The sequence below is a fragment of the Mobula birostris genome, chromosome 5 (genome assembly GCF_030028105.1).
Source record: "Mobula birostris isolate sMobBir1 chromosome 5, sMobBir1.hap1, whole genome shotgun sequence".
NCBI lineage: Eukaryota > Metazoa > Chordata > Chondrichthyes > Myliobatiformes > Myliobatidae > Mobula > Mobula birostris.
The window spans coordinates 10,952,056-11,168,572 of NC_092374.1; the positions used below are offsets into that span (position 1 = coordinate 10,952,056).

The 216,517-nt window shown below is 43.7% G+C and overlaps 1 protein-coding gene across 1 annotated transcript; it reads left to right on the forward strand.

Moving 5' to 3' along the window:
• Nucleotides 1-483: 483 nt before the first annotated feature.
• Nucleotides 484-186,082, forward strand: LOC140197544 (G protein-coupled receptor kinase 6-like). Its single transcript, XM_072257614.1, has 16 exons — nucleotides 484-676; nucleotides 46,343-46,438; nucleotides 122,184-122,296; nucleotides 140,897-140,974; nucleotides 143,086-143,186; nucleotides 154,493-154,585; nucleotides 154,795-154,858; nucleotides 157,026-157,166; nucleotides 162,746-162,936; nucleotides 166,007-166,044; nucleotides 166,997-167,086; nucleotides 170,814-171,022; nucleotides 173,214-173,351; nucleotides 180,557-180,694; nucleotides 183,588-183,719; nucleotides 184,496-186,082. The coding sequence occupies exons 1-16, from the start codon at nucleotides 625-627 to the stop codon at nucleotides 184,550-184,552; spliced, it is 1,731 nt and encodes a 576-aa protein (XP_072113715.1). The 5' UTR covers nucleotides 484-624; the 3' UTR covers nucleotides 184,553-186,082.
• Nucleotides 186,083-216,517: the final 30,435 nt, after the last annotated feature.

Sequence of the window (216,517 nt, forward strand, 5' to 3'; positions counted from 1 at the left end):
AGTGGGCCGGGCCGGGGCTGGGGGCGGGCCTTCAGCCGATGACGGAGTGGGCCGGGCCGGGCCGGGCCGGGCCGGGGCTGGGGGCGGGCCTTCAGCCGATGACGGAGTGGGCCGGGCCGGGGCTGGGGGCGGGCCTTCAGCCGATGACGGAGTGGGCCGGGCCGGGGCTGGGGGCGGGCCTTCAGCCGATGACGGAGTGGGCCGGGCGGGGCCGGGCCGGGGCTGGGGGCGGGCCTTCAGCCGATGACGGAGTGGGCCGGGCCGGGGCTGGGGGCGGGCCTTCAGCCGATGAGGAGGTGGGCCGGGCCGGGGCTGGGGGCGGGCCTTCAGCCGATGACGGAGTGGGCCGGGCCGGGCCGGGGCTGGGGGCGGGCCTTCAGCCGATGACGGAGTGGGCCGGGCCGGGGCTGGGGGCGGGCCTTCAGCCGATGAGGAGGTGGGCCGGGCCGGGGCTGGGGGCGGGCCTTCAGCCGATGACGGAGTGGGCCGGGCCGGGCCGGGGCTGGGGGCGAGCCTTCAGCCGATGACGGGGTGGGCCGGGCCGTAGCTGGAGCCGGAGCCGCAGCCGGAGCGGTTGTGAGGCAGAGCCTTCAGCGGAGACACCGGGAGCGGCACTGGGCGCGGATGGAGCTGGAAAATATTGTGGCCAACACAGTGCTGCTGAAGGCCAGAGAAGGTACGGAGCTGGCTCGCATCCGCCGCCCGGGGTTTGCGTGGCGGCAGCCGGCGGATGGAGACCGAGCCCTGAGGGGGGTAGGGAAGGAACCGCAATCCACTCCCCGACCCCCGGCATCCCTCCTCGGGACCCTGGTCTGGACAGAAGCGGCAAGGCCGCAAGAAGATTCCCCCCTTCCTTTCACCGAGTCCTCCGCCCGATCGGCCTCTCCCCTGTTCCCGCGGCCGGGGGAAGCGGTGCTGATATTGGCTCCCTTCTCCCCCTTTCCCTCCCCTCTCCTCCGGCCCCCGCACTCTCCCTTCCCCTCCCCACCCAACCTCAGCTCCCCTCTATTCTCCCGCACTCTGAGCACCCCCTCCCCAATCGCACCTCGCTCCCTCCATCTCCCCCCCACACACCTTTGCAACCCCGTCCCTTCTCCAGCTCCATCTCTATTGTGTGTTATTTCCCCCTCTCACCACCCTCACGTTTAATCGGTACCTTTCTCTTGAATACACCTTCACCCTGACCCATCTGGTCCTTATAGTTCATCCGTTTTCCCCGTTCGTTCCTGAGTTGGACCTGCTAACTGACTGCTTTATAATTCTTCAAATCTGTTGCTGTTAGGTGGAGACCTGTGTAGTTCGCAGTTTTTCATTTTGAGTTTTCAAATACTTAGCCCATCTTCATTCCCTCCTTTTTTCTGTCCGCCTTATTTAAAATTAAAATTGTTTGAGTGGTTGCTAATAGAGCCAAGAGACTAGAGAATGTAAGATGACATATAATCAGCCCTATTCGATATATTCAGCAGAGTCTTTTGGTGAACTCTTGGGTAATTAAGAGATGTAGCTTATTTCTTTCTTGGCTAACAGATGTTGGTAACACTGTTGCTGGTGACTCCAGCTACAGATCTGAGTATATTTTCCAAGTTGATGTTACTTAAGTAGTATTGAGAGAGACAGTTTGTGGTGGTACCTCTTGAACTGAAGATGCAATTGTGAGAAATGAAGTCCTAGAGCTCCACAGTGCAGAAACAGAGCCTTTGGCCCGTCTCGTCCATGCTGAGCTGTTACTCTACCTAGTCCCATTGACACGACCTGGACCACAGCCTTCCATGCTCATCCCAGCCTTGGTACTCAACCAGACTTCTTTTAGATGTTGAAATTAAATCCACATCCACCACTTCTCCTGGCAGCTTGTTCCACACACTCACCACCTTCTGAGCGAAGAGGATCTCCTTTAGATTCCCTTTAAATAGTTCACCTTTCACCCTTAACCAGTGACCTTTAGTTCTAGTCTCACCCAGTCTCAGTGGGGGCAAAGGTCTGCCTTTGATTACCCTATCTATAACTCTCATAATTTTGTATACTTCTATCAAATCCCTCCTCGTTTTCCTATGCTCCAGGGAACAAAGTCCTAATTTATTCAACCTTTCCATATAACTCAGGTCAAGTCCTGGCAACGTCCTTGTAGATTTTCTCTGTATTCATAAAATCTTATTGATATCTTTCCTGTAGGTAGGTGACTAGAACTGCACATAGTACCCCAAATATAGCTTCACCAATGTCTTATAAAATTTCAACATAACATCCTGTTTCTCAAAAGAAACACATCCTGGTTTGGTCACTCATTGCTTGCAACGTTTGTTTTATAGTGTAAAGGCTTGGAGACAAAGGTAGTTGTACCTTCAAGTTCGTGTTGGTTTTGCTGAGCTTTTGGTCAGAATGCTGACCATGATTTGTATCCTGGTGTAGGGTTGGCATTTTTATACCCAGCACTGTCTTGTGACATTGTGTGGCCTTACTTTGCTGTGATCGGTTTGCTTATCTTTGTGATTATGTTCCTGTACATAAGATGGGTCATAGGGCAATCGTGCTGTAATTTCAGCTTTCAGAGATAAATACGGCAGTCGGTGACTGCTAAATGGGCAGTCTAATGTTTGGTGTGCAGGAGAGGATCAAAGCCAAAAAGGGGCACCCAAAGTGTAGTGAATCTGTGGAATTTGTTGCCACAGATTTCACCTGTCGTCTGTCAAATATGGAAGTGTCAAAACTAAAATGGAGAATCCAGCAGAGGGTTCTGCACTCCGAGATTGTAACTGTTACAGTACAGGAACAGGCCCCTTGGCCCACAACGTTGTGCTGAACCAATTATCAATCAAATGGCCAACTAGCCTTAACCTTTCTGCCTACACAATGCCCATATCCTTGCATTTTCCTCACATTCAGATGCCTATCTAAACATCTCTTACAAGTATCTAATGTATCTGCCTCTACCATCACACCACCACCTTGTAAAAAAAAATGCCCTTCTCAGCTCCTTGAAAATTAACCCCGTTCACCTTAAATGCACATCCTCTGGTATTAGGCATTTCAACCCGTGGAAGAAGATACTGTCTATCTACTCTATCTATGCCTCTCATAATCTTCTGAACCTTTATCAGATCTTCCCTTAGCTTTTGCTGCTTCAGAGAAAGCAACCCAAGTTTGATTAGCATCTTGTATAGCACATGCCCTCTTATCCAGGTAGCATCCTCTCAAAAGTCTCAAAATCCTTCCTACAGAGAGGTGATCAGAACTGCGTGCAGTCTCTACTTCTGAATACATTTGTATTCTGTTTTCATCACCAGGTCACTGGGCAGTGTTCCTCTAGTTCCCCAAGCCCAAGGCTCTGCAAGTTCCTCTTTAGACTCTTCCTTCTCTCTGCTGCTCCAGAGAAAACAACCCAAGTTTGTCCAACCTCTTGATCCAGGCAGCGTCCTCTTGTTTGCTGCAGCTGAGGTGACTAACGTAGTTATTTATTGGCTGTGGGTGAACTGAATTTGGCCTCTTGACCCATTAAGTGTGTTCCACTACTCATGGCTAATTTTATTTTTAAAACCCTCTTCTCCCAGCCTCTCCTCATCACTTTTAACTCCCTTGCCAATCGAGAACCTGTCAACCACTGCTTTAAATATACCCAATGACTTGCCCTCCACAGCCATTTGTGGCAACAAATTTCTACAGATTTGCTACCTTCTGGCTAAGGAAATTCCCTCTCACCTCATTTTTAAAGGAGCGTCCCTTTATTCTGAGACTGTGCCCTTAGATCCTAGACTCTTCTAGTGGAAAAATCTCTTAAGTCCACTTTCTGTTTCCGGTAGGCATCAGTATTTCTACCCAATCCCGCCCCCCTGCCCCCCCAAGTCATTCTGAACTCCATTGAGCACAGTTCTGAATCAGAATCATGTTTAATATAAAAGGCAGAGGTCGTGAAATTTGTTGTTTTGAGGTAGCAGTACAGTACAATATATGACATCTATATTACCATTAGAAATAAAAATGTGTTGGTATGTATCCGTGCAGTGTTTATGTAAATATGAATTAAATAAGTAGGGAAAAAACAGGGAGGGAGTGTACAAGCGTTCATTAAAGGCATCCATTAGTCTTGCGAGACCATGGATCTACGCCTGGAAAGTCTTCACTCTCCAGGGCGCAGGCCTGGGCAAGGTTGTATGGAAGACCAGCAGTTGCCCATGCTGCAAGTCCCCCCTCTCCACGACACCAATGTTGTCCAAGGGAAGGGCATTAGGACCCATACGGCTTTGCACCAGTGTCGTCGCAGAGCAATGTGTGATTAAGTGCCTTGCTCAAGGACACAACACATGTTGCCTCGGCTGGGGCTCAAACTCATGACCTTCAGGTCACTAGTCCAATGCTTTAACCACTTGGCCACGTGCGCACAGCGTTCATTATCCATTCAGAAATCTGAAGGTAGAGGGGAAGAAGGTGTCCCTAGAACATTGAGTGTGGGTCTTCAGACACTGCTCCCTCCCCCCTAATGGTAGCAATGAGAAGAGGACATGCCCTGATATTGAGGATTTCTAATGATGGATGCCACCATCTCGATGCATTGTCTTTTGAAGATGTCCCTTGAGGCTTGTGCCCGCGATGGAGCTGTCTGAGTCTACAACCCTCTGCAGCTTTTTCTGATCCTGTGCGGTGACCCTTAATACCAGACGGTGATGCAGCCAGTCAGAATGCTCTCCATGGTACATCTGTAGAAATTTGCTAGAGGCTTTGGTGACACACCAAGTCCCCTCAAACTCCTCATGAAATTTTGCAGCTGTTCTGCCTCCTTTGCTATTTCATCAATATGTTGAGCCCAGGTTAGATCTTCTGAGCTCCACTGAGTACAGTTCCAGAGGCATTAAACACTCCTCGTACGTTAAGCCTTTAATCCCTGGGACCATTCATGTGAATGTTCTCGTGTCACTGGTGGTGTGTTGCTGCTTTGCACTGCTGCGTGCTAAAGATGTTTCCACTTTGCTCTCTGGAATTCCAGCATTTAGACCGGGGGTTCCCATCATTTTCATGCCATGGACCTCTGCCATTAATCCATGGTTCCATGGACTCCAGGTTGGAAAGTCCTGATTTAGACCCAGTGACACTGAAGAAACAGTGACGCATTTCCAAGTCAGAACTGTACACGGTCAGTGCTTACAAAGGCGTGTGTATAAAATCCGATCTCTAGGTCATTTTAGATTCCTGCACTGAAGTGGAGGGGGCCGCATGGTAGTGTAGCGCTTTTACAGTGCTGGAGACACGGTTTCAATTTCTGCCGCTGTACCCTATCCTTGTGACTGGGTGGGTTTCTTCTGGGTGCTCTGGTTGACTCCGACATTCCAAAGGTCTATGGGTTGGTAAGTTCCAGGCATGCTATGTTGGCGCCGGAAACACGGTAACACTTGAGGGTTGTGTTGCTTGTTGAAACTGTAATGTTTGGATATACATGTGACAAAGCTAATCTAATTTAAAGAAGTGTATAAAATCATAGCCACACTGGACAGAAGGGGCTCTTTGGCCCATCAGGTCTGCACCAGATGTTGAGTGTCCTCAATGGGAGGCAAAAGATGCTAGTGGATGGTTGTGGTTTTTTCAGACTAGTGGCCTTTAAGCAATGGTGTGCCACAAGGATGGGTTCTCGGTGCCCTGTTGCTTGTCGTGTGTATTAATGATTTGAATGAAAGTGTAGGTGGTATGATTAGAAAGTTTGCATATTACTCCAAAATTGTTCCGTAGTGTTCAGTGTAGGAAAGTTACTTAAAATTTAACAAGATAGAGATCGATTGGGAAAGTGGGCAAAGGATACAACAGGTAGAATTTGACTCAGTTGCATGTGAGATAATGCATTTTGTGAAGTTAAACCACACCTAGATGTGTACAGTGGGGAACAGGTCACTGTGCTTTCCAGAATAGAAAGACCAAGCAGAATGCAGACCAGTACAGGCCCTTTGGCCAATGATGTTGTGCTGACCTTATAACCTGCTCAGAAGTTCACGGTACATTGATTTTCAAAGTACGTACAGTATGACGTGCAACGAGCTCAAATTGTTGGTATGGGCGAGTTGGCTTTTGGACCAAACAGCTGAAATCAGACTTGGAGCTCATGGTCTAATGAGCAGCAGTGAATCCGGTTCTCCACACTGTTCCCTGCGTGGAGTTGGTCCATTCTCAGGGATGGGCTTGCTTCCGATTGGACTGGTTTGTTGCCCACTTCCACTGCAGAGGAGGTAGTAGTTGCTGTAGTCTTGATCGAAACGGTGCTGAGAGTTCTAAAACAATGGTCAGTCAGGAATGATTTGAATCCTGTGCCTCAGTTGAAATGCTGCCTAGATTTTCCTGTTGATGGGATGTTGCCTGTCCTATTGCCATTGCTCTGTGCAGATCTGCTTTTTAGCTGGAAGAGGCAAGGGACTGGAGAAGAAAGAATCTGATAGCAGAAGGCAGTAGATCACGAAATAAAGGGAAGGAGGGTTGAGGGCAGGAGAGAGAGGAAAGATAAAAGAGTAGAGGGGCTGGACAAGAAAGCAGGGAAGATACCATTTGTGCTGAAAATCTTTTCCTCAGAAGTCCAGCATACATATTGTGCTGCCTTAAACCTATTTGTTGCAGGACCGAGTAAGACCAGCCAGTTTATTCCCCAGAAGAACCTGAAAGGACCAGTTGACAGTCTAGTGCTCCTTTTTTTGGGTCAATGGTCAAAATTTCAGGTTTATTCCAGGTCGGAGTTTAACATCCCATTGTTCATATTACAGTGATGTTGTCAATACACAGTTATCATAACAGTTCTGTACTTAATTAGTTGATTTAACTGGAAGCTGCATCACTATACAATATTGCCTTAACCTAATCAAATACAGAATTATTATGGAACTGGATGCTCTTTGTCCTAGCAAAGCATTGTGAAGGTGTGCAGTTGAGAATGAAAATGCCAGCAGACCTTTAACTGCAACCTGATAACATCCAACTGTCCATAAGTTTATATGATATAGGAGCAGACTCGAGGTATTCAGCCCAATGAGGATGCTCCACCATTCCAACATGACTAATTTATTATCCCTCTCAACTCCAGTCTCCTTCTTTCTCCCCGTAACTTTTGATGTCCTTACTAATCAAGAACCTTTCAACCTTTGCTTCAAATATACCCAATGATTTAGCCTCCACAACCACCTGTGGCAATGAGTTCCACAGATTCACCACCCTCTGGCTCAAGAAATTCCTCTTCATCTCTGCTTTAAAGGGACGTCCTTGTATTCTGATGTTGTGTCCTCTGGTCCTAGACTCACCCTCTGTCGGAAGCATCCTCACCATGTCCTTTCAACATTCAATTAGATTCCTCCCCTCATTCTGGCCAGAGCCATCAAATGGTCCTCATATGTTACCCATTTCACTCTTGGGGTTATTTTCATAAACCTTCTCTGGACCCTCTCCAATCTCAGCACGTCCTTTGTTAGATAACGGGCCCAATACTGCTCGCAATATTCCAAGTATGGTCTGACCAATGCCTTATTAAGCTTCAGCACTACATTCTTGCTTAGTCACTGTCAGCTGTGGGTATGCTGGCAAGTTTGTTGGATCTAGTGCCATCCCATAGACCTAAGCATCATTGCCCAGTGCAGCATTCAGGACCTACCCCACAGTTGGTGCCATATCTTGGATGACCTTATTGTAAACTACCAAAAGTTGAAAGCTTCGATGGATGGATGGGCAGAGGATATTCCCAGTAGTGAGGGAGTCTAGGACCAGAGGGTACAATCTCAGAACAGAAGGACATGATGAACAGTGATGATGAGGAATTTCTTTAGCTGGAACGTGGTGAATCTGTGAAATTCATTGTCACTGATGGATGTGGAGGCCAAGTTGTTGGGTACAGTATATACAGAGTGGAGTTTAATAGGTTCTTGATTAGTCAGGGTGTCAAAGGTTATGAGGAGAAGACAAGAAATTGACACCGAGAGGAAAAATAAATCTACCTGGATCAAGTGGCTGAGCAGACGCAAGGAACCAAATGGTCTAATTCTGCTCCTATGCCTTAGGGACTTGCTTAGTCTTCATCTTCAGCTCTCTCAGATGAGTATGAAAGAGCTCATGCAATACTTCTAGGGAGTTTTTCAGTGTGTACCGGCCATTATTCTTTTCCCTTTAACAATTGCTAAAACTGATTATCTGGTGATTATCATTTTACTGTTCATGGGAACTTAGTGTGAGCAAATTGGCTGCTTTACAACATGAACTTCAATTCAGAGTTATGTCTTTGTTTGCAAGCTATTGTGAGGCAGTATTAGGCATCCGTTAGTCTCGTGAAACCATGGATTTGCGCCTTGGAAAGTTTCCAGGGTGCAGGCCTGGGCAAGGTTGTATGGAAGACCGGCAGTTGCCCATGCTGCAAGTCTCCTCTCTCCACGCCACCGATGTTGTCCAAGGGAAGGGCACTAGGGCCGATATAGCTTGGCACCAGTGTCGTCGCAGAGCAATGTGTGGTTAAGTGCCTTGCTCAAGGACACAGCACGCTGCCTCAGGTGAGGCTCGAACTAGCAATCACTAGACCGACACTTTAACCACTTGGCCACGTGCCAACTGTGAGGCAGTATTTGGAGTAAGATACGATACAAATAAAACTCTTTCATGCTTGTAGAAAACACTTTCATTCAGTAGCTACTGACAACGTGTATAAAGTTGGGCTGTGGAACAGGAAGTGTACAATCGATGAATCAAGGACTTAGAGAAGGCAGGTTTATTTTTTGGGTGTGAAACAATTGGGTAAACAGATAAGATAAAATCCTGTCAGGAAAGCCTAAAGGAATGGGAGAACTTTTAAATGCCACCCACTCAAATGTTTGAGAAAATGTCGAGTTGAATACTCGGGTTTACTTCAGACTGGTTGTAGTGCTGGATGGAAGATTGCATAGGAATGATAGGCCAAATGGCGAACTTCATTCTATTTTAAGCCATATGACAATCTGTGCTTGCCCCTTTTTAAAATAATGACCCATGTTCTAAAGTTCTTTCAGCTGATAGTTGCAATGTTATAGATAAAGACTGTCATGTATGTATTGTCTCTTGTGTGTAACTCTTTATGGAAGGACAGCTGCCTCGCATGCAGACAAAAAACGTTTCCAATATTCTGAGATTTATGTGATTAGTGGACTATACTTTATACTGGTTTCCTTCATTTTCTTGGTGTTTTCTTTCTTGTGGCTGATTGGCAGGTGGGTGATCTGATTTTTTTTATGTGTAAGAGTGTGGTTGGGGTTTGGTGCTACTGTTGCTGTTGTTTTCTGTGAGTGAGGGGGTCGGGAACTGTTATTGACACTTGTTTTTTGCGTATGAGGAGGTTGGGGATTGTTACTGTTGTTTTTTTGCTATTGGGAGAGGGAATCTTTGGGGTCTGAGTTTTGTTTCTTTTATCGTGTCGGGGAGAGCTTTTGTCTGTCTTTCATCAACACCCATGGTCCTTCTGTATTTAGTGGCTATCTGGTGAAGACAAATGTCAGAGTTGTATTGTACATACATGCTTTGACAATAAATTGAACTTTTGAAACCTGAGGTATCCCGATCAATATACACTGTACATAGCTGCGGCAGCATTATATGAACAGAACTTATGGCCATGATCAGATTTTGTGGAAATTTTATTTTACAATAGTGACTGCATTCCAGAAGGATTATGCTGATTGGTCATCCTAAAGCTGTAGAAATGCAAAATATTCTTTGCAAGGTTTTACGTCCGATGAAATAGTTCAGATTCAAATGTCACATATATATTGAAGCATATAGTGAAGCATGTTGCTTGCGTTAACGACCAACACACCCCAGGGTTTGCTGACGGCAGCCCACAAGCGTCACCACACATTCTGCTGCCCACAACCCTTACTAACCGAGACGCTGGCCTGTCCTTAGACTGTGACCCGACTCCCTAACTCCCCTCTCTGTCCCCAAAACCATCTCTACAAACCTAAATTAAGTCTGAACGGAGACCTCAACGAGACTTAGATTTTTTTTAGATTCTGAAATGTCTTCAGGATTGCAGTTCCAGTTAACCACTGCCCCCATCCCCCTCTGGCAAACTGGATGCTGTTGGAGATTCCCTGTTGGGGGCTAGAAATTTGAAACCTCAAGGGTAGTCTGCTCCTGATTATCTAGTAATAAAAGTTTACAGAGTAGCACTGATTCTGATTTGGCAGGAAATCCAACCCCAAGCTGAGGCCTTGAGTTACCTCTCGGACATTCAGTTTATTATCAGGCCCTCTATCCACCCTTTGGTTCCTGGAATCTGAGTTCCAGCTGTTGTAAATGCTGTGGTGTTTACAGTGACCATTAAATCTAATGGTTCAGTTCACTGGAGGCTTGGGTCAGGAGGCAGAGAACAGCCTGCGTGTGGAACGGGGGTTGCTTTGTTACTGTTGTCCTGTTCTTGCTGTTATTTAAGTTGGTCTGCTGAACATTGTGGCACTCTATTTTAGCGCTGGAATGTGTGGCGACACTTGCTGCCTGCCTCTTGGGTTGGGTTGGTTGTTAACACAAATTACACGTTTCATTGTATGTTTTGGTGTACTGGAAATCCAAAGCAACACACACAAAATGCTGGAGGAACTCAGCAGGCCAGGCAGCATCTATGGAGAAGAATAAACAGTTGCCGTGTCAGGCCGAGACCCTTCTTCAGGACCAGAAAGGAAGAGGAGAAGTCAGTATAAGAACGTGGGGGGAGGGGATGAAGAAGTACAAGGTGGCAGGTGATAGGTGAAACTGGGAAGTAGAACTGGGAGGTTGATTTGGGAAAGAGATAAAGGGTCGAAGAAGGGGGAATCTGATAGGAGAGGATAGAAGACCGTGGAAGAAATGGAAGGGGAGGAGCATCAGAGGGAAGTGATGGGCAGATAAGGTGAGAGAGTTACATACATCAAAGTTGCTGGTGAACGCAGCAGGCCAGGCAGCATCTCTCGGAAGAGGTACAGTCGACGTTTCGGGCCGAGACCCTTCGTCAGGACCAACTGAAGGAAGAGCTAGTAAGAGCTAGTGAGAGAGTTATTTTTTGTCTTTTGCTTCTGAACGTTGTTGCAGGGCTTGATACGTGTTGCTAATGAGGTATATGGTGTGTTCACCTTTGTTATTTGAGGGATTGAGTTTGAGCTGCTAGGCTGCCTAAGACTTTTGCACAGTACGTGTATTTGTCAACGTCGAGTGGAGCGTGAGTTTGTAAATCTGGCGGGAGCAAAGGATGTTGGCAATGGCGAGGGTAGAGTGCTGCGGGAGGGGTGTGAGACAGGTGGCAGAGGAGGAGGGGCAGTGGGTGGCACGAGTGCAGGCACCTAGTCCTGAGACACCAGGGAAGGCCATTTGATTCCAAACAATTGATCAATACAGAATGTCTCTCTGGTGCTGCCAGCTCCCTCCCCGATTCCCGACCACGATTCCCCTCTCCCTGCCCACTTCCCACTCTCAGTCAACAATAGACACCCATATCAGAATCAGGTTTATCATCACTCACATGTATCAGTTTTATTGTGGCATCAGTATAGTCCAATACGTAATACAGTCCTAGTTATATATGTGTGCTTAAGACCTTTGCACAGTACTGTACAATAGATGAGAGGCTTGGATCAAGTGGACAGCCAGAGACTTTTTTCCCCTATGGCAGAAATGGCTAATATGAAGATGCATGATTTTAAGGTGATTGGAAAAAATTATAGGGGGACGTTGGAGGTAAGATTTTATTTACATAGACTGGTGGCCAGGTGGAACGTGCTTCCAAGGGTGGTAGTGGAGGGACGTTTAGGAGACTCTTAGGAATTTGTGTGAAAGAAAAATGGAGGGCTACATGGGAAGGGAAGGGTTTGATTGATCTTGTACTAGGTTAAAAGGTCAGCTCAACATTGTGGGCCAAAGGGTCTGTACTGTGCTGTAGTGTTCTGTGTTCTATAAGCAGTTATTTCCAGCCCTTGCCAGAACTGATTGCGATTTCAAGTTCTAACAAAGGTTCACAGATCTGAAATGCTACCATTTTGCTTTGCGCAAATTCTGACTGATAAGTTTTCCCAGTTTCCTCCTCTTATTTCATATTTTTAGCGGACACAGTTTTGCTTAGTTTTCATTGTTCTTCCCACCTAGTTTTCCAGCCCTCTGTGATACAGGATTCACCTCTTGATTGTATTTTGAGCCGAGTGTTCCCCTGGCAGTGCGTCCTCTACCATTGAGTCCACCCAGCCCACTTTATTTATTTCCCTCCTCCCAACGGCTGTGTCAGGACAGTGTTCCTCTAATTGTTCCCACTTCGCAGAGTCCAGAGATCAAGTCTTGTTTGTTTTATTGGAACAAACAAATTACATAGCTTGTTCATTGACAATGCCAAATCCCTCTGTAGCGTTGACTCTCCCTATCTCTGCAGCCCTCTGACATCTTACTGGTTCTTCAGTTTTGGCCTTGTGCACCTTTTGCCCACATCAGTTGACGTGGCCTTGTGTTGCTCAGTGCCTAAGTGCTGGGATTGCCTCCCTATATCTCGGCGTTGTTCTGTGTGTTACTAATACAGATAAGCAGCACATATCATTTTGTTGAAATGACGTAAGCCTCTTGCTACTAGTATGAGTTCTGTTTTACTCTCACAAAATAGAAGGTTTTCTTCACTGGGGATCTTTCTAAATTGGATTTTCTTTTTTAAACACAGATGTGATCTGCTTATTTGGGGCACCACTGACTTCATAAGTTCCAGGGTTTGACTTCCCAGCTCTTGGCTTTTTTTCAGCTTGATTCACATCAGTGATCCTGGCCTCTGAAATACTCAACCAACATCAACTACTGTTTTAATGCTACCTCTGTCGTGGTTCCAGAGGAGAATTCCACAACTGTAGACTAGTCCTGTTTCTTCTATTCACATTGGAAAATACAGTGAAATGCCTTGTTTGTGTCAAGGATGTGTTGGGGAGGGTAGTCTGCTAGTGTCACCATTGGCAATGTAGCATGCCCGCAGCTTACTAACCCTAACCTGTGCACCTTTGGAAACGGGACCCTCCCATAGAAAACGCACATGGCCATGGGTGGAATGTACAGGAATTGTTTCCAGTGGTCCTGTAAAGCATTACGCTAACCATTACACTACCGTGCTGCCTATTTGTTTCTCAGTATGCCTTCAGAACCCTGCCTACTGTGTAGGTATCCCTAATAGACCTCCCAAAGTCACCGTTCCACACTTATCAGCATTAAATTCCATCTGCCTTTGCTCTGCCCTTCACTCTCATTACTTTTTCTAGATATTTATTTATTTAGGGATACAGCGGTCTTCTGGCCCACTGAGCTACGTCACCGACTGATTTAACCCTAGCCTACTCACAGGAAATTTACAATGACCAATTAACCTACTAACAGTACATCTTTGGACTGTGGTAGGAAACCAGAGCACCCGGGAGAAACCCACGCACACACTGGAAGTATATACAAACTTTCTTACTGAGGTCACCAGAATTGAACTCCAGCCACCAGCCTGAGTGGTAAGAGCATTGTGCTAACCTGTACACTCCTGTGGCACCCTGGTTTCCCGTAACTTCTCCAGGTTTCAGTTCTACTTGGGGTGATGGTGGCAGGTTGCGGTGGCCAACCTTTTCATCTGCCACCTTGTTCTATTCAAAGATGCTGCTAATTCCAATTGGCAATTTTGACATTATAATATAAAGTGGTGATAATCTTAAGAGTAGGTTAAAGGGTCAGCACCTCCCCTTATGAGATCTTGCTGTGCCCCATGTGCGTGTCTGCACTCTGCTAGCTGGGAAGCATTTTGGGAACCTGTGCTGCCCCAGTGTGCGATAATGAACGGATCTGATTTGGTGATGTTGATTTGCAGGGACTAATATTGGCCAGAGGGTGTAACCATTTCCGTCTGTTTGTGAATTTAATACCCATAGGTTGACTCCAGAGCACTTTGGTGGCTCCAGGAAAATAATTCTGACCATAGTCAGCATCCTGCTCGCATGTAATCTCCTCTCACGTCTCCCATGTGTACTGATGTTTTAGGCGATAGTATTTCGGAATCTTTGTTAAGTGTAGCAGTTACCATAATGCTATTACAGTGCCAGTGCAAACACGAGGAACTCTGCAGATGCTGGAAATTCAGGCAACACGCATCAAAGTTGCTGGTGAACGCTGACTACAGCAACTTTGATACAGTGCCATTGACCTGCTGCCTGTAAGGAGTTTGTACACTCTTCCTGCGACCACATGGATTCTGGTTTCCTCCCACATTCCGAAGACAAATGGGTTAGTAGGTGAGTTGGTCATGTGGTTGTAATAGGCCGTGGACTTATTGGGCCGGAAGGGGCTGTTACTATTGAGTATCTTTAAATAAAAATTAGCTCTGTTTCTGGTGGAAGAGGTGGTGCATGAGAAGGAGGGGGTTGTAGAAGGAGGGTAATCGATGTGAGGATTCAAGGTCACAAGACCTTTTGCATATCTTTTTACTTGCTGTGCAACATCTGTGGCTTCATACTAACGAAAATGAAATGTTCCCAGGAGTAATGCCTTGTTTACTGGAAAATAAATGTTCTGGAGCCCACTAGGGAGTTTCATACAGATTGGTATTCCGTGTAGCATTTCTTGACTCTGCACCTTTTGCCAAAGTGGCAGCTTAAACTTGTGGGCCAAATCTGTTTTAAATAATTGTAATTGAATCAGATTTCAAAGTACATTTATTATCAAAGTATGTATAAATTGTGCAACCTTTTGAGATTCGTCTGCTTACAGGGAGCCGCTAAACAAGAATCAGAATCAGGTTTATTATCAACAGCCATGTGACATGAAATTTGTTAACTTAGCAGCAGCAGTTCAATGCAATACATAATCTAGCAGAGAAAAATAAATAAAATAAAAATAATAAATAAACAGGTAAATCAATTATGTAAATTGATAGATTAAAAACGTGCAAAAACAGAAATACTGTGTATTAAAAAAAGTGAAGTAGTGTTCACAGGTTCAATGTCCATTTAGTAATCGGATGGCAGAGGGAAGAAGCTGTTCCTGAATCGCTGAGTGTGCGCCTTCAGGCTTCTGTATCTCCTGCCTGATGGTAACTGTGAGAAAAGGACATGCCCTGGGTGCTAGAGGTCCTTAATAATGGACGCTGCCTTTCTGAGACACTGCTCCCTATAGATGTCCTGGGTACTTTGTAGGCTAGTACCCAAGATGGAGCTGATTAGATTTACAACCTTCTGCAGCTTCTTTTGGTCCTGTGCAGTAGCCCCTCCATACCAGACAGTGATGCAGCCAAAAGCCCAAAGAACCCAATTTTTAAAAAAAAAGCACCCAATGAGCAGCGAGGGGGATAAAAACCATAAATGGTGCAAACAATAAAAGCAAACAACAGAATTCAGAACAAAAGTGAGTCCATAGACTTGGAGCATGCCCACAGCCTCAGGCTCAGTTTATCAGACAGTGGGGCCAATTGTGTGAAGCTTGCAAACATGAAGCCCGGGGCAGGACATAGCTTCAGCACCAGTCTGAGCGGCAAGCAGAACGATCAGGCTTTGTGTCCATGGGTATTGGCTCATTATTTTCAGGTGTATGAACATACAGTGAAAAGTTTGTCTTGTGCACTGGTCATACAGATCAAATTATTACACAGTGCATTGAGCTAGAATAAGGTAAAACTAACAATGCAGAAGAAAGTGTAAAAGCTACTGAGAAGTCAATGCAGATTAACGATAAAGTGCGAGACCACAAGGAGGTAGATTGTGAGGGCAGGAGTTCATTTTATCATGTGAGGTCTGTTCAAGAGTCTGATAAGTGGCATGGATGCTGTCCTTGAGCGTTTGTATCTTCTGCCCAGTGAGAGAGGGGAGAAGAGAGAATGTCAGGGTGGTTGGGCTCTTTGGCTGCTTTACTGAGGCAGTCAGAAACATAAGCAGTCTATAGAGGGAGGCTTCTTCCTGTGGCGTGCTGAGCTGTCTCCACAGCTCTGCAGTTTCTTGAGGTCACCTGCAGACAGTTGCTATTCCAAGCTGTTACGCATCTAGACCGAATGCTTTCTATGGTGCATCAATAAAAATTGTTAAGACTCAACAGGGTCATGCTGAATTTCTTTAGCCTCCTGGGGAAGTAGAGGAGTTGGTGAGCTTTCTTGACCACGATGTCAAGATTGTTGGGCTAGGACAGCTACTGGTGATATTCACACCTAGAAACTTGAAGCACTCAAATTCAACGCCATTGACATAGATGGGTGCATGCGTACTTCACCCTCCCTAATAATACTGCAAAGCTTAATTTGTGCTAAAGATGGTGTAGAACTTGGATGGGGCTACACTTAACACTTGTACAGTTGTGGTTGTCATTCTGTTAAAGATGTGAAGTGACTGGAGAGGGTGTAGAAACGATTTGCGCGATGCCACAACTGTGAAGTCACTTGTCAGCAAAGAATGAACATTTTGTTCTGCTTCTCTCAAAAAGGGCAAGCTATGGATGACCTAATTCAGATCTATCAAGGATTTTTTTTTGTTTTTGATAGGAAAAAAGCGTTGTTATCACTTGAGAGAATAGAGGATGTTATCATAGGTGTTACAAGAAAGGAAACTCAGTTGCAAGAATGTGGAACTCGTTATGACGTTGAGGAGACTGTACCAATAAACTTAAAGATAGCTAAGTGTACAAGAAGGAAAGGAGAGCTATCCTTTTGGATTTAGAGACTAGTAGTATGAATTGGTTTGGTTGAATAAGCTGTTTGGATCAATTTTTGCTTTATGCTAGAATGATTGGACTAGTTTGCTCATCCTCCTGCACATTTCTTTTTATGTATTTATACAATTTTTAAAAAATACAATGATCCATTTAGGATGCAGAAGCTTTAGAGAGGATATGGAGCAGATTTACCAGGATCCTAGCTGGATTCGAGACTATGTCTTATGAGTGAGCTAGGGCTTCAAAGTTCAGAGTAAATTTATATCAAACTACATAAATGTCACTATATACAACCCTGAGATTCATTTGCTTGCAGTCTTTTCTTTTTGGAGAGAAGGATGAGAGGTGACTTCATAGAGGTGTACAAGATGACAGGCACAGATAGAATGAACAGCCAGGGACTTTTTCCCCGGGGCGGAAATTATGCAAGGGGGCATAATTTGAAGGTGATTGGAGGAAAGGACAGAGAATGGTAGTGTGTGGAACGCGCTGGCGCGGTGGTGATGGGGGCAAATATATTAGGAACATTTAAGAAGAATGATATTAAAATGGAGGGCTATATAGGAGGGAATGGTTAAATTGATCTCTGAGTAGTTTAAAAGGTTGGCACAACATTGTGGGCTGAAGGGCCTGTACTGTGTTGTAGTGTTCTGTGAATTTACATCCATTGCTTCTTCTGGAGAATCTCTGCTACTAACCACTCCTAGAATATCACTATAGTTCTGCCCTTTGCCTTCATTCTGTATCCTTAAATTATTGATCCTTTGGCTAGCAGCAGTTGTTTCATGACATACCCTCTTCTCTTGTACAGGATGTACCGGAGTCCAAAGTGACAGATACACAGGCGATTCAGGAACAGCTTCAGCGTCAGATGTCTGAATGGGCATTGAACCCACGAGCACTACCTTGCTACTATTTTCCCTTTTTTTGCACTAATTTAATTTACCCACTATAATTATCGTGTAATTTTATTATCATGCTTTACAATGTACTGCTGCCACAAATTCCATGACATCTGCCAGTGATATTTAACTTGATTCTGATTCTCTGTCCATTCTCTCAAGACAATGAGTAATTTTAAATTTGTCTCAGATCCACTCTCAACAAAATTGAAGTCTGTGGCTTGAAGTGACTGAGAGTACGAGACTCCCCCCGGATAGGACGCCAGTCTATCGTGAGGTTAACCCCCAGCATTTTGCCGGTACCCATTTTCAGCTGGGTGGACTGGAGCAGTGTGTGGTTAAGTGCCTTCCTCAAGGACACAACACGCTGCCTCGGCTGGGGCTCGAACTCACGACCTTCTGATCACCTGTCCAACGCCTGAACCACCTGGCCACGCGCCACACACATACTCTCAACAAAACTCTATCTAAAAAACATCCAAAGCTTCTCCACTTTACCTGCTCAACTTAAATCCTTCATTATGAGGATGTTGTCAGGACTAGAGGGCCTGAGGTACGGGGAGAAATTGGCCGGGTTAGGACTTTATTCCGCGATGTAGGGGACTGAAGGTGGTGATGTTATGTAAGTGTACCAAAATCATGAAAGGCATAGATAAGGTGGGTGGTAAATCTTTCCCCGCCCCCAGGAAGGGAGGTCCAAAACTAAGGGGAACAGATTTAAGGTGAGGGGGAATTTAGGAGTTCCCCAGCTTTTTTATGCCTTGGACCAATACCATTCAGCAAGATGTCCTTGGACCCCAGGTTGGGAACCCCTGACACAGAAGGGGCAGACTAGGCTGCCGGAAGAAGTGGTTGAAACAGATACAATAGTGTCAAAAGAAGCACTTGGAGGGGTGGGCTTGGATGGACCAAACACAGCAAATTGGGTCTAGCTTAGTGTGCACTGTGGTGGCACAGACTGGTTGGCCTGAAGGTCCTGTAACTGCTGTATTGGTCTATGACCCGGATTCGAACTCCAGTAACTGTTGGCGGGTTTCTGTACTGTGTTGCGTACAACATTCTGAGCCATCGAGGATTCAGCTGAGGTTGTGATTGTTGGTATTGTATATATTGTGCCATTGAAGAAAATGCTTGCTTTCCTTGATGTGGTTCCAAGGCTGTTGGATGTCCTTTGCAAAACCTCGTCTGGTGTGAGAATTGGGAACCGTGATAGGGTTTCATTTTATCAGCTAGGCTGGGTGTGTGCATCTCTGTGCAGCAGAACAGAAGGTTTTTATTTTGCTTTGGCAATCTTCCACGCTTCCTCATCGTGGAGAACAGTAGCCCCTCAAACTTGAGTTTGTTTAGGTTTTGTGTAGGGTAGACTGGCGAGCTGCCATCAGATTCTCCAGTGTTGTTCATGCTTGTCTTGGAGACTGAGTCCACAGTCCATGGTATACTGTGAGGTGGTTTCTTCATTCAACGGTCCTGGTGTTTTTTTTTAAACCCTGTTGTTAATTAGTACAAATGTGTTGGAGATAAACTGTTTGAGAAAGGCTAGATTAGCCAGTCGGGATTTTAATCTTTCTATCCTATCTGCCTCCTGATGCCACTCTGAAAACTACTTTTGCAGATTATTTCCCTTTTTGCCAGTTGTATTGAGTGATGTCGGGGGAGCTTGAGAAATGTGCCCTTACAATAGAAAGGTTCCCTGATTCTGGCCTCTTGTATATTTGTGATTTTGCCTGTTTTGGTAGAGCCAGGAATTCCCTCCAGCAGGCTCAATGAGCTGAATGGCCTATATCTTACAGTCTTAAGGTCTCTCATTAACCCTTCCCTTGGAAACAAATTCCGTTGCCAGCTTCCTGGTTGCCTGTCCTATGATTCATTGTCACTTACTTTGCGGTCCTGTGAACTGTCTGGTTATTGATGCTGCCTCACAGCTCGAGCATGGTTAGTGCATCGCTTTACAGTGCCAGCGACCGCTGGCCAGGGTTCAGTTCCTTGTACGTTCTCCCCGTGACCGTGTGGCCTTCCTCCTGGTGCTCCGGTTTCCTCCCACAGTCCAAAGGACTAGTGAGTCATGGGCAAGCATGGTGACACTTGCAGGATGCCCAGCACAGTCCTTGCTGATTTGATTTAATGTAGGCGACGCATTTCACTATGTTTTGATGTACATGTGACAAATAAAACTAATCTTTATCGTTGCACAACCCTGGTTCAATTTCCAGCGTCTGGTCCGTCACTAGGTGGAGATTGTACGTTATCCTGTTGATTTTCCCCGTGTGCTTCCACGTCGCAACTATTGTTGGTTTTTGTGAAGGTGGGTCACAGGAAAGCCATTGTGGAGTCGATGGGGCCTCAAAGGTTATGAGGAAGAGGCAGGAGAATGACGTTGAGAGGAAAAATAAATTGGCCTTGATCAAATGGCGGGACAGGCTCAATGGAGCAAATGGCCCAATTCTGTCCTATATCTTATCATCTTATGGCATGTGAGGAATAGCCAACATGGAAATAAGTTGAGGGAATGGGATTGATGGGAATGCTTTGACAGACAGCATTGTGTTGGACTGAATGGCCTGTTAGATCATTTAGAGATGCCAGAGTCTAAGTTTAGCATCAATGACTCAGCTGAGGTGAAACTTGTTGTTCTGCGGCAGCAGCACTGTGCAGCGACGTAGGATTGATGTGAATACTTGAAGAGCAGTGACGTAGTGTTGGTAGATTCATGCACTGTTCAGAAGCCTGATGGTGGAAGGGGAGAAATGGGTTCTGAATTGCTGAGCATGGACCTTCAGGCTGCTTTACCTCCTTCCTGATCGTAGTAAAGAGACGAGAGCACGTCCCAGAATGAAGCATAAAATCAAGCTATTGATCTGTTTTCCCATTTGAACATCAATGAAGGAATATTAAATATTAAGTGCTAGGGAACAGATAAAATGAAGGGATAGAGCACCAACTGTGGGGGCACAGAGGTATAGAGGGTGGTGCTGCTGCCTGGCACATCGCATGACCCAGATTAAACCTGACCTTGGGTGCTGTCTGTACGGAATTTGCATGTTCTGTTAAGGCAATGTTGGCTTCAAGGTGCTCCTGATTCCTTGCACATCCTAACTGGCTGCTTTAAATTACCCTTCAGTGTAGCTGCAGTACTGTCCAAAAGTCATGGGCACAATTATACAGTAAGAATGGCTTAAGACTTTTGCGCAGTACTGTATTTGTCAATGCGGAGCGGAGAGCGAGTTTGTACATCTGGCGGGAGCAAAGGAAGTTGGGAATGGCGAGGATGGAGTGCCATGGGGGAGGGATGTGGGTTAGGTGGCAGAGAGGGAGTGCCAGGGGTGGCGGGTGGGGGAGTGTTGGGGGCAGACACACCCAGCCCTGAGGCACCAGGCAAGCTCACTTGATTCCAAACAATTGGTTCATCGATCATTACAGAATGTCTCTCTGGTGCTTCCATTCCCTCCCCTCTCCCTTCCCCTTCTCCCAACCATGATTCCCCTCTCCCTCCCCCTTCCCATTCCCAGTCCACAACAGAGACCCGTATCAGAATCAGGTTTATCATCACTCACATGTATCATGAAATGTTTTTATTGTGGCAGCAGTACAGTGCAATACATAAAATTACTATAGTACTGTGCAGAAGTCTTAGGCACCCTAGCTGTGTATAAGACTTCTGCACAGTACTGAAAGTACCAATGTGAATCAAAGGAGAGAGAGAATTAACGTGTAGGGCTACAGAAAAGTAAAGGGGGAGAATGAGATTGCTCTACAGGCCAGCTGACATGGACTCAATGGGCTGAATGGCTGCTGTGCTGTAACAGATTGGTATTTGGTATTGAGTACTGATCAATTATTTAGAATAACTAGAGTCATAGAAAAGTATAGCACAGAAACAGGCCCTTTGGCCCATCTAGTCTGTGCCAAACAATTTAAACTGTCTCCTCCCATCGTCATGCAAAGAGACCAGAGTCCTCCATACCCCTACCATGCATGTACCTATCCAAATTTCTCTTAGACGTTGAAATCGAGCTCGCATGCACCACTTGTGCTGGCAGCTCATTCCACTCTCTCATGACCCAGTGGGTGAAGAAGTTTCCCCTCCTGTTCTCCTTAAACTTTTCACCTTTCACACTTAACCCATGACCTCTGGTTGTAGTCCTACCTAACCTTTGTATATTTACCCTATTTATACCCCTCATAATTTTAGAAACGTAGAAAACTACAGCACAATACAGGCCCTTCGGCCCACAAAGCTGTGTCGAACATGTCCTTACCTGAGAAATTACCTAGGGTTACCCATAGCCGTCTATTTTTCTGAGCTCCATATACCTGTTCAGGAGTCTCTTAAAAGACCCTATTGTATCTGCTTCCACCACCATCGCCGGCAGCCCATTCCATGCACTCACCACTCTCTGCGTTTAAAAAAAACTTAACCCCTGACATCTCCTCTGTACCTACTTCCAAGCACCTTAAAACTGTGCCCTCTCGTGTTAGCCATTTCAGCCCTGGGAAAAAGCCTCAGACTATCCACACAATCAATACCTCTCATCATCTTATACACAATTTTGTATCTCTATGAACTCCTCTCTCAATTTTCTTTGTTCCAAGAAATAAAGTCCTAACCTATTTAATTTTTCTTTATAACTGAGGTCTACCAATTCTGTCGACATTCTAATAATTTTTCTCTGTACTCCTTCAAACTTATTTGCATCTTTCCTGTAGGTAGGTGTCCAAATTTGCAAATAATACACCAATGTCTTGTACATCCTCAACATAATATCCCATCTCCGGTACTCCATACTTTGATTTATGAAGGCCAATGTGCCAACAGCTTTCTTTATGACTGATAAATATTTAGAAGGATCTGCTGAAATCAGTATATAGATTAGCATTGTCACTTGTACATCAAAACGTATAGTGAAATGTATTGTTTTGCGTCAACAACCATCTCAGTCTATGCTTCCATCGTCAGCATAGCTCGGCACTACTCATTAATCCTAACCTGTACATTTTTGGGATGTGGGAGCAGCCACCTAGTCACAGGAAGAATTTTCAAACTCCGTACAGACAGTCGCAGGAATTGAACCCCAATTGGCCCTGTAAAGTGAAATGGCTGCCCTCCCCCTGCCTCCTGCTTATGCATTGCCTGTAATTATTACCGTGATTAGTTTAGTCTGGTGCCTTTGTGACTGCATTTCATCCATGAGCTGAGAGAGGTCAAAGGAAGATGAAGTGTCCCTGTACTGCAGGAAAGGAGGAGGGAGTTGGTACTATCTCAACAATTTGATAATTCTGCCATAGCTCTTCCCTTGGTCTATTCATGGGTCATTCTTACTGGTTAAGCTCTCCTCTATTTGAAACAATGTTATGTTAGTATTTACTGACTGAGCTAGTTTGTGTGATCACTGAGCAATGTGCTGTACATACACTGCAAGTCATTCTAGACAATACGCTTCTCGATGCCATTTAGTACAATATGTATGCTGCTATACCAAGACCTTACTCCTTGAATCCAGTTGGTACTCCAGAATTTAATCACTTCAAACCACTTTTTATAATGCTGTTTGCATTGTAAATACAGTGGATTCTGGTTAATTGGGCCGTCATTTAATCGTGGCCGCCACTTACTTGGGGCAAGTCTAAAAGAACAAGAACAAATTGAGCAAGCAGCTGGGATTCCCTTCACATTTTGAGACCCTACGCCACGTATTTGAGACAGGAGACTTCTAACTCTTGTCAATTGCTTGCATGTCGTGTGGCCATTAGAACAAACCGTTTTTAAATAGCGTCACTTGCACGTTTGTGTTCGTAAAGCAGTGATTGTCGTCACTGATAGTTGGCAAGTAACAAGTAGTAAGACAATCCAGAACTCACTGTTTTGCTGTCTGTGGTTTCAAGCATTCAGGCTTGGAGATGCCAGGAGCGGAAAATAAAATGATTTCACTACTTCAACAAGTTAGGAACTATAAACAATTTGAAGGTATTGACAATCATCTTGAATGTTACAATGAAAGTGAAGATTTGGAGGATGCAGTCATTGAAAGATTTATTTGAAGGCAGTCCATTACCTGCTGATTTTGTTCATTTACAAGTCAATCAATAAAATGCGGCAGCGTGAACTGGATTAATTCCTCTTTTGATAATTACTAGGAACTAGTGCATAGTTTTATAGTACAGTAGGTAGTGTTGATAGTATTCTAGTTCGTTTTATATTTCATTTACATTCATAAATAGTTACTCAGTTAAACAGTAGTTTCTTTGTTATACCTTTTTAACTATTTTCATGAAATTTCATTTAATTGGACCAAAATGTACTGGTTCCGATATGTCCCAATTAACCAGAACCTACTATACATGCTGATATTTATATATTTATGCACATTTTAATCTATATCTGTGCTTTAACTTCTGACTTATTCTTAGATAGATAGACATACTTTATTGATCCTGAGGGAAATTGGGTTTCGTTACAGTTGCACCAACCAAGGATAGAATATAAATATAGCAATATAAAACCATAATAATTAAATAATAATATGTAAATTATGCCAGATGGAAATAAGTCCAGGACCAGCCTATTGGCTCAGGGTGTCTGACCCTCCAAGGGAGGAGTTGTAAAGTTTGATAGCCACAGGCAGGAATGACTTCCTATGACGCTCTGGAATGAGTCTCTGGCTGAACGTGCCCAACCAGCACATTATGCAAATATGTTCTTCGTAATTTTTTTTTTGCATGTTGCAGCAATTTCCTAATAGATGTAAGTATATATGGCAGGTAAAATTGATCCTTGATTTCTCTGACACTAACTGCAATATCTGGTCTTGTGCAGCCTGTTCTATTTTCACCTGACCTCTACAGTTGCAATGGTCATCTCTATAAATGTGCGGCAGCAAGATTCCTGCTTGATTTTTGAGGGTGGCATGCTAACATAGTGGTTAGAGCAATGCTTTATAGCACCAGCAATCACTGACCGGGGTTCAGTTCCCACTTCTTTTGGTACGTTCTCCCTGTGACCACGTAGGTTTCCTCCCAGTGCCCCGGTTTCCTCCCACATTCCGTAGATGTACGGTTAGGGTTAGTGAGATGTGGGTATGCTGTGTTGGTGACATTTGTGGATTGTTGTCCTTGGTCTGTGTTTGTTCATGCAACTTGATGCCTTTCACCGTACATTTCGATGTGGATGTGACAAATAAAGCTAATGGTAAACTCAAATAAAGCTTATCTATAACCCCCTTGCTCATCTTTCCTCTACCGTGTAGTGTGCAAAGGTTTGTTGGAATGTTGTTGAGTTGCTGGGCCAGTGGCCAGCTGTGTATGATTAAGAATTGAACTTTGAACCTTTTCAGCTGTATGGTGTAATGCCTTACTCTAGAGCGTTGGATTATTTCATAATCTGGTAGCCTCAAGCAGATACTTGAAGTAATAGACCAGAAGAGCACAAGAGCTGAACCTCCGGCTCGTAATGTTTGTGCTAACTACACTGCCAATCTAAACTAATCCCATGTGCTGCCTGCATCTCTCTCTTTCCCTGCCTGTTCATGCTCCTTAAAACCAGCTGGTGGTGTAATGGCATCAGCACCGGACTTTGAGGCGTACGGTCCCTGGTTTGAATCTGGCCGGCTCCGTGCACACTTTTATCCATGCTGGGTTGAGCATGGAGCTAGCCAACTGAAAGAAGAGAAATGCTGAAGTGGCAAGGCTGCTGCCTGATGTGCCACATGGCGTGGAGAGGGAAAACAGCAGGCCTCTTGAAATTTGCTCTTAGATCTGGTTTTACCATATCCCCTGGGCATGCATGTGTCCCAGCACCTTCTACTCAAGTTCACAGTTCAAAGTAAATTTATTATCATTATGTCACACCATATACAATCCTGAGATTCGTTTTCTTGTGGGCATTCATAGTAAATACAAAGAAACGTGATAGAATCAATGAACACAAGACGGACAAACAGCCAATGTGCAAAAGACAATAAGCTGTGCAAATACAAAAAGAAAAATAACCAAAATAATGATAATAAACTAGTAAGTATCAAGAACATGAGGTGAAGAGTCCTTGAAAGTGGGTACCTAGATTGTGAGAGCAGTTCATTGTTGAACTTGAAGTGAAGTGAGTGAAGTTGAGTGAAGTTTATTCTCTCTGGTTCTTTCTGTACAAGAAGAAAGTTTTGTAAATCTCATTTTATTTCCTTCCATTTTTATTACCCTGCAACCAGCAGGCTCCTGAACCACTGTGGTTAACTTCACTTGCCTGAGTACCAAACTGACTGCATGACTTACTGTCTTTCAACCCATGTTCTCAGTATTATTTATTTATTTTTTATTTGCATGGTATATCTTCAAGTAGCATGTTGGTTGTTTGTCAGTCTTTATATAATTTTTCATAAAATCTGTTTTGTATTTCTTTATTTTCCTGTAAATACCCGCACGAAAAGGAATCTGAAGGTAATATATAGTGACAGATATACTTTGAACTTCACTCTCTCCGGATTTTGACATCCTGGGGAAAAGTGACCATCTACCCTGTCCGTTCTCTCTCACAATTTTATATACTTTGACTGGGTTGCTCCCCTTTCACCCAACCCTCCAGTGTAAATCACCCAAATTTGTCCAATCTCTTCTTTTAGCCAGTACCCTCTAATCCTGGTGAACTACTTTTGCACTCTCTACAAAGCCTCCACATCCCTCCTAACCTGATCCCAAGTTAGTCGAACTAAAGTTTTATACAGTTGCAACATGACTTACCAACTTTTATTCCCAATGCCCTGACCAGTCAAGGCAAACACGCAGGACACTTCCTTTATCACATTGTGTTGCCACTTCCGTGGATCAACGGAATGAAATCTGAAGGTTTCTGTGGTCATCAGCATTCTGTCATTTACTGTATACTGTTGAATATGACCTCCCAAAATGCATCATGTTAAACTCCACCAGCCATTTCTCCATTAAAATTTTCATTTGATCCATATCTTACTGTATCCTTTGACAATCTGCCATGCTATTCATGACTCCATCAAAGTTCACGTTATCTACAGGCTTACTAATTGCACTGCCTACGTACATATTCATCTACATCAGGAGCTCCTAGCCTTTTTTGTGCATGAACCAATACCATGAAGCCAGGGGTTCGTGGACCCCTGATCTAGGTCATTGAGTTATACTGTAAACAGAGATCTCTGCAGAGCATCATTAGTCACCTCCTATTAGAAACATCTATCTACCATTTCCCTCTTCTATGACCAAGCCAATTTGGGATCCAGTTTACTGATGCGTTGTGGATATCATGACTTTATCTTGTGGATCAGCGTACCAGAGGGTCTTTGGAAAATTATAGATAACATCCATTGCCCTACTCTCAAAATTCTTCCTTACTTGCTCAAAAAATAAATTCAGTCTAATTTGTTCCTAAACACAGCTTTGGTTAGATGTGCAGTTGCACAAGACTTTATCTCCTCGAACTCCCATAATACAAATAAAACCTTTATCTTTGCATATATTTGCATGTTTTGCTCTGTAAGTGATTTTCCCAGTTCCTTTCATTCTGTGGACTGCATATTTGCTGGTTTAGATATCTTACAGATGCTGGCTTGTCTCTGTGGTGTCTTGCTCTGGTGCCCACGGCGTGAAAGAGTGCCTTGAAGTGAGCATTGATATTGAGACTTAATCCAAACGGGCTTAGTGGGCATTATCCAGCTATCTATTAATTAATTAATTATTATTATGTTTGTTTGTTTTTGAATTTTATTTATTTATTTGTTTAGAGAGACAGTTTGGGACAGGCCCTTCTGGCCCAACAAGCCACACCCAGAAACCCACCCATTTAACCCTAGCCTAATCCCAGGGAAATTTACAATGACCAATTAACCTGTATGTTTTTGGAATGTGGGAGGAAACCAGAGCACCGGGAGGAAACTCACATGATCGTGGGGAGAATGTACAAACTCCTTACAGATGGCACTGGAATTGAACTCTGAACTCTACTCCATGCTGTAATAGCATCGCGCTGACTGCTACGCTACCATGGCATCCCATTCTCGCCTCAGAAAGGTGGTGGGTTCAACTAGGCCTACATAACACTTTCAGTTCTTGTGCATTCACTATAATCATGTGAATTAACTTGAATTATCAAAACAGAAGGGTGTGGATCTAATGGGGGTAAATGGGATTAGTCTGTAGATTGGTGCAAAAGACATCACAGATATGGTGGGCCAAGAGGCCTGTTTATGCTGTATGACTGACTCTTTTGTGTTGCATTGTGAGAATTGCTGTCTTTTAGATGCTAAAACGCAGGTATCCAGGTTACAGCAGGTCAAAGTTCAAAGTAAATTTATCGTCAAAGTACATATGTCACCGTATACAACCCTGAGATTCATTTTCTTGCAGACATACTCAATGAATCTGTAGAATAATAGCCATAACAGAATCAATGAAAGACCACTCAACTTGGGTGTTCAATCAGTGTGCAGAAGAAACACACTGTGCAAATCCAAAAAGAAAGAAATAATAATACATAAATAAGCAGTAAATATCGAGAGCATGAGATGAAGAGTCCTTGAAAGGGAGACCATGTGGTGTGGGAACATTTCAATGATGGGGCAAGTGAAGTTAAGAGAAGTTATTCTCTTTAGTTCAAGAGCTTGATGGTTGAGGGGTAATAATTGATTCTGAACCTAGTGGTGAGAGCCCTGAGGCTCCTGTAAGGCCTTTCTGATCGCAGCAGTGAAAAGGCATCATGTCCTGGGTGGTGGAGGTCCCTGGTGATGGATGCTGCTTTGCTGTGACAGTGTTTCATGTAGATGTGCTCAATGATGGGGAGGGCTTTACCCAAGATGGACTAGGCCATATCCACTGCTTTTGTAGGATTTTCTGTTTAAGGGCATTGGTGTTTCCAAGCAGATGCAGCCAGACAGTATACTCTCCACTGCACATCTATAGAAGCTTGTCAAAGTTTCAGATGTTACGCCAAATCTGCACAAACTCCTAAGGAAGTAGAGGTGCTGCTGTGCTTTCTTCGTAATTGCACTTGTGTGCTGGGCCCAAGCTCCATTCTTGAGAACTGTTCGTGACCCGAACTGTTTGTAAGTTGGAACTGAACAGAAGAACAGGGGATCTTAGAAACAACTGTGACAGGGATGTGGTCACCAACCTGCCTCACTGACCCAGCCCTCCCAGCTCTGTTTGGTGTGGGATGGGGAAGAAAAGCCCTATTCGCAGAAGATGCCTAGAACTCTAAAGCAGGCGGTAAATTCATACCCATCTATCCCACCGATCTCCCAAATGCTCAGAATGTTCCTGACCTCATGGGAAGGACCTGTGTGCCCACTGAGATGGAAATGTAATATGCATAAGAGCAGCTGTGACTTCTCCCTTGTGTAGTAGTTAATAGATATTCCTCAGCTAACATCATTTGAAAGGATTTACAGGTCATAATCATGTTGCTGTCAGTAAATTAGCTGTTCATGCAAAAACAAATTGTGAACTGGATATGTCGGATACTGTTTTTTTGGACCTGTTCACCATGTTATGGTGAGACACAGCCCCATCTTCAAATTACAAGTTGTGTTGCAGCTTGTGGCCTCTGGCATGGGTTTGAGTTTCCCTACACACCATCGTTTTCAGGTAACCTCATTTGCACTTGGAGGTAAAATGAGCATAAGTGTTTTTCCAGCTCCATTACCGGCACAACCCCCCACACCATCTTGAGGCAGTGCCTGAAGAAGGTGGCATCCATCACTAAAGACCCTCACTATCTGGGATGTGCCCTCTCCTTGCTACCATCAGAAAGGACATACAGGAGCCTGAGGATGCACACTCACTGATCCTGAGCAGTTTCTTTCCCTCTGCTGTCTGTCCATGACTACCTTGTTATTCCTCTTTTTTAAACATTGTTTATTTAAAAAATTTTGATATCATAAAATAGCAAATTTCATCATATACTGTAAGTTAGTGATATTAAATCTAATTCTGATATTCCCAGCTGAATGTTTCAAAAGAAAACATTCTGGAGTCACAGAGCATGCAGACATCCCACCTCTCCCAGAAGTTCTGGGAGTCTCTCACATATTAATAGTGGCTCCCTGATGCCCGCAAATTATATACAATATCACGGAAATCAATTTTTTTGAGAGCGAGAGAGAGAGCGAGAGCGACCACGAGAGAGTGAAAGAGAGCGAGCGCGAGACAGAGAGAGAGAGAGAGAGCGAGCGCATGCCATGGCAGAGTGTTCCAAAAAAAGAAAATATAAAACTTACTTCATCCCAGACTACACTAAAGTGTACCCCTGCCTAATAGGGGTCAAAATAATGACAGTGTTGCTCGCTGCACTGTTTGCAACAGTGACTTTTCTATTGCCCGTGGTGGGTTAAGACTAAAAGACATGTTGAGGTGAGTTTAACAGGTGTCATTCGTTCATTAGCATAGCTAACGTTATTTAAACTAGCTGGCTAGCTGCTAAGGAGCTACTCTATTGCAGACATCTCACCTCTCCCGGAAGTTCTGGGAGTCTCCTGCAAATTGATGGTGCTACCTCCCTGAAATGAGTTTTTGCAGGATGGGATGTTTGAGCATGGATACTTCTGCCCAACCAGTGCATGCTGACCGCCGGTCCCTTCCTCAGCTGATCCCAATTCCCTGTGTTCGACCAATATCCCTCTAAGCACCATCCCTCTACATACCTATTGAAATGCTTAAATTATACAGTTGTACCTGCCTCAACCACTTCCCCGGCAGCTCGTTCTGTACACTCACCATTCTCTGTGTGAAAAATTTACCCCTCACGTCCCTTCTAAACCTTTCTCCTCTCTCCTTAAATCTATGCCTCCTAGTTTTGGACTCTCCTGGGGAAAAGTCTGCTACCATCCACCTTATCGATGTGTCTCATAAACATTTCTGTAAGGTTGCCCCTTACTCTCTTGCACTCTCAAGGAATAAGGTCCTAGTTTGCCCAACCTCTCCCTCTAACTCAGAACTTCTCATTCTGGCAATATCCTTGCAAATCATATCTGTACTCTTACCAGTGTAACCACGTCTTTTTTATAACAGGATAACCAGAGCTGTACACAATACTCAGTGTGCAGCCTTGCCAATGCAACATAGTGTTTGAACACCTGTATTCAATACCCCACGTGAAGGCCAGCATGCTAAATGCTTTTTATCACCACCCTTGCTACCTGCAACACTGTTTTCAATGAACTATGCACCTGTACTCCGAGGTCCCTCTGTTCCATTGCACTCCCTAGTGCCCTACCACCCATAACACAAGTCCTACCCTGCTTTAAGTATTGGAAGTTATTGCATTTCTGTTTGTGGGCACAAGGAGGCTGTACTTCTGTCACTCCAAAACCACTTCATTTGACATAAAATCCCTAAGACATTCTGAGGTTGTGTGGATTCAGCAGTGGCTAGATGGGAGACGCCAGAGAGTAGTGGTGGATAACTGTGTGTCAGATTGGAGGACGGTGTGTAGCGGTTTGCCTCAGGGATCTGTACTGGGTCCAATGTGTTTGTAACACATATTAATGATCTAGATGATGGGTTGGTAAATGGGATTAGTAAGTATGCAGATGATACTAAGATAGGTGGTGTTGTGGATGATGAAGTAGGTTGTCAAAGCTTGCAGAGAGATTTAGGACAGTTAGAAGAGTGGGCTGAAAGATGGCAGATGGAGTTTAATGCTGAAAAATGTGAGGTGCTACATTTTGGTAGAACTAATCAAAATAGGACATACATGGTAAATGGTAGGGCATTAAAGAATGCTTTAGAACAGAGGGATCTAGAAATAATGGTGTAAAGTTCCCTGAAGATGGAATCTCATGTGGATAGGGTGATGAAGAAAGCTTTTGGTTTGCTGACCTTTATTAATCAGAGCATTGAGTATAGGAGTTGGGATGTAATGTTGAATTTATATAAGGCATTGGTAAGGCCAAGTCTGGAGTATTGTGTACAGTTCTGGTCACCGAATTATAGGAAAGATGTCAATAAAATTGAGAGAGTACAGAGGAGGTTTACTAAAATGTTGCCTGGGTTTCATCTCCTAAGTTACAGAGAAAGGTTGAACAAGTTTGGTCTTTATTCTTTGGAGCATAGAAGGTTGAGAGGAGACTTAATAGAGGTGTTTAAAATTATGAGGGGGATTGGTAGAGTTGATGTGATTAGACTTTTTCCATTGAGAGTGGGGAAGATTCAAACAAGGGGGCATGGGTTGAGAATTAGAGGACAAAAGTTTAGGGGTAACATGAGGGAGAACTTCTTTACTCAGAGAGTGGTAGCTGTGTGGAATGAGCTTCCAGCACAAGTGGTTGAGGCAGGTTCTTTGTTGTCGTTTAAAGTTAAATTGGATAGATATATGGACAGAAAAGGAATGGAGGTTTATGGGCTGAGTGCAGGTCGGTGGGAATAGGATAGGGTAAGAGTTCGGCATGGACTAGAAGGGCCGAGATGGCCTGTTTCCGTGCTGTGATTGTTATATGGTTATATGGATGTCTCATTTACACATTGTGAACTATTGACATTAGTTGCAATGCCATTTCTTGGTGGAGATAACCAATGCTATCAAGCTAGCATTCTCATCTAGGGATCTTTCTCTTTCTTGCAGTGAATCAGATGCCAATTTGCAAGCCGTAGAAACTACATTTGCATGTGTTTTGCATATAAGGCCTTTTTTTAATCATGCTAATTATGATCTTGTGTTGTCCCATGGTTCTCTATCCCCATCGCAAGAGATTCTGCAGACGCTAGGAATGTTGACAACACAAATAAGATGCTGGAGGAGCTCAGGCAGCATCTGTGGAGTGGAGTAAACAGTCAATGTTTCTTGCCGAGGTCCTTTGTCAGAACTGGAATGAAAGGGAGCAAAAGCCAGAATCAGAAAGTGGGGTGGGGTGGGGGGAGAGGAAGGAGAACATGATGGCAGCTGAGGAGGAAGTTGGGTGGGGGGAGGGACGATGAAGTAAGAAGTTGGGAGGTGATAGGTGGAAGAGGTGACGTGCTGAAGACAAAGGAATCTGATAGGAGAGGACAGAGGACCAGGGAAGGAAGGGGTACCAGAGGGAGGTGATGGGCAGATGAAGAGAAGAGATGGGGTGAGAGGGAAATCGGAATGGAGAAAGAGAAGTTTGGGTGGGGGGAGAGAGAAATTAATGGAAGTTAGAGAAATCAGTGTTCATGCCATCAGGTTGGAGGCTACCTAGTGGGAAGTTGCTCCCAACCTGAGAGTGGCCTCATTCTGGCAGTAGAGGAGGCCACGGACTGACATGTCAGAAAGCGAATGTGAAGTTGAATTGAAATAATTAGTCATCGGGAAACCCATCCTTCGTGGTGGACAGAACGAAAATACTCCTTTATCCCAATTACAGAGACAGGCGCTATGCACTTTTTTTTTCTTGACCCAAATATTATAGATCAATTTTCCAAGATTACCTTCCATTTAATTTCCTGCCTCTGTACCAAATGATTTTTACAGCAGGTACTCGGGCTCCCTTGTAGTATTTTATTTCTAGCTTCGGCGATAGATTTTGTTTAGGAATGACGGTGGAATGTGAGAGCGAGGTTGAGCTGGTTAGGGAAGTAAATGAAACCTAATATTTGAATACATGACAGAACAATCAAAATGGGTTGTAGCTCACTAATCTCTCATGGAATTCAGGAAAAAATATCTTCAACCAATCTGGGTTAGAATATTGTTATTATTATCACAAAGGTTGAAACAAAGAGAATTGATGCATTGCTGTTTGGTAATTGAGGTTGATTTGAAAGTAGAACATGGATCAGTACAGGCCCTTCGGCCCATGATGTATTGACCCTTTGACATACTCTTAAGATCAATCTAAAGCTTCCTTTCCGCTTGGACCTCCATTTTTCTATCATCCACGTGCCTATCTTAGAATTTCTTAAGTGTCCCTAATGTATCTGCCTCTACCACCACCCCTGGCAGCATATTCCATATACCCACTGTTCTGTGACATCACCCTATACTTGCTCAAATCATCTTAAAGTTGCACTCACTTGTATTTGCCATTTGTTGTTGTTCCTTTCCACGCAGGGTGGCAACCTTGCCATTTCTTAGCATTTTTGTCTGCCTTTTCTCATGAGGCCGAGTTGCTAGATTGACGCTCAACTCAGCATGCAAGGAGCTGGCGGGATTCGAACCCAGGGCCACTCGCCTCAAAGTCTGGTGCGGATGCCTCTACACCACCGGCTGGCATATTTGCCTTTTCAGCCCTGTGGAAAATGTCTCTGACTGTACACTCTACCTTGTACACCTATCAAGTCATTCCCTCATCCTCCTTCACTCCAAAGAGAAATGCCATTGTTCACTCAACCTATTAAGACATGCTCGCCAATCCAAGCAGCGTTCTGGTAAATCTCCTTTGGATCCTCTCTAAATCTTCCACATCCTTCCTGTAATGATGCGATCAGAATTGAACATAATGCTCCAAACAGTAATACTGTGCTGAGTTTGGAAGTTTATTTTTGTGGGATTAGTAGCAAAGTGGGAGGAGGCTTGTGTTTGAGCTTTGACTGTTTGGGCCTGATGACTAGTTTCTGTACTTGAAATGCATTGTAGGTATTTCAGTGAAATTCACAGTTAGTCATGCTGAGGGTTGCTGGGGAGTAGCAGAGATGCATTAATGATTTGGATGTGAATGTAGGAGGTATGATTAGTAAGTTCACAGATGACAAGAAAAAACGATTGTGGTGGTGATAGTGAGGAGGATAGTTGTAGGCTACATAATGATGCTGATCGATTGGACAGAGTAATAGCAGATGCAATTTAATCATTTAGAGCATGTTGATTCACTTTGGATGGGGGTGTGGAAGTTATTAAAGGTACAAGCTAATCTGAGGGGACATAATTTTAAGGTGATTGCAGGAGAGTATGGGGGGATGTCAGAAGTAGGTTTTTTTTGTAGTGGTGGGTCTGTGAAATGTACTGCTGAGGTTGGTGGTAGAGGCATTTAGGGTTCAAGGTTCATTTTGTTTTCTAAGTGCATGTGTAATACAACTCAGATATTTGTCTTCTCCAGATAGCCATGAAATACCCATGAAAAAATAGAAGAAACAAGACTTGTAGACCCCAGAATCACCAACCTCCTCCCCTTCAGAAAAAGTGACAATACAATCCCTGACCATTTCCCTGCAGAGAAAACAGTGACGAAAGCAATCCCTTCCCCCTCCCCGCAGAAAAACAGCGACATAGCATCAAATCTCCACCCCATCTCCCGCATTTAAAAACAGCAACAATACAATCCCTCCCCTGCAGAAAAGACAGCAACAATACAATTCCCACCCCATAGAAAAGACAGCGACAATAATACCCTCCCCCTGTAGAAAAAACAGCGCCAATAGCATCAGAACTCCCTTCCCTCCGCAAGAAAAAACAGCAACAATAACAATCCCTGACCCTTCCCCCACAGAAAAACCAGCAACAATAACAAACCCCAACCTACTTACCTGCAGAAAAAAAAAACAGCGACAATAACATAGACACGTGGATGAAAGAAAAATAGAAGGCCATGTAGGAGGGAACAGTTAGATTGATCTTAGTGGTTAAAAGCTCAGCACAACATCCTAGGATGAATGGTCTGCACTGTGCTGTAATGTTTTATGTTTTAAGATAATCCCGCCGCTGCCCGCAAGAAGTTTGTACGTTCTCCCCATGACCGTATGGGTTTCTTCCCACAGTCCAAAGACGTACCAGTTGGTAGGTTAATTGGTCGTTGTGAATTGTCCCATAATTAGGCCAGGGTTAAATGGGGGATTGCTGGGTGGTGCGGCTTGAAGGGCCAAAAGGGCCTATTCTACGCTGTGTATCAACAAATAAATAAATAAAACATAGTGAGAGGTAGGTCACTAGGGAATGTGGAGAGATAGAGAGATTTCATTGTACAAGCCCAAAGAAGCCTGAAGGTGGAAACAAGGCGGTAGAGCAGGCAAATGGGATACTTCCTGAGCTGGGGCATACACACGTTAAGTCAACTTGATGAAAGAGGTTGGTATTTCAGTTCAGCACACTTTATGAAGCAAGTGGTTGCTCTGGAGAGGGTGCAGAGGAGGTTAACTTATTTCTCAGCACATAAGAGGTTGCCAACTGAGTCCATGCTATTTACCAGGACACTGCCTGTGATGGAAGCTGTCAGTCATGAGGAACGATTGGATAGGTTGGCTTTGTTTTGCCCTTGAAATGGAGAGAGCTGAGGAAGGGGGTCTGATTCAGCTGTACAAAATTGAGGAAGAAAGGATAGTTAGCAGGAAGCTTTTCCTCTGCAGCAAAGGTTTAAGATGGGGGAAAGAACTTCTAGGAAATTTTTCTTCCAGGACTGGTTAGAACATAGAAAATGGAACACAAAATCACAACACAGACCCTTCATCCCACGATGACTAATCTAACCCTCCCCTCCTACTTAGCCCTCCATTTTTCTATCATCCATGTGCCTATCTAAAAGTTTCTTTTGCTCCTAATGTGTCTACTTCTATCACCACCACACGCCGCTCCCTGTAGAGCAAAACAGCTTAACTCTGACATCCCCTCTATACTATCCTCCAGTTATCCAATTATGCCTTCGTATATTAGCCATTTCTGGTTTGGGATTAAGTGTCTGTCTGTCTACTTTACCTATGTCTCCTATCTTGTATACCTCTATCAAGTCTCCTCTCATCCTCCTTTGTTCCAAAGAGAAAAGCCCTAGCTCACTCGGAATACATTGGGATATGAAGTACATTATTTGAATGGGTGGTAGTGGCAGAGGTTGTCACAATGTTTAAGTATTTGGATATAAGTCAAGTTTATTGTCATATACACAAGTATGTGCTTGCCGAGGTGCAATGCAGCATCGCAGGCACGTTGGCATGGGCAAAATCGACTGAAGAGCCTGTACCTGTGCTGTGTGACTCTGGATCATTTTGTGAGGTCACTGAACATATTTCCTGAATTGTTCTGGTACTTGTTGCAGGAGCAACTGGTTTTGAATGTTTCCTTTCTGAGCACATTCTTGAAAGTACCCGTAAGTCAGATGAAATAAGCAAACCAGTAAAACCAGTCATGTTGAAACAGTCCTGATCACATTTCTCATGTGCACACTGGAGCTGTGTGCAGACAAGTAAAGCTCGAAAATGTGCTGCACAGACAAAGGAGTGAAAGTGGATTGGTCAGAGGGGCCAGGGCTGCTTCTGTGATTGCAAAGGCATAAATGGCTGTCATTATCCACAATAAGACCATAAGAGAAAGGAGCAGAATTAGGTCATTCGGTTCAGTGAGTTTGCTGCACCATTTGATGTCCTCTCTCAACCCCATTCTCCTGTCTTCTCTCTGTGACTTTTGACGGTCCTACTAAATAAGAAGGGTGGCGGGTTGGAGAAGTGTCTCTACCAAAGGATGTATAAGGCACCCCTTCTCTGTGCTAGCCTGCAGGTCGCTCTTGGGCAAGGTGTATCACCCGCTTAGCCCCCCCTTCACCTGAACAGGGTCATGTGAAACCATGGGAACAGTTGATGGACGGTTGTGTGAGCAGCTGGTGCATATCTCAAGTCCTGGCTATGTGACAACTGACACCAGGCAGACAATCTCTGAAGTGTATTGATCATGACTGGGGTCACCCATCTTGTAAAGACACTGTCCAGAGGAAGACAATGGCAAACCACTTCTCTAGAAAAATTGGCCAAGAACAATTGTGGTCAACAGATGAAGACCATGACTGCCCATGTCATATGACACAGTACATAGTGATGATAATAATGCCTAATCAAGAACTGATCAACCTCCACTTTAAATAGACTTAATGACTTGGCCTCCACAGCCGTCTGTGGCAATGGATTCCAGAGATTCACCACCCTCTGGCTAAAGGAATTTCTCCTTATCTTTAAAGGAGCGTCTTTCTATTCTGAGGTTGTGCCCTGTGATCCTAGACTGTTAAGAGAGTGAAGGGGTGAAGTGAGGTAGATGGGAACATTGTGCCTAACAATAACCAAGCAATTAAATTTGGCAAAGATTATGTAAAGGAATGATGATGGCATCTGTCTATTTTGAGGGACAATAGAGTGTGTGGTGTGGGTGGCACAAGCCTAAGTGGAAGGTATGGAGATCCTGGTATGCCCAGTCATCAAGATCCCTCTCTCATCCTCACTGGTGTCGTCCAAGGGAAAACGAAGCAATACGTTTGTCATTGGCAGGAACTGCCAGAAGGGTGTTCACTGACGTCCAGCCACTTTAGGGGCTCCACTCCGGATCTTCTGTCTGGATTTACTCCTGTAGCCTCCATCTCTCCCGAGGCTGCCCACAAGGCAGTGGGGCTATTTAGATAAATAAAGATCAAATAAAGGAACGTACAATTATTACAGCTCTCTTCATGATCTCAATTTCCAAGCTCTCTGCAATCTGTACGACAAAGTTGCTGTTGTAATAGATGAAATGCACCAACAGCATCGAGAACCCACAAGTGGCATTAAGGTGGCAACCAAATAATCTCCTTTTTAAAAAAGAACTGGCTTGCTTCTCTTTCGTATCTTTTTCATGAGAGTCTTTTTTTTGGGAATGAAAGAAATATAAGATTAGCTTTATTTGTCAGAATCTGAATGAGAATCAGGTTTATTATCACTGGCATGTATTGTGAAATTTCTTAACTTAGCAGTATATGTATGTTGATCAGATTAAAAATCGTGTAAAAGCAGAAATGACATTAAAAATTGAGGTTGTGTTCATGGGTGCAATGTCCATTTGGGAATCGTATGGCAGAGGGAAGAAGCTTTTCTCAAATCGCCTTCAGGCTTCTGTACCTCCTGCCTGATGGTAACAATGAGAAAAGGACATGCCCTGGGTGCTGGGGGTCCTTAATAATGGACGCTGCCTTTCTGAGACCCCGCTCCTTGAAGATGTCTTGGGTTCTGTGTAGGCTAGTATCCCAGGTGGAGCCGACTAAATTTATGACCCTCTGCAGCTTCTTTCGGTCCTGTGCAGTAGCCCTCTTCTCCCCACCCCCCCCATATCAGCCAGCAATGCAGCCCATCATAATGTCCTCCACGGTACATCTATAGAGGTTTTTGAGTGTTTTTGTTGACATACCAAATGTCTTCAAACTAATGAAGTACAGTCGCTGTCTTGCCTTCTTTATAACTGCATCGATATGTTGGGACCAAGTTAGATCCTCAGAGACCTTGACACCCAGGAACTTGAAACCACTCGCTCTCTCCACCCCTGATCCCTCTATGAGGATTAGTATGTGTTCCTTCATCTTACCCTTCTTGAAGTCCACAATCAGCTCTTTTGTCTTGCTAGTGCTGAGTGCAAGGTTGTTGCTGTAGCACCACTCTACTAGTTGGCATATCTCGCTCCTGTACACCCTTTCATCTCCATCTGAGATTCTACCAACAATGATCGTGTCATCAGATTTGTAGATGATATTTGGTAAAAGGCATCCGTTAGTCTTGCGAGACCATGGATCTGTGCCTGGGAAGTCTTCACTCTCCAGGGCGCAGGCCTGGGCAAGGTTGTATGGAAGACCAGCAGTTGCCCATGCTGCAAGTCTCCCCTCTCCACGACACCAATGTTGTCCAAGGGAAGGGCATTAGGACCCATACAGCTTGGCACCAGTGTCATCGCAGAGCAATGTGTGATTAAGTGCCTTGCTCAAGGACACAACACGTTCCCTCAGCTGGGGCTCGAACTCACGACCTTCAGGTCACTAGTCCAATACCTTAACCACTTGGCCACGTGCCCACAATGATATTTGGTATAGATGCTAGAATTGCATGTGCATTGAAATATACAGCGAAATGCGCTATTTGCGTCAAGGACCAGCAGAGCTGGGGTCAATCTGGATGTATCGCTATGCTTCTTTGGCTAACATAGCATCCCCTCAATTTACTAATCTTTACGTGAGAGGAAACCGGGAGAATGTCCAAACTCCTTACATCAGCAGTGGAAGTTGAAACCTGGTTGTTGCCATGTTATGCGCCTATGCCACCCCAATAGAAAGAACGCTTCACAAATTTGCATGTTATCTCCAAATTTTATTAACCACTGGTGTTGCCTTTCCCTGCTGCGTCCCTAAGCTCTGGAACTCTGTGTATGTATCTTTCTCTGTGTAATCTTCTGTATTAAATTAATCTTCAAAGAAAATTGCTATCCAAATTTTAGATTATCTGTCAAATCATCTCCTGCTCCAGCTGTATGTCTGGATTTGGGATGACTTCCAGTCTGCTTTTGTGGGTTGTTAATTAGGATTAGTTCTTCATCCAATGGGTGTACAAGGTTTTGAAGACACTTCTGGAAGTGCATTGTTTTTAGCATAATTAATGTAAAATTAAAAACTGATAATATGGTAAAGAGAAAATCTGTAGATGCTGGTAATCAAAGCAACACACAGAATGCTGGAGGAACTCAGCAGGCCAGGCAGCACCTATGGAAATGAATAAACAGTTGACATTTAAAGCCAAGGCCTTTCATCAAGACTAGGAAGGAAGAAACCAACAGTTTGTAATCTTCTGGCTCTTCAAATTTATATTCTAGAAAAAGCAGTAATAATCAATTTTTACTAAGTTTTGGGTTAATTGCTGTTTTCTGTTCTCTGAAGAATGCTTTGAACTTTATGCTGTTTGGGTCATCATGTGTTGGGAGGGAGAGAGTAGGAAGTACCTAATTGATGTTGGGCGTATGAGGTTTCCGTGTTCATTCTTACTGAAGGACTATCAGTGAGAGAGTAATAGCTTTTTGTACAGATGTTATTTAGATAGAGGAAAAAAAAGCATTTTAGTGACACCTCAGGATGTTCCAAAATGCTTCAGAGCTAATTAACTGCTTTGGAAATATGATCACTTCTCTAATGTTATAATTTCACATGGAGACGTTTCTGAAAAGCTATTAGATTTGTCCTCCCTTCCTGTACAGTAATGTACTTAAATCAAGCAAGAGGAAACCAGGTTGGAGGGTGTTTCTCTTTGATGTTCATTGCATGCTCTTTCCCTGTAGAGATGCCACTTGCTACTGTGACTTTCTTTCAGGATATGATCATTGCCAACATCTGTCGCCTACTCCTGATTGCTCTGACCTTGTTGCAGCAGTGTTCCCGCCCTCTCTTGCGCCCTCTCACATTGCAGGGACTCAGCAGGTCGGGCAGCATCTATGGAAAGGAGTAAACAGTTGATATTTTGGGTCAGGACCTGAAAGGAGGGAGGATGAAGCCAAATTAAGGTGAGGGAGGAAGAGAAGATGGTGTGGGACCTGTTGAGTTCTTCCAGCACTCTGTGTGTGTGTGTGTGTGTGTGTGTGTGTGTGTGTGTGTGTGTATACCATTAAATCTTTTGGTACTGTATCTTATCTACCAGGAACATCTCGTAGCCTCCCTTTCCACCTTCTAATTTTTAACTTTATCTTATTTAGAGTTATGGACTCTATAGGGTTATAGAGTCACAGTAATGGACTCTTCTGGCACAATGAGCCCATGCTGCCCAATCACATCGATGTCACCAATTAACCTCCCAACCTGCATGTCTTTGGAATGTTGGAGGAAATTGGATCGTCCAGAGGAAACCCATGCAGTCACGTGGAGAAAGTCACACTAGCAAGTGGCATCTCTACGGGGAAAGAGCGCTGTGATAGGGTTATGCTACCGTGATGTCCGACATCTCTCTTACTCTTCAAGGGACCTGGTTCCAGCTGTCTACATTTGATATATGTCTCCATTTTTCCTTACTAGACCTCCCTCGTCAATCGGTGTCTCCTAATCCTGCCAGCCTTGCCCTTTATTCCAACAGGAACATGCTGACCCTCAATTCTTATCTCCCCTGTAAAAGTCTCCAACCTGTCAAGTGTCGATTTACCTGCCAACAGTCTCTCCAAATCAACTTTTTAAAATTGCAGTACTTGGTGTCAGCCACCTGAGTGTAGGGTGACGTCAATGTGGGATATGAGAAAAGTGACAACGACCTTTGTGTCTTCCCAAAATAAACTTTCTATCCTGACGAGTGTAACAAGGCCACTGCACACAGTCGGGCAGGCACAAACTACTGATCTCTTCACATGCCCCAGCCCAGCTTACGCAAGGAATGAAATTCCATCACTCTGGTGTTTTCTAATTTGTTTTTGTCAGAGTCATGGAAGAGCTGCATCTCTTCACTTTTTCATCCCTATTTTTACAGATAATGGTAGAAGTATTTGTCATGCTTACATCAAAATATACAGTGAAATGTGACATTTATATCAATGGCCTACATTGTTTGAGGATAAGTCCACAAAACATAGGAGCAGAACTGGGTCATTTGGCTCATCGAGTCTGCTCTGCCATTCCACCTTGGCTGATTTATTATCCCTCTCAACCCCATTCTCCTGCCTTCTTCCTGTAACCTTTGATGCCCTTACCAATCAAGAACCTGTCAAACTCCGCTTTAAATATACCCAGTGATTGGCCTCTGTGGAAACGAATTCCACAGATTCACCACCCTCTGGCTAAAGAAATTCCTCCTCTTCTCTGTTATCCTTTTATTCTGAGAGAGTGACTTCCAGTCTGAGGCTACCCCATTATAGAAAGCAGTTTCTCCACGATCAGTCTATCTGGACCTTTCAGATTTTGATAGGATTTGCTGGGGGCTGCTCACCAGTGTTACCATCCTTCTGGCACCAACATGGCATGGCCACAGTTCAAAAACACTAACCCGTGTATCGTTGGAATGTGGGAGGAAACGGGACTACCCAGAGGAAACCCACCGGTCACAGGGAAAACGTACAAACTCATTACTGACAGCGGTAGGAATCGAACCTGGTTTGCTGATTGCTGGCTGGCATTGTAAAGCAATGTTCTCACCACTATGCTACAGTGCTAAAATGAAGCCAGTGAAAGATTTTGGAAATTGTGCCCTTTTCATTCGACATGATTTAAGAGTAATGTGACAGGAATTGAGGTGCCAACCATAATGCAAGAGCATTAATAGGTCAGGAATGAGCCAACACAGCTCCTCAAGGCGGCTCTACCAAAGTCAGGTTTATTCAAAGATTCACTTTATTATTGAAGTATGTACGCTGAATACAACTCAGACATTTGTCTTCTGCAGATACCCATAAAATACAGAAGACCATAGAAGTAGTTGAAAGAAAGACGTCAATCCACCTCCCTCACATCAGAATGGCGTAGAAATGTGATCAAAGTGACTTTGACTGTGGAATGATTGTTGGTGCCAGACGGGGTTATGTAAATTTCTCAGAAACTGCTAATCTGCTGGGATTTTCATGCACAACAGTCTCTAGAGTTTGCAGAGAATGATGTGAGAAACAAAAAGAACCATCCAGTGAGCAGCAGTTCTGTGGGTGAAAACACCTTGTTAATGGGAGAGGTCAGAGCACAATGGCCAGACTAGTTCAAACTCGCAGGCAAGTGATAGTAACTCAAATACTCAGATGCAGAAGAGCATCTCTGAACACACATTTCGAACTCTGAAGTGGATGGGCTACAGCAGCAAAAGACCACAAATATACTCAGTGACCATACAGGGGGAAACTAACATGAAAAACATTTATGAAACGGTATAACAAAGACTAACAACAATATGTGAAGCAGACAAATTGTGCAAAATTAAATAATACTGAGAACATGAGTTGTAGAGTCCTTGAAAGTGAGATTGTAGATTGTGGAGTCAGTTACAGACCTGCTTTCAAGTTCTTAACTGAGTGAGGTCTCACTCTGAAATCCTATGCCCTGGTTTCCAATTGCCTGATGAAAGGCAACATTTTGGCACTGATCCTATTCAAACCTTTTTTTTTGAATTATGAAGGTTCCTCCATAATTTTTCTCCAGTTTAATTTTTTTCCCTGCTAAGACCATTCCTTCATCCTAGCAATCGGCTTCTCTGAACCCGCCTGTAAATGAAGTGCTGGACTGATGAGTTTGAATAGCTGTATGTGGTCTCCTTTGAGAGTCCTCATGATCCCCAGTTTCTACTTCAGCTCTTGCTGCCGCTGTTCATTGTTTGTCAGTAACAGGCTGTAAAGCTGAGATGTCAGCTTTCATCTTAGTTTTGCAAGTAGTGTTCATTTTCTAATTATTGTACATTAGACATTGGAGTAGAATTAGTCCATTCAGCCTGTCGAGTTTGCCCTGCGATTCTGTCATGGCTGATTTATCATCTCCCTCAACCCCATTCTCCAGCCTCCTCCCTGTTACCTTTGATACTCTGACTCAGCAAGAATTTATCAACCTCCACTTTAAATATACCAAATGACTTGACCTCCACAGCAATGAATTCCATAGATTCAGCACCCTCTGGCTAAAGAAATTGCTCCTCATCTCTGTTCGAAAGGGATGTCCTTGTATTCTGAGGCTGTGCCCTCTGGTCCTGAACTCTTCCACTGTTGGAAGCACCCTCTCAAGAGGTCACATCTGATTATGTTGAGTGGTGTGGAAGTATTCCTGCAGAATAAGACCAGGTCACTCTGTAGAAGAGGGCATGTCCTGGGTGATGGGGAGGGGGTTCTTAATGATGGATGCTGCTATATAGAGGAGTCACCTTTTGGAAGTGTCTTCAATGCTGGGATGGAGCTGGCTGAATTTACAACTTTCTGCAGCTTTTTCAAATTCTGTGCAGTGGCCCCTCCATAGCAGATGGCGATGTAACCAATTCAAGTGCTCTCCATGTTATCTCTGTAGAAATTTGCAAAAGTCTTTGATGACAAACTAAGTCTCCTCAACTCCGAGTGAAAGAGAGCTGCTGTTGTGTCTTCTTTGCAATTGCATCAATGAGATAGGTCTTCAGAGATGTTGACACCCAGGAACTTGAAACTGTTCACTCTTTGCTCTACGATCCCTTGATGAGATGGTGTGCTTCCTCGACTTCCTCTTCCTGAATTCCACAATCGATTCAATTCCGGAAGGGGGTTTTCAGTTTGTTCCCACTTTCTGAACTTTTTGACCGTTCTCATTGCAAATCCATTTTGTTGTGAAACTGATTATTTTGACAATAGAAATGTGGAGGCAGCTTGTTAGAGGGAGCAGGAGATGCTGGGAATCTTGAGCGATACAGACATACAAATATTGGAAGAAAGCATGTCAGGCAGCATCAGTGGAGGGGAACAATTGAGGTTTTGGACTGAGTCTCTCCATCATGACTGGAAGGAAGGGGTAAGAAGCCAGAATAAGGTGGTGTGTATGTGGGGTGGGAGAGGAGCTGGCAGGTGATGTGCAGGAGTACAAAATGTAAATGGAAACTGTGCCTGAGATCAACTGAAGGCAAAAATTGGAGACACACCTGAAGATCTGCTCCAATTCTTTAATAAAAATCTCTTTTTTACCAGTCGACTTGTAGGCTATTTTATGAACTCTCAGAAGAAAGTAAATGTTTGTAGTCTTGTTTCATTAGTAAAATTACTTGTAATAAAGACAAAAGGATTGGGTTGTAGAGAAATCAGAAGGGCTGTAATATTCAGGCTACCGTTTGAAATGGAGATCATCACGCTGGAGCTGGAGCTACAGTGGGAGCAGTTTTTTATGGAACAAGCATGTGTGTTATCAGAATGGCTAGCCTTAGCTTGTTACTTGGTCTTCTGCAAACTGAACAAGAAAAGTCTAACTTTGAATTTAAGCCGTTACTTTTATCTCACATCCAGCTACCAGATAATTTTTTTAAAGATTAAAAACAGATATTTTAAAAGCATTTTTAAAATTATATGCTATATTAATTCAGTGAAAATGCTGCTGACCCATTGTACTGTCCATCATAAACACCCGACTGCCTTACTACATCAGAGGGCAGCTGAGAATCAGCCTCACTGGTTGGGTCTGGATCTGGACTTGCATGTAGGCCAGACCTGGTTAGCAGAAGGATCTTGGCCCAAAACGTCGACTTCAATTCCTTGGATGCTGCCTGACCTGCTGTGTTCCTCCAGCATTTTGTGTTTATAGCAGAGTAGATTTTCTTTCTTGAAGAACATTACGTAAAGCAGACAGCTTTGCAGCAACATTCCTGAAAAGAGTAAATTCCCAATACTAATGGTGCATTTGTATTCCAGCACACCCCCTCTGTTTGGATTCCTTCTACACTTTTCAATGCCTTGGTAATGCAGGTCCATAAACAAACACCCCACTCCCTTTGCAAATTTTTCTCCCCTCTCCCATCAGGCAGAAGATACTAAAAGCACATACCACCAGGCTCAAGGACAGCTTCTATCCTATGGCAGGGTAGTGTAGCGGTTAGTGTAATGCTTTATAGCGTAATGCTGCAAGATCAGGGATCAATTCCCCAGCACTGTCTTCCTGTGACCTCATAGGTTTCTTCTGGATGCTCTGAACTCCTCCCCTATTCCAAAGGCATATGGATTAGGTTTAGTAAGTTGTGGGCACACTGTGTTGGCACTGGAAGCATGGTGAATGTGTTGGTCATTGATGCAATCAATGCATTTAACTATATATTTCGACGTGCATATAACAAATAAAGCTAGTCTTTATCCCTTTGCTGTTTTGAGACAATTAAATGGTTCCCTCGTAGATAAGATAAGATGGACTCTTTACCTTACTGTCTACCTCAAGTCATCGTCTTGCACCTTACTGTCTGCCCATAGTACACTTACTCTGTAATAGTAACACTTTACCCTGCACTAAGCCATACTACCTCAATGTACTGATGTGATGAAATTATCTGTATTGATGACATGCAAAATTAAAGTTTTCCACTGCATGTCGGTACAGGTACATAACCTCTTGACCAATTTTCTGGTGTTTCAGTGAAATTTGAACTTATAATCCATGAAGCAATCTGCTGCTACAGGTGCAGAAGTTTAACTCTAAAGGCACTGTACTGTTTGGTTGCTTTGAAGCAATATAAAAATTGCTCTAAACTACTTTGGTTCCTTGCAGGCGGTGGAGGGAAGAGGAAGGGCCGGAGTAAAAAATGGCGGGAGATGCTACGGTTGCCCCACATCAGTGTGTGTGAGGAACTGCGACGCACTATTGGTAAGTAGTCACTGTATTTAGACTGTGTGGTGTCCTACTACACTGACACATGTTTTTTGTAGATTTATATAGAACATACAACAGTACAGCACTGTACAGGCCCTTCACTCACGATATTGTGCAGACCTTTTAAGCTAAGATCAATCTATCCTTTCCCTCCTACATAGCCTCCATTTTTCTTTTATCCATATGCCTTTCAGGCATCTCTTAAATGTCCCTAATGTATCAGCCTCCACCTTGGTCGTGTATTCCACACCCACTGCTCTGTGAGGTGGGGGAGAAAACTACCTCCGACATCCCCTCCTATACTTTCATTTAATTGTTGTAAAATTATGCTCTCTTGTATTAGCCATTTCTGCCTTGGAATAAAATCTCAGGCTGTCCACTGGATCTATAGCTCTTATCAACTTATACACCTCTATCAAGTCAAGTCTCATCCTTCTTCTCCCCAGAGAGAAAAGCCCTAGCTCACTCACCTTTCCTCACAAGACATGCTGTCTGATCCGGGCAGTATCCTGATAAATCTCCTTTGCACCCTCACTAATGCTTCCACATCCTTCCTATAATGAGGTTACCGTAACTGAATATGATACTTTAGCTGTGGTCTAACCAGTGTTCTGTAGAGCTGCAACATTACCTCACAGCTCTTGGGCTCAGTGCCCTGTCTAATAAAGGCCAGCACACCATTCGTCTTCTTAACCACCCTTTCAACTTGCGTGGCAGCTGTGAAAGATCTAAGCAAGTTTGATTTATGCATGTTAGATATCTTGATCAACGTTCTTCATTCTGCTCTCAATAAATTTGTTCATCAAATTCCAACCATCTCTCCCCTGCTCATACGTTCCCCCCTGGTCCAGAAGTGCCATGATTTTGAAACTGGCACATAGTCAAGTGGTTAAGGCATTGGACTAGCAACCTGAAGGTCGTGAGTTCGAGCCCCAGTCAAGGGAATGTGTTGTGTCCTTGAGCAAGGCACTTAATCACCCATTGCTCTGTGACGACACTGGTGCCAAGCTGTATGGGTCCTAATGCCCTTCCCTCGGACAACGTCGGTGCCGTGGGGAGGGGAGACTTGCAGCATGGGCAGCTGCTGGTCTTCCATACAACCTTGCCCAGGCCTGTGCCCTGGAGAGTGAAGACTTTCCAGGCACAGATCCATGGTCTCGCAAGACTAACGGATGCCTTTATTTTTAAATCTCTCCAATTGTCTTGTTCCCCTTCCTGTGTCTCTGTAGTCCTTGCAAGCTCAAGTGGTTGAACTTTGCTCGCCTCCAGCTCTAGCTTTGCTGACTTCACCTCTTTGCTTGTGATGGAACTGAGGTGTCTGGAACCCGAGCTTTGGAAGACCCTCTATAATCTGTAGCCCATTTAAGACTCTCCTTGAAGGTCACTTTTCCCATTACCTGCTTTATTACCAATATGGGGCAGCATGGTCATGCAACACTCACAGCACCAGAGACCTGGGATCAGTTCCCGTTGCTGTCCGTAAGGAATTTGTCCATTCTCTCATGACCATAAGTTTCCTCTGGATGCTCCGGTATCCTCTCACATTTCAAAGACGTCTGGGTCAGTAGGTAAATTGGTAACGTGGTTGCATTTGGGTGGCCTGGGCTCGTTGGGCCAGTAGTGTGCTGTATCTCTTAAAAAAACAATTCGTTCATTCCGATTTTCTGATAATGTGCAGTGCCTTATGATATAAAACATGTTGTTGTACACCCAACTTTAATCATGTGTGTGTGTGTGTGTGTGTGTGTTCTCTCAACAGAAGAAAGCAGAGTAGCAGAGTGCTTGTTTTTGGTAAAGAGTTACTCAAATGACACTGCTGTGGGCTCTCCTGTGCAGCACAGTGGCACAGAGGTTAGCATAATGCTTAGTGTAGTGCATACTTGTAAGATCAGGGTGCAATTCGCGTCTCTTGACACTAAGGACTTTCTACATTCTCCCCTTCATCTGGATCCTCCGTTTCCTCCCACCTTACAAAGGCACAAGGGTTAGTAAAGGTTAATACGTTGTGGGCATGCTATGTTGGTTCCAGAAACATGGTAACATTTCCAGGCTGCCTCCTCAGACTGTGTTGGTTATTGATGCATGGTGAAGCATTTCACTGTATGTTTTGATGTCTCGATGTACAAAAGACAAATAATGCTAATATTTAATCTTCTTGTAGATAAGTAATAGTTCTTCATTTGTCCACTATTTTTTTCATGTGCAGTAGATTTCCACAACAAATCCCCAAAATCTGGGAGCCTAAACTCAAAGATTCCTGCTATGCTTAGTGTGTGCTTGGAGGTCCAAAGCTCTACAGTACAAAAATGAAAATTGAAAAATGCTGGCAGATCAGGGCAACAACAGTAAACAGAGAAGTAGTTAGTATTTCTGAGCAATGACCTTTCATAGAATTGGTGAACTTGCTGGGTGGAAATTGACCTCCACTTTTCCGAGTGAGCCCACTCAATTAGATTAACAGCATCTTGGGACCTGGTGAAAGGCAGCAAGTCGGTGAACGCCTCCCTTTTGTTTGCTAAGAGGAATTTTATTGCAATTTTCTGTATAGCTGAATTCTGCAAATTAAGTTTGAAAAGTGCGGAAATGAAATTTAATTGGTTTGAGATTGTCAGGAAGTATTACTGGTTTTTGGAAGTCATTTGACTATATTTAATTTCTTCTCTTCCTTTTACTTTTAGAAATTAAAGAACTTTATAAATGTACCTAGTTTCCTCATAACTCTTATTATGCTTTGATAAAATAATGTGTAAAGTGTCTCCCAAAACTTGCCAAGTAGAATTTAAAGCAACACCGATAAAAATGGTGGAGTTACTCAGCAGGTCAGGCAACATCTGTGGAGAGGAATAAAGTGTGGCGATTCATAAGAATGTAAGAATTAGGAGCAGGAGTCAGCCACCTGGCCTGTCGAGCCTGCTCTTCCATTCAATAAGGTTGTGGCTGATCTGGCCATGGACTTATCTCCACCTGCCTGCCTTTTCCCCATAACCCTTAATTCCAACCTAGTCTTAAATACATTTACTGAGGTAGCCTCCACTGCTTCAATGGGCAGAGAATTCCACAGATTCACCACTCTCTGGGAAAAGCAGTTCCTCCTCATCTCCATGCTAAATCTACTCCACTGAATCTTGAGGCTATGTTTCCTAGTTCTAGTCTCACCTACCAGTGAAACAACTTTCCTGCCTCTATCTTATCTATCCCTTTCATAATTTCTGTGTTTCTATAAGATCTCCTCTCATTCTTCTGAATTTCAGCGAGTCTAGACCCAGGCGACTCATTCTCTCCTCATAGTCTAACCCCCGCATCTCTGGAATCAACCTGGTGAACCTCCTCTGTACTGCCTCCAAAGCCAGTATATCCTTCCTCAAGTATGGAGACCAGAACTGCATGCAGTACTCCAGGTGCCGCCTCACCAGTACCCTGTACAGCTGCTGCGTAACCTCCCTGCTCTTCAATTCAATCCCTTTCGCAATGAAGGCTAACATTCCATTTGACTTCTTGATAGCCTGCTGCACCTGCAAACCGACTTTTTGTGATTCATGCACAAGAACTCCCAAGTCCCTCTGCACAGCAGCATGCTGCAATTTTTTTACCATTTAAATAATAATATGCTATTTCACTTTTTTTTACCAAATTGGATGACCTCGCATTCACCAACATTATACTCCATCTGCCAGACCATTGCTCACTCACTTATCCTATCTATATCTCTCTGCTGGCTCTCTGTATCTTCTGCACAATTTGCTTTTCCACTCAATTTAGTATCATCAGCAAACTTAGACACACTACACTCAGTCCCCTCTTCCAGATCGTTAATGTTTATCGTGAACAGTTGCGGGCCCAGCACTGACCACTGATTGCCAACCAGAGTAGCATCCATGTATCCCAACTCTCTGCTTAGTTAACCAATCCTTTATTCATGCTAATACATCACCCCTAACTTTTTGCATCCTTATCTTATGAATAAGTCATTAAAGCAGCACCTTATTGAATGCCTTCTGGAAATCCAAGTAAATAATGTCCCATCTGTTCCCCCCTATCCACTGCGCTCATTATATCTTCAAAGAACTCCAGTAAGTTTGTCAAACAGGACCTGCCTTTGCTGAAACCATGCTGCATCTGCCTGATGGATCCATTTTGTTCTAGATGCTGTGCTATTTCTTCTTTAATGATAGCTTCAAGCATTTTCCCAACTACAGATGTTAAACTAACTGGCCTATAGTTACCTGCCTTTTGCTTATGTCCTTTTTTGAACAGTGGTGTGACATTCACCATCTTCTAATCCGCCAGTACCTGCCCAGAGTCCAGAGAATTTTGGTAAATCATCACCAAAGCCTCTACTATAACTTCTGCCATTTCTTTCAGTACCCTGGGATGCATTCCATCAGGACCAGGGGACTTATCTATCTTCAGGCCCACAAGTTTGCTCAGCACTACCTCTTTATTGATAGCTATTGTATCGAGGTCCTCACCTCCCATTGCATCCATTACATCTCTCTTTGGCATGTTAGACATGTCCTCATCATGAAGACTGACACAAAATAGTCATTCAAAGCCTTGGCCATTTCCTCATTACCCAATATCAATTTTCTCTTCTTGTCCAACCACCTTTTTCCTCTTTATATAATTATATAAACTTTTACTATCTATTTTTATATTTTGTACTAGTTTATTTGCATAATCTAGCTTCCCTTTCTTTATTGCTTGCTTAGTGGTACTTTGTTGCTTTTTAAAGTTTTCCCAATCTTCCAGTTTCCCACTTCTCTTAGCAATTTTGTATGCATGAGCTTTTAGTTTGCCCAAGACCCTTCATCCTCTCTCTAGACGCTGCCTGACCTGTTGAGTTCCTCCATCATTTAGTGTGTATTACTCTGGATTTCCAGCAACTGCAGAATCTCTTGTGTTTATCAATTAGAATTTTTTTCTTTTCAGGTTACAAGACTAGTACAAGGTGAACTTCCTGCCTTACAGGAAATTTCAACAAAGATCTACCTTCTATGGTAGTTAACAATCAACTATCAGATTGTTTTTCACCATGTGTTTGTGTGTGTGGGGTGGTGGGGGGGAAGAGGTATCTATCTTTAGGTGTCAAACAACATACACAAAATACTGGAGGTATTCAGCAGGTCAGGCAGCATCAGTGGAAATGAATAAACAGTTGACTTTTTGGGCCGAGGCCCTTCTTCAGGACTGGAAAGGAAGGGGGAAGAAGCAGCAATAAACCTTTTAGCAAAGTCTTGTTGCAGAAAGTTGACTTGAAATGTGATCTTTCCACCTCCCAGTTATAGAATTATACCAAGGGGAAGGAGTGGCAGTCTTTTAATGGAAAGATTTAAATGTAAGGATGCATTAAACGATTAAATTTCGCTTCCTTTAAGGGTAAAGTCCACTGCTCAAGACTGGGGTGAAAAATATTGCTGACATAAGATGCTAATTCCAGGTCATTTACAACCTCCCCACAAAAACAAGAAATACAAGAAATTGTACTTGTCTTCTATTTTTCATGAGCTCTGGCCATCCTGAAGTGGATTATGCAAATAACTAATTCACTGAAATAAAACAGAGATACCAAGTGGGCCATGTGCCATCTTAGTAGAGAGGGGGAAGGAAAGGATTATTCTCTGAGTTCAGGCACCGTTCAACCAAAGGAAGGACAATGAGCTGAAGTATTAATCCTTCCCCTTCTCCACATGCAGCCTCACCATGACTGTCTGCAGTGCAGAAGCTTCTCAGCCATATCTACATGAACAAGATGTCCATTTAGTCCCAGTCCTTCCCCTGTTCTTTCTCCACAGCCCCAAGTAGAGAACAGATCATGAAATGCGGAATTGTTTGTAATAAGAGAATGAAGAGCTCCACTTCCCTTTCCCAGGATCCTGATGTCTCTATTGTCATAGATCCATGCTTATGGGCTGGTCCAGATGACGTTCAGGGTTGTGCCCAGAACTGATGGAGGGTCTCGATCTGAGATGTCTCCTCCATGGATACTGTCTAACCTGCTGAGTTCTTCCAGTATTTTGTGTGTTATGTGAAGCATGCTAGATCTTTAGGCTATCTCCTGACTGGTGTTTCATCCAGCAGTAAGTAGCTTGTTTTTTTTCTCTTGGGTGCAGTTTCAAAATCTATTGAGATATATTTATAAGTGTGGAATTATTGTCCTGCTACTTTATGACCATTTGACCATAAGACATAGACTCTCCCATTCTGGGAAAAATCCTCTCCATGTCCACTCTATCTAGGCCTTTTAATATTCAGTAGGTTTCAGTGAGACCCCTTCCCCACCTCATCTCAACTCCAATGAGTGTAGCCTCAGAGCCATCAAATGCTCCTCATAGTTAACCCCTTCATTCCTCGGATCATTTTCAAAAACCACATCTGGACTGTTTTGAATGACAGCACGTCCTTTCTTAGATAAGGGGCCCAAAACTGCTCACTCTACTCCAAAGTGCAGTCTGACAAATGCCTTATAAAGCCTCAGCATTACATCCTTGCTCTTGTATTCCAGTCAATAGACAATAGACAATAGGTGCAGAAGTAGACCATTCGGCCCTTCGAGCCTGCACCGCCATTCTGAGATCATGGCTGATCATCTACTATCAATACCAGGTTCCTGCCTTGTCCCCATAACCCTTGATTCCCCTATCCATAAGATACCTATCTAGCTCCTTCTTGAAAGCATCCAGAGAATTGGCCTCCACTGCCTTTTGAGGCAGCGCGTTCCACACCTCCACAACTCTCTGAGAGAAGAAGTTCCTCCTCAACTCTGTCCTAAATGACCTACCCCTTATTCTTAAACCATGCCCTCTGGTACTGGACTCTCCCAGCATCTGGAACATATTTCCTGCCTCTATCTTGTCCAATCCCTTACTAATCTTATATGTCTCAATCAGATCCCCCCTCAATCTCCTTAATTCCAGCATGTATAAGCCCAGTCTCTCTAACCTCTCTGCGTAGGACAGTCTGGACATCCCAGGAATTAACCTAGTGAACCTACGCTGCACCTCTTCCACAGCCAGGATGTCCTTCCTTAACCCTGGAGACCAAAACTGCACACAGTACTCCAGGTGTGGTCTCACCAGGGCCCTGTACAAATGCAAAAGGATTTCCTTGCTCTTGTACTCAATTCCCTTTGTAATAAAGGCCAACATTCCATTAGCCTTCTTCACTGCCTGCTGCACTTGCTCATTCACCTTCAGAGACTGATGAACAAGTACTCCTAGATCTCTGTATTTCTCCCTTACCTAAATCCACACCGTTCAGATAATAATCTGCCTTCCTGTTCTTGCTCCCAAAGTGAATAACCTCACACTTATTCACATTAAACGCCATCTGCCAAGTTTCTGCCCACACACCCAGCCTATCCAAGTCACCTTGAATTCTCCTAACATCCTCATCACATGTCACACTGCCACCCAGCTTAGTATCATCAGCAAACTTGCTGATGTTATTCACAATGCCTTCCTCTAAATCATTGATGTAAATCGTAAACAGCTGTGGTCCTAATACTGAGCCCTGTGGCACCCCACTAGTCACCACCTGCCATTCTGAGAAACACCCATTCACTGCTACCCTTTGCTTTCTATCTGCCAACCAGTTTTCTATCCATGTCTATATCCTCCCCGCAATGCCATGAGCTCTGATTTTACCCACCAATCTCCTATGTGGTACCTTATCAAATGCCTTCTGGAAGTCAAGGTACACCACATCCACTGGATCTCCTGCGTCTATCTTCCTGGTTACATCCTCGAAAAACTCCAATAGATTAGTCAAGCATGATTTGCCCTTGGTAAATCCATGCTGGCTTGGCCCAATCCTATCACTGCTATCAAGATATGCCGCTATTTCATCTTTAATAATGGACTCTAGCATCTTTCCCACTACTGATGTTAGGCTAACAGGGCGATAGTTCTCTGTTTTCTCCCTCCCTCCTTTCTTAAAAAGTGGGATAACATTAGCCAGTCCTCTCGAAATGAATGCTAACATTGCTTTTGCCTTCCTTACCACCAACAGTGTGCAAGGACAATCAAAGAAATTTCAATGATTTCTTGAAGATCAAAACTGTGATTGGGGTATTTAACTAAAGTTTGCCTGGTAGTTTTGTGTTAGTTTATTGCCATTTACGTCAGGATAGTGAAATTCCTTGCATGAAACTGGGTGGTAATAATAAATATAACATTAAATGAAGTGAGTGCACATCAATAGAATGGTGCAAACTGATGCTGTCCACAAAGAAATGTTAACATGACAATAACAGAAGAGGTAGAATTCTTCCAGCATTTTGTGTGCGACGCTATGGATTTGTGGAGATGTACTCCCGCAGTAGATTTGGTCCAGTGATGATGAAGGAATAACAGAAAATAAAATATGAAGTCTGCATATTGTTTGACATAGAAAGGTAGTGCTCACATGCCTGCTGGCCTCATCCTGCTTGGTAGAAGTCGTGGGTTAGACTGGAAGAAGTGAAGATACCTTGATTGAGAACCCTGGTATATTTTGTGCACGTCTGGCCCTTGTGTTTGCCAGTGGTGGAAGACCTGTTTCAGTTCCGAATTTGACTCTTGTCGTCTGCAACCAGTCACATTTCCTTCCTGTTCTTGTGCTGCCTTCATACTTTCTTGCTTTCGCTATGAGAGTTGCGGCCAAAGCAGAGGAGGGTGTTGGTGTGTCCAACGATCAATAAGAGCTGCAGTTGCAGAGCAGAGGGGTTGGGTAAACGTGAGCTCCCAACAGTAAGTCAGTTGGGCTTTCCAGACTGAGAATAGGCCAGAAGCAGATTGGAGATCAGATCAATTTGGGTGGCTGCTAGATGTTGGTTTGGAGAGATGTTGAAGAGAGTTGATCAATATGAAAAGGATTGAACACCCACACTAGTGCAATATAGACCACTACAACACAGAAGCAGGCCATTTGGCCCATTTATTCTGTGCCGAACTATTATTCTGCTTAGTTCCATCGAACTGCACTGGCATCATAGCCCTCCATACCCCTCCCATTTATGTACCTATCACATTTATTGTTGAACTTGAAGCTGAATCTACCAGTTGTGCTGGCAGCTCGTTCCACACACTCACTACCCTCTGAATGAGGAAGTTCCCCTCATGTTCCCCTTAAACATTTCATCTTTCACCCTTAAGCTATGACCTTTAGTTCCAGTCTCACCCAAACTCAGTGGGAAGAACTTTGATTTTTTTTTTGTAAGTTTGATTTTTGATGCACCTAATAAACACTCTTGCAGTAAAGTGCAAAAGTAACTCCAGCAATTTTTTTTGTTTGGTCATAACCCATATATCTAACACAAGGAACCTTTGCTATAACTCAGGTCCTCAAGTCCTGGCAACATCTTGTAAATTTACTATTCTTTAAAATTTTGCTTTGTGTACATTGCCTCCTGCCAAAATATTTCCTTTCTCCCACAATTTCATCTGGCACAGCACTGAGCTGTGGAATTCTCTCCCTGGCTCTCCCTGACATCTCAGGATAAAGAAAGATTAGTTTAATTTGTCACATTGTACATAGAAACATCAAAACACACAGTGAGGTGTCTCTTTTGTGTCAATGACCAACATAGTCCAAGTATGTGCTGGGGACAAGTGTTGCCATGCTTATGGTGCCAACATACGTACTTGGGCCCTTGGCTCCCAATGGAGCATGGGCCATCAATGACCCCTCGTCTCCATCATCCTCTGAAGTTGATGGCGTGCTTGCAGCTCATCAATGCTTCTGCAATCCATTGTATCCATTGTACAGGGAGTTGACCTATATATCTTCTACCTGTTGGCCGGCCTTGCCCATTTCCACCTCTCACGACAAAGACGTAGGGTTGGACTTTGGAGAGGTGTGGTGCTAACATACCATGCCTGCAACTTACTTATTCCAACTGACATATGTTTTGGAATGTGGGAGGGAACTGAAGCACCCAGAGGAAACCTAGGCAATCAGAGTGAGAATGTGCAAACTCTTTCCAGACAGCGGTAGGAATTGATCCCTGATCGGTGATCACCAGCACGAAAAAGCATTATGCTGCTGTGCCGCTGTATTCCCTCCTTTCGCTACCTGTTCCCAGCATCTTCTTGGTTGTAATATCTCTTGTCACTGAAGATCCTCTTTTGAAGCAGCTTCGAATGTTTTACTCTTGTTAGGTCAGATAAATGTAGCAGTTCTTTGAGGAAACTTGGTATATTGTACCGGGTTAACGCATATAAATACAGTCAAGTTGAAGATTGCATGTCACACATCTCTTGCATGTACCTCAACCACAGGAGGGAACAAGAAATAAAACCTATGTCGATCTGTGGTTTGAGAGGGTGTGGTGATGAGAGTAATGAGAAGAAAGTACGTGCTGTGAAAGGAAGAAAATAGCTATTAAAAGGAAGAGAAATTTGTAGAACTACTTGAAGGTTCAGAAAGTATCTGAAGAGAGGAAAAGCAGTTCATGCTTTAGGTCAGGGATCTTTTAGCAGAGCTAGATATGGTTAGAAAACATGTCTTAGGTTGCTGAGAAGGGAAGGGAACAAAATGAACCCCCTTGCCAGGGTATAAATGAAAGAAAGAGAAACTGAGTGATACCAGTGCTCTTGGTAGCACTTGATGCATGGCATAGAAATGCCAATGCCAGGAACTGAAAGGTTCAAAGTTAGTTTTATTATCAAAGTACATGTATGTTACCATATACAACCCTGAGATTCACTTTCCTGTGGTCATAATCAGCAAATCTAAAGAATAGTGACTATAGCAGGATCAATGAAAGGTCAGCCAGAATGCAGAAGACAACAAATTGTGCAAATGCAAAAATAAATAAATAACATGAGATAATGAGATGGTCCTCAAAGTGAGATCATTGGTTATAGGAGCATCTCAATGATGGGGCGACTGAGTGTAGTTATCCCCTTTTGTTCAGGAGTCTGATGGTTGAGGGGTAGTAACTGTTCTTGAATCTGGTGGTGCAAGTCCCTAGGCTTTTGTACCTTCTACATGACAGCAGCAGTGAGAAGAGAGCATGGCCTGGGTGATAAGGGTCACTGATGAATGATGCATTTCATGTAGTCATGCTCAAATCCATAGAAAGTGTTGGGTACAACCCGTTCCATCACAGGCAAAGCTCTCCCCATCGTTGAGAAAATTTACATGAATGTTGTCACAAGCTCCAGGTGCTCCTCTAGCTTCTTCCATCAGGCAGGAGGTACAGAAGCCTTAAGACCCACATCACCAGGTTCAGGAACAGTTACTGTATTACCCGACAACCACCATTCTCCTGAACTGGCATGGATAACTGCATTCTCCATTACTTACCAATATGGGTTAGTAATTTTTGGGCATGCTATGTTAGCACTGGAAGCATCCACAAGCGTTTCAATGTACACGTGTCAAATCTAATCTTTAATCTTTATTTTTCGCATGTTTACTGTTACTCTTTCCGCAGTATCTCCAGCATTTTCTAATTTTATTACATGTTTTTTTGCTTATGGTTTTCAGAGACGGTTTGCAAAGATGATGCAAATTTTTTGCTTTTTCCATCTGAGGGGTTGTAGTCTTGCAAATGCTTCGACCGTTCATGGGTTCAAATCTCATTACAAGTAGTACAGACCTGCCTATATGATTCTGAGAGGTAATAAAGAGTTAAACTAAGGCACAGTAAATAGAGTAGGAGATTTATCCATGGTGTTTTGTGAACCTTTCTACACTTGTCAGTGTCATTATCTCTGTTTGTGGGAGGATGCCATGTGGAAGTTACTTAATGTGTTTACTACATCATAACAGAGACTCCACTTGAAAGTGTTAATTTGGTTGTAAGCAGCTTAGGCTGTTTAGGAAAGGATGTGGAAGTTTTCTCTTTTCAAAGTCAAATTAAATTTATTATCAATGTATACTTTATACTGTATACTTTATTTTCTCAATTCCTTGCAGGCACTTACAAGAAAATAAAGAAATAATGTTTATCCCTCTCCATAGTTATTGCTTGACCTGCTGAGATCCTCCAGCATATTTCTGTATTGTAAATGGTTAGCATAACGCTTCACAGCGCCAGAGTCTGGAAATTTGGTGTTCAGTTCCTGCTGCTCAGAGTGACCTTTGTACCTCACAAGAGAAAATCTGCAGATGCTGGAAATCCAAGCAAAACACACAAAATGTGGGAGGAACTCAGCAGGCCAGGCAGCATCTATGGAAGAGAGTACAGTCAACATTTCGGGCTGAAACCCTTCAGTAGGACTGGAGTAAAAAAGATGCGTAGATTTAAAAGGTGAGGAGAGGGGAGGGAGAAACACAAGGTGATTGGTGAAACCAGGAGGGGAGGGATGAAGTAAAGAGCTGGGAAGATGATTGGTGAAAGAGATACAGGGCTGCAGTTGAGGGGGTCTGATAGAAGAGGACAGAAGGCCATGGGAGAAAGAAAAGTGGGGAGGAGCACCAGAGGGAGGCTATGGGTGGGCAAGGAGATAAGTTGAGATAGGGAAAAGGGGATGGGGAATGGTGAAGTGGGGCATTACCAGAAGTTTGAGAAATTGATGTTCATGCCATCAGGTTGGAGGCTACCCAGACGGAATATAAGGTGTTGTTCCTCCAACCTGAGTGTGGCCTCATCGCGACAGTTGAGGAGGACATGCATTGACATATCAGAATAGGAAGTGGAATTAAACTGGCTGGCCACTAGGAGAGTCCACTTCTTCAAGCGGACGGAGCATAGCTGCTCACCAAAGCAGTCTTCCAATCTACCTTGAGTTTCACCGATATACAGGAGGCCACACCGGGAGCTCCAACAGACTCACAGGTGAAGTGTTGCCTCACCTGGAAGGACTGTTTGGCACCCTAAGTGGTACTGAGGGAGGAGGTGTAGGAGCAGGTGTAGCACTTGTTCCACGTGCAAGCATAAGTGCCAGGAGGGAGATTAGTGGGGAGGGATGAATGGACAAGGGAGTCACGTAGGGAGAGATCCCTGTGGAAAGCAGAAAGTGAGGGGGGAGGGAAAGATGTGCTTGTGGATGGGGTCCCGTTGGAGGCGGTGGAAGTTCTGGAGAATTATGTGCTCGATGCGGAGGCTCGAGGGGTGGTAAGTGAGGACAAGAGGAACCCTTATCCCTTGTAGGGTGGCGGGAGGTAAGAGCAGACTTGCGTGAAATGGAAGAGATACGGTTGAGGGCAGCATTGATGGTGGAGGAAAGGAAGCCCCCTTCTTTGACAGGGGAGGACATCTCTGTCATTCTGGAATGAAAAGCTTCATCCTGAGAGCAGATGTGGAAGAGACAGAGGAATTGAGAGAAGGGGGTGGTGTTTTTATAAATAACAGGGTGGGAAGAGGTATAGTGCAGATAGCTGTGCAAGTCTATGGGTTTATAGTAGGCATTAGTAGATGAGCTGTTTCCAGAGATAGAGACAGAGAGATCGAGAAAGGTGGGGGAGGTGTCGGAAATGGATCAGGTAAATTTGAGGTTATGGTGAAAGTTGATGAAGTCAATGAGCTCCACATGGGTGCAGGAAGTAGCACCAATGCAGTTGTCTTGTAGCATAGGAAAAGTGATGGACGTGTAGGCTGGAACATAGACTGTTCCACGTAACAGGCAAAAAGGCAGGCATAGCTGGGACCCATGCGAGTGCCCATGACTATACCTTTTGTCAACACCACTTCATCCACTTTGCCTCCAACTTCCAGCCGGCCTTCAAATTTACCTAGTCCATTTCCGACTCCTCCCTCCCCTTTCTTGATCTCACTGTCTCTATCTTTGGAGACAGCTTATCCACTGATGTCTATTATAAACCAACAGACTCTCACAGCTACCTGGACTATATTGCTTCCCCCTCCCCTTCTCTCAATTCCTTTGTCTCTGCCCATCTGCTCTCAGGATGAAGCTTTTCATTCCAGAATGAAGGAGATGTCCTTCTTTTACAAAGAAAGGGGCTTCCCTTCCTCCACCATCAATGGTGCTCTCAACTTCATATCTTACATTTCACGCAAGTCTGCTCTTGCCCCATCCTCTCGCCACCCTACCAGGGATAGGGTTCCTCTTGCCCTCACTTACTATCCCACCAGCCTCCGTGTCCAGCACATAATTCTCTGGAACTTCCACCATCTCCTGAGGGATCCCACTACCAAGTGCATCTTTCCCTCCCCCCTCCCCCCCCCACTTTCTGCTTCCCACAGGGATTGCTCTCCATGTGACTCCCTTGTCTACTCATCCCTCCCCGCTGATCTCCCTCCTGGCACTAATCCTTGCAAGTGGAACAATTGCTACATCTGCCCCTACACCTCCTCTCTCACTATCATTCAGGGCCCAAACAGTCCTTCCAGGTGAGGTGACACTTCACCTGTGAGTCTGTTGTGGTCATCTACTGTATCTGGTGCTCCCGGTGTGGCCTCCTGTATATCGGTGAGACCTGATGTAGATTGGGAGACCGCTTCACCAACCACCTACACTCTGTCCACCAGAAGAAGTGGGATCTCCCAGTGGCCACCCATTTTAATTCCATTTCCCATTCCCATTCCGATATGTCAATCCATGGCCTCCTCTACTGTCGCAATGAGACAGTATTGGAGGTGGAGGAACAACACCTTATATTTCATCTGGGTAGCCTCCAATCGGATGGCGTGAACATTGATTTCTCGAACTTCTGGTAATTCAACCCCCCCCCCACCATTCCCCATCCCCCTTTCCTTCTCTCAATTTATTTCCTTGCCTGCCCATTGCCTCCCTCTGGTGCTCCTTCCACCTTTTCTTTCATCCATGGCCTTCTGTCCTCTCCTATTAGATTCCCCCTGTTCCAACCCTGTTTCTCTTTCACCAATCAACTTCACAGCTCTTTACTTCATCCCCTCCCCTTCCTGGTTTCACCTATCACCTTGTGTTTCTTTCTCTCCTACCCCCCCCCCCACCTTTTAAATCTACTCCTCATCTTTATTTCTCCAGTTCTGCTGCAGGGACTCGGCCCGAAACATCGACTGTGCTTTTTTCCATAGATGTTCCCTGGTCTGCTGAGTTCCTCCAGCATTTTGTGTGCATTGCCAGGTCTTTGTGACCATGTGTGTTTGCTTCGGGTGCTCTGTCCAAATACGTAGAAGTCAGTGTTAGTAGGTCGTGACTACGCTGTGTTGGCACCGGGAGTATGACGACACTTGCGGGCTGCCCCCAGAGCATCCTCCAACTGTGTTGGCCTTTGACATGAGTGGTGCACTTCACTGTGTTTCAAGGTTCTGAAGTACATGTGACAAATAAAGCTATTTCGATATACCACCTAAACAATATAATATAAAGCTTTTTAATGTGCAATTTTCTGGTATGCAGACTATGTCCCAGTTCAGACTCCTTTTCCTCCTAATTTGACTGTTATATATCTTCACTATCAGAGCTACTTGCTTTCATCTAGAAATCTACTTCCTGTATCCAGTTTCATCATTGATCCTCAGTCCAATCCTTTCTGACCTACGTTAGCACCCGGTATGGTAAAACCTCCTTTTAAGTACTAATCCTGTGTTTTAAATCTTTTGCTATGGCCTTGGACTCCGATCTCCAAGCTCCTCCCATTCAGACTTCCTGTCTGATTTCTGTATCTGTGCCTTCAGAGGGTGTTCTCTCGGCTGCCAAAATCTTTCAATTCCCTCCCTTAGTATACTGTTCCTATGAAACATCGTGGGGGATTTCATAAAGAGTTGGAGGATCTAAAAAAACTGCACTGACCTCCCCACCATTGAGGACATTTTCAAAGACCAGTGCCTCAAAAAGGTGGCGTCCATCATTAAGGACCCCATTATGCAGGACGTGGCCTCTTCTCATTGCTGCCTTCAAGGTGGAGGTCCAGGAGCCTGAAGACACTTACTCAATAGTCATTGTAAATTATCCTGTGATTGGACTAGGGTTACATAGATAGGTTACTGAAGTGCGGCTTGTTGAGCTGGAAGAGCCTGTTTCGCGTTGTATCTCAAAATTTAAAAAAAAATTATGTATTGTTCTGTACTGTTGCCATAAAACAACAAATTTTATGATGTATGTGAGTGATAATAAGACCTAGGAGCAGAAGTAGGCCATTTGGCCCGTCATGTCTGCTCCACCATTCTGATTCTGTTGCTTGTTTAAGAGTATTCATAGTGTTGGCTCTTGACTATTCCTACTGCTTCTGGGAGAGAAGTGGAGGATTATTACGGCACACAAGGCCACCCTCCCTTTTCCCGATAGCCCTGCAATTATTTTAATGATTTATTTATGCAGCTTAATGGAAGTGAGTCCATGATGTGGTGAATCAGCTTGAATGTTAAAGTGAATGGTGACTAGAAAGTGGGGAAAATTAGTGTGTGTCTGGATGGAATTATTTTTCCTGTGGGTGAAGTGAACTTGTACTCTGCAATTACGAGCATTAAAACATATTAATTAGGCACAGGAGTAGGCCACTCAGCCTTTCGAACCTGCTCTGCCACTCAAGATTATTTTGTGCTTTTGCCTACTCTTACTAACCATATGCATACTTGTTTGCTGAGTTGTAGCTACTGCTGCCTTAAAAGTATTCAACACTGTTTGCGCAGTCCTTTTAGCAAGAGTTCCAAAGAACTTGTGACGTCTTTAGATGCATAAAAGAAATTCAGTTTGTCTGTCTTACGTGGGTGAGTCTTTATTTTGAAATAGTGAAACTATATTCTAAATCTTGCCATAGTAGGAGATACCCTCTCCACATCCATCTTGTCCAGACTGCTGAGGATCTTGCATGTTTCAATCATATTCCCTCCTGCTCTTCCAAACTCCAGTGGATCACTGTAAACACAAAATTCTTCAGATGCTGGAAATCCAGAGTAATACACACAAAATGGCAGGAGAACTGAGCGTCTATTCAGAGTCCCTTCACGCCAGTCCTGAAAAAGGGTATTGGCTCAAAATGTCAACTATTTATTCCTCTTCATAGATGCTGCCTGACTTGCCAAGTTTCTCTAGCATTTTGTGTGGGTCGCAATAACTGCTCCAACCTTTCCTCACAAGACATCCCAATCATTCCAGGCATCAGTCTGATAAACCTGAGAATTTCTTCTTAACCATCTTTCCTTACAAAAACCTTGGTCTGAGAAATCTCTACCCATGTGGTCTGTGTTGCTGTTTGCAAATATGCCCCCTCTCATGGGGGAGAAGATACAAAACCCAGAATATGATTATCACTAGATAGTTCAAAGTTCAAAAAGTTCAAAGTGAATTTATTATCAGAATACATACACCCTATCCTCATTATATGCAAGGGATACGTTCCTTGAAGTTGACGCATATGTGACATCGCATAATGTAAATAATTATTTAAATGGAGAAAATAGGCGTGTGTTCCAGAGGGCTTCCTAAATATGTTTTATCTGTAATTTATTCACATTTTTATACCAATACGACACAAAACCAGTACTACAAGACAACATTTGTATTATATTTCATCAATTTAAGGTAATATTCAATGTAATAAATCATAGAAAGTTAACATCCGAGGGTGTACAGTACTCACCAACAGTGGCAGGTGTGTTCACTCCGGGAGATGAGTGGTTGTTGTGGTGTCGGGCAGCTTTACACTGATAAGGTGGATGGTTGTGGTCGTCAGGATCATATCAAGCACAGTAGGGGGTGAAAGAAGACTCACAGAACTCTTTGAACTGCCGGCAGCAGAAGATGATACCACTTTGAATAAAGTGGTAAGGGTTGTTTGCTTGGCAGCATTTGGTTTTTCAGCATAAATTTGCTTGTAGGGAAGAAGGGTTGATGGCAGGGAACGACTGAAATGCTGACTCTGTTCTAAACTTGGGTCCATGTCCACCGCCATTTGTGCCAAGTGTTCCGACTTCCACCATTCCTTCACTGTTGGTAAACTCCCAGGATTTTCAAAATCGTCTGTTGCTTGCAGCATCTGAGAGATAGTTTGCCGTAAAAAAAAAACGCCTTGAACGTGGATCACACCTTGGTCGAGTGGTTGAATCAGCGATGTTGTGTTAGGCGGCAGGAAACGCACTGTTATGTTAGGATGAATGCTGTCCAAATGTTTAGGATAGGCTGGCGCATCGTCAAGCAACAAAAGAACTTTAAAGGCAAGATTCTGTTCCCGGCAGAAGCGTCCCAGAGCTGTGTTACCTTTCAGCTGATGCCACGCTGTTTATAATTGTTAAAGCGGTTCTCTGCCGCTCGGCTGATGGCCCAGGACATGGCATCGGACGCTTAGGAGGCATAGTTAAATATTTCAAGCGCAAAATCACTGCACCGTAGGTAAAACCAGCAGAAGTTTAAGGTCGCGCATCCACACCTTGCCAAAACCAATGCGAGAGTGGCAGGGGTGAAATTGTGAGGCGCGCGCACCTGACTTGTATTGGCGGGAAAGCGGTGCTTCTCGTCCTAACAGTGAGACTGTGAGGCTTGCACACGTGACTTGTATTGGCGGGAAGGCAGTGCTCCTCGCATAACTGTGAATTTTGGACGCATATAACGAGACGTTGGTAGAAATAGGTTCCTCACATAACTGAGTCCGCATAGTCTGAAGACGCATATAACGAGGATAGGGTGTACATGTCACCACATACAACCCTGAGATTCATTTTCTTGTGAGCATACTCAATAAATGTATCATAGAATAATAACTATAATGGAATCAATGAAATACTGCACCAACTTGGAATTTCAACAAAACACAACTAACTGTGCAAATATAAAATGAAAGGAAAAAAAATAATAAATTGATAAATAAATAAGCAATAAACATTGAGAATGTGAGGTGAAGGGTCCTTGAAAGTGAATCCATAGGTTGTGGGAAGAGTTCAGTGATGGGGCAAGTGAAGTTATCCCCCCTGGTTCAAGAGCCTGATGGTTGAGAGGTAATAACTGTTCCTGAACCTGGTGTAGTGAGTTTTGAGGCTCCTGTACCACCTTCCTGATGGAAGTATCAAGAAGCTACCCCTAGAACTGGGGTCCATGGGCCCCTCGGTTAATGGTAGAACTCCACGGCATCAAAAAGGCTGGGACCCCGCCCCCCGCAGGAAAACCCTAAGTTGAAACGGTTGTTAATGAAAATGACCCATTTCACTGTTTCGATGTACATATGATATTGTGAATCTGAAGCTCAAACGCTTGTACTACCAGCTGAAGGGCAGCTTCTACCCTGCTTTTGTAAGCCTATTGAATAGTCCCACAGATAGGCTCTTGACTTCACAATCTATCTGTAAGATTTTATTCTGCATTCTTATGTTTTATCTTGGAATACCTCAAGGCACTAATGAAATGATGCATATGGTTGGTAGGCAAGACAAGTTTTTCTTTATTTCTTTGTACATTTGACAATAATAAATCAACTTACTAATTTAATTTCACCTACCCTGTTTTGTAGTCTCTCAGCACAATCCTCTGCCCTTAATTAAATGCATCTATACCATTCACCTTAGCTGCTGTTTAAGGCAGCTATTGCTACATTCTTGCTTCCTCTGGGTGAAGTTGTTTTCCTGAATCCCTTATTGGATTTATGAGAGAATTGATTGCATTTGTTTATGATTCTGGAACTCCTCCACAAACGAACACCTGCCCTTTTAAACACTTGAGCTCGGTTCTTCTCTTTTCCAGTAAAGGAGCCCCCGGCCTTTCCTGGTGGCTGCTGTGATTTCACGCAGAACTCTTGTACATTTCATCCACCGCTCCCATGTGCTGTTTGAAAGTTGGAGATTATTGCTGCACAGAGCAATGCCCAATGTGGTATTTTGTCATAGTCACTGTTGTCTTTTTCTGTTCCTGTTAGCTATTACGGTGCTTCGTAGATTTGGCACCAAGGTAGAAATATTTGTTTGAGTGTGAAAGTAATGATTAAGCAGAGATGATAACCTCTGTCCAGATATGTTATTACAATAGAGAAAGTAAATGCAAAGCCTATCTCTGGCTAGGGCTCATCATGACTCCTGAATGACATGATCATTCTTTGCATACATGCAGTACCTTGCAAGTAGAATGCTGACTTACAAGCAGTCCTTAGCAGCAAGCACCAAGTGCGTTCTGGGAAGAGTCTTAGCAACACACACAAAATGATGGAGGAACTCAGCAAATCAGGCAGCATCTATGGAGAGAAATAAACAAAAAATCAGTATCAGATTTACTATCACTGGTGTATGTTATGAAATTTGTTGTTTTGTGACAATGGTACAATTATGTAATAAAAATGTAAATTACAAGCAGCAATATATTTTGAAAAATAAGTAGTACAAATGTGAGAGCAAATAAAAGAAAAATAATATTGAGGTAGTGTGCATAGGTCAGGGGTCCCCAACCACTGACCCGTTTAATATTGACAATATTCTTGCGTACTGGCCGACAGGGGATGGGGGGGTGGTGGTGTTCAAGTAGGGTTGCCAACTTTCTCACTCCCAAATAAGGGACAAAAGTAGCAATCAAATACGGGACACTTGTATTTACCCCGAGAAAGACTACCATGACCATGAAGCCTTGCGCGGGCACCTGTGTGCGTTTGTGTGACGTGCGCATGCGTGTACGTGCCAATTTTTTTCCCCTACAGATTGATTTTGGCTTAATCTTCCTGATTCTGTTAAGTGAAACTACACTGTACATACATTATTTCTACTATATATAGGCTGTGTATTTATCATATCATTCCTGCTTTAACTATATGTTAGTGTTATTTTAAGTTTTATGTGTTATTTGGTATGATTTGGTAGGTTATTTCAAGTTCAACAGTGTGTGACACGGAATGAGGAAAGGTGAAGCTGACTTATATCATTTCATATCACCAAGTCATATCGTTTCCTCGTGGACCGGTAGCACATGCTTTGCGGCCCGTTGGTTGGGGACCGCTGGCATATGTTCGTTATTTGTTCAGAAACCTGAAAGCAGAGCAGAAGAAGCTGTTCCTAAAATGCTGAGTATGTCTCTTCAGGCTCCTGTACCACGTCCTTGATGGTAGCAATGAGAAAAGAAGGCATGTGCTGGGTGAAGGGGCTCCGTAATGTTGGGTGCCTTCAATGATGTCCTCAGTGTTGGGGAGGCTAGAATCTATGATGGAGCTGGTTGGGTTTGCTACTTCCTACAATTTTTTTCTATCCTGTGCAGTTGCCCAATACCAGATGTTGACATAACAGTCGATGTTTTCATTAGGAGTGGAAAGGAATGGTCTTGACGAAGCCAGAATAAGATGTTGGGAGGGAATGAAAGTGAGAGCAGGAAGGTGGGTGGGTGGGGGGAGGGGAGGGGGGATGAAGTGAGAAGGTGGGATGCGATAGGCAGAAAAAGTAAAGGGTTGAAGATGATGGAGTCAGATAGAAGAGGAGACCATAGGAGAAAGGGAAGGAGAAAAAGGCCGCCAGTGAGAAGTGGTAGGCATGTGAGTAGGAGAGGTGAGAAGGGAGTCAGAAAAAGGAATGCAAGAAGAGAAAGTGGGGGGAGGGGGGAGAATTTACCAGAAATAGTTTCAAAAACATGAGATTTTGCAGATGCTGGAAATCCAGTGCAGCACACACGATGCTTTAGAAACTCAGCAGGTCAGGCAGCATCTAAAGAGTGAATAAATATTTAATATTTTGGGCCAAGGCCTTTCATCGAGTCTGGAAAGAAAAGGGGCAAATGCCAGAATAAGAAGGTGAGGGGAAGGGGAAGAACATGACAAAATTAACACAACTGAGTGTTTTGAATTGGCTTACTATGGTATCCAGAATTCTGCACCCAGGATGGCCCACCCACCGCTGAGATGGAAAGCATGCAGTGCCATGTGTCGGGCGTCTTCCATGTTCTATGTTTAACCCTTTATTTGACCATTGTGTAACCAGCGTAAGTCACTTGCAGCATGCAAAGTGCTGAAGGAACTCAGCAGGTCAGGCAGCATCTATGGAAAGGAATAAACAGTCAATGTTTCAGGCTGAGACCCTTCTTCAGAACTGGAAAGGAAGGGGGAATAAGCCAGAATAAGAAGGTGGGGGATGGGGAGGCGTACAAGCTGGCAAGTGATAGGTGAAGCCAGATAAGGGGGAAGATGGGAGAGGGAGGGGATGAAGTAAGAAGCTGGGAGGTGATGGGTAGAAAAAGTTGAAGCAGAAGGAATGTGATAGGAGTGGAGAGTGGACCATAGAAAAAGGGGAAGGAGGAAGGGAACCAGAGGGAAGTGATTGGCAGTAAGGAGAAGAGAAGAGTTGAGAGGGGAAGCAGAAAGTTACTTATGTCCATATTAGAAACTCGAGAGACTGCAGATGCTGGAAACCTGGAGCAACACACAACATTCTGCAGGAACTGGGTGTGTTGGGCAGCATCTGTGGAGAGAAATGGACAGTCAATGTTTCAGGTTGAGACTCTTCATCTTGAGGTACGAGAGAAGAGGGGTGCAGTGGCGGGGTTGTTCAAAGTGGCAAGGTGGGTTGAGAATAGAGGAACAACTCGTATGGAACTTTGGGCTTTTAGGACGGCACAACTAAATATTCAGTACAACATTATGGGCTGAAGGGCATGTCCTGTGCAGTACAGTTCAATGTTCTGTGATTTTTGGCAAGAAAGCCGTGATAAACCTTTGTAACAGTAGCTTGGCCACAACCGTTTTCCTAGCACCATGCCTCACCAAGATGAAAGGTGCGAAAGAGTTTTGCCAAAAAATATTCCAGGCATGTAGATAGGATGTAGAGCTTGGTGTCGCCGTCTTATCCACATCTGATATGAGGAGGAGAAGATGGCAGTGTGACACAGCTTGCGCGGTGTCTCCGGTGAATGATATCTGTAATCTGTCAAGTAGGGTGCCGTGCACAATTCTGATTTGATGGAGACGGACGTGAGAGAACGGAGGAACATCTGGTGAAACTTCTGAAATGCCTTTTTCGCTGCCGCTGTTACTGTGTGATCCGAAATCTCTGGAGGGGAAGACCCCGAATCCTTGGCTTTGCTTGTTGCTCAGCGGCCAGGACGGGATCGAAGTGCTCGGCAGAGATGGTTCTCAGTGCTTGGTATTGAAGGGCTGGTCGGAGGCTCGAAGTTTTCAGACGGACTCAGAGCCGGCTGGGGTCGGGTGCTTCCAATGCATCAACAGTTGTCGGTGCCTGGAAGTTTATGGCAGAGAGAGTTTCTCTCTTCTGCCGCCTGCTATCGGGGACTATCGGGAGTCGATCGGAACTTTGAGACCTTTTTTTTTAACCGTTCCCATGGTCTGTTCTTTATCAAATTATGGTATTGCTTTGCACTGCTGTAACTATATGTTATAATTATGTGGTCTTGTCAGTGTTAGTCTTTGATCTGTCTTGTTTTCTGTGATATCACTCTGGAGGAACATTGTATCATTTCTTCATGCATGCATGCATGCATTTCTAAATGACAATAAACGAGGACAGAGTGTCCTCATAATCTAATTTAATCTAATCTAATCTAATATTGTTTAATTTTGTACTACCTCAAGGCACTGATGTAATGGAAGGCTCTGCGTGAATGGTATGTAAAACAAACTTTTCACTGTACATGTGACAACAATAAACCAATTCCCCAGAACAGAGGAGAGTGTGAGGGAATCTGTTGGATGTATTTGGGCACAGGACAGAGAGATTGGAGTTTTGGAGCAAAGAATCAGAAGTGACATCTGGAATCTTTTTTTTAAGCGGTTAGAGTCTGGAATGTGTTGGACCCGGAGGTTTTATTTATTTCTTTAGTAATACGGTGTGGAGTAGGCTCTTCCAGCCCTTTGAGCCACGCTGCCCCAGCAACCCCCGACAAACCCAACTGATGCCAACCTAATCACGGGGCCACTTACGATGACCAATTAACCTATCCAGCATGTCTTTAGACTGTGGGAGGAAACCACAGCACCTGAGAAAGCCCACGCATTCCACGAAGATGTACGGAGGCTCGTAACAGAAAGGCTGAACTCCGGAATGCCCCGTGCTGTAATAGTGTCGCTAACTGCGATGCCACTTTGGCACCCTGATCCAAAGGTTCCTTGCAATACAAGAATAAGCCATAACATTTGGTGTTTATGGTTATTGTAGTAGATGGTGCAAGAGCAAAGCAAAAGACTGTGATTATCTCAGATTGGAAATGAAGCACATTCCACTGATAAAAGTTAACCCATGAAATGGTCAGATTTAAATGGTGAGACACCAGCTGCAGAAAAACTAACTTCTAGAAACTACAGACTCTTCTCAACTACAATTACGAGACAACATACTGACCAATTACATGTATGCAAGTTATTATGTACAAATGATAAGCACGCATAGGAAAGTTAAACTGCAAGAAACATAGAATTATATTGTAGAGGTTAGTCTGACATTATTACAGCTCGGGATGTTGGAGATTAATTCTGGCACCGTCTGTAAGGAGTTTGTACATTCTCCCCATTACTGCGTAGGATTTCTCCCACAGTCAAAAGACATGCTGGTTAGAAGGTTAATCGGTCATTGTAAAATGTCCTCTGGCTAGGCTGGTGTTGCCGAGCGGTGCTGTTTGTTGGGCCAGAAGGTCCTATACTGTGCTGTTTCTCTAAATGAAAATAGGATTCAATTGTAGCCACGAATAAGGAGATGGATCAGTATGTAAAAGGAAAGATGTTGCAGGATATGAATCACTGGTCGTGTCAAGACTGCAATTCAAACTTAACTTGTGAATTGTGAAGGTTTTTGGGAAGTCTGGAGACCATAAAAGACAAAACCAAGAATACTGAGTATATACATGTGAGGAAGTCTGCAGACGCTGGAAACTCAAGCAACACACACATAAAAGTGCAGCAAGCCAGGCAGCATCTATAGGAAGAGGTACAGTTGACGTTTTGGGCCGAGACCCTCCGTCAGGACTAACTGGAAGAAGAGCTAGTAAGAGATTTGAAAGTGGGAGGGGGAGATCCAAAATGATAGGAGAAGACAGGAGGGGGAGAGATGGAGCCAAGAGCTGGACAGGAGATTGGCAAAAGAGATACCAGGCCGGAGAACGGAGAAGATCATGGGATGGGAAGCCTGGGGAGAAAGAGAAGGGGAGAGAGGAGCCCAGAGGGTGGAGAGCAGGCAAGGAGTTATAGTGAGAAGGACAGAGGGAGAAAAAAGAGAGAGAGGAAAAAAAAGGGGGAGATGAATAAAAAATGTATTAAAAAGAAACAAATAAGGGATGGGGTACGAGGGGGAGGTGGGGCGTTAGCGGAAGTTAGAGAAGTCAGTATTCATGCCATCAGGTTGGAGTCTACCCAGATTGAATATAAGGTGTTGTTCCTCCAACCTGAGTGTGGCTTCATCTTTACAGTAGAGGGGGCCGTGGATGGACATATCAGAGTGGGAATGGGACGTGAAATTAAAATGTGTGGCCACTGGGAGATCCTGCTTTCTCTTGTGGACAGAACGTAGGTGTTCAGTGAAATGGTCTCCCAGCCTGCGTAGGGTCTTGCCATTATATAGAAGGCCGCACCGGGAACACCAGACGCAGTATATCACCCCAGCCGACTCACAGGTGAAGTGTCGCCGAGTATATAGTTGCATCCTTATCGTAAGCCCATAAATTATAATAAGCAGCCCATCAACACATCTGGTGGCCTTGTTATAGGAAGGAATGGAAGCTTTGTAGAGGGTGCAGAGGTTTACTAGGATGTTGCCTGGATTAGAGAACATGTTTTATGAGGACAGGTTGAGAAAGTGAGGGCTTTTCTCTTTGGAGCGAAGGAGAATGAGAGATGACAATAAGAGGTATTGATAGAGTGAACAGCTAGCACTGTTCTCTCAATTGAATTGACTTTATTACTTACATCCTTCATATACATGAGGAGTAAAAATCATTACGTTATGTCTCCGTCTAAATATGCAATGTGTAATTATAGTAATTTGTAAGAAATAGGGCATAATTTTAAGGCAATTGGAGGAAAGTATGGCAGGCAAATGGATGTCAGAGGTAGCTTCTTTGCACATAATGGTTGGGTGCTTGGAATGTGCTGCCAGGTGGTGGTAGAGGTAGGTACGCCAGGTGCATTTTAGAGACTCTTAGATAGGCACGTGGATGAAAGAAAAATGGAAGGCTTTGTGGGAAGAAAGGGTTAGATTGGTCTTGGAATAGGTCAGAAGGTCGGCACAATTTTGTGGGCCAAAGGACCTGTACTGTACTGTTCTATGTTCTACGGTGTGAAGATTATTATGGCCATAGAAGAAAGGTTCATGCCGTGGCCTCAGTCTCAACGGAAGAACATGGCAATCAACCAGAAACCAGGATCACATAGAAAGATATCACACATGGAGTGAGTGTGAACAGATTGTGTTACCTCCACCCCATCAATGTAACAGAATGGTCAAAGCATGGAAGGAGGCAACTCTGTTTTAAATATGTAATTTGGTTTATTATTGTTACATTATCACAAGTTGTGGTTATGTGCCAACTGACACCAGACAGACATTCTCTGAAAAATATTGATAATGGCCAAGTCGCCATTGTATAAAGACACTGCCCAGAGGAAGGCAATGGCAAACCACTTCTACAGACAATTTGCCAGGAACAATCATAGTCATAATCTGCTACATACTTTATACTTTTATACTTCATTGTCGCCAAACAATTGATGCTAGAATGTATAATCATCACAGTGATATTTGATTCTGCGCTTCCCGCTCCCTGGATTACAAATCGATAGTAAATACTAAAAATTTAAATTATAATTCATAAATAGAAAAATGGAAAGTAAGGTAGTGCAAAAAAAACTGAGAGGCAGGTCCAGATATTTGGAGGGTATGGCCCAGATCCAGGTCAGGATCTGTTCAGCAGTCTTATCACAGTTGGAAAGAAGCTGTTCCCAAATCTGGCCGTATGAGTCTTCAAGCTCCTGAGCCTTCTCGTGGAGGGAAGAGGGACGAAAAGTGTGTTGGCTGGGTGGGCTGTGTCCTTGATTATCCTGGCAGCACTGCTCCGACAGCGTGCGGTGTAAAGTGAGTCCAAGGATGGAAGATTGGTTTGTGTGATGTGCTGTGCCGTGTTCACGATCTTCTGCAACCTCTTCCAGTCTTGGACAGGACAACTTCCATACCAGGTTGTGACGCACCCTAGAAGAATGCTTTCTACGGTGCATCTATAAAAATTAGTGAGGGTTTTAGGGGACAGGCCAAATTTCTTTAGTTTTCTCAGGAAGTAAAGGCACTGGTGGCCCTTCTTGGCAGTGAACTCTGCTTGGTTGGACCAAGTCAGGTCATTTGTGATATTGACCCCAAGGAACTTAAAGCTTTTGACCTGTTCCACTTGTGCACCACTGTTGTAAATGGGGTCGTGCGGTCCACTACTCCTTCTGAAGTCAACAACCAATTCCTTCGTCTTGCTGACGTTGAGGGATAGGTAATTGTCTTCGCACTATGCCACGAGGTTCTTAATTTCCTCTCTGTACTCAAACTCATCATTACCCGAGATACGGCCTACAGTTGTGTTATCAGCAAAATTGTATATTGAGTTTGATGGAAACTTGGCTACACAATCATGGGTGTACAGTGAGTACAGCAGGGGGCTGAGTACACAGCCTTGTGGGGCACCGGTGCTCAGAGTGATTGTAGAGGAGAGCTTGTCCCAACAAACCATGATTGTGCAGGACATTTGACACGGCACGTAATGGTCACGATTGTCACACGTACCCAGGTAGTGGAAAACTGCCGTGCATGCCATCCCTACAGATCACATCAGTCCATCAAGGTAGTGCATGGTAAAAGTGATCACAGAACGCAGAATAAAGTGTACAGAGAGAGTACAGTGCAGGCAGGCAATAAGCAGTAAGGTCATAACGAAGTAACTCCACCATGGATGGCGCCAGGCAAAAGGAGGAGGGCCGGGCGTGGGGCTAGCAACCAATCGCGTAAAAACCCAGAGCTACTGAAATGCTGACAGAATCCTCAAAGACCTTATCCCTGGGACATGAAGGATCTTCGCCTCAAAAGACGTATGAAGTGGTGTGGTGAAAGCTGCAAGTCCGTGGAAGCCACAGGACCTGATCCGCCTTCTATCATCCTGATCCACCAGCGTTTTGAGAGACTGGCCCAGGATAGACGACTCTGACGAGCTGCTGTCAGTGGCCCTATGAGCCAGTAGGGGTGATAGGCTTAAGAGAGTAAGTAATCATAACGAAGTAGATTATGAAGTCAAGGGTCCATCTATGGTGGCTGTTCAGTAGTCTTATAACAGAAGGATAGAAGCTGTCCTTGAGCCTGGTGGTATATTACGCAGGCTTTTAGGGAGTGAGGAGAGCAGTATTGCTCTTAGAAAGGCAATGAGGGATTGAAAAGTGGAGTAGCCTTCTTCCATGTCGAAATGACTCTGTCATACTGTTTGAGCGAAGACTATGCTTCAGCCCTCTATCTTTTTGCACATTTTATGGAGTTCTAGGTTGTGTCTCCAGCAAGGTGGGCACCTGCCTGACCTGTTGAGTTCCTCCAGCATTTTGTCAAAGATAAACTTTCTTCGCCATATATACTTCAGTGTATTAGGAATTTGCTATGGTGTGTTGGTCAGGGTGTGACATGCAACAACAGAAAAAAAAGTTATATATGATAAAGAATTACATAAATATTAAAAGTACAGATAGGGAATATGATGTGCACAAATATGTAAATGCCAGCCTATATTTACCATGTAAAAGCATTATAAAAAGTGGTTTAAAGTGTTTATGTTGCAGTAACTGAGGTATAAATAGAGACGAGCAGGGGTGGGGTAGGGTGTTGTGTTGCTGTGACTTGCTGGATTTCCAGTATCTGCAGCATCCCATGTGTCTCTGTTTCGCACTGGGTTGTTTGTTACAGGTTTTTAACTCTGTCCCATGATAATGTGGAAAGCACACACTCGGTGTTCCCATATCCTGCTTTTTATCTTCTCAGGCCATCCCAAAGAGTTTCATGTTGGTGTAATGTTGGTCTCTGTGGGACAGGAGAGCCACCCGTTTGCTTGTGAAACAGTCACAGCAGCCGTTTCCAAACTGGAATTCCTGAAGGTGAAAGAGAGAGATGAGCTCAGTGGGAACTGGCTGGAATCCAGAAAATGCAGGAAAGAACAATATTGCAAATCAGCCTTTAATTTCTGAAGCAGCTGATGAGTCATCTACAGTTGATGTAAATCGAGGACAGGCAGGGTGGAGTGGAATCCAGAACCTGTGTTACACCATAGTGCCCGTGCAAACCACAATACATTCTGTGTCTAATTCTCTGCCTCTCTCCCCTTTATCTCTGCCTCTCTATTTCCCTCTATCCCTGCTACTATGTCTCCCTCTGGATCTTTCTCTCTTCCCCTCTGCCCCTCTGAGGGTGTGTCTATCTCCCAGCCCCTCTCTGCCTCTGCCTGTCTCTTTCCCAACCCCTCTACCCCTCAGTCGCATTATCCCACCTCCCTCAGCCCTCCTTTCCCACCTCCCACTTTCTACCTACTTCAGAATGAGAATCAGGGTTGTTATCTCTGTCATGCGATGTGAAATTTGTTAATTTAGCAGCAGCAGTTCAATGCAATACATAATCTAGAAGAGGAAAAAAATAATAAATAAATAAAATAATAAGTAAATCAATTACAGTATACGTATATTGAATAGATTAAAACATGTGCAAAAATCAGAAATATTGTATATTTTTTTAAAAAGTAAGGTAGTGTCCAAGGGTTCAATGTCCATTTAGGAATCGGATGGCAGAGGGGAAGAAGCTGTTCCTGAATCGCTGAGTGTGTGCCTCCAGGCTTCTGTATCTCCTGCCTGATGGTAACAGTGAGAAAAGGGCATGCCCTGGGTGCTGGAGGTCCTTAATAATGGACGCTGCCTTTCTGAGACGCTGCTCCCTGAAGGTGTCCTGGGTACTTTGTAGGCTAGCACCCAAGATGGAGCTGACTAGATTTACAACCCTCTGCAGCTTCTTTCAGTCCTGTGCAGTAACCACCCCCCCCCCACCATACCAGACAGTGATACAGCCTGTCAGAATGCTGTCCATGGTACATCTATAGAAGTTTTTGAGTGTATTTGTTGACATGCCAAATCTCTTCAGACTCCTAATGAAATATAGCCACTGCCTTCCTTTCTTTATAACTGCATCTATATGTTGGGACTAGGTTAGATCCTCAGAGATCTTGACACCCAGGAACTTGAAACTGCTCAATCTCTCCAATTCTGATCCCTCTGTGAGGATTGCTATGTGTTCCTTTGTCGTACCCTTCCTGAAGTCCACAATCAGCTCTTTCGTCTTACTGACGTTGAGCGCCAGGTTGTTGCTGTGACACCACTCCACTAGTTGGCGTATCTCACTCCTGTACGCCCTCTCGTCACCACCTGAGATTCTACCAACAATAGTTGTGTTGTCAGCAAATTTATAGATGATATTTGAGCTATGTCTAGCCACACAGTCATGTGTAAAGAGAGAGTAGAGCAGTGTGCTAAGCACACATCCCTGAGGTGCGCCAGTGTTGATCGTCATCAAGGAGGATATGTTATCACCAAACTGCACAGATTCAGTTGCAGAGGGAGGTACAGAGGCCCAGGGTTCTGCAACTTCTCAGGATTGTGGGAATGATGGTATTAAATGCTGAGCTATAGTCACTGAGCAGCATCCTGACGTAGGTGTTTGTGTTGTCCAGGTGGTCTAAAGCCGTATGGAGAGCCATTGAGATTGCACCTGCTGTTGACCTATTGTGGCGATAGGTAAATTGCAATGGGTCCAGGTCCTTGTGGAGGCAGGAGTTCAGATTAGTTATGACCAGCTTCTCAAAGCATTTCATCACTGTAAATGTGAGTGCTACCAGGCGATAGTCATTAAGGCAGCTCACATTATTCTTCTGAAGCACTGGTGTAATTGTTCCCTTTTTGAAGCAAGTGGGAACTTCCGCCTGTAGCAGTGAGAGGTTGAGAATGTCCTTGAATACTCCCGCTAGTTGGTTGGCACAGGTTTTCAGAGCCTTACCAGGTACTCTGTCTGGATCTTCTGCCTTGTGAGGGTTCACTCTCGTTAAAGACAGCCTAACATCGGCCTCTGTGTGTGAGAGAGAGAGAGAGAGAGAGAGAGAGAGAGAGAGAGAGAGGGAGATCACAGTGTCATCAGATGCAGCAGGGACCTTCACAGCTGTAGATTTTAGATTAGGAAGATACGCAGTCCTCTTCTATTGTCATTTAGTAATGCATGCATTAAGAAGTTCTCCCTTTCAAAGTGGGCATAGAAGGCATTGATTTAGATTTAAACATTATATTTAGATTTAAGCATTTATCATTGCATTGAAAGCTTGTCATACTTGCAAGATCTGGAGTGAACTGTGCTGTAACAGTTTTGGAATGCCATCCAACCTGTCACTCCCCAACCACTTTATCCACATTTATATGGCTCTTTGTATGTTTATGAATCACTGAATAATCCAATTTTTTAAACCATACTTTCTTAATGCGGATATCTCACAAATGAAAGATTAGCATATGAGGAGCATTTGATGACTCTGGGCCTTTATTCACTGTTTAGAAGAGTGAAAGGGGAATCTCATTTAAACCTCATCATCATCATCATCATGTGCCATGACACTTTGACCATGTTTATTCTTGGCAAGCTTTTCTACAGAAGTGGTTTGCCATTGCTGCCTGCTACGCAGTGTCTTTACAAGCTGGGTGACCCCAGCCATTATCAATTCTTCAGAGATTGTCTGCCTGGCAACACTGGTTGCATAACCAGGACTTGTGATATGCATCGGCTGCTCGTACGACCGTCCACCACCTGATTCCATGACTTCCCGTGGCCCTGATCAGGAGGCTAAGCAGGTGCCACACCTTGCCCAAGGGTGACCTGCAGGCTAGTGGAGGGAAGGAATGCTTTACACCTCTGTGGTAGAGACATATCTCCATCCCAGGAAAAAAATTGAAACCTACCAAATATTATTATGTCTGGGTAGTGTGGACATGGAGAGGATAGTTCCAATCGTGTCAAGGACCAGAGGGCATATTCTCACAGTATGTCCCTTTACAAGAGAGATGAGGGGGAATTTTTTAGCTTGAAGGTGGTGAATCTGTGGAATTCATTGCCACATATGGCTGTGGAGGCCAAGTCATTAGGTATATTTAAAGCAGAGGCTGATGGGTTCTTGATTAGTAAAATTGTCAAAGGTTATGAGGAGAATGCAGGAGAATGGGATTTGAGAGGGAAAATAAATCAGTCGTGATGTAATTTGGATGATCCTATTGGTCTAATTCTGCATCGATGTCTTATGAAACTGTTAAGTTTGTGCACATCGGATGTTATGCCAGGTGCTTTTTTGTGTATACAAGGATGATACTCAGGCTGTTCATTCAGATTGTCAAACAAACCTTTTCATTGAGTGAGCAATGAAATTTTATGATATTGTTTGAAGAAGAAAGAATTAGGTTCAAAATAGTGTGCTTTGGAGTGTATACAGGGAAGCTTTCCTCTGACGTGTTTGGTAACTAGAGGAGGTGGGTTTAAGGTACTTGTCTCAAGAACCAAAAGAGCAGGGAAAACTTTCTTTTACTTATTCAGTTAATCAGCAGTTAATTCCCCAACAATATGTTGGATACTGATGTTTTTGAACCAAAGTCAAGAATGAGGAATAAAACTTGTTCCTTGATTAAGCACTAAAACAGCAAATTAAGGGAAAAGAAACATGACGGGAGAAAGAGAGAAAGATGCAGACAAAGAGCAAAGAATGGAGACAAAAGAGACCGAGAGAACATGGTGTGATCTTCTTACACTTGATTCCATTGAATTTCCATAGATAACAGTTAACCATTCTGAAAGCCCTCATTCACATAATGCGATACCGAAGAAGCTTCTGGAAAGATAGAGGAATTGCAAACACTGGAAAACACTAAATTATTAAGATTGGACTCATAAGCCACTTGAGAGCCCAGAAGTAGATCAACAGAACGAAGACCATCATCCTCGACCTCAAGGGATAGCCGCGACGACATATGCATAGGAGAACAAGCATAAGAAAGTTAAACTAGAAAGAAAGTAACAGTTACAAAGTCCAAACCCAACAAATGTGATGAATTTAGATTCAATCAAACTTTCAAAAAATTTAGTTGAGGAAACACCAAACAAGCTGGGGGAACTCAGATCAGGCAGCATCAATGGAGGGGAATGAACAATTCACATTTCGGGCCGAGACCCTTCATCAAGACAGAAAAGGAAAGGGAAAGAGGCCAGAATAAGAAGGTGGTGTAAGCGGGAAGAGTACAAGCTGGTAGCTGATATGTGAAACCAGATGAGGAAGAAGATGGGTGGGTGGGGTAAAGTGATAAGCTGGGAGGTGATAAGCCCAATAGTCTGAATCTGGTCCTTAACCCTCCATTCTCTGCATATTCTGAACACCACTGTGTTGCAAAAGCCACCACCACCATCCCTGGAAGTGCATTCCAGGCACCCACTACTAGATTTTAAAACAAAACTTACTTGTCCCGCACATCTCTTTTCAACTTTCCTGCCCTTAACTGCAAGCCCTGTAGTAGCGATACAAGTCTTTATCACTGCACCTGTACATGTGCCAGTGAAATCATCTTTAACCTTAGAATCAAAAGGTTAGATGTTTCAACGAGTTCAAAGTTCAGAGGAAATTTATTATCAAAGTCATGTCACCATATACAACCCTAAGATTAATTTCCTTGCAAGCATTCACAGTAAATACAAAGTAACACCATATAATCTATGAAAAACTGCACACAAGACAAACAACCAGCCAATAGCAAAGGACAATAAATTGTGCAAATACATAAAGAAAGAAAGCAATTAAAAAATCAATCAATAGATATTGATAACATGAGATGAAGAGTCCTTGAAAGTGAGTGCATGGGTTCTGGAAACAGTTCAGTGTTGGGTGAGTGAAGTTATTCCCTCTGGTTCAAGAGCCCGATGGCTGAGGGGTAACAGCTGTTTCTGAACTTGGTGGTGTGGGTCCTGAGGCAGCTGTACCTCCTTCCCGATGGGAGCGGCAGGACGAGAACATGGCCTGGGTAGCGGGGATCCCTAACGATGGATGAGACAGTGCTCCTTGTAGGTGAGCTCAGTTGGGGTGGGGGAGGGTTTTACCCATGATGGACTGGGATGCATTGGTTTTATCTGTTCAAGGGCATTGGTGTTTCCATATCAACTGGGGAAAAGATACAAAATATCTACATTATTCACGCTTCTCATAATTCTATCTGCGGAATTTAAGTGCAATTCTTGTTCTGGAATTGGCAGAAGTAGTTCCTAGAACTGGCCCGGCCTTCACATGGGGCTTATCAACGAAGCCTGGTGGAGTCGTTTCTACTGACAGGAGAAGGGGCAAAGGTGGGTTACTGGTACCTTAAAAGCAGTGGCTTTGAGCAGATGAGGTTCATCAGCTGTGGTTGGCAGCTCACCTGATCTCAATCCTTTGCTGCCTTTGAGAAGGCTCTTCTTCCCCAAGCCACTTATGGGGAAAGCTTCACGAGTAACCCCGAGGGAAAATCTGGAGCTGGAGTCCCTAAGGCAGTCCTAATTCGAGTTCAGTGCTGGTACCAAACCTTATCAGTCTCTCCCATTCCTTTAGATTCATCAGTTGCATGGAGGGAGAGAGCCTGCTGCATGGGCAACAGCTTGCTCTCTGTATTGTACTGCCCCGGTATGACGTAGACAGCTTGGACAGCAATATCCGTGGTTGACCCTGACCAACGGAGGGCCTCAAATTGCTAGTCACTGGTAAAGGTGACCAGAGTTGTCAGAGACCTACCTGATTAATTGATATCTTCCAGGGGAGGAAACTCATTGTCTGTACCTAAGAAGTCAACATATGACCCCAGGCGCAGCCATATATATGATTCTTAGATTTCTGAAATTGCCTAGCAAGTTGATGAGTTCAAGGACCATTAGGGCAGATTCGCCTTGCCTGGGGTTCCTGATGGAAAAACTGATCTCTTTATATACTTTGACACCATTGTATGCCCGTGAACTTTCGCTCCTGTACATTTATGCCAAAGTTGATTTCATTGTCATACACGCACAAGTGCTATAAAAAAACTTGCAACGCATCGCAGGCACGTACATTATATAAAGCATGAGACAGTTCTTATGAGAAAGAACACAAGAGCAACAAGAAAAAATGTCCATTTTAGTGCAAAGTGGTCAGAGTGTTGATAAACTGTGGTGATCAGGATTTTGCTGTTTGGTTCAAGAATTGAATGGTTGAAGCTGTTATTGAATGGCAAGACTGAGTACGAGAATATTTTCACAAACAAGAGAAAAGCTGCAGATGCTGGAAATCTGAGCAACACACACACAATGCTGGAGGAATTCAGCAGGCCAGGCAGCATCTAGGAAAAGGGTACAGTGGTTTTGGCCTGAAACATCAACAGTACTCTTTTCCTAGATGCTGCCTGGCCTGCTGAGTTCCTCCAGCATTTTGTGTGTGTTACGAGAATGTTTTTATAGTTGTATGACCTATACTTCCTCGGTTATTGCATGTTAGTTTTCCTATTGGAATTGAGTTGGATTGGAAGATTATTCCAGAGAAAAAAAAAATTATAAAAGATTAGCTTTATTATTTGTCCCATGTATATCGAAACATGTATTGAAATGCGTAGTTTTGTGTCAATGATCAGCACATTCCGAAGATTGTGCTGGAGGCAGCCCGTTAGTGTTGCCATGATACCAGAGAAGGTTAGTGCTCACTTGTTTGAAATTCAGGCTAATTTTTCCTCTCGGTAAAATTTGTCAGCTGAGGCAAAACAACAAAACTAGCTAGGTTAAGTCCATTCTGCACTCTCCTGAAGGACTACTAAAATGAGGCAAACAGAATTGGATGCATTGCTGCAAAAGATGCTTAACATTCTGAGCCTCTGCACCTTAAGGTCCCATATTCTTTACTCTCACTCTATCAACATGCCCTGTCACTCTCAAATTTTAATTCCCACCCAACATCACTAAACCAGATTATTGTTGTTTGTAGAGTCATAGGAAAGTATTGTGCAGAAACAGGCCTTTTGGCCCATCTAGTTTGTGCCGATCCATTTAAGTTGCCGAGTCCCACTGACCTGCACCAGGGCCTTAGCCCTCTATACCCCTACCATCCATGTACCTTAACAAACTTCTCTTAAATGTTAAAATCAAGCTCACGTGCACCACTTGTGCTGGCAGCTCATTCCACCTCTCTCAGCCCTCTGAGTGAAGAAGTTTCCACTCATATTCCCCTTAAACTTTTCACCTTTCATCCTTAACCCATGACCTCTGGTTGTAGTCCCACATATTATTGGTGGAAAAAGCCACCATCAAATCTCCTCTCAATTTTCTACATTTCAAGGACTTAAGTCCTAACCTATTCAATCTTTCCCTATAACTCAGGTCCGCCAGACCTGGCAACATCCCTGTAAGTTTTCTCTGCACTCTTTCAACCTTACTTACATCTTTCCTGTAGGTAGGTGACCAAAACTGCACACAATACTCCAAATTAGGCCTCACCAATGTCCTATACAACTTCAACATAACGTCCCATCTACTGCACTCAACACTTTGATTTATGAAGGCCAATGTGCCAAAAGCTTTATGCCAAGGATCAACTTTGTTTGCAGTACATATTTGCATTTATTTGGTGTGGTGTGTCGGTCAGGGTGTGACTTGCAACAAAAGATGACAGTTAACAATGCTGGTTGTATGAGCATGTCGAAATTGGATCTTATCTTTTACCACTGTTTCTTCAACATCATAAAGCACTTTGGTTGTGCTACGTAAATATTAATTTTCTTTCTGAACATCACCCTTTTACAAGAAGTTCCCATCTTGCAAGCTGAATAAAATTTCAAGCTGCAATCAGAAAGACTTCAAGTAAAATGTAATAAATGCTGTCATACCCATTTGCAAAATTTGACCTGACAGTTTGACCTGACCTAGAATTGGCTGGGTTTCTTGTTCCTTTTGATTAACTTTATTAGAAATGATATATGGTTTCAGGGTTTTAGCCAAAGGGATGTTTGCATATTCGCTCTTGGAGTCTTGCTGATGATGCAGCGGGTACAGAGATATATGCATTTGGTTCTCGTGACATTGAAGAATGTGTCCCTCAAGTAGATTGTCAGGGTGAGGAAGTGCAGTGATTTGGTTTAAAGCAGAGTTAAGATCATAAGATATAGAACTAGAATTAGACCATTCAACCCATCAAATCTGTTCTGCTATTCAATTACAGCTGAAGTATTTTCCTTCAACCTTATTCTCCTGCCTTCTCTCCGTAATCTTTGACGCCTGTACTGATAAAGAGCCTATCAACCTCCACTTTAAAAAATACCCAGTGATTTTGCCTTCAGTGCCATTAGTGGCAATGAATTCCACAGATGCACCACTCTCTGGCTAAGTATTTCTAAAGAGATATCCTTGTATTCTGAGGCTGTGCCCCCTGGCCCCAGACCTCTCCCACTAAAGGAAACATTCTCTGGTTGTCTACTTAAATTTCAAAGTTCAAAGTAAATTTATTATCAAAGTACATGTATGTCACTGTAGACAACCCTGAGATTCATTTTCTTGCAGGCATTCACAGTAAATGCAAAGGGGGAACAAGAAAAAGCAAAATAATAATAAATAAATAAGCAATAAACATTGACAATATGAGGTAAAGAGTCCTTAAAAGTGAGTGCATAGGTTGTGGGAACAGTTCAGGGTTAGGGTGAGTGAGGATGTCTTCTCTGCAGGGCTTTACCCATGATGGACTGGGCCATATCCATTACTTGTTGTAGTCTTTTCTGTTCATGGGCGTTGGTGTTTCCACACCAGGCTGTCATGCAACCAGTCAATATACTCTCCACTGCACATCTATAGGAGTTTGCCAAAGTTTTAGATGCAACATCTTCGCAAAACAGAGGCGCTGTGTGCTTTCTTTGTAATGACACGTGCTGGACGTAGGACAGATCCTCTGAAATGATAAACACCGCGGAATTTGAAGTTGCTGACCCTCCCCACCTCTGGTCTCCTGATGGGGAACCTCCAGTTTCCTCCTCCTGAAGTCAATAATCAGCTCCTTTGTCTTACGGACATTGAGTGAGAGGTTGTTGTGGCACTACTCAGCCTAACTTTCATTCTCCCTCCTATATGCTGATTCTTCACTACCTTTGGTTCAGTGAATGACAGTAGTGTCAGCAAACTTAAATATGGCATTGGAGTTGTGCTTAACCTCTCAGTCATAAGTATGAAGCGAGTAGAGCAGGGGGCTTAGCACACAGCCTTGTGGTGCACCTGTGCTGATGGTGATTGTGAAGGTGTTGTTGCCAGTCTGAACTGACTGGGACCTAAGTGAGAAAATCAAGGATTCAAGAATTCAAAGTACATTGAGATTTGTCTACTTACAATGTAAGAAACCAGAAGGAACCCAATTAAAAAATGAAAGACCAACATCCAATGCACAGAGAAAGAGAAAAAAAACACGAACCATGCAAACAGTAGAAGCAAGCAACAGTATTCGGAACCATATTGAGTCCATATATCTGATTCCCGGAGCAGCAGGTGTAGGCCCAAAGCCTTGATCTCAGGTCATTATACATGAAATTGCATCTGCTGTTGATCTGTGATGATGTTAAGTAAATTGGAGCAGATCCAAGTCACTCCTCAGGCAGGAGTTGGTATGTTTCATCACCTTTCTCTCAAAGCACGTCAAGACAGTTGGATGCAAGTCCTACTGCACAATTCACTGAGGCAGGTTACCAGGTCTTTCAATATTTCATAGGTTTAAAGAGATTTGTCTAAACTCCAGTGAGTACAGGCCCAGAACCTTCAAGTGCTCTTCAGAAGTTAACCGTTTTCATTCTTGGGATCAATTTCAGGAATCTGATATGGAGCCCAGAACTGCTCCCCATTCTCCAAATGTGGTCTAACCAATGCCTTACAGAGTTCCAGCATTAAAGTGCCCATTTTTGAAGCTGTAAATAAAATGGGTTCCTAAAAATCTGCTGCAACTTTGCTTATGACTATGTTTAATAAAGGAGCACTAGTTAAACTTCACAACTTCCTGTCCTTTGGTCTCTGAAGAAGAGAGTATGATTGGTGATTTAGAAGAAAATAAGTTCTCAAAGATGCGCTGGGTCATCTTTGGAATTCTTTCCCCTTGTGAGTTGTGGGTCCTTAAAAGTGAAAGTCAAAGGAAAATTTATCATCAAAGAACATATTGTTTATGTTATCTTACTGTCTACTATGTTGAGATACTTCATCTTGCTGGAATTTATGGGAAAAATAAAGAAATGCAATATAATTTACAAGAAGCTATACATAAACAAAGACTGACAAACAACCAGTGTGCATGACAAATTGCACAAATAAAAAATAATGAGAACATTAAGTTGTAAAGTGTCCTTGAAAGTCATAGAATCAGTTCAGAGTAATGGTAATTGAAGTTAACGTAACTTCCTAAACTTAACTTAGCTTAAATCCTTAACTTCCTAAAAGAGCAAAGATGTTGGTGCATTTTTCCTCGTGTTTGCTTAATGTGCACAGCCCAGGGCAGGTCATCCGATATGTAAGCGCCCAAGAATTTAAAGCTGCTGACTCTTTCCATTATTAGCTTGGTTATTAGGTCCAAAATTAGCTATATTCCAGTTAAATAGAACAACATCTGGTATTACAGTCAGCTTAGTCCTGACGAAGGGTCTCGGCCTGAAACGTCGACTGTACCTCTTCCTACAGATGCTGCCTGGCCTGCTGCGTTCACCAGCAACTTTGATGTGTGTTGTCTGGGTATTACATCTGCTTCTCATTCCTACCATCTGCTTCAGATGGATGATATTGGAGTCCTATGCTTGGATAACTATTCATATGACTACAAGACATAGGAACAGAATTTGGTGATTCGGGCTGGTGAATCTGTGGAATTCATAGTCATAGTCCCGCCTCACTCAGGTGCTTAAAGCGACAGTCCACAGTAAACAAAATCTGTGGGTTTGTAACAATTGTCACAGACTGCTGTGAAGGCCAAGTCATTGGAGGGATAATAAATCAGCCATGATAGAATGGCAGAGAAGACTTGATGGATCGAATAGCCTAATTCTTCTCCTGTGTCTTATGGTCTTATTCCTGCTGCTTTTTTCCCCTCATCTGTTGCACTGATATGGGTGATGTTGCATTGCCTTTTGCTTCAAGAGGTTCATCTTAAATAAATTTCACCGTCAAACGGGCATTTGTCCCCAATGTAGCAACATGACTGCTCTTGTGTTTTGGCCACATGGGTCATGGGTCAATGAGTTTGAGTTTGCAGGTCCCAGTCAGTTCAGATTGGCAATGAGTTTGAGTTGGTGGCACTTTGGTACTTTTTGAACTTGGTTTAAGAAATTGAACCGAGCTTTGTCATTGTTACTTGGTAAAGGATTGACAACAGAAATAAAATACTGCAGATGCTGCAGTGAAAACTATGATACTGGGAAAACTCAGCAGGTCAGGCCACATCTGTGGGAGAAAAATGGCCCATCAGTTTGGCTAATGGCCTTTCATCACAACTTGAGACGTAGCAGTTAGTGTGATGCTATTACAGCTTGGACAGTCAGAGTTCAATTCTGATGTTCTCTGTACGTCCTCCCTGTGGAATGTGTGGGTGTTCCCTGGGTGCCTGGTTTCCTCCCACAGTCCATAGTCATAGTCATAGTCATAGTCATACTTTATTGATCCCGGGGGAAATTGGTTTTCGTTACAGTTGCACCATAAATAATAAATAGTAATAAAACCATAAATAGTTAAATAGTAATGTTATGCCAGGAAATAAGTCCAGGACCAGCCTATTGGCTCAGAGTGTCTGACCCTCCAAGGGAGGAGTTGTAAAGTTTGATGGCCACAGGCAGGAATGACTTCCTATGATGCTCTGTGTTGCATCTCGGTGGGATGAGTCTCTGGCTGAATGTACTCCTGTGCCCAACCGGTACATTATGTAGTGGATGGGAGACATTGTCCAAGATGGCATGCAACTTGGACAGCATCCTCTTTTCAGACACCACTGTCAGGAGTCCAGTTCCATCCCCACAACATCACTAGCCTTACGAATGAGGTACGAAAGAAGTACAAATACATACTGAGTAGGTTAATTGATAATTGTAAATTGTTCTGAGATTAGGCTAGGGTTAAATTGAGGTTGTTGGGCGATGCTAGGCTGATGCGGCTCACAGGCCAGAAGGGCCTACTCCGCACCGCATCTCTAGACAGACAGACAGACAGACACAGACAATAGATAGAGCTAAGGTGAGCTTCAAGATGGAGGTGAAGAAACCAGACAGTCTGTAAATTGGAGGCTGAGGAAGATTAAATGAGGAAAAAGTGATGGTAGTGCAAGAATGTATTGAGGGATATGCAACAAAAGGATATGCTGATTTATTTTTCCTGATTTATGCCATTAATTTCACATTCCTCTCACGACTCCAGATAATTATTTTGCACTTACATCATCTCCAGACTTCCTTTTTTGGCAGATGTGTTAAAGCAGAGGATTGGTGTGGCAAAATATAGGAAGGTGTTAATTTGTCAGAATACCTATATATTTAACTGCTAAGTTTACTATAGGAAACCAAGAAGTTACATATTGGTAGGAAGAGTAGAGCAAGTTACTCATTGGTATTAAGTCTGTGATTCAAGATTGTTTATTGCCATTCTTCAGTACAAGAGTGTAAAGGAAAATGAAATAATTGTTACTCCGGATCTAACATAGCGATATAGAATTCCATATATACGAATCATAAAAAGCAACACAGATCAATAAGGCTGTGAAAGATGTCAAAGCAAGCACTGGTGTTAGTCTACAGAAGTGTAATGTAGTGAAATTGGATCAAGCTTGTATTGAACCTTGATTTGACCACAGCTAAATGTCTACACAGTTCTTTTCTCTGTAATATGAAAAAGTTACAGTCTGAAATAAATGTAAAATTTACTAAGATTGTTTGAGAACTGAGAGAATGTGACAGGAAAGATTGAGCAAGTAGATAGAGGCCTTTGGCTTGTGTAAAGGCAGAGAGCTGATCTAATAGATTGAACGTGAGGGTGAACATGAACCATTAAGGGAGATCTTGGTTCTATTTATCTGATTGTACCACAGCCAACTGTTAATATAAAATAGCCATTAAGACAACAAATAATGAAAAATTCAAGAGAGTTTCTTTACCCAGAGAGAACTTAGAATGTGGAAATTTCTACCAAAAGGAAGAGGGTGTTTTACATCAAAGAGGAACTGGATAAACTGATAAGGGAGATTGCATAGTCATATTCGTGCAGAAACAGGCCCTTCAATCCAACTTGTCCTGTCCAACCCAGATGTATATCTACATAAGTTATTCCCACTTATCTACATTTGGCCCATATCCTCTAAACCTCATCACAAAAATGACGCATTTCACTGTGTTTCATATAGATGTGCTGAATAAATCTGAATTGAACCTTTCCACAGGGATCGTTCCCTACGCGATTCCCTTGTCCACTCGACCCTCCCCACTCATCTCCCTCCTGATACTTATCTTGGCAAGTGGAGCAAGTGCTACACCTGCCCCTACACCACCTTCCTCATTACCATTCAGGGCCCTAAACAGTCTTTCCAGGTGAGGCGACACTTCACCTGTGAGCCTGTTGGGGTCATCTGCTGTATCCGGTGCTCTCAGCTTGGCTTCCTGTATGTCGGTGAGACCTGACGTAGGTTGGGAGACTGCTTCGCCAAACACTTGCGCTCTATCCACCAGAACAAGCTCGATCTCCCTGTAGTCACCCACTTCAATTCCACTTCCCATTCCCATTCCAACATGTCCGTCTGTGGCTTCCTGTACTGCCTCAATGAGACCACACTCAGGTTGGGGAGTAGCGCCCTATTCCATCTGGGTAGCTTCCAAATTGATGGCATGAACATCGATTTCTCTAACTTCTGGTAATTCCCCCCCCCCCCAAACATTCACCATTCCTCATTCCTGTTTCCCTCTCTCACCCTTATCTCCTTACCTGCCTATCACTTCCCTCTGGTGCTCATCCCCCTTCCCTTTCTTCCATGGTGTTGTATCCTTTCCTGTCAGATTCCCCCTACTCCAGCCCTTTATCTCTCAGCTCTTTACTTCACTCCCTCTCTCTCTCCCAGTTTCAACCATCACCTACCGCCTTGTACTTCTTCCTTCCCTCCGCCACCTTCTTACTGTGACTTCTCCCCTTCCTTTCCGGTCATGATGAAGGATCTCGGTCCGAAACATCAACTGTTTACGCTTTTCTGTAGTGGCTGCCTGGCCTGCTGAGTTCCTCCAGCGTTTTGTATGTGTTGCTTTGGTTCACCAGCACCGGCAGATTTTTTAGTGTTTGGATTTCTGAAGCACGCTTCGGTTATGATCACATTAACAGGTGGAGCATTCATGACCAGGTTGTAAATTTGTACATTTGTCATTTGTAACTTTGTCAGTCTTGTCCTTTGTGTCTTGCACAAAGTGCTGGAGGAACTCAGCAGGTCAGTGAGCATCTATGGAAAGGAATAAGCTGGTTGTCATTTTGGGCTAAGACCCTTCATCAGGACTGGAAAGGAAGGGGGAAGAATTCAGAATAAAAAGGCTGCGGGCGTGCTGTGGATAGGAGTACAAGTCAGCTGGTGATAGGTAAGACCAGCTGAGGGGGAAGGTTGGTGGTTGGGGGATGAAGTGAGAAGCTGGGAGGTGATAGGTGGAAAAGGTAAAGGGCTGAAGAAAAAGGCATCTGACCACGTTGGAGGAGCACCGGGGGAGGTGATATGATGAGGAAAAGGGAAGACGTAAGAGGGGAGCCAGAGTAGGGAATGGAAGAAGGGGAATGGAAGAAGAGGAAAGGAGAGGTTTGAGAAACCAGTGTTGAAGGCTACCCAAACAGAAAATGAAGTGTTGCCTCTTCAACCTAAGAACAGCCTCATCATGGCAACAGAAGGCCATGGACCAATATGTTAGAATGCAGATTGGAATTAAAATAGTTGGCCACCAGGAAATCCTGCTTGTTGTGGATGGAGCGAAGCCTTGTCCTGCTCTGCTTTTAATTTACTTTGTGTGATTTGATGCATGACACGGCAGTAACACTGCAACTTCTGGGTTAAGAGACTTGTGGGGTCAAATTCCATTCTGGTGCACAATCTGAAATCTGAGTGCAGTACTGATGCAATATTGAGGCCAAGAGTAGGGAAGTCTCATAGAAACTTCTTACGCGACCATAAAACATAGGAGCAGAATTAGGCCATTCAGCCTATCGAGTCTGCTTTGCCATTCTATCATGGCTGATTTACTATCTCTCTCAACCGCATTCTCCTGCCTCCCCCCCCAACAAATCAAGAACCTATCAACCTCCACTTTAAATACACCCAATTACTTGTCCTGCACAGCCATCTGTGGCAATGAATTCCACAGATTCTGCGCCTTCTGGCTAAAAAAAAACCTCTTCACCTCTGTTCTAAATAGAAGAAACAGACATCCCTCTGGTCCTAGATTCACCCATTTTGACATCCACTCTATCTCAGCCTTTCAATATTCAATGAGATACCCCTCCCCCATCTTTCTTCTGAACTCTAGTGAGTGATGATGGACCACAAGGTAGATGAGGAATTGATTGACTTCATTCCTGACAATCTGATGTGTGAAAAACAAGAGTTGGACATTTAGCTTAGTGAGGAGATATTTTTTCACTAATTTTCACTGGTAACTAAAATTCACTAATGAATCTTCAAATTCTCACAGGGCTAAAGAGGCTCTGTTGTTGAGTGTATTTAGGGCTAAGTTGATAGATTTTTGGATGGTAGTAGAATTGAATTATTTATTTAGAGATACTGATAATGTGAACAGCCCCTTCCAGCTGCACCACCCAGCAACCCACCAATTTAACGCTATCCTAATCACAGGACAATTTATAATGACCAGTTAACCTACTAACTGATACGGCTTCAGACTGTGGAAGGTAACCAGAGCACCCGGAGGAAACCCATGCCATAGGGAGAACGTACAAGCTTCTTGCAGACAGCAATGGGAATTGAATCAAGTCATTGGTGCTCTAAAGTGTTAGCCTAATTGAGTCAACTGTGCTGACTCCCTCTGCTGAGGTGGTTCATTATTCTGATGTCCTAGTTGAGCAGATTTGAAAGGTCAAATGGCCTAATTCTTTTTCTATCTCTTATGTTCCCTCAACAAGGCACATTGGCCCTCATATATCAATGTATTGGGTACAGACGTTGGGATGCTATGTTGAAGTTGTATAAGACGTTGGTGAGGCCTGATTTGGAATAATGTGTGCAGTTTTGGTCACCTACCTACAGCAAAGTTGTAAACAAAGTTGAAAGATTGCATAGAAAATTTACAAGGATGTTGACAGGTCTGGGGGACCTGAGTTATATGGAGAGATTGAATAGGTTAGGATTTTATTCCCTAGAACATGAAGATTGAGAGGAGATTTGATAGAAGTATGCAAAATTATGAGGGGTATAGATAGAGTGAATATATGCAGTTTTTTTCCACAGAGGTTGGGTGGGACTGCAACCAGAGGACATGGGTTAATGTTGAAAGGTAAAAAGCTGAAAGGGGAACATGAAGGGAAACTTCTTCACTCAGAGGGTTGTAAGAGTGTGGAATGAGCTGCCAGCACAAGTGGTGCATGCGAGCTCGATTTTAATGTTTAAGAGAAGTTTGGAAAGGTACATGGATGGTAGGTGTATGGAGGGCTATGGTCCCAGTCCAGCTCAATGGGAGTAGGCAGTTTAAATTTCTGCATGAGCTAGATGGGCTGAAAGGCCTGCTTCTGTGCTGTACTTCTCTATGACTATGAATAGTCAGCATAAATCTGAATTTTGTCTGTATGAAGGTTTATACCACCCCACCCCCAGAACTGACTTCTGTGAATTTTCTCACTCATTATAATTATTTTATCTGTTTTTCAATCAGTATAAAATGTCCTCATCCAGGGCCAGCAGCACCATGGTTTTCAGCTCGTAACCATCATACAGAAGACAGCAATTCAAGGCCTTCTCAAAAACAACTATGGGTAGAGGAATAAATGCTTGCTTTCTTAGTGATGTATAAATATCCTATGTATAAATAATATATCAACCAAAATTTAGCTTGCGGATTTAAAATGTCCTTGGATTAGCTATTGATTTTGACAGTGTAGTCAGCCGAGATGATTTGAGTAGTCTATTGTGGTGTACTAAAACTGACCAATGAAGATATTCTGTTTGTCTCCTTCCACACAGCAGCAGAATATAAAGAGATTAGCTTTATTTTTCTTGCGTACATTGGAACATACGGTGAAATGTGTCAATGGCCTACTCAGCCCGGACATGCTGGGGGCAGCCTGCAAGTGTCGCCTTGCTTCTGATGCCCTCTTTAAAGAAGAGCAGGGGAAAGCTCAAAATTCTGCCCGTAAAGTTAAAAGGATTTTGTGGGCGTGTGTTGTTATAAAGGTTTTGCATTGGTTGGCAATCTGCCCGGACTTGTGACAGAAGGGCCAGAGATTTTGTTGATAATTAACCCTGGACATTTGAGCAGATGTTGCCTGAATAGTGATGGTCTGCACCCATCTTGTGGCTCCACGGAGTCCGCTGATTTTCTGAGCTCCAGGCGTGGCTGCGAATCAGAATTTCTTTGTTTTACTTTGAGACTGGCGGTGAATTGTTTAGAAGGGATTATGAAGTCGCAGAGCCGTGTTCGGCAAGTAAAGTATGCCAAAATCTCTGTTTGACAGAGTTCACTTGAAGGGGAAAGTGAGGAGTCATCTGCCACAATATGAAAAGAACGAAAAGAAATGGCCTTTGTTTGGCCCATATTGGCTAAAATACCACAGCATATGCTGTGTAGATCAGGTTAAGTACATATCTAAGCACTTTCCATTCCATTTACTAAGTCATTCGGCCCAATTCGTACATTCTATCCAACATACCGGCACTTGTGGGGGCACAAGCAGTTTTAGGCCCCTTTTCTAACAAAGGATGCACTGGCATTGGAGAGGGTCCAGAGGAAGTTAATGAGTATGATCCAAGGAATGAAAGGGTTAATGTACAAGAAGTGTTTGATGGCTCTGAGCTTGTAATCACTGAAGTTATTTTCCAATGTCAGGGAGTCTAGGACAAGAGGGCATGATTTCAGGATTGAAGGACGTCTATTTAGAACAGAGATGTGGAGAAATTACTTTAGTCAGAGGGTGGTAAATCTGTTGCCACGAGATGCTGTGGAGGCCAAGTCACTGGGTGTATTTAAGGCAAAGATAGATGGGTTCTTGATTAGCCAGGGCATCAAAGGGTATTGGGAGAAGGCAGGGAGTGGGGATAATTGGAAGAATTGGATCAGCCCATGATTGAATGGCAGAGCAGACTCGGTGGGCTTAATGGCCCACTTCTGCTCCTCTGTCTTATAGTCTTATGAAGTTTAGCCAAATGGGGAGTGGTGGAGGTGGGATCTCATTGAAACTGCTGAATATTGAAAGGCCTAGATTTAGAATGGATATGGAAAGGATGTTTCCTAGAGTGGGAGAGTCAAGGATCAGAAGATGCCGCCTCAGAATAGAAGGATGTCCCTTTTAACCATATAACCATATAACAATTACTGCACGGAAACAGGCCATCTCGGCCCTTCTAGTCCATGCCAAACTCCTACTCTCACCTAGTCCCACTGACCTGCACTCGGTCCATAACCCTCCATTCCCTTCCTGTCCATATATCTATCCAATTTAACTTTAAACGACAACATCGAACCTGCCTCAACCACTTCCGCTGGAAGCTCGTTCCACACAGCTTTGAACAGAGATGAGGAAAAACTTTAGCCAGAGGGTGGTGAATCGGTGGAATTCATTGCCACAGGCTGCTGTGGAGGCCAAGTCATTGGGTGTATTTAAAATAGACATTGGTAGGTTCTTGCTCAGTTAGGAGATAAGACGGAACACATCAGCCAATGTCATGCTGAATGGCAGAGCATGCTTAAAGGGCAGGGTGATCTATTTGTCTTATTTTGTTATGTTCTCCGCTTTAAAATTAATAGATAAAAGAACAGTTTCATCTTCCTTAGTAAGTACTATTTTAGGAGGTACAACAAGTTCCATGGATGAGTCAAGTTTTTTAACATTTATTTTAGTAATACAAGGGAGCATTATTTTAAGATATAAACACAAGAAATTCTGCAGATGCTGGAAATCCTGAACAACGCATACAAAATGCTGGAGGAACTCAGCAAGTCAGGCATCATCTACGGAAATGAATAAATACTTGACCTTTCGGGCCAAGACCTTTCTTCAGGACTGTAAAGGAAGGGGAAAGAAGGCAGAATAAAAAAGGTTGGGTGGAGGGGAAGGAGGATAGCCAGAAGGTGGTAAGTGAAACAAGGTGGGTAGGAAAGGTAAATGACTGGAGAGGAAGGTATCTGATAGGACTTTTTCTTAATAATTTTAAGATGATAGGAGGAAAGTATAGGGGGAAAGTATAGAGAGGGCACAGCTTTAAGGTGCTTGGCATCAGCTACAGAGGAGATGTCAGGGCTAAGATTTTTATGCAGAGAGTGGTGAGTGCATGGAATAAGCTGCCGGCAATGGTGGTGGAGGCGGATACGATAGGCTCTTTTAAGAGGCTCCTGGATAGGTACATGGAGCTCAGATAAGTAGAGGGCTGTGTGTAACCCTAGGTCATTTCTAAAGTAAGTACTTGCCTGGCACAGCATTATGGGCCGAAGGGCCTGTATTGTGCTGTAGTTTTACTGTGTTTCTATGTGCAGGAGTGAGATATGCCAACTAGTGGAGTGGTGCCGCAGCAACAACCTGGCACTCAACGTCAGTAAGATGAAAGCGCAGAAGGAACACATACCAATCCTCACAGAGGGATCAGAAGTGGAGGGAGTGAGCAGTTTCAAGTTCCTGGGTATCAAGATCTCTGAGGATCTAACCTGGTCCCAACCTATTGATCTTTCTACCTCTGTCTCTGGAGACAGCTTATCCACTGATGTCTACTATAAGCCTACTGACTCTCACAGCTATCTGGACTATTCCTCTTCTCAGCCTGTCTCTTGCAAAAACGCCATCCCCTTCTTGCAATTCCTCCATCTCCGCCGCATCTGCTCTCAGGATGAGGCTTTTCATTCTAAGATGAGGGAGATGTCTTCATTTTTTAAAGAAAGGGGCTTCCCTTCCTCCACTATCAATTCTGCTCTTAAACGCATCTCCCCCATTTCACGTACATCTGCTCTCACTCCATCCTCCCGCCACCCCACTAGGAATAGGGTTCCCTTGGTCCTCACCTACCACCCCACCAGCCTCCGGGTCCAACATATTATTCTCCGTAACTTCTGCCACCTCCAACGGGATCCCACCACTAAGCACATCTTTCCCTCCCCCCCTCTCTCTGCATTCCGCAGGGATCGCTTCCTACACAACTCCCTTGTCCATTCGTCCCCCCCATCCCTCCCCACTGATCTCCCTCCTGGCACTTATCCGTGTAAGCGGAACAAGTGCTACACATGCCCTTACACTTCCTCCCTTACCACCATTCAGGGCCCCAAACAGTCCTTCCAGGTGAGGCAACACTTCACCTGTGAGTCGACTGGGGTGATATACTGCGTCCGGTGCTCCCGATGTGGCCTTTTATATATTGGCGAGACCCGACGCAGACTGGGAGACCGCTTTGCTGAACATCTACGCTCTGTCCGCCAGCGAAAGCAGGATCTCCCAGTGGCCACACATTTTAATTCCACGTCCCATTCCCATTCTGACATGTCTATCCACGGCCTCCTCTACTGTAAAGATGAAGCCACACTCAGCTTGGAGGAACAACACCTTATATTCTGTCTGGGTAGCCTCCAACTTGATGGCATGAACATCGACTTCTCTAACTTCTGCTAGGCCCCACCTCCCCCTCGTACCCCTCTGTTACTTATTTTTATGCACACATTCTTTCTCTCACTCTCCTTTTTCTCCCTCTGTCCCTCTGAATATACCTCTTGCCCATCCTCTGGGTCCCACCCCCCCTTGTCTTTCTTCCCGGACCTCCTTTCCCATGATCCTCTCATATCCCTTTTGCCAATCACCTGTCCAGCTCTTGGCTCCATCCCTCCCCCTCCTGTCTTCTCCTATCATTTTGGATCTCCCCCTCCCCCTCCAACTTTCAAATCCCTTACTCACTCTTCCTTCAGTTAGTCCTGACGAAGGGTCTCGGCCTGAAACGTCGACTGCACCTCTTCCTACAGATGCTGCCTGGCCTGCTGCATTCACCAGCAACTTTGATGTGTGTTGCCCAACCTATTGATGTAGTTATAATGAAGGCAAGACAGCAGCTATAGTTCATTAGGAGTTTGAAGAGATTTGGCATGTCTACAAATACAGTCAAAAGCTTGTTTAGATGTCCTGTGGAGGGCATTCTGACAGGCTGCATCACTGTCTGGTATGGAGGGGGGTGGGGCTACTGCATAGGAGTCAGTTCCATCTTGGGTACTAGCCTACAAAATACCCAGGGCATCTTCAGGGAGCAGTGTCTCAGAAAGGCAGCGTCCGTTATTAAGCACCTCCAGCACCCAGGGCATGCCCTTTTCTCACTGTTACCATCAGGTAGGAGATACAGAAGCCTGAAGGCGCAAAAACTCAGCGATTCAGGATCAGCTTCTTCCCCTCAGCCACCCGATTCCTAAATGGACATTGAACACTACCTCACTTTTTAAAAAATATACAGTATTTCTGTTTTTGCACATTTTTAATCTATTAAATATATGTAATTGATTTACTTGTTTATTTATTATTATTATTTTTATTTTTTTTCTCTCTGCTAGATTATGTACTTCATTGAACTAACTGCTGCTGCTAAGTTAACAAATTTCTCGTCACGTGCTGGTGATAATAAACCTGATTCTGATTCTGCAGTGTTGCGGCAAGGCAACAAATTTCACGGCATATGTCAGTGATAATTAAATTGAATCTGAAGTTCAGTGCTGGACACTTCAAAGTGAAAGGAACAAACATTTTTTTGCATAAATGGCAGGGAGAGTTTGTAATAATCAGTCCTGATGAAGGGTCTTGGCCCAAAACATCAAATATTCTTTCCTCTCCATGGATGCTGCCTGACCTGCTGTGTGTTTGTTGCTCAGGGTTTCCAGCATCTGCAGAAGCTCTTGTGGATATTCAGATTGAGTTAGAATTCTCAAGAATGAGGAAAATATTGAGGCGTGTGATCCAAAGATAGGCAATGGCATGTCAACAGTGAATTCCTGGAACCACCTCAAGGTTTGAATGCTCTACTTTCACCCAAATCTTTTACTTTGTTTTATTCAGATAAAATCTTGGCTGGATAGTTTTGCCTTGTGATAGCATGTACAGGTATGCGTCGCTTAACGTCCACGATACGTTCTGTGAAACCGGACATTATATGATTTGGACGTTAGTGCGAACACCATATTATATACTTAGCAAACCTATATGGAGTACTGTAGTGTACCTGTATTGACTAAATCCATGTCATTAGCAATTTCTCCATATCTGATATAGGTCCCTCTCGCATTTTCGTGAGTCTTGTAGTTTTCAGTGAAGCCGATCTTTTAACAGCTTTGAGAATTTTTTCTTTGTTTTTCAGGATCGTTGTGATTGTCGAGTGTGATATGCCTAAATCCCAAGCCATAGCATTCACTGGTTTTCCACCTTCGTATTGTTTAATAACCTTTTGTTTCACTTCCATATCAATACTTTTCCTTTGCCGCTTGCTGCTGCTGTCACTAGGAGTGGTTTTGCTGCGTTTGGAAGCCATGATGCACTTCATGGTAATATTTTCGAAAGAAAATTAAGCAGATAATGCTACTACACTTAAGAGACGTGCGATACACGAGATTGGTTACGCCCAGTACGTCACGTTCTCCAATCGGGACTACGGACGTTGTCCGAATGGACGTTACGCGGCGCACACCTGTATTAGGAATTTGCTGTGGCATGTTGGTGAGGGTGTGACGTACAACAAAAAAAATTCAGCAATTGTAAAGAATAATATAAAAATAATGTTAGAGGTTAAAGTATGGATATGGAATAAACTGTGCATAAATAAATACTAACAAGACAAAATCTGCAGATGCGGGAAATCCAAGCAACACACACAAAATGCTGGAGGAACTCAGCTGGCCAGGCAGCATCTGTGGAAAAGAGTACAGTTGATGTTTCAAGCCAAGACCCTTCATCAGGACTGGCCTGTATTTATAATATAAACAGCATTATAAAAAGTGTTTTAAGTTGTTTACAGTGCAGTGCAATAAATATTGTAAATAGATATAGAGGGTAATAGAGGGTTGGTTGAGGGTCTAACTAAAATGGTTGATCAGCCATTCCAGTAATCTTCCCTGTTTAGTTTGTATAACTGATTTTACTGTGATGAGTGATAATCTCCATAATGCGTGTGTGCGTCTGAGCGCGTGCACGCACCTTGTTAGGTTTGTTCCTCCACCATTTTAGTGCATAAATCAGTTAGTTAATTCTCCGCATATTAACAAAATAACCTGAGGGAAAGTATGTTTTGTGTATCAACTTTTGTTGCCTTTTTACTGGAATTTTTTTCCGAGTCAATACACAACTCTTCTCGGGAAGGCTTGCAGCCGGTTTATACACAGCAATAAGCTGTAACGCAGAAGCAGTAACACAGAGCTGACCTTGGTCTTTGTGCCAAATGTTAACTGAGATACAAGGAATTTCTTTTTGCTTCCAATTATCTTTTCAGGAAGTTATTACAACTTGGATTGTAATCATTTCCCTTTATATTGATTTGTCATTTAGAGAGTTACAGATATCGTATGGAGAGTGTTTATCAGAGGTCAGTCCACATTTGGAGTACTGTGAGCAATGCACACAAAATGGTGGAGGAACCAAACAAGTCGTGCAGTATCTATCGTAGGGATTCCCAATCTTGGATTCACAGACCCCTTGGTTAATGGTAGGGATCCATGGCATAAAAAAGGTTGGGAACACCTGATCTGTGGAGATGAACATTTTGGGCTAAGATCCTTCATCAGGACTGTGTCCTGATTATCTGTTTGTTGTTCCTTTTCGTGCCTTGTGGCACATTGGGCAGCATTTTTGCCATTTCCGTAGCATTTAACTGTTTTTTACGAAGTTGAGTTGCTAGCTCGACACTTAACCCACCACGGACGGAAAGTGTGCAAGGGGGCCAGCCAGATTCAAACTCAGGGCCATTTGTCTTAAAGTCCAGTGCTAATGCCACAGCACTATCGGCCGGTGCTGAACTGTATGTGTTTAGAATGCTGGGAGCAGTTTTGAGCTCATATATAGGAAAAGATGTTCTGGCATTGGAGCGGGTCCAGGGAGATGTGCATGAATGATCCCTGGAATGAAGCGGTTAACGTGTGAGGAGCATTTGCTGGCTCTAGACCTGTACTCATTGGAATTTAGAAGAATGAGGACGGATCTCGTTGAAACATGCCAAATATTGAAAGGCCTAGGTAGAGTGCACGTGGAGAGGATGATTCCTATAACGGAACAGTCTAGGACAAGAGGGCACAGCCTCATATAGAAGTACATCCCTTTAGAACAGAGATCGGGAGGAATTTCTTGAGCAGGGAAACATAGAAAATAGGTGCAGGAGTAGGCCATTCGGCCCTTTGAGCCTGCACCGCCATTCAGTATGATCATGGCTGATCATCCAACTCAGAACCCTGTACCAGCCTTCCCTCCATACCCCCTGATCCCTTTAGCCACAAGGGCCATATCTAACTCCCTCTTAAATATAGCCAATGAACTGGCCTCAACTGTTTCCTGTGGCAGAGAATTCCACAGATTCACCACTCTCTGTGTGAAGAAGTTTTTCCTCATCTCGGTCCTAAAAGGCTTCCCCTTTTATCCTCAAACTGTGACCCCTCATTCTGGACTTCCCCAGCATCAGGAACAATTTCCCTGCATCTAGCCTGTCCAATCCCTTTAGAATTTTATATGTTTCAATCAGATCCCCCCTTAGTCTAAATTCCAGAGAATATAAGCCTAGTCAATCCAGTCTTTCATCATATGAAAGTCCTGCCATCCCAGGAATCAATCTGGTGAACCTTCTTTGTACTCCCTCTATGGCAAGGATGTCTTTCCTCAGATTAGGGGACCAAAACTGCACACAATACTCCAGGTGTGGTCTCACCAAGGCCTTGTACAACTGCAGTAGTACCTCCCTGCTCCTGTACTCGAATCCTCTTGCTATGAATGCCAAACACCATTCGCCTTTTTCACCGCCTGCTGTACCTGCATGCCCACTTTCAATGACTGGTGTATAATGACACCCAGGGCTCGTTGCACCTCCCCTTTTCCTAATTGGCCACCATTCAGATAATAATCTGTTTTCCTGTTCTTGCCACCAAGGTGGATAACCTCACATTTATCCACATTAAATTGCATCTGCCATGAATTTGCCCACTCACCTAACCTATCCAAGTCACCCTGCATCCTCTTAGCATCCTCCTCACAGCTAACACTGCTGCCCAGCTTCGTGTCATCTGCAAACTTGGAGATGCTGCATTTAATTCCCTCATCTAAGTCATTAATATATATTGTAAATAACTGGGGTCTCAGCACTGAGCCTTGTGGTACCTCACTAGTCACTGCCTGCCATCTTGCACCTGTGTTCTGGCAGAAAGCTCTGGACCAGCTGCAACAAGACTGCCCAGGCACTCAGTGTTACCTGGACGGAATCATTGTTACCGGCAAGGATGACAAGGGACATCACCAAAATCTCAAGACCGCATCAAAAAGATTGGAAAATTATGGGCTCAGAGGATGACGTAGCAAGTGTTGTGTCTTTAAACCAAGCAACGCTTACCCGATTAACACACAAGGATTACACAAGTGTACTGGGGAAATTCAAGCAGCGGTGGATGCCCCGAGGCAAATACTTTTTAGGATACGTCAATTACTGTAACAGGCTCCTGCCAAACCTGACTACTGCACCCCACCCCTTGAATTCATTACTGGAGACCAGGAAGAAATAACAATGCACAAAGCAGTTATCTTTCTCCAAAAGACAAAGGAAAGGGTGATGCCAGATACTGCACTCACACATTATGATCCACACTTTCCAGTGACGCCTTGCCTTAGATATAGTCATGTCACATGTTAAGAAGTGAACGCTCCAAAGCATTTGCACCACGCTCCCTTACCGCTGCAGAGAAAAGTTATGCACAGATTGACAGAGCAGCCTTGAGCCTGGTTTCGGGTGTAAAATTCTTCAACCAGTACTTGTATGGTAGGGAGTTTACCCTCATTACTGATTATCAAGAAGAGAAGATGGATCTGTCAAGTAGGATGCCGAGCACAATCCCGATTTGACGGAGACTGACAGAGAGTGGTAATTGTGGAATTCATTGCCGTAGACAGCTGTCGAGGTTAAGGCATTGAATATATTTAAAACAGAAGTGATAGGCTCTTGGATTAGTAAGGATGTCAAAGGTTATGGAGAGAAGGCAGGAGAATGGGGTAGAGCAGAAAAATGAATCAGCCATGACTGAATGACAAGTAGACTCAATGGACTGTATGGCCTTTTTCTGCTCCTATACTTTATGGTCTTACAAAGGTGTAGTGATGGCTGCAGGAGCAATGCAGACCTTAATTTTGAGGGTGATGTTTATCACAAAAGTTTGGGAAAGGAGAAAACCATAAGAATACAAGACTGGAATATAGGAAACTGAAGGGTGACATTATAGAAGTATATAAAATCATGAAGGACCTGGATGAGGTGAGTGCTCCGTCTCTCTTCCCCCACCCGTCCCCCAGGGAAAGGAAATCAAAAACTAGAGGCATTGGTTTAAAGAGTGAGGGGAGCAATTTATAAGGGACTTGAGAGGCAATATCTTCATACAGGGGTCACAGATTGGGAGAAGGTTAGAGAAAATAAGGGGATGAGACCTGTAGAAACTTTGATTTTATTTCAGCTCTTCTATGGGGTGACTAATGTAACCACAGCTGAAATATTGTGTGACTAATTTAACCCTATCCAATGTAGGTTAACAAGCACGGTTAGTGAATTGTATGCAGAGCCGTGGTGAGACCATACCAGGAGTATTGTGTGCAGTTTTGCTCTTACCAGCGAAAGGAGATAATTGCCTCATGAGGAGAAATTATGCCAATAAAGACTAATGGAATATTGGCCTTCAAAAGTAAAAAGCTAAAATGTTGAATATAGAAATGAGATACTGCAAATGCTGGAAGTTCAGAGAAGCACACTCAAAATGCTGGAGGAACCCAGCAGGTCAGGCAGCATCGATGGAGAGGAATAAAGAGCTGACGTTTTGGGTAAAGACCCTTTGTTGGATATTGAACATAGAAAACTTTGATGTAGCTATAGAAAGACCATATCTAGAGAAATGTACAATTTTGACCGATGTGTTTTTGAAAGAACAAGTGAATGTCAGAAAAATTGTGGCGCTCTTTCAGTAGAGTGCTATAAGGGTTAGATTGAGCAGAGAGATTGGGGGAAATCAAAGCAACACTTACAAAATGCTGGAGGAACTCAGCAAGTCAGGCAGCATCTATGGAAAAGATTACAGTTGATGTTTTGGGCCGAGACCCTTCAGCAGAAATTGTGTAAACCAGGTTTGTATGATGTGGGTGTAGAAGGCTCATGTTAATTTATTTTGGTGTTTGAGTAAATGGAAGTATTTTCCACAACCTGGTACATGCAAGACAGGGCGGCACAAGTGTAAAATCAAAGCCACAGCCATTCAGAAGGCTAGGAAACTCTCTTGGAAAAAGAACTGGAAATACTCTCAGAAAAAACAATAGATCAAAGCTCAATTTCAATGGATTTTTGATTTACCAGGTTATAAAAATACTTGAAGTTGTCAGGTTAAGTTGTGTTAAGCTGGAGATAATCCAGGTTCCCTTTTAGATGGTGGAATGGGCTTGAGAGACTTGGTGGCTTACTCTGTTCCTGTGAATTGGTGTCTGGTAAAAACTGAGCCATCAAGAGCTCTGCTTTTGAGGTAGATAATATGTTTATCATTTCCGGCTAGGGGTTTGATTAATGCTTGCTTCCAAAGAGCTGAAATCCAGATTCCCATTTTGTGGTATTGCACTGAAATTGAGAATGGGATTTAATGTTTAATATAGAATACAGCACAGTACAGGCCATTAACCTGTTCTAAGATCAATCTAACCCTTCCCTTTTATATAACCCTCCATTTTCCTTTCATCCAAGTGCCTAACTAAAAGTCTCTTAAATGCCCCATGTATCTGCCCAGGCAACGCCTTCCATGCACCCACCACTTTGTGTTTTTAAAACAAAACAAACTACCACTGACATCACACATTACTTTCCCCCAAATGTGTTAAACTTATGCCCCCTCGTATCTGCCATTTCCACCCTGGGAAGAAGCTTCTGGCTGTTCACTCTATGCCTTTTATCATCTTTACACCTCCATCAAGTCATCTCTATCTCACCCTCCTTCACTCCAAAGAGGAAAGCCGTAGCTCACTTTGTCTTCCTCCTAAGGCATACTCTCTAATCCAGATGGCACTTTGGTAAATGTCCTCGGTTTCTCTCCAAAGCTTCAACATCCTCACCACAATGAGGCAAGCTGAATTGAACACAATACTCTGTGTGGTCTAACCAGAACTCACTGGGTTGCTTCTTTGTGGGTGGTACCAGTCTAGTCTGTCTTTTAGTTTAATGTGCTAAGTGTGATGAATGAATGAACAGGAACGTGACATCAACCTGGACATCTGGGTGTAGAAATTATTTGAATTAATATATTTCTGCATTGGGGTTTCAAATCTTGCATGGAGAGAGTGAGACCTATTGCTGTGTAAAGTTATGATTGTGCAGACATAATCCAAAAATAAACTCCTTTGATTGCCAAGTGAGAGAGAGAGAATGGGAGACAGAACATGATGTAAAACTCTTCCAATGTTATAAGAGTGTGTAGTTGGGAGGAAGTTACAGCTGGGAGGGACTACATTGGATACTTGAACAGGAAAAGACCCAGCTGCCCTTCGTACAACTGTACTGTTTTGTGCATCGTGCTATTGACCTTCCCCCATTCCAACCCTATCCGATAAGGCTTAAGAAACCACCACAAATTCTTTACTAATCTTAGCCATCCAAAAGTAGCCCACTTGAGTTCAAAAGAAGGGTGAAGGGAGACAGTAAACATGTTAAGTAATGTGATTTGTGTGTTTGTTTTTTGTTTGGTAAAAACATCCATGATTCACTGTACTCTCTTGAGACTTTTGACGCTAGCATAATCTTGAGGGGTGAGTTTAAAGAACAAACAAAATACCGGTGCTATATGCCGGAGTATTCACAGGCTAAATTTGTAAACTGCTGACAATCATTTTGATAAAATGTTTCCATTTGAATGGTGCCTTTCACACACCCCATGTCCTGAAGTGGGCTACTGAAGTATATTGGACCAGACATGTATTGTAGGAAAAATACAGCCAGTTTGTGTAGATCTGAGGCTTTAATAAAAGGGCTCTTCTCTCTTCTCATCTCTCACTCTTCTGTCTCTCCCAATCTAGCTCTCTGTCTCTTTCACTCTCTGTCTCCCTCCCCCTCCATCAAAGGTTATGGGGAGAAGGCAGGAGAATGGGTTTGAGAGGGATAGTAAATCAGTCATGATCAAATGGTGGAGCAGACTTAATGGGCCAAATGGCCTAATTATGTGCTTACGCGTGTGTGTGTGTGTGTGTGTGCGCGTGCGCGCGCGCACGCATGTGCCTCTCTCTCTCCCCTCTCCCCCTTCCCTCTCTCCCCTCTCCCCTTCCCTCTCTCCCCTCTCCTCTTCCCTCTCTCCCCCTCCCCTTCCCTCTCTCCCCCTCCCCTCTCCCCTCTCCCTCCCCTCTCTCCCCCCTCCCCTCTCTCCCCCTCCCCTCTCTCCCCCTCCCCTCTCTCCCCCCTCCCCTCTCTCCCCCTCCCCTCTCTCCCCTCTCCCCTCTCTCCCCTCTCCCCTCTCTCCCCTCTCCCCTCTCTCCCCTCCCCTCTCTCTCCCCTCCCTCCTCTCTCTCCCCTCCCCCTCTCTGCAACTCCCCCCCCCCCCACACTCCTCGACCTAAGTGCCTTCAGCAGTTTGTATATTAAGACCATCACGCACAAAATACTGGAGGAACTCGGCCATTAAGCTGCATCTGTAAAGGGAATAAACAGTCAATGTTTTGGGCTGAGGGCTTTCTACAGGACTAAAAGGAAGGGAGCAGAAGCCTGGGTGAGAACGTAAGTGGGAGGGGAAGAAGTAAGGAGCGGTGGGAAAGAAATTACTATAAGTTAGAGAAATGTCCATGCCTTCAAGTTGGAGGCTGCCGGGATGGAATATGAGATGTTGCTCCCCAGCCAATTAGGCTGTGCAGTGTTACTCATGCAAACATTGACTGTCTTCCCATCCATAGATGCTGCCGGACCTTTTGAATTACTCAGGCTCTTTGTGTGTGTTGCGCCAGACATCCAGTGTCTGCAAATCTCTATTGTTTATTTGGGCAGTTAGTATAGCTTGAAGGAGTCAGTTCTGGGGAAGTGCTTATCATACAATTGCACTTTCACATAACCGAGAGCATAATCATATAGAGCGTAAACAGGATGCTGGTTTATTTTGCAAACCATTTTGCATTCAGCTGCTTAGGCAGACTGCTAAAGTGGTTAAAGGCACTGGATAGTCAGCACACTTAGTGCTGTGTACACTTTGGGTTGCTGTGAAGTGAGGGTCATTCAGACTAATACACTGTAACACAGGAAAAGTGGTTGTTTAGTTTGGAAAGATAATCTCTGGTAATGAGTGGTTGTTCTGCCTTTGATGTTTCTAACTCACAAGAACTGTGGTTCCTCAGTACAGCAAAACCTCAGTTTCCCTCTGGTGAACTCTTAGCACTGCTGCAGCTAAATTAAAGCTCATACCATCCGGGACAAATCTGCAGATGTTTGCTAATTTGGATTTCTCTGGATTACGTAAAACTCGTTCAATATTATAAGTGTGTATAGTTGGGAGGAACCAACAGTGAGGAGGGACTACATTGGACAGTTGAACAGGAAAAGACCCAGCTGCCCTTCGTACAACTACTGTTTTGTGCATCGTGCTATTTTTGGAAATCCTCCACCCTAAGCACTCAAAGTTAGTACATTTAATATCAAAGAACGTGTGTGTCACCATTTACTACCCTGAGATTCATATTCTTGTGAGCATTTCTAGAACTACCATAGAATCAATGAAAAACTACACACAGAAACTAACAAACAACTAATGAAAAGAAACTGCAAGTTCAAGAAAAGAACAAGTAATAAATAACATCATCATCATCAATATGTTCCATATCTTATGACATAGGTGATCATGGTCTCATGACCATGATTGTTCTTGGCAAGTTTTTCCACAGAAGAAGTTTGCCATTGCCTTCTGGGCAGTGTCGATACAAGATGGATGACCCCAGCCATTATCAATATTCTTCAGAGCTTGTCTGATGTCAGTGGCCGCATAACCAGGACTTGTGATGTGCACCAGCTTCTCATATGACCATTCACCACCTGCTCCCATGGATTCAGCGGGGTGGGGGGAAGGGGGCAAAGCAGACGCTACACCTTGCCCTTGGGTGACCTGCAGGCTGGTGGAGCGAAAGAGCGCCCTACATCTCCTTTGGTAGAGATGCATCTCCACCCTCCCACCCATATTGAGAGCATGAGTTGCAGAGCCCTTGAAAGTGAGTCCATAGGTTGTGGAACTTATTCAGTGTTGAGGTGAGTGAGAAGCCCGATGGTTGTAGGGTAATAATCGTTCCTGAACCTGTAGTGTGAGACCTAAAGCCCCTGTATCTTCTGTCTGATGGCAGCAATGAGAATAGAGCATGGCCTCGATGGTGGGCATCCTTGATGTTGAGTGCTTCTTTCATCTGGCAGCTCTCCTTGTAGATGTGCTCAATGATTCCCTCCATCCATGGTGCATAGTAGCTGCAAGTGTCCTAGCTTCAAAATGCACTGACCTTACTCACCTGGTTGCGATGGTAGCATCTCTCAGACTCGGTATAAGGTCGGTGTATGGAATGTACAGGTTCTACATTCTGACTTGGAAATACTTCACCTGTGGAGTTTTCCCCCGGTGGTTCTTAATTCCAGTACTACAGAAGGTGAATTTTTAGTGGTCATGAGAGCTCGAGGAAGTTGAGACCCCTGGACACAGCTCAGCACACGTAGAAACCACCCTCTCCTCTGTAGACTCTGTCTACACTTCTGGCTGCCTTAGTAAAGCTACTAGCCTAATCATAAACCCTCACCCTCCCTATTGGGCAGAAGATATTAAAGCCTGAAAACACATACCACTGGGCTCAAGGACAGCTTTACCCTGCTGACAGAAGACCAGTTCCCTAGTTTGATGAAATGGACTCCTGACATCACAATCTACCTTGTAATAGGCTTGCATTGTATTGTCAGCCTGCACTGCATGTTCTCCGTAACCGTAACAATTTTTCCTGTATTATTATTGTTTCACCTTGTTCTACCTCGATGCACTATGTAATAATTTAATCTGTATGAACAGTCTGCAACGTGAGTTTTTACACTCTACCTGGGTACATGAGACAACGATAAGCCAATTACCATCTTTATCTTCTTGAGCACATTGGGTGTGGTCAATAAATGCTGTCGCTTACATATTCCCCCCCCAAAAAAAATCATAAAGCCTCACTGATGTTGACCAGTTGATCAAAGGAAAGGCTAATGGCAGACTTGGAGTTCTTAATAAATATGTCCTTGTCTCTGCTTTCCATGCATATCAAATGTACTCATATAAAGAATGATTGATTTAAGAAGGTCTGCTGCAGAATGGAAATAACGTGAATTGTGTTTGGAGTCTGAATCAGCATGTTTTGATGGCCTCGAGAGATCATAGGCCATTTTGGCCATCAAGTCTGCTCCGTCATTTCATCATGGCTGATTTATTTTCCTTCACAACTCCATTCTCCTGAATTAGAATTAGAGTTTTTAAAATTTCTTACATCCATCTCCCAACATGAGAGAATAAAAGTCTTTGTTGCATCTCTGTTGCTACGTACAAGCAATTAGAAAGGGAAAAGTGGGAGGATATTGCCCAAACACTAAGATTATTTACATAATTGTTTTGTTACATGTACACATAGCCAGTTACATTTATGTACAGTCAGATATGCAATCAGGTCAATGTGTATTGATAAATCTGATGGCCTGGTGAAAAAAGATGTCACAGTGTCTGTTGGTCCTGGCCTTAGTGCTGTGGTACCGTTTGTCAGATCGAAGCAGCTGAAACAGTTTGTGGCTGGGGTGGCTGGAGTTTCTGATGATCCTCTGGGCCCTTTTTAAGCACCTCCTGCTGTAAATCTGTGGAATGCTGTGCCTCAGAAGGCAGTGGAGGCCAATTCTCTGGATGCTTTCAAGAAAGAGTTAGATAGATGCATTAGTGATAATTTTTCAAAACTCTTTAGGTTCTGGACTAGTTCCTGAGGATTGGAGGGCGACTAATGTAACCCAGCTTTTTAAAAAAGGAGGGAGAGAAAACCGGGGAATTATGGACCAGTTAGCCTAACATTGGTGGTGGGAAAAATGCTAGAGTCAGTTATCAAAGATGTGATAACAGCACATTTGGAAAGCGGTGAAATCATCGGACAAAGTCAGCATGGATTTGTGAAACGAAAATCATGTCTGACGAATCTCATAGAATTTTTTGAGGATGTAACTAGTCGAGTGGATAGGGGAGAACCAGTGGATGTGGTATATTTGGATTTTCAAAAGGCTTTTGACAAGGTCCCACACAGGAGATTAGTGTGCAAACTTAAAGCACACGGTATTGGGCGTAAGGTATTGATGTGGATAGAGAATTGGTTGGCAGACAGGAAGCAAGGAGTGGGAATAAACGGGACCTTTTCAGAATGGCAGGTAGTGACTAGTGGGGTACCGCAAGGCTCAGTGCTGGGACCCCAGTTGTTTACGATATATATTAATGACTTAGAGGAGGGAATTAAATGCAGCATCTCCAAGTTTGCAGATGACACGAAGCTGGGCAGCAGTGTTAGCTGTGAGGAGGATGCTAAGAGGATGCAGGGTGACTTGGATAGGTTAGGTGAGTGGGCAAATTCATGGCAGATGCAATTTAATGTGGATAAATGTGAGGTTATCCACCTTGGTGGCAAGAACAGGAAAACAGATTATTATCTGAATGGTGGCCGATTAGGAAAAGGGGAGGTGCAACGAGACCTGGGTGTCATTATACACCAGTCATTGAAAGTGGGCATGCAGGTACAGCAGGCGGTGAAAAAGGTGAATGGTGTGCTGGCATTCATAGCAAGAGGATTCGAGTACAGGAGCAGGGAGGTACTACTGCAGTTGTACAAGGCCTTGGTGAGACCACACCTGGAGTATTGTGTGCAGTTTTGGTCCCCTAATCTGAGGAAAGACATCCTTGCCATAGAGGGAGTACAAAGAAGGTTCACCAGATTGATTCCTGGGATGGCAGGACTTTCATATGATGAAAGACTGGATGGACTAGGCTTATACTCATTGGAATTTAGAAGATTGAGGGGGGATCTTATTGAAATGTATAAAACCCTAAAGGGATTGGACAGGCTAGATGCAGGAAGATTGTTCCCGATGTTGGGAAGTCCAGAACGAGGGGTCACAGTTTGAGGATAAAGGGGAAGCCTTTTAGGACCGAGATTAGGAAAAACTTCTTCACACAGAGAGTGGTGAATCTGTGGAATTCTCTGCCACAGGAAACAGTTGAGGCCAGTTCATTGGCTATATTTAAGAGGGAGTTAGATATGGCCCTTGTGGCTAAAGGGATCAGGGGGTATAGAGGGAAGGCTGGTACAGGGTTCTGAGTTGGATGATCAGCTATGATCATACTGAATGGCGGTGCAGGCTCGAAGGGCCGAATGGCCTACTCCTGCACTATTTTCTATGTTTCTATGTTTCTATATAGAGCTCTTAAGCAGAGTCAAGGGATATGGGGAGAAGGCAGGAACGGGGTACTGATTGTGGATGATCAGCCATGATCACAGTGAATGGCGGTGCTGGCTCGAAGGGCCGAATGGCCTATTCCTGCATCTATTTTCTATTGTCTATAAACGTCCTAAATAGTGGGAAGTTCACATCCACAGACGCGCTGGGCCATCCGCACCACTCTCTGCAGTGCCCTGTGTTTGAGGGTAGTACAGTTCCTGTACCAAGCAGTGACATAGCCAGTCAGGATGCTCTCAATGGTGCCCCTGTAGAAAGTCCTGAGAGTCTGGGAACTCATGCCAAACTTTTTCAGCCATCTGAAGTGAAAAAGGCACTATTGTGTTCTCCCCATAACTTTTGACACCGTTACTAATCAAGAACCTATCAACCTCCACTCTAAATATGCCCAGTGACTTGGGCCTCCACAATGAATTCCACGAATTCACCACCCTCTGGCTAAAGAAATTCCTCATCTCTGTCTGAAGAGTTATCCTTCAATTGAGGTTGTGCCCTCTGGTCCTAGACTCCTCCATTATAGGAAACATCCTCTCTGCTCCACTCTATCCAGGTCATTCAATGTTCGATAGATTTCAATGAGATTTCCCCCTCATTCTTCTAAACTACAACAAGTACAGACCCAGAACCATCAAACATTCCTATGCAGTAACTCTTTTATTCCAAGGACATGAGAGACTGCAGATGACGGAATCTGGAGCAACACACAAAATGTTGGGTCAGGCAGCATTTGCGAGGGGAAATGGACAGTCAACCTTTCAAGACCTTTCGTCTGTACTGAAAGATAGTGGTTATAGCCAGTCTAGAGGTGGGGGGAAGGGATGGGGTGCAGCAACAGCTGGCAGACCATAGGTAGATCCAGGTGAAGGGGGGTTTGTGGATAGTTTCAGAAGCTGGGAGGTGAGAGGTGGACTCAATGAGGAGTTGCTACTGAAACAATCTAACAGGAGAGGAAGGTGGAGCAAGGAACCAATTAAGGGAGGTAGGGAGGAATTTGTGGATGATGTTGTGGGAGGGGGAATGAGACATGGTGATGGGGTCCGGGTGGATCAGGAAGATAGGGAAGGAGGAACAGTTACTAAGTGTTGGAGAATTTAGTGTTCATGCTACTAGCTTGAGTGGATATGGCCTGCACTGCCACGTCTGTAAGGCTGTGGAAGTTGATATAGAGCATTGAACGCAGCACAGTACAGGCCCTTTGGCCCACAGTGTTGTTCCAACCCTGTAACCTACTCCAAGGTCAATCTAACCCTTCCCTCCCGCTTATCCCACCATTTTTCTATCATCCATGTGCTGATCTAAGAGTTTCTTAAATGTTCCTAATGTATCTGTCTCTACCACCACCCCTATCTCTGACATCCCCTATACTTTCCTCCAATCACCTTAAAATTATGCCCTCTTGTACAAGCCATTTCTACCCTGGGAAAAAGGCATTTGCTGCACACTCTATTTGTGCCTGTTCTAATCTCCATCACGTCACCCGTCATCCTCATTCGCTCTAGTACCTAAACTTCAGAGCGTGTGGATTATCAGGAATTCAGGAGTTTCAGAGACTTGGCTTGTTTTGCCTGGATACTAATGGATTGCCTAGTATATTGGGGGAAATTAAGAACTATAGTAAAGCCAGATTAAATCACACAAAGTACAAAATACTAGAAGTGCTATTCTGATAAATCTGTGGTAGCTTTTTTGATTTTTGGGATTGTGCATAAATGGTTATAAATAAATGAAAGTCAAAAATACTGGTTCATGCTTGCAACAGATGAAGGTGTTCCACTGGACACAGTAATTCATTCCTGCCATTATGGTCAATATCTAACTCTTGTCACTGCCATGCTGTCTAGATAATGGCCGTGTAGGTGGTGCTGTGGCATTTTGCTAACACTTCTTCCCCTCAGGAGGAGCAGAGTAGCTGTTATGGAAACTGCCACCCCCAAGTTGCATAATATCCCATACAAATTTCCGTCATTATTGCAAAATCAACATTCACTCCATGGGAACGTTAACAACAAGAACTGCTGTGGTTTCTGAAGACTCCCAGATTAAGTGAGTTGCTAAATTGAAGTTGGATAAGATGTTAGTGAAGCCTAATTTGGAGTGTAGTTCTGGTCACCTACCTACAGGAAAGACGACAATAAGATTGAAACTATGCAGAGAAAACCTTACCATAAGATATAGGAGCAAATTAGGCCATTCAGCCCATTGGGTCTGCTCCACTATTTCATCATAGCTGATCTATTTCCCTCTCAACCCTACCTTCTCCCTGTAACCTTTCATGGCCTGGCTCATCAAGAACCTATGAATCTGGGCCTTAAATACACCCAGTATCCTGGCTAAAGTTTGCAAGGCCTTTACCAGGGCTTGAGGATCTGAGTTATATAGGGAAAGGTTGAGTAGGTTAAGACTTTATTCTCTAGAACGTAGAAGATTAAGGGGAGATTTGATAGAGGTATACAGAATTATGAGGGGTATAGATAGCGTAAATGCAAGCAGGCTTTTTCCACTGAGGCTAGAAATCGAGGTCATGGATTCTTTTTCGAGTGTTGTACGAGCTGCCACTGGAAGTGGTAGATGTGGGTTCAGTTCAAAGTTCAAAGTAAAAATTTATTATCACAGTACATACGTGTCGCCACATACAACCCTGAGATTCTTTTTTTCTGCGGGCATACTGAGCAAATCTATAGAACAGTAACTGTAAACTGTAAACAAACTATGCAAATGCAGATGTAAATAAATAGCAATATGTAACAAGCATGTAAAACAATATAACAAGAGTCCTTAAGTGTGTAGTTAGCCCCTTTTGTTCAAGATTTGATGGTTGAGGGGGTAGTAACTGTATTTGAACCTGGTAGTGCGAATCCTGAGGCACCTGTACCTTCTACCTGATGGCAGCAGTGAGAAAAGAGCATGGCCTGGGTGGTGAGGATCTTTGATGATGGATGCTGCTTTTCTACAGCAACGTTTCATGTAGATGTGCTCAATGGTTGGGAGGGTTTTACCTGTGATGTACTGGGCTGAATCCACTACCTTTTGTAGGATTTTCCACTCAAAGACATTGGTGTTCTCATACCAGACCATAATGCAGGCAATTACCACACCTTCCGCCACACATCTATATAGGTTTGCCATGGTTTTCGATGACATGCCAAACTTCTACATACTCTTGAGGAGGTAGAGATGCTGTTGTGCTTTCTTCGCAATAATATTTACATGATGTGTCCAGGACAGGTCCTCTGAGATAGTGACACCCAGGAATTTAAAGTTAGTGACCCTCTCCACCTTTGATTGGCTGGCTGGTGGCGTAGTGGCATCAGTGCCGGGCTTCGGAGTGAAGGCTCCCGAGTTCAAACCCACTCGACTCCCCAGGCACGCTTTCCATCCGTGCTGGGTTGGGCGTCGAGCTAGCGACTCGACCTCGTAAAAAAGAAATTGCCTGCTACAGAAACATCAACAGCGAGAAGTTGATGGCCTGTACTCTCTCGTGAGTTTAAAAGGTAATTTCCTTTTTTTTTTCACCTCTGATCCTCCAATGATTACTGGCTTATGGATCTCTGTTTTCCTTCTCCTGAAGTCTACAGTCTGTTCCTTGGTCTTATTGACATCGAGTGAGAGGTTGTTGTTATAACACCAGCAACACACATAAAAGTTGCTGGTGAATGCAGCAGGCCAGGCAGCATCTCTAGGAAGAGGTGCAGACGACGTTTCAGGCCGAGACCCTTCGTCAGGACTAACTGAAGGAAGATAACACCACTCAGCCAAGTTTTCAGTCTCCCTCCTGTATGCTGATTCATCACCCTCTTTGATACAGCCCACAACAGTGGTGTTATCAGCAAACTTGTATATGGTTTTGGAGCTGTACTTAGCCAAACAGTCATAGATGTAAAGCAAGTAGAGCAGGGGGCTAAGTACACCTCCCTGCGGTGCTCCTGTGTTGATGGAGATGTTTTTTGTCAATCTGAAATGACTGGGGTCTACAAGTGAGGAAATCCAGGATTCAATTGCCCAAAGGGGTATTGAGGCCCAGATCTTGGAGTTTACCGATTAGTTTTGAGGAGATGATGGTATTAAATGCTGAGCTGTAATCGATAAAGGACATCCTGATGTGTGTATCTTTGCTGAGCAGATGTTCCAGGGTTGTGTAAAGAGCCAATGAGATAGCATTTGCTGCAGACCTGGTGTTCTATTAGGCAGATTGGAGTGGATCCAAGTTGACACTTAGACAGGAGCTGATATACTTCGATACCAGCCTCTCAAAACACTTTTATCACTGTGGATGCAAGTGCCCCTGGGCAATAGGCATTTGGGCAGGTTACCATGCTTCTTGGGCACTGGTATAATTGAAGCCCACTTGAAGCAAGTGGGTATCACACTGCCGGAGCGAGAGGTTGAAGATGACTGTGAACGCACTGGCCAGTTGGTCAGCACAGGTCTTCAGTACTCAACCAGGTACTCCATCTGGACCAGATGCTTTCCTTGGATTCACTCTCTTGAAGGCAGTCTGCATGTCATCTTCAGATACTGAGACCAAAATATCATCGGGGGGCATGGGGGTGCATGATGGTTCAGCCCTGTTCTCGTGGTCAAAGTGAACATAGAAGGCATTCAGCTCATCTGGAAGTGAAGCTCTGCTGCTTTAGCTTTGTGGCAGGTTGTGGCATTCAAACCCTGCCACAGCTGTCGAGCATCCCTTGTTGATTCCAGTCTAGTCTGGAATCTCCACTTTGTCGCAGAGATTGCTTTTGGGAGATCATACCTGGCTTCATTGGCTGTTCAGATATCTGAAGGAAGAGGGAAAGAAGCTGTTCCTAATGTCTTTGGAAACTGGGCAGCTGGAGGAAACCCATGCGTTCTTGGGGAGAATGTACAAACCCCTTAAAGAGGACGCCGGAAATGAACTCCAAAATCCAGCTTCCGAAGCTGTAGCAGTATCTCGTTAACCACCACGCTACTGTGACATCTTGGTCAACATGGACCCACTGAGCTGAAGGGCCTATTCCCCTGTTTCCTTGCAGAGGGACTTTGTGCTTCTGGCTCTCTGTAACCACTGTGTTAATGTAAATGGTGGTGAGGGTTGGGACGTGAAACAATTAGGCCGCCCTTCCCAGGCTCTTTTTCTTCTACCTTGCAAATGTCTCCCCTGTCTGGCGTGTGTTGGTTTTGCTGTTTCCACTCATCACTGGCGTTTTTGTCCAGCTGTTGGAAGTGCTTTGAAGTTGTGGGTGGAGTTATTTCTAGATGTTCTGTTCTGACTGAGAAGTTGTTTCATTTTTCGTCAGTTGTTACACAAATGAAACTTGTTTGTGAGCCGTCCTGGGTGTATTCTACCCAGCACAGAGTAGCCCATTGGGCCTGATAGCCCAATTCTGCTCCTATGTGTTACCAGCATGTGCAGCATAAACTGTTCATCCCATAAAACGACTGAAGGTTAAAGTAACGGCTCCCTTTTATTTATTGGAGAGGGTGGAGGTTGAGGATGGCAGAGGAGGAGTGAAGGTGATAGAGGAAAGAGAAGTGTTAATTAAGAAGCAGCTCAGAGTGATTTCCTAAAATGGGTGATTACTGACTCGTGCCTTGCCACAGAGAGTTTGAGTGCAGCCTACAGGACTGAACTGGTTCCATACTGTAATGGGTGAGTTCTTCAGTAACGTTTTAGTGCCGCCCTTGCTGAGGTGGCAGTTTCAACTGCACCCGTGAGTCTTTCTGATGACAAATTTGCCTTCATGGCTTCCACAGAAGAAAAACTCATCTTCACATGGCTCCTTTAATCAGTTTCAGGGTTATTATCACTGAGAAATGTCATGAAGTTTGCTTTGCAGCAGTAGCACAGTGCAATACATAGAAAATAACTCGGTTACAATCAGAAATATATATTTAAAAAGTTAGTAGCATGGAAAGAGAGCACGATAGTGAGGTGGTGTTCATGGACTGTACAAACATCTGATTTAGATTATGAGAACACTCAGTCCTCGTTTATTGTCATTTAGAATGACACCACAGAAAAACAGGACAAACCAAAGACTAACACTGACAGAATCACATAATTATAATGTATAGTTACAGCAGTGCAAAGCAATACCATAATTTGTTAAAGAACAGACCATGGGCACAGTTAAAAAAAAGTCTCAAGTCCCGATCGACTCCCGAGTCCCTGATAGCAGGTGGCAAAAGAGAGAAATTCCCTGCCATAAACCTCCTGGCACCGACAACTGCCGATGCATTGGAAGCACCCGACAACAGCCGACTCTGAGTCCGTCCATCTGAAAACTTTGAGCCTCCGACCAGCCTCTCCGATACAGTCTCCCAAGCGCCATCCTCTGCCGAGTGCTTTCGACCTTGCCCCAGCCGCCGAAACAAGCAAAGCCGAGGATTCAGGGCCTTCTGCTCTGGAGATTCCAGACCACACAGTAACAGCGACAGCAAAGTGGGCATTTCAGAAGTTTCTCCAGATGTTCCTCCATTCTCTCACGTCTGTCTCCATCAAATCAGAATTGTGCACGGCACCCTACTTGACAGATTACAGATATCATTGTGTCTTCAGGCTCTTGCACCTCCTTAATGGTAGCAATGAGAAGAGGGCATGTCCTGGGTGATGGAGGTACTTAATGATAGATGCCTTCACCTTTTGGAGATATCCTCAGTGCTGGGGAGGCCAGTACCCATGATGGAACTGGCTGAGTCTGCAGCTCTTTCCGATCCTGTGTCGTGGACCTTCCATATCAGATGATGATGCAACCAGTTATCTCTTACTGTAAGCTGCATCAGCCCTTTCAAACATTCATATCAGAGAGCTCTTGGTTCCCCATTTAATCCTTCATTTCTGGACAAAAGTGACCTGTGCCTTTCAGTGACTCAGTGAAACTCAGCCAAAGTGAGCTTCAAACTGGTCTGCACTCATAACGTGTAACGAGGTTTCCATTGCAGTTGTTAATGAACCACAGTCATTACAGGTTGTCGGTATGTGGGCCTTTCTGCAGGGACAAGAACAAGAAAATGTTATTGCACACACCCTTTCCTGTTGATTTCTTTTTGTAAAATGGTTTCGAGCTTTATTTTGTCGAGTGGGTTATTCTTTGACATTTCATTGTCTCAACCGTAGGGTTTATTATTTGTGGATTGTGTGGGTGTTGGAGGACCTGTGGCTGTTGGAGCACGCTGCCATGGTTACACTATGCCTTATAATTCTGTTGTGGTTTTGGGAAAGGAGTGTACAAAATCTTTAGGGGCACAAAGTTACATACACAAAATGCTGGAGGAACTCAGCAGGCCAGGCAGCATCTACGGAAAAGAGTACGGTCGATGTTTCAGTCCAAGACCCTTCAGCAGGACTGGAGAGAAAACAAGAAGAGGAGTAAAGTTAAAAGGTGGGGGGATGGGAAGGGAGGGAGAAGCACAAGTTCATAGGTGAAACTGGGAGGGGGAGGGGTGAAGTAAAGAGCTGGGAAGTTGGTTGGTGAAAAAGATATAGGGCTGGAGAAGGGGGAATCTAATTGGAGAGGACAGACAGCCATGGAAGAAAGAAAGGTGGGGGGGGAAGCACCAGAGGGAGCCAATGGGCAGGCAAGAAGATATGGTGAGAGAGGGAGAAGGGGATGGGGGGGGGCATTACTAGAAGTTTGAGAAAGTGATGTTCTCACCATCAGGTTGGAGGCTACCCAGACAGACTATAAGGTGTTGCTCTTCCAGTCTCAGTGTGGCCTCATTGTGACAGTTGAGGCCATGGATGGACATGTTGGAATGGGAAGTGGGACTAAAATGGGTGGCCACTGGGAGTTTTCCTGGCGGATGGCAAAACAGTTATCCATACTACGTCGGGTCTCACTGATATAGAGTTGGTAATTGTGCACAATCTTTTTGCAGGATTTGGGAAACGTGAAGTAGAAGGCATAGGTTTAAGGTGGGGGGGAAAGAGATTTAACAGGAACCTGAGAGGCAACTTTTCCACCCAAATGGTGGTCAGTACAATGGATTCCTGTTAATTGGGCCATCAGTTAATCAGGGCAGCCTCTTATTTTGGATGACTCTTAAAGAACAAAATCTAATCAAGAAAATAGCCTTCCCCACTAATTTCCATCTTGGCACTTATCTCTGCAAGCACCAGAAACGCTAGCCTGCCCATTCACCTGCTCCCTTAATTCATTTTAGGGCCCCAAACAGTCCTTCCTGGTGAGACAACACTTCACCTGCGAAATAGTTTGGGTCGTCTATTGTATCAGGTGCTCCTGATGTGGCCTCCACTGCATCGGTGAGACCTGATGTAAATTGGGAGACCACTTTGTCGAGCATCTCCACTTCACCTGCCATAAGCAGAATTTCCTTGTGTCCAACCATTTAAAATTCTACCCCCATTCCTGTTGCAACTTGTTGGTCCACGGCCTCCTCTTTGCCACGATGAAGTCATTCTCAAGGTGGAGAAGGAATACTTCACAATCTGTCTAGGTAGCCTCCAACCTGATGGCATAAACATTGATTTCTCCTTCTGGAAATTTTTTCTGTTCCCCTTCCCTCTTCTACTATTCCAGACTCTGGCCTCTTAGCTCTTCTCCTTACCTGCCTATCACTTTCCCCGGTGCCCTTCCTTCTTCACTTTCTCCCACGGTCCACTCTCCTCTCTTATCAGATTCCTTCTTCTTCAGATCTTTCCCACCTACCTGGCTTCACCTATCACCTAGCTAGTCCCCCTTCCCCTCACCGCCACCTGGCATCTTCCCCCTTCCTTTCCAGTGCTGAAAAAGGCCTCAGCCCAAAATGTCAACTGTTTATTCATTTCCATAGATGCTGAATTCCTCTAGCATTTTGCATGTGTTGCCCCGAATTCCCCTTCGTTTATTTGGGACAACATGCCTTTTAATTGGGACAGGGGACTGTTGTCGAACAGTTTCTAATTCGTGTTAGTCGCATGCCCTTGTGTGGCCGTTAGTTAGATTAGATTAGATTATGAGGACACTCAGTCCTCGTTTATTGTCATTTAGAAATGCATGCATTAAAAAATGATACAATGTTTTTATACCATGCTTTGAGCAATCGGCTTTCAAATAGCATCAGTTGCATACGCTTGTGTTAAGTTATCCACATGGGCCAACGAACGCCAATTCAAGAAGCATTGACTTTTGATGATGTTGTACCAGAACACTTATTGTTGGATTACGACACTACTTCATGTAGGAAAGCAATGAAGGAGTCCATTGTCTGCACCACGTATCTGTGTAGATTTTGTTCTTTATTTTTATTTTGACTTTAAATGACAGATCTGAGCTTGAGCTAATGACTACACAGGATGCCAGGAAATTTGTTGGATTATGACACTACATCATGCAGGAAGGCAATGAAAGCAGTCCATTATTTGCGCCAGGCACTCTTCCATCTCAGCTGAGTGTGCATGGCTGTGCAATAACTGAAATGCTCCTATGCACATAGCCTTTGTTGCCACACAGCTGGAATTTTCTTTTATATAATGATATAATTTTGAAATTATGCAAATATAATTGTGAAATCTATGTTAATATAATTGTGAAATACCTGTAATTAATTGTTAATGAATATAATCCCTAAATTTTCTAAATAATAAGCATACCACAGCCTTTACTTTGAAACATTTTAGAGCTTCAATGTATTTACATCGTCAGTGTTTCAAGTTACACTTACAAACTGTACCAATAAACACAGAATGGACCTTGGTAGCTCAATGTTAATAAACCGTGGCCCGCTGAACGTTGACGCTATCTGAGTTAAAAAGTGTAAGAAATATGAAAGAGTTTTCTTGTACTTTATTTCATTATACCCTTCAATCAGCAAAATCAAAAGTATGTGATTTTTCAATTTTCATTCTAAATATTCATAGTATGCATATTACAAAACAAATTAAAGTGCCGCGCAGTTTTTAGGCTGTGGAAAAGAATTTCTTTCTCAGAGCAATGTTTGGTCTACGCAGCTGTAAAAACAATTAGAGGGAACATTGGAACCAGGTGTCTGCACTAATTTTGTTCATTTACGGTCAATCAAAGAACATGGCGGATGAATTCCTCTGTCAATAACTTCTATGAACTAATACTCCATTTTATAGTTCTGTACTAGTTTTGGTAGTGTTCGAATTTGTTCTGTATTTCATTTAAAAACATAATCTGTTACTTAGTTAAATGCTGGTTTGTATTTTTTAATACCTTTTTGACTGTTTCCATGAAACTGATTAATTGGGGCAGCAAATTAATTGGGCCAAAATGTGCTGGTCCCAATGTGTCCTGATTAAGCGGACTTCATGGTAGAGTATATGGAAAGAGCTGCCAGAGGAAGTGGTCGAGTCAGGTACATTAACAACATTTAAAAGATACTTGGACAGGTATGTGAATTGGGGGGGGGGAGGCATACGCCAAATGTGGGTAAATGGGACTAGAGGAGAACTTTGGTCAGTATAGACCAGTTGGGCTGAAGATCCTGTGTCACTCAAGTAGGGAAGAGTTTTCTTCTAGATTTTATTAGAAATTGTAGGTTTCATATGGATGTAGTGTGAGTTTTAAGCAGTGTCACATGAACATTGAAACAGTGAAATGTGTCATTTGTGTCAATGACCAACACAGTCCGAGCCCACAAGTGTCACTCTACTTCCAGTGTCAATGTAGCATGCTCACAACTGACTAACCCTAACCGTATGACTTTGGAATGTAGGAGGAAAGCTGAGCGTTCATGAATTCACAGGGAGAATGTATAAACTCCTTATGGACAGCAGTGGGAACTGAACCCTGATCGATGACATTGTGACGCATTATGCTAACCACTAGACTACCATGCCACTCCAAACAGATGCCTTTTGATTTAGTGAGGATGGGTGACCCTACCAAGAGCCTTCAGCGAACATAGCTCTTCATGTCATTGAGGCACACAAGCCTCCATACCCTACGACAAGGTGGTGGTCCTCCTGGAGGATAGTAAGTGTCACATCCCATTAATTAATTTATTTATTGAGATACATAATGGAGTAGCCTTTCCTGCCCTTTGAGCCACACTGCCCAGCAGCCCTCGATTTAATCCATGGGACAATTTGCAGTGACCAAATAACCTACCAATTGGTATGAGCTTGGACTGTGGGAGGAAACCGGATCTCCAGGAAGAAACCAATGCAGTCATGGGGAGAGCGAACAAACTCCTTTCACACAGTGGTGGGATACACTGGGGTCAGAAAGGGCAAAATCCAGCAATTGGGCTGCAGTGATGGCGTGCATGGATTCTTCTGGAAGGCCAAGGCTTTCAGCCCAAGGATCTGCTTTGCTGAAGCCCAAAAGCAGCAGGAAAGGTTAGGAGCACTGAGGTAATGAGCAGCCCCAGGGACAAAAAAACAGGGCTATTCTCTCCTTATTACTAACATTAGGGGAGCAGAGAAGGTTATTGGGGTCTCCTGACCTTCTGTCCAAGACCTCTTTCAGAGTCGATGCCTCCAGAAGACACGGTACATCATTAAAGACCCCTCACACCCTCTCCATGAACTGTTGGTTCTTCTGCCATCAGGCAAACGTTACAGGAGCATCAAAACTAAAACCACAAGGCTACTAAACAGCTTCCTCCCACAGGCAGTCAGACTGCTAAATAGCTGCTCCACCTGACTCTGCTTTGGACACTTTTAACTTGCACTGGACACTCATAACTTGATTTTAACTGACATGTGGCTGTTGTGTTTTACTATTTATTGTTATGTTTATTATTTAGTGTTGCATTTTGTTATGTTATGATTGAATTGCTGCTGGGAAACGCTGTCTCATTCTGCCCTGCAGAGCTGATGTACGGTTAGAATGACAATAAAGTTTTTTGAATCTTGAATCTTGAATCATTGGGGAGGAGATACTGAAGGTGCAACACTCAACATTTCAAAAAGTATTTTCCCCTCCACCAACCAATTCCTGAACATGTCTCTGAACACTATCTTATTATTTATTTTTATTGCACGATTTGTTTTTGGAATTTACTGTCAGCCTTGTACCTCTGTAGTCTTGAGTTGAATTGTGTTTGTTTTTATTTTCCAGAAAGGGACTACAGTAGCCTCTGTGAGAAGCAGCCAATTGGCAGGCACCTATTCCGGCAGTTCTGTGAGTCACGACCCGATTTGAAGAGATGCATCGAGTTCCTGGATGCAGTGGTAAGGCTTTAATCTTAACCAGCATTTCAATCTAAGATAAAAGGCTATGACTTGCCTACTTCACTTCCCCCTTCTGATCGTGGCTTGATCGGTAATAGTTGTCAATAATTATTTACAGTATGGTTTCAATGAGTGAATCGAAAACAGCTCCTGAAATGATGCAGGGACAATCCAAGAGCTGGAGACTGGATGTCACAGTGAATCAGAATTAGCTCCATTATCACTGACAGGTGTTGTGAAACTTCAAAGTTTCAGGCTGAGATCCTTCATCAGGCCCAAAACATCGACTCTTTATTCCTTTCCATAACTATTGCCAGACCTGCTGGGTTCCTCCAGCATGTTGTGTGCATTACTCTGAATTTCCAGCATCATCTGCAGAATCTTTTGTGATGTGATGCCTGTTGTTTTTTGGCAGCCATACAGTGCAATATAATTTGTTACGTACCCCGTAACTGGGTTGCCAAACCAGCAGAAATGGATCACTCAGTTGGAGTCTGGATTACTAGAACTAAGAAAGTTTTATTAAAGAAACAAGCAACACAGTACTCTAATCAAAAGGATAATGAATGCAACAGTTCAGCAATGATAAACATACATGTACACAGAATTAAGATAACAGGATCAATCAAGCTCTATCGTCTAGGGGCAAATGACCAATTTCAAAGTGACGCAAAGTTCAGTTCAGTTCGCAGTAATCGCTGCCGTGGGAGATGGACAGTGTGGGGGAAGGAGAGAGAGAGCAAAACGAATGAATATTCAACACAGCTTCCACACACAGACCTTCGCAGTCAGCTGTCAGGCGAGTCCTTTGTGATGTCATCTGAGGTCACCGACTGTGACCCCTCCGTTTCCAGATACGATCGTTTCCCTGCGCTGAACTGGGCACCCAGGCAAGAGTGGACACACACCAGGTTCCCGCCGATCGTGCCTTTCCACCCCGTGCGTTTATGGCCCGGTACTTCCCACCGACTTGTGAGAGACGCACCGCTTCCAGGGTCTTGTTACCTCGGGTGTCGTGTGTGTGTTGCCTTAGCGAACCTGTCCCTTTTTATCCCCCTGCTGGGGTATCGCCTGTCCATCACTTCAAACAGTTCAGGGTTCAAAGGGGGAGCCGCTCTTGACAGCTCCCTCCTTCTGTTACTCTCTCTCCCATCCCTTCATTACACATCTCCAAATGCTGCCCCATTGTTTTCCTTATCTCTCTCTCCTGAAGACAGGTGGCAGACCAACTGCTGATCACACAGGACAGCTAACATCTTAATCTATGTGTATTCTTGTCACAAATTGAAAACAATAATTTACAAAAAGAAGTAGAAAAAAAGAAAAAAAGTAGGTGAATAAGTAATTGAAAAAGAGCAAAATAATAAACGAGAAGGTATTTATTATTCATGGACCATTCCGAAATCTTCTAGTGAATGAACGAAACTGCTCCTAAAGTGAGTGGGTGTGAGTGTGTTTCTGTCTGTCTGCTGGCTTCTGTACCTCCATACTGATGGTAGTAATGACAAGAGGTCATGTCCTGGAGGGTGATGGTCCTTATTGATGGATGCCTTGAGGCATCACCTTTTGGAAATGTCCTCGATGGTGGGGAGCCGGCTGATTTTGCAGCCCTCTGCAGCTTTTTCCAACCTAGTGCATCACAGCCTCCATACCAGATGGTGATGTAACCAGTCAGAATACTTCCACTATTTCTGTAGATGTTTGTTGGTCTTTGGCAACATTCCAAGTCTCCTCAAAATCCAAATGAAATATAGACAATGCATCAATATGGTGGGTCCAGGAGAGATCTTCAGAGATGTTGACACCAGGAACTTGATGCTGCTCACATTTTCCACTGCTGATCCCTCAATGAGGACTGGTGCGTGTTCCCTCGACTTCCCCTTCCTGAAGTCCACAATCAGTTCCTTAGACATGGAGCTCCCATGACATGATTTCAGTCCTTTCAGCTGAGACAATACTTCACCTGTTGGGGTTGTCTACTGTATCCGGTGCTCTCAATGTGGCCTCCTGTACACTGGTGAGACCTGACGTAAATTGGGAGACCACTTTTTGGGCGCCTCTGCTCCATCCGCCAAAAGTGGAATTTCCCAGTGGCCAACTATTTTAATTCCTATATATATATATATATATTAATGACTTGGATGAGGGAATTAAATGCAGCATCTCCAAGTTTGCGGATGACACGAAGCTGGGTGGCAGTGTTAGCTGTGAGGAGGATGCTAAGAGGATGCAGGGTGACTTGGATAGGTTGGGTGAGTGGGCAAATTCATGGCAGATGCAATTTAATGTGGATAAATGTGAAGTTATCCACTTTGGTGGCAAAAATAGGAAAACAGATTATTATCTGAATGGTGGCCGATTAGGAAAAGGGGAGGTGCAACGAGACCTGGGTGTCATTATACACCAGTCATTGAAAGTGGGCATGCAGGTACAGCAGGCGGTGAAAAAGGCGAATGGTATGCTGGCATTTATAGCGAGAGGATTCGAGTACAGGAGCAGGGAGGTACTACTGCAGTTGTACAAGGCCTTGGTGAGACCACACCTGGAGTATTGTGTGCAGTTTTGGTCCCCTAATCTGAGGAAAGACATCCTTGCCATAGAGGGAGTACAGAGAAGGTTCACCAGATTGATTCCTGGGATGGCAGGACTTTCATATGAAGAAAGACTGGATGAACTGGGCTTGTACTCGTTGGAATTTAGAAGATTGAGGGGGGATCTGATTGAAACGTATAAGATCCTAAAGGGATTGGACAGGCTAGATGCAGGAAGATTGTTCCCGATGTTGGGGAAGTCCAGAACGAGGGGTCACAGTTTGAGGATAGAGGGGAAGCCTTTTAGGACCGAGATTAGGAAAAACTTCTTCACACAGAGAGTGGTGAATCTGTGGAATTCTCTGCCACAGGAAACAGTTGAGGCCAGTTCATTGGCTATATTTAAGAGGGAGTTAGATATGGCCCTTGTGGCTACGGGGGTCAGGGGGTATGGAGGGAAGGCTGGGGCGGGGTTCTGAGTTGGATGATCAGCCATGATCATAATAAATGGCGGTGCAGGCTCGAAGGGCCGAATGGCCTACTCCTGCACTTATTTTCTATGTTTCTATGTTTCTATCCCCATTCCTGCTCTGACATGTTGGTCCATGGCCTCCCCTTTTATCATGATGAGGTCACCCTCCAGTTGGAGGGGCAACACTTTATATCTCGTCTGGGTGACCTCCAAACTCATGATGTGAATATTGATCTCTGCTTCCAATCATTTTTTCCCCTCCTCCTTCCATCTTCTATTCCCCCTCTGGCCTCTTACCTCTTCTCCTCACCTGCCTATCACCTCCCCACCCCCTCCGGTGCCTCTTCTTCTTCCCTTTCTCCCATAGTCCACTCTCCTCTCCTTTCAGATTCCTTCTTCTCCAGCCCTTCATCTTTCTCGCCCACCTGGCTTCACCTATTACCTAATTTCTCCCCCCACCTGGCGTCTTATTTATTCTGGCGTCTTCCCCCTTCCTTTTCAGTCCTGAAGAAGGGTCTTGGCCTGAGATATCGACTGTTCATTCATTTCCATAGATGCTGCATGACCTGTTGAAGTCCGTCCAGCATTGTGTGTGTGTGTGTGTGTGTGTGTGTGTGTGTGTGGATGTCCAGCAACTGCGGAATCTCATGTGTTTATGGGTTCAATCCTGACCTGAGACAAGGGTCAACCTCATTTACATATATTTACATGTGTTAGGAATTTGTGCTGGTCGGGGCACGGCTTGCAACAAAAAAAACAATATTCGACAATTATACAGAATAAAGAATTATATAAAAATAAAGTTAGAAGTACAGATATGGAATACGATAACGTCAAATATGGGTACCACAGTAGCGCAGCAGACAGCACAACATAGTTACAGTTTGGAGCCTTCTGTAGTCCAGAGTTCAATTCTCGTGCAATCTGTGATCCACTTGAGTTTCCTCGTACCAATTGGTAGGTAAATTGGTCATTGTAAATTGTCCTGTGATTAGGCTAGTGTTAAATAGATAGGTTGCTGGATAGTTTGGCTTGTTGGGCCGGAAGAACCAAATTTAAAAAATTTTTTTTATAACTCCCAAGTTTTAAAAAACACAAAAATACTTGCATGTATTAACAATGTAAGTAGCATTATCAAAATTGATTTAAAGTGTTTACAGTAGAGTGTAGTGATGGGGGTGGGGGGCTAACTGGTTGATCAGATTAACTGTCTGGGGAAAGAAACTCTTAAGCTGGCGTGAAGTTTTTGTTTTAATAGCATATAGCCCCTTGCAGAAGGGAGCTTTTGGAAAAGATAATTCGCTGGGTGGGTAGTGAACGCGAAGATTTCAAAGTTCAAAATAACTTTATTATCTAAGTACATATATGTCACTGTACCATACCCTGAGATTCATCTTCTTGCAGGCATTCACATCAAACAGTGGAGTGGACATGATGGGCCAAGTGGTCTTCTTTTTTGAAATTTATTTTTTATTGAAGTTCATCATCAAACAAACATTTCCATAAGATGTATTTCAGATATTGTACATATATATCATATCATCATATTTGCCACAAATCTCCACATAATATTTATCTGAGGTATACACCTATAGAAAAGACAGAAAAGAAAGAACAAGCAAAAGGAGAAAAATATGTACAAGTAGGAAGTGATCTTTTTTTTTACAACATATTCATTGATTTGTGAAAATAAAATCAGGCCTATGAGGTGTTATGTAGTTGAACCATTTTTCCCAGTATGAATCAAATTGTTCCAACTTATGATTAACAGATGCTGTTATCTTCTCCATTTTGTAAATGTCCATTGTAATTTCCATCCACGCGTTTAAAGTTGGGCTCTCCTGTGATAACCATTTCCTGCTAAGTCTTTTTACCAGCCACCAGCAGTATATTCCATAGAAACCATAGAAACTACAGCACAGAAACAGGCCTTTTGGCCCTTCTTGGCTATGCCGAACCATTTTCTGCGTAGTCCCACTGACCTGCACACGGACCATATCCCTCCATACACCTCCCAACCATGTATCTGTCCAATTTATTCTTAAATGTTAAAAAAGAACCCGCAGTTACCACCTCGTCTGGCAGCTCATTCCATACTCCCACCACTCTCTGTTTGAAGAAGCCCCCCCTAATGTTCCCTTTAAACTTTTCCCCCCTCACCCTTAAACCATGTCCTCTGGTTTTTTTCTCCCCTTGCCTCAGTGGAAAAAACCTGCTTGCATTCACTCTATCTATACCCATCATAATTTTATATACCTCTATCAAATCTCCCCTCATTCTTCTATGCTCCAGGGAATAAAGTCCCAACCTATTCAACCTTTCTCTGTAACTGAGTTTCTCAAGTCCCGGCAACATCCTTGTAAACCTTCTCTGCACTCTTTCAACCTTATTTATATCCTTCCTGTAATTTGGTGACCAAAACTGAACACAATACTCCAGATTCGGCCTCACTAATGCCTTATACAACCTCATCATAACATTCCAGCTCTTATACTCAATACTTTGATTAATAAAGGCCAATGTACCAAAAGCTCCCTTTACGACCCTATCTACCTGTGACACCACTTTTAGGGAATTTTGTATCTGTATTCCCAGATCCCTCTGTTCCACTGCACTCCTCAGTGCCTTACCGTTAACCCTGTATGTTCTACCTTGGTTTGTCCTTCCAACGTGCAATACCTCACACTTGTCAGTATTAAGCTCCATCTGCCATTTTTTAGCCCATTTTTCCAGCTGGTCCAAGTCCTTCTTGCAGGCTCTGAAAACCTTCCTCACTGTCTACTACACCTCCAATCTTTGTATCATCAGCAAATTTGCTGATCCAATTTACCACATTATCATCCAGATCATTGATATAGATGACAAATAACAATGGACCCAGCACTGATCCCTGTGGCACACCACTAGTCACAGGCCTCCACTCAGAGAAGCAATTCTCTACCACCACTCTCTGGCTTCTTCCATCGAGCCAATGTCTAATCCAATTTACCACCTCTCCATGTATACTTAGCGACTGAATTTTCCTAACTAACCTCCCATGCGGGACCTTGTCAAAGGCCAAAGCACAGGTATTCATTAAATATTTATCTCTTTTCAACCATTCTTGAGGTACATACCCAAAATATATGGTCTTACTTTCTAAGGGTATTTCACATTTAAAAATGTCTTGTAGGGCATTGTGTATCCCACTCCAATAGTCTTTGATAATGGGGCAATCCCAGAAAATATGATAATGGTTTGCATTTTGATTTTCACAATTTCTCCAGCAAACAGGGAGGTTACTATCATAATGGGATTTCCGAGAGGGTGTAATAAAATATCGTATCAAGTTTTTCCATCCAAACTCCCTCCATTTCTCTGAACTGGTACACTTCCATTGATACCTCCATATTATTGTCTATTCTTCCTCAGATATAATTATCCCTCCTTCCTTCTCCCATTTTGTTTTAATGTATGAAGTCGAATGTGTTTTAAGATTTGACAAACTCTTATACACGCTTGAAATGATTCTACTACCGTTACCTGAATTATATGCTTTTCCAAATAGCTCTATCAAACATGTACTTGCCTTGGTTACATTTTTAACCCTCCTATTAACATACTGTCACATCTGTAACTACCGATAAAAGTCTTGTTTTTCTAATAGGTGTTTCTCTTTAAGCATTCCAAAACTGAACAGTGTTCCTTCTTTCATTGTATTGCAAAGAACTGTTATTCCTTTAGCTGTCCAGCCCTTAAATCCAGCATCCAGTTTATTCGGTGTAAAATCCGAGTCATATGCACACCATTTAAGAATTACAATATCTCCCTCTAGTTTATATTCTTTTATAATAGTTTTCCATATTTTAAGAGTCCATTTCACCCATGGATTATCAATAGTATTTATGTACCTTTGTAGATTGTTATCGGCCAAAGTTGCCTGTATGGGGATGGGAAGTATCCCCTCCTCAATGTTTTTCCATTGAGCGTCATATGATGGGTTGCACCAACATATCACAGCTCTCAACTATGCTGCAAAATAATGATCTGTAAGAAAAGGTATGCCCCATCTCCCCTTTTCCTTGGCTAATTGCAAAGTTTTGAGCCGAACTGTTGGCCTTTTACCTTGCCATATATACCTTGATAACATTTTGTTCCATTCATTGAATTGAATTGATTCTGATTAGTAGGGTCTGAAAGGGATATAATATTCTGGGCAATATATTTATTTTAATAGATTCTATCCTTGAACTAAGACTAAAAAAAGGAGTTAGGTTCCATCATGTTATATCTTCCTTTTTTATATATATAGGCTGATAATTGCATTCTGATAATTTTGCCAAATTTTTGATGATGCCCAAATATTTAAAATTCTCTGTTTGCCATGCCCAGGGATATCTACTTTCAATTTCTCTTGGTGAGCTATAGTTATATGAAAATAATTGAGTTTTATCTATATTGATCTTGTATCCTGATAATTGACCATATTGTTCAAAGGATTGTATCAATTTAGGTGAAGAGTATGTTGGTTGCCCTAGATAGATCAAAATGTCATCTGCGCAATAGGCCAATTTATGCTCTGTCCCTTTAATAGTAATTCCCTTGATATCTTCATTTTGTCTGATGTATTAAGCTAATGGTTCCAGATATAATGCGAAGAGTAGCGGTGACCATGCACAACCCTGTCTCGTGCCCCTTTCTAGGGTAAAACTATTTGATAAATATCCATTGATTTAAATCCTAGCAGTAGGGTTGTCATATAGTGCCTGTATAGTTTTAATAATTGTGTTATGGAAACCAAATCTATGAAAACTTTGTAAAGAAAATTCCAATTAACCGAATCAAATGCCTTTTCTGCATCCACGCATATCACTATTGCTTCGATTTTATTTTTTTGTGTATGATCCATAATGTGAAGTGTCCTTCAGATGTTGTCTTGAGTTTGGCTTTGTTGTATAAAACCTGTCTGATCCTTATGTATCAGTATGGGTAGAAACTCTTCTAATCGTTTGGCCATGATGGAGGTAACTAATCCATAATCTACATTAAGAACGGATATTAGTCTAAATGACCCACATTCCATTTTATCCTTGCCTTCTTTCGGTATAGCTGAGATTATCGTTTCCTTCCAGCTGGTTGGCATTTGTGCCTTTTTTTAGAGCCCAGTTCAGTGTGGGGAGTAAGACAGGAATTAACTCATTTTGAAATTCTTTGTACCACTTTGCCATATATCCATCTGATCCTGGAGACTTGCTTAATTTAAGCCTACTAATTGTAGCTTCTAGTTCAACTTCAGTTATGTCAGCAGTCATTGTTCTATTTTGTTCTTCGCTTAAAGTGGGTAACTCTAGAGAATTCAGGAAGGTGTCAATTTGGGTTATGCTTCCCCCTGGAACTTTGAAATATAGAGTTTTGTAAAACACTTCAAAAGCTTCTTGAATTTCTCTTAGCTTTTTTTCATTTTTGTTCTTGGATCCCTAATTCCATGAATTGTATTTTTTGCTATCTTTTTCTTCCGTTTCCATGCCAGTATTTTCATAGACTTAGATCCACTTTCATAATGTCTCTGTTTCAGAAACATTAATTTTTTCCTGATTTCTTGCGTAGCCAAACTATTAATTTCATTCCTAATTTTAAAAATTTCCTGTCATGTATCCTGTGCCAAATTCAATTTGTGTTTTTTTTCTAGTTCCTTCAGCCTATTTTGTAATTCCTCTAATGTTGTATTCCTTTTTTTTTCTTATATGAAGATACCAATATAATTTTCCCTCCTGAGACAGCCTTCAGAGTATCCCACAGAATGGGTGAAACCTCTCCATTGTCATTGAATTCTAAGTAAAGACCAATTTCTTTTTTAATTTGTTCCTTAAAATAGGGATCATTGAGTAGACTTGAATTTAGTTTCCAAATAGTTTTCTTTGGTTGTAGGTCAAAATCAACAGATAAATCTATTGGTGCATGGTCACTTACATCTATTGTCCCAATTCCACTGGTGTTTATTTTGTCTTTGTCTTTTCCAAATGTTTTGAAATAGTCTATTCTTGTATGTACAGATGGATGTTGTCTATATGGACTTCAGTAAGGCCTTTGACAAGGTTCCACACGGAAGGTTAGTTAGGAAGGTTCAATCATTAGGCATTAATATGGAAGTAGTAAAATGGATTCAGCAGTGGCTAGTTGGGAGATGCCAGAGAGTAGTGGTGGATAACTGTGTGTCAGATTGGAGGACGGTGTGTAGCGGTTTGCCTCAGGGATCTGTACTGGGTCCAATGTGTTTGTAATACATATTAATGATCTAGATGATGGGTTGGTAAATGGGATTAGTAAGTATGCAGATGATACTAAGATAGGTGGTGTTGTGGATGATGAAGTAGGTTGTCAAAGCTTGCAGAGAGATTTAGGACAGTTAGAAGAGTGGGCTGAAAGATGGCAGATGGAGTTTAATGCTGAAAAATATGAGGTGCTACATTTTGGTAGAACTAATCAAAATAGGACATACATGGTAAATGGTAGGGCTTTAAAGAATGCTTTAGAACAGAGGGATCTAGGAATAATGGTGTATAGTTCCCTGAAGATGGAATCTCATATGGATAGGGTGATGAAGAAAGCATTTGGTTTGCTGGCCTTTATTAATCAGAGCATTGAGTATAGGAGTTGGGATGTAATGTTGAATTTGTATAAGGCATTGGTAAGGCCAAATCTGGAGTATTGTGTACAGTTCTGGTCATCGAATTATAGGAAAGATGTCAATAAAATTGAGGGAGTACAGAGGAGGTTTACTAAAATGTTGCCTGGGTTTCATCTCCTAAGTTACAGAGAAAGGTTGAACAAGTTAGATCTTTATTCTTTGGAGCGTAGAAGGTTGAGGGGGGACTTGATAGAAGTATTTAAAATTATGAGGGGGATTGATAGAGTTGACGTGGTTAGACTTTTTCCATTGAGAGTAGGGAAGATTCAAACAAGAGGACATGGGTTGAGAGTTAGAGGACAAAAGTTTAGGGGTAACATGAGGAGGAATTTCTTTACTCAGAGAGTGGTAGCTGTGTGGAATGAGCTTCCAGCAGAAGTGGTTGAGGCAGGTTCTATGTTGTCGTTTAAAGTTAAATTGGATAGATATATGGACAGGAAAGGAATGGAGGGTTATGGGCTGAGTGCAGGTCAGTGGGACTAGGATAGGGTAAGAGTTTGGCACGGACTGGAAGGGCCGAGATGGCCTGTTTCCGTGCTGTAATTGTTATATGGTTATATGGTTAATAAGGGGGCAGAATAATGAGTGTAATCCCTTCTGTCGGGAAAAGGGTCCCTTCATATCTCAATTAAACCAACATCCTCAAAAAGTGTATTAACTCTCTTATGGAAGGATTTTGTTTCGTTGGTTTTTCTATTGAAAGAGTCTAACTGGTTGTAACTGTAAATTTAAGTCTCCCCCTATATCAGGAGACCTTCTGTTTCCGTTACCATAATATTAGTAATTTTCTGAAAGAAACTAATGTCACTTCCTGGGGGTGCATATATATTCGATAGAGTAACTGAATTTCCATCTATATTCCCCCTTACCAGAATATATCTGCCCTCCTTATCTCCCATTCTGAATACTTTTTCAAAATTTAGCATGCTTGAGATAAGAATAGCAACTCCTCTTCTATATCCTGATTTATATGAAGAGAAAAACAAATTAGTGAAGCCCATCCTTTTTAGTTTTCCATGCTCATTATCACTTAAGTGAGTTTCCTGTAAATATGCTACATGGACTTGTTCTTTTTTTTTCATCTTTGATAGAATTTTACTGCGTTTGGTTGGATTTAACAGCCCATTGACATTAAAAGAAATGTATTTTACTTTGTCCTTAGCCATGTGTATTTACCTGTCAATATAACACTGAAATTAGCAGAATAAAACTTAATCAATCTACTCCCTGAACAAATGAGAACCAAGAAACGCGAATAATTTTTAAAAAAGGCAACGAAAGTGTGATTCCAAGGCTGAAGTCTCTAGTAGCTGACCCTGGGTTGAGCTAGAGGAAACATCTAGCCATGGGGGATAGCCCCTCCTCCCTGTGAGCTGGGGGCCCTTGTTACAGTACCCATAAAAGTAAGTGAACAAGTCTATGTCCATAACACAAAAAAGATTTCCCTGTGTATTCCTCCTATATATATATATTCTCATTTAGGTGGGGAAGAGAAGTGAATGAATGAATTAAAAAAATTGAGTAATATAAAATCCACATTATATTAAGTATTTCTTGAAATAGGTATAGCACCATCTATTTTTGCTTCCGTTTATCTTATCAACACTTTTAAAGTTAGCCAAACTTTATGGCTGTTCTGGAGGGGGTGAGGGCTGTCTTTGGAAAACTCTCAGTCTCTTCCTGATATTCTTCTCTCACGCTCCTCCCGTCCCCTGCTTTCTCGGATCTCTTACTATTTCCCAAGCAGATCGGGATAACTGCTCAGTCAGGCTTTCCCTCAGTTTGATCATGCTGACGGGCAGCCCTCTGTTCCTCATGTCTGTAGTCACCTCTTCCACTGCCTGATACAGTTGCATACCATCTTCATAAAACATCTGCAGTTTAGCGAGGTACGGAGTTTGGAATCTAATCTTTCCTTGCTTTAATACTCGCCCTACTGCAGAGTATTCTTTACGTTTCTGCAGGACCGCCGGAGGGTAATCTTGATCGAAATATATTAATTTCCCATCCAAAAACACCCTCTTTTTACCCCACGCCCTTCGTAGAATCTCTGCCTTGGCATTGTATCGAAGGAATCTAATTACTATTGAGCGTGGCTTATCTTCTCTGTCTCCAGTAGGCCTCGGGACGAGTACACGATGCGCTCTCTCAGTTTCAAGCTCCATAGTGGAGGGAATCTCTAGCGTGTCCCGCAGTTACTTTCCTACAAGCTCCATCATAGACAAACCCTCCGCTCCTTTGGGAACATTGTATATACTGATATTTTTCCGTTGTGATCTTCCCTCTTGACCAATCAGTTTACTTTCTTGTTGATTTAATATTTTTATCGTCTTACTTAGTATCTGTTCCACGTTTCGCACGCGATGTTCCACCTTCTCAATTTGAGTCTCTGCCACCACTATATTTTGATTGATATTGGCGAGCTGTGACTTGATATCATTGAGTTGCTGTTTTATATCTTTTTGGAATCCCCATATCTCTTCCAGAATTTTTATCATATTTGCTGCTTCGCCTGAACGAGGCCCATCGTCAGCCTCGCTAGCACGCGTTCGGGTAGGAGAGCCGCAGACTGCATCTCCCTCGACCATAGGCTCCACAGTGAGGCTTTTTTAATCTCTATTCTCTTTCCCCATTCTTGCCCCCCCCCTTATCAATTCAGATATTTTCGAAAGATCTTTGATGGATTAACAGGGCAATATATGCGTTTTTCCAGAGGAGCTATTGATTTAAGCTGCCATTCTGGACGATGACGTCACCGGAACCTGGGCCAAGTGGTCTAATTCTGCCCTTCCATCTTGTGGTCTTAAATACAAAGAAACACGATAGAATCATTGAAAAACCACACACGATAAAGAAGTCCCAAAGTGCAAAAGAGAACGAACAGTGAAAATACTGTACAAAAAAAACACTCAAAATAACAATAATAATAAATAATAAATATCTAGAACATAAGATATGTATTCCACTCTCCCCTCCTACCCCTCCTCACAGTCCCCCACCCTGCTCTCATGACTATACCCCTTCCCCACACGAAACCACCACGGTGGGCTTCACAGCTCTACAGGTGAGAAGACAGCCGAAACGTCTCAACCCAAGCAAGGCTGCAGGACCGGATGGTGTCAGTACCAGGGTGCTCAAAGCCTGTGCCCCTCAGCTATGTGGAGTACTTCTCCATGTATTCAACCTGAGCCTGAGGGTCCGGAGGGTTCCTGTATTGTGGAAGACGTCCTGCCTCGTCCCTGTGCCGAAGACGCCGTGCCCCAGCGGCCTCAATGACTACAGACCGGTGGCATTGACCTCCCACATCATGAAGACCCTGGAGAGACTCATTCTGGAGCTGCTCCGGCCTATGGTCAGGCCACACTTAGATCCCCTCCAGTTCGCCTACCAGCCCCGACTAGGAGTTGAGGATGCCACCGTCTTCCTGCTGAACCGTGTCTACGCCCACCTGGACAAGCCAGCGAGCACTGTGAGGGTCATGTTTTTTGACTTCTTCAGTGTGTTCAACACCATCCGCCCTGCTCTGCTGGGGGAGAAGCTGACAGCGATGCAGGTGGATGCTTCCCTGGTGTCATGGATTCTTGATTACCTGACTGGCAGACCACAGTACGTGTGCTTGCAACACTGTGTGTCCGACAGAGTGATCAGCAGCACTGGGGCTCCACAGGGGACTGTCTTGTCTCCCTTTCTCTTCACCATTTACACCTCGGACTTCAACTACTGCACAGAGTCTTGTCACCTTCAGAAGTTTTCGGATGACTCTGCCATAGTTGGATGCATCAGCAAGGGAGATGAGGCTGAGTACAGGGCTATGGTAGAAACCTTTGTCACATGGTGTGAGCAGAATTATCTGCAGCTTAATGTGAAAAAGGCTAAGGAGCTGGTGGTAGACCTGAGGAGAGCTAAGGTACCGGTGACCCCTGTTTCCATCCAGGGGGTCAGTGTGGACATGGTGGAAGATTACAAATACCTGGGGATACGAATTGACAATAAACTGGACTGGTCAAAGAACACTGAGGCTGTCTACAAGAAGGGTCAGAGCTGTCTCTATTTCCTGAGGAGATTGAGGTCCTTTAACATCCGCTGGACGATGCTGAGGATGTTCTACGAGTCTGTGGTGGCCAGTGCGATCATGTTTGCTGTTGTGTGCTGGGGCAGCAGGCTGAGGGTGGCAGACACCAGCAGAATCAACAAACTCATTTGTAAGGCCAGTGATGTTGTGGGGATGGAACTGGACTCTCTGATGGTGGTGTCTGAAAAGAGGATGCTGTCTAAGTTGCATGCCATCTTGGTCAATGTCTCCCATCCACTACATAATGTACTGGTTGGGCACAGGAGTACATTCAGCCAGAGACTCATTCCACCGAGATGCAACACAGAGCGTCATAGGAAGTCATTCCTGCCTGTGGCCATCAAACTTTACAATCCTCCCTTGGAGGGTCAGACATCCTGAGCCAATAGGCTGGTCCTGGACTTATTTCATAATTTACATATTACTATTTAACTATTTATGGTTCTATTACTATTTATTATTTATGGAGCAACTGTAACGAAAACCAATTTCCCCAGGGATTAATAAAGTATGACTATGACTATGACTATAAGAACGTGAGAGTGAAGTTGAATCAAGTTATCCCCTCTGATTCAAGAGCCTGATGGTTGAGAGTAATAAATGTTCCTGAACCTGGTGCTGTGAACCCTGAGGCTTCTGTACTACCTCCCTGATGGCAGCAGTGAGGAGAGAGCATGGCCTGGGTGGTGGAAGGTCCCTGATGGAATTTTTCATTCTTGCTTCTTTGTCCTGGACACGTGCAAGTCCAGTGCTGCCTCTGTTGGGCTGACACGTTCTCCTCTGATCTCGGGTATCACCTGAATGTTACTGGTTTTCCTCCCTCAAAACAAAGGTGTGTGTATTTGGCCAATGTCGAATTCTCCTACGGTGTAGGAAGGTGAATGGTGGAATCGGGACAGAGTTGATGGGAATACGAGCAGAGTAAAAGAGGATTAGTGCTTATAATGCTTGATTGTCAACATGTACCTGATGGGTTGAAAGACCTGCAAGTCTGAGTGATTTGGTAGATACAGGTTGAAAGGAATCTCCTCCTGAATTGTTTCTACAATGACCCACTTTTTTTCACGGTATTGTTGCCCAAAACTGCTTGGTTTAAAGCTTCAAGCTAAAGATGGTACAGTCTTCGGCAGAACAGAGTGTCAGGGCCAAGGGTGGGGGTGGTGTGGGTGCAGACATGCCCAGCCCTGAGTCACCAGGCAAGGTCATTGGATTTCAAACAACTGGTTTATTGATCATTACAGAATGTCTCTCTGATGCTTCCTGCTCTCTCCCCTTTTCCAAACCATGATTCCTCTCTCCCTGCCCTCTTCCCACTCTCAGTCCACAGTAGAGACCCGTATCAGAATCACATTTAGCATCACTCACATATGTCGCGAAATTTGTTTTTTTTGTGTGGCAGCAGTATGGTGAAATACATAAGATTACTATGGTACTGTTGAAAAAGTCTTAGACACTCTTATCTATACGTATGTGCCTAAGACTTTTGCTAAGTACTGTATGTCCGTGGCATACCCCCTCTCTTGCCTGTACTGGGAGTGATGCAGTGCATCATGAAGGTAGACTGGATGGAAGGGAGGGATGAGACCATGATGGAGAGGGTAGTGATTACCACTGCGGATTCTGCTCTTCCAGAGTAATTCTCACACAGATTCAAGATTGTTTAATGTCATTTCCTGTACATAAGTGTAAAGGAGAACGAGATTATTGTTACTCCAGATCTGATGCAGTATCATTATGATGAAAACACAGGATAAAGAACACAATAATAAAAAAAATGCAATAAATATAAATACATAGCGTTGCTTGTATACAAAGACTGATTGTATGTCCATAAAGTGACACTGGGCACAGGAGTACCTGTACATAAGGTGACCGTCAGGAAATGATAAAGTAGTGTGGTGGGGGGTGTGGAGGGGTGGGTTAGTGAGTGGAGGTGTTGATCAGCCTCACTGTTTGGGGAAAGTAACTGTTTTTGAGTCTGGTGGTCTTGGCATGGATGCCATCTAACCTCCTCCCTGATGGGAGTGGGATAAACAGTCCATGATCAGGGTGGTTGGAATCCTTCATGATGTTGCTAGCCCTTTTCTGGAACCTTTCTCTGTATATGTCTTGCACAGAGCTGGAGCAGTCATGGCGTACAGAATGGTCTCGTCTGTGCTATAATCCTATAATTTTGTGACGGGATTCTGAATTACCCCTATGAACTGTGCTTTTGGAAAGAGAGAGAGGGGGAAAAAAAGAGAGCGAAAGATGAAGACTAACTGTTGGACTGTCACTTTAAGGCACGAGAAAGAACTGGCTAACTTTTGGATTTCTGCTGAGTTCGAGATGGAATCGAGCAGCTCCTAAGTTGCTATGGTGACCGAAGGCGGTGTTATTTGATGGACAATCGATGTTATGATTTTTCAGCAGCGTGTTGATACTTCCCAAGGACATTCGCCTGCTTGTACATTTCTTACACAGAGAGAGAAAGGGGGAGTTATTTGAATGACAGTTGGTGCTCAGCACGGGAAGATAAAATAGGAGGTCAGATGATATAGACCTCAGACACATGTTTTGGACACTGAATGAGCTTTGTTGTGCCCGCAGAAAAAGTGGCTTTTTGGAAGATCGATCAGTGGCTCTTGCAGTGAAAAGAAAAGGGCAGTGACTCGTGGGGAGTTGTCCATGTGTCCACCCTCACCTGGGTGAATGCTCCACCACAGAAAACCGGTCCCCTTTGTTGAAGTCACAGTCGGTGACTTTTAAAGGAGTTCGATGGACAACGAGAAGATCGACGGCGTCAGCTCACCTGAAGACTCAAATCTCTCCCCCTCTTTCTGTCTCCACCACTACTCAACTCAGTACCACGAACTGAACTGAACTGAACTGAACTGAACTTTACTCATCATCGTAAGACTATCTTTTTACCCCTAGACCTAAAGAAGCTTAGTTTTTCACATATATTTCCACACTTACTGATTTACTTACTTATATATATAATCATTGCTAACCCGTTTGATTTATCTACATTTATGTTACTGTATTGTGTAGTTACTAATAAATATTATTAGTTTATAGCAATACTGGACTCCAAAGTGTTTTTCATCTCTGCTGGTTCTTTATTCCCATCACGGGGTACGTGACATAATTAATACTTGGCCATGTTCAAGTTTATTTTTTTATAGTTCTTCATTATAATGTTGAATGTTTTTTGTCGCATGTTGTGCCAACACGCCACAGCAAATTTCTAATATGTATACATAAAGTTGAATCTGCCCAGGTTGAAAACATGAAATGAAGTGCTGGAACTGTTTAAGTCAGACAACGTACTGTATCTAAGCAGGGAGAAAAGGTTAATGTTTCACCCGATAGCTTTGGAGATGTGATGGGTTTTAAGCAAATGCAGAGCAAAAGGGAACGGACAGAAATGAGCCTCTTGTGGTACAAAGGAGGGCATATTAAAAATAGTGGGAAAATCGCCAGAATGAAAGCAGTGAAGAGCCAAGTTTCCAGATGTGCAACTGAAAAGAATACCGGGGGAAGGGGGCGTAATCTCTGTAACTGTCACACGTTATTCTGCATTCTGTTATTGTTCTCCCTTGTATTACCTCAGTGCTCTGATGGAGTGAAATGATCTGAATCATATTACATGCAACAATAATAAACCAATTTACCAAATTAATTACCCATTTAAATTGACATTTATCAATAATATACAAATTTAAATTAATTACCATAGATAGAGAGGACAGCCAGCACCTTTCTCCCCCAGGATGCCAATGGATAATGCCAGAGGATATTGAGGTGAGTGGAGGAAGGTGGGATATCAGAAATAGGTTTTTATACACAGAGTGGTGGGTGTGTGGATGGACTGCCAGGGTTGGTGGTAGGGGCAGATACATTAATTCATTCATTACATGCCATGCCGTATGATGTGGGTGATCATGGTTTTATCATGATTGTTTTTGGCAATTTTTTCTACAGAAATGGTTTGCCATTGCCTTCTTCTGGGCAGTGTCTTTACAGCCATTATCAATACTCTTCAGAGGTTGTCTGCCTGGCGACAGAGGTCACATAACTTGTGATATGCACCAGCTGCTCATACGACCATCCACCACCTGATTCCATGACTTCAAGTGACCCTGACTGATGGGAGATGCTACACTCTGCCCAAGGATGATCTGCAGGCTAGCAGAGGGAAGGATTGCCTTTCACCTCCTTTGGTAGAGACATATCTCCACTCCGCCACCCAGACGTAACATTAGGAGCATTTAAAACATCTTAGACGGGCACACAGATGATAGAAGAAAGGTGGTCTATTTAGGAGGAAAGGATTAGATTGATCTTACAGTAAATTAAAAGATCGGCTCAATGTCGTAGGTGGAAGGGTCTGTAGTGTTCTATAAAATAGTAGAATTATTATTGCTAAAGTGTCATTGTTTGTGATGTGGGGTTGTGGATGTGAGTAACCTAATTCAACATGTACTCAAAATGCTGGGGAACTCAACAAGTCAGACAGCATCCATGGAGGCACCTGATGAAGAAAGTTCTGGACCCAAAACAGCGACTGTGTATTCTCCTCCACAGATGCAGCTGGACCTTCTGAGTTCCTCCGGCTTTTTATGTGTGTCGACCCAGATCATCAATACCTGTAGTCTTTCTTTTTTTAATACACCTCCAACTCAACTACGTTTTTGTTTCTTTGCGTGATAATAAAATAGTGGAAATACTCAGCAAGTCGGGCATTTGTGGAACGAGAGACGGAAGTAATGTTGCATGTTGAAGACCCTTTCTGAGTGAAAGCAGGAGGCTGCTTGTATTTGTACCTTTGCTCCACTGTATTGCTGACGCTGTTGGTGATCTGTTTTGTTTCCAGGCAGATTATCAAGTGGCTCCAGATGAGAAGAGACAGGATTGTGGTCTTCATCTCCTGGAGACCTATTTCAACAATGGGGTATGCTTTCTGTAGTTTATCTCTACACTTTTCCTCCAATCTACCTGTATGTAATGCTTAACCCTCCATTGCCTGTCTCCAAACCCCTTAAACTTCACTGTCATATCTGCTCCCACTACCATCTCTGGCAGCGGATTCCAAGCATCTACCACACTCTTGTACTTAAACTAAAAATTTGTCCCGCACATCTCCTTTAAACTTTAACCCTTGTACCTTAAAGCTATGCCCTCTAGTATTTAGATAGATAGACATAATTTATTGATCCCGAGGGAAATTGGGTTTCACTACAGTTGCACCAACCAAGAGTAGAGTATAAATATAGCAATATAAAACCATAAATAATTAAATAGTAATATGTAAATTATGCCAGTTGGAAATAAGTCCAGGACCAGCCTATTGGCTCAGGGTGTCTGACCCTCCAAGGGAGGAGTTGTGAAGTTTGATGGCCACAGGCAGGAATGACTTCCTATGATGCTCAGTGTTGCATCTCGGTGGAATGAGTCTCTGGCTGAATGTACTCCTGTGCCCAACCAGTACATTATGTAGTGGATGGGAGACATTGTCCAAGATGGCATGCAACTTGGACAGCATCTTCTTTTCAGACACCACCGTCAGAGAGTCCAGTTCCATCACCACAACATCACTGGCCTTATGAATGAGTTTGTTGATTCTGTTGGTGTCTGCTACCCTCAGCCTGCTGCCCCAGCACACAACAGCAAACATGATAGCACTGGCCACCACAGACTCGTAGAACATCCTCAGCATCGTCTGGCAGATGTTAAAGGACCTCAGTCTCCTCAGGAAATAGAGACGGCTTAAAGATAGATTAGTTTTATTTGTCACACGTACATCAAAACTTCCAGTGAAATACATTGTTTATGTCAATGACCAACACATTCTGGGTATGTGCTGGGGCAGCCCGCAAGTGTTGCCATGCTTCCAACGCCAAAGTACTGTGTCTACAACTTACTGACCCTAATTCCTGTGTCTTTGAATGTGGGAGGAAACGCGGTCTTGGGGAGAACATACTAATTCCTCATTTGCAGTGACGGGAATTGAATGCCGATTGCTGGAGCTCTAAAGTGTCACATGAACCTCTACATGATTGTGCTGCTCTAATAGACATTTCTACCCTGAGATAAAAGACCATTTACCCTGGTGGTTGTTCTGATTGGTCAAGTTATAATCATTTAAATTGTCTTCATGTATATTGCCAAACGAAACAATGTTCCTTGTTTCAAGGTGCACAACACATTGCATCTAACTCTCACACACAACACATAAAGTAATATTGTCACAAATAAATGACCAAATGATAAGGTGCGTTTACATCACAAGTTAAATAGTGAACAGTATAATGCTACTGGTGCTTCATATGGGGGGAGATCTGGGAGGTGGCAGAGTGTTCAGATTTCTGAAAGAAGATATCCCAGTTAGATCCCTCTTGTACGCCCGGAACGTCGTCTCCACACCCCACTGCCCACGGGAGGACTGCAGTGAGGAGGAGTCTGTGACCCACCTCTTTGCACACTGTCAATTCGCAGAGAGGGTGTGGAGGAGGATGGACGGGGTAGTGTCACGTTTCATCCCCAGCAGCTGCGTAACAGAGGACTCTCTGATCTATGGGCTGTTCCCGGGGACGCACACGGAGACCAACATCCGGTGCTGCTGGCAGATCATCAACTCGGTGAAAGACGCTCTTTGGTCGGCCCGAAACTTGATGGTCTACCAGCACATGGAGATGTCCGTGGGAGAATGCTGCCGACTGGCACATTCTCGGCTGCAGGAGTGCATGCTGAGGGACGCACTGAAACTCGGTGCAGCCACCGCAAGGGCCCAGTGGGGAAGGACCATGGTATAGGTTTCTCCACCCATGGGAGTGGGAGGGGTTGGGTGGCGGGGAGTATACCCATCAACAATGGTGTGGAAAGAGTAAACAACAGAGTGCCACGTGGGTGGCTAAAAGTGTGGAAATATAAAGTCCGTAATGGAAATATCTGTGAAGGATTGAGAGTCATTGAATGGTTTATTGTATATAATTATATTTTTGAATGTAAGTATATTTTGAAATTTTAAAAAATCTGATTAATGCTGACAATATCTGTTTGCAGTCAGCGGCCCATTTACCTGAAGTGCCTGTGGACACCATAAAGCAATGCAAAGAGAAACTGGAACAGAGTCCTTGCAAAGAACTCTTTACAGAGTGTGCAAAGTAAGTTTATGGAGTTCTACATACGTGTGCTGTATTTGCACGGATTGGAAGTTGACTTTGCATGGTAGGGCAGGGATGTCCCTGTCTCACCGGGATATGAGGCCCCAACAGCTATCCTCACCTGATTCAGCCTGTCAAAATGATGCACTTGGATCTGGCCGCTGGTGCATACAAACACAGGTGAGAGCTGAGTGGCAGGTGGGGACTAAAGGTGAACTGCCCTAGAACAGACACAACAAGACTCTTCATCAGAGGATCCACCCCCCCCCCCGAAACCCATACACCCCAGGAGATAAACTTAAATTGACATAAATTATGAATAACTTGCAAGACAGAATTAATAGCAATGAACATAATGACATTAGGAACACACACAAGATGCTGGAAAAACTCAATAGTTCAGGCTGCATCAGTGGAAAAAAGTAAACAGTCGACGTTTCAGGCCGAGACCCTTCTTCAAGACTGGAAAGGAGGGGGGAAGACATTAGAATAAAAAGGTGTGGGGAGGGGAAGGAGGATAGCTGGAAGGTGATGGGTGAAGCCAGGTGGGTGAGAAAGGTAAAGGGCTAGGGCGGAAAGAATCTGATAGGAGAGGAGAGAGGACCATGGAAGAAAGGGAAGGAGGAGGGGACCAGGGGGAAGTGGTAGACAGGTGAGAAGGGGTAACGGGCCAGAGTAGGGAATATTGAAAGGAGGAGGGAAAATTGATATTTATGCCATTAGATTGGAGGCTACCCAGATGGAGTACGAGGTGTCGCTCCTTCACCCTGAGGGTGGCCTCATCTTGGCACAAGAGGAGGCCATGGACAGACATATCAAAATGGGAATTGGAATTAAATTGTTTGGCCACTGGGAAGTTCCATTTTTGGGGGATGGAACGGAGGTGCTCATCAAAGTGGTCCCTCAATTACCACGGGCCTCTCCAATGTAGCGGAATCACGGAGGGAGTGATCCTGGTGGGGGGGCGGGCGGAGGAGGTAAAGATACGTTGAGTGGTAAGTGACATTAGTGCAGGTTGTCCAAGGTAGTTTTCGGGTTTATCAGGTTTGATCGAGAGCCCACTCTGCAAATCTCTGCGTGTCCACTGGGGAAGTCGATAGCCCTTTGTCTGTGAATCCGTGAGGTCGCTGGAGGCTGAAGATGGCCTGCCCTGGGCTGAGAGGACTGAGTGTGTGGGTGGGAGGCAGGAACGGGCTGGCATTGCTGTTCTTTTTTGTTGTGTTCTGTGTTGTTCTGCCGAGCTTTGTGGGCATGCTGTGCAGGCACCAGAGTGTACAGTGACACTTGCAGGCTGCCCCCAGCACACCCTCGGGTGTGTTGGTTGTTCACAGAAACAACACATTTCACTGTAAGTTTCGATGTACACGCGATAAGTAAACTTGAATGTTAATAGCTTTTTTTCTGAAACTCTTCTTCCACGCACTTGGCATGAGCATGCCCAAACCTAGTGTGACGGAGAGAGGGCAGGAGAGTGGGATTCAGAGGGGAAATAAAGGTGGAACAGACTCGATGGGCCGAATAGAGTAATTCTGCTCCTATGTTTTATGGTTATGGTGTGCGTGTGTGTATGTGTCTGATTCTACTGAACCCGTTTCTGGTCCTTCCCTTCCTTTGAGCTGTCTGCAGATTTTTTTTATATATGATTCAGCCTGAATACTGAAGGTTAACAAAGCTAATTTAAGAGCCATAGCTGGATTGCACTGTGATTATGCCAGGCAGCATACAACAAAGAGAAAAGAGTGGGCGTGCTGGGCAGCTGATATACCAGTATCAGTGGTAAGAGTTTAACAGTTGTCATTATTACCCTTCCTTTTGCCGTGTACCATCGCTGATTTTGCTGTTTTATCTCTTCTGTGCTTCTGTCGAGATAGCCATGGCTTTTGCGAAGAATTTCTGCATCTGTGTCAGGAGGTTGATTGTCGTGGGCAGACATACCCAGGGTATAAATGGCATGAAAATGAGCTCTTTGCAGCCACAGCCCAGATAGGACTTGTTACATAAACCTAAAATCAGCATAAATTATACGTAACTTGCGAAGCAGAAGTAACAAAAATGAACATAGTGACATTAGTGCAGGTTATCCAAGTAGAATTAAGTTTTATCAAGTTGGTTCAAGAACCAACTGTGTGAACCTCTGCAAGTCCACTGGGGAAGTCTGTGAATCCACAGTGCCACCGGAGGCCGGAAGCCAAAGACCTCTTGCCTGATGGCACCATCAAAGAGGGCACAGCCCAGGCAGTGGCTTCCTTGAAGCTGTCATCTTCCTGAGTCATCACTACATGTAGGTTTCCTGTATGCTGGGGCGAGCCATGTCGTGGTGGAACTGGCCGAGTTCACCGCTCTCTGACACCTCGTGTGTTTCTGGGTGTTGGAGTTCCCATAACAGGCTGTGATGGTAGTATGTTGGAATCTATTGAACACAATCTTAACGACATCATTCTTGACCAAGTGCTTTGTGATACTGAGGTTACGAAAGGTCTGGAATGCGAGTTATTTGTATAGGAAAAGGTACATCTGCCTATCGTGAGTACAGCATTGTGACTGGTAGCATCACCCTCTGGATTGGAGGAGTGATTACACGGGACGTTGATTCGAAAGGTTTAAAGGGGACAACTTCACTCAACTTCACTTGCCTCATCTTTGAACTGCTCCCACAACTTATAGACTCACTTTCAAGGACTCTTCATCTCATGTTCTTAATATGAGTGAAGGTATCCCCTATGATGAAAGACGAACATCTGCTGAAACAAATCTTCTACTCCCAGCTTAAAGAAGGCAAACGTAAAAGAGGCGGACAACAGAAGTGATTCAAAGACGTCAACATGAAGAAATGTAACATCGACATCAACAATTGGGAAACCAATGCCAAGGACAGGAAATTCTGGCAAGCCATCATCCGAGAAGGAACAGCAACTTTCAAAGCCAACAGATGTGCAGAATTAGAAGGAAAGAGATGAAAATGGAGAGAGAGGCAGCAACAACCAAAGCCGGATCTGCCATCTGGAACTACCTGTCCTGAATGCGGAAGAACTTTCAAAGCCAAGATTGGACTCATAAGCCACTTGAGAGCCCATAAGTAGATCAACAGAACGAAGACCATCATCCTCGGCCTCGAGGGACAGCCGTGACGACGACAATCCCCCTATGGTTCAAGAGCCATATGGTTGAGGGATGTTTTTTTATTATTATTATTTCTTTTTTCCCTCTCTTTTGCAGTTGTTTTTCTTTGCACGTTGGTTGTCTGTCCTGTTGGGTGTGTTCTTTCATTGATTCCATTGAATTACATTTATTTACTGGGATTGTCAGCAGGAAAATGAATCTCATGGTTGTATGTGGTGACATAAATGTACTTCGATAATAAATTTATTTTGAACTTTACCCAGCTGACCATTATGTCTTTGGACTGTGGGAGAAGTCCACGGTTTATGGGGAGAATGTACAAACCCCTTAAAGAGGACGCCGGAAATGAACTCCAAAATCCAGCTTCCGAAGCTGTAGCAGTATCTCGTTAACCATCACGCTACCGTGACATCTTGGTCAACATGGACCCACTGAGCTGAAGGGCCTATTCCCCTGTTTCCTTGCAGAGGGACTTTGTGCTTCTGGCTCTCTGTAACCACTGTGTTAATGTAAATGGTGGTGAGGGTTGGGACGTGAAACAATTAGCCCGCCCTTCCCAGGCTCTTTTTCTTCTACCTTGCAAATGTCTCCCCTGTCTGGCGTGTGTTGGTTTTGCTGTTTCCACTCATCACTGGCGTTTTTGTCCAGCTGTTGGAAGTGCTTTGAAGTTGTGGGTGGAGTTATTTCTAGATGTTCTGTTCTGACTGAGAAGTTGTTTCATTTTTCGTCAGTTGTTACACAAATGAAATTTGTTTGTGAGCCGTCCTGGGTGTATTCTACCCAGCACAGAGTAGCCCATTGGGCCTGATAGCCCAATTCTGCTCCTATGTGTTACCAGCATGTGCAGCATAAACTGTTCATCCCATAAAACGACTGAAGGTTAAAGTAACGGCTCCCTTTTATTTATTGGAGAGGGTGGAGGTTGAGGATGGCAGAGGAGGAGTGAAGGTGATAGAGGAAAGAGAAGTGTTAATTAAGAAGCAGCTCAGAGTGATTTCCTAAAATGGGTGATTACTGACTCGTGCCTTGCCACAGAAAGTTTGAGTGCAGCCTACAGGACTGAACTGGTTCCATACTGTAATGGGTGAGCTCTTCAGTAACGTTTTAGTGCCGCCCTTGCTGAGGTGGCAGTTTCAACTGCACCCATGAGTCTTTCTGACAACAAATTTGCCTTCATGGCTTCCACAGAAGAAAAACTCATCTTCACATGGCTCCTTTAATCAGTTTCAGGGTTATTATCACTGAGAAATGTCATGAAGTTTGCTTTGCAGCAGTAGCACAGTGCAATACATAGAAAATAACTCGGTTACAATCAGAAATATATATTTAAAAAGTTAGTAGCATGGAAAGAGAGCACGATAGTGAGGTGGTGTTCATGGACTGTACAAACATCTGATGGTGGAGGGGAAGAAGCTGTCCCTAAAACATTGGATGTGTGTCTTCCGGCTCCTGTACCTCCTTGATGGTAACAATGAGAAGAGGGCATGTCCTGGGTGATGGGGGTCCTTAATGATGGATGCCAGCTTTTGGATGTGCTCTTCATGCTGAGGAGGGTTGTGCCCATGAGGGAGCTGACTGGCTCCACGACCCTGTGCAACTTCTTCCCGATCCTGTGCAGTGGCTCCCCCGTCACAGACGGTGATCTAACCAGTTGGAACACTCTCCACGGTATATCGGTAGAAATTTACTTTACAGTGGTGAAATATTACAAAGTGCTTAAGTGTTGTGCAAGAGTATTTGGCAAAGGCACAAAAATTCAGAACCTTTCAGGGTTAATGGGTGAGTTATTTTCTGTTGATAGTTAGTCAATGAGATAGTTTCATTCTCGGATTTGCTTGCTTTTGTTGGCAGTGATTCATGCGTTATTTATTGGGTCTAAAGTTGTTTTCAGATGAACAGGCCATAATGCAGAGTTATAACCACAGTAAGAGACACTTCTGTATTGAGTTAACAAAACACATCAGGGTATTTGAGTTTTCACAACTTGTATGAAGGGGGTGGGTAACTCATGTTTTTTTAATAAGCAGATTTGTTTCACAAAGGAGCAGGGAGCTGTCAGTCCTGGTGAAGGGTCTGGGCCTGAAGCACTGACTCTTTATTCCTCTCCAGAGATGCTGCCTGACCTGCTGAGTCCCTCCAGCATCTTGTGTGTATTACTCTGAATTTCCAGCACCTGTAGAATCTCTTGTCAGATGCCAGCTTTAATAGAGACATCAGTAGCACCTAGGTGAACTTATTAGATTGCTCACTCCTATGTTTAAGACAAGAATTTTCCTTCATGTACTGACCAAATCCACCAAATTGATGTCTAGCCAATGTAATATTCCTACTTGTGGAAACGGCTGTTTGTAAATTTGTAAAGTACTTTGAGGCATCCTGAAAAGAAACTGAAGGATATTATAGTAGTAGTAATAATAATAATAATAACAATAAGGAGTTAGAGACATCTTTCCAGAAACAAAAGGGCTCCTTGTGGCAATACAAGACCAGGTGGTTAACACACAAAATTAGCAAAAATACATAATAAAAGACAAACAAATTCAAGACGATAAATGCAGAAAATGCCAGGAGAAACCAGAAACAATCCAACACAATACAGGATCCTGTAGCAGTTTAACTCAATCTGTTACTTGCACAAAAACAATAAAGTGGCAGACATCATTCACCTAAATCTTGCTTTAAAATGCAAGCTCATAAAATTACCTTACATGCCTGATCCAGTTTTAGAGTCCGAGCCCTACAAATTATCTTACGATTGATCTATTAGCATAGACAGGACAGTCCATAATAACCATCCAGATATAATATTACAGGTTAAACATGCAAGAAGAGCTTACTTAATAGATATAGCCATTTCAAACACACACAACATCCAGAAATCAATAATTGAAAAGCACCAGAAATATGCTGAATTAAAAGAGGAAATTGAAGGACTATGGAACATGAACAGGGTATATACATTGTCCTGATAGCAATATCTACAACTGGTATAATTCCAGAGGCACTACACGATAGCATTAAACAATTAGGCCTGCTCACCAACATGATTGGCGGGGTGGGTGGGGGGTGGAATAAACAGTCAATGTTTTGGGCTGAGATCCTTCAGGGAAGGAGTATATGCTGGCAGGTGATAGGTCATACCAGGTGAGGGGGAAGGGTGGATGGGGGAGGAGAAAATGATGTGAGAAGCTGGGAGTGATGGGTTGAAATAAAAGGACCACTGCCCTTCTGACCCTCAACACAGGAGCCCCCAGGGCTGTGTCCTATGCCCCCTCCTTTACTCTCTGTACACCCATGACTGTGTTGACACCCACAGCTCCAGTCTGCTAATTAAATTTGCTGATGATACTACATTGAATGGCCTTATCTCAAATAATAATAAGGCAGCCTACAGAGAAGTCATCATCCTGACACAGTGACAATGTCGCAGAAAGCAGAGGAGCTCGTTGTGAACTACAGGAGGAATGGAGACAGGCTAACTGCGATTGACATCAATGGATCTGGGGTTTAGAGGGTGAACAGCTTCAAGTTTCTTGGTATACACATCACCAAGGACCTCACGTGGTCTGTACATACCGGCTGTGTGGCGAAAAAAGCACACCAGTGCCTCTTTCAGCTCAGACAGTTGAAGAAGTTTGGTATGAGTTGCCAAATCCGAGGACTCTCTACGGGGACACAATTGAGAGCATCCTGACTGGCTGCATCACTGCCTGGTATGGGAACTGTACTTCCCTCAATCGCAGGACTCCGCAGGGAGTGGTGCGGACAGCCCAGCGCATCTGTGGATATGAACTTCCCATGATTCAGGACTTTTACAGTGACAGGTGCATAAAAAGGGCTTGAAGGATCATTGAGGATCCAAGTCACCCCAACCACAAACTGTTCCAGTTGCTACCATCTGGGAAATGGTACCACAGCATAAAAGCCAGTACCAACAGGCTCAGGGACAGCTTCTTCCACCAGGCCATCAGACTGATTAATTCACACTGACACAATTGTGTTTCTAAGTGTAACCCTTAGGCTCGCCCAGCTGGTGTTCGTTTGGGAAACAGCCGTCAGCCCCGCCAAACCGCGTAATCCCGTTTGTGTGGATGCTGTGTAATGTACCCCCAGTTACAAACCCACAGCACAAAATATCAGACAGTACACCATATGCAATTAAATGATTGAACTTTATGAATCTTAATCTGAATATAGGGTTAGTAAAGAAAATAAACAAAAAAAGGGCCCAAAGTCAAGTCAAAGTTGACTCACTCAGTAGTCATTCTTCCACCATTGGTCTCCTCTGAACGTCGTGGACGTTTGGACCCTCAGGTCCCAGTCCACTCCGTCATGTGATCTACACACGCAAATTCTCTCTTCACCTTTCCTGAACAAAAGGCCACGAGAGCAACATCGTTCCAGACTCACAAGACACAGCAACAATCTCTTATTGGCTAACATGCATCCTGTTATCTCCAGCCATAACCCAAACATTGCTGCTACGGAGAAACCGTTAACTCAGCAGTGAACATTACAAAGAAGCCATTACATTAGCAGTGAAACCTTACAGCGCTTTACATAAGCTATATTGACTGTTCTGTTGTATATCTTACTGTACATACTATTTATTACAAATTACTATAACTTGCACATTGCACATTCAGACGGAGACTTTATTTCTTACATCCTTCACATACATGAGGATCTTTACTCCTCACCTATGTGAAGGATGTAAGATATAAAGCCAAGTCAATTCAAGAAAGAAATCTGATAGAGGACAGTGGTCATAAGAGAGAGGCCATTTGGCCCATCAGGTGTACTGTGCCATTCTAACACAGCAGTTTTATTATGCCTCTAACCCCATTTTTCTGCCTTTTCCCGGTAACTTTTGACGCCCTGACTAATCAATACTCTCTACCTCTGCTTTAAATATCCCCAATGATTTAGCTTCCGCAGCTACCTTTGGCAATGAATTCCACAGGTTCACCACATGAAAGGGAAGGAGGGGAGAGGCACCAGAGGGAGGAGATGGGCAGGTGAGAAGAGAAGGGATGAGAACAGATAAAGGGGGGGGGGCGGGCGGACGGAATTACCTGAAGTTAGAGAAATTAATGTTCAGGACATCAAGTTGGAGATGGTGCATATGGAATATGAGGTCTTGCTATTAGAATTTAGATAAACCCCTCATGTTGGGCTTCTGCCCCTTTCGTTCCAGTTACTCTCCAAAAAGTCAACTGTTTATTCCCTTACATGGATGCTGCTCGACTTGCTGAGTTCCGGCATTTTGTGCATGTTGATCTGGATTTCCAGCTTCCACTGAATCTCCTGTGTTTATATTAATGTAAGACTGTCTTGCTGGTTGATTTGGCATTGCAGTACCGATTTTAAAAAAACTTAATTCACAATTTGTCTGGCTTTGAAGAAGGTTACTGGCCTGAAACTCTGCCTTCTTTTTTCTTTACGTCAAGGACAGTGGTGATATCCACTTTCTGGCCTTGTTGTGACCTAGTTGTGGGTCACAGCTTCCTGACTACTCGTCCGTCACCATTCAGCAACTGTCTCACGCTGAGATTTACTTTTCTCCTGCCTTGGGAGGAAGAGCTGCAGAACCTCATCACACAGGCGATCATTTTGGACTGTCGTCTGCGTGGGTTCATGGCAAGAGCTGCTCAAGTTGATGCAGCCCCACGGTTGTTCAGTAGACAGTGTGGATGGGAGGCTGGTTTCTGTAATGTGATGAGCTGCGTCCACTGCTCTCTACAGCTTCTGGCAACCTTTGGCAGAGCAGCCACCGTACTGATCCGCTATGCACCTGGCATCACTGGCGCCACCATCAAGAACGTATACACAGAAAGATGCCGGAAAAGGGCCAGGAACATCAGGAAGGATCCCACCCACCCTGCTCATGAATTGTTTGTCCCACTCCCTTCAGGGAGGAGACTATGTAGCATCCACAGCAGGACCACCAGACGCAAAAACAGTTACTTTTCCCCAGGCAGTAAGACTGATCAACACCTCCACCCACTAACCCACCCCTACTTTATCATTTCCTGTCAGAGTCGCCTTATGTACAGACACTCCTGTGCCTAGCACCACTTTATGGACATACAATCAATCTGTGTTTATAAGCTATTTTATATATTTATATTGATTATGTGTCTTTTATTATCCTAATTATTGTGTGATTTTTGTGCTGCATTGGATCTGGAGTAACAATTATTTTGTTCTCCTTTACACTTATGCATTGTAAATGACGTTAAACAATCTTGAAACTTGGTTAGGACGGTGTCTTTGGTGCATCTAAATGATGGATGTCTTTCAACAGTTGAAAAGTATTCTCAGAATGTCCCCAGTCTCTGCCAAACCATAAAGGTTCATCGGCAGCAGGGTCAGAAGTCTGGAGGAACTCAGTAAGTCAGGCAGCATCTATGGAGGAGAATGAACGGTTGATGTTTCAGTCCTGACCCCTCATTGGGACCCTCAGCAATTATCTGTGCTCTCAGACAGAGCGGTTGTCATTCCGAGCATGGTGCATCTGGATAGGGAGCTTTCTATGGTGCACCTGATTATCAACAGTGGGAATGTCTCTGCCAAACCATGGAAGAATCCTAATCTTTGGTTACAAAGTGCTCTTGATGAAATTATTTTCATGCAATTAGCAAGTGCCTGTGACTTACACAAAAGCTCTCGCAGGATAGTGGTGCTGCAGTCCCTGTCTGAGCAGAATAATGCAAACCGATGTCCAAGTCGTTGACCCTGAATAAACCAGAAGATGACAACAATTAATAAAGGAGCACAGCAGAACACAGAGACCATAAGACATAGGAGCAGAATTAGGCCATTCAGCCCAACGAGTCTGCTCTGCCATTCCATCACGGCCATTAATTTTCCCTCTCAACCCTATTCTCTTGCCTTCTCCCCATAACCTTTGATGCTCTTACTAATCGCTAACCAATCAACCTCTGCTTTAAATAAACCACATGTTTTGGTCTCTACAGCCATCTGTGGCAATGATTTCCTCAGATTTACCACTCTCTGGCTAAAGCAGTTCCTCTTCATCTCTGTAACGAGGCTGGATTCCCCCACGATTGGTAACATCCTCTCTGTATACACTCTAGCTCTGACCTTCAATGTTTGATCGGTTTTAATGCGGTTCCCCACCCCCCCAATTCTTCTAAACTCCAGAGCCATCCTTTCATTCCCTAGATCATTCTTACAAACTTCCTCTGAACAGTCACTAATGCCAGCACATCCCTTCTTAGATAAGAGGCTCAAAACTGCTCTCAATACTTCAATTCTAGTCTGACCAATGCCTTATAAAACCTCAGCATTACATCCTTTATTGTATATTCTGGCCCTCTGGAAATGAATGCTAATATTGCATTTGCCTTCCTGACCACTGCAAGTTAACCTTCTGGACAAGGGTTCCCAACCTGGGGTCCACGGAACCCTTGCTTAATGGTGTTGGTACATGGCGTAAAATAATGTTGGGAACTCTTGCTTTAGGGAACCCTGCGTGAGGTCTCCCAAGTCCCTTTGCACGTCTGATTTTTGATTCTGCTCCCCATTTGGAAACTCAGAAAATGCAAGGGAAACTCAGCATGTCAGGCAGCATCTATGGAGAGGAATAGACGGGTGTCTTGGTAACTAGAAGAGTTAAAGGTAATTGTCTCCAAACCCAAGGAGCAACAGAAATTTTTTTAATGTGCATTGAAATGATCTGCAGATCATTTCCCAATAGTGTGATGAAGTTAGATTAAGCCTAACTTACACCAAAAAAAGATAAAGAATTGATCAACATACACGAAAAGCTGGAGGAGCTCGGCAGGTCAGGCAGCATCAATGGAAATAAATAAACAATTGACATTTCGGACCAAGACCTTTCATCAAGACCTGTCAGGTCTCAGCCCAAAATGTTGGCAGTTTACTCCTCTCCATAGATGCTGCCTGGCCTGCTGAGTTCCTCCAGCATCTTGTATGTGTTTCTCTGGATTTCCAGCATCTGCAGATTTAGAAACTAGACTAGGCCTTTCTGCCTTCTGTCAAGGTGCATGAGTTACTTGGGTCAGGCAGTAACATTGGTGTGGCCAGCGATAACCCTCCCAGAGATAATTTTTAAGCTTTTGCTGGCTCCTTTTAACTGGTTTCCTATTGATACAGCCTTTAATGGCAGATATTTTAATAGCACCAAATTTCAATTGCAGATATGTCCATGATTACCTGAGTGGGGGACCCTTCACGGAGTACCAGGAAAGCATGTACTTTTCACGGTTCCTGCAGTGGAAATGGTTGGAAAGGTAAAACCCCTTTACACAAGATTACACTGGTAATGCTTCCTGACATCAGAGTCTCTCGGGTCTGACTTGGGTCTGTTCTGCCTGTGGTACCAGGTACATCCTTTTAGCCTCTGGGAGCCTCAGAGCGCTGTCCATCCTTTCCTCCATTCTGACTTCATTTTCCTTGCTTGGCATTTTGAGTAACGGCTTCTCCTTTCTTCATCTTTCAGGCAGCCAGCGACAAAAAATACTTTCAGACATTACCGGGTGCTTGGGAAAGGAGGATTTGGTGAGGTGAGTGTGTAAGATTGATGAATTAACAGCTAGCATTCCTCAGGGCACAGGATCAGAATAGAAGGATGCCCCTTTCCAACGGGGATGAGGAGGAATTTCTCAGATGGTGGTGAATCTGTGGAATTAATAGCCACAGACAACTGTGGATGCCAAGTCATTGGGTACGTTTAAAGCAGAGGTTGATAGTTTCTTGATTGTTCAGCCACGTCAAAGGTTACGGGGAGAAGATAAGAGAATGAGGTTGGGAGGGATATTAAATCAGCCTTGATGGAATGGCAGAGCAGATTCGATGGGCTGAATGGCCTTATTCTGCTCCTATATCTTATGATCTTATTCTAACAAATCACTTATTAAGTTAATGCTTGTCTTATCTCTCAAATTCATTGAGTCATAGAGCACAGAAGCACACCCTATGGTAATCATGAGGCCTATCTATGCTAATTCATTTGCCTCATATCCCTCTAAACCAGGAGTTCCCAAGCTGGTGTCCATTGGTTAATGGTCGAGGTCCATGGTATAGAAAAGTTTGGGAACTCCTGCTCTAAACCTTTCTTACCATGCCCAAATGTCTTTCAGTAGTTGTAATTGTATCTCCCTCTATCACTACTTCTGACCACTCACCATATAACCACCTCCCTCTGTGTGAACAACTTGCCTTTCAGTCCCCTTTAAATCTTTCCCTTCTGTCCCTCAGTCCCCATTTAAAATTTTCCCCTCTGTCCCTCAGATCATTTTGAAAGCTTTCCCCTTCACCCCTCAGTCCCCCTTTAAATCTTTCCCCTCCGTCCCTCAGTCCCCCTTTAAATCTTTCCCCTCCGTCCCTCAGCCCCCCTTTAAAGCTTTCCCCTCCGTCCCTCAGCCCCCCCTTTAAATCTTTCCCCTCCGTCCCTCAGCCCCCCTTTAAACCTTTCCCCTCCGTCCCTCAGCCCCCCTTTAAACCTTTCCCCTCCGTCCCTCAGTCGCCCTTTAAAGCTTTCCCCTCCGTCCCTCAGCCCCCCTTTAAACCTTTCCCCTCTGTCCCTCAGTCCCCCTTTAAAGCTTTCCCCTCCGTCCCTCAGTCCCCCTTTAAAGCTTTCCCCTCCGTCCCTCAGTCCCCCTTTTAAAATTTTCCTCTCTGCCCCTCAGATCATTTTGAAAGCTTTCCCCTTCAGCCTTCAGTCCCCCTTTAAATCTTTCCCCTCCGTCCCTCAGTCCCCCTTTAAATCTTTCCCCTCCGTCCCTCAGTCCCCCTTTAAATCTTTCCCCTCCGTCCCTCAGCCCCCCTTTAAATCTTTCCCCTCTGTCCCTCAGTTTCCCCCCCCCCCCCATAACTACAGATGCCCTCTGGTTTTAGGTTGTCCCATTCTGGGAAAAAGACAGTGGTCATGCACTCTACCTAAAACTGATATAATTTTGTAAATCTCTAAGTCCTCGACCTCCTTTGCTCTAGGAAACCTATTCTAATCACTCAGGCCCTCAAATCTTTCTAATATTTTGGTGTATCTTTTGTAGAATATCATACAGGCTCTTTTCCCCAAGACGCTGTGCAGAATTTGTAATTTTTAAGATTCTTCTATCATCTGTGAGCCCATCTAAGAATTTCTTAATGTAATGTCCCTAATGTACCTGCCTCTAACTCCATCCTGGCAGTCCATTCCATGCGTTCACCTCTCTCCATGTAAAAAATCATTTTGTCTCTGACTTCCCCCACCTATACTTTCCTTGAATCACCTTAAAATTGTGCCCCCTCATATTAGCCATTTCTGCTGCCTGTCCACTTGATCTCTATCTCTTATTAAGATGCCCTCTTCAGCTTAGTTCCTCCCGTCCATAAATCTAATGACTGGACATAGATTCCAAAATGAAATTCCTCACAGTACTCTTGGGGCGTAGGGGTGGGGTGGAGTGACATGGTGGTGCCTCTTGTAGAGCCACTGACTCCCAGCCCCCGGGTCCTGGTTTTGATTCTGACCTCGGGTGCACACTGCGTGATGCTTGTGGGTTCTCCCCGTGGCTCCTTGTGTTGGAGCTGGAAGGGAGTGTGTGACTGTGTTAGATAAAATAAAAAAGATCACTGAAAAAATATGACGAAGCAGGAAGAGATCCACCCCTCCGTGTCGGACCGGTTTTTAACCCTTGAGGAGCAGTTTTAAAAATTGGGATCATGTTGTGGTTGTACTTGTTTCAGGTATGTGCCTGCCAAGTGCGTGCAACTGGGAAGATGTACGCATGTAAAAAGCTGGAGAAGAAAAGGATAAAGAAGCGGAAAGGAGAAACCATGGCATTAAATGAAAAGCGGATTTTAGAAAAAGTTAACAGTAGATTTGTGGTAAGATTTGTCTCTTATCTTACGAAATAGTGTGTACTGCAGAGTGCGGCGGCCGCTTTGTCAAGTAGCTTTGCTCTGTCCGCTGTAAAAGGCCGGATCTCCTTGTGGCAATCATTCCCATTCCGACATGTCTGCCTGTGGCCTTCTCTGCTGCCACATTGATGCCACAACAGGTTGAAGGAGCAATTTTCCGTCTGGGTAGCCTAAACCCTTCTTCCCCTGCCTACTTCCCTCCTTTTCCATTTCCCATTGTGGTTCCTCACTTAACCCTCCTCCTTATCTGCCCCTCATCTCCCTCTGGTACCCCTCCTGCTTCCCATTCTCCCAAGGTCCACTGTTCTCCCTTATCCAGTTCCTCCTCCTTCAACCCTTTGTCTCTTCCACCTATCACCTCCCAGCTTCTTAGTTCATCCCTCCTCCCCACCCACATTCCCACTCACCTGGTCTCATCCATCACCTGCCAGCTTGTACTCCCCACCATCTTATCCGGCTTCTGTCCCCTTCCTTTCCAGTCCTGATGAGGGGTCTCTGCTCGAAACATAACCGTTTATTCCTCTCCACAGAAGCTGCCTGTTCTGCTGAGTTCCCCCAGCATTTTGTGTGTGGTACTGCTGACATAGTTCAATTCAACAATGCCACATTAGATGAAGTTCACATTAATACCTACTGAATAGTTCATGCTGACTTTCATCTTTGGGTGTTGTTGCAACTGCTCACATTTATATAACTCCTTAAAGTACAGGCACAATAAGGTGCATGTGATGGCTGTGGTACTGAGAAGTTGCAAGATCCATTTTGGGATTAAATAAATGTAAATCATTAGGGCATGTGGTCAGAAGTCTGGTCACTGCAGCAGATTTTAACTCGCAGGTGTGAAGAGAAGTGAGTGTTTAAGGCATGAATTTCTTATTCTGCACACCATGAACACGAGATTCTGCAGCTGCTGGAAATGCAGAGTAAAACAAACAAAACACCCGGAGAACTCAGCAGGTCGGGCAGCAACCACGGGAAGGAATAGAGTGTTGATGTTTTGGGCTGAGATCCTTCATCAGGACTCAACAGTTTATTCCGTAGGGATCATTTCAGCACGGGAGTCCCCAGTTAAATTTAGACCCTGCTTACCTGGGGAGATGGTCGTATAGGGGATGTGCAGCAAAGAATTTATTTAGAAATTTAGAAGAAATTTCTTGAGAGGAAAGATTTTGTTTTTAGCCAGAGGGTGAAGTATATGTGGATTTGCTTCAAAGAGAAAAGCCCTAGTTCACTCAATTAATCCTCATAAGACATGCTCTCCGATCCAGGCAGCAGCCTTATAAATCTCCTTTGCACCCTCTCTAAGGTGTCCATATAGCTCCTAAAATGCGACAAACACAACTGAACACAGTTCTTCAAGTTCAAAGTTCAAAATTTCAAAGGTAATTCATTTTCAAAACACAGATATGTCACCATATACTATACTAAGATGAATTCTCCTGCGGGCATACACAATAAATACTAAGAGACATAATAGAATTGATGAAAAACCAACAAATAGCCAATATGTAAAAGACAATAAACTGATAAAAGACAAAATACTGCAAAAAAGGAAAAAGAAGCAAACAAAATAATAGTAATAAATGTATAAGCAATAAATATCGAGAACATGAGATGAAGTGTCTGTCAAAGTGAGTCCATTGATTGTGAGAACAGGTCAGAGTTGGGGTGAGTGACATTTAAACAGAGTTGTGTAGAACCCTGCGGCTCTTGACCTCAGTCCCCTGACTAATGAAGCCCAGTGCACCATTTGCCTTCTAAACCACCCTATCAACTGACACTGTACCTTCCAGGGACCTATAGACGTGAACCCCAAGGTCCCTCTGTTCCTCCACACAGCTGCCTCTCAGGGTTGGTGCTGAATCGAGACCTGGTTGTGTTCTTGGGTGGATGTGAGAAATTGTCTTTTTCCAAGTTCGAATTTACCTGCCACTCAGCCGTACACATGCACACAACCGAGCAAAACAGTGGTCCTCTGGGGCCAAGGTGTAAAACATAGTACTGACAGTCACGCACAGCATAAGGCACGTATGTTTACGAAAGCAGAAAAACATGCAGTCACTAAACAGAAACATAGTCAGAACAACCCCCCCCCCAATAACTGACTGAATAAATAAATAATATAGCCCATATGTCCCTGAGTGTTATGGAGCCAGGAATGGAAAGAGATTTTTTTACTGGTTCTGTTTCTACTGTTGACCAGCATTGCTAGAGGAGATTCACCATATTTATTGTCCTTTGTTCCTACGTACTGTGTGGAGATTTGCCGCTGTCCTTTCTTGAGCGAGCTGGGCTTCCCTTCCTCTCGCCTGCTCGCTCATTCTGCAGCAAGTCAAAAATAGCCCACCAGCGCCCTCTGCTGGTCAATCCCATAGTTGTAACTGGCCTAATATCAGTTTCCGTCCCCTTCCTTCCTTTATTTATTTCATTTTTATTTATTTAGAGCAAGGGTTCCTAACCTGGGGTTCACAGACCCCTTGCTTAATGCTATTGGTCCATGACATGAAAAAGGTTGGGAACAGGCCTTTCCAGTCAAGTGAACTGTACTGCCCAGCAACTCACCTATTTAGCCCAAGCCTAATCATGAGACAATTTACAATGACCGAACAACTTACTGACTGGTACGTCTTTGGACTGTGGTAGGAAACCAGAACAGCCAGAGGAAATCAACACGCTCACAGGAGGGACATACAAACTTCTTACAGATGGCATCAAAATTAAGCTCCAAGCTCTGAAGCCCCAAGTTATAATAGCATTTTGCTAACCATTACCCTACCGTGGCGCCCCTTTCTAGTTCTTGTGAAGGGTCTCAGTCTGAAATGTCGACAGTTTATTCCTCTCCATAGATGCTGCCTGAGCTTCTTTCCTCCAGTATTTTGTGTGTGTTCCTCAGGATTTCCAGTATCTGTTGTGATTAAAATGTCACGACACGTCAGTGTAAAATAACCCAGATTCTGATTCTTATTTGTTTATTGTTATGTAACTGCACACATGTATACCACCAAACGAAACAATGCTTCTCCTGACCAAGATGCACAACACACACACACACACACACACACACACACACACACACACACACACACACAGATATATATAAAACTCGCAAACAACAGTAAAATTACCACAAATAAATTAACAAATAATAAAATATATTCCAGAAGATTGACATTTAGTACAAGGTGCATTCATGACACAAGTTAACCAATGTAATACTATCAGGTGGCAGAGGGGAAGAAGCTTTTCCTGAAGGCACACACTCAATGATTCAGGAACAGTTTCTTCCCCTCTGCCATCCGATTTCTGAATGGACAATGAACTCATGAACACTACCTCGCAATTGCATTGCACAGCTGCTGCAAAGACAACAAATTTCACAACATGCCGGTGATATTAAACTTGATTCTGGTTCTGCTCCTGGCTTATAGGCTTCTGATAAACTTCTCTGCTGATCTTAATTTCCTAGACAATGGGCATTTTCCATATGTGGTTGATTGAAGCAATACTTCCCTTCACTTCCATTTGTATTATTTAATGTGTTGGGACTGGGTTCAAGTGCAGTCAAGTCAAGTCGATGTTTAGCTTATTCTGATGTGCGCAATTGCATACATCCAGTGAAAAACTTGCTTGCGGCAGCATTTCAGGCAATTGGCATCATATACTGTAAGTGGCATTCACAAGTAACGTTAACTAAGCACACGTTTTTGATCATGCTGTCAGAAACCTCGAAGCAGGTGGTCTTGGTAGAACTGACAGTTCCTTGGGGAGATCAGATTGAGGAGGTGTTTGAGCGTACAAAATTGAATTAAATTGAATTGATTTATTTCTTACATCCTTCATATACATGAGTAAAAATCTTTATGTTACGTCTCTGTCTAAATGTGCAATGTACAATTTATAGTAATTTATAATAAATAGTATGTACAAGAGGACAGTGAATATAACGTAGAAATACAATTTTATCGGAATGAATTCATCAGTCTGATGGTCTGGTGGAAGAAGCTGTTGGTCCTGGCTTTATGCTGCGGTATCGTTTAACCGACGGTAGCAGCTGGAACAGTTTGTGGTTGGGGTGACTCAGGTTCCCAATGGTCCTTCTTTGTAAATGTCCTGAATAGTGGACATTTAGCCTTGAGCCAAAGTCCAGGAGCTGGAAGAGCAGTGTCAGAGACAGGTGGAGGACACAATGTGAGCCTGTAGAGGTGGGGTGTGGAGGTTTTGCTAGCTGCTTGCTCTGAAGAACCCACTCCCTCCTTGGCATTACGGGTACTGCAAAGAAAATAGCCATCAGGACTGTCACAGAGGCTGCTGAACAAGCCTCCAGATGGCCATGGATCAAGAGGTGTGACCCATGGACCAATGCTGCTGGGACACAAGCCGGGGCCCGATCAACCCTGGCTGGGTCACCTAGGAGAGGGTGTCTGATGTTGTAAGACCTGGAACACCCAATGACCCCAGGTTACTTCACTGATGATGTGTCCCAGCACATCCTGGGATATGTGGCAGCATCCAGATTTGGAACAAAAATTCCATTGTCAAGCAAAGTGGTCTTAGTGGGGTTATACTGGGCTAACTAGGGTTGTGTCAGTTGGTTAAGAACAGAATGGTTGAAGGAAAGTAGCTGTTCTTGTATCTGGTGGTGTGGGACTTCAGGCTTTTGTATCTCCTGTCCAAGGGGAGCTAGCGGCAGGAAGATGGCATGAACTGGAACGTGGGGATCTTGAGGCAGTGCCTCCTGTTAATACGACAATTTTGGGGAAAGGATGTGCCTGTGATGTATTGGGCAGGGTGCACTAGGTTGTCTGGTAGAGAAGGTTAGGGAAGGAGGTCTGGGGAGGCTGAGGAGAGCTGGACTTTGTACATCCATGTGTTATTGTACAGGTGCACGATAGAGAGCATCCCGACTGATTGTGTCACTGCTTGGTACGGAAACTGTAATGTTTGGTACGGCTCTACAATGGGTCGTTAAAACTAGCCGACGCGTCACTGGCAGCAGCCTACCCGCCACCAAGGACAGATGTACAGAAAGAGGACAGAAAAGGACGAGGAACATCATGAAGGATCCCACTCACCCTGCTCACGGACTGATTGTCCCACTCCCGTCAGGAAGGAGGCTCCGTAGCATCCACTCCAGGACCACCAGATTCAAAAGCAGCGACTTTCCCCAAGTAGTATGGCTGATCAACACCCCCACCCACGAACTCCACCACTACTTTCTTATTTCCATCAGTCACCTTACATAGAGTCTAGCATCCAATCAATCTACGTACATGAACTATCTTGTGTATTTGTATTTATTGTGTGTTATTCTGTTATTACTACTGTATTCTTTGTCTTTTGTGTTTTTTTGTGCTGCATCGGATTCGGAGTAACAACTATTTTGTTTTCCTTACACTTGTGTTCAAAAAACATAACTAACGGTTTTGAATGGGCAATGTAACAAGGGCGAGCAGACTTTGAGGATGTTGGAGCGTAGCGTAATTTATGGGGAGTAATTCCACAAAGCTCTGCACACAGCAAATGATTTCTTTCTGTCTGGTGTGCAGGTGAGCTTGGCTTACACATATGAAACGAAGGATGCGCTGTGCCTGGTGCTCACCCTGATGAACGGTGGTGACCTCAAGTTCCACATCTACAATATGGGCAACCCAGGCTTCGATGAGAAGAGAGCCATCTTCTACGCTGCAGAGATCTGTTGTGGGCTAGAGGACCTGCACAGAGAGAGAATTGTGTACAGGTAAATGAGGCTAGTGTAGTGGTGTACATGTGGTGGTTAACGTTCGGATATTTTTAATCCACTTTTTCCCTCCCCGTTTCTGCTTCCACAGGTCTCCCAATCCCCTACTCACTCTGTATCTTCCACCCGCCCCATCCCCTTTTCAATTCTTTATGCTTCCCCCCCCCCCCCCACCCCTCGCTGTCTCTGGAAGTCACTGGCACCTCGAGAGTTTAGTGTTGACGGGTTGCAAATGCAGTAAACTCTTCCCTCTAGTGGTCGATGAATGAACTACAGGTTATGGGAACCTGTTCAATAAGCTGATACTCTAGACAACACCCAGAAAATGCTGGAGGAACTCAGCAGGTCAGGCAGTGTCTATGGATGGAAATAAACAGTCAGCGTTTTGGGCCAGGACCCTTCATCAGGATTGGAAAGGGGGTTAGAAGCCAGAATAAGGGGATTAGGGGAGGGGACGAGTACAAGTTGGCAGGTGACAGGTGAGATAAGGTGGGGGGGAGATGAAGAACCTGGAAGATGATGGGTGGAAAAGATAAAGGGATGAAGAAAGAATCTGACAGAAGAAGACTGCGGCCTGAAACGCCAACTGTTTATCTGATGCTGCCTGCCCTGCTGAGTTTTTCCTGCATTTTGTGTGTTGCTCTGGATTTCCAGCATCTGCCGAATCTCATGTGTTTATAATATACTAACAAGCCTGCTTCAATTGTTCATTTTCTTTCTCCACCCCTCCATGTACAGTGCTAATTAGGAATGTAATCAGCATTAATGTATAACCACGTGGTTCTGCATTTAATGGTTGTGGAGTGCATTAGCATTACTGGAGATACTGCTGTAGGATCTTTTGCAAATAAATAGCTGGCAGTCGTACGCTGCCTTCCTTCAGAAGAATCTGGTATCCAGGACTGTAACGGTTCTGAGAAAAAGCTCACCTCCGGCTTAAAAGCAGTCAAGGTTGTGCAATATATTCTGGCCTTAAAAGAATGATACAGCACAGGACAGGCCCTTTGTGTCAGACTAAACCATTATTATGAATAAAGTTTATTTTGATATATCAAAAATCTAATTAAACCAATGACTCCTACATAATCTAATCCCTCTTCACCACACTTGACCACATCCCTCCCTTCGTGGGCTGCTCTTGAACCCTCCTTTGCTCTCTGACAGTGCATTTCAGGCCCCCATTCCTCTCTGTAAAAACAAAACTCACCTCACACATCTCCTTTGTATTTTGCCCCCTCACCTTCGGTTCATGCCCTCTGATATTAGACCTATCGGTCCTGGGGAAAAGTGGATGGGCTGTCTATCTATGCCTTGCATAATTTAATGAACTTCAGGGCTTGCTTTGCTGTTGTTGTCCGTGTTGTTCTGTGAACATGGTGCTGGAATTGATAGATAGATAGATATCCTTTATTAATCCCGAGGGAAATTTGCATGAGTTGACCCGTACAGTACAGTACAAGCCCTTTGTGCCAAAGTAATTAGTAATCAAGTGCCAACCAAACCAGACTAATCCCTTCTGCCTCTGCAATGTACACATCCATCCACTTTCTGTGCACTCTCATGCTCCTGTCATAGCCGCTTCTATCATACTTGGCCTGGCACAGTATTCCAGGCACCCACCACTCTCTGTGTAAAAACAAAACTTGCCCTGCACATCTCCTTTCAATTTATTCCCCTCACCTTAAATGTATGCCCTCGGGTTGGTTGCCACATGTCGTTGGGTGTATTTAAGGCAGAGATTGATAGGTTCTTGAGTAGACATGACATCGAAGGTTACGGGGAGGGAGAAGGCCGGAAACTGGGGTTGAGCCAGGATCAGCCATGATTGAATGGCAGAGCACACTCGATGAGCCAGATGGCCTCATTCTGCTCCTATGTCTCATGGTGTTTTGGGCATGCCCTCTGGTTTATTATTGTCATGTGTACTGAGGTACAGTGCCATCTAAACAGATCATTTCATCACATCTCTGCATGAAAGGGCAATAACGATGCAAGGTAGTGTCACAAGGAAAGTGCAGGGCAGGCGGATAATAAGATGCAAAGCCATGATGGTTCAGATTGTGGAGCCAAGAGTCCATCTTATCAAACTAGGGAACCATTCAATAGTCTGGTAATGCAGGATCACAACTACCCTTGAGCCTGGTGGTACAGTACGTGCTGCCAGGTCTTGGCATCCTCTGCCCAATGGGGACAGAGAGAAGAGAGGATGACTGGGGGAAGGGTGAGGGTCTATGGTTATGCAGGCTGCTTTCCTGAAGCAGTGGGAAGTATTGATATAATCCATAGAGAGAGCCTGGCTTTCACGATGTGTTCATGCCTCTTTTAGGGTAAACTGCAACTTCCCCATGTTATCAAGGCATCACACAGACAAAAGAGCTTAACCTTCCTGCCAGCAGATGTCCACCATTTCGCTGCATTATAGACATTCCCTCTGTTCCAACCATTTCCCTCCCACATCTCTCTGCTGCTTAGGTTATCTAGCTTTCTCTTTTTCCAGTTCAAACGAAGGAAGGATCTTCAACCCAAAGTGTTAACTGATGTCTCTTTCAACACATGCTGCTTGACTGACTGAGTGCTTTCAGCATTCTGGTTGTTGTTTCGGATTCCAGCGTTAGCTGTTTCATTTGTTTTCCATACTTATCAGAGCTCCTGGCTTGTTCCTCAAGTTCAAGTTTATCATCTTCTGACTGTACCTATATACAACCAAACGAAACAGCGTTCCTCCTGACCACAGTGCACCCACAATACATATATCGCCCACAGCACATAAACCAAAATATTACCATAAATAATTTAATGAAATGTAATTCAAAATGCCTGTGAAGTGTGCAGGACAAGCATTTGGTGATGGCACGGTATTCGTCTGACAGCCCGAAGGCAGAGGGCTGTTGCCCCGTCTGGCAGCGCTGGTCCTGATGCTCCTGTACCTCCTTCCTGGTGGTAGTGAGTCAAAGAGGTTGTGGGATGGGTGGTAGGGATACTCAACAATGCTTTGGGCCCTTCGTACACAATGCTCCCGGTACCTGAGACTGACTTTTATTTTTTTTCTTCCCCATTCCTCCTCACCCAGAGATTTGAAGCCAGAGAACATATTACTGGATGATCACGGTGAGAGCCCTCTTTGTTCTCTGTTTGTTCAAGGTTTAGAGTGTGGGTTCCCAGCCTGGGGTCCATGGATCCCTCGGTTAATGGTAAAGGTCCACGGCATAAAAACAGTAGGGAACCCCTGGTTTAGATGTTGCAGTGAAGATTAATATGCAAGGTCCAAAACCGAGGTTATACACTTAGTGGCCACTTTATTAGATACACTACTTGTTAATGCAAATATCTAATTGGCCAATCATGTGGCAGCAACTTATTGCATAAAAACATTCAGACATGATCGAGGCTCAGTTGTTCAGACCCACCATCAGAGTGGGGGAAGAAATGATAAAGTGATTTTTGACTGGAATGATTGTTGGTGCCAGACGGGGTGATTTGAGTATCCCAGAAACTGCTGATCTCTTGGGATTTTCACACTCAATCAACTCTAGAGCAGGGGTTCCCAACCTTTTTTTAATGCCATGGATCAATACCATTAAGCAAGGGGTCCATGACCCCAGGTTGGGAGCCCCTGATATAGAATTTACAGGGAATGGTGCGAAAAAGAAACACAACATCCAGTGAGTGGCAGTTCTGTGAGGGAAAACATCTTGTTAATGGGAGAGGTCAGAGGAGAATGGCCAGCCTGGTCCAAATGGAGAAGAAAACGACAGTAACTCAAATAACCACACGTTACAACATTGTGTATAGTAGAGCATTTCTGAACGCACAGCACGTTGAACCTTGAAGTGGATGGGCCACAGCAGTAGAATACCACGGACATACAGGAGGTACCTCATAAATAGGATAGGTGGTGTGTCTGGTTACAGACAGCGGCGGGAATTGAACCCTGAACATGTACGCTGTATAGCACTATGCTAACCACTACGCTGCCATTAACTAAAGTGCAGGCTGCTGATGAATGGTGAACAGACTCTCCTTGCACGTTCGCTGAACTGTCTTTGCTGTTAATTCTCAGGTCACATCAGGATCTCGGACCTGGGCTTAGCCATGCAGATCCCAGAAGGTGAAACAATTCGAGGAAGAGTCGGGACTGTAGGTTACATGGGTGAGTGAAGAAATATTCAACCTACTCACCAAGAACTTGAGACAACTCTGCCTTTGTTTTCTCAAAGTGAACTTCAATAAAATCATCTTCCCTGCACTGTCCTAAAACTCATTCTTTGACTCCTATTTACTTATCCCGCCCTCTCCCTCCCTCATCCCGTGAAAATCCTTTCTCATGGGTGGTGGGGTGGAGATGCTTCCCACCAAAAGATGTGTAAAGCACTTTTTCCCTCTGCGAGCCTGGCAGGTCACCCTTGGGCAAGGTGTAGCACCGGCTTATCCTCCCCGACCAGGGTCACGTGGTGAATGGGAGCAGGTGGTGGATGGTCCCATGAACAGCCGGTGCACATCACAAGTCCTGGTTATGCGCCCACTGACACCTGGAAGACAATCTCCTGAAGAGTATTAATAATGGCTGGGGTCACCCATCTTATGAAGACACTGCCCAGAAGTAGAAAATGGCAAACCACTTCTGTAAAAAAATTTGCCAAGAACAATCATGGTCAAAGACAATAGACAATAGGTGCAGGAGTAGGCCATTCAGCCCTTCAAGCCAGCACCACCATTCACTGTGATCATGGCTGATCATCCACAATCAGTACCCCGTTCTTGCCTTCTCCCCATATCCCTTGACTCCGCTATCTTTAAGAGCTCTATCTAACTCTTTCTTGAAAGAATCCAGAGAATTGGCCTCTACTGCCTTCTGAGGCAGAGCATTCCACAGAACCACAACCCTCTGTGTGAAAAAGTTTTTCTTCAACTCCGTTCTAAATTGTCCACCCCTTATTCTTAAACTGTGGCCTCTGGTTCTGGACTCCCCCAACATCGGGAACATGTTTCCTGCCTCTAGCGTGTCCAATCCCACGATCACCCACGTCATACGACACGGCACATGATGGTGATGATGACTGTATGACAAGCTATGGGTTATAGCTGTAGGCTTGAGTTTGAATGTTGCAGGTTCTGCTTATCGGGATGTTCACAAAATGCTGGAAGAACTCAGCAGGTCAGGCAGCATATATGCAGGGGAATAAACAGTCGACACTTTGGGATGTGACCCTTCATCGGGAAGGGGGCAGAAGCCAGAATAAGAAGATGGGAAAGGGGAAGGAGTACAAGCTGGCAGGTGATAGGTGAAGCCAGGTGAGTGGGAATGTGGGTAGATGGGGAGTGAGGATGAAGTGAGAAGCTGGGAGGTGGGATGGGTGGGAAAGGTAAAGGGCTGAAGAAGGATCTGATAGGAGAGGACAGTAGACCATGGGAGAAGGGGAAGGATGAGGGGTACCAGAAGGAGGCGATGGGCAGGTGAGGAGAAGAGAAGGGGTAAGAGGGGCGCCTGAATAGGGAATGTGTAAAGAAAGGAGGAGAGAGGGAGTGAAATTACTGGAAGTCAGAGAAATTGATGTTCATGGTGTCAGGTTGGAGGCTACCCAATGGAATATGAGGTGGTGCTTCTTCAACCTGAGTTGGACTGACATGACCCTTTGTCAGGACTTGGACAACTTGGACCAAAGGTCTCAGCCTAAATTGTTGCATGTCTAGTCCCCTCCACAGATGCTGCCTAACTTGCTGAGTTCCTCCAGCATTTTGTTGTGTATCTGTGTTGCTCAAGATTTCCAGCATCTGCAGAATTTTTGTGTTTCTATTGTAGGGAATCAGGATTTCAGCTTGGGCAAATGCCTTGGTGTTCCAGAAAGATGGTGCAGAACATAAAACAGAGCATAACAGCGCAGTACAGGCCCTGCATCCTACAATATTGTGCCAAACTCTGAACTTACTCTAAGATCAATCTAACCCTTCCCTCCCGTATAGCCCTCCATTTTTCTATCATCTAAGGTTTTCTTAAATTCCCCAAAGTTTCTGACGCTACTGCCACCCCTGGCTGCATGTTCCACATTACCACTCTCTCTGACATCCCTCGTGATATCAGTTTAGAACATAGAACAGTACATCACAGTATGCGTCCTTCAGCCCACAGTGTTGTGCCAACCTTTTTCAGGTCAAATCTAACCCTTCCCTCCTACCTAGTATAGAATACACCTCCGTCACTTCACACATTAAAATGTTCATCCGCTGAACAGCTTCACACCTTGTACATTCGGTACGTCATTCTACAGACGTTATTTTTGTGTCACAGATAATTTAACTCCATCTGGTTTATTTTCTAATGTTGTAAAAATCAAGATGGGAAAGTAGGCTTCAGCGAATCAAGGGAGATTGAAAATCTGGCTGAGTGCTGCCACAACAGCATCAACCTCTCCTCAAAGTCAGGAAGACCAAGGAGCTGATTTTTGACTTCAGGAGGAGGAAACCGGTGGTCCAAGAGCCAGTACTCATTGGGGGATCAGCGATGAAGAGGATTATCATCATCATCATCATCATTTTGTGCCGTGTCGTGTGACGTGGATGATTATGGTCTTTCCCTGACCATAATTTTTCTTGAGAAATTTTTCTACAGAAGTGGTTTGCCATTGCTGCCTTCTGGGCAGTGACTTTACAAGTTGAGTGACCCCCCCCCCCACCCCCCAGCCATTATCAATACTCTTCAGAGATTGCCTGCCAACCATCAGTGGTTGCACACACAGGACTTGTGATCTGCACCAGCTGCTCATACGACCATTCACCACCTGCTCTCGACTTCACATGACCCTGATCGAGGGGCTAAGCTGGTGCTGCACCTTGCCCAAGGGTGAGGGTCAGCAACTTTTAGTTCCTTAGTGGTATCATTTCAGAGGACCCATCTTGGGCACTGCATGTAAGTTCTGACCCTCTTCAACTCTGATTGCAAAACAATGAAGAATCTCAGAGTTGCGTATGATGGCATGTATGTTCCTTGGTTATAAGTTTACTTTGAACTTTGAAATGCGGTGTGCAGAGACGTAGGCAGGTTATGTGTGGGGCAAGAATGTGGCAGTTGTATAAGATGTACAGAAAGGGTATGATTTTTTAAACTAACAAATATTACTGCATGATTAAATTTTCTGTCTTGTAGATGAAATTCAAGGCAACATGCAGCTAGTCATACAACATTGAAACAGGTTTTTTGGCCCAGCTGGTCCTTGCTACCAAGATGCCTGTCTAAGCTAGGTCCACTTGTCTGTGTTTGGCCCATAAACCTCTCAACCAGGCATTCCCAACCTGGGGTCTGTGGCATAAAAATGTTGGGAACCCCTCCTATCTGTGTACTATACCTGTCCAAGAGTCTTTTACATGTTGTTACTCTACCTGGCTCAACCACTTTGTTCCAACTTGTTACTACCTTCTATGTGAAAAAGGTTGCCCCTCAGGTTCCTATTAAATCTTTCGCTTCTCATCTTAAACAGCTTAAGGTAAGGCAGCATGGTGGTATATCGCTATTACAGTGCTAGAGATCTGGGGTTAATTTCCAGTGTTGTCTGTAAAGAGTTTGTACGTTCTCCACATGATTGCATGAGTTTCCTCTGGGTGGTCTGGTTTCTGCCCATATTCCGAAGACGTATGGGCTAGCAAGTTGTGGGCATGTTATGTTGGTGACACTGGGTTTGCCCCCGGCATACCGCTGGACTGTGCTGGTCGTTGACTCAGACAATCATTTCACTGTATGTTTAGACAAATAAAGCTAATCTCTATTGTATTTTGTCTGTAGTCTGAGTCTCTAATGAACTTGTGTGCTGGGATTCAGTTCTCTACATTGTGTGTGTGTGTGTGTGTGTGTGTGTGTAATTGTCCTCCTGTGTTTGCCTCCCCAGCTCCAGAGGTTATCAACAATGAGCGTTACTCCTTCAACCCCGACTGGTGGGGCCTCGGCTGCCTACTCTTTGAGATGATTCAGGGCCAGTCACCTTTCCGGAAGCGTAAGGAGAAGGTAAAGCGGGAGGAGGTCGACCGCCGAGTGAAGGAGGATAGGGAAGATTATTCTGAGAAGTTTTCAGCGGAGACTCGTTCCATCTGCAGTATGGTAAGGAAGTCCGGCTCGTCTTTGAGTGTGGTTGAAATGGTTAAAACTAGTGGCTGATGGGATACTTGACCATTCTGGAACAGCTGGGCCTAAGATTGCTGATGTGTGTCGAGAATACCTTGGATGATGAGCGCAGAACCAGGAACTCCAATAAATAAGAACCAGGAGGGAAGATGCGCCGGGGGGGGGGGGGGTTAAATTATGAGTCCTAATAACAGGAAGTGGGAAGAACTGTTAGACTTGCGCTGAGGGATAATTGACATGTCTTTTAAGCGATTCATCATATATTGACCATGGGATGCCAAACAAAGTTATGTGAACAACACACATCAAAGTTGCTGGTGAACGCAGCAGGCCAGGCAGCATCTCTAGGAAGAGGTACAGTCGACGTTTCGGGCCGAGACCCTTCGTCAGGACTAACTGAAGGAAGAGTGAGTAAGAGATTTGAAAGTGGGAGGGGGAGAGGGAGATCCAAAATGATAGGAGAAGACAGGAGGGGGAGGGATGGAGCCAAGAGTTGGACAGGTGATTGGCAAAAGAGATATGAGAGGATCATGGGACAGGAGGCCCAGGGAGAAGGAAAAGGGGGAGGGGAGGGGAACCCAGAGGTATAGTCAGAGGGACAAGTTGTTTATCGTGCTGTATATAAATATGAGCTCTGTATAACCTAAAGATCAGAGTTCTGCTGGCGGTGCAGACTGCTGCAGACTCTCCATGACATCGTGTTAATAAACTCTTAAAACAAAGTTCAAAGTCACTCTGATATTCATAGTATTTTAAACCCATTGACACTTTCCGCTCCAGGAACTCATGAAAGAACATGAGTGCGCAAGGTTAGAGGCGTAGACAACCTGAGACTTTTACCCAGAATGGCTGTGGCCGATATGAGGGGCATAACTTTAAGGTGATTGGGGAAAATATAGGGGGGCGTCAGAGGTAGGTTTTTTTCCAGAGTGGTGGATGTGTGGAATGTCTAGGGTGGTGGTAGAGGCAGATACATTAGGGGCATTTAAGAAACTCAGGGATTAGGCAGATGGATGACAGAAAAATGGAGGTTTATGTGAGAGTAGGTTAAAAGATTGACACAAACCCTAGGTCCTGCTGAAGAATCCCGATTCATTGACTATTTATCCCCTTCCATAGATGCTGCCCGACCTGCTCCTGCATCGTTAGGTTCTTTGTTCTATGCAGATGGAAATAGGGGCTTGTGGATTTGGTACCTCAACTGCTGACAGATAACTGGGTGCTCTTCATGACTTTAAATGTCTTAATGGTCACATAAACCACATGGAGTCATAGAGCACTACAGCACAGAAACAGGCTCTTCTGCCCTTCTAGTCCATGCTGACTTGTTTTTCTACTCAGCATCCAGGACATTTTCAAAGAACAATGCCTCAAAAAGGTGGCATCCATCATTAAGGACCCCCCCCCCCACCCAGGACGTACCCTCTTCTCATTGCTACCATCATGGAGAAGGTACAGGAGCCTGAAAACACACACTCAATGATTCACGAATACCTTCGTCCCCTCCGCCATCAGACTTTGAATGGATATTGAACCCATGAACACGACCTTACTACTTTTTTTCTTCTTTTTGCACTACTTAGTTAATTTAACTTCTTAAATATATATAAATTTACTGTAATCTACAGCCTTTATTGTTATGTATTACAATGTACTGCTGCCACATAACAACAAATTTCATGACATATCTGGTGATATTAAACCTGATTCTGATTCTGAACGTGACTCTTGTACTCCGTGCTCCAACCAATGAAGGTAGGCTTGCCTCACACCCTATCTATAACCTTGGATTTGCTTCTTTGTCCCTCATATCGCCGTCAAAATTGCCCTCTCTGATGTTCTTGAGTATTTGACAATTTCACCCTGGGAAAATGATTCTGCCACCCTGCCTGTGCCTCTCAAAGTTCTCTGTACTACTGTCAGGTCTCCCCTCAGCCTGTGATGCTTCAGAGAAAACAACGTTCACCCAAACTCTTTTAACAGCTCATACTCACTAATCCAGGCAACAACCTGGTGAACCTCATTTTCACCCACTCCAAAGATGCCACACCCTGTATAGGGTGACCACAATACTCTAAGTGCAGCCAAATCTAAGTTTTGTATATCATTGTTAAGAATATCAATGTCCAAATTGTATTGACTGAAGTGGTTTTATTGCCTTTCGTAGTTACTAACTAAAGATCCGAAAGGGCGACTGGGTTGCCAAGGAGGAGGAGCAGCCGAAGTGAAGCAACATCCCATCTTTCGGAACATCAACTTCAAAAGACTGGAAGCGAGCATGTTGGACCCTCCCTTTGTTCCAGATGTAAGTGTGTGAAAGATGCAAATGAGAACCCTGGGTTATGAGAAACAGTCAAACCACATTGATCTGAACATTGATTTAATTTAATCCTCGGCCTCCCTGCAGCCTCTAACGCTGTAGAAAACAGTAGCATAGCGGTTAGCGCAGCTGGAAGATTGGAGTTTGATTCCCACTGCTGTCTGTGAAGAGTTTGTATGCTCTCCCCAATTGTGTGGGTTTCCTCCTGGCGCTCTGGTTTCCTCCCACACCCTAAAGGCATACGGGGTTGGGATTAGTAAATCGTGAACGTGCTTTGTTGATGCTAGAATTTTGGGTGACACTTGCGGGCTGCCCCCAGCACTATCCTTGCTGATTTGATTGAACACAAATGGCATAAATCACTGCATGTGTTGATGTTCAGGTGACAAGTAATCTTTTTCTGTATACCTATCTTTATAAGAGTTCTGTGACAGTGTGGGTTTTCTCTGGGAGCTCCAGTTTCCTCCCACATACAGGTTAAGTTAGTAAGTTGTGGGCTTGTTATGTTGGCACCAGAAGTATGCTGACATGGGCTACCCCCAGCGCATCCTTGCTAATTTGATTTCACAGGGCAAAGTAGATTTTATTATCCAAGTACATAGATGTCACCATATACAATCCTGAGATTCATTTTCTTGTGGGCAAACTCATCAAACCTATAGAATAGTGAATGTAACAGAGTCAATGAAAGACCGCCCAACCAGGGTGTTCAACTAGAGTACAGAAGACAACAAATTGTGAAAATGCAGAAAAAAGAAACAATAGTATAAATAAATCAGTAATAAATATCGAGAACATGAAATGAAGAGTCCTTGAAAGTGAGTCCATAAAACCATAAGACATAAGAGCAGAATTAGGCCATCAAGTCTGCTCCGCCATTCAATCATGGCTGATCCTTTTTTCTGTCTCCTCCTCAACCCCTGTTCCCTACATTGTCCCCGTAACCTTTGATGCCATGTCCAATCAAGAACCGATCAATCTCTGCCTTAAATACACCCAATAACCTGGCCTCCACAGCTGCATGTGGCAATAAATTCCACAAGTTTACCACCCTTTGGCTAAAGAAATTCTCCACATCTCTGTTTTGAAAGGGTGCCCCTCTATCCTGAGGCTGTATCCTCTTGTCCTAGACTCTCCCACCATGGGAAACATCCTTTCCACACCTACTCTGTCTAGGCCTTTCAACAGTTGAAAGGTTTCAATGAGATCCCCTGTCATCCTTCTGAATTCCAGCAAGTACAGACCCAGAGCCATTAAATGTTTCTCGTATGATAATCCTTTAATTCCCAGAATCATCCTTGTGAACCTCCTCTGGACCCTCTCCAATGCCAGCACATCTTTTCTAAGATGAGGGGCCCAAAACTGTTCACAATACTCAAGGTGAGGCCTCACCAGTGGCTTATAAATCCTCAACATCACAACCCTGCTCTTGTATTCTAGTCCTCTTGAAATCAATGCTAACGTGGCATTTGCCTTCCTCACCATTGACTCAACCTGCAAGTTAACCTTTAGGGTGTTCTGCACAAGGACTTCCAAGTCCTTCTGCATCTCAGATTCCTGGATTTTCTCCCTGTTTAGAAAATAGTCTGCACATTTATTTCTACTACCAAAGTGCATGACCATATGTTTTCCAACATTGTATTTCATTTGCCACTTTCTTGCCCATTCTCCTAATCTGTTTAAGTTCTTCTGCATTCTACCTGTTTCCTCAACACTACCTGCCCTTCCACCAATCTTCGTATCATCTGCAAACTTGGCAACAAAGCCATCTAGTCCATCATCTAAATCATTTATATACAGCATAAAGAGAAGTGGTCCTAACATCGCCTCCTGTGGAACACCACTAGTCACTGGCAGCCAACCAGAAAAGAATCCTTTTATTCCCACTCGCTGCCTCCTACCAATCAGCCAATGCTCTAACCATGTTACTAACTTTCCTGTAATACCATGGGCTCTTAACTTGGTGAGCAGCCCCATGTGTGGCACCTTGTCAAAGGCCTTCTGAAATATTGGTCCCCTCAGGTCCAGCAACCCGTCACTTTTGAACAGGTCATACCTTCCCCAGAAGAGATCCCAATGATCCAAGAACCTGAAGCCCTGTCCCCTGCACCAGCTTCTCAGCCACGCATTAATCTGCCAAATCATCCTGTTTCTACCCTCACTGGTACTTGGCACAGGTAGCAATCTAGAAATTACTGCCTGGGAGGTCCTGCTTCTCAGCTTTCTACCTACCTCTCTAAATTCTCTTTTCAGGACCTCATTGCTTTTCCTTCCTATGTCTTTGGTACCAATACGTACCAAGACATCTGGCTGCTCCCACTCCCTCTTCAAAATGTTGCGGACACGTTCTGAGACGTCCCTGATCCTGGCAACTGGGAGGCAACGTACCATTCGGGTGTCTCATTCATGTTCACAGAATCTCCTGTCTGTTCCCCTCACTATTGATCCCTTCTTCTCTCTCATTCCCTTCCGCACCACGGACCCATGCTCAGTGCCTGTAACCCAGTCGCCATGTCATTCTCCCGGGAGGTCATCCCCCACAAAAGTATCCAAAGCGGTATACTTGTTTTTGAGGGGAATGGCCACAGGAGTGCACTACTCTAACTGCCTATGTCCATTTCTCCTGACGGTCACCCAGCTAGTCGCCTCCCGCGGCTTCAGGGTGACTACTTCCCTGTAACTTTGATAGTTATCTCCTCGCTCTCCCGTACAAGCTGAAGATCATCCACTCCTGATCCCTAACATGGTCTTCAGGGAGCTGCAGCCGGATGCACTTTACGGGAGACTCTGGGTCTCCGAGTTCTCCAACATCCAGCACAAAGAGCACACCACGGCCATTTAAATGGTACAGGAAGGGAGGGGGCAAAACACAAAAAGGAGTCCATTGGTTGTGGGAACAGTTCAGTGACGAGGTGAGTGAAGTTATCCCTTTTTGGCCAAGAGCCTGATAGTTGACGGGTAATAACTGTTACTGAATCTGGTGATGTGAGTCCTGAGGTTCTTGTACCTTCTTCCTGATGGCAGCTGTGAGAAGAGAGGATGTCCTGGGTGGTGGAGGTCTCTGTCGATGGATGCTGCTTTGCTGTGACAGCGTTTCATGTAGATGTGCTCAATGATGGGGAGGGCTTTACCTTTGATGGACTGGGCATATCCACTACTTTATCTACAATTTTCCATTCAAGATTCTTGGTGTTTCCATACCAGGCTGTGATGTAGCCAGTCAATATACTCTCCACTACATATCTACAGAAGTTTATCAAAGTTTTAGATGTCATGCTGAATCTCCACAAACTCATAAGGAAGTAGAGGCGCTAGCTCACTTGCGTGCTAGGCCCAGTTCAGATCCTCTGAAACAGTAGCACCCAGGTGTTTAAAGTTGCTAACCCTCTCCACCTCTGATGAAGACTGGCTCATGGACCTGTGGTTTCCCTCTGAAGTTTACGTTCAGCTCCTTGGTCTTGCTGACATTGAGCGAGAGGTTGTGTTTTGACACCACTCAGCCATATTTTCAACCTTTCTCCTGTGCTGATTCATCAGCATCTTTGATTCAGCCCACAACGGTGGTTATCATCGGCAATCTTGAACATGGTATTAGAGCTGTGCTTGGCCACACAGTCAGTGAGTAGCGAGTGGCGCAGGGGGCTAAGCTCACAGCCTTGTGATGAACCTGTTTAGTGCATTTCACCGTACATATGCTGTATGTGACAAATAACACAAACCTTTATCTTTAACAGAGCGAAATGTAAGGTCATTAGGGTTTGAAAGGGGGATATTCTTCATCAATAATTCCCTAGTTATCCATTTGATTTACTGTTGGAATTTAGGATATACAGAAAGAAACATCATGGAAACAGGACCTTTGGGCAATGAGTCCATGCTAGCCATCAGTCGTTGACCCGTGAATTTTATATTAATCCCATTTTTATTTTCCTTACATTCCCGTCAACTCCCCTCAGGTTCGACGACTTACCGATATTAAGGGGAATTTAGAGCGACCAATTGACCTATCTTTCCGCACGTGTTGGGACGTGGAAAGCAATGGGAGCATTGGGAAGAAACCCACAGGGTCACAGGGAAACCTTGCAGACGCCAGGCCCTGGTCTTCAGTTCGACTTTAATCACCCCAGGTCACCATCTTGAAGAGGTATGGGGGGGCGGAATTTGTCCCAGAGTCCAAGCCAAGATTTACCCTGAGAGGATCTGCATTTACATAGCGTGTTTCACGTCCTTTTTGAAATGCTGCAAAAGCCTTCACAGCCAAAGTAACTTGGGTTGCCCCAGTAGTGTAATGGTTCGTGTGACGCTATTACAGCTTGGTGAGTTATGGAGTTCAGAATTCAATTCCGGCGTTGTCTGTTTAAGAAATTTGTTCATCCTTCCCATGTTCACGTGGGTTTCCTCCGGGTGCTCCGTTTTCCTCCCACAGTCCAAAGGCATACCAGTTAGTAGGTTAATTGGTCATCGTGAATTAGGCTGGGGTTAAATAGGTGGGTTGCTAGGCGGCACGGCCCATTTGGTCCGGAAGAGCCTATTCCGTGCTCTCTCTCTAAATAAAACAAAATAAGAGCAGTCAGTGTATTCATGCAGGAAGCTCAGCAGCTGATCTGTGCACAGCAAGCTCCTACAAGCAGTAGTGTGAGAATGGCCAGAAAATTTTGGATTTATTGGCTCAGACAACCAGAGATAACTTTTAAATAGTTCCTTGGGAACCATGATGTCCACCTGATACTTCGGGCCTTCACAGTTCATCCAGCAACCACGATTTCTGACCATGTCATGCTACCACAGTTCTTGTTACATATGCACAGAGCAAGAACAACAATGGAGTAGTGTGATTAAACGTCTTTACTGGGTTATGTCAGCCACGGTATACTCTGGGTAACTTGCAGTGCAGGAGCGATGAACCTAGTTTGCTGAGATGAAACATTGTGTGACTGAGAGCCTGCACAATAAAGAGTGCCTTTCATGTGCGGGAGGTGCAGTCAATTCACTGTGCGATCAGTCGGCCATACGCTCACTTGCCACATTCTCGCAGTCGATCCAACTCAGTTCTCCAGTCCAGCATGTGTCCAGACCCTTGTGCTCATCCTGTGGTCCTCTACTGCAGATAAGAAATCAGCTGGGACAAACATCATGATTTAAAGGAAATTACTGTGTCAAGTTGCATCTAACATGCAACATAGAAATAGGCCAATGTGTTCAGCTGATTCATGCTGATATGCACACACTGTACCGACCTCCTCTAAATTGTTTCCTCATAAATATGTTGTTGTTCTTACAGAGGATTCTGGTTAATTGGGCCATCGGTTAATCAGGACAGCTGCTTATTTGGGACAACACTTAAAGAACGAGAACTAAACAAGAAAATAGCTGGGATTCCCTTCATTTATTTGGAACAATATACCACTTAATTGTGGCAGGGGACTTGCTGAACTAGCGTCAGTTGTGTGACCATTAGACACAATGCAGGGCTTCAAGCAAACAGTTTTTAAATGGCATCAGTTGCGTGTGTTTTGTTCAAAAAGCAGCGATTTTTGTCCCTGATAGTTGGTGACAAATAAGCAGTAAGACAATTCTGAACTGTTTTACTCACTGCATGTTCTATTCATGTTTGGGGATGCCCAAAACAGCTGGGAATGAAAATGAAACTATTTCTCTACTTCATGTTAGAAACAATGAAGAATTTGAAGGTATCGACAATCATCCTGAATGTTGCAATGAAACTGAATATTTGGAGGGTGCAATCATCAACAGTATTGTGTGAAGGCTGTACATTGTCTGCGCTGATTTTGCTCATTTACAGTCAAAAGAACGCAGTGCAGATGAATTCCTCTGTCTATAAGTATTAGGAACCAATACACAATGTTATAGTACTGCAGTAGTATTGGTAGTTTGTAGTTTGTTCTTTATTACATTTGCCTATCTAATTTATTATTCAGTTTACCTTCTTTTTAATACCTTTTTAACTATTTCCATGAAACTTCGGCTAATTGGGACAACCACTTAATTTGGCCAAAATATGCTGGCCCTGATGAGTTCCAGTTAAGAGGAATCCACTGTATTTTATTTGTTGTGACTTGCAGTAACTTTCATGTCCTGTACTGTACTATTGCTGCAAAGCATCAAGTTTCACGACCCATGTCAGTGATAAAGATGAACTCATTTTGCACATGTACATCGAAACATACTGTACAGTGAAATGTGTTGCTTGTGTCAACTACCAGCACGGTCTGCAGATGTGCTGCCCGCAAATGTCACCACACTTCTGGCACCAACATAGTAGTAGTAGGCAGCCGTTGATCCCAGGGGATCATGGGTTTGCTCCTCTGGTGGACTGTGTCCTCGTCAGGGCGCAAGCCTGGGTGGGAAGATTTGAAGAACTGGCTGTTGTCCATACAGCAGGTTCTTCCTCTCCACATCACTGATGTAGTCCAAGGGAAGGTCAAACACCAATACAGATTGGCACCAGTGTCGTCACAGGGATCGCCAGAGTGAAGTTGTAAACAACATCAAACTGCCTTAGGGACCCCAGCTCTGGATTTTTTCATTGGACTTTACTCCCAAAACCTTTCCCATGGGTGGGTATGGCCGCAAGGCAGCGGACGTTTAAAATCAGAGTTTTTCTTCTCCTAGGCGGGCTGCCATCCAAGGCTGACAAACCCCACCTGCCCGAAGCAACTGGTTTTGAGGGGCCAGTGGTCCGCCTTTGCCCCTTCTCTTGTCAGTAGAAATACCTCAGCCGGGCCTAGTAGCTAAGCCACGTGTGAAGGCCAGGAGTTGGACTTGGTTGTCAGAGGCTGTTAGAGACACACGCCATTTGGAGCACTTTATAGGTAGTGGGAGCTTATCCCCACTACCACCCTGGCCGGCTATGACAACCTTAGGAAGTGCACCAACATAGTATGGTCACAAATTACTAACCCGTACATCTTTGGAATGTGGGAGGAAAGCAGAGCACCTGGAGGAACCCACACTGTAATGGGGAGAAAGTACAAACTCCTTTGCAGACAGTGGCAAGAATTGAACCCTATTTGCTGTAGCCGTAAAGTCTTATGCTAACCATTACTCTATCGTGCAGATCTCATGGAATTCTGTTGGGTTCATTCCTAGAGAAAACGAAAAGGCCCACTTGAAAATACTAAGCCATCCACCTGAAAGGATTTGTAGAAATTTATTTGTTTGCATTCCAGCCCAGAGCAGTGTACTGCAAAGACGTCTTGGACATCGAGCAGTTCTCCACAGTCAAAGGGGTGAACCTGGATCCAACAGACGATGACTTCTACTCGAAGTTTGTCACTGGCAGCGTCTCTATACCTTGGCAAAATGAGGTAAGTTACACTGCATGCAGATACATGGCAGCTAACTTAAAACATCTGAGATTGTTGTTTATCAAACATAGAACAGTACAGCACAGTACAGGCCCTTCACCCCTCGATGTAGTGCTGACCCTTTCACCTAATCCACAATCAATTTAATTCTTCTCTTCTATACAACCAATGCTTACTTTACTTACTGCCTGTTATGCCTGCGGGTGTTTAGGGCAGCAGTGAAAGTCCTGCATCTCTGTCTGTCTTTGGCCATCTTCCTGGTGGTATTCAGGGCTTCCTTCATCGTGGCAGTAGCTTCCTCTCAGTTTTCAGTCATGCCAAGTCCCGGGTGGAGACTCGGGAATACAATTGCACGCAGATGTAGAGGGATCCTTCATTGCTGTTTCCGTAACAGTTTTGTTTGACCAATCAGGGTTGTTAGCCCTGAGCTGAACCCCCGAACATGGAGAACCAATGGACCACTCTTGGTCTGATCTCTACCCTTTGACCTGTTTGGCATAGGTGACCCCACCAAGAGCCAAAGCATAAAGCCCTGACTTCCAGTTACAGCTTTCCAGGTAATTGAAGCACACGAGTCTCCAAACCACGACAAATTTGTGATCCTCTTGGAGGGCACAGTCCATAACCCTCTATTTTTCTTTCATCCATTTGCTTCTCTATGAATCTCTTAAATGTCCCTAATGTATCTGCCTCTACCGCCACCCCAACAGTGCATTCCATGCACCTACTGTTCTATGTAGAAAAATCCTACCTCTGACATCTCCCCTCACCTTAAAAGCGTCCTCTGGTATTAGCCGAGGGTGTCCTGGGGAAAACGGTGCTGGATGTCCTCTCTACCTATGCCTCTTATTAAATGGTTTATAATTGATGAACGTTAATTAAAATGGATAATTAATTTGGTAAGTTGGTTTATTATCGGCACATGTACTGAGATACAGTGAAAATCTTTATTCTGCATGTCATCCATACAGATCAATTCATCACATCAGTGCATTGAGTTCGTACAGGGGAAAACAGTAACAGAATGCAGAATGAAGTGTTACAGTTACAGAGAAAGTGCAGGCAGGCAGTGAGGTGCAAAGTCACATCCATAATCAATGAGAGATTACGAGAATACTTTGTATTCTTGCTATCAGAATTAATGGTGAGACATGAGAGCCTGTGGGCCAGCTGGTGAAAGCACTGGACTTCAAGGCAGACAGCCCTGAGTTCAAACCTAGCCGGGTCCCAACCTGGGCAGCAGCAGTATCTGTGCCATGAAAACCCTGTGGACTATGAGGTCATGAAGAGTCGGACTCGACTGAAAGACATAGAACATAGGAATTTACAGCACATTACAAACTCTTCGGACCACAATGTTGTGCAACCATGTAACCTACTCTAAAGATTGCCTAGAATTTCCCTAGCACATAGCCCTCTATTTTTCTAAGCTCCGTGTACCTATCTAAGAGGCTGTTAAAAGACCCTGTTGTATCTGCTTCCACTACTGTCACTGGCAGTGCATTCCACGCACCACCACTCTCTGTGTGAAAAACTTACCACTGACATCCCCTCGGTACCTATTTCCAGCCTTAGCTGTGTACATACATCTATTGATGCTTCTGGACACATCTTCAGTGATGTTCCTGGAATCATCGGGTGTTTCGGGTCTTTCAACATCATACAACCTCCTCCAGGTGACCCAGCCGGGGCTGATCAGACCCCAGCTTGTGTCCAGATGGCTAGCTACTTATGACTCCATGGCTCCCCTCTTTTGAGTCACAGCCATCTTGAGGCCCTCTCTGCCGCATTGGTGGTACTGCGGATGGCTCTCCTCTTCCTCTCTCCCTTGGTGCCCAAAATGCTGAAGGCTCTAGCTAAGGAACAGGCTGCGAATCCCCTACAACCAACCTCCACTGGGAGACACCTCGCTCTCCATCCAGCCTGCTGACAGTTGCGGACCTGTCCTGCGTACTTGGAGAGCTTCCTTTCAAAGGCCTCCTCCAAGCGATCTTCCCATGGGACCGTCAGCTCCAGCAGCACCACTTGCTTAGTAAACTCAGGCACTAGGACAATGTCTGGTCACAGGGTGGTGGCTGCGATATGGTGCCCCTTCATGTTAGCCATTTAGCCATTTCAGCCCTGGGGAAAAGCCTCTGGCTATCCACACGATCAATGCCTCTCATCATCTTATAACAATGAGAGTCTGTGGATTCAGCATTTTAGGAACAGCTTCTTCCCTTCTGTTGTCAGATTTCATGAATATGCCCCGATATTCCTCTTCCACACTATTTATTTATTTTGATTGTAACTTATTGTAATTTATGCCCGAACTCAATGCTCTCTCTAATTTGTAATGACTAGTGTATGCAAAAATCTTGTGCTGTGCAATTTTTTGCCCAGTGACAGTATGTGCACACTGAAAAATTCCTTCAATAAAACAGTTATTTGTAAGCCAGTTCACAAATCTGCAGACAAATCATCGCAAACTCCACATTGTCAACACCGTCCGCATCAGAAACTGGAAAATGAAATGTGATTGTGTCCAATTGTGAAATATACTTAACATGTCAACGAGGTAGAAGATGACAGCCTTTTGAGCGCAGTTTTAATTTCTTCGTGTGCTCGTATCAAAAGATGTGTGTGTGTGCACACCTTAGGGGGAACATTGCCTCTACTGTACTGCTGCCACAAAATAACAAATTTGAACTAATGTCAGTGATTCTGATTCTGAACTACACTAGGATTTCAAACCAAAATGCCAACTGTTTCTTTACCCCCACAAATGCTGCTTGACCCACTGAGTTCCTCCAGCATCTGCAGTCTCTTATGTCTCCATTTCCCATTACAGGTTGCTAAGAAAGCAAGCTAATTTATTCTTCATTTATGTACTGTTTTTGAAATTGTCCCACAGATGATTGACACAGAGTGTTTTAAAGAAGTGAACACCTACGGGAGTGATGGGACCCTGTCACCGGACCTGGACAACAACAAGCCCGAGCCACCTCCCAAGCGAGGCGTTTGGTATAGACTTTGCCATCGAGAGGTGAGCTATTTCCCATTCTCGAATGTGAGGAGAAGAGAAGGGGTGAGGGGGGACAGGAATGGAAAAAGAGAAGGGGGAGAAATTTGCATAAGTCAGAGAAGTTGATATTTATGCCATCAGGTTGGAGGAAGAGTTACTTTGCAGAATGAGACTTTATTGAGATGTGTTTAGGCTGTCTGAAATGGTGGTGGAAGGGAATTCAGAGGACAATCGAATAAATACTTGAAAAGGAAAGATTTGAAGCTTTTTGATGAAGAGTGATCAAATGGGATTAATGGATTGAATCACTGCCTTTAACTTGCATTGCGGACTACCTTGGAAATGTTTACATGCCTGTGGATGAGAATTGTAGGGAGAGAGGAGGAGGCACTGAGGAAAGCTGTTCTAACTGGGGGGTCCGGGTCTGGAGGACACAGCATCGAATAGAGGGATGTCCATTTGGAACAGAGAGGAGGAAGAATTTCTTTTGCCAAGAGGGTAGTGAATCTGTAGAATTCATTGACAGAGATGGCTGCGGAGGCCAAGTCATTGGGCCTATTCAAAGTGGAGGTCCTTGATTAGTCAGAGTGTCAAAGGTTCTGGGGAAAAGGCAGGAGAATGGGGTTGAAAGGAATATTTAATCAGCCATGATGAGAAGGTGGAGCAGACTCAAAGGGCCAAATGGACTAATTCTGTTCCTATGTCTTATGGTCTTACGTGATACTGAATCAAATTCTGTTTGATGCTCCCTTCAAGCTTCTGTCTGCCTTGACTCATTTGCACTTCTCTCATTGCAGATGTGTTTCAAAAGTAGCTTCAGTGAGGAAGAAGACGACCCTTCAAAAACCCTGTAGTTTGAGCCAAATGTAGGTTTTCCTGAATAACAAAGGAAATTAATAGATTTCAGGTTAAACTGGGAACATGTATTAAAGTGTATTATATTTCAACAAAAAGAACTGCTGTATGAGTTTACATATTTTGTACATTTATATTTGAATTATGTCTTAGATGTATATTTTAACTAAAGTTGTACAAAAAGCCATAATATTAAGTACCACTTGAATGCGTATGTTAATTTTAGCAGGAATGACTTTGTGAATTATCTATTTAAAAGTTTATTTTTAATTATTTTTTTAAAAACAAAAGAAGCACAGCAATGTAAATGTGTGCTATTAGCAACTCGTGACAGTTAGCTGGATTTTATTTCATATGGAGTGGGCCTATACAGTAGCAGTCGCTCTTGAGAAATCAATGTGTGCTGCGCGTCTGTAAATATGCGCACGCACGTGTGTGTGTGAGTGTGTATGTATGTGACTGGTTCTTCATGTGTACATACGCCCATGGGAGGAAGTGTGCCTTTGTGTGATTGTGGCCTGGAATCGCACTGTGTGTGCGTGCGTGAGGGCGCGTGTGTGTACAGTTAAACTCCACCTCAAGTGCAAATAGTGTGGATCTAGTCTACGCTTGCTTCTATTTTTTCTTCTCGTTGGAATTGGACCTCCGCTGTGCTTATGGGCCCTATGGCTAATCATCCGCAGTGGATCATAACCAGGGCCAGTGATTCATGGTCTGGTGGAAATAGGACACATTTAACCTGCAAAGCACCATATAATGCAGGGCAATGCAATGACAAACTGCATCAGGTAGATTCAATACCTCTTCCAATCTGATAGAATGTGACACCCTCAGTTCTTCCCCCACTGGTAACCTTGTCCCGTGAATATATAAATGATCATTCATAATCTTGGCATGATGGACCGAGTCAGGTTAATGTCCATTAAGAATTCTTGACCTCTGTGCAATTTTAAACTGTGGCTTATTTGACCGATGTGAACCATTGTTGGCAACACACAGAATGCTTTGCAACCTCAATAGATCAACGGAAACATTCCCATCTTACCTTAACAAAAACTCAGTTCTGACAATGTCAGATCCATCTGTACCAAACCATTTATAAAAAATACTCTATTTTCTTTTATGTTGGGTGTTTTATCTATGATTCATTTTCTAAAAGCTGTGAAAGATTTAATTTAATGACCTCTCTGTTCAAAAAAAAATAATGACTTTAGTGGTTTGTGTCTTGCACTAAGTGCCATTTTATTTTTTAGTTGTTGTGTGTTCTCATTAAATATTCTCCACTTGTATTTAAAATGAGCATGTTGTATATTGTACCTGTGGTTAGGCTTTGTCTGAATACTAGAAACATGTGGAATAGGTCTCATTTCGTTACATTTGATGACTGTTTTCATGCTAACGTTAGACTTGTCTCTTTTTTAAAAATTTGGTGAATATATCCATTCTGAACTGGGAATCCTAGTAGGTTGTTAACCAATGTTTTTATGTTGGAACGTTTTAAATGAATAAATACTGCCATTTGTATACAGCTCCTTGGTCTCCAGTTGTTTGAAGCTTTCCCAAGGTGATGCCTCAGCTTTTTAGCTCTTGGTGTTCTGGAATTCGTCAGTTTTGCCACTTTTCACTCATTCACAGTGGGTAGCACAGTAGCAGTTAGCACAACACTCTACAGTGCTAGCTGTAGGATCAGGAGTGGCTCTGCTGCTGTCTGGAAGGAGTTTGCATGTTTCCCCGTGGGTTTCCTCCCACATTCCAAGGACGGCCAGCTTACAGACAGTGGGCATACTATGTTGGTGCCAGAAGCATGGCGACCCTGTGAGCTGCTCACACCACTACCCTCACTCATTTGATTTGACGTAAGCAACACATTTCACTGTATGTTTTGATGGGTATGTGACAAATAAAGCTCATCTTTTCTCTTTCAAATGAGGTTGGTTCATTCATCGAGATGAATGGGGTCCATGGGCCCCTTGGTTAATGGTTGGGGTCCATAGCATAAAAAAAGGTCTCCTCCAACAGCTCTTTGAGTCACTTCAGCTCATTTCCACGAACTGTTTATCAAAGTTCTAAGTAAATTTATTATCACAGTTACATATACATCACCATATACAACCCTGAGATTCATTTTCTAGTGGGCATTTTCAATAAATCCACAATAGGATAATAACCATAATGGAATCAATGAAAGACTGGTTGTTCAACCAGTCTGCAAATACAAAATGAAAGAAACAATAATAATAAATTAATAAATAAGCAATAAATTTTGAGAAAATGAGATGAAGAGTCCTTGAAAGTGAGTCCATAGGTTGTAGGAACAGTTCAGTGATGGTGGGAGTGAAGCTGAGTGAATTTATCTCCTCTGGTTCAAGAGCCTGATGGTTGAGGGTAATAACTGTTCCTGAACCTGGTGGTGTGGGTCCTGAGGCAGCAGGGAGAAGAGAGCATAGCCTGGGTGGTGGGGGTCCTTGATGATAGATGCTGCTTTCTTGCGACAGTGCCCCGTGTAGATGTGTTAAATGGAGGGGAGGGCTTTACCTCAGAATCAGGTTTATTATCACCGGTACGTGACATGAAATTTGTTAATTTAGCAGTAGCAGTGCAATACATTACACAATCTAGCAGAGAGAGAGAAAAAATAATGATAAATAAAATAAAACATAGTAGTAAATAAACAAGTCTGATGGACTTGGCCATATCCACTACTTTTTGTAGGATTTTCTACTCAAGGACATGGTGTTTCCTTACTGGGCCATGATGTAACCAGTCAATATACTCTCCACTACACATCTAGAAAAGTTTAACAAAGTTTTAGTTGACATCCCTAATCTTTGCAAACAGATAAGAACTGACTGCAAGTCAGGAAATCGAAGATCCAATTGCACATGGAGGTACTGAGTCCGAGGTCTTGAAGCTTATTGATTAGTTTTGAGAGGATGGTAGGATTGATTACCCGTCTCTAGTTGATGAAGAGCATCCTGATATATGCATCTTCGCTGTCCAAATGTTCTTTGGTTGAGTGAAGAGCCAATGAAATGGCATCTGCTGTTGACGTGTTGTGATGGTAGGCAAATTGGAGTGAATCCAAGTTACATCTTGGGCAGCAGTTGGTATGTTCCATCACCAACCTCTCAGAACACATCATCACTGTGGATATACGTGCTGCTGGATTTTTAGTCATTGGGGCAGGTCACCACATTCTTCTTGGGCACCAATATTAATTGAAGCCAAGTTGAAGCAGGTGAGAACCTAAGACTGCCAAAGCTAGAGGTTTAAGATCTCTGAACATTTCAGCAAGTTGATCAGCACAGGTCTTTAGTACTTCGCCAGGTACCCTGACTGGACCAGATGTCTTCCGTGGGTTCACCCTCTGGACAGATGGTCCCAAGTCTATTGAGAGATCTCCTTACGTTGGCCACAGATCACCCTCTATTGTCTGGTGTATTTTAAGTTTGTGCTGCCCTTCCTCTGCTTTCATTGCTTAAGTAGCAAGAGTGTGTAAGATAATTTTAGTTTGGGAAAGGAGTGAATGATTTATTCATTTGGAGCCAGCCCATGATCCCAGGAATGAAAGGGTTAATATATGAGGACCATTTGATGGCACTGGACTTGTACTCGCTTCAGGTTAGAAGAATGAAGAGTGGATCTTATTAAAACCTATCAATTATTGAGAGGCCTAGATAGAGTGGACATGGAGAGGATGTTTCCAATAGTGGGAGAGTCTAGGACCAGAGAGAAGAGATTCAGAATAGAACAGAGATGAGGAGGAATTTCTTTTGCCAGAGGGTGGTGAATCTGTGGAATTCATTGCCATGGATGGCTGTGGAGTCCAAGTCATTGAGTATATTTAAAGCGGAGGGTGATCATTCGTTCATTATGTGCCGTGTTATATGATGTGGGTGCTTAAGAAGAATAATGTGAACTGCCCTAATGACTATTACCCGGTAGCACTCACATCTACAGTAATGAAATGCTTTGAGGGGTTGGTCATGACTAGACTGAACTCCTGCCTCAGCAAGGACCTGGACCCATTGCAATTTGACTATCACCACAATAGGTCAATGGCTGATGCAATCTCAATGGCTCTCCACATGGCTTTAGACCACCTGGACAACACAAACACCTACATCAGGATGCTGTTCGACTATAGCTCAGCATTTAATACCATCATTCACACAATCCTGATTGAGAAGTTGCAGAACCTGGCCCTTTGTACCTCCCTCTGCAAATGTATCCTCAACTTCCTAACAGGAAAACCACAATCTGTGCGGATTGGTGATAACGTCTCCTCCTCGCTGATGATCAACACTGGTGCACCTCAGGTGTGTGTGCTTAGCCCGCTGCTTGACTCTTTCTATACCCATGGCTGTGCGGCTAAGCATAGCTCAAATACCATCTATAAATTTGCTGATGATACAACCATTACTGGTAGTATCTCAGGTGGTGACGAGAGGGCGTACAGGAGTGAGATATGCCAACTACTGGAGTGGTGCCGCAGCAGCAACCTGGCACTCAATGTCAGTAAGACGAAAGAGCTGATTGTGGACTTCAGGAAGGGTAAGACGAAGGAACACATAGCAATCCTCATAGGGGGATCAGAAGTGGAGAGTGAGCAGCTTCAAGTTCCTAGGTGTCAAGATCTCTGAGGATCTAACCTGGTCCCAACATATTGATGTAGTTATAAAGAAGGCAAGACAGTGACTATACTTTATGAGGAGTTTGAAGAGATTTGGCATGTCAACAAATACACTCAAAAACTTCTATAGCTGTACTGTGGAGAGCATTCTGACAGGCTGCATCATTGTCTGGTATGGAGGGGCTACTGCACAGGACCAAAAGAAGCTGCAGAAGGTTGTAAATCTAGTCAGCTCCATCTTGGATACTAGCCTACAAAGTAGCCAGGATATCTTCAGGGAGCAGTGTCTCAGAAAGGCAGCGTTCATTATTAAGGATCTCCAGCACCCAGGGCATGCCCTTTTCTCACTGTTACCATCAGGTAGGAGATACAGAAGCCTGAAGGCACACACTCAGCGATTCAGGAACAGCTTCTTCCCCTCTGCCATCCAATTCCTAAATGGACATTGAATCTTTGGACATTACTTCACTTTTTTTTAATATACAGTATTTCTGTTTTGCATGTTTTAAAAAATCTATTAAATATATGTAATTGATTTACTTGTTTATTTATTACTATTATTTTTATTTTTTTTCTCTCTGCTGGATTATGTATTGCATTGAACTGCTGCTGCTAAGTTAACAAATTTTATGTCACATGCCGGTGATAGTAAACCTGATTCTGATTCATGGTCTTTCCGTGACTACAATTGTGCTTGGTTAATTTTTCTACAGAAGTGGTTTGCGATTGCCGTCTTCTGAGCAGTGTCTTTACAGGCCAGGTGATGCCAGCCATCATCAGATTGTCTGCCTGTTGTCAGTGGTCACATAACCAAGACTTGTGATCTGCATCGGCTGCTCATATGACCATCCACCACCAGCTCCCATGGCTTCATGTGACCCTGATCAGGGGGTAAACAGGTGCTACACCTTGCCCAAGGGTGACCTTCAGGCTAGCGGAGGGAAGGAGTGAATTACACCTCCTTTAGTATAGGCACATCTCCAACCCGCCACCCAGGAGGTTGACAGGTTCTTGATTAGTTATGGCATCAAATGTTATGAGGAGAAGACAGACAAATGGAGTTGAGAGATAAATAAGCCATTGTAGAATGTTGGAGCAGTCACGATAGGCAGAATGGCCTAATTCTGCTCCTATGTCATATGGGTAAAGTCTTGTTAATGCCCTGTATTACCATAGTAAGACCTTTCTATTGAAATGTATAAAATCCTAAAGGGATTGGATAGGCTAGATGCAGGAAGATTGTTCCCGATGTTGGGGAAGTCCAGAACGAGGGGTCACAGTTTAAGGATAAAGGGGAAGCCTTTTAGGACCGAGATGAGGAAAAACTTCTTCACACGGAGAGTGGTGAATCTGTGGAATTCTCTGCCACAGGAAACAGTTGAGGCCAGTTCATTGGCTATATTTAAGAGGGAGTTAGATATGGCCCTTGTGGCTACGGGGGTCAGGGGGTATGGAGAGAAGGCTGGTACAGGGTTCTGAGTTGGATGATCAGCCATGATCATACTGAATGGCGGTGCAGGCTCGAAGGGCCAAATGGCCTACTCCTGCACCTATTTTCTATGTTTCTATGGTGATAAGTACCAACCTTCCTATGTACTTGTTGCACCTGCATGTTAGCTTTCAGTGACTTGCATCTTAGGTAAAAGTAAAAATAAGGAAAATTCAGGACCCCATTTTCCTTTGGATATTAACATCTTCCAGTCTCTCTCAAAATTTAAAAAGCACTCAGCATTTCTGGTTTCCCCTTCTGGTGTATAATCTCATGTTTGAAACACTGCAGTCCACTCAGTTTGGTAATATCCACTGAAGTCTTCCTAAGATTCAAGTCTATTTACCAAGTGTTAGGCATGTATATATAGCTAGGGTGCCTAAGACTTTTGCACAGTACTGTTCTAATTTTATGTATTGCACTGTACTGCTGCCACAAAAAAAACAAATTTTATCACACACATGAGTGATGATAAACCTGATTCTGATATAGTCATAGTCATACTTTATTGATCCCAGGGGAAATTGGTTTTTGTTACAGTTGCAATAATTAAATAATTAAATAGTAATATGTAAATTATGCCAGTAAATTATGAAATAAGTCCAGGACCAGCCTATTGGTTCAGGGTGTCTGACCCTCCAAGGGAGGAGTTGTAAAGTTTGATGGCCACAGGCAGGAATGACTTCCTATGACGCTCTGTGCTGCATCTCGGTGGAATGAGTCTCTGGCTGAATGTACTCCTGTGCCCAACCAGTACATTATGTAGTGGATGGGAGACATTGACCAAGATGGCATGCAACTTAGACAGCATCCTCTTTTCAGACACCACCGTCAGAGAGTCCAGTTCCATCCCCACAACATCACTGGCCTTACAAATGAGTTTGTTGATTCTGTTGGTGTCTGCTACTCTCAGCCTGCTGCCCCAGCACACAAAAGCAAACATGATCGCACTGGCCACCACAGACTCGTAGAACATCTTCAGCATTGTCCGACGGATGTTAAAGGACCTCAGTCTCCTCGGGAAATAGAGACGGCTCTGACCCTTCTTGTAGACAGCCTCAGTGTTCTTTGACCAGTCCAGTTTATTGTCAATTCTTATCCCCAGGTATTTGTAATCCTCCACCATGTCCACACTGACCCCCTGGATGGAAACTGGGGTAACCGGTGCCTTAGCTCTCCTCAGGTCTACCACCAGCTCCTTAGTCTTTTTCACATTAAGCTACAGATAATTCTGCTCACACCATGTGACAAAGTTTCCTACCGTAGCCCTGTACTCAGCCTCACCTCCCTTACTGATGCATCCAACTATGGCAGAGTCGTCAGAAAACTTCTGAAGATGACAAGACTCTGTGCAGTAGTTGAAGTCTCTATTGTGGACTGAGAGTGGGAAGGGGACAGGGAGAGGAGAATCATAGTTGGGAAAAGGGGAAGGGAGAGGGGAGGGAACAGGAAGCACCAGAGATACATTCTGTAATGATCAATAAACCAATTGTCTGGAATCAAATTACCCTGCCTGGTGTCTCAGGACTGGGTGTGTCTGCACCCACACTGGCACTCCTCTGCCACCTGTCCCACACCCCTCCCACGCCATTCCCAACACTCTTTGCTCCCGCCAGATTTATAAGCTCACTCTCCGTCCCACGTTGACAAATACAGTCCTGTGCAGAAGTCTTAGGCACCCCAGCTCTATATATGTACCTAAGACTTCTACACAACACTGTAGATTGAAAAGTACAATGAACTGTGTAATTTGACAGAGGTGAGGAGGAACGGCTTTTCCCAAAGACTGGTGAATCTGTGAAATTCTCTGCCCAATGAAGCAGCAGAGGCTACCTGAGTAAGTATATTTAAGACAAGGTTGGTTAGATTTTTGCGTAGTAGGGGAATTAAGGGTTTTGGGGAAAAGGCAGGTAGCTGGAGATGAGTCCACAGCCGGATTATTGAATGGTAGAGCAGGCTCGACGGGCCAGATGGCCTGCTGCTACTCGTATTTCTTATATCAGAAAATCTGGACATATAAAATTAGGTCCCTTCAATCTAAATCATTGATATAAGTTATGTAAAAATAGGAGCCTAACACTGATATCTGTGACCCCCTCAGTTATAGCCTATTAACCCGAGAGGGGCTTATTTATTCCCACTGTACTGAATACCAACTTTCCAACCATGCTATTAGATTACCTACAGAGATCAATTTTACTTGTCACATGGACATTGAAACAAACAGTGTCATTTGTGTCAACGACCAACACAGTCTGAGGATGTGCTGGGGGCAGCCCACAAGTGTTGTCGTGCTTCCTGTGCCCCATCATAGCATACCCACAACTTACTGACCCTAATTCGTTCATCTTTGGAATGTGGGAGGAAACCGCAACATCAGGAGGGACCCCATGTGGTCTTGAGGAGAATGTTAAACTTCCTTACAGATAGTGGGTATGTGCTCTGACCCTGTCCTCCAGTTTCCTGTATGTATCGGGTTGAATATTTTCATCTGGACTTAATTGTGCCCAGATGTAGGATCTTGACTTGAAACATTGCCTGTCAATTACCGTCCATAGATGCTGCCTAACCTGCTGAGTTCCTCCACTGCTTTGTGTGTGGTGGTGTCCCTTAGGATCTTGTATGTTTGAGGAAATCCATCTCTCATTCTTTTAAAATGCCAAGAAATACAGGCGTAAACTCAGGTCAGCAGTTCACATTTCTCATTCAGTGGTGGGATCACAATTTTAATTTTACTCCAAAGTTCAGGAATCATCTCAGAATCAGATTATCACTGTGTCATGAAATTTGTTGTTTGGCAGCAGAACAGTGCAATACATAAATTATACTATAAGTTAAAATAAGCTGTGTTCATACATCTACTGATGCTTCTGGACACATCTTCAGTGATGTTCCTGGAATCGTCGGGTGTTTCGGGTCTTTCAACATCATACAACCTCCTCCAGGTGACCCAGCCGGGGGTGATCAGACCCCAGCTTGTGTCCAGATGGCTAGCTACTTATAAAAGATAGTGCAAGAAAAAAGCTAGATAGTGAGGCAGTGTCCGTGGGGGGCTTCACTCGCCTCGGCATTGAACTGACTCCACAGCCTGGGGGACTCTGCAGTCTAAGTTCTCAGTATCATTTTTTCAAAGATTTGCATGACTTGTCCTCGTTTACGTACTGGCTGTTTGTAGGTGTTCCTTGTGTGTGGTTTTTCATAGATTCTGTTCTATTTTATATTCCTACAAGAAAAGGAAGCAGGGTTATATATGATATACATACTTTGATGAATTTCCTTTGAGCTTTTGGGTTCATGGACTATTCAAAAATGTGAGTCTAATGAATTGTGAATAATAATAACCAGCGATTCAATTACGTAAACAAAAGAGATCTTGTGCTGGAAATCTTGAGCAACACACACACACACACACACACACACACACACACACACACACATAAATGCTGGTGGAACTCAGCTGGTCACGTAGCATCGACAGAGGGGAATGAACAGTTCCGGGCTGACACCCATTATCAGGACTGAAACAGCGCAGCGCTCCTTTGGTAGCTGCCTGAATCTTTGTTACTGGTACTGGTTTATTAATGTCACATGTACAGGGGAAAGCTGATCTTGCTTACTGTTCATACAGTTCAAATCATTACACAGTGCGTTGAGTTGGAATAAGGTAAAACAGTAACAATGCAGAATAAAGTGTAACAGTTACTGAAAAAGTGCAGTGCAAGTTTCCAAATGTGGCCTTTCGGCCCATCAAGTCTACTGCACCATTCGATCATGTCTGATTTATTTATCGTCTACCTGCATTTTCTCTGTAGCTGCTGCAGTTTATTCTGCATTCTGGCATTGTGTTCTATTGTGTTCAAGGTGCATTAGGGTTCACAAAGGTCAAATAGCTCCACGGTACAAGGTAAAGCAATAACTGGATATCTACAATACCATAATGCAGAACAAAGTGTCGCAGCTACAGAGAAAATGGAGAGCAGGTTGACGAACGCAAGATTATTATGAGGTGGATTGTGAGGCCAAGACTCCAACTTATCGGACAAGGGCTTTGTCCAAGAGTCTGATAACAATGGGGTAGAAGCTATCCTTCAGCCTGGTGGTACATACTTTCAGGCTTTGTATCTCCTGCCTAATGGGAGAGGGGTGAAGGGAGAATGTCTGGGCTGGGTGCAGGTTGCTGATTGCTTCACCAAGGCAGTAATAGAGTCCACGTGGCGAGGCTGGTTCCTGTGATGTTCTCGAGCTGTGCCTACTGCTCTCTTTGTGCCAGTGCTGTGGTGGCATCTGCACCAGACTTTGGATCCAGAGGTCTCAGGTTCAAATCCGGCCGGCTCCTTGTCCCTGTGCCGGGTCGAGCGTCGAGCTAGCAACTCAGACTTGGTAAACATAGAAACATAACATAGAAACATAGAAAATAGGTGCAGGAGTAGGCTGATCATCCAACTCAGAACCCTGCCCCAGCCTTCCCACCATACCCCCTGATCCCCGTAGCCACAAGGGCCATATCTAACTCCCTCTTAAATATAGCCAATGAACTGGCCTCGACTGTTTCCTGTGGCAGAGAATTCCACAGATTCACCACTCTCTGTGTGAAGAAGTTTTTCCTAATCTCAGTCCTAAAAGGCTTCCCCCTTTATCCTCAAACTGTGACCCCTCGTTCTGGGTTTCCCCAACATCGGGAACAATCTTCCTGCATCTAGCCTGTCCAATCCCTTTAGGATCTTATATGTTTCAATCAGATCCCCCCTCAATCTTCTAAATTCCAACGAGTACAAGCCTAGTTCATCCAGTCTTTCCTCATATGAAAGTCCTGCCATCCCAGGAATCAATCTGGTGAACCTTCTTTGTACTCCCTCTATGGCAAGGATGTCTTTCCTCAGATTAGGGGACCAAAACTGCACACAATACTCCAGGTGTGGTCTCACCAAGGCCCTGTACAACTGCAGTAGTACCTCCCTGCTCCTGTACTCGAATCCTCTTGCTATGAATGCCAGCATACCATTTGCCTTTTTCACCGCCTGCTGTACCTGCATGCCCACTTTCAATGACTGGTGTATAATGACACCCAGGTCTCGTTGCACCTCCCCTTTTCCTAATCGGCCACCATTCGGATAATAATCTGTTTTCCTATTTTTGCCACCAAAGTGGATAACTTCACATTTATCCACATTAAATTGCATCTGCCATGAATTTGTCCACTCACCCAACCTATCCAAGTCACCCTGCATCCTCTTAGCATCCTCCTCACAGCTAACATTGCCGCCCAGCTTCATGTCATCCGCAAACTTGGGGATGCTGCATTTAATTCCCTCATCCAAGTCATTAATATATATTGTAAACAACTGGGGTCCCAGCACTGAGCCTTGCGGTACCCCACTAGTCACTAACTGCCATTCTGAAAAGGTCCCGTTTATTCCCACTCTTTGCTTCCTGTCTGCCAACCAATTCTCTATCCACATCAATACCTTACCCCCAATACCGTGTGCTTTAAGTTTGCACACTAATCTCCTGTGTGGGACCTTGTCAAAAGCCTTTTGAAAATCCAAATATACCACATCCACTGGTTCTCCCCTATCCACTCTACTAGTTACATCCTCAAAAAATTCTATGAGATTCATCAGACATGATTTTCCTTTCACAAATCCATGCTGACTTTGTCCGATGATTTCACCGCTTTCCAAATGTGCTGTTATCACATCTTTGATAACTGACTCTAGCAGTTTCCCCACCACCGACGTTAGGCTAACCGGTCTATTATTCCCCGGTTTCTCTCTCCCTCCTTTTTTAAAAAATGGGGTTACATTAGCCACCCTCCAATCCTCAGGAACTAGTCCAGAATCTAATGAGTTTTGAAAAATTATCACTAATGCATCCACTATTTCTTGGGCTACTTCCTTAAGCACTCTCGGATGAAGACCATCTGGCCCTGGGGATTTATCTGCCTTTAATCCCTTCAATTTACCTAACACCACTTCCCTACTAACATGTATTTCGCTCAGTTCCTCCATCTCACTGGACCCTCTGTCCCCTACTATTTCTGGAAGATTATTTATGTCCTCCTTAGTGAAGATCGAACCAAAGTAATTATTTAATTGGTCTGCCATGTCCTTGCTCCCCATAATCAATTCACCTGTTTCTGTCTGTAGGGGACCTACATTTGTCTTTATCAGTCTTTTCCTTTTTACATATCTATAAAAGCCTTTACAGTCAGTTTTTATGTTCCCTGCCGGTTTTCTCTCATAATCTTTTTTCCCCTTCCTAATTAAGCCCTTTGTCCTCCTCTGCTGAACACTGAATTTCTCCCAGTCCTCAGGTGAGCCACTTTTTCTGGCTAATTTGTATGCTTCTTCTTTGGAATTGATACTAAACAGACAAATGCTAAAGAAACAGCAAGGTTTCCCCCTGATGCACCAAAATGGCATGGGTGGAATTACAGCTCTCTGCAATTTCTTGCGGTCAAGAGCAGCACAATTTCCCAACCAAGCCCTGAGGCCTCCAGATAGGATACTTTCTGTAGTGCATCAACAAAAAATTGGTAAGGGTTGATGGAGACTTGCCAAATTTCTTTAGTCTCCAGTAGAGGCTGACTTTCAACCCATAACTCGTTTTCTCTCTCCCCACAGAAGCTGCCTGACTCGTTGACAATTTCCAGTGTTTGCGCCTTTCATTTCAGCTTTCTGTGCATTGCTGTTGTATCTGCTTCCACTACCTCTCATTCCAGGCTCCACCACTCTGTAAAAATATAAACTTCTTTTGTAAATCTCTGGTAAAATGTTCCCCTCTCATCTTAAATCTATGCCCTCCTGTATTTGGTATTTCCACCCAGGGAAAAAGTCTCTGGTTATCTATGGCTTTTCATAACTTTACAATCTTCTATCAGGTTGCCTCTCAGCTCCCCAAAAAACGATCTAAATCATAGCTTGTTTCCTCTAATTCAGCTAACACCCCGGCACCCTCTCAAGTTTCCATAACCAACTTATGTTGTAGCAACTTTGAACTTTGATCTGGAACTCCACACAGTACTCCAACTGCATTGACCAAAGACATAGGAGCCATTTGGCCCATCGAGTCTACTCCACCATTCAATCATGCCTGATTTATTTATTGTCTGTAGCTGCTGCAGTTTATCCTACATTCCAGTATTGTGTTTTATGTCATTACGACCTTAGTGATACAAGACAAGCTCTTCACTGCATTTCATTCCGTCTTTCCACCCATCTTCCTTTTCATTTGGCCACGATGAAGACGTTCTCATCTTTCATTGGAGGACTTGAACAACCTTAAACCCCGATGTCCCCTTTCACAATAACACGTCCATGGTTATTGGCTTGGGTGGGTTGTTCGTCATCGGCCGCTTCCTTTGAATTTGGAGATTCCCGCCTTTAAACCATCACCATTGATTTTGAATCAACATTTCGTCCCTCCTTTATCACGATATCATTGGTCTAAAATACCCAAACACTCATGATAACTGGTAAACATGTATATGTTCAAGTCGGACCGCCTGTCCCGTCTCGCTCTCAACTCCCATTGGTCGGAAAAACTAAATCTAGATCTGGATTGGATATCAGAACCATCAATCGGTGCAGCGTATGACGTAATAATATGATACAATGCCGCGTCCAGGCCTGGAAAGAAATTTCGATAGATCATTGCTTGGCGGAGCCGTCAATCAATGGACGGCGTGGGGCGGGGAAGTGTGTGTCATTCCCTGCCATTGAGCTGAGGGAAAACAAATCCAATCGCTTATTGGTTTGGAGGACTGTTCATCATCGGAAGGCGGCACGCTGTACCCCGTCCAGTGTGGCGCTTCCCTTTTAGTCCCGCCTTCTTCCCAGAATCGGCGATCTGATTGGCGGCGAGGTGAGCGTCGACTGGTCGATCGGAGCAGCAATCAGGAGACGGGGGCGGGACGGCTGCCGGCGTCAGGTGAGGTTGTTGTGGACGAATTGTGGGATATTTCCTCAGCAAGATGGCGGTGGGTGCCGGGTTTGGCGACAGCTGGAGATTCGGTTAGGGAGCCCGCCTCGGGAATCAGTCCTGCGCCCGCCTACACGCATCCGGTCGGGGTGTTTGCCTGTTGCTGTCTTGGATTGAAACCGCTTGCTACAGCGTGAGATTGCCGAGCTTTCGTTGCCCCCCTCCCCACTATTCCACTCCCTTCACTTTCTCCCTAATAAAATGGCAACCATGGAGAAACTGATGAAGGCCTTCGAGTCACTGAAGTCATTCCAGCAGGGACCGTCCAGCGAGGAGCCGGGACAGAAACAGTGAGTAAACAGACGCGCTCCCATCCCTGCATGTGTGCGCTTATCCGCAATCATAAAGACACAACCACTCGCAGCCACATAAGCACATGCATGCGACCTCTTTCCAATAGATGCACACAACTCCGATGTATTGATGTACTTAACTTAAATACAAATATACAACCATTCGCAGTCACATCAATGCACGCAACCCCCTACTTATATGCACCCAACCCCGTAGTCGTATGTGCTTAACCACACTTCAATATAAATTACACTTCCACATAGACACATGCATACAACCCCGATGCCTGTACTTAACCACACAGTCAAATACACAACCACTCGCAGCTATATAAACACATCCATCTATTCTCCCACTCTCACACAACCTTGCGTCAATGTGCCTAATTCGCGCTCTCAAACTTGCTTTCACAAATGTATACACAGTCATGCTAAAAATCAAATTTCCCTCACTATCGGTCATTGTAAAGGTGCACAACTAGTTATACAAGTATACATGTGCAGACAAATACAAGAATATATATATAGGAAAAGACAGAGTAGACAAATCTGAAACTGCAGACACTGAAATATGAACACAGATAATTAAATATAAAATAAATTGTCAAAATGCGAATGGATCAGTCAAGATTCTTTAAAGTCATTTCTAGTAAACAAGTATAAAGGAGAACTAGATCTGATGCAGAACAAGAAAAAACACAGTAAGATAAAGAACACAATAAATATACAAAATAGCTTGTATACAAAGATTTATGTCCATAAAGTGACCGTATGCAGAGGAGTGCCTGTAAGACCATAAGACGTAGGAGCAGAATTAGGCCATTCAGCCCATCGAGGCTGATTGATCCCAGATCCCTCTCAACCCCATACTCACCTTCTCGCCATATCCTTTCATACCCTGACCGATCAGGAAACGATTAACTTCTACCTTAAATATACCCACGGACTTGGCCTCCACCGCAGTCCGGCAGGCTGCGTACATGAGGTGACTGACAGGAAATGATAAAGTAGTGTTGGTGGGGGATGTGGAGGGGTGCGTTAGTGGGTGGAGGTGTTGATCAGCCTCACTGCTTGGGGAAAGTAACTTTTTGAGTCTGTTGGGAGTGGGGCCAACAGTCCATGAGCAGGGACTGAAAGCATTAACTTAATGTGTTTGAGGCAGATCCTTCATTTCAGTGTTATGTATCAGTAATTGCTAATTGACTAGCTGATTTTTGAAACATTCTAGTTGTAGTTATTATTTCATTATTAAGAGTGCACATGATTTAGTTACTTGGCAATTGTGCTGTCATGTGGGATGTGGAGGTGATCACTCACTCACTCACTCTGAGCAGGTCAGAGTTTTGGGCCAAGACCCTTTATCAGGACTGGAAAGCGAGGAGGAAGAAGCCAGGGTAAGAAGGTAGGAGGGGAAGGAGGACAAGCTGGCAGGTGATAGGTGAAGCCGGGTAGGATGTGGCAGATGTGTTCAGTCATTCAGTGGCTTTAAAACAGAAAGTTCTATGTGTACAACATGTTTAGTCAGCTTGTCAAACTGCACTGTTCTGTGTTTTTGCAATTCTGTATTTCAAAACAGATGCTTAGTTTGGTAGAAATAGTATGTTTAATAATACTAAAATCAAGAGTCAATAAAATATGTTTTCCAATGATATCAGTAAGCCTCAGAATTTGGGGTGGGGTGGGTGTAGAGTTATGCAAATTGGCAACATCGTGGTTTTTATAACTATTAAATAAAGGTAGATTCTATAATTTGTGGAAGTTGCACAACTACAGTTATAGTAGCGTGGTGACTCACCTGCTGAAGGGATGGGCAATGAATACCGGCCTAGTCAGCAATCCCCACTACCATGAATAAACATAATTCTGTATTGGGCTCTTTGCCTATTGTCTGTGGTGGAACGGTTACAGCACTGGAGGTGTTAATCAGCCCTTTGAATCTAGAAGTATAGAGTCATAAAACACTACACAGAAACAGGCCACTTGGGCCATCTAGTTCTTGCCTAGTCCAATTGGTCTGCACCCAATCCACAGCACTTCATACCGTTCCCATCCATGTACCTATCCAAATTTCCCTTCAATGTTGAAATTGAGCCTGCATCCACCACTCCCGCTGGCAGCATGTTCCACTCTCTCACTACCCTCTGAGTGAAAAATTTTCTTCTCGTGTTCCCCTTAAACATTTAACCTTTCACCCTTAACCCATGACTGTTGGTCTAGTCTCACCCAACTTCAGAATCAGAATCAGGTTTATTAGCACTGACATGTGACATGAAATTTGTTAACTTAGCAGCAGCAGTTCAATGTAATACATAATCTAGCAAGAAAAAAAATAAAATAAGAATAATAACAATAAACAAGTAAATCATTACGTATATTGAATAGATTAAAAAAAACATGCAAAAACAGAAATACGGTATATTTTTTTTAAAAGTGAGGTAGTGTCCAAAGATTCAATGTCCATTTAGGAACTGGATGGCAGAGGGAAGAAACTATTCTTGAATCGCTGAGTGTGTGCCTTCAGGCTTCTGTACCTCCTACCTGATGGTAACAGTGAGAAAAGGGCATGCCCTGGGTGCTGGAGGTCCTTAATAATGGACGCTGCCTTTCTGAGACACCACTCCCTGAAGGAGACCTGGGTACTTTGTAGGCTCATACCCAAGATGGAGCTTACTAGATTTACAACCTTCTGCAGTTTCTTTCGGTCCTCTGCAGTCGCCCCTCCATATCGTAAAGCGTTAGAATGCTCTCCACAGTACAACTAAAGAAGTTTTTGAGTGTATTTGTTAACATGCCAAATCTCTTCAAACTCCTAATAAAGTATAGCAGTTGTCTTTTTCATACCTACATTGATATGTTGGGGCCAGGTTAGATCTTCAGAGATCTTGACACGCAAGAACTTGAAGCTGCTCACTCTCTCCACTTCTGATCCCTCTATGAGGATTGGTATGTGTTCCTTCGTCTTACCCTTCCTGAAGTCCACGATCAGCTCTTTCGTCTCACTGATGTTGAGTGCCAGGTTGTTGCTGCGGCACCACTCCACTAGTTGGCCTGCTTGCATGTATCCTATATACACCCTATCCTTTTATATGCGGGGATACGTTCCTCGAAGTCGACGCATAATGTGAAATCGCATAATGTGAATAATTATTTAAATGGGGAAAATAAGGATGTGTTCCTGAGGGCTTCCTAAGTATGGTTTATCTGTAATTTATTCACATTTTCATACCAATACGACACAAAACCAGTACCACAAGGCAACATTCGTATTATATTTAATCAATTTAAGGTAATATTCAATGTAATAAATCATAGAAAGTTAACATCCTAGGGTGTACAGTACTCACCAACAGTGGCAGGTGTCTTCGCTCCAGGAGATGAGTGGTTGTTGTGGTGTCGGGCAGCTTTACATGGATAAGGTGGATGGTTGTCGTCAGGATCATATCAAGCACAGTAAGGGGTGAAGGAAGACTCACAGAACTCTTAGAACTGCTGGCAGCGGGAGATTACAGCGATTTGAATAAAGTGGTGAGGGTTGTTTGCTTGGCGGCAATTTTGTTTTTCAGCATAAATTTGCTTGTAGGGAAGAAGGGTTGACGGCAGGGAACGACTGAAATGCTGACTCCGTTCTAAACTTGGGTCCATGTCCATCGCCATTTGTGCCAAGTGTTCCACAGCCTTAAAAAAAACTCTGCCACATGCTTCAGAGTGGAAGACCTGACCTCTTTCCAGGATTCATCAGAGTTGTTGATGGCATGTCTGATGTTGAAGGATTTCCACCATGCCCTCCCCGTGGGTAAACTCCCGGGATTTTCAAAATCCTCCGTAGCTTGCAGCATGTGAGAGACAGTTAGCCGTAAAAAATACACCTTGAATGTGGATATCACACCTTGGTCGAGTGGTTGAATCAGCGATGTTGTGTTAGGCGGTAGGAAACGCACTGTTATGTTAGGATGAATGCTGTCCAGATGTTTAGGATGGGCTGGTGCATCGTCAAGCAACAAAAGAACTTTAAAGGCAAGATTCTGTTCCGGGCAGTAGTGTTCAGCCTCAACAGCAAAATGATTAGCAAACCAATCTTCAAAGATTTGACCAGTGACCCATGCTTTCATGTTAGCTACCCAGTGGACAGGAAGCATATTCTTACTCAAACTCTTAAGAGCACGGGGGTTTAGTGAATGGTAAACTAAGAGTGGCTTCATCTTACAGTCTCCTTTGGCATTGGAGCACATAAACAAAGTCAATCTGTCCTTTGCTGCCTTAAAACCTGATGCAGTTTTTTCATCCGTACTTATGTAAGTGTGTTTCGGCATATGCTTCCAAAAAAGCCCTAAACACCTGTTGTGGTGTGATGCCTAACTCAGCTATCATAGCCCGCAACTGCACAGGGTAGCGTCCCAGAGCTGTGTTATGTTCACCTGACGCCGCCCTGTTTATAATTTCCAACTTTTTTTTCCAAGTGTTAAAGCGGTTCTCTGCCGCTTGGCTGATGGCCCAGGACATGACATCGGACGCTTAGGAGGCATAGTTAAATATTTCAAGCACAAAGTCACTGCACCGTAGGTAAAAACACAAAAGTTTAAGAGCGCAAGATCGCACAACCATACGTTGCCAAAACCAATGCGAGACTGGCGGGAGTGAGACTGTGAGGTGTGCGCACGTGACTTGTATTGGCGGGAAAACAGTGCTCCTTGCATAACGGTAAGTTTTGGACACACATAACGAGAAGTTGGTAGAAATATGTTCCTCGCATAACTGTGAATCCACATTGTCTGAAGAGGCATATAACGAGGGTAAGGGCGTATACCTCTCATAATTTTGTATACCTCTATTAAATCTACCCTCATTCTTCTGCGCTGCAGGGACAGAAGTCCTAATCTTTCCCTATAACACAGGTCCTCAAGTCCCAGCAATATCATTGTAAATTTTCTCAGCACTCTTTGAATCTTATTGACATCATTCTTGTAGGTAGGTGGCCAAAGCTACACACAATATTCCCAATTCGGCCTCATTGATGTCTTACACAACTTGAAGCAGATGCTACAGAAAAGTTACTGTTTACAATTCTCTTTTAAAATAGCGCATAATCGTGACTTTTGAAAAACGTAAATCCTAATTCTGTTTATAAACTCTGCAGTATTATGGTTGTTTGACAACTGGATGTAATGAACTACTGCAGTGCGCGATGCCAGCAATAATAGATCTGGTGGCAAGCAATGCATTGAATTAAGAGTTCAGAGAAATGTGTTTAATTTCTGCTATAAGCCATTGGCAATATTTTCTTTTATTGAGCAAAACGTTCCTTCGGTTTTATTCAGTTAAATAGCTCTATTTCAAGGAGGAGATTAATACTTGAGCTATTTCACAAGATTGGAAATTGAGCAGTGTGTGGATTTAAGGCTATAAAGCTATTGGCACACAAATCTTAATACTTAACATAGACACTTTGTTGTTGAAGACCAGATCTCCTGCATGAGTTCTATTGGAAAATTGGTTCGTCAATTTCTTGGATTCTTGGATTACCGGCTAGAGTTGCTGGAGAGTGGGGTGACTGTTTAAGTGCTTTCCAAATAGTGTTGTTGTAATTTTGTGGTAATTGTAACCAGCCTTGGTGACCCATTATTTTGCACAAGAAAATTGCATCGACACTGGACCAGGGGTAGGGTTGTAAATGTTCAGTTAGTTAAGTTGATTGATTAGTGTCTATTTTATTTACAAGCAGATATAAAGAATGGTGATTGAGACATGGACTTTTCTCAAGTTGACTCCATTAGGGCACATCCTTTCAGAGGCCATGGCCTACCCTTTATTTTGTGAAGTGATCACACTCAACATTTTAGGAGCAACTTCTTCCCTTCTGCAATCAGATTTTTGGATGGACGATGGACCCATGTATACTACTTCAGTATTTTATTTTCCTTTTTCTTTTTGCACTATTTAATTAAATTATTAAGAATATATTTCTTATTATAATACTTAATATAAAGCAATGTACTGCTGCTGCAAAATGACTGATTTCATGACATATGCCAGTGGTATTAAACCTGATTCTGACCAGTGAGGAATCCTGTATTTCAAGCTTCAAGGACTGCCTTTCCAAACTCAATAAATAATCAGTACTTCACATCCTTACTGTGTACTTGTGTTCACCCGGGGGAAAGTGGAGACAAAGTAGCTTCATTAGCTAAAGTAGTTAATAAAATTTCTTCTAAATCATAAACCTAATATCCTCCTTGGAAATCAATTTCAGTATCAGTTACTTACTGTCCATATTGCCGCTGGCATTTAGGGCACCAATGACGGTCCTCCATCTCTGGCAGTGTTCAGGGCTTCCTTCATTATGTCGGTAGCTTCCTCTCGGTTTTCACTACTGTCAGTCATGCAAACTCAGGAATACTGTCGCGCTCAGATGTAAAAGGAATCTTCATTGCTGTTTCCGTAACAACTTTGTTTTACCAGTTAGGGTTGTTAGCCCTGAGCTGAACCCCCGAACCATGAACACCAGTGGACCGCTCTTAATCTGGCCTCTGCCCTTTGACCTGTTTGACATGGGTGATCCTACAGAGAGTCAAAGCACAAAGCCCTGACTCCAGCCAACATAGCTCTCTGGGTCACTGAGCCTTCAAACTACATCTACTCCTGGAGGACGTTCAGAATCAGAATCTGGTTTAATTATCACTGACGTGTCGTGAAATTAATTGTTTTGCAGTGGCAGTGCGTTGCAATGTGTAAGGAATTACTAAAAGCTGCAATTAGAAATATAAAAAAAGTAAGGACTGCAAAAAGAGCAAAATCGTGGGGTAGTGTTCATGGACCATTCAGAAATCTGTTTGAGGAGAAGAAGCTATTCCTCAAATGCTGAGTGTGCGTCTTGGTAGTAATGAAAAGAGAGTATGTTGTGTATGGTAAGAATATTTAATGTTGGATACTGCCTTCTTGAGGCATTGCCCTTTGAAGATGTCATCAATGGTGGCAGGCTGGTGCCCATTATGCAACTGGCTGAGTTTACAACTCCCTGCAGCTTTTTCCGATTCTGTGTACTTGATATACCGAACATTGATGCAATCAGTCAGAATACCCTGCATGATACATCTGTAGAACTGTGCTAGAGTCTTTGAGTGACAAACCAAATCTCCTCAGACTCTGATTGAAATATAGCAGCTGGCATATCATCTTTGTAATTGGATCAATGTGATGGAACCAGGATAGATGTTCAGAGATGTTGACACACAGCAACTTGAACCTGCTCACCCTTTTCACTGCTGACCACTCAGGGACTGGTGTGTGTTCCCTCGACTTCCCCTTCCTGATGTCCACAATTGGTCTTACTGACATTGAATGAAAGGTTGTTGTAGGTGACACTATCTCACTCCTGCACAGCTCCGTCACTGTTTGAGATCTGCCAACAACCATTGTTATGAGGGAAAGTATTTTGACGAGATCCACCCTTTTATGTCCTTTCACTGTTTAATCTTTAACCACAAAGGGGAAGTGAGTTTGTATGCTCAGTTTCATTCAATGTCTCGGTGTTTTGGCAATAGTTGGTAACCTGGTTTAGTGTAAACTTATTGATACTATTTATTAATGTTTTAACAATATTTTTTAAATAGTAAAAGGAAAAAGTTGCACTTAAACAGAACTTCTAACATCCCTTTAGTATACTCCAAAACACTTGGATCACACCCATAAGACCATAAAGACATAGAAACAGAATTAAGCCGATCATCTACTCTACCATTCCATCATGGCTGATATATTTTCCCCCTCAATCCCATCCTCCTGCCTTCTCCCTGTAACCTTTAACACCCTTACTAATCAGGAACATAACAGCTTCCACCTTAAATATGCCCAATGACTTGGCCGTCTGTAGTGATGAATTCTACAGATTTAACACAGTCTGGCTGAAGAAATTAGATTAGATTATGAGAACACTCAGTCCTTGTTTATTGTCATTTAGAAATGCATGCATTAAGAAATGATACAATATTCCTCCAGAGTGATATCACAGAAAAACAGGACAAACCAAAGACTAACACTGACAGAACCACATAATTATAACATATAGTTACAGCAGTGCAAGCAATACCATTTGATAAAGAGCAGACCATGGGCACAGTAAAAAAAAAGTCTCAAAGTTCTGATGGACTCCCGAGTCCCTGATAGCAGGCGGCAAAGGGAAAAACTCCCTGCCATAAACCTTTAGGCACCGACAACTGCCGATGCATTGAAAGCACCCGACCACAGCCGACACTGTCCGGCCATATGAAAACTTTGAGCCTCCGATACAGCCTCCCGAGCACCATCTACTGCCGAGCGCCTTTGACCTAGCCCTGGCCGCCGAAACAAGCAAAGTTAAAGATTCGGGGCCTTCTGCTCCGGAGATTCCAGACCACACAGTAACAGCGGCAGCGAAGCGGGCATTTCAGAAGTTTCTTCAGATGTTCCTCCGTACTCTCACGTCTGTCTCCATCAAATTGGAATTGTGCATGGTATCCTACTTGACAAATAACAGACATCACCACCAGAGTGGCCGTGCGCGCTGCGTTGTGTCGCCATCTTCTCCTCCTCCTCATCTCTGTTCTAAAGGGACGTCCTTCTATTCTGAGGCGGAGCCATTAAACACTGATATTCCTGGGATCATTCTCATGAACCTCTTCTCGATCCTCTGCAGTGCTAGTATATCCTTTAGATTTGGAACTCAAAACTGCTCACAGTACTCCAAATTCAGTCTGACCAATGTCTTATAAAGCCTCAGAATTACATCTTTGTTTTTAAATTCTAGTTCTCGAAATATACACTAACATTGTGTTTGCCTTCCTTACCACCAACACTTCATAGGAGGGGTAATTTTGCAAGAAATTCAGCAATCAGTTTGTACACAGCTTCCACAAAATAGCAGTGTGATAATATCCAGGTAATTTGTTATTTTTTTGTCTGTTGGTTGTGGGATATACAATGGCCAGGATATCAGAGTGGATGGAGTACAGTGTAGGGAAGTGCATGGTCATGTGGAAAGAATGATGGTGTACACTATTCCACAAACGGGGAACACATTCAGAAATCAGGTACAAAGGGGCTTGGGGGTACTTGTGCAGGATTCCCTAAAAGTTAACTTGCAGGTTGAGTCAAGGCACATACCATGTTAGCACTCATTAAGAGAAGGCTAGAATATAAATGCAAAGATGTAATGCTGAGGCTTCATAAGGCATTGGTCATATCGCACTTGGATTATTATGTGCAGTTTAGGGCCCCTTATCTAAGAAAAGAAGTGCTGGAGTTGGAGAGAGTCCAGAGGAGGTTAATGAGAATAATCCTGGAATGAAAAGGTTAATGTAATGAGCTCAACTCGTTGGGCCTGTACTTGTTGGGATTAAGAATGTTGGGGGAGGGGGCGGTGTGGGATATCATTGAAACCTACCTCATATTGAAATGCATAGATAAGAGTGGATGTGGAGAGGATGTTTCCTAAAGTGGTGGAGTCTAGGACCAGAGGGCACAGCCTCAGCATAGAAGGATGTATCTTTAGAAACAGAGATGAGGAAGGATTTCTTTAGCTAGAGGGTGGCGAATTTGTGGAATTTATTGTCGTAGACGGCTGTGGCAGCCAAGTTACTGAGTATATTTAAAAGGAAAATTGATAGGTGTTTAATTAGTAAGGGCATCAAAGGTTATAGGGAGAAAGTAGGAGAGTGGGGTTGTGAGGGATAGTAAATCTACCATGAAGAATGGCAGAGTGAACTCTAGGCTGAATGACCCGATTCTGTGCCTTTGTTTTACGATCTTACAGTTCAGATTATTATATCTTTAGCATCTTGCTGTGGAAGTAGCTGAGGCCTCATAAGCTTTCAAACCACTCCAAAGCTTCCTCAATACTGTATACAATATCTGCAGAGAGTTTCAAGCTGAATAGCTGGAATGAGGCAGAGACATTTTGTTGCCACATGCAGGTGTGGAGGCCAGGTCATTAGGTGTATTTAAGGCAGGGATTGATAGGTTCTTGATTGGACATGGCATCAAAGGTTATGGGGAGAAGGCCAGGAACTGGGGTTGAGAAGTAAAAATGTTCAGCCATTATTGAATGGTGGAGCAGACTCGTTGGGCCAGATAGCCTAATTCTGCTCCTATGTCTTATAGTCTTATGAACATCGAAACATAGAAAACCTACATCACAATACAGGCCCTTCGACCCACAAAGCTGTGCCGAACATGTCCTTACCTTAGAAATTACCTAGGGTTACCCATAGCCCTCTATTGACTTCTGATTTGAAGGCAAGAGGACAAACAGTGTCCAGGACACAAAATGTGTCATTGTGGAAATCAAATTTTCAAATCCTATGTTTAAATTGGTCAAAAAAATCACTCAAAATCTCATATTTCCAATCTTGTTTTTTTGTTACACCTATTTACATTCCAGTGCACATTAAACAAAGTAACTGTTGAATTACATTGGTTCAGATAAAGTTACACCAAGCACGAAGATAGAATTGGATTTCTATTACTTGGCATCGTTTGGTTTAAGATGGTGCTGGTGAAGCATAGCGACAACTTGCTGGTTGCAAATAAAACTACTAACTACTTTTCTCGGGCTTCCAGGGGTGCAGCCTATCAGTTGGAAGCCTGAGAAGAGTTTGTTTGTCATATACACTGGAAAAGCACTAGATTCTGTTTTTATTTACTAACTACTTTATTAATCGCATTTTTCTCAAAATTGATCACTGCGGTCAATAGCCTATAACTTCCCTCTCGGAAGTTGTGCTTTGTACTGCTGGTTGGACCTGGCATTTTTGCATTGTGAATTGAAGTCTCGAAGGTGTGGGATGGTTGTGGTATGGTGTGTACAGACCGAATTGAGGTGGTAGGGTCCAGGCCCGAGCCCGAGAGTGGGGAATGAGCCGGTGTCCAGCCATTGCTGGAATAGACTTGGAGGCCATTCAAAGTGGCAAAACTAAGACAAGGCTGAGTTGTGGCGGTGTGGCACTGACCCGAGAATGATTTAAGCAGCTGGCCAGATTGGAAAGGTTGGGTGCGTGCCAAATCGAGGTGACAGGTCCCTGGTCCGAGAGCATATTGAAGTGGCAGATCCTGGGTCCGAGAGCAAGGGACATCCCACTATTTGGCCAGTTTAAGTGCTGGGCCAGATTGAAAAGGTCAGGGTGTTGGGGCCGGAGATGAGGGTGTCCAGCTTTGACCTTCCTCTCTGGAATTACTAACTGTACAACTTCCTTTTTAGATTTATAAAGCATGGTAACAGGCTTTTTTGTCCAATTTGTTGATGTCGACTTAAACTAGACTCATTTGCCTGCATTTGTATTCCTTTAAAGCTTTCTTTTCATGTACCTGTCTAAATTCTTTAAACACTGCAATTGCTCCTGTAATTTCAAAAATTTGATTTGCACTTGAACAGATAATGTGTGTTGGTTATCAGTTTGGTCTCTGCTCTATTGGTCGGCTTCCCAATTTGTAATCTGTAGATTTCTAAAACTCATCTGTTCATTTCTTAGTGTTTATGACTGAGAGAGTAAGCACAGCTCTAATGCCATATTTACGTTTGCTGATGACACCACTGTCGTTAGCCGGATCGAAGGTGGTTGACTCATCAGTAAGTTGGAGGGAGATTGAAAATCTGGCTGAGTGGTGCCACAAAAACAACTTCTCATTCGATGTCAGCAAAACTAAGAAGATGATTCAGGAGAGGAAACCGGAGGTTCTGGAATCCATACTCACCAGGGGGATCGGAGGTGGAGAGGGTTAGCAACTTTAAATTCCTTGGTGATATCACTTCGGAGGATCTGTCCTGGATCCAGCATGCAAGTGCCATTACAAAGGAAGCACAGTACTGCAACTACTTCCTTAGAGATTTGCAAAGTTTCAGTATGACATCAGAAACTGACAAGCTTCTATAGATGTATGGTGAAGAGTATATCGACTGGTTCAATGCCCTTGAATGGAAAATCCTGCAAAAAGTAGTGGATATGGCCCAGTCCATTATGGGTAAAGCCCTCTCCACCATTGAGCACATTTACACGTCACAGGACATCAGGGACCCCCACCACCCAGGCCATGCTCTCTTCTTGCTGCTGCCATCAGGCAGAAGGGACATGAGCCTCAAGATCCATACCACCAGGTTCAGGAATAGTTATTATCCCTCACCCATCAGGCTCTTGAACCAGAGGCGATAATTCACTCAAATTCACTCCACTCACCCAACACTGAACAGTTCCCACAACCTATGGATTCATTTTCAAGGACTCTTCATGTTATGTTCTTGATATTTATTGCTTGTTTATTCATTATTTTTATTATTATTATATTTTTTTGTATTTGTAATATATTGTCTTTTGCGCATTAGTTGTTTGCCCTGTTGGTTATGGTCTTTCTTTGATACTATTGTTTCTTGGATTTACTGTGTATGTCCACAAGAAAACAAATCTCAGAGTTGTATATAGTGACATGTCTGTTGATAGTAAATTTACTTCGAGCTTTTGAACTTTGAACTTGAACCTGAATACCCAAAGCCCTTCTGCTTATTGAGTTCTATTGGCTTCCAAGCTGGCAAGGATTTATGTTTTTGTTCATATTTTCAAATCACTCCATGGGCTTACCCATTAATATCTCTGAAACATCCTCTGACTTCTTGCCTCCATTTCTGGATACCTCTGATGCCCTTCTGTATTATTTACCCATTGCGCCTTTTTGATATTCATTGCTACAGACTTCAAGGGACACGGACCTAAGATCTGGTATTTCTCCTTCAGAGAAATGACTTTGAACACATCTGGTCTGTACACCCCGGTTGAGGAAGTTTGGTATGGGCCTCCAAATCCTAAGAACTTTCTAAAGGGACACAATTTAAAGCATCCTAACTGGCTGCATCACTGCCTGGTATGGGAACTGTATCTCCCTTAATTGCAGGATTCTGCAGAGAGTGGTGCAGACAGCCCAGCGCATCTGTAGTTGTGAACTTCCCATGATTCAGGATATTTGCAAAGACCAGTGTAAAAAAAGAGCCCGAAGGATCACTGGGGACCCAAGTCACCCAAACCACAATCTATTCCAACTGCTACCATCTGGGAAATGCTACCGCAGCATAAAAGCCGGGACCAACAGGCTCTGAGACAGCTTCTTCCACCAGGCCATCAAACTGATTAACGCACGCTGATTTGAGTGTATTTCTATGTTACATTGACTGTTCTAATTATTATAAATTACTATGATTGCACATTGCATATTTAGACGGAGATGTAACGTAAAGACTTTTATTCATGTATGTGAAGAATGTAAGAAATAAAGTCAATTTAACTCTTTATTTGGCTTTGCCATCATCATCATTATGTGCTGTGTCGTATGACGTGAGTATTCATAGTCTTTCTATGACCATGTTTGTTCTTGTCAAAATTTTCTACAGAAGCGCCTCCTGGGAAGTGTCCTTACAGGACTGTTGACCCTGTGTTATCAATACTCTTGCGAGATTGTCAGCCTGGCATCAATGGTCACATAACCAGGACTCATACAACCATCTCTCACCTGCTCCCATGGCTCTTCACGTGTCCCTGATCTGGGTGGGGTGTGGGGGTGCCAAGCAGGATCTATACCTTGCCCAAGGGTGACCTGCAGGCTGGCCGAGGGAAGGTAAAGATGTGTCTCCACCCTGCCACCCAGACCATCGCATCCCAGCGAAATATCTTGGGACACTTTACTAATATATAAACGCAGGTTATTTTTGTAGAGCAATAATGAGAGATGCCCTGATGTCTCCTGATAAAGGGTCTTGGTCTGAAACGTTGACCTGCTGGGTTCCTCCAGCATTTTGTGTGTGTGTGTGTGTTATCGAGGAAATGATATGCAGGAGCGCTTAGTTTTTTTGAGAAATGGTGGAGTTTTTTCTCTTTCCTTATTTTTAATTTAAATATATATGGCAGATTTTCTTGATATGGCTGTGTATTTTGTTTGCTTTTCTCAAAACATGCTGCTTTGTGTATTGGAAAGGGTGTGCACCACTGTTTAATTTATCAAAACCATAATGAGCAGGTGCAGAAGCCAATCATTAATCATATAAACAAGTTTAGCTCATGTCTGGGCTATCTTTTATAACAGATATGCTGGAGATCGTATGTGTACCAGGCACAAGATTCTTTATTGGGCCTTGCTTTTGAGCTAAGAATAAAATCCAAAAAAACTTAATGAATTCAAAAATTTAAGTGGTGGTGCCTTAATTACGTTGCATGGGGTGGTGGAAGAGGCAGAAATATTAGGCTCTGATGTTTTTTATGCAACGGACCCTTTCCGTTAGCCGAGGGGTCCATGGACCCCAGATTGGGAACCCCTGCATTAGGGACTTTTAAGTGATGTGTAGCTAGGCACATGGCAGTGAGGGAAATGGAAGGATATGGATATCGTGTAGGTAGAAGAGATTAGTTCAGCTGGCCATTTGCTTACTCATTTAGTTGGTTCAGCACAACATTGGGGGACTGAATGGCCTGTTCCTGTACTGTTCTAAGTTCTATATTTTAACTTGTGAAATATACTGCAAATAAAAGTTTATTACGTTGAATAATCAGGGTAGTGGTATAATGCTTGTGACTTCAGTATGTTTGTGTTGCATGGAAATGGCTTCATCCAGCTCTTGCTAGGGGGTTCTGCTGCAATGAGCTGAAACCTAGTTCAAAGTATGTATACATTATACAACCTCGAGATTTGTCTTGCAGGCATCCACTAAATAAAGAAACAATAGAATCTGTTCAGTGAAAATCCCTACACAACAAAGACCATGAGCCACCCAATGTGCAAATGAAAACAAACCATGTAAACAATAAAAAGGAAACAAATATCATCAACTGCAGAGTCCCCGAAAGCGAGTGTTTAGTGCTATGCTGATGTCCACAGGCTATAGCTGCAGGGTCAGTTCAGTGCTGAATCGCCCTGATCAAATGCACAAATAGTTTAAAAAAAAGTAAACAGCAAACAGAAGGAACATGAGCCTGAAGCAAGACCATAGGTGCTGAGCGTGCTCTGCACTGAGACAAGCCTGTCCAGATGTCCATTGACTTCTGGGCAATGTCTGCTCTTGAAGCCGGCGGCATGGGACTCCTGCACCTTCTGCCTGCTGGCAGCAGCGAAAGAGACCGGTTAAACTCAGACAGGCAGCACTGAACACCTGTTCATTTTCTGCTCTCGTCTTCTGATTTTAATCTTGTTTGATGCTTTAATTGGCAAAGAGTAATGAAACTGACCACGGGTTCGTGTTCCGTCATGAGGGAAAGACTCAGAATATTATCCACGCCAAATTCCCCAGAAGGTAGCAGAAGCACCAGAATATTCAGTCAGCCCAAATACACATTCTTAAAAGCAAAATTACAGGCTGCAATGGATCGAAATTCGGAAGTAATATATTCAGCAGAAGAGTATCCAGTAGTCTTGTAAGCTGTCTGCAAGATGTCACGTTGGTCACTGGTGCCATCTTGCTGGAAGTATTATTTAACCTAGTTAATGATGATTAAGTACTTTATAGTTAGTGAAGGTAATACACATGGAATTTAGACTAAGATAACAGTGTAGGGGATCAGGGCACTATGGTGGCATGGTGGTTAGTATGGCACTATTACGATCTGAGGCCTGGAGTCAAAGTTCAGTTCTCACTGCCGACTGTAAGGAGTCTGTATGTTCTCCCTGTGACTGCGTGGGTTTCCTCCGGATGCTCCGGTTTCCTTCCACCGCCCACTGGTTAATAGGTTAATTAGTGATTGTAAATTGTCTTATGATTGGGCCAGTTGGGTTGCTGGGTGGCATGGCTTGTTGGGTCATAAGGGCCTGTCCCTGTTCCGTATTGCATCTTGAAATAAATAAAATAATTTTCAGGTGAATGTAAGAGATGTGGCATTTTTTTCCAAATAAGAGTAATGCCGATTCCTGACTAATGTTTACCTTCTGCCACATAACCAAAATGGATAGTTAAGTTGCTTTTTCTGTAGGAGCTACAATTGCTCCTATGTTTCCTTTTTAAAAAAAAAGTAAGTAATTGAAAAGGAATCAGCATGACTTGAAGTCAGGGAGTTATTTCGTAAAATATTATCTTTAGAAAAAAACTTTAATGCTGTTATGTTCTTTCCATCAGTGATTGCAAGTAGAAGCTCCAAATAGAAATGATAAAATTACACAGTCTACGTTTTTGTATGTGTGTTGTGATTGAAGTCATGTATGTTTAATGTCTTATCACAGAAATATGTCTAATTTCCTCAAACAATTACCAGTATTAAATTCTTACAGTGATAATGAGAGCCAGTGGATCCATAATGCATGCAATTACTCTTTGGCAGAGTCATGTAGTTAATATTGTTCCCTAATGTAATTCTTTTTATTGGTTCATGAGGTGTCATTTGAAATGGTTGATATATATTTTCAATCCCTAATTGTCTCTGAACGGAGAAGATATTAAGAGATGAATTCAGATGATTCTGCAGTGTGAATTAGCCAGATCTTGTAAAGATGTTCTGCTCCCAGAAGAGAACCAGATTGATCTTATGGCAAGCTACTTCTAGCTTTTTAAGTTCCTAATTTACTTAATCACTTGATTTTAAATTCCTTGGCTACCAGTATGTGAATTACTGTTTCTGTGTGAATGGTCTAGGTTTCTGAATGCACATTCGGCCTGAAACGTCGACTGTACCCTCTTCCTAGAGATGCTGCCTGGCCTGCTGCGTTCACCAGCAACTTTTATGTGTGTTGCAATAACTTAACTGTTGCGCTATTATACCCCAGTTTGTGTTCATACAAGTCCGTCCTGGAGTACTGCAATTTAATCTAAATTTTATTTTTTTAACATTGAAAATAATTCAAGCTGACTTAGAGAAATGTGGGTAGGGAGAGAATTCAACTGATACATTAACCCTTTCATTCACGAGAATGTTCCTGGAGATGAAAGGGTTAACATATAAGGAATGCTTGATGGCTCTGGGTCTGTACTCACTGGAGTTTAGAAGAATGAGGTGGATTTCATTGAAAACTACTGAATATTGAAAGGCCTGGAAAGAGTGGGGATATGGAGGCGATGCTTCCAAGAGAGGGGACAGTCTAGGACCAGAAGGAACCGCCTCAGAATAGAAAGATATACCTTTGAACAGAGATGAGGAGGAATTTCTTTGGCCAGAGGGTGGTGAATCTGTGGAATTCATTGCCACAGATGGCTGTGGAGGCCAAGTCATTGGGTATATTTAAAGCGGAGGTTGATAGGTTCTTAATCAGTAAGGGCGTCAAAAGTTACAGGAGAAGGCAGAATGGTATTATAAATCAGCCATGATTGAATGGCAGTAGAGACTTGATGGGCCAAATGGCCTAATTCTGCTCCTGTGTTTTATTGTCTTATGACAATAGATCTTGGGGATTTATCTGGGGAAGATACTTGCGAATAATTCTTGAAGATCCCGATTGTATACGTGACACAATATTTGTTTCTCCACCAGCCCTCACCATTGCACAAATAACAAGTGTATTGGCAGAGTGTGATAAGTAGAATATGCTGTGATGTTTGTTCTCTGTGTTTCCGTGCATGAGTGGTTGTTCAGTTGCCTTAGTGAGC

Bases quoted from the DNA above. Each gene is read 5' to 3' on its own strand.
- LOC140197544 (XM_072257614.1), top strand. From the start codon at position 625: ATGGAGCTGGAAAATATTGTGGCCAACACAGTGCTGCTGAAGGCCAGA. The intron at 167,087-170,813 runs GTGAGTGAAGAA...TTGCCTCCCCAG, and splicing joins CGGGACTGTAGGTTACATGG to CTCCAGAGGTTATCAACAAT. The intron at 180,695-183,587 runs GTAAGTTACACT...ATTGTCCCACAG, and splicing joins CTATACCTTGGCAAAATGAG to ATGATTGACACAGAGTGTTT.